We start from the raw sequence: 212,051 nt of genomic DNA on the forward strand, positions 1-212,051 counted from the left end.
TGCTCATCTGGGAGAATGGGCAGCTTTATAAGATATTTATGATATATTGCAAATGTAAAGAATCAGCATTTGGATATAGTAACTTAAGAGAGAGTCCAAGAGATTGGATACTTTGTGATGTCTGCATGTAGCAAATAGACCCACCTCCCACCATTTCTTCATCAAGATGCTTCTGGAATGGATGCAACAGAAATGTAAGTGGGAGTCTCCTGTGAAGTTCAGCAATGCTGCTTCTGCTGCTGTTTTCAGACTTTCCACTGATATTCGTAAAGCTTGAAAATACAATTTCCACTCGGATACATTTGATTTCTCACCTTCCTTGCTCTACCTCCCTCTTCCCTGGGCATCCTTCTACCTTCTGTTACTGTGAAATGCTACTACCCTGTTACCTCACTGATAAGAGTCTTAACTGTTCATTCAGATGGCTTTAAACTTAGTCGTGAATTCTTTGTTTATAGACTGTCATTTTCATTGTTGTCAGAATATTTGAGATGTACTGTATGAAGTAACAGTGTCAGTGTCTTTCAAAGCCCATTTCTGGTTGCTGGACACTACTAGATGGTGACACTGTGGGCTTTTACAATGATTTTTTTTTCTAAATTTGTTCTAGAAACTGATGAGGAAACAGATATACAAACCAAAGTAATAAGCTGATTAAGGATTTTATTAGGGGTTCTATGTGCTATGGGCAGTAAGAGTACAAAAATTTGAGGAAATATTTTTCACATTGCCCCTTGAAGAATTTTACTATAAGCTGAAAGAAGTTGAAGAGAGCTGGTTGTGGTAACTCATATGTATAATCTCAGCCCTGGAGAGACTAAGGCAGGAGAATTGCTTCTTGTTCAAGGTCAACTTAGGCTATATGGAGAGATCTAGAACAATAAACAAACAAACAAACAAATAAATAAAGCAAGCTTAGAAGAGAATGGTGCATTGTCTGCCTCTTCACAAAGCATTGGTTTAGTGCCAGTCAGAAACAAAAGCAGTGTTAACTATTATTTTTAACTATTCAAAAAAAAAAAAAAAGAGAACCTATAATTCAATTAAGAGGCCAAGACAAGGACAAAGTGACCAGAGTTTGCTCTCTAAATTTTCCATCCACAGAACTCTAAAATAGAAGAGTGTGAAAAGAATGGCTAACGGGACCTTGAGAGCAAAACCCTAAGAAGCTGCACACTGGCGTCAGAGCCCATGGGAGCCTCTAAGTCACAAGCGAATTCTCAGTTCTCTAAACTATAAAGATGAACTTTAGTCATTAGGAGAGAAACACGGGTTTGGGGATGTGGCTCAGTGACAGAGTGCTTGCCTGACGTGCCAAAGGCCCTAGGTACAGCACCCCCAGCACCATTAGAAAATAAAAATTTTAAAAGAGGAAAATATCAGAAAGGAACACAAGTTTATCATGTAACTTCTCAGTCCCCAGCCCCAGAACCCCCACCTGCAATTGCTGCTTTTTCCTGGAAGAACACACAATGATCTTATAATAAATACACATTCTAGGATATTCTCTGCCTTTCTAACCTATACTTCCAAAGTATTAATGTCAGATTAACTGGCCTGCAATATATGTTACCCTTGAACCTTATAATATTGTCTGATATATAAGGCAATTTATTTTGTTTAATTCACTGAAGCTCCTTAACCCACCTTTCAGCTGCCTGAGAGCAAAGATCATGGTTTATTTTTAATATCTATTTTGCTTAATTCAATATCCCCTGTTATGCAGTATTTAACTGGTGGTAATAGTAGTGAAGAAAAAAGTTTAAAAGATAACAAAACAGTAATTTTCCAATTCAGTTTTTAAAATAGTATTACTGAAATATCCAGTAAGCAATGCTTACTAAGCATGCACACCCTTAAATACTCATTGTCTGAGGGATTCTATTGCTGTGATAAGCACCATGACCGAAAGCAGCTTGGGAAGAAAGGGGTTTATTTCATCTTAGAGCTTCTAGTCCATCACTGGGGGAAGTCAGGATAGGAACTCAGGTCAAGAACCTGGAGGCTGGAACTGAAGCAGAGGCTGGCCATGGAGGGGTGCTGCTTCATGGTTTGCCTGCTTTTTGTTAACACCCAGGACCACCAGCCCAGGGGTAGCACTACACACAGTGAAATGGGCCCTCCCACATCAATCATCAAGAAAATGCCCCACGAGCCAATCTGATGGGAGCATTTTCTCAGTTGAGGTTTCCTCATCTAAAAGGACTAGCTTTTGTGTCAAGTTGACATAAACTATGCAGCACACTCAGTTTCTTTGAAGAGTACAAAGCATCTTTCAACATGAAAAGTATATATAATATACATATATGTGTGTGACACACACACACACACATTATTTTGCTCCCGAAACAAGGTTTTGGCCAGGAAGGCTATGAATGTACCTTATGTGGGTTTAATGTCACTGGTCTGGATGCCATTTTGAACCCAATAGCTCCACCTTTCAAGTGAGTCACATCTGATTTGATAGTGCTTAATGCATTTTGTCCAATATTAGGATTCATCATATGTGTTATTGGAGTCACTCAGGCATGGGGAGGGAGAGAGTGTATCTGTACATGATGAGACCATGTTATAGACTAGTATAAGCTCTTGGTGTACATTATTGAATTTAACAGATAAAACACAGAATTAAGAATGTAATGCTTTTCTAATAGTAGCTCAGAATTGTGCCCTTGAGATAACAATTTCTGTCAATATCTCATCTGTCCCTGTAAAAATAACAGGGTATATTGTTAGCCTGTGAGAATTTGCACTTTATGTATTTGTGTGTGGATTTCTGTGGTTTTAACCAAATGAAATGCTCCCAGTAATAAACAGGTCTCTTCATAGGCATGAGTGTCTATGCACTTTTTATTGTCTCAGACACATTATAGTTCATGACGTTTGCTGTCCAAACTGAGCTTCTTAAATATGGCATAACTTACCTAGAGTTTGCTTGCAACTTTAACTCATATTTTTGCCTCAGCATTCTGTGGATTATTTCTTGATTGACTCATATAGAAGTCCCAGGGGTTAAGAAGTCATATTAAAATAATAGCCTGAGGGAAACTGGGGTTCAGGGAGACTGATTTCCCAGTGGGGAGGAGATGAGAGCAGATGAGGTTCAACTGGGTGGAGGACATTTTCCAGTTGTCCACTCTCCCCAAATATGAATGCCTCCTACTGGTGGACAAAAACCTTAGACTCTTTTTGGGGGTAGGATCCCAAATCCACTCTGAACATTTCTCTCCATAGTTAGGGAGGCCTTTGGGCAGTTTAGGGACGCACTGAGTACACAGTGGTAGAACCAAGGTGTCTCCTTACACTGCAGCTTCCTTCCTGTTGTGGTTTGAATATGAAGTATCCCTCACAGGCTCGTGTGTTGAAACACTTGCTCCTCAGCTAGTGGCTCTGGTTGAGGCTGTAGAACCCTATGAGGTAGGTCACTGCTGAAGTAAAAGGTCACTGAGGCAGGCCAGTTCAGTCTATCCTGACTGCCACTATGGCTTCCCCACCATAATGCAATATATGTCCTTGAACTGTAAGCCAGCATAAAACCTTCCTTAAATTGCTTTTGTGAGATACTTTATTACAACAGGAAAAGTAATACACTCCACCAAGTACCTGAGAATGGCTACTCAAAATGTATTTAGTGAATCTCAGGCCTCCAGCCAGATGGGGCATCCCTCTCTACTTGAATTCAAAAGTCCCACTATAGGAAAACGCCAAGACGAGTGAGTGCTCAGAGATCACAGAGGTGACTGGGACTGATGCTCAGATCCCTTTAAACTCTGTGTGTGTGTGTGTGTGTGTGTGTGTGTGTGTGTGTGTGTGTGTGTGTGTGTGTGTGTGTGAGTGTGTGAGAGAGAGACAGACAGACAGACAGACAGACAGAGACAGAGAGACAGAGAGACAGAGAAGAGAAGAGCAGAGCAGAGCAGAGCAGCAAATAAGTTGTAAATCTGTAACACATATTTAGGACTAAGAATAAAATGGTGCCAGACAAAGATGGAAAACTGATGAAGCTGGGAGAGTCTTCCCCCTTCCTCCTACACTGAATTTTAGCATTTCTGTTTGGGGTGTGTGTGTGTGTGTGTGTGTGTGTGTGTGTGTGTGTGTGTGTGCACATTTGTAGGAAGGTCAAAGGAAGTCATTGGATATCCTCTATTGCTTTACCTTATTCTCTTGAGATAGTGTTTCACTGAGTCTAGAGCTCGTGGTTTTGCAACCCCCTCTTCTGACTACACTAGAGCCCAATAAGCCCCAATGATCTGACTGTCTCCCCAACTTCAGGACTGTGGTACAGGCATTCATGGCAGTGTGCTGTGTGTGCTGTGGATCCATTCCAGTTCTTATGCTCACACTGCAAGCATTCAACCTCAGCCATATCTCCAGCTCAACTTTTGGTTTTGGTTTTGGTTTTTTTTTTTTTTTAACCTAGTAAATCATGACTCCGTGGCTACTCTGAATTCCTTTTGCAAACAGGCAAGTTTTCTGAAATCCTCTGGTGTTTTTTTGGTTTTTCTTTTCCTGTCTTTCTTTTCTCTTCTATTTACTTTGCTTTTTTTCCCTTTTCTTTTTCTCTTTCACTTTTTCTCCTTTTGCCTTTCTTTTCTTTTCTTTTCTTTTCTTTTTTTTTTTTTTTTTGAGACAGGGTTTCTCTGTGTAGCCACTGGAACTATCCTTGCAGACCAGGCTGGCCTTGAACTCAGAGATTCACCTGCCTCTGCCTCCCAAGTGCTAGAATTAAAGGAGTACACCACCACTGCCTGTCTGACTACTTGTATGATTAAGGAGTTGTTATACACAGCCAGGGGCATCCATCTGACAATTGATATTCTGGTCGTTTTGTTTTGGTTTGTTTGTTTTTGAGATGGGGTTTCTCTGGGTAGCCTCTGGAACTAGCCCTGTAGACTGTCATTTAGGAAGATGAAGTGGGAGGATTGCCATGAGTTCAGGGCACTCTGGGCTGTAAAGTGAGGCCCTGTGTCCAAAACAAAACAAAGACATCTTTAAGCATTCAGTATATTCACCATTTTCTTAAGTGTTTCCAATACTGTTAAAGCTGCAAATGTAGAACTAATGGACTTGGAAGTCTAACTGTGCTAAATGAGAGAGTTTTGCTAATAACAAATGCTTACCAAGGATGGTGGATGTGTATTGGCTTCTAAATCCCACTAGGGGGCAGTGTGAAAATATCTCTTTGGAAAGACCCTATCTACTTGGAAAAGTAATGCAATTTGAGGTGTTGTGTTTTAATAAACTGGCTGTTCAGGTTCTGGAGACAGGCATCTGAGCCACCTGCAAGCCCAAAAGACTGAGTTAATCCTGACAGTGGTCACTTCCTCCTGTAGCAGTTCTTCAACTTGGAATCATCCAAAGAGCTTTCTCAACTGACTTTCCTCCATATTGGCCTCTGGGAGCCAGGGTAGAGATTAGTGTTTCCTCTTTTAATATAGAGAAAAGAGAAGTGGGTAGAAGTCAGTTCCCAGAAAGGATATAAAAGAGAGGCTACCCCAGAACTGAGCATGAGCACCCTAAAGAAATGGGCTGGAGAGGTGGCTCAGCAATTGAGAGCACTGGCCGCTCTTCCAGCTGACCTACATTTCACTCCCAGCATCCACATGGCAGCTCACAATCACCTGTGAGTCCAGCTCCAGGGGATCTAAAGCCTCTTCTGACCTCTGGGCACTCAGTATGCGTGTAGTACATAGACATACATTGCAGGCAAAAACACCCATACACGTTAAAATAATAAAATTTCTGGTCCCGGAGTTACAGCACTAGCCGCTCTTTCAGAGGATCCAGGATCAGTTCCCACACACATAGCAGATTACAATCTAACTCCACTTCCAGGGGACCTATGCCCTCTTCTGGCCTCCAAGGGTACCAGGTACCTATGTGGTAGACAGACAGACACGCAGGCATGACACCCATACACACATAGTAAAATACAAATGATGCAATGGGAAGAACATGGACGTAAGCCTGGTGGACTCTGCCTATGCTCAGGCGTTGTTTCCTTGCAGCTGAGCCCTTTTGTCTCAACTGCAAAGTGCAAAGCATATTTCATAATGCTTAATTTTCAACTTTTTAGATTTATTTTTTCCATTTGTGTGTGTGTGTGTGTGTGTGTGTGTGTGTGTGTGTGTGTGTAAATGCTTTGTTTGCATGTATGTGTGTGCACTACACGAGTGCCTGGTACCCACAGAGGCCAGAAAAGGGCATCAGATCCTCTGGAACTGGGCTTACACATTGGTTGTGAGCTGCCATGTGGGTGCTGGAAATCAAACCCAGGTCCTCTGCAAGAGCTACAAGTACTCTTAATGGCTGAGCCATCTCTCCAGCCCAGTGATGGTTAGAGTTACCATGGAAACAAAACTCATAGATCTGTAAGGGATTATCTAGATTAGGATAAATGAGTCAGGAAGACCCATCTTAACTCTAAGTGGTCTTGGACTATGTTGCGGCCCTCTCCACTCCACACTTGGCAGCCACTGTTTCCTGGCCCAAGCTGCCACTCCGGTCTGTGGGTCAGGGTCGAGAGAGGGGGGGGGGGGGGATAAAGGGGAAGAGATGCGAAGAATGGAGACAAGACAGAGGTTCTGATCAAGGATCAAGTCTCAAGTCTCGTTTATTGTGTCTCTCTCTCCTTTATTGTCTCTCATTGTCTCCCGTATTCTCTCCTCTCTCTATTGAAGGGAAATCTGGGGTATTTATAGGCTTTTGCCATGTACCTTGTAGGTGCGTGAATACCATGTGCCTTGCAAGTGTTGATATGACGTAAGCCTTACAGTCGTCTATAGCGTGGATAGCACATGCACTGTGTGCCTTGCAGGCTTGGATACCACGTGCGCCTTACAGGCATGTATGGCATGGATAGCACGTGGATAGCACGTGAACCGCATGCCTTGCAGGCATGGATATCACGTGTGCCTTGCAGCTGGGGGCAGTAAACAGCAAAACAAAATATGTGAGATATCAGAGTGTGCTTCAGCTGTTGTAGGCTGTTGAAAAACAAGTCTCATGTCAGGGTATATGGCTTGAGATGGCTGCAAAGCTGATATTCGCTTTCTGCTAAAAGTCGGCTCCCAACAGGACTAAATAAAAAAGAAGAAAGTGAACTGAGGCCAAGCACTGGACGATGGCAGCCTCAGAGGAAGTATGGGAGGCTGGCCATGATACACTGTATGTATCCCCTGAAACTGTAAATCAAACCCTTCCTAAATTGCTTTGTCGGGTATTTCCATTGAACTAAATGAGAGAGTTAACTAATATATATATACTCCATGGATTTATTGTCAGAAAAAAATGGAGGTGTTGTAAAAGGTTTAACAGAAGGATGGGAGAATGACTCTTTAAAGACTAGAGAGGCGGATGGACTGTCCTAAATGCTTTTTTACTTTATTCTTTCTTTTTGAGTGCATGCTGATTATTGTTAGGCACACTCCATTAGGCAGTCCTGCCTGCCCAAAGCTTATGATCTAGTGGCAGCAGATAGCTATTTCCCACAAAAAAAAAAAAAACAAGAACTATGAGAGTGATAAATTATTCTAATGGAAAAATATAGGGTGTGTTTCTAATGGAAAATATGGGAACTTTAACTTAGCCTGCAGACAAAATGTCCCCAAGGAAATGACTCAAAGGATGAAAAGGAGGTAGACAGAAATTACTCATGAGTCAGAGAAGAGCGTGGCAGGATCCAGAAATGACAAGACCAAAAGGCAGCACACTAGAAGGGAGGAAAGGAGCGAGCAGAGGAGAGGCACAGGATGAGCTCAGGAATGGCTGTTTTTGAAGATGCTGTTCCATTTTCCTACCTTCATACTTACTTGAAAATATTAATATTTTCCTCAATCCTTTTCTTCTTACTTATTTTTTCTGAAAAAAAAAGTAACATTTCCTAAAAGATAGAAATGCTTTTCATTTTTTGACCTTCAAAAAAATAGGGATAGCCTAGGTTTATAACATAAAGTCCAAACAAGAAACCACACCAGCTTGCTAAACACCAAAAGGAACTTGAGACCTAAGAACCTTCAAAAACATCTTCCCTAATAAAGGAATTCAAAAGAATTTCTATGTTGTAGGATATTCTTTTAGGAAAGATGAAATGTGTATTTTATCCCGTCTTTTCCACAGGGTGCAGCTATAAAAACCTAGAGTAAATGCATGAGGCAGGAGTATTTGAGGACTCTGAACTCCTAATACTTGTATCCAGTTCTAGCAAACAAATGGCAGGGTGGGTTAACTGAAGCCCCCAGGTTTCTGGCCAGAGAATCAAAGTGGGGTCAGGGGATACAAGGAACTGGCAGGTGTCAGGCCACAGTGGAGAAGGCCTCAGGAGTGAAATTCCATAATTCCTGGGCCCAATGTTAATCGGTGTGGTTGTGGATTTGATGCTTAAGAACATGGCATAGGCTTGAGTACTGAGACACAGGGTACACCACTGTCCACATCCCAAACTGACCAATTGTGTGCACAACTTGGATGCATCTGAATGTCACTGCAGCTGAAGTAGCATTGGTGGTGTAGCCACAGAGGAATGTCACATGGGACCTGAGTCCACCTGGGACAATGGCTTGTCAGAGAGAAAGTAAAGAAGAGCCAGACATACAGGACATAAAATTCCAACTGTCTAGTGTTCAAGCCAAGAATTCTTAGCATGCAAAGAGTAAAGAAAATCTCAATTAGCATAAAAAGGAAATAAAAGAGAAAAACATAACAGAAAAGGCAACCGGTAAATGTTGATGAAGACAAAACACAAATGTCGAAGTTGTTGAAAACAATGTTAGAAGATGCTCTAGGAAGCCTGAGTGAGCATGCTTGAAATGAAGAGAAAGGTGAGAAAGACAGAAGAAAAGAGAAGAAACCAAATAGAAACACTAGTACTCATTGCAGAATCGAGATGACAGAGGAGCTGGCGTATTTAAACACAGATTCACAGAAAGTATGTAATGTGAATGAGAGAAAAATCACTTTAAAAAATAATCTGAACCTCAGAAACCTGAAAGGAAATACCAAATTCATGTATTCAAGAAATCCAAGACAATTCAGGAAAAAAAACAATGTAGGATCGGTTCCCAAATTTGATAAAAGGCATAACATTTAAGTGACCTCTAAACAGGACAAACTCAAAGAGTTTTATGCCTAACCATTAAACTGCTGAAAGATAAAAGCAAAGACAACATGACAACGAAAACCCTTTGAAACTAGCTAGAGCGAACGATACAAGACGGACTGAAGAGCTGGGCGTCTTCCACAGAGGACAGAATGTTCAGGTGCCGAAAGAAAAGCAATGTGAACATGAAAGTTTATAGGCAATGAGACAAACTACAGCAGTAAAGCAATCCTAAAGGGAAGAACGTTAGAGACTTACTTGCCATGTAACCAAAAGCAGTTGCCATGGGGAATGAATCAAGAACCAAAACATTTCCCCAAAGAAAGTTTAGAATTAACTGACTTCAATGGTGAATTCTTCAAGCTACTCAAAGAAGAACAAATTTCAATCCTTTCCAGATTCTTCTAAACTGTAGGAAAGGAGGGAACACTTCCCACTGTGATCTCTGAAACTAGTTTTACATTGATATGAAGACCAAACAAAAATAATTCAAGAAAACTATAAGCTAACTTCTCTTATAATAAATATATAAAAATGTTTTATAATAAATATCTAAAAACATAACAGAAAAGGCAACCAGTAAATGTTACAACAGAATATCAGCAAACAAAATCCGGCAACATGTTAACGTGAGTGTGCCTTGTGACCTCAGAGGATTTACGTTGGGCATTCGGGGTTGGTTTAGCATACAATAATCAATTGATATAACACACTATATCAAGAAAGTAAGAAACAAAACCACACAATAGTGTTAGTTGGATGCCTTGGAGCTGGTTACAGGTGATTGTGAGCCACCTGACATGGACGTGGGTGCGGGAGACTCAGCTCAGGCCTTCGTAAGAGCAGTGCATATGCACTCTTAGCTGCTGGCCATCTCACCTGCCCAGGTTCCCTATTGCTTAGACAAGTTATCACAAACACTGGGGCTTATAATAACTCAGATTTGTTATCCTACTGCCTCAGAATTCAGAAGTCTGAAACGATGTATTAGACTTTTTCACCACTGTGACCAAATATCTGATAGACACAATGTAAGGGAGAAAAGGTTCCTTTGGCTCATGGAGTCCATCACAAAGAGGAAGGTGTGGTGGCAGGCCCTGCTCCATGGCGGTGGCTAGAATATGTGGCTGGTATGCACATTACCCAGCAGACAGAAACCTGATGGCTCTGGCCAGAAGTGGAGCCTTAGTGACCCCTGTTAGGGTGTGTTAGCCCTACTTCCCCAAAGCGCCATAGCTTGCTTTTTACCAAGTATTCAAGAGGATGAACCTGTGGGTTGCATTTCAAATTCCAACCGTAACAAATAGGTGCCACTGAGTTAAAATTAAGGTGCCAGCAGGTATCTATTCTTTCTGCAGACTAAGAAAGATCTGTCCTCCAGCCTCTCAACCTTCTAGAAACTACTCACAGACCATTTATTCACTTTCAAAGTCGCAAGGCAGCATCATCAAGCCTTTGCTGTATTGTCTGCTGTTATCTTTCTTTGCTCTTTTAAAAGGACCTTGGCAATTGCACTGAGCCCACCAGGATAATCCAGGATGGCCTAAAGTCAAGATCCTGTTAGAACTACACACGTTGGCTCTGTGAAGCCCTCTCCCCATCAGAGCATGCCACAAGGGGCCTCTCTTCAGGTCCTTACCCACTGCACAGACTGTGATTGCCCATGACCAGTTTTTATGGTGGTTTGCATTTCTATTTCCCTTTATGAGCAGCGGGCTGCATCTACATCTACTGTAGCACAGATGTTACTGAACACTTACGTGAATGAATAAATGAATGAACATTGCTGGGCAATGGGGTATGGGGTGAAAGAAACAAGCAGCCTAGTAGAACATAAGGACGATACTTTTGTGTGACTATGTAGTGACTCGATCCCAGAGTTTCAGCTTCTGTAAGTCCTAGCCATCTTTCAAAATTGCCTGAGGTCCTGTCCTCTGTGAAGAGTTTTCCTCTCTCCCCTGCCACCTGCACTTTTGTCACCATTCTGTGTCTGTCCCCCGTTGGAGTTCCCCTCATAATCCAGAAGTTTTTGTGCTTTTCTCCCCTGTCCCACACGAGGAATTTGGCTGATGGCATAGCACGGGCTCTACCTAGAGAAGTCGCTGCTTATACGCTCTGCCTGTTTCCCCGAGTGTGACAGGCACGGGTGGAATCAGAGTTAGCGGCTGGCCAGGCACTGAGGTGTGTCTGGTGTTGAGGAGACGGAGGCCGAGGGCGGGCGAGGCTGCAGGCGGGAGCGGGCGGGCGGGCGGGCGGGCGGGCTGGCCCGGGCGGCGCCGAGCGGGAGCGCGGAGGGACGCGCGACCCCGCGATGGGCCCAGGGGCGCGGCTGGCGGCGCTGCTGGCGCTGCTGGCGCTCGGGGCCGGAGACCCCGCGGCGGCCACGGGGCGGGAGGACACGTTCTCCGCGCTGACCAGCGTGGCGCGCGCCCTGGCTCCCGAGCGCAGGCTGCTGGGGACACTGAGGCGCTACCTGCGCGGCGAGGAGGCGCGGCTGCGCGACCTGACCAGGTGAGGGCGTCGCCCTGAGGGGACGCTCAGCTGCACAAGGCGAGGAGTAGCTGAGGCCCAATGTGACTTCCAGATGCAACTGTCATAGGGTGGGGACCGTGAGACACTTTGAAGAGGAATGAGGAGTTCTGTGTCATGCCCTCTCTGTCTGTCTGTCTGTCTGTCTGTCTGTCTGTCTGTCTGTCTGTCTCTGTCTCTCTGTGTGTCTCTGTCTCATTCTCTCTCTCTCTCTCTCTCTCTCTCTCTCTCTCTCCTCCCTCCCTCCCTCCCTCCTCTCTCTCTCTCTCTCTCTCTCTCTCTCTCTCTCACACACACACACACACAGAGACAACAACATCCCACCATCCACCTTCACATGTCCAAGTTGGCACTCTGTGTAAAAGTGTAGGTAGCATGGAGATTCTAGAATCCAGTTGGATCTCACAAATGCTGTGGCAAGCAGTGAGTGACCTTGGGCTTCTTGTCAAGTTACTGCTGACACAGTAGAATGGTGCGGTGACCATTACAGCTCTTATTTCTCTTCCACAGGTAAAAGCTCTCTGAATGTAAGTAGTAGCTGAGAGGTTGTATGTATGTGAAAATGACTCCAAGAAAACACCGTGAAAAGCTGTGTCACTCTGGGTGATACTGAGGGTAGCATGCGCAAACGCACAGCCAACATTATTTTCTATGCAGTCATCGAAGTGGTGTTAGATCCTGGAAGGTAAACTGTTGTAGAGTGTGGGACTTAGGGCACCAATCGGTGGATAAGATGAAAAAAGGATGTTTGCATATGATACCAACAAGCTTTGTGCCTTGGACGCTCAGAAGCCCACGGACCATAAGACACAGTTGTTCCACATAAATCCAGTCGGTCTTACAGACTTGTCTAGACAGAGCACAGGCAGGTCATTTCATTTCTAGCTTGAACTTTAAATTCATCCCCATGCCAACTCTCTCTTCTCCACTCACACAAATGTTTATGAGATGGTCATGAAGCACAGCCAGTTTCGTAAGAGTTGGCTTAATCCTGCAGTTTGCTCTTCAAATAGCCATCAGGGGCAACTGATGACTTGTATTTGGGCAAGCATTTGTCTGAGTTGCAGTATCAACTTGGTTAAAAAAAAAAAAAAAAAAAAAAAAAAGAACTGCAGGTCACATTCTTACACGAAGAAAAACAGTCTGTAAGCAGAAGACAAGGTTAGGAAAAGCTAATAAAATAGGCCTGTCTATACTAAAAGGAGGAGAAGGAAGAGGAGGAAGAAGAGGAAGAGGAGGAGGAAGAAGAGGAAGAAGAGGAGAAGGAAAAGGAAGAGGAGGAGGAGAAGGAGGAGGAGGAGGAGAAAAGGAGGAGGAAGAGAAGGAAGAGAAAGAGGAGGAAGAAGAGGAGGAAGAGGAGGAGGAAGAGGAGGAGGAAGACAAGGAAGAGGAAGAGAAGGAGGAGAAAGAGGAAGAGGAGGATGAGGAAGAAGAGGAGGAGGAAGAGAAGGAAGAGAAAGAGGAAGAGGAGGAGGAGAAAGGAAGAGGAGGAGGAAGACAAGGAAGAGGAAGAGAAGGAGGAGAAAGAGGAAGAGGAGGATGAGGAAGAGGAGGAGGAGGAAGAGAAGGAAGAGAAAGAGGAAGAGGAGGAGGAAAAAGAGGAAGAGGAGGAAGAGGAAGAGGAAGAGGAAAAAGCTAATGCAAGAAAAAAGTGTGTGGGACACTGAGTGCAGAGTGGCTCAGAATCTAGAGTCAGGAGCTCAACAGACCTCTTTGAATTCTTGGCTCTGACAGCTTTATATCTTTAAGCTTTAGTTTCCTAATCTTTACAATGATTCTTTAATGGTTATTCCCCTGGGGTTCTTAGAATGATTGTGTCCCAGGTAAAGTTACTTATCATTGAGCTTAGCATGTAGTAAGTTGCTGAGAAAATGTTAACTCCTTCTGGCTCTTCAAGGCTGGCTGATCAAGTAGACTCCCGCAGCTGGGAGGCTAAGGCCGGAAGGCTGCAGTGAATCAAACAACACAAGCGAGGACCACCACTGCTCAGTGACTACGTGTTAACCCTGCCAGCTGTAAGCACTAGCTAGGATTCTAAAAGATTAAAAAAGGAATTTTTAAATTCCTTTAAAATTCGCACCCTCTAATAAAAACTGTGCTAGTTAGAGCCCCCATCACTGCGTACCAGTAGAGCATACACTCTGCATGGTTGTAGTCCATCTCTCGTTTATTTTGTTGGTGCTGTTTAAGAAATACAAAGAGTGAAAAATTATTTCTGGGCTCAGAATGAAGCATTCAGAACGTCTCAGCTGAATGATGGCAAAGCCATTTCTCAATTTCAAAAGAGAAACATCAAATTGACATGGCCGATGTCTTGCGGTTGAGTAACCTACCCAGGAAGCTTATTGCAGGGATTGGGTTGCAAATTTTATGGGCAGATTCTTGAAGGAAAGGATCTGATTTTCCACTCTCAGCAGCATTTGTTAAAGCAAAAAGCCATTTAGGAACGCCTGAGGTTTGCCTTCAGCGTCCCGTAACTCAGTCTCTGGAAAGGAGCTGTTTGCTCAGACACTGGGCATACAGCCAACTTTGCATTCCTAGGCAGCCTCGGATATCAGTCTATAGATTCCTCCCCTTTCTTTCCTGTGTGAAAGGAAAAAAATAGTCATATTTGCACACTGCATTGCTTGATGTGCTGCCGTAAAGAGCAAACCCCTGGTCTGATGCAAAGCGGTTTAATGCAGGGAAGACAGGGGTGTAGACAGGGCTTTTGGTTTGCTGATTGGCTTGCAGAGACACCCCCGTACCTCAGTGCTTTCCCTGCGTGCCTCTACTTGTTCAGATGCCTTTAAACATTTGTCCTTAACCTAGGAAGGGTCTCTTAATTTCACTGTGGGAAAGGTGATGGGAAGAACCAGAGTGGAAAATGAAAGGACCCAAAGAGGTGTAGAGTGGACCAGCCTTTCACCTCACAGAGCAGAGCTGGTTGGTGGCTGGGTCAGAATTAGCCTCAGGGCTCCTCCCAGCTTCCCCCTGTCCAACTGCCTTGTAAAAATCACTGTGCTCAGCCTCAATTGTTCCTGGACACTTCACTTTTTAAGCTGGGCTTGGCTTGGGCCCATGCTTGGACTTTTTTTCTGTCTAGCAGTTCACTAAGTGGTTCCATATGGAACCCAAGCAGGACATAACAGGCAGTAAACCCCTCTCCGCTCTGCACAGGCTGGTTTGGATTTAAAACTCCAGAGGAACGGCTCACCAGCAGCTCTGTCTTTGTGATCAGAGACGCCATGGGACTTTCCAGGCTTCTGTGTCCTGCTTGAGTCACCCAGGACCAGATTCTTGTTCCTTAGTTTTTGTTGAACATTTGACTACCTGGAAGCTTCGGCACAAGTCTTTCTGTATCGCCGGCTTCCTTACTCAGTCGAGAGCCTCGCTCTTTAGAAACCCTCAGATTGCATCTCTCCCTCCATTCTTCTGTCTCACACCATTCCATCCGCAAGGTCGCCTGCTTCCTCAAAAGACTCGTGAGCTCTTGTGCTCATTCATACAATCCACTTCCAATATCACTGTTGGTATATTGATTTTGACATTAATTTTTGGACAAGGAGATAAAGGTCTTAGAGCAGCGGCGCTCAGCCTTCCTAAGGCTGCGACCCTTAACATAGTTCCTCATGGTATGCTGACCCCCAACCGTAGAATTATTTTTGTTGCTACTTCATAACTGTAAGTTTGCTACTGTTATGAATCATAATATAAATATCCAATGGTCTTATGCAACCTTGTAGAAGGGTCATTTGACCCTCAAAAAGATCACAACCCACAGGTTGAGAACTACTGTCTTAGAGGATAAGAGGCCGTGTTCAACATGATCAGTAGATTTCAGTTATATAAATTCCATCACTGTGTTAGCCATGGAGTGAGCACAGTGTAGCAGGAGAGGAAGCAGCATCCTTTGCCTATATGAACACTTGCAGAACACCCAGGAAGAAATTCGTTAGATGCCACCGTGTCCAGCCTTTCCTGCTCGTGTCATGGCATTGGAAGACTGTGAGTGAGCTGGACAGCCTCCCTCCCCGTTCCTGCTATGATCACTTCCAGCTTCTGAACTGATTCCTAGACTGCTCCCCTGAACCCACCCCCTTCTCTTCTCTAGTCACTATGATGGCTTACACTCTTCTTGTCTCGTGTTAACCTGCTGAAGCGACCTCCTCCTTGGTCTCTCTGTCTCAGTTACTTCCATTTCTGAATCTTCCTTCCCCATCCTCTCACAAATTCATTCATGTAAACAAGTCCTAACGATTCCATTCTCACTTGCCCTGGCCAAATTAGCCACCCCTTGCTGTCTTCTAGGTCTTATTATTTAGTCTAGTGCTGCATCTTGTGTCTTGCTCACCCACTGGTCCCTGAGTCCCTGGGACCAAGTTCACTGTCTTATGCAAGGTTTGGCTCCTAGCGTTTAGAAGAATTTATTCCAATCATTATTTCATAGAGACATGTGTTGGAGCTGGGTCTGATTATCACAGGCCTTTAACTTGGAAGGCGAAGTCAGGAGGTTCAAGGCCTGCATGAGCTACCAAATGAGTTCATGGTCATCCTGGGCAAATGAGTGATACCCTATCTCAAAATTAAAAGAGACTTAATGGTGTAATATAGGGGTAAACTACTTGCCTCATGCACAGAGTCCTAGGTTAAATCCACAGGAGCATACACATCCACACAAAAGAGTATTGAACTTAGATACTAAGTTCATGATCTGAATGAAAATAGCCCTCAGAGGTTCATAGATGTGAAGATGTCCCTAGTTGGTGGAACTATTTGGGAAGGATTGGGGGTGTGGCCTTGTTTGAGGAGATGTGCCGCTGACTTTAAGGTTTCAAAACTCTCTCCCTGTTCCCAGTGTGCTCTTTCTGCCTCGTGCTTGTGGATCAAGATGCAAGCTCTCAGCTGCTGTTCCGCCGTGCCACACCATTGCTCTGCCGTTATGAGCTCTGACACTCTGAAACTATAATGCCAACTTAATACTTTCTTTAATAAGTTGCCTTGAAGGTACAAAGTGATAAGAACAAGTTCTTTTAGACCATGGAATTTTTTGGTGGGGGAGGGGCTTGAAGGGTTCAAGACAGAGGTTCTTTGTGTAGCCCTGGCGGTCCTGGAACTTACTCTGTAGACCAAGCTGGCCTCGAACCCAAGAATCCAGCTGCCTCTGCTTCCAGAGTCCTGGGATTAAAAGCATATGCCACCACTGCCCAGCTTGGTCCATGAACTCAGTGTACTTCATCTTTCCTTTGTATTCCAGGACTCAGCATAGAGTCAGGCATCTCAGAAGTGATGATTATACATTAATTCACTGAATAAGTAGTTATATGTCAAATGTTTCCATCTTTGTGCACATTGGTTCCCATTAGCTCAAAGCCCACTCTTCTTCCCTTCCCTTCATTGTTCATTTTCATGGAAACCATGGCAAAATCAACCCAGAACTCAGGCTTCTGAATGGAGTGGCTTTGGTGTCCATGCTAACTTTGCTATTTTCTAACAGTACAGCCTTGTTTTGGTTTCCTCCACTGCAAATAGGACAAAATAAATCTTCATTAAATGGGCTGGAGAGATGGCTCTGTAATTAATAGCACTTGCTGCTTTCCGGAGGACCCAGGTTTGGTTCCCAGCACCCACATGGCTCAAAGTCATGCACAACTCCAGTTCTGGAGGATCCAGTGGCCTCTTCTGGCCTCTACCAGCACTGAATACATGTGGTACATAGATACACAGGAAGGCAAAACACCCATGTACATAAAATGAAGATAAAAATAAAATAAAATAGAATGCCCAGTAAATGGTAAGGATCCAGTAGGTAGCAGTCATTAAAACATTTAAAAAGATCCTTCAAGAAGCAGGTCGGCTGCCACCTCTTCTAACCGCCATAGTTTTCTATGCTCCATGCTCTCTTAGCACGCCTCACATTGATTGGTATTGTTCCAAAATGCTTCTGAGTTCTTTCCAGACATTAAGTATTGGGTCTAGAGTGATAACAGAAGAACAGAGCTTTGTGTCTGTGAAGTCTTTGAGCTGGGGCATGCCTTACCTCTGTATCTCTAACATTTAGTATATACCAGACATACTGTGATTGACATACAGTGGTACCTGGAGCACGCCTTACCTCTGTATCTCTAACATTTAGTATATACCAGACATACTGTGATTAAACCATTTACACAGACTCTTCCAGTGAATAAATGAACGGACCCACTTGTGTGATATTTATAGTTTCCAAGTTTTTTATTCCTGCCTGGCTTTTTGAACTATTTACATGAATTACAAGAGGCTCCACACTTCAGTTTTTACACCACCACCTCTTTCCTAAAGAAGTGAGGGCTACAGGCAAGTACTGCTGTAAGCAGCTCTTAGTTCTAGCTGTTCTCAGCAAGGCAGCCTTCCTGACAGCATGACAGCCTTTCTGAGGTCTAACAGTTGTGTCTAGGTGAGACAATCCTTTCTCACTTCCTTCAGATTCTACGACAAGGTACTTTCTTTGCACGAGGACTTGAAGAGCCCTGTAGTGAATCCTCTACTTGCCTTCACTCTCATCAAACGTCTGCAGTCTGACTGGAGGAACGTGGTACACAGTCTGGAGGCCACTGAGAACATCCGAGGTAATGAGGAGGGCTGTGAAATATGGGGGTGGGGATGGGGTGGGGGAAGCTTCTAGCTCCCGACTCAGTGGTAAGGAGAGAGACTGATGAGTTATAGTGAGGATTAGAAGAGCAGACAGAAACCACCTGAACTCCTACGCCCTTTTAAGTCAATAGTTAGTCCTTTGCTAATAGGTTTAAATGACAAGACACCTTCACATCTGTTACCTCACTTGATCTTCACTACAGTCCACTGAAGAAGTGTGCATCTGCCCAGTTAAATATGTGTACTTATGTATTTATGCATGTGCAGAACGTCATGGCCTTCTGATTCAAGTTTTTAAACTTGAAAGTTAGATTAATGTAATGTGACCTGTAAAAAAAATCACTTTCCTGATGCATTCTACCTTGCACTGTAAGAAGTTGGTTAGTTTGGGGCAGTTAAGAAGAAAATGAGTTGTCTCTCACTAAAGGGAAAGATTATAGAGACATAGGGTCAAGCAACACGACCAAGCTCTACACCTTATTTCTTTTTACCTCCTCCACACCATTGTTCTGAATGTCCTTCACTCTAATAGTCATCTTAAGAACCTACTCTGTACCTGGGAGCACATAGGGAGGGACCCATGGCTCCTGCTGTATATATAGTGGAGGATGGCCTTGTCGGGCATTGGTGGGAGAGGAGATCCTTGGTCCCATGAAGGCTAGATGCTGAGTGTGGGGGAATTTGAGGGTGGGGAGGTGGGAGTGGGGGATGGGTGGGGGCACATCTCATAGGGGCAGGGGGAGGGGGGATAGGATAGGGGGTTCCTGGGTGGGGAGGGGGATATGGGGTAAGGGATAACATCTGAAATGTAAATAAAATATCCAATAAAAGAAAATAAAAAGAATCTACTCTGGAGGGCTGGAGAGATGCCTCAGTGGTTAAGAGAACTTGCTGCTCTCCCAAGAGGACCCAATTCAGATACCAATGCCTGCATCTCAACAGCTCACAACTGCCTGGAACTCCAGCTCCAGGATAACCCATGTGCTGTTCTTTGTGGCCTCTGAGGTTACCTACACACACACACATACACACACACACACACACACACACATGCATATGCACATGCACGCATATGCACACACACACAGGCATGCAAATGTACACACACATTCACACACACGCATGTATACACACACATGCACATGCATAAACACATAGAATTTTTTTCTTTTTGGGGGGGGGGGGGTTCAAGACAGGTTTTCTGTATAGCCCTGGCTGTCCTGGAACTCACTCTGTAGACCAGGCTGGCCTCAAACTCAGAAATCCACCTGCCTCTGCCTCCCAAGTGCTGGGATTAAAGGCGTGCGCCACCACCGCCCAGCAACACATAGAATCTTTAACAAAAAGAATCCACTGTGCTCCAGGAACTAACTGGGTACTGAGGGCACTTTGAGTAGATAGTCAGGTCTCACATGGAATAAATGCCCATCTCCTGTGTTTGGAGGCAGGGTCATAGTCTTTCTACTTTTACAGCTCTGAAGGACGGTTATGAGAAGGTAGAGCAAGACCTTCCTGCCTTTGAGGACCTCGAGGGAGCAGCAAGGGCCCTGATGCGGCTGCAGGATGTGTATATGCTCAACGTGAAGGGCTTGGCCCGAGGCGTCTTCCAGAGGGTCACAGGCTCCTCCATCACTGACCTGTACAGCCCCAGGCAGCTCTTCTCTCTCACAGCAGATGACTGCTTCCAAGTTGGCAAGGTGACATGCAAAGAGGGCCAACTGCTCAATTCTACTTTCTTGTGGATGGACTGTATCTCAGCTGTCTTTATGTATTCCCTGTTCCTGAAGTAATGCCAGGGTAGACCGCTAAGACTGCATAATCAAAGTAAGAAAAGCAAAGTTGAACCCCATCTTTTAGCTTCCCATGCTCTTGCCACAGGGACATGATGTCATCATACACTTAGGGCACGAGAGAATGAATAGTTTTTCTTTTCTTTTCAACAGGGTATTGTGTATCCCATGCTGGTGTTAAACTTGCCAGGGTTTTCCTGCCTCTACCTCTCCAGTGCTGGGATTACACCATGCCCAGTTTCTACAGTGCTGGAAACCAAACCCAGGGTCTCATGAATGCTAGCCAAGCACTTGACCAACTGAGATACATCTTTTCACACAAAATAGTTCAATTATACATGCCAGGCTGATAGCCATGGACTAGGCAAAAATTATCTTTTTTTTTTCAAAACTCTAACTATAAACCCTGCCAGTATATGAACCATGGATGGAAATCGGAGGGAAGGGAGAAGAGAAGGTTTCAGATGGTGATGTGAGGGTAAGAGCACAGAAAGGGCCTACTGAGATGCTCTGGAATCCTTTGTCATGTTCCCTAAGTACTTAGAACTATTCCGTTAAGTTAGTGTAAAACAACTGAGGATGTACACCTTGATGTTACTTGAAGAAATAGACCTCAGGAATCTCCCATAGGTGTATTTAGCTGATCTTTGCTCATACTGAGTTGTTTTATGATACACTCTTTGCCAGCCTTACCTTCAAAGGCATGTGGTATTTTTTTTTCTTTAGAAGATGCTTACTGCAGGAACGTGTTACTGTTTGTTTTTTCCTGTCTACCCCTACCCAATGTTCATTAACCAATCTAACAATGTGCTTCATGGGTCCTAGCTCCAGGCTTGGGGAATCAGTCTCCTAGAGCTACACAGAGGAAGGCTGTCTGTTTACTGCTTTTCTCTCTGCAGTCTTGAGAACAGGATTCCTGTCATGCGCTTGGCTAGTTCAAGTAGTTGGTGCACAGTACCAGTAAATGCTCATTAGTGGAGCCTCTTGGCCATGTATTGAAAATCATAAGTCATATACTGAAAATTTAGTAAGCTAACTTCCTGAAAGTCTTGCTGCAAAGCTTTATTTATTTGAAAGACAATGCATTTCAAAATTATCTGTATTTATTTGAAAGATAATGCATTTCAAATGTAAAGGCGGTACCTCAGACAACATCAAAAGCAGATCTGTCTGTCTGTCTGTCTGTCTGTCTGTCTGTCTGTCTGTCATATATGTGCGTTTGCAGTTTAATCTATAAATGAAGTGAAGTTCATTTTCAAATGTGGCTATATTTAATTACACATTTTTCTTCTTTCTCCTACCACCTCACTGCCACCCAGATCACCAGTGTCCTCTCCGTGCAGGACATTATCTTCTGGGGTTGGCTTCCTCACTCTGCAGTTTATCCTATAATGCATTTCTGTTGTCATATGTATTAATAGTTCATTTTTAAAGACTTACTTTATTTTATGTATGAGTGTCTTGCTCACATGTATGTCTGTGAACCGCCTGCATGCCTAGTGCCTTCAGATGTCAGAAGATGGTGTCAGATCCCCTGGAAGTGGAGTTATGGACACTTGAGAGTCTCCATATAAGTAATAGGAATTCAACCCAGGTCCTCTGCAAGCCCAGCTAGTGCTCTTAACTGCTGAGCCATCTCTCCATCCCAGTAATTCATTTTTATAGATCTATTATCTGAATCTGCCACAAATGGTTTAGTCTCTTGTTGATATTTGCTCAGACTACCTGTCGTCTGGGCTACTATGAGGAAGGGATGCTATTAGCGTTCTTACTGCATCCTGTGGCTGCTTGTGATCATTTTTCTTTCGGTCTCACTCTGTAGCCCAGGCTAGCCTCAGCCTCCCACATCTTACACAGCTTAAGCATCTGCTAATGCGCTCGCTGCTTAAGTTTTCAGCTAAATTTCTGTTTCTACCACCTGGCATTTAAGATTTTTTTCCCTTTGGAAACATGTAAGTGCTTTATGTATTTTTTTTAAAATGTCTAAATATTTGTGTTTGAAAGAATTTCAGTTATGTCGATCCACCATATTGTGAGGGCTTGAAATTCCCCATGAAAATATCCGATAAAGGGTTAGGACTGGGATATAGCTCCCTGGCATACATAGAACTCTGGGTTCAATCTCCAGCATCACTTACATACACATAGATCACATATATACATACCACATACATACACACACATACCACATACACATATACATACCACATACATACACACACATATACCACATACATATATACATACTACATACATACACACACATATACCACATATACATACCACATATATACACACACATATACCACATACACATATACATACTATATACATACACACATATATACCATATACACATATACATACTACATACATACACACATATATACCACATATACATACTACATACATACACACATATACCACATACACCACATATACATACTACATGCATACTCCATATACACACACATGACACATACATTGCACCCCACAAACACACACACCACATATACACATATACATGCTATATACATACCATACACATTCACATACCACATACATAAACTACTCCCTACCATACATACACACCATGCACATACCACACACTACACACACACATATATATATACTAGATACATATCACACACATATGCATATATACTATATACACACACCACACACATACACTTCCCCCTAACATACATATACACCACACACATGCCACACATATACATATATATACTACCCACACACACCATGCATATACACACACCATATATAATGCATATGTATACCACACAGACCACAGTACACATATATATACTATACACATATATCACATAATACACACACACCACACACATACACTACCTCCCCCTGTACATACACACCACATACCATATACACATTCCATATACACACACACCACATACACACATATATACTACACATACCATATATACACACATACATACCACACACATGTACATATACACACAATATACACGGTTAATTTAACTGGAAAAGTTTAGGTTATCACCAACACCATTATTATCATTATTATTATTCAGTTCAACCATTTTTACAAATTAGAAATGGGTAGAGAACAAGCAAAACAATACCAGAAGCTCCTGGCAGGCCTGAGTTGGAGCTGCTCTGTTATTCTGGCTGCAGGGGAGCATCTCCGTGTCCTGCCCTGGCTGGCAGTTACACCCCAGTGAAGTCATTTGGTAAGAGTTTTCCTACTTGGTGACTTTATAATTCCATGTTGCTTCAACGCTGACTTCCAGGAAATTCTCCCCAAAGGTCTGGTATTCTACTTAACTCTAAGCTGGTAGGAGACAGGAGCTATGTCTGGTACATGCTGCCATGTTTCCTGCCATTCCAGCATTTAATCAGAACTGACCTGCTCAGCTCCCACAGCATCCCCATGGTCTGCTGTCACTTCAGTGTTGACTATGCTGTGCTGGGGGGTTGGTTTGTTCACAGCCTGTGTTGCCCCTCAAGGATAATGAGCACCACACGCATGATAATCAGAAAGTACTGGATAAATTAAATATGTTTCATCCTCACAGAGCTACCACCATGTCCTTCTAAGAACAGTCACACCTGCAGAAGGCCAGGTGCATACCCTTCATGCTCACCTTCCTGGTTCCTCATGCTAGACCCCAGGGAATTCTGTGAGCAGAATGATAACTTTGCCATTCTCTCACCTTGAAGGCCCTTCCCTGCAACCCCTGCTCACTGAAATCCTTTTCCTTCTTTGAGAAAGGTCGGGTCAGATGCTGCTCTGTAAATCTGCTGAGACCTGAAGTCTCTCCCATTCTCCATGCCCCCATGCATTATGCATTTGTGTTAATGCCTCAGAACCATTCTGCCCTCTCCTTCACATACCTGAGTTCATATCTCTCATCTCCTAAAACATAGACTCCTCCAATGCAGAACCCGGCCTTCTTTTGGTAAGTGCAATGCCTCATACTATTGTTAGATAACAGATACCAAACTGAATAAAAATGAATTTGAGAGTGGCTAGTCTTCTAGGATTCAAGGGCCTCCCACTCTTCGTATTCAGATGATTTCCTTGTCTTGTCTGAGAACTGAAGCTTGGCTGTGGCTTGTGTTCCTTGCAGGTGGCCTATGACATGGGGGATTACTACCATGCCATTCCATGGCTGGAGGAAGCTGTCAGTCTCTTCCGAAGATCTTATGGAGAGTGGAAGACAGAGGATGAGGCCAGCCTGGAGGATGCCCTGGATTATTTGGCCTTTGCCTGTTTCCAGGTAGGAGAGTGATGAAGTTCATTTTTGCACAGTAGGTACAGTGTTCTATATCACTTTCTGATTTCTTTAAACTTCCTGGGGGGTGGGTTGTGGACCAAGTGTAAGGCTCTTATTTTATTATCACCACATATTGAATATGAGTAAATCAAGCTTCAAAAAAAAAAAAAAAAAAGTCTTAACCTTCCAGGCTACTCACAGAGGTGGGCTTAGAACCCACATCTGAATCTAAGTCTACAGTGGTAACTGACGCATGGACCACGTCACAATCTTCACCTGTCTTGTAACACAGTCCCTCTTTTACCTGCTACACCAGCCACACTGGTGTTTGATGGGACCACAGTCAATGCAGGGCACTCATTGTATTCTCAGTAGGCCATGATTCTTCACTGCTAACGTAATATACTATTGCTATGAAGGGAGAAGTTTGGTTATCTTCTCCCACCTGACGCTGACTCCAGCTGAAACGTGGCCATTGGTGGCTTCAGAGGTGACATCTGTAACCCATTATACCAACCTGAGGGCCTCCTGCAGCTCTCTTCTCTTCTAGGTACTGCTGATCTCCTGCCTGCTGCATCACACATAGATATCTCTTGCCCAACATATAGCAGCTTCCACCTCTCTGTATGACTGTCCTCATTTCTCACCAATTGTAGGGTCCTCAAGAACAGGTTGGGAAAAAAAAACCACCATCTGGCAGTTTTCATGGAGTTTCCATCCAAAGTTAATAATGCAGGCTGTTCCCTGTTGTTGTTGTTGTTGTTGTTGTGAATTGAGCCTAGGGAGTGGTAGGCAAGTGCTGTACTACAGAACTACACCTCAGCCCCATACATGGATTTTCTCTCTATCTTCCTGAGAGAAAAGAGAGCATGTGTGTGATCAAAAATTTTGATGAGAAGACAGAGTAATCCTCAGAGCAGCTAACAGTCTGCTCCCTCCATGGTCCTGCTTGGTACATGGATCTTAGCTATGTGCATGGTACATGGTACATGCTACATGTTACATGCTACATGGATCTTAGCTGTGTGCTCTGCCTACCACTCCTGGGCAGTTGCTACGTATTAAAATAATTGACTGTGAGGTAGCAAAGGCCAAGGAGTGGTTGGCTTTAGTAAAGGAAGGAAACAGAGAACCAGCATAAAGAGAATCAGAGAAAGCAGAATAAAGCAGTTTGTCCCCGAGATGGGATGACAAATGCAGTGCCCAGTGATTGGTTTTGTTTTATTTGCTGGCAAATCTGGCGACAGACTTCTCCTCCCTTCTCCTCACCTCTCCACGTCACATCCAATTTGTCTGGTGAAATTCTGTCCGACAGGCTCAGCTCAAGTGTCACTAACTTTATGAGGTCATTTGTACCTCCCCTCTCCCCAGCTTGCCCTGTGGACACTCACAGCATGCCCCATCCTACTTGAAATTAACAAAACAAAGAATACTTACCTTTAAATGACTTATGCTCCCCACTTCTTCCGTACATCTGGTAGACATCCCTTCACTTTGAACCCTTGACTACCATATAAAATATATTTTTAATGAAAAAAATGTAGTAACAATTAAATCAGTTGTTAAGCCATAGACCTCGGAGTCACACAAAGTTGAAATTCTGTGGAAATTTGAGCCACTGACTTATTCTGCCACAGCCTCAGTTTCCTTACCTGTAGAGGTCAGAGAAGACTAAGAGATTGGTGCTTATTTTAAAAGCTACGACTTTACATTAGCATCTGGCAAGTACAGAATACTCTTAGGTTATTGAACCGCTCTCCTATTAAGTATAGAACATAATCATTCACAGTAATAAAGAATGAGAACAGTTTGTAATTCCAACAGCAGTGGAACGTTCACCATCTGTAATGTGTTTGAAATGCAGCCATTGTAGTGGTTTCTATGAAGACCATGCTGTGATAAAAAAAAAAAAAAAAGTATTCCTAGTGCAAAATTACAAGGAAACAATAACGACAGGGAAAAAAATACAATTGAAGCTTCATAAAAAGCACATATAGTCGAAGCTCCTGAGTAGGTGGGCTTCAGTAGAGTGATTCTTTATCTCATTCTTCATATATTTTATAGTGTGATTATTATTGCTTTTATCACTAAAATAAAACGTTAGTATGCTAAAACTACAAGGAATTCCATTTCTGTACATTCTGGCGAGCTAGTTATTGTGCATCACCCAGAGACAGACAGAAACCTGCCTGTGTGGGATTCTCCGTCAGACTTACATCCTTTTGACCATGAGGAGGCCAAGGTTGCATGGCTGCAGATGACTGATTCCTACACATCAGGCAACGCTCCTTTTAGTTTTTCTTTTGCTTCCTTCCCACTAACTGGCTAGACTCTAGGAAGTACTAAGCCTGGAGAATAAGAATAAACTGTATGTTCGCTAGAATTTTTCTCTATATATCTCCTCCTCTTCCTCTTCCGTCTCCTCTTCCTCCTCCTCTTCCTTGTTTTCTTCCTCCTCCTGTTCCCCCACCCCCTTTTTTCTTTTGCTAGTTCTGTGGCTTAAACTCAGGGCACATCCGAGGAGAGCAGTTCACCACTGAACTCTGCACCAAGCCTAGTCAAGCTTATCCCAGTTTCTCTCTACCTTTGATAGGAAGGGTGGTAGTAATGTATTTGTTAACAAGGAGACTTGATTTGTCACAGGGCTGCTAAAATAAAAATACAAAAACAACCAAACAATAACAAAAACAAAAACTAAAAACAAAAAAGAATCTTCTGCATTCCTTCCTTTTTTTTTTCCAGTGAACTTTATTATCTACGGTGGTAGGAATATTTTATAGTTTTTAAAACTATTAAGTGATTTAATTAGAAGAAATATCATTTCAGTTGACATTTTCTTTCTTTTCTTTTTCAATAAGGTAGGAAATGTTTCCTGTGCCCTCAACCTCTCCCGAGAGTTCCTCATCTACAGTAAGTGATACTAAGACAGAAGGCGACCCATCTCGCCTCGGCTCCTAACCTTTAATTCTTGTGAAGTAATGTTTGAATGTGTGTGCATGTGCATGTGTGCATGCATATGCATGTGTTTATATGTATATGTGCATTCATGTGTGTGTGCATGTGTATATATGTGTGTGCATGTGTGTGTGCACAAACCAGTGCACATGCCTGTGCATGTATGTGTGTGCATGCATGTGTGTATGAGCGAATCAGTGCACATGCCTGTGCATGTGTGTATGTGCGAACCAGTGCACATGCCTGTGCATGTATGTGTGTACATGCGTGTATGAGTGAACCAGTGCACATGCCTGTGCATGTATGTGTGTGCATGCATGTGTGTATGAGTGAACCAGTGCACATGCCTGTGCATGTATGTGTGTGCATGCATGTGTGTATGAGTGAACCAGTGCACATGCCTGTGCATGTTTGTGTGTGCATGCATGTGTGTATGTGCGAACCAGTGCACATGCCTGTGCTTATGCATGCAGAGAACAGAGAAGGGTATGGGGCATCTTTCTTTATTGAGATCTTTTTATTTCATTTTTTATTTTTCCCTTATGAGTATTTTTACATGCATGAGTACTTTCTCTGTCTGTCTGTGCACCACTCGTGTGCCTGGTGCCTGGGGAAGTCAGACGATATCAGACTCTCTGGAACTGGAGTTGCAGATAGTTGGGAGCTGCTGTGGAGGTGCTGGGAATTGAACTTAGATCCACTAAAAGAGCAGTCAGAGCTCTTAACCACTGAGCCATGTCTCCAGTCCCTCCACTTTATTTTTAGAGACAGTCTTCACTGAACTTGAAGCTCACTGCTTTGTCTAAGCTGTTTGGCTAGCAAGCTCCTGAGCTCCAACAGTCTGCCTGTCTTCACCCCTCCCACCCCCTGCAAAAGCTGGGATTTCAAGCCTGGGTAGCCATGTCCAGCCATGTGTGTGGGCGCTGGGGATTTGAACTCAGGCTCCTTCATGTTGACAGTAAGTGCTCTGTGAGCTACCTCTCCAGGACAGATCATTGAAAGGGGGAAATTCATGAGTTAGTTGGGAAAATGGTTAAAAGATGTCAGCCTGCCCCTTCCCAACTTGTTCTTTCAAGGAGAACAAGTGCAGGCTAAGAGCCAGTTTCTGCAGAGGCAGTTTGAAGACTCAGGTTTTGGAAGGAAACCCAGGAATGAATCAAATCAATGTGCACTTGTATGTGAGAGGGGAGTGACTCAGAGGGCCATTCACTTCTTTGACAGTTTACTGAGAGCTATCAGTTCTTCCTTAAAACCGGAGCTCACTTGGCTATGCAGGCCTCCTGCCCAGGTCCAGCTTCAGCCCCTTCAGGGAATGCCTTATGTCAACAGCAAAAGGAGGAGAGACACTGCATAGCTCAGCTTCAAGATTTTTGCTTAAAATTTTGGTGGTAGATGGCTTCCTATATTTTCCTTTAAGTATTTACCTCCTAAAGTAAGATGCAAAATCACTAATGGTCACCAAGAATTTGAGGACTTCTTGACATTTTATTTTTATGTATATGGGTGTTTTGCCTGCCTTTTGTTTTGTCTGTTCACTATGTACATGCCTGGTGCCCATGGAGACCATGGAGAAGGTGTCAGATTATCTGGAACTTGAGTTGCAGATGGTTGGGAGCCAGCATGTAGGTGTTGGTAACTGAAGCCGCATGCAAGAGCAGCCAGTGCTTGCAACCACTGAGTCATCTCCCCAGCTCCTGGAGTACTTTTAAACGGCAATTATTCACAAGTTTTACATGAATTTAACTAGTGTGTTCTGCCCTTCACATCTATCTCTGTGTTCTGTATCCATGGAGTCAACCAACTTTGTATTTAAAAAAAAAAAAAAACCATAAAAAACAGTGTTGTTGGTAAAGAACAGATGTCCCTTTCCTCTTGTCATTATTCTCTAAGCACTGTATTTACACTGAGTGGAACTACTGTTTGCTTACTTGTGTATATAGCATTTATGTCGTGTCTGGTGTTATAAACAAACCAGAGGTGACTGGAAGCAGGTTGGTGGATGTGCATAAGCTATCTGCAAATGCTGCACTACTTTATAGGCAGACTTGAGCTTCTGTGGATTTTGGTATCTAAAAAGAACCTGGAACCAATCCACCTGGGACACAGGGAGGGCTCCAGCAGTGGTCCTCTTTGATATCTTGACAAAGAATGGGATGCAGTGGCCAGCAAGCACACAAGTAATTGGTAGGATAAGGAAAATTAAGGCTCGGGGGTGATAGCTAAGAGTTCAGATCAACAGAAACCCACATAAAATGTGGGGTGGGTGGGGTGGCCTACCTGTAGATCCAGTCTTCAAAGGCAAAGGGTGAAACAAGAGATCTCCAGAAGATGGTCACTAGCAAAACTAGCCACACTCAACAGCTCTGGCTTCAACTGAGAGAGTGCACAGTGAGTGAGGCAGAAGAGCAACGGAGAATGACAACAACCTCAGCCTGTGCACCCTTCCACGTGCCTCCACAAATGTACAAGAACATGCACACACACACAGAGAGAGAGAGAGAGAGAGAGAGAGAGAGAGAGAGAGAGAACCTCAGCCTGTGCACGCCTGTGCACCCTTCCACGTGCCTCCACAAATGTACAAGAACACGCACACATGCACACACACACACAGAGAGAGAGAGAGAGAGAGAGAGAGAGAGAGAGAGAGAGAAAGAGAGAGAGAGACATAGAATCTAAAGTTAACATTCTTTTATTTCTTTGTGCTTGATCCGTTAAAATCTCCATCTCTTAATGCCCCAAGCTGTGTGCTGGCATTGGTGATAAATAGGGTACAGCCACTGAAGGCCTTGCTTCCATTTCTGGCTTTGTGGAATGTCCACTGGTGTTTGGATCCACCATTTCCATTCTCCAAAGCTTCACTTCTCCTTTTATTAGAAAGGAGTGATCACATATGCTCTTCTACAATAGGAGCGGTACCTTAAAAGCACAGTGTGTGCTTCACATTCTCTGACTGTGGTAAGATAAAGTCCAGCCTCCTTTTGACCCATACGGTTCTGCTCTGTGTAGGCAAGTAGGAATTTTTTAATGTTTATTTTTTGTTTTTAATTATGTGTGCATGTCAGAATCTGTGTGTGGGAATGTGCATGAGTGAGTGCAGGGACCAGAGGACTCCAGAAGGGGGTATCAGATGCCCTGCTTGACATGGGCACTGGGCACTGAACTGTGGTCCTCTGAGAGAGTAGGAAGCACTCTTAACCATGGAGCCATCCCTCCGGCCCTCTAGTAGGAATTCTGAAGGAACATCCCAGAGCAGCAGTTCTTGACCTGTGGGTCCAATATGAGGAACTGTATTAAAGGGCCCCAGCACTAGGAAGGCTGAGAACTGCTGTTCCTGAGGACCTAAGGAGAGCTTAGGATGAATATGCTTCCAGTTCTATGGAGAACAGGGAGCTGGGGAGAGTGCCCTGTGGGTAAGAGCACTTGTTACACAAGCATTAGCTCCTGAGTTCAGATCCTCCTTGGCAGCCATGTAAAAGCTGGGCATGACCCCTGCCAACCCCTCGCCCCCATCCCCCGCCTGTAACATCAGAGCTGGGCTTGGAAAGGGAAGATGCAGGGACAGGTGGCTTTCTGGGGTCTGCAGGACAGACAGCCTATCTGAAAAACAAGGAACACCAGGTGAGAGATCATGTGTCAAAGGAATAAAGTGGACAGCAACTGAGGAAGACACTTAACTGGCCTCCAAAAACACACACATGGGCGCACCCCCTGCCATACACACATGCTCACAGGAATATAATACATAAGGAGAACGGGTTGGGCCTGTACGTTAGGTGATGACTGAGCTGCCTTCTACTTCTCTTACTTGCCATGTTCTCTTCCAAGTAGCTACTAGACTCTCTGCTCGGGCAGTTCAGCCCAGTACCTGGCATAGAACATGTTTTGAACGTCTTTGAAGTGAACTGCAACTGAGTGGATGGATGAATGGTGAAACTTCTTTTCTACATGAAAGTGACCATCATGGTCCCTGTCTAATATGTTAGCAGCCATCCCTCAGGTCCAGCAGGTCCAGGCCAGTCACTTTTTAAAGTCAGATGCTCTTTCAGGAGAAAGGGCACTGCCGTGAGATGTAGTTTAAAGTGTGAAAGTATCAGCCCAGCGTGCTAGTAAAGCTTCAGTGGTTTTGTTTTTTGTTTGTTTGTTTTGGAGGTGTTGTTGTTGTTTTTATGAGACCAGGTCTCACAATGTAGCTCTGGCTGGCCTGGAACTCACAAAGGTCCTCCTGCCTCTGTCTCCTGGAAGCTGGGGTCAAAGGCATGTACCCAACACAGCCAGCTGCAGGAGGTCTTGAGAGTTCTTCCTGAGGCCAGTATTTATTCACCTGTGTTATTTCCTGTTTGGGTTTTCCCCAGGCCCAGACAATAAGAGGATGGCCAGGAATGTGTTGAAATATGAAAGGCTCTTGGCCAAGAAAGGTCACCAGACAGTGGCTGAGACTGTAATTCAGAGGCCCAATGTACCCCACCTGCAGACCAGGGACACCTACGAGGGGCTGTGCCAGACCCTGGGCTCCCAGGTGAGATTCCTCAGGGAGAGAGAAAGGGGAAGATTGACTAGAGTCGGGATAACTTGAGGGAAAATCTGATGCCTTAATGGCGATACAACTTACCAAACAGCTCCAAATGGCTCTGTGGCCTTAAATTCCAGTCTTTAATGGGATGGTTCCCTTGACTAATCTCTCTCTAATCTCTCCTTTCAGCCAACACACTACCAAATCCCCAGCCTCTACTGCTCCTACGAGACCAATTCCAGCCCCTACTTACTGCTCCAGCCCGCCCGCAAGGAGGTCATCCACCTGCGACCCCTCGTAGCTCTCTACCATGACTTTGTCAGTGACGAGGAAGCTCAGAAAATCCGAGAGCTTGCAGAACCGTGGGTGAGCATCCCCAAATACCCTCTGTGCCCCCTCATGTCTGGAGAACAGACAGCTGGCATAGCAAGACCCTTAGTCTAGGAGTTCAAAGTGCCAACCACTCTGTAAGACCAGTCAGCAGGGTAAGGGGAGAAGCATGGCTGTACTCGCCTCTGGTGGGTCAGGACTGAGATGAGGTGCCAGGGGATTTAGGAGGTGTTCACATTGTGCTGCCAATGTCTTCTTAGGGATATGGAAATCATAGCTTAGACAGTTGCTAGAATCCAGCCAATAGTGTGCTTGAGATGCAGAGATACCATTCTATACATCAAAGTGATATTAGGAAATACAAAGGAAATTTCCCCAAACATCAGCTCTTTCTTATAATTAATAGAAGAAAAGAACTTGACAGCAACAAGGAGTGAAACACTAGTACATATTTACAGATTATCTGATTCAACTTCATGACTCTGTTAAGGAAACTGAGGCCCAGAAAGAGGGACTAACTTAAGAGAGACGTGCACTAGAGTCAGGACTGGAGTTTAGAGTGTGCTGGTTGTCACTCTGTTGTTTTTCCTGTTAGGAAGCTTAGGCCAAGTTATGCTTGGTAATAAGTGGGCCCTGAACCTTGGAGACAGCAACAGTTTACCACATTCCGTGTTTGTGTTGGGTTGGCTGAAGCTATGGGACCCAGGCTGGCAGAGTAGCCTCTGCTGGTGTCTCATGGAAGAGGGAACAAGACAGAAACGGCAAAGGTGAACTGGCTTTCAAAGCCAGCCTGGTTTGCATAGTGAGTTCCAGGATGGACAGACAGAGCTACATAGTGAGACCCTGTCACACTGCCACAAAAAAAGAGGCCTATCTAATCCTGCCTGTGGAAGGAACAGCAAGTGACCAAGCTGAACTGATGTCAGTGGGAAGGAATGTGTCTTTGCCCCCTATAGGAAATGTGGCAAATATCCAGAAAAGATACCCCATCTCACCTCTACAATCCTGTTGTACTTTCTTTAAAGGTACAATTATTTGGTACAGGATTATTTATTTCCAGCCAGACATCATGTCCTTAAATACGCTGTCCAGCCAATGAGACATTTAGTCATCCATCAACAGAACATAACCTACTTACACTCTTTACTTTTTCAAATGGGTGAGGAATTTTTCCTCCATGTAAGGCAGTGATTTTCAACTTGTGAGTCTTGACCCTTTTGGGGGTCAAATGATCCTTTCACAGGGGTCACATAGCAAATATTCTGCATCTCAGATATTTTCATTGTGTTCATAACATTAGCAGAATTATAGTTATGTAATTAAGGGTAAGGGGAGAAGCATGGCTGTAATTATGTAATTATGTATTAAGTAGCAATGAACATAATTTTGTGGTGGCTGTCACCACAACATGAAGAACTATATTAGAGGGTCACAGCATTAGGAAGGTTGGGAACCACTGGTGTAAGGGAAAGACAGTGCTGGGATTGAATGTGCTGTGTAACCTGAGAGGAAGGTGGATGGGAGGGGGCGCTGTGGAGGAAAGGAAAGAGCAGGTTTCTTTCACTGAGCGTAAAGGCCAGGGTATTCTGGGAAGACAAAGCCACACATTGCAAGGGCCTGATGGGTGACATGTTCAGAGAACAGAGAGAAGCCTGGTGGCTGTAGTGCACAAAGGATGGGGCAGGAGATGACCACTGATAGAGATGGACAGTGAGATACCACTAACAAAGGCCACAGTCGAGAGCTTGGCCACGGAGGAGCTGGGAGCAAGCTGCTAAACAGAAGGGGGCCATGACTGGGCCTGTGATTTTAAGGAAAACTCTGAGAGCAGATTGAGCGACTCTGGGTTGGAGTGAGAAAAGCAACCACACAGAAAGTCCTCCAGGCTGGTCTAGGTCTGTTCTGTTGTTTGTTTGTTTGTTTGGTCTTTTGAGATGAATAACTAGGATGGAGATGGTAACCACTGAGTGGCATCAGCTTCTCAGGGAGCCAGAAGTGGCATCAGGCCAGCAGCAGCCTTTTCCTTAGAACAGCTCTGTTGCCATGGCGATGACCATCCAGAGATGCTCACTGAATCCTTCACAGCAAGGTCATCTATTCGGCATGCACAGACCTTGCCATTCTCCCTTTCCTGGCAACCTCTCACTGGGGTTGTTGATGCCTGCCTGGTCTGTGATTATTCCAGGAATAAGCTGAGGACTTGGGGCGGGGGGATGGTGCCCATGGTACCTGAGCCTCCATGGCTCTCTGCCTCCTTCTCACTGTTTCCTCCTGAAGTCTCCTCCCATCAACTTCCCTCCTCATCTACCCTGTCAGTCATCCTCAAGGACTCAATGGAAACCATGGACCTCCATCCAGAGGGCCCCCAGCACTGGCTGCAGTTTTCCCCTGCTTTCATTGGTTCTCTGAGTGACTGTGCCTTTCAGGACGTTTTTATGGGGCCACATGGACTAAACCACCCTTTCTCTGAACTCAAAGATGTTACCACCTGAATAGCATCTAATTTTTCTGCTGTTTATGTGTTGGCTGGTATCACTAGACATTTTGTGGGTTAATGTCCTATCTCCCCAACCTGTTTTATGCTCATTGCTGCCAGAATCTTATGATTTTTGTCATGTGTGTGGTGTTTATACTTGTTTGTGTGTGTATACTCACTTGTACGGTGCCAGACTGAATTTGAAGGTTTTCTTCATTAACCTCCCCACCTTACCTTTTTAAAAAAAATTTATTTATTTTATGTGTATGAGCACACTGTAGCTGTCTTCAGACACACCAGAAGAGGCATTAGATCCCATTTCAGATGGTTGTGAGCCACCTTGTGGTTGCTAGGAATTGAATTCAGGACGCTGAAAGAGCAGTCAGTGCTCTTAACCGCTGAGCCATTGCTCCAGTCCCACACCTTACTTTTTGAGATGGTGTCTCTCATTGAACCTGGAGCTTATCAATCCAGCTAAGCCAGCCAGCCTATGAACTCCAAGGATCTCCCTCCCTAACCACTTGGGCTACAGACTACCTCCACATCTGGCTTTTCATGTGAATGCTGGAGATCAAACTCAGGTCCCCTGCGTGCACAGCAGGCCCTTTATCAACTGAGCTATCTCTCCAACCCCTGAATTTTATACTTTGAGAAAGGTTTTGTCCTGTCGCCCAAACTGGCCTCAAATACCTGGGTTCCTCCCATCCCAGTTTCCTGAGTGGTGAGCCTACAGGCACGTGCCCCTGTGCCTGCCCAAACTAATCTTTGAAGATCAGAACTGGCTTTCTAAATCTCCTACTTAAAGTCCTGCTTGCATGTTGGCACACCTCTGTAGCCTGGCTGCCCTCGACCTTTTCTGCCCTTGGCAGTCCGGCTGCACGTCTTTTCTGTAAACAGGCCTCTCTGTCCATTCTTCTCTCTCTCACTTTCACTCTCTCTCCCTCACCCTCTCTCCCCCTTCCTCCCTCCTTCCTTCCTTCTTTCTGTCTGGAATGTCTGGAACACTCTACTCTTGACTTCTTTCAGTATGTATGATTGCAGCATTAATGTAGGCATTCTGGGAAGGATTCCGATCCCTCAGAAGGAGGGGCTAGAGGCCTGTCTCTCTATATCCATAGCAGCCTGTGTCTGCCCATTGCAACACCATCAGTCCACGCACAGGGACTTTCTCTGGTTTAATACACATATGCAGATATATCACATATGTTCATCACAGTGCATTAACATTAACAGTGCAATCAATACCTGCTCTCAAAATGGATGGCTTGTCTGTAGAGAATAATGACAGAACTGTGAAAGGAATTAGGAACAAAGTCATTCCTTAGTGGGGACGGGATTTGTTTTCAAACATTGCTTTTGCCCTGGACTAACAGAAGAGGGCATTTCTCCTTGCGTCTCTTCTCTCTCTGAATGGTTTTAGAAAGGACAGAGGACATCCCACCAGGGCAAGAAGAGCTCTCAAGAGCGCACTGGTATGCTGTGCCTACTGATGAGGAAATGAGTCCGGGGAACCGGAACAGGCTTGTTCAAGATTGTCTGCCAGATTTAGCAGCAGAGAAGGCTGCTGTGTTGGAGAAGGGCTCGGCTATATGCCATTCATGAAGGGAAGGGTTTCAGTTGCCTGTGGTTCATGAGGGAAAGGATTTTGGATGCACACAGTTTATTGTTCCACTTCTGAATCTAACTTCTTGGAGATAGGAGAGAATGGGGAGCTGGCTTCATTCACTCAGCTGTCCCTTTAACCATTTCTGAGCATCTACTCCCTGCCAGGCCGAGCCTTAGCCCTACAGAGGCTGACTCAGAAACCAGAGACAGACGCAGATACAGCCTCAAGTGCTCATTTCTCTGTCCCGAGGACAGTGAGTTTGCAATAAAATATACATACTTCATACAGATGCATTCAGAACAAAATAGAAATTGTTAAATTATTGACCTCAAACCTGTGGGGTTTTTTTCATAAGCTGGGCTTATTAATGAACCTCTATAAGGAAGGGCTTTGGCTAGGATTCTTCAGAAGGGACAGGCTGGCCCCGAGGGCACACCAGTGTTGCTGGAGGTGTTCATTTAATTTGACAAACATGAAACGCTTACCCCAGCTCAAGCTCCAGGCCTGACGCTGTGATACAAACTGAGACGAGAAATTGCTGTGCTCTTCTGCAGCTCAGTCTTGCATGCACAAGGGATTCCATAGAGACACAGTTGTACTGGCTCTTTAAATGCAAGAGACATGTTCCTGCCATGTACAAAATACACTTCAATGAGTAAGGACAGGTGGTCGTCATGCTTTAGAGAGAGGTGTGTCTGTGGTCATGATAGACTGTCCCTTTGCATCAGAACCTGATCTTTCTCTTGTGCTTCCAACCAGCTCCAGAGATCAGTGGTGGCTTCAGGGGAAAAGCAGTTACAAGTGGAGTACCGCATCAGCAAAAGGTAGGAGGGGCCTTGTGGGCAGAAACTCCGGCCTGGGACTGAGGGCGCAGCCGAGTGAGCACTATGTAGGCAGCAACCTTTCTGGGACTGCCAGAGAGCCTGTAGTACCAAAATCTACCTCGAGAGAAGTTTCCATGATGTCACACTAGTGACAGGAGATTGCAGTATTATCTGGATATTAACTGAGAGGTCACTGGGAAAAGGCTCAGAGAAAACTTCTCCTCCTTAAAGCAGAAAATGTGCATTGCTGCTTCTTCCCCGGAATGAGTTCCCACATGTCTGTAATTTGACTTTACAGTCTCCGTTCTCACCTCCTGACGGCTATACAAAGCTTTCCTAGCAGCAGGCAGGCAAAAGGCAGAAATGGACAACCTGGGCCTTCTGGCTTCACCAAGAGCAGGCTCCAGAGTGAGCATCCAGTCCTGTCATTCACCCCTCCCCTGTCCTCCCCTCCCCTCCCCTCCCCTCCTTTCCCCTCCCCTTCCCTCCCCTCCCCTTCCCTCCCCTCAGCCATTTCTTTGCACAGTGAGTACAGGGCTGTCAAGAGAGCTTGAGGAGGAGCGTCCTTCACAGCCACATGAGAAAATGGTGTTAGCACCCTAGAGAAAGCTAGACATCTAGGTGTGTGTCCTTGTCCTCTGGGAGGGGATGTGAGGGATGAGCTTTGGTTCAGATGATTTGAACTTAATGTATTTAGTCTGGTGCATTTGGGGACTGTGCGTGCTACTTCTCTCTGTGACCCAAACCTAGCAGGAAACAACAGAGAAGGGTTGATTTTGGTGGCTGTTTTGAGGGGAGACAGTTCATCATGGTGGAAAAAGCATGGTGACTGGTGGCTCCATGGTGGCAGGAATGGGCGGTGGAAACTCTTCACCTTCTTCTGTCTCTGTTGAGTAGAGACAGGGGCTGCGGCTGGAGGCAGGGCTAGGCCATGATCCCCAAGACCCATCCCCAGGTTCTACAACCTCACAAAACAGTATCATTGCCTAGAGGCCAAGTGTTCAAACACATGCACCTTGGGAAATATTCTCCATCCAGAGGCATTTTACATTAAAAGCTATTCTCTAAACCATGGAGTATCTGCTTGTCTGTATGTACAGCATGTGCATGCATCGCCCACAGAAGGTACATACAGGAAGGCACTGTACTCCCCAAACTGGAGTTACAGGCAGCTGTCAGCTCTCCAATGCAGATGCTGGGAACGGAACCCAGGTCCTCCTCAAGAGCAGCAAGTGCTCTCAATCACCGAGCCATCTTTCTTGCCTCTGTGCTCTTCTTCTTTGAAAGCAGTGGCTAAATTTGTCATGGGTATCTTTGCAAATCAAGAGCATGTAGTTTAATAGCCTGGGTGTGATGTACATGGAACAAATGAACCCATCACGGTGTTGCACACTTTGCCTAGAGAACAAGGCCTCATTTTTCCAGGGGTCTTGATTTTGATTCCAAATTTTCTACATCTTAATAACTTCAATGCCATTCCAGACCAGAGTCTGAATCGGGTTTTGATGGGTCCTGGTTTGTGAGGAGTTGAACCAAAGAGTTGAGACTGTCCTGGGTATCATAACAGTCAGTAACATACCGTATGAGGCACCTCCGTGAGTCTCTCTTACAACCTTCTAAAGTCCTGGAAGTAGATACAGTCATCAACCACATTTATAAAGGAGCACTGGCCCTTAGAGAGGTCAAAGGTTAAGGATCTGACATCATCATGCAGAGAAGTGAAGCTGTTGCTACGTTAGCTCCTCCCCCAATTCCTCTGTCTTTTCCTCATTTCCCCTTCCTTTGGTCAGGGATCAGGCCTTGCTGTGTTTCCCAGGCTGCTTTCGAACTCCCCTGACCCAGCAGTCTTCACTTTAAGTCCTGGCTGCTCCTCCTGCCACTCTGCTTCCTCTGTTGGAGACGTCTTCATAGCACAGTGGTTTTAAGGATGGGTTTTTCCCATTTTCCTCTCTGAGTCACAGTCCTGGGTTCTGTGGGTTTTCACCGGCTCAGCTCAGCATGGCCTCAGAGAATGTTGGCTTTGAGAGTGAGATCGTAGGCCAAGACGACCAGGCTGACCTGACATGAAGGATGAGTGGGAGATTAGGCATTTATGGCTCTTCCCTCCCTCCCTCTGGTAACTACCATGATTCATTTCTTCATTCATTCATTCATTCATTCATCCATCCAAATGTCTATCCATCCATTCATTCATAGACATCATGTTGTATTTCCAACATCAGATCACTTATGTTTCAACCCTTGCTGTGTTTTAGCGCCTGGCTAAAGGACACGGTTGACCCCATTCTGGTGACCCTTGACCACCGCATTGCTGCCCTCACAGGCCTTGACATCCAGCCTCCCTATGCAGAGTACCTCCAGGTGGTGAACTACGGAATCGGAGGGCACTATGAGCCTCACTTCGACCATGCTACGGTAATGATGGCATCAACGGCCAGTCTCTGGGGCAGGGGACCAGTGCGGTCTCCTTGGAAGCAGAGGTCTGGTAATGCTCTCGGAGAAACTGAGTAAGGTCCTAGAACAGAGGTGTTTGTCTTCAGACTGTCTGAAAGCCGTGGTCCCACTGATTACTGGATCCATTGTCTTAACTGGCAGCACCTTCCTCTTCCCCAGAATTTGTGAGTGGGAGAATAATATGGTCTGTAATAAAATCCTGTCTTTTACCTCCCCTGGGGACTGATCACTGAAGAATGTCCTCAGATTTCTCCCCTTTCTTTATGACCTCAGCTGCTCTTCCGCAATGCCAGTAGCATTTATTTATGTATTATTATTCATTCATTCATTCATTCATTTTTATTCTTCTCTCATACATCAGGACTGCCGTCTCTCCTCCCCACACCTCCTCCCCCCACACACCTCCTCCCTCCCCACACCTCCTCCCCCCACACACCTCCTCCCTCCCCACACCTCCTCCCTCCCCACACCTCCTCCCTCCCCACACCTCCTCCCTCCCCCAGATGCACTCCTCCTGTTTCCCTTCAAAACATTTTTGAGGATTAAAAGGACCTTCCCAAGATCAAATCATGCAACTATCACAATGCAACCTGTGAATACAATTAATATGTGTACACATCACATACACACATGGGGGGGATACATAAGTTAAAGAAGGAAGCCAGGCACAAAAACCTGCATATTTTATGATTACCTTATGATTATATAAATTACTAAAAAAGACAAAACATAGTTTGGGCAACTGTCAAATTTTAAGTAGATAGCCAGGTGGAACTTTGTAAAACTAGATTATGGGCAAGTTTGGGCAACTGTTAAAATTTGGTAAAATTCAGTGAATAGTATTTACAGTGAGTGAATTTTATGGTATGTAATTTATATTTCTGGTTGTCTCTTGATTAAAGATTGGGTATGTGCATTGGGCAAATAATTTGGACCACTGATTTATGATTTGATATTTCTATAAAGCAATCATCTTTTTCCTTCTTTTACTGAGACCCTAACGTGCAGAACTCCTTGTCTGATGTTTTTACTTGACAAGCCAGTTGTATGATTTGTATAGAAATTACTCATGTACACGTCCAAAACCCGAATGTCCAACTAAGCAGTGTACTGAGTACTTGCCAGCAAGGACGAACACACTCTACCTGGTGTAGTGCAGGGTCATATGCTGTCCTCAACGCACCATTTTGTCCCTTTCTATTCTAATGGTGAATTAGGGCATGGCTGTCACTCTGATGTCACCTGTTCAATTTCTGTTGCAGTCACCCAGCAGCCCGCTGTACAGGATGAAGTCTGGGAACCGAGTGGCGACATTTATGATCTATGTGAGTCTCGCTCTGGGAGAACCAGGGCTTCTTACTTAGTGGACAATTAAACTATTTTATTGTATGGGTTTTCATAGTGATCTCATATATTGATTTTATCTGGTACTGAACACAAAAATCTCTAGAAGTTCTGTGAACTTCAAGACAGCTTGGGGGGGGGCGTGGTTAGGCATAGAATAATCTGTCCTCAGAAAGCTTTTAGTATGATGTTATCGGGATGGAGAAAGCCAGGGGATCATGGGACTTGAACAACACAGGAAGAGGAATACAGTTGCCTCCCATCATAAGGTCCCAAAGCATGGTTGGTACACAAAACCATAGCCCCTGGGGAGCCCATGGACTTGTAGTCAAAGAGAAGAGAAAGGAGCAGTTTAGATTCTGAGAGGGGAGAGAGTCGAGATGTTAAGTCAGTAAGCACCTGTGGTATGCTGCAGAATCACCCTTAAACAGCAAAGTCCTCAGTTGGCCTCCTCTCTAAATCCCTAGCCTGGGCCAACAGGATCAGTCCTAGCTCTTGTCAGCCTCATGGTTCTCTTCAGCCTACGAGGGCTTGCTGTTTCCCCCACAAACCTGCCATGATTCCAGTCATCTATCTCTTAGAAGAGACATTTAGAAGCAGTCATTTATCAGGAGAGATTTATTAACGTTCCTTGGTCTTTTGGCTAAGATCAAGTAGAGATGAGGCTGTAGGTGGAAGGGTAAACATGCCAACTACAAAGGCTTTGAACAGCACCCCAAAATGAAGGGCTTTAGGAAGAACAGATGCCCCCTCAGCATGCTCTCTTTCCTGAGGGCTGGATCAGGTCTCCACAGCACAGACAGGAAGGGCACTCAGAGACTGGCATTCAAAATCATCTCGGCATCAATGATGCCAGTGTGTCTCCCAGCATCCTCTGCATAGCTCCTGTAGTAAGAGGATGTCATCCAGAAAGTGTCATAGTCAGTAGGTAAAAGTGTTTACCTTGCGAGGTATGAGGGTCTTGTTCAATCCCCAGAACCTATGTAAAAATCTAGGCTTGGCGACCAGTGCTGAGGGACAGACAGGTGGATCCACAGGGCGCAGGGGCCAATTAGCCTGTTCCCCTGGGCAAGTTGCAGGCCAAAGAAAGACCTTGTCTCACAAAACAAGGTGGACAGTGTCTGAGACAGCAAACAAGGTTGGCTTTTGGTGTTTGCCTGCACACGAACGCACACACACACACACACACACACACACACACACACACACACACACACACACAGGGGTGTTGGGGTATAACACCAAATTATTCCCCAGTGTTTTAGGGTTAGTATTGCTGTGATGAAGCGCCATAACCAAAAGCAACTCGGGGAGGAAAGGGTTTACTTGGTTTACACTTCCATATTGTTGTTCATCATCAACCGAAGTCAGGACAGGAACTCACACAGGGCAGGAACCTGGAGGTAGGAGCTGAGGCAGAGGCATGGAGAGGTGCTGCTTACTGGTTTGCTCCTCAGTACTTGCTCAGCCTGCTTTCTAATAGTATCCAGGACCACCATCCCAGGGGTGGCCCCACCCACCATGGGCTGAACCCTTCCCTGTCAATCATTAATTAAGAAAATGCCCTGCAGACTTGCCTATAGCCCCATCTTATGGAGGCATTTTCTTAATCAAGGCTCCCTCCTCTCTAATGAGTTTAGCTTGTGTCGGATTGACATAAACTGGTCAGCACACTCAGCTTAGTAACCTGAAAGGAACCTGAGTGATCTGAGGACCATAGTGGGGCCAATAAACAGTTCCTGTGATCCCCACCCTTTCCTGATTGAGATTCTTACAGAGAAATAGATTCAATCAAGAACATTTGAGGGGCAGGTGAGATGGCTCAGCAGTTAAGAGTGGCTACTGCTCTTGAGAGAACCAGAGTTCTGTTCCCAGCACCTACATTAGACAACACACAACTGCCTGTGGCTCCAGCCTGTTTTGAACTCCAAGGGCGCGCGCGCGCACGCACACACACACACACACAGAGGCAAACACAAACTTTTATTATGTATATGAATGTTTTGCCTGCATGTACATTTGTAAGTCACATTCATACCTGATACCCAAGGAGGCCAGAGGAGGAATTTGGGTCCCATGGAACTGGAGTAAAGCGATTGTGACCTGTCATGTGGGTGCTGGGAAACAAACCTTGTCCCAAGCAAGAACAAGTGCTTCTAATCACTGAGCTATCTCTCCAACCCCTCCACGTAATTTTTTAAAAGTAAATTAAAATTTTTTAAAAAAAGATTGAATCTACTTATTATAGCCCTCCATCAAGATGGTAGCCAGAAGCAAACATAAGGGAGGAATCCAAACCTCATCTTGTGGTGAGAAGCCCCACAATTTGTTCACACACAGGGGACCCCGGCTCACAGCCTGTGCAGGAGTGACCTCTAAGTTCACGCACACTTGACAGAGAAGGACAATCGCAGCTATCTTAACTGTGTCTTCCTCCTCTTGCATGATAGCTGAGTTCCGTAGAAGCTGGAGGAGCCACAGCTTTCATCTACGGCAACTTCAGTGTGCCTGTGGTTAAGGTAAGCAGGGCCTGGCCCTAGAAGATGGGGTTGTGCTGATGTGTAATGGGGCAGAATGCACACCCTCTCCTTCAAGCAGATGCCTGGGGACACGAATAAAAACAGATCTTTCTTGAATTCCAAAGACAATCTCCCATTCCTGTCACAACATGTTCTTGTGGTCTTACTGGTTGTTTTATTTCAATGTCCATCTTACTTGTCACCATGGGTTCCTCAGAGGCAATGACTCCGAGTCCCCTTCAGATTCTCCGAGGTCACTACTTCCCCACAGAGCTAAGGCACTGAGTCTCAAAGCAAGGCCTCAGGCTCTATCTAGTCTACTGGCCGTGGTTAAAGGAGTCTCAGGGAACAGATAAGGAAACAGTGCGTGGACAGGGAACATGGGCTTTGGGATCAGGACACGGAGGCTTGAGTCCTGACTTTGCTTCTTAGTTGCATGACTTCAAGGTCCCAATGGATGGAGGACCATTGTGCACTTGCGTCCAGGGGTGTATGTGGATATCTTTTCTACCCTGTGGGTCTTGTTGGGCATCTGTCCGCAGTGGTCCCATGAGCCTGTGCTCACCTGGCTTCCAGCACTTAGAACATTGTCCTGTTCTGCTGCCTTTCATATCTCTCTTGAGCTCCCAAGAGCAGAGCTGGGTGTGGTTTGTCTCCACAAGCCAGGCCTGGAGCAGAGTAAGCTATGAGGCAGTGACCCTCATCTGAGTGTTAACTTGTGTCTTTCAATGCCTGCTTACTCCAAACTGCATAGAGGGAAAAAGAGTTTCCTCATTTAATGACATAAATTTCGTGTCCTAACTCACATGCATGCCTGGAGTCCAGGATTCTGGGCTGACTTCCCTGTGCCCCTGGCCTGGGTCCTCTTGTTTTCAGAATGCTGCACTGTTTTGGTGGAACCTGCACAGGAGCGGAGAGGGAGATGGTGACACACTTCATGCAGGCTGTCCCGTGCTGGTGGGAGACAAGTGGGGTAAGGCCTGCCTTTGTGGGTGCGAGAATGGGGTGAGGGGTCATAAAAAAGTGAAATGGGAGTAGGTAAAGACTGGCAGAGCCTCACTTCTGAATGCTTCATGGTATTGCCCAGGACCAGTCACGTGGACAGAGTAGACTCAGAGGCCCAGCCCTCTGGAGCCTGTGAGGAGCAGGCAGCCTGCACCAGAGCAAGCGTCCACTAAGGTTTGTGGGTCTGAGCAGGAGGCTTCATTTCTGAAAACAGGAGAGGAACAGCCACCAGAGTTTCTTTTCTCCCTCTGCATCAAGGCAAACACTGCTGCTTCCATTTAGCTCTGACCCAAGAGAGTGGTTAGACTAGAAGCCAGACTGGCAGAGGATGGGTGGACTTGTTCCTGGTGGGTGGACATGATTCTGGGCATTTGTGTCCGAGAGCTCCTCACTCTGAAGCTAGAAAGGTGAGCAGGAAGCAGCTGTCATAGTGACAGGGACACGAGGGGAAACAAACCCTTTCTTCCCTGTTACCCAGCAGTGGCTTCAATTTCAGTAATGACTGAATGCCACGAGTGTGACACCCAGTTCTTCATCCCAGTTAGCAAGATCTGCTGGGACTTTCTGGAGCCCTATATACTCGCTATTGCAGAAGCAGCAGATTGTGCACGGTTAGTCAGGAATAGACTAGACAAAAGAACCACACTTCAGCTCCCACTATAGAAAATGTAATCTTAAAAAAAAAATCTGGTATTAGGACTATCTTGTACCTCACTGGTACAAATTGGCATAATTATGCTCTAATTGTATTTTGAGAGAAAAGTTTCATTTTAACAGGAAGGGTGATGTGTAGGAGGAGCTAAGTTAGGAGGAGTACTGAGAGGAAGAAAAGGAGTAAGAAGAGGAGGAGAAGAAGGATAGGAGAAGCTAGGTGATGAAAGAGAGAAAGAGGGGGGAGACAGGGAGGCAGATATTCATGTATCTCCACCAGTCAAAGATAGTTGTTAAATCTAGGTCGGTCAGTGGGTTACACCTCTGATTGAACAATCCCAAACTTATAACGCTTATGATTAACATTATTTAAAAAAATGTATAAATGCAAAAAGGAAAAGGGGGCATGGGATAGGGGTTTTCTAAGGGGGGGGAATGGGGAAAGGGGATGGCATCTGAAGTGTAAATAAAATATCTAATAAAAAAAAAGAAAAAGAAAAGAAAAAAAAAATCTGATGCCCTATTTACTAGCCGTAGGCTTTTAGGCTGTGCCTCCATGCCCACAGCCCTGTGGCCATTTCCCTGCTGAGCCCCCCTCCCTTCCTGGTCTCCTCCAGTGGCCAACAAGTGGATACACGAGTACGGACAGGAGTTCCGAAGACCCTGCAGCACCAACCCTGAAGACTGAAACACTGGCAGATGGCAGCTTGTCAGAGAAGCCAGGAGCCAAAGCCATGGGCAGAGGGGAGCAGACCCTCCTGAAGGAAGGCCTCCAGCAAGGCTGCTGCCTCCCGAAGTCAAGGATAGGTCTTTACCGGGAACCCTCCCCCAAATTTGCATCTGTTTCTACTTCAGCTGTGAGATTTAGAGTAGATCGGACAATACAAAGAGGCCTAAGAGGTTTCTAGGGCTCAGACATCCTTGGGAATAAAAGAAATGAGCCCAGTATAGAACCTCATTGTTTAGAATGTACAAATGCCTGGGTTCAGTTCACTAACACTGAACACACACCACACATACATACACACACCCCCACACACACCCCCATTCACCCACATATATCCATACACAATGACATGCATACACACATATATACATACACATATACACAAGCACGCACACACATGCATGCTTAAGTACACACACACACACACACACACACACACACACACTCTGCAAACAATCTATGGGTTGCTTTCTGCTGCTGCTCCAGGAGGAGAGTCTGACCCAGAGATGTCCATCCCCATCACCAGTGGGGATATCATGTGATGACTTTTTTTTTTAAGTGGAAAACAATTTTCTTTTATTTTTTTGTGATGGTTTTTATTGTCATTAAAATGTTTTCAAATCACCTCTTCTAACAGCGACTATTCTTCCATGGTGTTAAGGGAGAGAAACCAGAGCAGCGTTATTGATTGTGTTCCTGCGCCCCAGCCCCCACTCCCCGTTTGGTCACCTTGTTGTAGACTTGCTGACATTGTTCCTCAGAGAACAATGTCTCCGTCCCATTTGCTGTGCTCTAGGTCCTCAGAGGAGGTTCCCCATTCCACCCAAGGGCCCTTTAGAGAGGCTTTCCCTGGCCACCTCCTTCTGACTCTGTTGGATTCACCAGGCTTCCTTGCCTTTTTAAATCTGGGCCACTTGCTCTCCTCCTTGCCCCCCTGGGGTTTTTTTTTTGTTTTGTTTTTTGTTTTTTGTTTTTTTTTTTTGCTGTGTGTGTGTGTGTGTGTGTGTGTGTGTGTGTGTATGTGTGAATAACATTATCACTGTCTTCAGTCACAGCAGAAGTGGGCATTGGACCCAATTAAAGATGGTTGTGAGTCACCATGTGGTTGCTGGGACTTGAACTCAGGACCTCTGGAAGAGCAGTCAGTGCTCTAACCACTGAGCCATCTCTCCAGCCCTCTGTTCTATTGATGACTCTGTTAGAGCCACATCTTCATGCAGCTCCACACTTACCAGGGTGCTTGACTGGACTCAGTCCCCACAGGAGCTGGTCTGAAATAGGCAGACAAAAGCAGGCGAAGCCTGAGGAGTCCTTCCTGCAGAAGGCCAAGCAGCAGCAGTGGTGTAGACGGTGATGTCTGAGTGTTTGTGCCAAGCAGATACTGAGTCTGCTTGGCTTGGGTTCCTCCCCAGTGACATGGGTGTGTGTTGCTCCGAAGCCACCAATGAAAGGAATGAGGAATCCGACGCTGTTCCTCACATCCGTCCCCTTCCTTCTTCAATGCTCTGCTGACCTAGCTCCCTATGCTCAGCTTTCTGAGTTCTCTCACTTCCGGTGGAGACTTTGATGTTCTGACGCTCTGCTTCCTTGAATGTGTCCGGTATTGATTTTGAGTGTGCCAAGATTCAGGAAGTCTTACCAAATGGCTGTCACCTACGCACCCTGCCTCCTCTGAAAGCTGCCGTCTACAGTGAGACCACCTTTTCTTCTCTGAGCTCAGGATTCTCAGAGTTAGTTACTGGTTGGACTGAGCGAGTCATAGCAACGGCGCACTCTGCAAAGCACACGCAGATGGTTCTAAACCGCGGGCCAGTGAGATGACTCAGCAGGTGGAGTGCTTTCTGTGCAAGTCTGACAACCTTGGCCACCTGCCTAGTAAGAAAGAAGCTGCATTGAGCAATGAGAGCGACTTCTGTCACTAGGCCTGTCTTATACTGTTCTAGTGCTGTGTTAAGACACCATGTCTAAGGCGACTTACAGAAGAAAGTTTATCTGGGGTTAACTCGTCATGACCATCACGACGAGGAGCATGTCAGAAGGCAGGCCTGACATCCCAGCAGTAACTGAGGGCTCACATCTTAAAACTTCCCAAACAGTTCCACCAACTGGGACCAAGTATTCAAACATATAAGCCTGTGGGGGCCATTCTCATCCAAACGCCACACGGCTTATCTTCTGTACAGTCATTTGGGCCCATCTCTCAGCTGTGGCTCTGAGCAGTCAGGTGTCTGCTGGGCTGGGAGCTGCAGCCTGATCCAGGACATGCAGCTGTGCAGACTTAGGCAAATCACTTCTGGGTCAGAGCTGCTTTCTCACCTGCCTGAGAAACTGCCAAACTGCCCACTTTCCTGTTTTCAGAGGTGTGTGGGGTCTTTCAGATTTTAAGTGTCTTTTAGTCTACACTTAGGCTCCTCAGTCCTCAGAAGGTGGCATCTCCACTGACCACCAGGAAGACCCTTTCTTACTAGTTAATGGCTTAGGTCACCTACCTTGGGAGATGCCAGTTACTTGGCTAATATCAGGCTCCAATGTTATGCCTGGCTACAGGCTGGGGTTTTCTAGCAAACTGTGGGGAGAGGAAGCCAGCTCAAGGAACAAGGGTTCCTCAGGACTTGGCATAACTTGCTGAGCCCTGGACCCAGGCTTAGCATATTAGACTCTGTTTGCTGATGCAGTACCTGGCTGGACAAAACTACAGTTGCTTCAAGTCTACAAATACATGTACCTACAAGGGAGGCAGGGAAGCCCTGGGTTTCCTCTGCCGCCGTCTCAAGTGTGTGTGTGTGTGTGTGTTTTTGAGGTTATCATATACTTACATTTTGAGACAAGATTTCTCTGTGTGGCCCTAGCTGTCCTAGATTCACTCTGCAGACCTCAAACTCACGGAGATCCACCTGCCTTTGCTTCAAGAATGCTGTGATTAAAAGCCTGTGCCACCACCACCACCTAGCTATTTTAAGCTCTTAATACTTAACTTTTTAAATTTTATTTTTATCTTTAATTATGTCTTTATTATATGTTATTTATGTATTTATTTATGTAGGTTAGTGTGTGCACATGCATGTGGATGATTGCAGAAGCCACCAAAGGGCATTGAATCCCCTGGAATTGGAGTTACAGGTAATTATGAGCACCCTAATGTGATTGCGAGAAACTGAGCCCAGGTTCTGTGCAAGAGCAGCCAGTGCTCTTTACCACGGAGCCATTTCTTCAGCTGTGTCTTCTTTCTTACTGCCTTGAGCTCCGGACCTCCATTTGCCAGCAGGCCTCTCAACCCAACATAATGGTCTCCCGACTTCTCTTCCAGAACACAGCTTGTCTCGTTTACTCCAGCTCCAAAAGCCCAACACAATTGCTTTCTCACTTCATTTTGATCCTGTCTAATTTGGCACATCCCTTTTTACCTGGATCACAGATGCCTTTTTTTCTTTTGAGGTTATCATATACTTACATCATTTCTCCTGTCCCTTTCCTCCTTCCAAAACCCTCTTGCCCTCTTTCAAAATCATTGCCTATTTTTTCATTAATTGTTGTACATGTGTATATGTATATACATGTATTATCTCTAAATGTAACCCACTCAGTTTATATAATATTACTCATATGTATGTTTTCGGGACTATTTGTTAATGGATAACCAATGGGTGTTCTCCTCCCTGGGGGAGGTTCTATTTCTCCCATTCTCAGCATCCCTTAGTTGCCTGTGGTCGGATAGGGTCGAGTCCTCATGGTCTTTCCCCGCATTTACTTTAGCTTGTCTAATTTATGTCATCCTTGTTCCGCTCGTTTAGGCAGTCAGGATGGTGACAGTTTACAGGTGTAGCTTCTGACATGACTAAGAGACACAATCTCACAGCAAACTCCCTGATTCTCTGGCTCTTACAATCTTTCTGTCCCCTCTTCTGCAACGTTCCTTGAGCCCTTTTGTGCAAAAGTTATCTTGTAGATTGAGCCCTTGGGACTGGCTCCACAACTCTGTGTTTTGATTGGTTGTGGTTTTCTGTAATGGTCTCTGTTGCAAGAAGTTTTCTTGGTGAGGAGTGAGAAATGCCCTTTGTGTGGATATAAGGATATATATTAGAATATAGTTGGGGATAATGCTGTTCTAGTAAGATGGTGTGGCCAGGGAAGACCACCTGAGGAGGACCCCCTCTCCGGCAATGGTGGTTGGAGATTCTCCTCCAAGATCCATGACTTTCCTAGCCCTGGGTCATTGGCTACATTCCAGTTCTGGGCATGATTTTCCTCTTGTTGATCATGACTTAAGTCCACATAGAGAGCTTTTGGATATCAAGAATGTGTGTCACTACTGCACCCTTAAGGTTACAGTGCCAAGCTGGTGTGGCTCACAGGCACAGGGTAGGGCCACTGGTTGCTTTGGAAGCTTGTATGACAATCTGGTGCTGTGAAAGCCAGTCATCAGGGAGGGGGCATTCAGGTCAGTCCCAGCTCAGGACCTTGGCTCTAAAATGCATGGTATCTACAACAATAGACACACTGGTGGGCAACCAAGGCAACAGTAATTGCCCGTGTGTTCTGGAAGTCTCTTGGCCAACTCTGACCAACAACTCAAAAGAGGGTTTCTCATGCCTCGTGTTGGGTTTTTTGTTAGGTGGCCTTTGGCTCTTGGAGGGAATGTTGTCAGTCCAACTATATATGTATATTTATATAGACTTATGGTTAGGTGTATTTGTATTAGTTATGGTTACTATTACTGTGATAAATCACAACCAAAGCAACCTGGGGAGGAAAGGGTTTATTCAGTTACACTTCCACATCACAGTTTATCATCGAAGGAAGTCCAGACAAGAACTCAAACACGGCAGGAACCTAGAGGCAGAAGCTAATACAGAGGCCATTGAAGGTGCTGCTTACTGGTTCGCTCAGCCATCTTAGGGGTGACCCCACCCACAATGGGCTGAACCCTCCCCTATGCATCACTAATCAAAAAAAAAAAAAATGTCCTACAGCCAGATGTCAGACATTTTCTCGAGCTTTCTCCTTTCAGATAACTCAAGCTGACATAAAACCAGCCAGCTCAAATTATATGTTTTTTTTTGGTGCTTGCTTTGTACATGGTTAATTCCTTATGATTCTCTTGGGTAACCTGTTATTTTGCCCTACATCTCTTACTGACAGACACACCTCAGTCTGGGGTCCACTGACCCTTCTACACAGGTTACTAAAGTGACTTTACTTTGCGGGGAAAAAGACATTTGTCTTGTGCCTGATTTCTTATATGGATGCTGGACTTGGAACTAGAAGCCATGGATGCTCACCCTAGTTGTGGGTGTGGGCAAGCCATTTCCCATCTCTGAACTTTAGTCACCTCACCTTTAAATTGGATAGAATGCCTACACTTGATGGCCACATACAACACATTCACTCCCAATGCAGTCCCCAATGAAGCTCAACCAACACTTGGCTCATTCTCAGCCTCCATCCACCAGGCTCAGGCCTCATCTCTTTGGTGACCTGCTCTTCTGGGCTGATGTTCCTCTGAGCAAAACAACTGCCATCTTCATTTCAGCTCTGCTTGCTTGCAAATGATTCTCACAGCTGGGTTTGTTGACTGATGTCCCCCCATGGGAAGAGGTAGGAAGATTCACTGGACCCTCACCTGGGACCCTCACCTCATTGTCCATGCCTGGTGAAGACTATCCAGGCCAGGTGCTGTGGGGTCCCCCACACTATGTACAATGGCACAATAAACTCTATATTCCCCTGGGAAAACTTTGGTAGAATTAAATTTTGGTTTGACACTGGAACCTCGTGGGGTGTGAAAGCTGCATTGTTCCACTCCCAAATAATTTCTGCCAGGGGTCCTTTGTATTCCTTAGAACGCAGAATGCTGTAGAAACCAGTTGAGTTTGAGCCCGACAGTGTCACTTCTGAACTGTATAAATAAATGTCTCCATACCTGTAAAATGAATAGGACAGCGACTATCCTACAGGTTCTTCTGGGGATTCAATGTCAAGTAAGTTTGATGGTGCTCAAAATTGGTAATCATGGCTTTACCTGGTGAACAGAACCACAGTGATCATGCTGCCCCCTGCAGGCAACAGGGCATGCAGCGGAAACGCAATCCCAAAAGATGGGTTGCAGCAATCATAGTACACAGAAGGTGGGCCCTTCTCTTCTCTGCTAGAGTGCCTGTGCCCTATCTGGTCATAGTGAACATCTAATCTTCAGCTTCTCCAGCATGGGTGGACCTGAAAATGCGATACTTCTGACTCAACAGGAATGGAGTAAGGACAAAACCTGCATCAAAACTCCAGGTGAGGCCAGCACCAGTGGCTCAGGGACCAGGAGTCTGCCTTTTGCCAGTCACAGAGCTTTGTCAGCTGACCTACTGTCATATATGCCGGTGGGGCAGGTGTTTACTACAGTGTGCTGATGAGGAAACTAAAGTCCTTAAAGTATGCATGTAGACTGTAACCCTGGGGCAGGGGGTGGTAGCAGAAAATCAGCGAGGCTAAGGTAGTAGTTTAGATAAGAGGTGAGATCTGGGTCTGGGAGTAGCTGGGGTGGGAAAGAAGGGTATAAAGAAGATGCAAGGCATGGCAGCAAACTGGGTATAGAAAGGGAAATTCCAGCTGTAGTCTGCACAACGGACACCTGCTTATTCTTACCTCACACTGAACTGGAACCAGCACTCAAGAGCACCTTTCAAGGAGGTCGAAATGCAGTGGCTTCTGGTTCCCTGGGAGAGACCCTTGGGACACATTGGGCACATATATCTAGAGCTCAGGAGATGACTTGGGCTGTTGGTTGAGTGTTGGCATAGAAGCTGTAAGCCACCGACCTGTCGGCTGAATGGCGCCGCAGGTCTGTTGGCTGAGTAAAGCAGCACCGGCTGACTGAATGGCGTTGCAGGTCTGTCAGTCTCAAAGCAGCTGACAGCTGAGTGAAGCAGCGCCGCCGTTTTGACTGGGCGTGCGCCAGCTGCTCTGAGGCGGCAATCCAAGATGGTGGCTGCTTAGGCTCTGGTAGTGACTTTGGAATTTGGCTCCAGCCCCTCCCAAACGGGGCATGCAAATGAGGTACCACTAGGGTACCACGAACCTGGCCAATCACCCCCTCCTGGGAGGGGTATGCTGAGGTGTATGCATATGAGGCACTGCAAATTGACCAATCGAGCACCTCCATGCGCTTTGCCCCGCCCAGGGCTGAGGGTATATAAACAGCCCATTCTGGGCATTTGAGGTCTCTCCCAGAAATCTAAAAGAGCGCTTCCAATAAAGGCTGTTGAGAAGGATCCGGTTTGTCGTCTTCCTTGCTGAAGAAGCCATGAGTAAAGTAAAACACAGGGGCAGACTGTCCTCTTGGGCAGCTGAAGAAATGGGACAGGAAGACATCTGCCCATCTCGGGATCAGATCTGAGGAAGATACTGATAGGCTGTGGAGAAAGACCTCTCTCTCTCCCCTCCCTGACAATCCACTTAGTAACATAGCACAGTCTACCCATCTATCCCAGAGCTTCACTGGGGTTGCTGATAGGAACACGGTGATGATATACTTACAGGAGCATGGGTTACTAGCCAGTGGCTACAGACACTGACAGACTATGGAGAAAGGGGCTTCTAGGTTCTGGCACCAACTAAATCTAATAAACTGTTCCTAGCCAGATCAGCAAAGTAAGGACAGCTCCTCAGACAAATAAAGGTTGGGAGATATTTATTTTCTTTAAACAAGATCATAAATAACAAAGAAACAAAGTCGGTCCCAGACTCTGGACCGTGCAGCAGGACAGGGGTAGGAAGTTGTTGGGTGAAAAAAACGGAAGAGGGCTACACATCACCTAAGACAGTCACAGAAAGATGGGCTTCAGGAGGCTGCCTCTCTCCCCGACCGTGGGCAGCAGTGTGCTGCGGCAGCTGGATGAGGGCAAAGACTGGGGATGCTAGTCCACGATGTCTCTATGTAATGACATGGAAACCACAAGTGGATCAAGAAGCTGTGGGTCTAGAAGAGGCAAGTGGGCACTTGGCACACCTCCAGGAACCAACTATGAAAATGGTTAGATTCAATCATTAAAAACAATTCCACAGAATTTAGCCTGTGGCTTTGTGCATGGGCTGTGTTTAACCTGGGTTGCTCTGTGGCAGATGAGGGCCCATGAGGCCCTTAGAGCAGCCTGGCCTCAGCCCAGGGCAGGTGCCCAGACATGTGGGAGCGGGACAGTGGGCTCACCCAGACGGGAAGCCATGTGCTTGGACTGGCTGGACCTGGCTTACAGGCTAGTTTCTTGGGATACTTGCTATCCACTACCTCTCCCTGAATCCTGGTTACTCTGGATCTTCCAGAATTGGAACAGTTAAGACTGGGATAAAGGTACCTGACTGGTGTTTTATTTGAAAGGGAAAAATAAGGGCCAGTGTGTGCATTGCCCATCCCATGAGGTAGGGCAGGACCATGCCAAGAACATCCTCAAGGAATGGAGATCCCTGAGCCTGGGGGTACACTGCTGGATGCCAGGAACAGGGCCAGGGAGCAGCTCTGGAGGCTTCATCCTAGGCAAGGCAGGGAGCACAGGAGGGGAGAGGAAGAGCTGTGGACCCCAGACTGCACAGGCCACCGTTGGAAAAGGGCCCTGGAGAACAATGCTTTCAACGGTCTACAGGAAAGGGTTTGTACATCTGGGATGCCCTCTACAGGAGCTGGTGTCACATGGCTGGGCGGGATGGTGAGGAGGAGACAGCGGCATCACAGTGGCCTCTGGTGCGATGTATTTACAACAGAGCTCAATGTAGAGGGGGAGCAGACAGCAGGTCACTAACAGCCAGGAAACACACTGCCAAGGGGAGAAAGGGAGCGGTTACAAATTTACCATCACAAGCTTTTCTCCAGCTTGCTCCTTTCTCTAGGAGCCCTCCCAATCGACCACCAATGTCCCATCTCCTCATAGCCCTACATGGGGCTAGACAGGGGTGCTGTCCTCAGTGGATGGTTCACAACTAAGACACCAAATGATTAGAAGCCCCCAAACACTTTATTGAGAAATTAAGTCTTCGTTATTGATTCCTCGAGTCCATGGATGGTCAGTTAACAGACAGCAACGGGTACCAGGAACTACCTCTTTCCTGGTTCACTGTGCCAGGTCCCTGTCAGGTCTGATGCCCACCACTCCTGTCACTGCCAGCTCCCAACGACCTGGCAATCAGCTGTCTAAGGCAAAAGGCATTTCTCCTTCAACTTTCTGTGGAAGGGCACAGGTTCCCCCGAAGCCTCATCAAACTCTGAGAAGAGGCCAACAGGAGTGACACCTCATGTGACACCATGTGACACATGGGCTGAGAAGCAAGGGCCTCCTCCAGGGCAGAACAGATGCTTGTGAGGTGGCCTAGAACCACCTAATGTGGTCAGCATGTCTCCTTCAACATAAAGCCCAACTTGTCTCCCTAATATGAGAAGCTTTCTGGGATGAGGGCTATCTCCCTCTCCCTCTAGGTAAGCCATTGTTTCACTTTTGCCTCCTTTGATAAATGGTACCATCTGGAAACGATTCTGGTTGGCAGAATTATATTTAGGAGATGGTTCTGGAAGATAGTGGACAGAGGCCAGAGTGCTGCTATGGCGCATAGGACACCCTGTGACCACGACAAAGAATCATCTCCCCTACATGTCAGCAGTGCAGGGATTGGAATCTCTGATCTAGACCACTATACGACCTCCACGGCTCTGCTCAGCAGAGGCAGAACATAACTTTCTGGCAAAGGCTGATTCCCATTACAGCCTCCTCAGAGAGCAGGAGATAAGGTATGACTCAATCACACAGCTCAACGAGATCTCACTGGACCAGAGTCCACATACAACCAAGAAAACACACACCAGTTTGGTGACCTACATCAGGCAGAACTAAGGCAGAGATAGTCACCCCTTCCCTAAGAGTCTCAAGTTTTGAGGTGGGCCAGCTGGCTAGACTCATATGCTTGTGTACTTACCACTGGAATCCTCCGATGGGCTCTGCAAACCTATGCCGGATCAGGAAAGTGGCAACAGCTTCAGCTACCTGGAAAAGAGGAGACATTTCAGGTCCTGTGAAAGTGGGTCCTGGGGCTCAGCACTGGGAGCCCTGTGGGCTTTTGCTGGAAGGTTCTGTGGAGGCTCACTGGTGTCCTCATGAGTCCTACTATGTGGGTAGTACTGTGGGTGGCTTAAGAGCAAAAGGACCTGGACCAGGGACTCCTTGTAAGGGGCTCCAGAGAGCTGAAGAGGAACAAGGTAAGCAGGAGGAATTGCAGAGGGAAGCTTTCTGGAGACGGCCGACCACTCAGCATGGCTGTGACTGGTGTATCCCGGAGAGGCACAGCCCCAGAGACTCTGTCCCAAGAGTGCTTCTTGCTGCTACTATGCCTCCTCATGTTTGTCATGGCTGTACTTCTCATTTTTCTGACATGCTGTGATTGGGCAAAGAAAGACGCTTTCTGCCTATAGTCTGTTAAAGTTGGTTACTGGGTATTAGCCCACCCTATTGGGCAAATTACCTACAGATCAACATGAAGATGAACATTCATGAAATTATGCTTTTTACATGAATTGATGAGTTATGGTAATGATTTTACAGAATTCCTGATTTGATTCAAATAATTTTAAGAAGTTAAGATACTTGATAAAGTTTAAAGTTAAAATAAAAAATAGAATCTGCCTCCTCCTGCAAAATAGCAAAGGTTGCACAGGTTGGAAAAGGACTCCAGTGACCTTTCATGCATTACTGCACATAAACTGCACCAGGATGAAAAATAGGCTTGGAATAAATTAATGATCAAGGAAAACATCTATTCTAGGTTAGGTCTAGGAATGAGGCCATAGGTCTCAGTGTGCACCATGGGAAGTAAGGTCATGAATAAGGAGTGTTAACCTATGGCATAAGAAACTATTGCTTGTTATAGTTATAATGAACTCGTAGACTAAAAGACAGTGTTTTGTTAGTTACCAGCAGGAAAGCATGCAATCAACAATCCTGCTCTACCTCCCTCTTCTGTGGGGCAAGTGAACTGGTAAGGCCAACTGAGCCCAAACCCTGTGAAACTCAGAACTGAGTACAGTAGGTGTGGGGCCAGCTCCTTGCCAAACTCCACCTGCTCTGGAACAAGTAACCATGGCACCCCACTGAGAGGACCATGGCAATCAGTCTTCTGGCACAAACATCTGGAGTTCTCCATGCTAATGAGGTCTCTAGATAAGCCCTGAGCGTTCAGCCAATGAGCTTCCCTTCCTGGGCATCCCTTCCTTCCTTCCCACATTGGTATTTAATCCCTGGTTCACCCTGAGTAAGGTGTATGCATTTATATTTGCCATCAAATAAAGCAGCTTGGACAAGCAAGGAGTGCCTCCTCATCAAGGCTCACTGTGGGGGGAGGCCTTCCTCGTAAAGAGCAGAGCTTAAATCTGGAGAGGGCCTTCTCTCTCCCAGCCCCTCTGTATTCTCAGCACTCACTTGGAACCAAATTGGGTTCTGCTCTGGTCATAGGCTCTGCATTCCCCTTCCTGCCTGGTGAGTGTATGCCTTGAGGGGAAGTGTAGACTGGGAACCCCAGTTCCTAACTCTCAGGTTCACAGGTGACTTGGAACCCTAGAAATGGCCCAGACTCCACTGTTACCCACAGAGGGAAACAGGGACTGAGGACTCCCATTATGGACTGCATTCTGCCACCCCTGAGCAGAGCAGTGTGCTGGCACTCCTGGCACCCCAGTGGCAAGACAGACACACAGCCTGACAGTTGTGTAACAATTTTATCTGCTTTTGAATGAGGCTAATTTTTCTTTTTATATAGAGAACTTTGACTCTAAGAGAAAAAATAAAGTTCTTAGAGCTTGCAAGCTGGAGATTTGCTCTATCTACCAACTCTCTCTCTGTCTCTCTCTCTCTCTCTGTCTCTCTCTGTCTCTGTCTCTCTCTCTCTCTGTCTCTCTCTCTGTGTGTGTGTGTATGTATGTATGTATGTATATATGATTAGAGCGTGCTCACTGGAGCTTTCCTCTATCCACCAAATGTGTACGTGTATACATGTAGGGTGGTGTGTATGTATGTGTGAAGTTGTTGAAGCTTACTTATTGGAGCCTGCTTTGCTTCATCCACTAAGTTTGTATGTGTTGAGTGTGTGCATTTTCTGTTTCTTTCTCACAGCACCCAAGGAGTTTAAAGAATTTAGAGTTCCTCACTGGTCACAGAGAGTACTGGTCCCAGATAATTAAGTTTTGCTCCTACCAGCACTACTAGTGCTGGTCCCTTGTATTTCCTGCTGCAATCAGCAGAGGCCTCAGTCAGCTGCTATCAGCACTGGCTGTAATTGCCAACTCCACACGGCTCCTCAGTTTACCTTGTGGTGTGGAAGCTGGCCTTCAGCAATGTTTACTTCCAGAAAGCTTACAAGCTCTATTAATTTGAGTGTAAATGGAACTTAGGGTGCAGTTTGGCTTTAGGGGTAGCAAAGATCTTAGCCACAGGGCTATGGGGCGCAATAAAGGGTACCAGCAGCTCTTCAGAATAGACAGAACGTCAAGGTCACAGGCACTCACCAGGAAGGAGCTTGGGAAGCTGGCAGATTGCAGATAAACCCCATGACACAGGCTTTTCCTGTTTTCTGTGGAACCCACATTCCTCCCAGTTGTCCTCTCATGTTACCAGACTTACCTTGTCAGGAGCGTCCTCATGGACTGCGTGGCCACACTGGGGTAAGACCTGCATCTGGAACTTCCCTGGAAAGGAAACAAGCAGGCAAACTCAGGGACAAAAAGCCTCCCCCCCCCCCATCTCTGTACCTCACAGGTCACTGGGCAGCCCAGGAGGACCATCCCTAGGACAGTCTGACTAGTGTAACTGGACCCCTGCTCTGCTCCCTTCACGGTTCACTTTGCCTCTGTACTTTCCTTCCTACTTGGTGTAAATTTACTTTGGGCAGAAAACTCAGCCCCTGTGCTCATAGGATTCAGTCCAGTGGGAGAGTAAAAGACAACACTTATGTCGATGTGGTCCCAAGGGGGAAAACGACCACATAGACTGTAAAAATGTGGCAGAAGATCTTGATGGGCCAGCAAGCATCCAGGCAGGCTTCTGCACAGACAGAATAGCCCACTCAAAGGAGAGATGGCTTGAAATGGCAATTACCCATAGAAATAAAAGAATCCTGGCATGGTGCTGATTTGAGTGGCTAGCAATGGGGCTGCACTGGAAACACAGGGGCCCCATGTGGAGCTCTGTCATCTCTGTTAAGAATAGTGCAATAGCTGATTACAAAGGCAGCAGCTGAGGATTTAACAATGTACCAGGCACTGTAAGATGTGCTTTCTCACCCTGTCTCACAGAACACTGCAAGCTTACAGTAATTTTGGGGGTGGGGCTATTTGGGATTGAAACGAGGGCCCCAAGCCTGGTACTCAAACACTACCAGTGAGTTATACTCCAAACCCTAATATGACAATTATTAAAGTGAGTAACAACTGGGCACATAGCCTCCCCAGTGTGTGTTGGTCCAAAGTTTGGTATAAGAGTGCGCAGAGCTGAGCTGGGCTATAGCATGAGCAGCAGGGAGTGCCTGGCACCAAGGACTGTGGCTAATGCTAACTCCTGGGTTAAATGCAGGAGAGTTGGAGCAGTGCTTGTGGCGCTAATGGAAGTGCAGCAGCAGCTCTCCTGCAGCAGATTTCATGACTTCAGTGTACTATTCCACTCACTGTTAAAGCTGACTCTACCATCACATGGGGTATGGAAACTAGCTCTGATTAGGGCAACGCCCTGTCCAAGGCTGTGTAATTAGTGAAGGAACTGAGGCCATACCATTCATTAAGCCTATGAATGTCCCTCCTCCTGCACAAGGCTGCCTCGCCTTCAGATCTCTTGTATTATTAACTCATATGATTCTAACAGAGCAAAAAACGGGTGGTCCTGCTACCTCCACGGCTGCATGGCCCTCATGTCTGCATTGTGTGTGGTGATCACGTCCCCACACCTCGTGACCCTTGAGGCTGGCACCAATGCTCATTTCACCCATGAAGAGCATTCCAGCTGATACAGATCACTGGGAAAGCAGCATCTAAAACTCACCACACCCTGAAGCTCTCTTCTCCCTCCTCACCATGCTGTCTTCTAACAGACTTTATACCCTTTGGTACCTATATTTTTTTCTTTCTTAAACTCTGAACGTAAAAGAACACTCAGAAAATTATGCCTGTTTCCAGTGTTAGACACCTATGTAAAACTTAACAATTTCCAGACGAATCACTTCATCTTAATCCATCAGGGATCACAACTAATATAATATCTACCATTTTTAGTTGGGGGAAAAAAGACAATCACTCTTCAAAAAAGGGAAAATACCTTGGAAGGCAGAGGCAGGAGGATCTCTGAGTTTGAGAACAACCTGGTCTACATAGTGAGTTCTGGGATAGCCACAGATACCCTGCCCGGGATGGGGTGGGGACAAAACACCAACAACAACAACAACCCCCCCCCAAAAAAAAAAAAAAAAAAAAAAAAACAAAAGAGAAGGGAAGATGCCCAGCCATGGTCACCTGGGGCTGGAGGGAGGCCTCCAATAGAGCTGGGCTCTAATGCTCATGCTCCCTCACTGTAAGTCGCCATGTCAGAATATCAATTTTCCTATGATTGCCCATTTCCTTACCCTCAGAAAAGGATCCATGTGCACAATTTCTGGATGACTTACCCTGCATCTGGCCTATGGTCAGATCTTTATCCAATCTGTCAACACCTAGAACAAAACAGTAGAGTCTGTGAGTAGCTCCCTGGAAAAGGCCTTGTGGAATAGGCTCCTCTGAGTACTGAGTAAATACTGCTACAGAACTGTAAAGACCATTGCACTCTCAATCAGATAGATACAATTCTGACTCCCATATTGTCAACAGATGAAAATCTTTGGGTTGAGGTTTCAGGGTAATCATGTTCTTTTTTTTTTTTAGATTTATTTATTTAATTGATGTGTAAGTATTTTGCCTACACGTATACATGGGTACCACATATTTACCTGACATGTGAAGGTCAGAAAAGGGTGTTAGAACTGGAGTTACAGATGTTTGTGAGCCACCATATAGATAGTGGGAACTGAATTCAGGTTCTCTGAAGAATAACAAATATTCTTAACTGCTAAGCTATCTGTGGGCCCCAATCATGTGTATTCACAGATGTTTATATGAAAACATCACTTTATTGTCTCAATTCTCACAGTATTCACAATGCTCTAGGAGTCAGGTTCAGCCAGGTACTCAGGGCAGGTCAACACCATGCAGCAAGGGAGGTCTTTATACCCATTAGGTTTAAGCTGCACAGGGGGAGGTCAGAAGGGGGTTTCTCCACTTTAGAAGTCACGCCCATTTTAGTTAGTATTAATAGTTGTGATGAGGTTACGTCTAGATGACAGTATACTCACACTTCTATGGACTCACTGTCCCACAATTCATGGGAAAGCCATAACCCCCAGTGTATATGAAGATGGGGTCTACAAAAAGTAAAATGAGGTTGTAGGGGTGGGGGGTCTCTGACACAATAATGAGATTATTGTCCTTGTAAAAGACCCCAGAAAACTGTCTTGCTTTCTCTTAGCCATGTGAAAGCACAGAAGGTCTGTGAACCAGGAAGGAACTCTAAGAACTTAATCCAAGCCATACTTTCAGCTGCAAACTGTGAGAAAAATAGATTTCAGTTCTTTAAGCCACCCAATCTATTTGAGTATTTCAAATATTTGATTATTTCAGCCAAGGAAACACAGACACACATACACACACACACACACACACACACACACACACACACACACACACACCCCACTTACCAGCCAAGAGCAGCAGTTTAGGAATCGGACAGCTAAGAAAGAGATTGGACAAGCCCCGGAACCAGCCATCCCAGTACTTTTCCGTTTTTGCCAGCTCAATTCTCCAGGTGTATGGATGATCCTTCTTGGTCTGTAGGAATGAAAGCAAGGTGAGTCTGAGGGCAAGCCCTGGGGAGCAGGCCAGAGACCAGGTCTGTGGTGAGGAAGGGGAACCAGCACTGTTCTGAACCAACTACAGCCCAGTAACTTTGGGCAAATTTAGGAAGCAAATCATTATTGAGCCAAGATGGAACTTTTCGTTCACTGAGTAAAAAGGACAAATCAGCAAAAGAGTCATAAAGTCCACAATGTAGTAAAACAACTCCCCCCCGCCCCCCCCCCACACAAACCAACCTAAGTGAAGGAAAAAACAGAGACTGTCCTTCAAGTTAGGATTACTATCAAAGAAATGTAGACATCTTCAAGAGAACAAGCTCATTTGTGAGTACAGAACTGTTTTCTCATTTTTGGGTTGATGATGATGACCAGGAACAGTCATTCTAAAAAGATGATGTGACAAATACATCTATATCTGTCTTCTCCTGACAACTGGGTAGTGAATGGCACACAATGTGCTACCAAATATTGGGTGAACTAGTTGGTCGGTGGTGGCGCATGCCTTTAATCCCAGCACTTGGGAGGCAGATTTCTGAGTTCGAGGCCAGCCTGGTCTACAGAGTGAGTTCCAGGACAGCCAGGGCTACACAGAGAAACCCTGTCTCGAGAAACAAAAACAAAAAACAAACCAAACAAACAAAAATGTAGGTGGACTGCTAAGTGAGTCCCATACTTCCCTGCATCATGGAATTAGGTCACATACAATTGAAACAATGACAGGATGGTGCACCAACTGCAACAAGAAATCTAGATGTGGACGAGACAATGCTGTCTGCTCAAGATCAGTGGGTGACTAAGATGTCCACATCACCCAAAGTGACCCACAGTCAGTGGAATCCAAGTCTAAATGGTATTCTTTGATGATATTTTAATGATCCTAAAACTGTCTAAGATTATTACAATTCTGAATATCCAACCTATGTTGCAAAAGAGAAAGAAAACTAGAGAACTCATTCTTGACTTCAAAACAGTATAATCTGTACTAATTAGACGTTTGGGACTTAGAGATATACACTTCAGTGGCACAGGTTTAGCATGTTGAGGCCTTATGAACCACAAAACCAAGAAAGTTTATAGTATCATTAAAGACAGACAAAGGAAACAGAGGTCCCAGAAGTGGACACGGAGATACACGGTCAAACCTCTGCTAAGAGTATCAAGAGTATCAAGAGCATTGGTGGGGACACAAGGCCTCTTTTACAGTGCTGAGATAAACAAGTATAGTCGTGTGCATAGAACACAGACAAAGCTAGGCAATAAGAATGAAAAGATGCCCAACAGCAGTAGGCAATATGGAAACATGAGCTTGGTGTGGCAGGCAGAATCTGCTTGAAGTCCAAGCACTCTGGAGCTGAGACAGGAGAGCTGCCAGTGTGAGGCAAACTTGGACTAAATAGCAACACTCTTAAAAACCAAACTAGAGCCTTCCTCGATGAGATGCTATTTCACAGCCATCAAGACGGCTACAATTAGAGACAGATAGCAATATGGGAACTATATGGAGAAACCAGAAGCCTCATTCCCTCAGCTCTCCATAGTGGAAAAAAGTTCTATAGAAAAATCTATATATTCATCATTTGATGAACATATTAAAAATGTGACATATTAATATAACAGGATATCTTTCAGACATATAAATAAGGAAAACACTGATGTATGATGTATGCAGCAACATGGATGAACCTTGAAAAGTCTGACCTACAGTAAAGAAGCCAGTCACAAAAGAAAAGACCACACACTCCATAATTTCACTTATATGTACTGTTCAGATGAGCATATCTACAGACCCAAAGTAAATTAGTGATTGCCTCGGCTAGGAGAGCTGAGGAGAAATGGGAAGTGGCTACTTATGGGATACAACAAAGAGGGAGAACCTCTTCATTGGTGTGGAGGTAGAGGGAGAGCAGGAGGGAATGAGCTAGGCCTCTGCGTGCTTATGAGTGTCTCCCTCTGACCTACATGCCTGGCCCTTTTTGCTTTCCTTGCTCTTGTAATTTTTAAGACAGGTGTCACTAAGTTACCCAACCTCCAAACTTATTTTGAACTCCAAGCAGGACTTGGATTTGTGGTCCTTCTGCCTCAGACTCCCAAGTCCAATTTCTGAATTAAGATGCTACTATGCTGCAGTATGAGAGAAGAATGTCCCTTCACCTTACAGGGTGTTTCAAGGCCTAGAAGTATAAAATATTCTAATCAATGATCTTAAGGATGGCAGAAAGATCCTCATTAAATAAAAAATACTTTAAAAAAAATGTACTCTTCTTGCTAACAGCAGCATCCCCAAAGGCAAAGGCGTGTGTGGTAACACCAATATTACCTGGCATTAAGAAGTTGCTTAGTTGCTTACAGTATGCCCTAGAAAGTTACTAATACACCTCACAAAGCAGCACTACCCATCACCAGCCTCAAACAGATTGCTCCACCAGAACCCCTACTTACACAGACATGAACTAAACATAGTTTGTTTGCTTGGGTAATGATTTCTATTAAATTAGAAAGCAACAGGAGGCATCACTGACAGTCAGGCATTCACAGCATCTTTAAATGTGGTTTAATCATTAGGACTGATATGAAAAACTTCTAGAAATGTTACACTGCACCATATCATTTAAGTCCACAATGTAGATGGACTGACACTGAAATCAGAAAGCTTGTTCCAAGAGACAAGCCTTGAAAGACAGTAAGTCTTTCAAGTCATAGGACACAGATACAAAATGAGATTTTTTTTTCCCCCTAAAAGAAAGCAGAGGAATAAAGGTCAGGTGTGAGAAGAGCCTGGAGAGGAAGTCTGAGGGGAACACAGAGTAAGTTTCTCACTCTAACTGCTGAATCCTGCATTAGTGACCTCCATCCTCTCTTACTCTGTGGTTTCTGCCCACTAACATACCTAATTTGACAAAAATAACAATGCTATCTCGGCTTCCCCTTCTCTTCACATCCTTCCCAGGATGTGACCTTCACTCACTTCCATGTCGTCTTCCTTTTTCCTCTTGTTAACTGACTCACTTCCTTCCTCATCTTCTTCTTCTTCCTCTATGATTCCTTCTACTATGGATTTGGAACTTTCTGGACTTGTAATTCCTTCACACCTGGATTGAAAAAAAAAAAAAAACTTTCAGTCAGGGCTCAAGCTGTTCCTGGGTGGAAGATGTGTGGTTTAGGGCTGGGAGTTGGGGGTCAGACCAACCATGGCTATATGTGAGGGGCTAGTTTTCAGTTCTTATACCAGTAAGGACCCATAGAAAGGGAGTGGCCATCTTCTGGATAATGATAGTGGTTTTATTGTTATTTTAAAATGACTCTCCTAGCAATTCTTTGAAGCACTCTTGAAGAGTTAAGAAGAGGACAGTAAAATATTCTGAGTTACAATTCGCTGATGGAAGCTGGCAGTTACAACGACCATGGCCAGCAGAACTCTGCAGGATTGAACATTCAATCCAAAAAACTACCATCTTCTTCTTCTTAGAAATGGTGCCCCCTTACATAAACAAGGAATGTCAGAAGAAGGGGGACTCACTGGCAAGAAAAAGAGTTTCAGCAGGAAGGGATGAGAGGGTAATCAAGGGTATACGTGACTACAATTTTTCTGTATGTGTATAAAACTGTCAAATCTAAACAAGTAAGTAGGCAAACAATTGTACCTCTTTACTATGTAATTAATAGAAAAATCATGAACACTTGCTCCCATGGTTCCTCTTGGAGAAGAGTTGATGGAAAAGGTATACTGACAGGGATTAATGCGAGTTTAAGGTCTGAGGGCAGTCAGAGGCAGGGTTTGTGCTACAAGATAGAGACTATTTATTTTTGAGAACAGAGCTTGACAAGGGGGAACAGTGGATAAGAAAGGGCAGGGAGGGGACAGAGAAATTGAAGGGACAGCTCTCACTCTCTCCTTAACAGATAAAAGGAGTAGGTTTTCCCAAAGGCCTATCGTAAATGGACTCCATGTTTTTCTGTGCACTTGTTGTTTTGTTCTAGTATTTTTTTGTCTTCAATTTTAGTCTGTTTTAGTTTTCCATTGTTTTTCCTTTTTGAGAGAGACAAAGAACATAAGGTTGTATGGGTAGAGGTAGGGAAAATCTGGGAGGAGTCCAGAGGAGAAAAAACATGATCAAGATACACTGTTTAAAAAGTCTTTTTAAAATAATTTTTGTAAATTGAAGGGAGAGTGTCAGACTTTTCTAGCACTAAAACAGGTGTATCCACAATGTTAGTCATTGGCTAACAGTCCTATTAAACTTGAGATGTCGAGTTTCACATTAAGTACACAGAACAAATGTATTTTAAAAATCATTACAACAAAACACTGTGTCCTTTGAAATCCAAAGCCCAGGGATAAGAAAGATCAAGGCAATATTACTGCCATTAAAAACTGTGACCCACCAGGCTGCAGGGGCACACAGTAGCCATGTACACACTCACATGAGACAGACAGATGGTGCAACAGGGAAGTGCACTTGCCCTCAGGCCTCACAACCTGCAGCCCACCCAAGGAACCCACGTAAAGGTAGAAGGAGAGAACCACCAACCTAAGTTGTCCTGTGGCCTCCATATCTACACGGTAGGATGGATATGTCCTTCCCACCACAACTAAGTATTTTGTGAAGAGAACTATGACTTGAAATTAAATTTAAAATCACTGAAAATAACCATAAAAACCATAAACATAAAATCACTGCATATAACCTATGCGGCTTCCTCAGGAAATGCTTTACTACCGTTCACATGCATCAGACTTCAGGATATGAGGCATTGATAGTGGGGAATCTCATACCTGTACCAAGCTTTTACATTCTCTCTCTCTCTGATATCATTACTGAAATTACCTTCTGTGAGCATAAAATGTATACCACAGGCTTCGATGTCAAACACATCACAGTCTAGATCCAGGTCTATCTCTACTAGCTGTGTGGTCTCCTAAAAGTCATTTACTTTTCTGAATTTCCATTTCCTCAGCCATAAGTCAATATTGATTACAGTGGAAGGATTTTCTTGACAAATATAATGGGAAATTCTACATGGCAATGGGACAGAGGAGGTGGGAGGAGAGAACGCAGAGCCTGCAGGTGCAGACACATAAGAGGCACATCTGCACACTGCTCCTCTATCTCTGCAGGTGCAGACACGTAAGAGGCACATCTGCACACTGCCCCTCTATCTCTGCAGGTGCAGACACGTAAGAGGCACATCTGCACACTGCTCCTCTATCTCTGCAGGTGCGGACATGTAAGAGGCACATCTGCACACTGCTCCTCTATCTATCTAGACCCTATTTTGATTTTCACTTTTAACTTATAAACTAAATGGCAAGGCAACTAAAGCTAACAATAATGTAGAACATATTTCAAAAAGGTCAGAAAAAAGATTTTTGAATAATTTTACTATAAAAAAACATTAAGGTGATAGATATGCTAATTATTCTGAATTAAGCATGATAAAATATACATGATATTAAAATATTTATTATACTATACACATGCATGCACACAAGTATTACTGTAAATCAAAAATTTACTAAAATTTGAGGCAGACAGAAATATTACTGCTTATATTAATTAATGCTATTAAAGCATTAGAAATGGGCACTGACCACACCAGGGTTCCTTGAATTACACTAAGATGTAGTTTTTTAGAAATTCAGGATCTTACAAACAAGACTACAGACTGAATCTGCAGCACAGTCCCTGGTCATAACAAGCACTCCACAATGCCACCAGGATTTTCATCTAACCCCTGCACTCCTGCCTACTCTAGGGGGCAATGGTTTCTCAATTAACATTTATCTGTGGTTATACAAAGGACTCATGTAACTCCATCAAGAAAGATCAATTAGGTTAAGTAACTTTAGCTCAGTCTTTAAATTTAGTTTTTCCTCTAGTGCTGCCAGAATTTTCTATTTGAATTTCCTAGCTACTGAGTTTGGCTTGGTAACAGCAGAGCTGCTAACACAGGAGCACTGGAGCAGACACTTAGTTTAAATGTTTACTCACCGGACACTGTCAGACTTTAGGGTTTATAAAAACAAAACAAAAATGGTGAGCCTAACAGAACTCTCCTGGTCTGTTCTCTAAAAGAATGAAGGCATTTATCAGTGTGGCAGAGTAAGTGCAGAAACAAAGGAGCAATCTAACTCTCTCCTATCTTTCACTCTCTAACCAGGCAGAGATTAAAGACCTACTGTTTGACTTGGCCGACCATGGATACACGGGCTGACTCTAGGTTTCGAATCTGGCCACTCTTCACACTAGTAAAGAAAAATGAGAAAGGAGAGGTTACTCCGCATTCATCTCAACATAACACCAGAAGGAAAGAGTAATTTTGTAGATCCCAAAGGATCTAACAAAAAGCTCAGTCACCATGTGCTTCAGCATGAAGTAAGCTTCATACAGGCTTATAAAATTATCAACTGGACTAATGAATATATTCATGATCGACAGCCCTTAACAGAAGGCATGGGCAATATTATCAGCAATTTTTATAAAAACTGCTTAAGGTTTTTATTTATCACAAACACAAATAATTCTAGAGAAAGGAATCTCCACCTGCCCTGTTCATTCCAGAACAGAAACTCCATCTGCCCTTTCTTTATCATTTTATGTGAAACACAGGAAGTGAATGTAGACCTATGGAGCTTCAGAGCGGCAACCTTGCAGACCACCTGGTCTAAGTCCCCACCTTCAGGGCAAAACCAGCTGGACAGCAGGTGGCCTATAATTACTAATATCCTAGGAGATGGTGTATTAGAAGGAACACTTTACAGATATCTGCAGCAACTATGAAACAGTTCTAAAAAATACTCTGCTTTAAAATATTTCCTTACATACTATCACAGAAAGGGAAACTCACCTATTTATCTTAGTACCTGAGCTGACTTAAAAATGGAAGGAAGGAAGGAAGGAAGGACGGAAGGAAGGAAGGAAGGAAGGGAGGGAGGGAAGGAGGGAGGGAAGGAGGGAGAGAGGAAGGGAAGGAGGGAGGGAGAAAGAGAGGGAGGGAAGGAGGGAGGGAGGGAGGGAGGGAGGGAGGGAGGGAGGGAGGGAAGGGAGGGAGAAAGGGAGAAAAAGAGAAAAAGGATGGAACAGGTTATAACATAATATTTAAAATTAAGACTTCGATTTGTAGGTTACCTCCATTCAATAGCATTCTCCAAAGACTTGAAGGTTTTAGGCCGACCACGCAGGAAATTCTGCATGCTATTAAGTGCATCCATGGCTGTACCTGAGACAAAAATTTTCATGACATCAATAAACTTTTTTGTTTTCTTGCTTTACAAATTGTACTAAATACTTATTTTCCCTTTTTAGGTTAGTACACAAAATCCTGCTCCATCCCGTCTGTCATACTTTGTTACTGTGTGCTCACGCCCCCTCCCTGATTACTCCCTTCACGCCCCACTCCAGCTGGCTCTGTGTCCCCCAGTTAAGTCCCCTCTTTTGCTCTCCTATCATATATAATCCATTACCCTTTCTTATTCCCTTAAGACATTGTCCTCCTATGATGATCTCTTCCCCCCGCCACACACAATTTTAAATTTGCTTTCCACATATGAAAGAAAACATGTAATATTTCTCTGAGGTTCCTCCTTGTTAGAGGAAGTGTGTCACTGTGCAGGAGGGCTTTGAGAGCTCCTAGTGCTCAAACTCTGCCCAGTGCAGAAGAGAGGGCTTCCTCCTGGCTGTCTTCAGATGGAGATGTAGAACTCTCTCTCAGCTCCTGCAGCACCATGTCTGCCTGGACGCTGCCATGCTTCCCACCATGATGATAATGGACTGAACCTCTGAAACTGTAAGCCAGCCCCAATTAAATGCTTTCCTTTATAAGAGCTGCATGGTCATGGTATCTGTTCACAGCAATAAATCTCTAAGACGCATAACGATTTATACTTTCATCTATTTTCCTGCAAATGTCATGATTTCCTTTTTTCTTTATGGCTGTATAAACTTTGTTTGCACATATGTATAACATTTCCTTTATCTATTGCATCTATACTGGATATCCGGCAAGTTCCTTTCCTGGCTTTTGAGAACACAGCAGCTATACAATGGGTATGTCTCTGATATTCTGACTTCTACCAAAACAGGTAGAGCTGGTCATATGGTAGTTCTAATTTTTGAGGAATCTCCATATTAATTTCCAGTGTGGCTACATTCCAGTCAGCAACGAGTAAGGGTCCCTCTTTCCTCATATCCTTACCACCAAGTAATCATTTGTTTTATTGATGACAGTAATCCTGACTGGGGTGCATGGAATCTCAAAACAATTTTAATTTGCATCTCCATGACAGTTAAGGATATGAAATACATTTTCAATTCTTTATTGAAATTTTGTTTCTTTATTGCAATTTGTTTTTCTTCTTTTGAGAAGAAATTATTTTTTTAGCCCATTCACTGGCTAGATGATATCACCTTCTGGTGTTGAATTTTACATATACATGAAAGATGTGCGTGTGCGTGTGTGTGTGTGTGTACGTGTGTGTACATGTGTGTATACACATACATTCATATCTCCATTATTATATTCCCCACTATGATCTAGCTTTCAGAGATCCTTTCCTGTTCTGAAGGCCATAGTGGAATTCTAGTAGTTAATTTTCAGATGATTTCCTGTGCTATTGGAGTCCTATGCCTGTATCATCATGTGAACAATATTCATATCACTCTTCACATTCACAATGGCGCAATGCCATCATTTACACAGGAAAACTCCTCCCCAAAAGGTTCATGTATAGATGGTTGGTCACCAGCTGTTCACACTATTGAGAGGTGGCTGAATAATGAAGATACTAACTTCACCCATAGATTAATCCATTGTTGAGTACATACTGAGCAGGCTGTTTGGAGGAAGCAGTAACTGGGGCAAGCCTGGGAGTAGTCTCCCTCCCGCTGTATGATACGCTGACTCTCCACAGACTAAAAGTAATGGACCTACTAACCACGGACCAAAACCTGACACTGGGCCAAAAACCTTTCCTCCTTTAAATTGATTATCTCAGATATTTTGTCATAGAGGCAAAGACTATCACAATGAGTCAACTCTATATATTTTCTCCTGGTAACAGCAAAATTCAGTGATATTTGGGTAAAAGTAAAGATGTAATTTAATAACATTGCAAAAATTAACACAAGCCAGTTTTCAATATGGTACTCAGTAGTTCTTGACTAATGGTATTCATTTCTTATGTGGCACACACTAATAAATATAGCTAACCTGTACAGGAGCAGTGAGATTCTCAGGGTAAGTCAGAAAATAAAAAGCAGTTTATTTTTAAATGGTTAAATAAAACTAAGAGACATACATACACATGATCAGAAATATTATTCAGCCATAAAAAGATGTAGTTGAACAGTTTCTGGTAACATGAAAAATGATTGTATAATTTTATAAAGATACAAAGACATAGGGGTATACTTCAAGATGAGTGAAATTGAGAATAAATTAAGGACAAGGTAATAATGCACCAGGGAGGTCTCCTACAAATGACTGATCTGGTTTCCATTGGCCAATACTACAAAAACTTACCTTCCACAACATCAATCATGCAAAGACCCAAGAGGCTTGGTACCAGGTTAGCTGCTGCTGTGTGCACAGCAATGGCCCCGCCCATGCTGTGCCCGATCAGCATGACTGGAGGGGGGAGGTCTCCATACATGGCTTCCACTACATTGCCAACATCTCTGCAAAGAGGGAGAAATCTGAGAGTGCTGAGGAAGACATCAAAAATAGCTTCTTTCTCAGTTCCTTCTGTTGGACTGTAACTAATAGTTGTGGGAAATGGTAAAGACTTACAGGGCCACTCTACAAACACATGTATGTGAGCCTATGTGCATGGTCCCAAATATCTATGCAGAGAGCCACACACATAGTTCTCCAGATAAATGACCAGTTAAGGACTAAGAACCCCAAATTTCTGACCTCTCTTTATATCATCCTTTTATCACCCTACAAATTTAGTACAATCATATAAATATATAACTGTATGTTTAACCTAAGCTTGGCATTCTGGAGAAATAATTTACTCTAAGCCTCTGTTTTTCCATGAATAATGCAATAAGGTTTGGAGTAGCAGGATGACTATCAGCTTCTATATGAGTTATATCAGCCTCACTATGACCTCTGTCATCTAACATATTTGTTTTAGACTTATATGTGTGTGTGCGTGCCTATGGCATGGCACATGTGGAAGGCAGAGGACAATTTGCAGGAGTTACTTTGAGAAATAAGTGAGAAGTGAATATAAAACTGTTATCCAGAAGGTAAAGTACTATCAAATGAAAAGACTCAGCTGAAAAGAGAATTTAAAAGTAAAAAAAAAGAAAGAAAGAAAGAAAATCCAAATTTCCTTCATAGCAGTGTTGCTTCTGAAGACAAGACACCCTGTGAAAGGCAAAGTGTTATTTAGTGCTTGAAAAACTAAAACTTATTCAGTGTAGTTGTGATCACCAAATGCCTTTCTCAAATTCGCATATTGTGAAGTATAATTATTTGCAAGTTTGCAGTGTCTCTGTTGGAAGAGCAAACATTGATAAAAGTTAGGCATTGCACTTAACTTCAGTCTACATTCTTGTTGGCTTTTGTTCTAGATAACAGTAGAAAAAGGCAGGACTTAAAAAGTGACTGGGACATAAGTGGCTGACCTCATGAGTGCATTAGAGTAATGAAAGAGTCACCAATATAAAGAGAGTTCTCTCTGGTTCACAGCTGTCTTACTATGTGAAACCCTCTACCATACTATAATCCAAGACTAGTATCAGGCTCCAAACCTGTGAGCGTAATAATTCACCATGGTGATGCAGCAATGCCAGGCAAGTACTGGTCATGCACGACAAGCTTTCTGTGCCTTCTAATGTCATTCTTCAACAACCTTGTCTTTAGGGTCCTTTCTACTGTTCTCTAAGAAACTCAGAGATATTTATCAACTGTAAAATTAGCCAGCAATTAACTCATTGGTCTACGAAAACATCATTGCATTTCTACCAAAGTTAAAGGAAAACAGCTGTAGATCTCTGCTGCCACATTAAGTACATTTAAAGCCCCTTTCCTTGGAATCCAGCACTATGGATCCATAGTGATTCCATAAAGTCAACATATTTCAAGAACAAAGATAACTTAGATAAGGAGTAGTCTCTACAACAACATAGGAGACTTAAACAGTTTTGGAAAAGGAAAACCAAGTAGTATTACTATGTATCAATACGATAGAGCAGAAAAAAACACACACTAACTGAGTTAGACATTTACTGTGAAAGTTATAAATGTATGAAGGTAGACAGAGTCTAAAATATGTAACAGGGCTTGGAGAGATAGCTTAGTGGTTAAGAGCACTGGCTGCAGCCAGGCAGTTATGGCCTATGCCATTAATCCCAACACTGGGGAGGCAGAGGCAGGTGGATCTCTGAATTCAATGCCAACAGCCTGGTCTATAGAGCAAGTTCCAGGACAGCCAGGGATACACAGAGAAACTCTGTCTTTAAGAAAAAAAAAAAAAAAAACCCAACACACAAAACAACAACAACAAAAAAACACTGGCAGCTTTTCCAGAGGTTCTGAGTTCGATTCCCAACACATGGTGGCTCACAACCATCTACAATGGATCTGATGCTGTCTTCTGGTATGAAGGATACATGCAAACAAAAAATTTATATATAAATATATAAAATGCATCAACATCATATCTAAGCTTAGAAAAGCTGTGTTAATCCAATCTAAAGTGATTGATCAATCACTTAGAATTTATTCTTATTAAAAGCAATGGCTCTTAAATACCATTTATGGGACTGACTACACCAGACCGCTTTACACTGATTATGAATGTAAATACTAGGGCTGGAGAGATAGTTCAGCAGCTAAGAGGACTGGCTTCTCTTTCAGAAGTGGCAGGTTCTGTTCCCACTACCTACATGGTAGTTCATAAATGTCTGCAACACCAGTTCTAGGGCATCTGGCACCCTCTTCTAGCCTCTGCAGGGGTCTGGCAAACATATGGCAAACTATATATACCCATAAATAATAAAAATATTTTAAGGTATATTATATGTCTAGGTTTTACTACTAAAAATACTGATTCAACAGGTCTGGAGTATGTCCAATGCACTTGCATTTTTTGTAGTTTTCATATGACCCTGGTGAGTGAACACACTGAAAAGTATACTACTTGACTTAGAGGCCCAGTTTCTAAGTAGCTATTCTTCTATACCCTGCCCTCATTTTCGTATGACTTCCTAATGAATACATGCAGGCCACTTTAACATGCATTCAAGGCTACTTATACTCAACTACTTTTCCAAACAGGAGTCCATAAAAGATACATACCCACATTCTATTTAGTTCCACCAAGAGAAGGAAAATTTCCAAAAGCCTGCACAAACTAAACAATGTGTGTGATAACCACCAGACTGGATAAACCAAGAAGAATATTAATAAGGACAAACAGAGAAGAGAGAACAGAAATGAAATTTGTGTGTTAAGGACTGTCCAACAATTTTAACAGCAGCATAATAAAATTGTACTATTGTTTATGATGGTGTCAAGACTCAGGCAATCTATCAGTGTTTGCTTCCTTACTTTGCCATTGTTTCTGCTGACAGGTCTTCAGAATTCTTGACTTTAGTTTCTCCTATAAATAAATAAATAAATAAATAAATAAATAAATAAATAAATAATTCAGTGATAGGAATCATAAAACCAGGAGCAATGAAATAGGGACTTAGAGGATGGATTTAGTAAGGATGTTGTATATTCCAGCCATATCTTTATGGCTAGCTATTCTGATGATGATAATTATAGTAGTCTACCTACAAGCTATGATTCCTTCCAAAATACCCAAACGGAGTACGAGGTTCATTTTTGCCAACCTTGCTAATGTTTGGGCTTATTAAAGGGGCTGGAGGGGCTTACTCACCATGACTTCGCAGATCCAGAGCCACAATTCTACACTGTACTCTACTGATGATTGCTGCCTGAAAGGAAAAGGCCAAAACAGGAGCTACAGATTTTGCCCAGTTACCAGTAACTTTGTTAAATGAACTGTGATCATAATTCAAGGTACCCAAGGGGGGGGGGGGGGGGGGACACACATGTCTTCTCCCAAAGGTTTTCTTTTAAGTATAATAAAAGAATGAGTCTCTACTATACACATACACATTGTGGTCAGTCTCCAACTTAAAAATAAACTTTATATAAACCCCTCGTTAAAGTCATTTTTCCTAGCCTTTCCTTACAGTGTAAGTACTTCCAGATGCTGGCCTATGGTTTTTATCCTTGTTCCTCGGATGGCTTTTCTTTATTTAGAGCTAGAATGCCCTAGAAAAAGTTTGTGAATCAGTTGAAAATACTATTTTGGCTCAGGAATTACATGAACATGACACTTGAGTCATGAAATTACCCTAAAATCAGAGCAAGTCATGAAATCTACTGATAGGCACAGCAGTGTATACAAGCTGTGTATACTATGTATACACAAGTATACATATATATACAAGTGTATACTATGTGTTACATAGTATGACGGGAAGTATAAATATCACAGGATACAATTTTAGAGGTTTAAGGAAACCTAAAATAACTCTTCTTCCTCAAAGAGCCAGATTTTCTGACAGTCATACATCACAGTTAGCAAATGTCATCTCTATCTTTTAACTTTAAGAATGAAGTAACGGTTTAGATTAACCCTCACATTTTAACAATGAAAAAACTGAGACCAAGAAAAAGGGAATCATTTGTGTATGTTCATGTAACACGTTAGTAGTAAAACCAGAATTAGCACCATGGTAAGTTACCAAAATAACATAAGCACATATCAGAAGACAAGCCAGATTCTTGAGTTATACTTAAAAAAATAAAAATAAAAGATAACATTTTTCCTTCTATTACTCTTAGTGAGCATCTCTTTAAAGGTAACAAAAGTCTGAAGTTCTACATTTATCCCTGGAAAGGGATACATTTGTTCATTTACAGAAGTTATTGATTGCACTATGGTGATAGTACAACCTTCTAGGCCAAAAACAAATTTACACTTTGAATATAAAGTTATAAAACAAAATTTTGTGAAATCTGCTTAATTGTTCCATACTTTTAAAAGTTATTACAAACAAACAAAAGGTAGCTCTGATGTCAGTAACTGTCAATGATTTATAACCATTATATGCCCATCAGAAAACAATAACAAGAATATTAAAAGCAGCTTTTTGTTTCTTTATTAAACTACAACTTTCTCAATGATATCTAAAACTGTCACAAATGCTTAACGTTGTTACAGAGTACACAATGTCCCTGCACTCATGCTATTATATTTCTATATGGTTAAAACCAAAGAGAAAAATAAATGAGTGCAAAGTAAATTCACAGAATACCTCGGGCCTTACAGATGAAGGGTGAGAGAGTGTCTGTCAGCAACTTCTTTTCTGGTCTTGTTTCAAATAGCACAATTTTGATATTTTTGAAGTAAGTGAAAAACAGCAAGTTCAGTACCAGAATCACACAACTGTTTCCTCCTTGGAATTTGTGCTATCAACACTAATATCAATGGCAGCTAATAGTTACCAAATCTTCCAATGTACCATCACCAATCTAAGTACTTCCAATGCATTATCTAATTTACTCCTTAGAACTCTTCAGAAACAATTCTCACCATTTTATAGGTGAGGTAATTTTACAAGGAGTTAAGTATCTCACCAAGCCGGGCAGTGGTGGCGCATGCCTTTAATCCCAGCACTTGGGAGGCAGAGGCAGGCAGATTTCTGAGTTCGAGGCCAGCCTGGTCTACAGAGTGAGTTCCAGGACAGCCAGGGCTACACAGAGAAACCCTGTCTCGAAAAACCGAAAAAAAGAAAAAAGTATCTCACCAAGACCAAAGAGCAATAAATGATAGAAACAGGGCAGTCAGTCCTCAACCGTGCCTGCCTAACACAAGTACATAAGGAGCTTTGAGGAGTGCAGTAGAAGCCCACCAGAATTCTGATTTAAGTGAACTGGAAGAGGGGTGAAGCTTATCTCTATTAAGTTTTGGAACTCTGTGGGTAGTCTATGGTAAAGAGAACTAGAGAAAAGATTGGAATAAAGAGCTAGCCAGAGCCAGGCATGGTATCACATGCCTGGAATTATACCAGTGAGAAGGGTGAAGCAGGAAGACTTAGAGTTCAAGGCAGCCTGATCTACAAAGCAAGACCTAGTCTCCAAGGTATGTGTGTGCAAGAATCAGGATCACTTTGATATCCTATAAATTATCTCAGATAATTTCAGCCTTGAGAAACAGGCTGAAAAAAATATGGCACAGTATTTGTACTGACAAGTATTAAACATGTACTATCCTCTAATGCAGTAAGCTTTTTGTCTAGACTCAGAGTTCTGTTTGTATTTTGTTGCTGTTACAGCTACGATATTGCTCTAAATTTCGATATCTTTGCCTGTCTAAACTGAAAAGATCATAGAAAAATTAAATGGGACTATGTACCTAGACACTGAGCAGGGTATCTAACACAAGACAAATGTCTAGGGAGATGCAGTTGCTTATTTTCCTTGTTGTAGTTGATCCCTGGGGCTCACTGGTCCCAAACTCTAGGAGGCATGGAAAGATGACATAAAAGGCTATGATGGAAAACAAACCTGTGGGGAAATATCTTCAGTAGTAGTCGCCATAAGTCATTTCTATTACCACTTAACAAAGAAGTGGTACATTTACAGAATCTAATTTGAGGAAAAGCTATTGTCTAAAACTAACACTTTCTGCATCTAAACAAAAACGGCCATGTGAAAGCCAGGGCTCTAGGAATTGCCTTGATGCCAAAGGTCAGAATCCCTCAAGCTTTAGAGCATGTCTGTGAGAACAGGGACAGTTAAATGTGAACAGGAACTGCAAAGGAAAACTGTGAGCAGGAACAGACCCAAGTATCTTACAACAGGAGAGACATGAGGAATGACATGATTGATGGTAAGTGATTAAATAAGCAGGATATATCCATGAGGGAGATTATGGTACAACTCTGTGAAATAATTTTCCTCAACAGTGGAAGCAAAAGGCACACATTACTGAACAAGGCAGTCTGTGCTTAGGGGTCTCATCACATCCCAATCACGGGACTCACCTTTTCCTCTATCCCTTTAAGTCCATTGGCTGTGTGTCCTAGAATTGGGAGCTTTCTAACCATATGATGCAACTTCTTTACTAGTCATATATAAATGACTTATTTAATAAAGACATAGGCTAGTCATGGTGGTGCACTTTAATCCCAGCACTTGGGAGGTAGAGGTAGGCGGCAGAGTTCTTTGTGTTTGGGGCTAGCCTGATCAACATAGTGAGTTCTAGGCCTGTCAGAGCTGCATAGTGAGACCTTGCTTCAAAAAAAATTAAATAAAAAATAAAAGACATTGTTTCCTGTTTTCTTAAATAGAATATAGCAATCAACATTTAATTCCAGCTCAACTGTTTGGGAATCATACGAATATAGTCAAGGAAGGAGCACCAAGCACTGACTCGATGACAGACAATATATGAAAACATTCCAGAATAATACAGCTGTGTCTGCTCCAAGAAGCTATCTGCAACTGATTCCTTCTGACAAAGGGAAAAAAAAAAATCACTTTTCTACAATGGAATCTCACTGGGTATATCAACCACACTTCAGGGCAGGCCCCATGCCCAGGAAGAGTCAGTCAATAAACACAAAACACACTCTATGATATTTTTGTAGACTTTCTGTTTCATTTGGGGCTTTTTTTTCTCTTGTCTTTTGCATGTTTGTTTTGATTTTTTTTTCATTTTTTGCAAGGTTTTTTGTTGGTTTTTCTTTCATGTTTTTGTTTTTGAAAGACAGGGAAAAAAAGAACATAAAATTTAATTATTAGGGAGGATATGAGAGGAACTGGGAGAAGTGAAAAAAATTTAAAAACATGATCTAAGTATGTTGTATGAAATTTTTTTCAGTAAAAAAATCCTGAAAAAATTAATTATGAACCAAAATAAACCTCTTTTATAAATCTTCCTATATGTGGTACTGTGTTAATTGCAACAACAATAACAAAACTGACTCATGTCAATAATTTTTATATTGATTACTTGTGAGATATTTTGGATACAATGAATCGGACAAAATACTCTTGAAAACAATTTCACTTATTTTTTTAGCCTATTCCATATATTTACTCGAAAACAAGTGTTTTACATTAGATTTCTACTTGGCAGCACTGGTAGAGACATGAGAGAGTGTGGTGCTCACAGGCAAATCATAAAGCATCTCCTATGGTAAGAGAAAGAAACAGTAACCAAAAGCCAAATCCTTTAGTGCTGAAGATTTCATGTTGAACCCCAGTTACCCCTGCCTCCAGAAAGAAAACAAAACACTCTGGGCAGTGACGCGTGACCATTTGGTTCAGGTACCTAGTGCTATACTCCTACCTGCTCCCACTTTTTGTCTTGCAGTGATCAACAAAATTAGTGTGTATATTTGCTTGTTATTTGCTTATTTTTATGAAGGTATTGCTACTATTTTTCTTAGCAGTATCTCCTTGCATGTTGGCTGCCTTATTCCCAAGTCAAAGACGTGAGCAACACTTACAAATAGCAGTATTCATATTAACCCACACCCTGCACTTTAGACCAGAGCACCACTAGCCAAGTGTTTTTTATTTCCTAAGAGTTCAGAGATGCAAGTATGCATGCATGCATGCATACACACACACATACATACATACATACATACATACATACATACATACAAATTAAAAGGTAATATAAAATAAAGCATTGCTTTAAAAGGAAGACACTTAATATTCCAGCATGGATGAGACAGGGGTTCATGAAGATCCACCCCTAGCTGAGGAGCTAATGGCAACTAATGGCTGTTAGAGGAGGGGAGTGGTTTTCCTTTTGGGATGTGGCCACTATATGGTTGCCTATGCTCCTGTAGATGGCCCCACATCCATGCACATACAAGCTGCACTAATTAGACTTCATCAGTCACTTAAAAAAATACAAAAACATGAAGGTAGAAGTTTCAAAAGTCTTGGAAGAAGTAGGAAGAAGGATTTGGGTTAAATATGATCAAGGTAACATTGTATTCATGTATGAAATTGCTAAATAATAAAAATATCCAAAAATAGAAATATTTTCCAAATATTTCTGGAATATCACCATGTGCAAGGTAGTATGTCTGACAAAGACAGAGATATAATCTAAAGCATCTGAAATAAAATATCTACTCATTTAGTATTTAAATTACTGAGATTAAAGACCCCCACTTTTGACAAGACACCAATTCCACACCTTCACCCTAGTGGATATATATACAAAATGTTACAAGAACCACTGGCTTAAAGAACAGGTGACCTTGAGTACATAATGCTAAAATTTTGCAATTTGCTTTGTCCTAACCTTCTTCCCAACAATGAATGCACATGGAAGAACGAGTTAACGAGTCAAGTCTACCCAGAAAAAAATGATACAATACAATACACTGCAATACACCAGCTTCTGATACCATCAACTTACTGTGAACACTGCCCAGGAAAGGGCAGAATGGCCTCCTCCATGAAGCAGCAGCAGGACTGGACCCTCGGAACCACTCTTGTAAACTCGAAAAGTGTATGAACAGTTAAAGACAATAGATTTAAGGTTTTGATTAGTCATAACAATACTTATTTTTAAAAAGACAAACAAGATATAACAACTATATGAAAACTACAGACTTCCAAAGAAACTTTAGATGTTTCTGAGATATCAAGACTGTTCTGAAGCCTGCCGCCAGTATACCTTCTTTTCAATGAAAAATAAGTATTTCCTTTTCCCTGAAGAGGACTCAGTACTTGGTTTCTAGAAACTAAGTCATTTCTTAGTTGTTTGTTGTTGCTTGTTGGACTCAGAGTATTACTTTGAGGAATTTAATCCCAATCCCTTCCCATGTGTCAGATAACTGCAGCCAAGAAAGATGCTGCCAAAGGCTTAAAGATAATATTCCAGACTGTGTAAGGCACTGGTGGGGATAAATAGAATGTTCAGGAGCTACCCAAGTCTGACAGCCCCCATCCTTACACTGAGCAGCCTCTAAGAGGATATATCCTTGCCAGTTTCGTTCTCCACCTCCACATCTTCCATTGACTCAAAGTACTGACTCCACGGGACAGGGGTAAAGTCCCGCTTCCGTCCAGGGCTAAGGAGAGGAAGAAAAATGAGAACTGTTTCAAATAAAATGGTTATATATAAGAAGGTAAAAATCGTGGTCAATAGATCCTAACTGTAAATCTGAAATGAAAATAGCAAAAGTGTTTTCTCACAAAGAGTTCACAAAGCACCGTGTACAGTATTTAAATAGGTCCAAACAGATTTAAGAGTAAACATTAAGATTTTATATAATTGACAGGCATGGTAGTGAGTGCCTTTAATCCCAGTACTTTAGAGGAAGAGGCAGGTGGATCTCTGAGTTCAAGGCCAGCCTGCTGTACAGAGGTGCACAGTTCCAGGACAGCCAGGGATACATACTGAGACCTTAACTCAAAAAACAAAACAAAAAAGATTTTATACAATGAAGTAATTAATGTATTTTAATTATGGATAAACTTTGATTATTTATACACTTTATAAAATCTACTTTTTTTCACTTACCCTAAACATATGTTCATTCCTCCTAGTTTACTCTTGTAATGATCCTCAGTCAATATTTTTTCACATCAATCTCAAACCTTTTTGTGTTCCTTTTCATTTCCCAATCAGTCAGACTGCCTTCACAGAAGACAATCATGATAGCAGTGTCTAGAACTTTTAGGAATGTATCTGGAAAACTGTTTGCACAGTAGTGAAAATACTTTTATAACAACCTTGATTGGCAATAAAATCAAGAAGAAAGAATTGACCTTTGAAAAGGTAACCAACAAAACTCAGGGGTATTTACAATATGAGGAATGTCAGACAGAATCAGAATCAATTCTAAAGGTGAATTAAGTCTTATTTTAAAATAACTACTTTGATAGGTCAGTGCATACAAAATCATTTTATGTCAAAGTAAACTTCATTTTAAACCGAACAAGATGAATATATAATTGCTATTTCCTACTATGCCTTTGGCAGAGAGGAACAAAGCAAATATGGCTTCTGCCTAATTCACAGAGCCTTCACTGTGATCGCAGACCAGGTTTGGAATCTAATGAGAGCTGTGGACACTCCGTTTTTCAAGCACATGCACATACACTCTTGACCACACATACAGCTCCAATAGAATTCTACTTAGAAACCCATTTGCAACTGAATTAAGAGCCATAGACCTGAACTTTGACACCAAACAACCTATTTCTAGAGAAAAGAAGAGAAAAAGAAAATGACAAGACAATATATTTTTAAAAAATAGTTGCTTAACCTAAAATAATTTTCTACCTAATGAGTTTATTTTTATAACCCAATTCTGTGTTTCTTATGTGATTTTAAACACAATACTTAATTTCTCTATGTCTGACGGGACTGTACTGTCAATTTTATACAGGCTGATATGAAGATTAAAGTAGCCTTCTCACTACTTATTACTCTCAGACTAGTTTGCTCTGTTTATACATTTTCTAAAAATATTTTAGTTCATCTAACTTGGCACTACTGTGAGAACACTGAGAGCAAGAACATGCCCCATGTATTCACAGAACCTGACACATCAATAGTTAACATCTGTTGACACAATGAAATGAGCCAATGTGAATACAGCACTTAGCTTGCTGTTTCAGTTTACATCCATTTTTACTACTATTAAATGGCTTGGAGGCTAATAAACACAATCCCCCTTACTTAAACCTAGGAAGGTTTCCAGTAAAAAAAAGAAAGAAGGAAAGAAAGGAAGAAAGAAAGACAGACAGACAGACAGACAGACTATACAACTATAGTAATTAAGCCTGTAGTACATGAGTAAGGATTAGGATCAACTCAGTCCAGAAACAAACTCTAACATAATCTGATTCAAACAGAGATAACGGCAATTCAGTGGGGGGTGGGGGGCACAGAACAGTCTTCCCACAGATGCTGGGATTACTGAACATCTATAAACTATTCTAGAGATCAGTATGGAGAATATTCAAAAAGATAAAAATAAATCTACCATAGAACCCAGCTATGATTCATTGGCATATGCCAAGGACTAACATCATCATTGCTGCTCTATTCATAACAGCTAGGAAATAGAAGCGTTGCCCTTTAATTGACAAATGAATACTGAAAATGTGGGGTATGTATGTGTGTGTATGTGTGCGTGTGTGTGTATGGGACATATATACATACATATATATGAATGTGTGTATACATACACACATATACATACATATACATAGTGGAATACTATTCAGTCATAAAGAAAAATGAAATAATGGAAATAATGAAATTTGCAGGTAAGTGGATGGAACTGAAAAATATATAGAATGAGGTAACCAACACCCAGAAAGACAATGTAGCATGTTCTTTCCAATCTGAGGCTCTTAGCTCCAATTCTTCAGATGTGGGTATACAACAAAAAACAGCAACAGAAACCAGGGAAGTAAAAAGAAGCCATGGGAGGACACACTAGAGATAGCAAGATACAAATGATTTGAAGGAAGAAAAAGAAAGAACGAGGAGAGGGTAATAAAATAACAGTAAGGATGTCTAAAAAGGCCATAATGAATCGAAGTCTATGTGTATACATATATAGTTTGAATGACGTTTTCCCATTTGGGCTGACAATGTTCCCCACAAGAACCACAGATTATCTGAGAAAAACTAATCCCAGATCTGAAGTCTCTTTTTGAGTTGTTGGTCAGGGAAGTTCCAGAGACTGCCAAAGCAATATAAGCTATTGCTGCTGTCCTTGGTTGTCTCTCAGAAGATGGAGCTAAGTCCCTATTGCTGAAAGACACCATACACTTTGGACATTGGACCCCAAGAATCTGAGATGGATCTGATCTGAAAGTCTCCTCCCCTGAGGACTAGCTCACACAGAACTATATGGTGCCATGAAATCTTCCAAGAGAGGGAAGCAACCATTAGTTGTACCCATTTGTGACACGTGAGCCACAACAATGACCAGAATGGCAAGATACCCCTAAGGATACAATAGTGGTACTCTATCTTGGTGGTAACCAGCAGCTCTCTAACTGAACTGAAGGCCTGTTCAGCTGGAGGGAAATCATACTTGATACTGGAACCTAGCCAACAACCTGGGGCTAGTGAGGACCTTAGAGGACCTACTGCTACCACTGGTTTCTGTGCTCCGCTACTTTGCTGAAAGTGATTTTAAGAGCTATGAGCTTTGTGGTAAAGTCTTCAAATACATAGACTCATACTGTCTGCAAAAAGAGATAACCTGACTTCTTTTCTATTTGTATCTCTTTGATTTTTCCCCTTACTTGATTGCTCCACAAGGAACTGAAGTATTAAAAGAATAAGAATGAAGAAAGCTGACAACCTTGTCCTGTTCCTGACTTAAGAAATACATTGTTGTAAAACAGACTACTGGTCTATATAAATAGTCTCAACTAGGTTAAAGTATGTTCCTTCTATACCTAGTTTCTTCAAAATGTCTTTCATCATGAAGGGATTTTTGATTTTACTGAAAGCACATTTTGCATCAGTTGAGATATTCATGTGATTTTTGTCCTTGATTCTATTTATGTGAAGAATTCTATTAATTGATTTGCATACTTGGAATGAAACCAATTTGGTCATGTTGTATGACCTTGTGTCATGAAATAAGGTTTGCAGTATTCTGTTTAGAACTTTCACATATATATTTTATCAATGAAAGTAGCTTACTGTTTTCAATTTTTGTTATACTTAATTTTAATTTTTTACAGTGTCTCACTCTGTAAATCCTCCTACCGCAGTCTCCCAAGTGCTAGGATGACAGGCATGTAGCATCAAACCCTGCACTCAATTTTTGTTTTGCAAATATTAGTTTATAAAAATCAAATGCCTCTTCCAAAAATAAGAAGCAAATTAATGGTAGATTAGAAAATTTTCCAAATAACTTCAAAACATAATTCTTTTACTGTAAATTTCTGGTATGGCATACATTAAGAAAAAAAAGAGACCTAGAAAGATACTCTAGACAATATGTGTCACAATTACTGGTTATTTTAATGATTTTAAGTTTGTTACACTGAATATTACATACACATATATTTAGATAAAGTAATTACATAATTAGATTAATGTCCAAGATTATCGCTGCAAAAGAAGAGAGATAATTATATACTTTCAAAGTAACAATCTTAATTTCAAAATAGAGATATGAGTAGCTCATGATTCCTTTTGTCTCAATTACTGCTAGTTATGTCTAGTGAAAAGGTCTACAAGCAATAATTAAATTAGTAGTAGTGAGCTTTTCTGGTGCCAGAATGTGAAATATCACTTCCAGTGTCTGGCAGCTGCCTAGAATACTGAACTTGTAGGTTGTAGATCTTTCCTCTATTTTCAAAGGTAGCAAGCAATGCAAAAAGTTTAAATCTCTTCCAGGCTTTAATCCAGTCTGTCTTCCTCCTCTTTAAAAGATGTCTGTAATTATTTGGGCCTATCTAGACAATTCAGGATTGGGTTTTTTTTTTTTTTTGGTTTTTTTTAGGTCAACTAATTAACAATATTAATTTTCCTCTGCCATGTAAAAGGTACATTCACAGGTTTCAGGGTCTAAGATTGTTTATTACAATGGATACTATCACTCTACCTGGCACAGTTTCCTAAACTCTTCGTAGGATTTTAGAACAAATAGAGTAATTTAACTAGGACTTTTCTACTCAACACTATGGCAAAACACTAAACAATTCACTAAAAACCTTTAAGATCAACTTTAGTACATTGCAGGAGACCAACATGAGTTATATTTCTATAAAGTTAAAAAAAAACCCTAAAAGTAAAATTATCAGAACAATCCTATCAAAGTACCACTATTAAGAATACTAGGAGTTGCAAGTGTGTGTGGGGGTGTGTGTGTGTAGGTGAGATCTCTTAGTGGGCAAAAGAACTTATTTCAAAATTCTGACTAGAGTTCAACTTCCAGAACCCCATGGAAAGGTAGAAGGAAAAATCTGACTCCAAAGTTGTCCTCTGGCCTCCAGATGTACAGGATGGCATGCATGCCCCACCTTTAATAACAATAGTAAATATACATTTTTTTCAATTTTTTTAAAAATTAAACAATACTTAGGCTGGCTGGGAAGATGGTTCAGGTGGTAAAATGCTTGCCATGCAAGCATGAAGACCTGAGTATAGATTCCAGCACCCAAGCAAAAGCCAGGCATGATGGTGTATACTTGTATCCCTAGTGCTGAGGTGGAGACAGGTGGATGTCTAGAGCTTACTGACAAGCTAGCCTTGACAAAGCAGCGAGTTCCAGATTCAGTGAGAGACCATATCTTAAAAATAAGATAAAACACTGCAGAATTGATTCAACTTTTAAGAGCAATTGTTTCTCTGGGGAAGGACCCAGATTAGGTTCCTAGCACTTATATAGTGACTCATAACTGTCTCTAACTTTACTCCTGGGGGTTCAACACTTTCTTCTGACCACTATGACAAGCATATGGTATACATACATACATACACACACACACACACACACACACACACACACCTACACTAACATTTCCACATCCATACACAAATACTTAGAATAAGTAACTAAAGAAATGTAATGATGCTTGTACATAAAAATCTATATAATCTATCTTTGTTATCTCTAACAGATAAAAGGAGAAACACCTGTATCCATAGATATAAAGATCTAGTATTAAGAGGGAAAACTCTGCAAATTAATCTACAGAGTCAAGGGAATGTCTAAGATCACAGCCCACTCCTCAGTAGAAACAGACTAGCTAGTCCCAAAAATGGAAGGGATCCAGAAAACCCCAGATAATTTTTATAAAGTACAAAGCCGGAAGCTTCCTGATTTAAACTTACTACAAAGTTACAACACTCAAACTATGGTGAGCTAGCTCACAGACAGATATACATCACTGAATACATCAATGACATAAAATTTGAAAACTCAAAAATAATCTATTTGTTATGGTCAAAGCAAGTTTTTTTTTTTTTTAAAGATGTCAAGATAATGCTTTAGGAAAAAGAACCCCCACATTCCAAAATGTTGGGGTAATCTATTATCCATTTGCAAAAGAACCAAGCTGGACCCATTCCTTATGTCACACATAAAAAAGAGCAGTCTTACATATAAAAGCTAAGAGCATAAAACTCCTGGGGTTGGGGCAAAAGAAAAAAAGTTCACATTCCATAGGGGCCTCTTGAGTCCTCTCTTTATGGGCTACAATACAGATGAGCTTGTACTTTCATTTGCCCACAAATAGTCTTCCGTTTTTCTCTGCTAAACAGCTTAATATTCTTCAATTTGTTTTCTATCTTCCTGAATCTTTTTTTAAAGATTTATTTATTATGTATAGTGTTCTGTTTGCATGCATCCTACAGGCCAGAAGAGGGCACCATATCTCATTATAGATGGTTGAGAGTCACCATGTGGTTGCTGGGAATTGAACTCAGGACCTCCAGAAGAGCAGACAGTGCTCTTAACCTCTGAGCCATCTCTCCAGCCCCCTATCTTCCTGAATCTTGTTGGCATCCTATCTTCCTTGACTTCTGATTTTGTTCCTTTTTCTAAATTACTTTACTACAATTGAGTGAGGTTTTGACAGGTTGAAGGGACCACAAAGGTAAACACACATTCATTTCTACAACTCTCTGGGTTTTAAAACTGACAAAACTACAAGGAAGAGAAGTTAAACACCTTGTCTAAAACTGCAGAGAGCATGTGAGCTGGAGGTCACTTTCTCATCAGTTCTCCACTTTGACCTCAAAACAATATGAGGTTCTTTATTTTTGAAACCATCAAAGCTGGCAATTCTAAGCCCCAGAAATCCTTAGGAAGATGTGAGCTCGTTCTGCTGTAGAGAAGAAAAGGTAACAACAGGCAGGAGTAGAGGTTTATAACTAAAATGATAATGATGGGACCGAGGTGGGGCATGAAGCAAGAAGGGGAAATTCGAGATCTGCCTCCCCAGTTTATCTAATGCTACTCCCAGACAGAGAACACAGGAGGCACTTTAAAAGAATTCTGTGATAAACACTGAGGGACTAAACATGTGAAAATCCTAAGTCCTAGTCTTAATTTTTTGTTGATAGTGAGAATATTAAATTATCTAGATATCAGGCACTGTGGAGCCCAAAGTGTAAATAACAGTGGTTTATATAAGGTCGTGCATTTAGATAGGACAGGGGACATGCAGCAGGAATGCTCAAATAATGTGGCTCCAAGCAAGTAAGTCAAACTGTACTCTACTGAAAACCATTTCATATAGCCTGCTGAGTCAGACAACATAAAAATATGCTTTGCTTAAAATGCAAACAAGAGACTGCTGCTGCACAGCAAGAAAAGCTGTGATTTTATACCTTTGATAATCAAGAATTCCACTTTAATTTAGGAGGAAAGGCCTATACTTTGTTCCACTACTCACTCAGCATGAGGACAACATAGCCACTAACTTCTTTTACCAAAATTGGACAGGATAAACCATAGTTTCAATGAACTAGAATTACCTATGTGGGCTCACTACCTAACACATTGCTGGCATAACCTTGACTGTTTTCTTACACAGTACAAGGCTAGCCTTGTACCATTTTGAGGAGGATCTGAGGTGGCATACAGGTGGAATCACTATAAATGGTGTAATCTAACAGAAACTTCTTTACTGTACTCCATCAATTCTCATACATTCCTTTTCATATTTAAGGTACCAATGTTTTCATAATGCAGGTGGCCAAAAAACAGTTCTAAATTGACTGTGACTACTTGTATGTGAACAGCAAAACCAGAATCAGAAATTTCAGGATAGATGTTGACAGCTCGGGAGAAAATCTTGGAGACTGATATACAGTGCTCTTCTATCCACTAAGAACTGAACTGAGGGCTAGGTGTACAGTCAGATGAGGTCAGCAGAGATGTCCAAGGTAAGATGGTTTTACATAAGCATGATGTGGTGTGTGGGCTGCTGTTTGGTTTTAAGAAACACTCCGTGGCCAACGTTCCTGTGAGGCACAGAGAACTATATTGGTGAGAATGATTCACAAGAGTGAAGACTAACTATGAAAACGTGTCAGGAGCACTGCATTTTACTTTGCTCCCCTTTCCCTTTCTGCATGCACTCATAAGTGAAATAAGATCATGCCAAAAGAGCTCATACAAAATAATGAGAAATTTTTATAACCAAATTGAAAATGAACTCTTAAGTGATAAACTATTATGTCACAATTTAACTGATAGGTCTTTTTCTTAACAGTTCATCTGATGACTAATGGTGCTTTATATATATACAATATTTTCTTTATTCTCCTAACAACAAAATAGTGATTAATTTACTTACTTAAGTATAAACTCCCTTTGTATTGTATTTACTTTCATCAAAGTTGTTAGGTAATTGGAACTCACATTTGATGGAGGAACAAGTAACATTCAGAAAACATGAAAACATGGCATTTTTCCCAACAATTTAACACTGTCCACTCTAAATTTAAATGGGAGGGAGGGGCCACAGACTTACTTTATAGAAATGAAATTTAAAACGATGATTCTTGAACCAGTTGTGATGGTACGCACCTATAATTCCAGCACTGGGGACCATGAGGCAGGAGGATCATTAGTATACAATAAACAAATTTGTATTAAATTGTGTTATACAATGTGTTATACAACATTGTGTTATACAATGAGTCTGCATACATAGAATCCCATTTTCTCCTTTAAAATTGAATAAGATGAGTTTTATATACTTTTATTCTAATTAGTGAGGCCAAGAAGGGAATTCTATTTTGCTTTTTAAAATCTATCTTCATTCTTGTACAAGACAGGTAGTACTGAACCAATAGTACTGAAATAGAGCTGAAAACCATGTCTGTGGGCAAGTCCATGTCAATTCTTCTATTTCTGTATGGTCCATGAGTTGAGGGTAATGTCTGAAAGCATAGGAAGAGACTATTTAATGACATGAAAATTACATGGTCAAGGTAAGAAAATGCTTTGGATTCCAATTCCAACAGTTGTTTAAAAGAAACAAAAGCAAAAAAAAGAGGAGGCGACATCCAAACCCCAGTGGCCAAATAAAGCATTATGGGATCACAAGTACGCTAACTGACTGGCTTCCTTTACCCATTGACAGTAGAACTAAAGGGCTGCAGCAGACATTCTATGAGGCACTTCATAGAAAAGCTGCTGATCCTGTGCATAAACAACAGGTGCCACAAAGACAGCAGAAAACAGGAACAGAACAGAAAGGCTGCACTGGTCTGTTGGGCTGTGGTGTGAGCGTGGGTGTGGGTCCTGTTGGGCTGAATTGTGAGTCCCATGTCTACAGCCTCAAGGGGCTGGTGCTCAGAGAGGCAGAAGAGCGGGAATTTGACTGAGTTCACTCCACACTGCACCAGGCAGACATTGGGCTGTGAGAAGCTGCGGGGCTCTGCACCTGGGTGGAGAGAACACAGTCTGGGGCCCTGCAGGGGCTGGAGCTCTTGGGTTGGGGATCCCCAGGCTAAGGAGCAGCCGGGAACCGACTAGCTCAGCCCTTGGGCTCTCAGGTGCTGCTGAGAGGCCGAGGAAGGACCGAGATGGGGGCTTACGGGCTGGATCCACCCACAGCCAAAGGGGCGAGGGAGAGAAGATGAGCTCCAGTGGTGCTGTAGGAATGAGACTCTCGGTCGTAGCAACTTGCTTAGCTGGGTCACCGTATAGAGGTCAGTGATGGGAGGTTAGGAGGTGGCTCGATAGTTGAAGACCTTCTCCACGGTTACCCATGGCAGGCCCCAAAGAGAGGTAGTCCATGGTCTTAAAATGTTTATTATCGTGATGGAAAATGGATGAAGCTGTATCCCACATTCTCAGGGTGGGCCTGAGGATAAATACCTTTTGCAAGGAGGAGGGTCTAGGAAGAAATGCTTAATTGGCTATGCCCTCTGGCCTTTATGTATCTCATGAATATGGAGATATCTTAAGGTTCTGCGGTCTGTAGTCATGCCCTCTACCTGTGTTATGTGACTGGGTGGCCACAAGGCACTTTTTGGGAGGGGCTGTAGCAGGCTGTGGCTATGTGAAAGGAACTAGGAAGCCCAGGAGCAAGGCCAAACTCCTACCTTCCCTTTAGGGTCTCTGGGGTTCAAGGCCTGTGCTTGACCAGGTACCCAGTTGCCTCTCACAGCCCACTGCCCAACACTTGTCAGGTAAAGCCTTAGGATTTATTTGAAATGAATGTTATATATTTACCAATCACATTTATAAAAGTATTTCTTTAACTTGCTACTACAGAAAGAAAAAAGAAACAAAACCCTTTGCACTCTAGGAGTTTGTATTAATTTATCCCACCCAAGTTTGACATAGTAACAATGAAAAAAAACCAACTAGTGACATACAAAAATTAACAGTGGACATAGCATGTTATGGGTGCTCAGGTGATGGGGAGGGAAAAGGCACAGGCTGGAGTAGCCTCAAAGAGCTTCCTGAGAGTAGGTCTGTATAAAGTGAGGGAAGGGGAGTGCAAGCAAAATAAACACAGCAGTTGGCACGGGCAAAAAGCCTTCAGTGGGCTGACAGTGTGGCTCAGTGGAAAGGAACATGAGTGGCATGTTTGCTGCCTGAGTTCAATACTCATCAAAAACCAATAAAAAAAATTTAATGTCATTGTCTGAGACATAACTATGGAGAGCTTTTGAGGCTTCCATTTATAAGTGTAATGTTTGATCTAGTTCCTAAACTTGGCAGAGTCACCAGTGTGTAGGTGGCAACTCCTTACAAAACAGTTTTCAGTCAGAGAATAAGAGATGAACAGGGCAAGAACAGAAAAAAATAAGATTCTATAAAATGAAGCTACTGCGGAAATAATTGCTATTAGATAGTACTTTCCTTTATGAATGGACTTGCTTTCAGGTTAGAATTAAAGAGGAAAAGATAATCAGGAATGGATCCTTTCAATAAAGAGACCAGTTACAAGCATGATCTAGTTTTAAGTCTTATAAACTTATAAGGACTACTATACGTACAATCTGGAGAAAGAAAGCACAAATTCTATTACTATATAAAGTTTAACAAACTTTCATAAGAAAGAAATACAGCTCTGGTTATGTCATCTTCAAGGCACCAGTGGAGAAATAAGATTATTCTTAGACTAGGGGTAAAAATAGGTGTCTGCCAATAGTCAGCACTTAATGAAGTATCAGAGAGGGCTGATAAAGTGCATTCCACTCAGCCTGGTGACCAGCATTCAACCCAGGACCCACAGAGTAGAAAGGGAGAGCCAGGATTCCTGTAAGTTGTGTTCTGCCCTCCCACGCGTGTACACACACACAAACTTAATAAATAAACGCAAAATTAATTTTTAAAGGCACCACAAAAATATGGCAAAAATCCTATTCTAAGGAAGCTCTTGAGGATGAGACAGATAGCAAAGAGAAGGATAGCAATGGTTATGTCAGATGAATGTTATATCTACAAAGAGACAAAACAGCTACAATGGTGTGGTTCCTACTAGGAAATAACCAAATGAAGAAAAATATACAATCAACCATGGCAGAAGGGGAAGGAGAAAACGTTCAGCCATAAGCTGTATATTTTAAGCGAATGTTTCAAATATAATTAGATATAATAGAGTTGAAGATCTGCTTAGAGTGTTACTGCTAATGCTTATGAACCTCATGAGCCTGTCCTGGTCACTTGTCACAAACTCTCTAGACAAGGAATTTTGTAACAGAGGCTAATATTGAAGTTTAATTGCAGCCAGTCAAATAAATCAAGGCACTGCTGCTTCTAAGATGCCCTCATTAGCCGGGCGGTGGTGGCGCACGCCTTTAATCCCAGCACTCGGGAGGCAGAGGCAGGCGGATTTCTGAGTTCAAGGCCAGCCTGGTCTACCGAGTTTCAGGACAGCCAGGCCTACACAGAGAAACCCTGTCTCGAAAAACCAAAAAAGATGCCCTCATTAGCAGTATTTTAAAGAGGGAAAAAAAAAAAAAAAACAAACAAACAAAAAAAAAACAACCAACCAACCAGATGGCTGGCTGGGAGTTGTAGTAGAATTGGAGTGGTCATTACTAGAGATAAGAACACACACTTAAAGCAGATACTACAATTCGAAAAACTATATATAATTTGAATCAAAGCATTAGAAATTATTTAACTTAAATTTTGCATTAGGAAGGAAACAAGTAGGTTCTGTTACATAGCCAGCAAGGTTTAAATTCTGCAATAATAGTATTTCTATTATAAAGATGGCTCAAAAAAGCTCCTTTTGTAACACTGAAAATTGGATTTATACTATTTGGTGTCATTCCTTCTATGATACCATGATGGTTGAGACCCAGGCAGAGAAAAAACTAACAAACAAACCAACCAAGCTTGCTAATGGCAGAAGATAAAAAGACTTGGCAGTAAGCAAAATCAGTGTTTCTGGTGGAATTTGAAATGGCTGGAATTCTCTATACATTCTCTTAGTCAATCTTCAAAACACATTGCTAGTATATGCTGGAGATAGTAGTCATTTGGAACATCTAAGTGTAGCATCGAACCTTTTAATGACTCTATTAATTAACAGCTTCTTGGGACAGAAAGTAGATCAGCAGATAAAGGGGCTGCCATCAAGCCTAACACACTGAGTTTGATCCCCAGATTCACATGGTTGATGGAAAGAACCCCGTATTGCAAGCTGTCTTCTGACCTCCATATGTACACTGTGGAATGCCCACAAACTAAGTAACTTTTTAATAGTTTCTTTTCTAGAAGAAACTATTTCATAACCTGAAATGCTTTCCCTAACCCGACCCCCACTCCTCCCAAATCTGCCTTCAAGTGATATACCATGGAAAGGTTTAAAAATCAAAAATGAAAGCTAATTACTCTCTTGGAGATTCTAAAAGAGTAGGTTTGCTGACAGTAGGCAACAATAGACCTTTGGTCAGAAGATTCCAGGTAAATGTTAAGTTGCTTAAAAAGTTGCAATAAGAGGGTAGCAGAGGGAATTACCTTCTTTACCCATGGTGCAAAGAAAGAAGGGATTTGTAGTTAAAAAAAAAATCAGGCTCTCACACTTGTTAACACTGGGACGTGGTAGAAGTCAATGACTATACTCCATATAGACATGTCTAAGTGTACAGTTTTTTCATTCTTTTCCTGATATGGATGAATCAGAATTGGTCTAAAGTCATACTAATTCCATTCCTATGCCAATGGTTTAGAAAAATAAAGATGGAGTGGGCAAAGTATAGCAACTATAACTACCAACCACACTGTTAAGAAGCAAGAAAAAAAAAAACCCCACTATTTTAATCATGGCAAAAGAAAAGATGAACAAAGCTGTGGGACTGAGTTGGGTTATAATAAAGGCATAAACTTTGGAAAATCCTACAAATAATAAATATCCACACCAGATGTGGTAGCATACACATATAATCCTAACATTCAGGAGGCTGAAGCAGGACAGCAAGTTCAAGGATAGCCTAAACTGCATAGTTAAAATCCTGTCTCAGAAACAACAAAAGTTTATTTTGTAAAAATTAAATAAGAGGAGCCAGGGATATATGAATGAGGGGAAAGCTACCTTTTCCATTTATTCAATTAGATTACTAAATCTCCTCATATTAAAAATATAGCAATAGCACAAATAAATAAACCAACAGAAAAGGAGAAACACCTCATTAAAAAAAATGCCCCAAATCTATGCAGAAATGTGTCACAGATAAAGATGTAATTTAATCGATGAGGAAAAAACTTCTTTACTAATGTGATATTTACATAATGAGAAAAGGTCTTCAAAGAAATAATATTACAAAAACCAGGCAGCCTGTAGACAGAGCTAAACTAGGGCTGTTACTGAATTAGCATAGTTCAGTAAATTCGAAAGAGATGTAAAACCAGAAGCTGCAAAGATAGTGGGAAAAAGTCATATAGGAATTCCCTTACAATATGAATGAGAAAAGGCCTTTTACGGAACTTAAAATTCAAAGCAAGAAATTCCAGAATAGATAAAGTAATTTTAAGACATTTTTACATGAGAAAAAGAGATGCAAAATAAAAGGGCAACTGGGAAACTATTTCTAACACCAATAAAGAGAAAATATCCCTAACACATGAAAAGTTTTAAAGAACTATTAGCAAACTGTTTGGCAATTTCTTCAAAAGTTCGATTTAATTTACAAATGACCTTACAATTCTAGTCTTACATATGTACACAGGATAAATATATTTCTACACAAATAGGTATTTATGACATAATTCCTATGAGATAAAAAGTAAAACATCCCAAGTGTCCATCGACTCTTTGGCAAGGTAGGGGTTATATATTGACACAATAGAATAAATTCAGTCATAGAAGGACATGAGGTATGGATATACCACAGCACTAGAGAGTTTCTTTGTGCACAATGAAAATGGTTTGGAATTAGTGATGATCACTGTGCAGTCTGGTAGACAGAATAAAAATCAATTAGTTTTATTCATTCATTGAAGTACTAGTGATCAAACCCAAGGAATCCATCATGCTAAATACATGGTCTACCAGTGATCTTTATCACTAGCCCAAACTGTACACTATACTGTAAAAGCATGAGTTCTATAGTATTAAAATATAATTTATGCTGGGAGATGGTGGTGCACACTGGGGAGTATAATTTCAACACTTGGGAGGCAGAGGAAAGCATTCAAGGCCAGCCTGGTCTACAGCATTAATTTCAGAACAGTCAGAGCTATACAGGGAAACCCTGTCTTGAAAAACATATACATATATATATGCATGCATATATATATATGTGTGTGTATAATTTATTTTAATAATATTTTTAAAGTAAACAAACCAGAAACAGAGGAATTTGGTTTTTTACCAGCACAATCTGTAACCTTCAGCAAACACTTCACAGTGCTCTTTCTTTATCTATGTTATTCTAGACACCACACTCTCTAACCCAAGATCAATGAACTAAAAAAATCTAGAGTACTGGGTTTGAATGCTGTTTCTGCCAATGATTCTGAGGTATCAGGTAAGTAAATGGATATTTGTTAAAAGAAAATGTTGCCTGAGCATGTGGGGCATGACTGTAATCACAGTGCCTTGTCAGAAACAGAAGAATTAAGGGTTTACAAGATACTTTCTCAAAAAGAAGCAGTGGTCATGGGGGAAAAGCCAAATTAACCCACCCTTGCCCTAGTTTAATTCATTGGACACACACACATACATACATGAATGCATATACACACATACACAGACACACACCCAAAGACCACAGATTTATATGCACCAGTTTGGTTGGTTGGTTGCCCTAGTTTAATTCATTGGAATTAACACACACACACACACACACACACACACACACACACACCACACAAGACCACTGATTTATATGCACCAGTTTATTTGTTTGTAAACATGGTTTCTCAGTTTAGCCTTGGCTATTCTGGAACTCACTTTGTAAACTAGTCTGGCCTTGAACTCAAAGATAGACTTGCCTCTATCTCCTTAGTGCTAGGATTAAAGGTGTGTGCCACCACCGCCTAACCTTGAAGAGTTTTTTAAGTGGTACTCCCCTCAAGCTAATCAGGGTTTCCAGGCAAGGACCCTAATCCAATTTAATGAGAGTAGCTTCAAAGTCTGTAGTAAATTCAAACAACTATATGTTTGTATCATCTAAGAACATCTATTAAGAAATTATGCCACCAGGATTTCAAGCCTTACTCAAGAGCAGCACTAGTATACATAAAAAAGGAATGACTCCCAAAAGCTAAAGCCAGATTGAATTCTAGTTCTACCACATACCAGTGGGGTGACTTTTGATCTGATACAAAATTTCCTTACCAATAAATGAGGGAAGAATATCTATTTTGTAGGACTGTAGGTAAATTAAACCAAACCTCATAATTAAGTTGCAGTGACAATGCAAAACATAAGTATTACTGTATTATCTATGAATATACTGGAATTTCTAAGTAATGATAAAACTCAAGAAAATTAATAAACTTGGAACTCATAAAGTTGGAATAAACAAATGTATATAAAATTTAGTGAAAAATGAAACAAAAAAGCAGGACAAACACTTCTAATTCCAGCACTAGGAAGCCCAGGAAAAAGGATTGCCTAGAATTTGAGCCAGCCTGAGCAGTAGTTGCAAAAATAATCCAAAAAAACAAAACACAAGAACAACAACAAAAAAAAAATCAGTTGGGTGTGGTGGTGAATGCCTACAATTCCAGCACTCAGGAAGCAAATTCAGGTGGACCCAGATCAGCTTGGTCTACATAGTGAGTTCCAGGCTAGCCATGGCTATATAGTAAGACTCTGTGTCCATCAAACCAAGGCAGGGAGGAAGTGGTAAGTAAAATGCAAGTAGAAGAAGAAATTTCAAATAAAAAAAAAAAAAAGTGCTTTGAAACAGACAGAAATGAGACTTGTCAAATCAGGACTGAAAAAAGAATCCTAGAGTGACAACATATACAACTCAAGTATAAATAGGGTAATACCCATGAACAAAAAGCATAGTTTCTGTCTCGATACCCAATCGTACTCCCTAGAGCCCTAGCAACTAACTTTTATGTATGCCTTACTTATTAGCAAGCATATTTGAGTCTTGGTTCTCACATTTACTAAAATAAAATATTTCCTCTGCCTTTGACTCTATCTTACAGAGCAAAAATCCAGATTTCTAGGACTCTCAGGTTCCTCAACCACAAGACAGTGGTAAAATGGGACAGTAAGATCTTTTTCAGCTTTATGTTTCTAAACGGAAGAATCTCTTTTACTATTAGCATGAGACTTATTAGAAGCTTATGCACCAATAAGAAAGCAGAAAAGAAAAATACGACACTTGAGGATCACATACAATTCATCACCATCGGTTCCTCTCTTCACAGCACTATAACACAGAAGCACTTTTCTGTAGGGTCCGGTGACTGGCATACACCTGTAATCTTAGTGCACAGGTGGTTACGGGAGGAAAGCCAACTCCAGGCCAATCTGGGCTACAAGCAAGACCCTGTATCACACAAAGAAAGAAACAGCATCTTTCTAAAGCATTATCTTCTCCAGAATAAGTAATGACCTAAATCAATAAAACCAAAACAATTATTTAAAAGGGATAAAGAACCAGCAACTATAAAAGTGTTAATGAACAGATTTTCAGATTTTCTCTTAGTATTGTCCTCCAATTCTTCATTTTTAGAAAACTTATTTTGATAAAGCAAGGAGTTGAAGTCCACTTAAACTTACCTGAAGCATGTAGAACTGGTTTTCAAAACTAGCATTTAAATACATTTGTACAGATGAGTACCAATGTACTGAAAGATCGAATTGTAATTAGAAAAAAACGGCCCCTAAGCTAGGTGTGGCAGGAGGATCATGAGTTCAGGGTTAGACTTGGCTGTAAATCGAGACATCTCAGGAAAAAAAAAAACAAAAAAACAAAAAAAACAAAAAACAAAACCACATGCCACATGAAAAATAATCATTACATTTATTTTATACGTCAGGCTAATTTTCCAAAATAATGGTATAGGTCAGCTTCCAAATTCTCTTTATTTATGTTAAAAGCTCAATCTTTATGTCTTTTCATGACCAATCCTTATTTTATCTTATAACAAGCCTTCCATTTCACTTTCTATTATGCCTCCATAAATATATCTTCAGTCAATTTTTTTTGTTGTTTTTCTACTATAGATCATACATAATCTCTTGGATTCTGACTTTTCCAGCCATTTTAATAAGCAGGACTCTCATCTCCTATACTCAGCCTTCACAGAACTACATCCACCTTTTCTTGCTTTTCGGTCAGTCTGTGGACATGCTACTTCTTTGGAATTAAATGTATCTTTTTGGTAGTCTTCTGCCTAGGAATATCTACCAGCTTATCTCTCGAATCCCAAATACAACACAGACCTCTTTTCTCTTTACCATCAGTAGTCTTCCAAATAGCCCAATGACTATCCAATTCTCTCTGCTTCCCAGGAACTCTTAGTAGTATGATCATGCTTTCTTCAGCAGGCAAGTATCCTATAACTTGACACAAGTCTGTCAGGGATCTAATTTTCCAAAGTTTCTTTTGTTTGCTCAGCTATTAAATTGGGAGTGTAGCTCAGTTATGTAGCATTTGTCTAGTTCTGGGTTCCAGTCTCAATACCACAAAAATGAATAAATGTTTCTAACCCACACACACAAGCACACACACACTCAAGTCCTAGTCCCTTTCCAGCAAACCGTTTACCCCCATTTTATTGTTAAGTGGCTACTCCCAGTGACTCTAATTCTGAGACCAATGGATAGTTTCCCTCAGGTCCCATTTGCTTGGCAAAACAAAACAAATGACCAAATCTTCTTCTTCTGTCTTCCCAGATTTTACCTACCCAGTGCTTCCATTTAATAAACCTATTCCTAATTATTTCTCAGTCTCTGGATACTAATGGTCACTGTTCCAAACTCAGCTGTCTTCCTCATCACACCCCACCTATTTCCCTAGCCTTTTGGCTCACTCCCTTTAACAGTCTCCTAGCCATGTTCTCTATCTTCCTTAGGCCTACTCCCTAAGCTTCCCCGTTCACTCCCTCATTCTTCTGGAAACTTTCTCTAGAACCTTCTACTCTCTAGTCTTTGCCTCATGTTTTCTATAACCCTCAGGTGAACGGCTTCTTACTCCTGGCTAACTTACTTGATCCACCAATTCCCTTCAACTTTTCTCTCAGTCATTCCCTATTCCCCTCAACTATGGCAGATTTCTCCACATCTCACTGATTCGCTTTCTCCCAATTTCATCACTTCTAGAGTTGATTCCTATCATCCCTTAGATTAACCTTTCATCTTTCTTAACCTTGTCCTTATTCCCCTTCTCTCTCCAACAATGTTATCAGTTCTCCAGTGGACTACTCCCTTGGCGACTCACCTAGTCTCCCAATCTACCTTCTACTCTTATCTAAACATCTCCAGGCCATGGACAGCATTTCCTCCAAATCACAGCGTCCCTTCCCGTGGCACTCCGAATGCCCAAACACCAATCTCCAATGGCCTGGGCCTGGCCTCCTGGGAGAGAGGTACAAGTCACGTACCCCATCCGCATCTTGGCTCCGCTCTGACTGCCCCCGCTGCCGGGTAGAGGAGGGCGAGAAGGTAGGCGGCCGAGGTGCATGCTTTTTTCAAGGGCCGACATCAAAGGGAGGCCGCACGTCGACAACAGTGCCCCAAGGTCCGTCCCACGATACGTGCAGCACAACCGGTCACAGCTCACTCCTCTAATGACGCCCAGTCGCCTTTGGACAGCAACCAGCCACCGGCAGCGCCGCCTACCTCCCACTGGCTCAGTAAACCCCACCCCCTCGCCTCAGCGCTTCCACCGGAAGTGCGCAACAGCCTTCGCACAAAGGAAACTGGGTAACGGAGTCTGCGGATCCTGAGACTCCTATCAGAGAACTCGATAACCCTAGCGAGAAGAGGCCTCTTGAAGGCAATGCATGCTGGACAATGAAGTCCTCAAACACTGTATCAATTTGCGCTTGCGCAGCTGCAGGTGCCCTGGTCCAACTTCGCAAAGGTAGGGAAGCAAAGCATCATGGGTGTTGTAGTCCATTTGCAGGGACTCTTATTGGCGCCTTCTTTTGGCACCGCTTTCCGGGAACTGTTGGAGGAAGAGTGTTTTTTCCTGCGTCCCAGGCTTCCCAGCGGCGCCCGTTGCCGGGGAACGCAGGCGCCGTGGGAAGGGATGGCGGGAGCGTACTGTCTAGGAGCTGGCACCTGCGTTGAATTGGTGACGAAGGGCCCAGGCTCGGCATGAAACAACGGAAAGGCCAAGTGCCTGGGGGCGGCCGTGGGCGCAAGAAGAGAGGTAACTTTATCTGTCTAAGGTTGAGGAAAGCATAAAAAAGCTAAGGAATTCTAAGGAGACTTCCACCCGCTCCGGTTAAACAAAACAAAAGAGGACGGAAGAGAGACTAACCAGGGAACCAGAAAGTTAAGAGAAAAAAAAATTTTTTTTAAAGAATGGAAAGTAAGTAGCGCCTGTGGGTCGATATATGAGACCAAGTCAGGATTAATAGATACGGAGAGGAGAACAACAAAATTAAACGTGTTCTTTTTACAACAAGGATAAGTGTATGTGTGTTAGAGGGATTCGGAGTAGGGGGAAAGGACTTAACTATGTCCTGAAGAACTCTAGATGATGAAAGGGTGTGTATAGAGGACATCGTGAAATCAGTAACCCATGCTGACTCAAAAAGCAAATAAAACCACTTATGTATATACCTTTTTATTTCTCTGACTTTTTTCTTGGGAAGTGATTGTGTTTCATAAGAATATACTGAAATCTAATCAGGAATCAATAAAAATAGCTCTTTCAACTAAAATAATTTGTGTACTGTGGAGTGAAGAAAAGGTAATTCGTTGAAATTCAAACTTATATGCATATACGGACTCCTCCTTACTTAGAATCACTTGAATCCAACCTAAATCCTCTTAGTTATCCAGGTCCTATAAAGTGACCAGAAAGGGGGCCCTATAGATCCCAGGCTGGCCTTGAACTTGATCTTCCTCCTGTATTCTCTCAGTTTTTTGTTTTGTTTTGTTGTGTTTTTTGTTTTTAAGTCTTCTCTAGAGCTTTCAGAAAGGGTACTGACTGGAAGGAAAGCCAGGATTGTAACTGATCGCTTCATTTACATTTGATTCATCGTCTCTCTGTAACCTAGTAGGATTCAAAGTTAATATTATGAACCCAGAACCAAAAATAGCAAATCTAAAAATGTTAAGTCTCTGTCCTTGACTATATGACCAGCTGTGACGGTGCACAGCTTTAAGCCCAGTACTTGGGAGGCAAAGGCAGGCAAATCTCTGTGAATTCAAGGCCAGCCTGGTATACAAATTAAGTCTAGAACAGCCAGAGCTGGTTAGACTGAGAAACCCTGTCTCAAAACAAACAAAGAACAACAAGAAAAAAAAAAAAAGAGTGAGGTTAAAAATAATGTATCTTCTCCATTATTTTATCTATTTATTCATTTTACAGCCCAATCGATGCCCCATCCCCCGCTCACAGAGTCCTGACCCCCCACAATAATGTATCTTAACTGTGGTTAAGTATTGATTTGCAACAGTATTTAACAAAACTTCCAACTACTGAGATTTTAAAATCTGTCCACTTGTTTTATTGTCTTATGCTTTTCAAATAGTATCTTTCAATTAAAGAAAAGTTTGGATTAACATAAGTGACCAGGTAGGTTATTCTGTGGCCTGTTTTTCTAGTTACTTCTCAATATTAGAAGTTTTGTTTATTCTTCATTCAAAGATATATAAAGTGTACACATCCCAGCTCTCAGGAGGAAGAGGCAGAGTGGCAGGTAGATCTCTGTGAGTTGAGGCCAGCCTGTTTTAAGTAAGTGAATTCCAGACAAGCCAGAATTACCTAGTAAGATGTCTCAAAAAAAAAAAAAAGCAAATTCTGTTTTCCAAGGTTAGACCAGATTTTAACTCCGTTTGTTGTATTCCTTCATAGGTTTGAGTGACATTTCACCATCTACAAGCCTGCCACCTCTTGTTGAAGGGCAGTTACGTTGCTTTCTCAAACTTACTATTAATAAAGTCATATGGAAGATTGCGAAGCCTCCTGCTTCTGTATTTGTCCGAGTAAGATGGTGGGGAGAAACATCAGACGGAACCCTCTTTTGTCCCAGGGATGCATTGCAGACTGAGCCAAAAGCTGTGAGAACAACTACCCGGTACGCTATTCGTTGTGGCCCAAAGCAGTTCACCTCGTACCTAACAGGTATGGGTTTTTGTTGTATTGTCTTTAACTGCAACCCTGATATGAAACATGCTTGTTGTCAGCAGTCCAGTATCTAAACAGACACCATTTTTAAACTGTCTTCCCTGCCAAGCACATACAGTCAAGGACAGAGCATCTTTAGATTTTCCCACCACTTTTTAATGCTGGGTTCATAATATTAACTTTGAATCTTATCAGATTTCAGAAAAATGGTAAATTGAAAGGTAAATGGTATTTATTTGTAAAACGTAAATGCTCAACTGAGGAGGGTTAGCAGGTCAGTAAGAGAAAAAGGTATCTTTTAATACAGGGATCAATAGTCATACATTTGTTGGTACATCCTATGAGATAACTATACATCATTTGAATATTCAAGTTGGTATGGAACTATAGGATTTAGGGAAAGTAAGTTTACATTTCTGACCTATTTCCTCACCTGTAAAATGAGATCAAATACCTGCCCTTTGACCTTCTGGGTATTCTCATGAAGAAGCAACGTGGTTGAGTTGAAAGAACACAGCTGAAGTCTAGACAGTTAAGTTTGATTCAGACCTGGATTGCTGTGTGATGCTAGGAGGTGGTGGTGGTGTTGTTTCAAGACAAGGTTTCTCTATATAACTCTGGCTGTCCTAGAACTCACTCTGTAGACCAGGCTGGCCTGGAACTTAGAGATCTACCTGCCTCTGTCTCTGTCTCTGCCTTTCAGTTGTTGGAATTAAGACATGCACCACCTAGTCTGATGACCTGAGTTTGATCCCCAGGCTCCACATGGTGGGAGGAGAGAACTAACTGCAAGTTGTCCTGTGGCTTCTCCATGTGTGCTGTGATTCACTCAGACACATAACACAAAAATAAATAAATGGAAGTCTAATTTAAAAAATAAATTATAAGGAGAATAATGAGGCATGAAAGAGTCTAGTTATTAGTAAGTAAGCGGTAGATGCTAGTGCATTTCTCTTAATCCACATGTGTGCATCATTCGCAGCCTTCAGAGTACTTTTGCATCAGTTTATATAATTTTTGAGATGACTATGTTAAGTAATTTGTTTAAAGTCATATAAAGTCATTCAGTAACTGCTATGTGGGAAGACACTGTCCTGTGTGATCTATATGCAGTATCCTCAGTTCCCCCACACAGATGTTAAGATGCCTATTTTATAAATGGTTGTGAGTTCCACCAAAACAGCTTATGAATATTAGAGCCAAGAAAACCTCACATGGATCTTCTCATTATAAGGCCTACTTTCCATTTTAAGTATTGGACAAATAGTAATAATGAACCGTTTCTCAGCATTGGTAAGAAAATATTTAGAATTTGTACTGTCCTGATATGATTTTAGATTCTGTCTGTGTACACTTTGTTCTCTTTCTATAGTTAAGATCATGAAGGGATGAGGGGTAAATTGTAGAATATAGTAAGGGGTCTATTTCTGTTTGTCTTGGTTTCAAGTGTTTTCAGTACCTTAATACAATGCAAGACCAACAACCCCTGAAGTCATGCCAGAGCAGCCCTTTCTCACTCAAAGAATGAGAAGGAACTAAAAGATTGGTTGTATTTGTATTTCAATATTTTAGAACCAGTGCTTGAATTCTTGTCAAATACATTTACTATTACTTTTTTTTTTTTTTTTTTTTTTTTTTTTAATGAGTCCGAGTCTCACTACATGGCTTTGGCTGGTCTAGAATTTACTGTATAGACCAGACTGGCTTCCAACTCACGGAGATCAATTACTCTGTCTCTACCTCTATAGTGCTGGGATTAAAGGCTGTACCACCACACCTGGATGAATACATTTAATAGTACATAAAAGTTGTTTATGTGTGTGTCTCAGATGTTGTTCCTCAGGTTCTGTCACGTGTGTGTGTGTGTGTGTGTGTGTGTGTGTGTGTGTACACGTATGTGTGAGAGACAGACAGACCCTAGGTTTCACTGTGGTGGCACTTGCTAGGTTGACTGGCCTGCAAACTCCAGATATCTATTTGTCTCCACTTCCTCAGTAAATGCCACCTTGTGTGACTTTGTACAAGGATTCTGGGAATGGACTTCAATCCTTGCAAGACATGCAGTTTACCCACAAAGCCATCTTCCCTAGCCTTTGAAGGTTGATTTTCTTAACACATATTTAGCATGCATGCTAAGTATTCCATATAATCCCCTTAACATGCAGTATTTGTGATCCTTTTCTAAAAGTCTTGTTCTTTCAGTGTTGGGCTCATTCCTCCTTCCTCAAATAGTATGGTAAGTAAGTGCCTGGTTTACTTCCAATTTAGTTGTTCATTTTATACCCTTTAGCTTACTTCTAAAAAACAAAATAGTGGAAGCGATCTGAATATGTTGTAATTGTTTCTGATTAGATATGGCCGTGCTGGTGTTGGAAGTAATCACCAAGTTTGATCATCTTCCGGTCGGCAGAGTTCAGATCAGTGGACTTGCCCAGCTGTCTCCAACCCATCAAATCAATGGGTTTTTTACCATTGTTTCACCAGCATCTAAGAAACTTGGAGAACTTCAGGTAAAAATGTTCTAATTCTTTACTGCTGTGTTACCACTTTTCTCATTACTCTGACCAAATACATGATAGGAAGCAGCGTAAGGGTTGATTTTGACTCCTGATTTGAGGATACCGTGACTTGTGGGGAAGGCATGTAGCAGGAGCCTGAGGCTGCTTGCTCACATTTGGGAAGATCAGAAAGCAAAGAGGACAGGAGCCTGTAAACCTCAAGCCTCTCTCCAAGTGCCTCAAGTCTTTCACTAGACCCCCACCTCCTGAAGGTTCCACAACTTTCCACAACAGCCCCACCTGCTGGAGATCAAGTATTCAAATACAGGAGTTTGTGGGGGATATTTCATGACCAACCAGTATCCAGTCTGGGGGCAGAAGATGAGTCTTCTAGAGAGGATAGCTCCATGATTTCCACGTCTCATGCAAAGTCCTACCATTTGACTGACTCACTCTTTACCCAAAGACTGTACTTAACTTTGCTCCCCCTCTCTGAATCCAGCATCCAAGTTGCTTTCACACTGTCTGCTGCTCTGTTCTCTGTATTGAATTCATAGAAGCATGATGGCATTGTTGTTCTAGTTCAGTATCCAGAATTGTTTATTGGTGGGATTCCCTTTAGAGTCTATAGACTCCATGAAAGATGAGACTATATTCTCATTTCCCTCGGTTCCTATTATAGTGCCAAGAAGCATTTGTTTGACTCATGTAAGTGCTATCTTTGATATTGTCACTCATTGATCCAACTTGTATTTTTGATGCACTTTTATATGTCACTAATACAGAGCTAACAAAGGTTCTCTCATGTAGTTTTCTAGAACACAGTATGATATATATTATGCAGTAGGCATGCAGAGAATGCTGGGTGAATGTAATTCTGGGGCCTTTTCTATGCCTGCCTTGTTCCCAGATAAATAACACAGAGACCTTATTTTTATTAATAAGCTGCAGCACAAAGCTGGGCAGATTCTGAGCTATTCTGATCTGGCTGTGCTGACCTAGACTACTTCCCAGCCATATACCCATTACTTGCATCTGAGTCTCACTCTGGCTTGCTCTGGTCCATGTGTGTCCTTGTGACTGCTCTCTCATTGTGACCTCACTGTGAATCCTGCTGGTCCATCTCTTCCTCTTCCTGTCTCTCTTTTTGCTTGGGACCTCTGACTAGGATCAGAAGTCTTGCCCTATTCTCTTCTGCCCAACTGTAGGCTGACTCAGCTCTTGATTAACCAATCAGAGGTGAGGTGATATAAAAGAATTTTTACATGTGACTGAGACAGATGATGCTCCAGTTTTGACAGTGCTAACTTCTGGATTGCAACCAGACCTTAGGGCACAGCAATTAGCATCTGAATACATAGTGCACAAAACCAACCCCCAACAACCTAGGAAGACTATAAAAGGGTTCCTTTCTGAGGGGACTCTTGAGAGCTTCAGAGTAAACACTTATTTCTCACATTTTACAAATTCAAGTGATGAATGAATTCTCCCAGGAGCCTTCACACTTCTTCCTAAAAGCAGCCTGAGGCGACCTGTGAAAATGTTTCCTACCCTCTTGACCCAGAAAACTGTACAAAATCATGCAAATCAAGATTCAAATCTTTATGTTCATCTTAAGACCACTGAAACTGCCCAGGCCATTAAGAGTATTCATGTCCAAAAAGCCACCAAGCGTCTGAAAGATGTCACTTTAAAGAATCCATCCGGTTTGGTTTTTTGTTGTTGTTTTTGGTTTGGTTTGGTTTGGTTTGGTTTGGTTTGGTTTGGTTTGGTTTGGTTTTTACGAAAACAAAAAAAAGCCAGGCAGTAGTGTGCACCTTTAATCCCAACCCCTCTGCAGAGGCAAGTAGATTTTTCTGAGTTTAAGGCCAGCCTACTCTACAGAGTGAGTTCCAGGACAACCAAGGCTACACAGAGAAAAACCTGTCTCAAACAAAACAAAACAACAGCAACAAAAACCCAGCTATATATGCTGCTCTGACAATGTAATGGTGGAGTCTATAGGTGTGCCCATGCCAGACAGTAGGGCTGGACACAGGGTCAGTGGCCCCCAGGGACAGCTGAATGTTTGCGGCACGTGGTTGAGAATGGAGACAATGATGCTGAACTTAAGGCTTTAGATGTGGAGTCTCTAGTCAGTGAACATTCAAGTGACCCAAGCTCCTAAGATTGAACTTAGAGAGCTCATGGCTGAATCAACCTGTCATGAGCTCTGCCATAGTGAGATGGCAGAAAAGGAAGGAAATGTTCCAAAATCAAAAGAGGAGGGTACACAGAGAAAAAGATATCCCAGAAGAAATGAAAGAAACTAAAACTTACGGCATGGGAATAAGTTCAGCATGAAATGAAAAATTCAATTGGTTTTACATCTTACCAAATTGTCCTAAAGTTAATACAGAAAATGAAATGAAGAGGAAAAGAAACCAAGAGAAAGTAGGGAAAGAACACTTAACATTGCCTGATACAAAAATGCACCACAGAAGTGCACATGTCTCACATCTGTGCAACAGACTAGCAACTCAAAATACCAGAGACTAAGTGGAGGAGCTTAGGGATTTCTCTCTAGATTTATGGCGTGCATCAAGGTAAACTCTGAAAAGGTGATCAGCTTCGTTTACCTCAATCTTAGCAGACATGCCACAAAAAGAGGAGCAGGCTCTGCGTGTCTTGGGGTTAATTATGGCAATGCCTTTTAGTACTAGAGAAATGAAAATATTTTGTTCAACAGAATTATATTTGTAGTCTAATGATAAAAGGAAATTAAGATGGGTAATACATGTGTGCACATGATTGATGTGTAAGGAGAAATAAGTAATGATAATAGCAGTAGGCATATAGGATTCTCTGTGGCCTTTTGTGGTGTTACTATTGATTTATGATGAAAATATAATTTGAAAATATGAAATTCACCCTTTTGAAGTGTACAATTCAGATTTTTTAAGTATATTCATGAAATTATATGGACTTTACTACTTTCTAATTCCAGGACATTTCTTTCATTCCAAAAACCAATACTGTACAAAAACCAATACTGTACAAAAACCAATACTGTACCCATTATCCTCCCTCTCTCCCATGTTCCCCATCCCATCCCCTGGCATACCAGTCTACTTCCTGTCCTTATACATTGCCTATTCTTTTTTTTTTTGGTTTTTTCGAGACAGGGTTTCTCTGTGTAGTCCTGGCTATCCTGGAACTCACTCTGTAGACCAGGCTGGCCTCGAACTCAGAAATCCGCCTGCCTCTGCCTCCCAAGTGCTGGGATTAAAGGCCTGCGTCACCACCGCCCAGCTTACATTGCCTATTCTTGATGTTTCAAATATACAGGATATTATGTGCTCTTTTGAAACTGGCTTCTCTCTCTTAGCATAACATTTTTAAGGTTTAGTCTATATTCCTTCCTGTGAATGAAACATTCAGTTGTATATGTAGACCTCATTTTGTTTGTCTGTTTTCAGTTAACCGGTATTTGGGCTTATTGGCTTTTGTGAACATCTCTGTTTAAGTTCTTTTGTGAACATGTGCTTTCAGTTCCCTTGGGCACATATGTAGGAGTAGAATTGGTGGGTGATATGGCACTCTGTTTAACTTTGTGAGGAACTACCAGAGTTTTCCAAAGTAGCTGTACTATTTCTGAACCTATTTAAATATAATTTATGTAATAAGATGTGTATTTTTAAATTTAAAAGTCATTGGACTGTTGAGTTGTTTTTAATAGGCAATTAAGACAGAAGTCAGATTCTGAAAGATAAGGAATTTGGAAATAAGGAGCAGTTACAGTAAAGGAGAAGCAGCAACTTACGCTTCCTTTTTCCAAAGGACTATAGTTCAGTTCCCAGCACCCATGTTGGGCAGCTCACAACTGCCTATAGCTCTAGTTCCAGGAGCTCCACTCCTCTGACCTCCTCAGACACCTGCATTTGCATGCACATAGCCATACACATATAATTTAAAATTTAAAAAAAAGTTAAGATTAGTAACTTCTTAAAAAAAAAAGAAAAAAAGAAGAAGCATTTTTAAAAATTTCTTTTTCCCAGATAAGTGACAGTGAAGAAGGGTACATTAGACAGAACAGAGAAGATGCAGCTACAGAGAGGAGGGTACAGTGGACAGAACAGAGAAGATGCAGCTACAGAGAGGAGGGTACAGTGGACAGAACAGAGAAGATGCAGCTGCAGAGAGGAGGGCACAGTGGACAGAACGGAGAAGATGCAGCTGCAGAGAGGAGGGCACAGTGGACAGAACGGAAAAGATGCCCCTGCAGAGATGGCTCAGTAAAGTGCTTGCTGCGTAAGCCCGAGGACTCAAGTTTGGATTCCCAGAACCCATGTGACAAGCCAGACATGGGTGCATACACCTATAACCCCAGCACTGGGATGGAAAGACAGGCAGATTTCAGCTAGTCTAGCTAAACTGGAGAGCACCAGGTTCAGTGATTGCTTTGTCTCAAAAGAATATCGTTTAGAAAAAGTGATGGAAGAAAGCATCCCTAGCTCAGTCTTGGCTTCCACATTGCTGTCACAGGCAGTTGTACCTGGACACACATATACACATATGCTCAATAACAAGCAGTTAGATGTGGACAAAGAGAACTTGGTCACCAAACTAATTTTCATGTTTACTAGATAATTATTTGTGGTGGTTTGAATATGAATGGCCCCCATAGACTCATGTATGTGAAAGCTTGGCCCATAGGAAATGGCACTATTAGAAGATGTGGCCTTGTTGGAGGAAGTATGTCACTGGGGGCAGGCTTTAAAGTATAATTCTGCCTGGTGTGACACACTGACTTCCTCTGCTGCCGTTGAATCAAGATACAGAACTCTCAGCTCTTTCTCCAGCACCATGTCTGCCTGCATTTAGCCGTGTTCCACCATGGCAATGGTGGACTAAACCTCTGAAACTGTAGAAACTATAAGCCAGACCCAATTAAATGTTTTCCTTTATAAGACTTGCCATGGTCATGGCGTCTGTTCACAGCAATAGAAACACTAAGTAAAACATCATTTATACTTGCTGACCTTCAATACTCCATTTGTAAATGGTGTAAAGCATTGTTGGCAGCATTAAATGAGATGAAAGTACAGAAACACTGTTGGAATGGTACAGCGAAGCACAGCGAGAGTGACAGGACTGAGAAATTAGCTATGGAAGAAAGGGCTAGCATGATGCCTGGTAGTTTCCCATCTAACATTTGAGCTAGAAAGACTTCTTATATTTTTAATTATAAAAGAAAATATGTAATGACACCTAAAATATTTATCCTGTCCCTCTACAAAATCAGTTGGTCAAGCCTCTAGTAACAGTATAGGAGCCAGTAAGATTCCGAAGAGAAATCGATGAGGGTACATTGTACCCTGAGCATATGCAACATTACCTACCACGAGCATCCTGCACAGTGGGCCTTCCGTTAGACCTACATATGCAAATAGCATTGACTACACACAAATTCAGCTACATTTGGTGGGAGTCCTTTAAAAAAACTTACCATCCCAGCATTCAGGAGGCAGAGGCAGGTGGATATCTATGAGTTTGTAGCCAGCCTGGTCTACAGAGTGAGTTCCAGGGCTACACAGAGAAACCCTGTCTTGAAAAACCAAACAACAACAAAAATTAAATAAATAAATAATTTATCCATAATAGGCCTTGAATCTTTCTAGCTCATCTGTTTATCTGACATCATGTTGTAGAACTGCCTTCACTTTGCTTCGGTTTTTAAAATCTTGAATTTCAGTATTCCTCTTTCATGATGGTATGGATATAATGTTTGACAGTAACACTTTGCCCATATACTCATTAGAAATATATTCTTTTCCATAATGAAACATATCTGTTCCCATTTACTTTAAATTTCCTAAGTCTCTTTTTCTCCCTTTATAGACATAGAAATACTATATTTTCTTTGCATATATACTCTTATATATGATATAAAAGTAGAATCAGGGCAACTTTAGAAGATGAAGGGGTTTAGTGGGTAGAGGAGGGGAACAGGAGACACTGTCTTAAAACACAGAATATACTGGAATTCAAATGTTATCATGAGAGGTGTGGGGATGGCACAGTGGTGAGTACATGCTGTACAAGTGTGAGGACTGAGTTCAGATCTAAAGAACCCATGTAAAGCTGGACTTGGTAGGACATGTCTGTAATCAGTGTTCCTACAAGATGGGAAGCAGAGACAGGAGAATTCTCAAAAGACGGGCCAGGTAGCCTGTCTACACACTTGTAAGCAAGAGACTCTGCCTCAGGTACCCAGCACCCAAGATTGTCTTCTGACTTTCACACAGCACCATGGCATACCCATGCCTGCACTCACGCACACAAACACACAAGACACACAGATGTTTTTTTAAACATCATTATGAAAACTATCACTGTGTACAGTGAGTATATACTCATTTAAAAGGAAACACTTCACTTTCCTCTTGCCTCTGCTGTAAGAAAGACAGCAGATTACAGAACTCAAAGACATTAAGAGAATGCCACAAGCAACCCTACATGGTGAAATTTGACAACTTAAATGAAATGGCCCAGTTCTTCCCAGGTTGTGAACTACAAGAACACCATGAAGAAATGGCATGAGTAGACCTGGGGCTATTTGTAAAAACTGAATTTGTAGTTTCAGACCTGCCAAAAAAGGTGTCTCTAGGCCTAAATGACCTTATTAGCAAATTCTTCAGATTCTTTTTGTTTTCTTTTCTTTTTTTAATTTTTTATTGAATATTTTATGTACATTTCAGATGCCATCTCCTTTCCCCATTTTCCCCTCCCTAGAAAACCCCTATCCCATCCCCCTTCTCCTTTTTGCTTTGATACAATTTTTTTAATGTTAATCAAAGGCTTTATAAGTTTGGTAATGCTCAATAACAAGATGCCCATACAATCAGAAGTGTAACCCAATACTCAACCTAGATATATCAACTATCTTTAACTGGCAGAGACACTCAAACATCCTCCTCCATGTTCCCCCCCACCCCCACTACTCCTCTCTTTACTCCTTCTCTTCCTCTCCTTACTCCTCCCACCTTAGCTTCTCCTACATATCACCCTTCCTGTTAAAATAAAACTTTTCTCTCAAAATACAGTTAGAGCATAACTATACCAATTTGTGTCAGTAAGGTACAAGATAGACCTAATACCCAGTCCATCATTTTGTTGACTAGCCAGAACCTCTGTCATCTCTACTAACTGAGAGACTTAGTTCTGAACTGGGCTTTTTTCTTGGTTTTAGAATAAATGTCAGCTGAAAACCATCCTTTTCTCTCAAAGTAAATAGCCAGGATTGGCTATGAGACTATAAGTCTTCAACCCTGTCAGAAATCCAGAATTACTGAGTTAACTGAAATTATGGGAAGCACAAAGCATAGCTTCTAAAACTTTGCCAATATATAGAGACCGCTGAACCTGGACAGTCCCTATACTACAAAACACTGGAACATCTGATCTTCAGCCTTCTGGCCCAGGATCATCTGACAGACCTAGAGATGCAGAATTATTAAGGGCTGATTACTCTGTCTTGGCAGATATAATCAGTCAACTATTCCACAAGTGTGTCCTTTTCTGGACAGTAATTTGTCTGTAGATGACAAGAGGCAATTCTTGCCTAGTGGCTGTCTTACCACAACTGGAGTAACTCCAAAGATGCTCAATTTCTTCTTAGAATCCAAGACAGGAAGCTGTCAGGAACAGACATGTCTCTAATCAAAAGGAACATTAATACAGAAATGTTTGTAACGTCAGTTCTTTAGACTTCTGACGTTTTGAAAACCAACTATCCATGTAAGGCAATCTGGACTGTTTTCTGTTAACTCCTCTCAGCTATTTCTAAATAAAATATAGAAAACACCCTAACAATAAACTCAGAGCCATGAATTTGCTATAGACCCTTAACTCACAGGCTAACCATCTCAAATCAGTTAGAAAAGTTAAAGAAGGACTGGGTCTAAGCCTTGTATTCCTAAATGTGTTATATAGGCACAATGCCTATGAGAGTAACAATATTAATTTCACTTTTATATTAATAAGAAGCTCATACCAATGAAAACCTTAAATTTGAAATCAAAGTAAATTTTGTACCATTTAAAAATTATAACTTCATCTTAATAACAATTATACATATTTCTACCAATAGGTTATGGCTATGCAATAAATCCTAGCTAATCCTCCCTGTTCCAACAAAACCATTACTTTTCCCTAGAAAGACAGCCCAATATTAACCACCTCAGTCCCCAAACCCAGGGAATAGGAGCACCGACTCTTCATTAACTTTTTCAAGCTGATTATGGGCATTGAGATATTAGAAGAGGGGCTGTGGGAAGAGTAAATTGATAAGCCTCTGATGCTGTGTCTTCACTGCATCCAGCTGGAATTCTAGGACATCAGAGGTTCGAGCAGGTCTGCTCAGCTTGCTTGATGAGTAGATACACCGAGGCTGTGTATTCTGCAATATACAATTCTCAAAACAAATTTTAGTATCAAAATAATTTCTTGTTTGAATTCTGGAATCTAGTCTTCTGGCGGCTTGCCTCTGTCATGTCTAATCCATATAATTCTCAGAGTTTCTATGAGGGTGTGCTCCCGCCATCCTCCCATTCCTGCCTCCCTGCTCTCGAAATTCCCCAACACTAGGGAATCCGAACTTTCAGGCACCAAGGCCATCCACTTCCACTGATGTCTAATCCCTTACCCCATCCCCCCTCCTCCAATTACTATGAGGGTATGCTCCCACCATCCTTCCATTCCCACCTCCCTGCTTTCGAAATCCCCCAACACTAGGGAATCCAAACTTTCAGGCACCAAGACTGTCCACTTCCACTGATGCCTGGCAAGGCCACCCTCAACTACCTATACAGGTGGAGCCATGAGTTCCTCCCTTTGTGTTCTCGGGCTGGAGATTTTAGAATGGCTACTCCAGCTTGTTTCTTAGGACCATTTGCTTGAAAAATTGTTTTCTGGCCTTTTAATCTCTAAGGTAAAGTCTGTCTTTGTCACTGAGGTAGGTTTCCTGTATACAGCAAAATGCTGGGTCCTGTTTACATATCCAGTCAATTAGCCTATGTCTTTAATTGGGGAATTGAGTCCATTGATGTTAAGAGATATTAAGGAATAGTGATTGTGGCTTCCTGTTATTTTTGTTATTAGAGGTGGAGTTATCTTTGTGTGGCTATCTTCTTTTGGATTTGTTGGAAGAGGATTACTTTCTTGCTCTTTCTAGGGTATAATTTCCCTCCTTGTATTGGAGCTTCCCCGCTATTATCCTTTGTAATGCTGGGTTTGTGGAAAGATATTGTATAAATTTGGTTTTGTCATGGAATATCTTGGTTTCTCCATCTATGGTAATTGAGAGTTTTGCTGGGTATAGTAGCCTGGGCTGGCATTTATGTTTTCTTAGGGTCTGTATGACATCTGTTCAGCATCTTTTAGCTTTTATAGTATCTGGTGAGAAGTCTGATGTAATTCTGATAGGGCTGCCTTTATATGTTACTTGGCCTTTTTCCCTTACTGCATTTAATATTCTTTCTTTGTTTTGTGCACTTGGTGTTTTGATTATTATGTGACGGGAGATATTTCTTTTCTGGTCTAGTCTACTTGGCATTCTATAGGTTCTTGTATGTTTATAGTCATCTCATTCTTTTTTTATTGGATATTATATTTACATTTCAGATTTTATTCCCTTACCCCCATTCTCCCCACCACCCAGGAACCTCCTATCCCATTCCCCTCCTCATGTTTCTATGAGGATATACCCCCACCTACCCACCCACTCAGTGTTCAGCCTTCAGGAGACCAAGAATCTCCTCTCCCACCTATGCCCAACAAGGCCATCCTCCCCTACATGTACAGATGGAGTCATGGGTCCCTCCCTATGTGCTCCCAGGCTGGTAGTTTAGACCCTGGGGAGCTCTGGTTGGTAGGTATTGTTGCTCACCTCATGGGGCCACAAACCCTTTCTGCTCCTTCAGTCTTCTCTCTAACTTCTCCATTGGGAAACCCTTGATCAAATCAGTGGTTAGCTGTGAGCATCTGCCTCTGAATGTGGCAGACTGTGGCAGACCTCTAAGGAGACAGCTGTATCAGGCTCTTGTCAGCATGTACTTCCTGCCTTCCACATCAGTGTCTCCCTTTGGTAACTGTACATGGGGATCTCGTTCTTTAGATTAGGGAAGTTTTCTTCTACAATTATGTTGAAGATATTTATTGGCCCTTTAAGTTGGGAATCTTCACTCTCATCTATACCTATTATCCTTAGGTTTGGTCTTCTCATTGTGTCCTGGATTTCCTGGATGTTTTATGAAAAGAATTTTTTGCATTTTGCGTTTTCTTTGACAGTTGTGTCAGTATTTTCTATGGTATCTTCTGCACCTGAGATTCTCTCTTCTATGTCTTGTATTCTGTTGGTGATGCTTGCATCTATGACTCCTGATTTCTTTCCTAGGTTTTATATCTTGAGGGTAGTCTCCCTTTGTGATTTCTTGATTGTTTCTACTTCCATTTTTATGTCCTGGATGGTTTTGTTCAATTCCTTCACCTGTTTGGTTGCGTTCTCTTGTAATTCTTTAAGGGATTTCTGTGTTCCCTCTTTAAGGGCTTCTACCTGTTTACCTGTGTCCTCCTCAAATTCTTTGAGAGTATTATTTATGTCCTCCTTAAAGTCCTCTATCATCATCATTAGAAGTGATTTTAAATCTGAATCTTGCTTTCCTAGTGATATGGGGAATTCAGGACTTTCTTGTGTTGGAGAACTAGGTTCTAATGATGCCAAGTACCCTGGGTTGCTGATGCTTATGTTCTTATGCTTGCCTTTCGCCATCTGGATCTCCTTAGTGCTACCTGTCCTGTCTCTGGCTGGAGCCTGTCTTTCCTATTATCTTGGTTGTGTCAGAACTGTGTGGTGTGGGTGTTACTACTGGGGTTAGAGCTGGGGCCCAAGATCTACTCAGTGCTCAGGCGCAGACAGGAAGGAACCAGTGCTCTGGGCCAAGAGTGACTTCCTGGATCCTAGTGGGTCCCAGTTACTCCCTGTTTGGGGCCGGTGTTGCTTTCTCCTTACCTAAGATACTGCCCAGGTTAGAGCTCCTTGGAGGGCCCCTTCCTCTGGGTTCTGTGAGATTGGGGGCAGAGCTGCCACCCAGGATCTGCTCAGTGCTTGAGCCCAGACCGGAAGGCCCCAGATTCTTAAGGGAAGAAAAAAAAAATACCATCAATCTTACTGTCTGTTCCAGAAAAATCAAAGAGGAAAAATCACTATTCTGAGACATGTAACACTTTGATACCAAAACCAGAGGTGGAAAATAGAAGAACAGTATTTCTTATGAACCTAGACTTCAAAATCCCCAGGAAAATACCAGTAAACTGGGACCAGCACTGTACAGGAAGTTTATACTATTCCCAAGAGTTTACTCCAGGAATGCAAAGCTGTTTCAGGGTTTACAAAGTAACCAGTGCAATAAGACATCAGTCTTGGTGTTCTAGTCAGTAAAAAGCATAAACACTTACAGCACCACAGTAAATCTCCAAAGAATCTACAAAGCTTACATACTAGACCATGGCCTTTGTTTAGAAAGAGTCTAGAAAACCATCATGAATAGATGGTAGCAGTTCACAGTGAGGAGGGCAGTAACTGCAAAAGGATTACATGAGTTCTTTGGGATGACGGAACTGTTCTCTTTCATGATTGTGGTGATTACATGTATGTTTTACTATAGGAAATTAAAATAATAATAGCACCAGATATAGCAACAGAGAGTAGTTATCACCTTGCCTTACATTGGGGTATGCTATGTAACTGGATGCATGTCCTGACCAAGTCACTGGTCTATTCCAGCTCATTTTTGCCACGTGAGAATGAGGACTCAGCATTGCTAGATCGTATAATTTTTTAAGAAAAGCCAGAGATACCAATTTTTGTAAAAAAAAGAAAAAGAAAAAAAAAAAAGAAATGTAATTTTCAAAGCATTGCTTAATCATTTCTAAATGCTATTTTGCCCAGCATAATTCTGGAAATTGGACATTAGATACCACAGATATAAGTAGAAAACTGTAGGCAACTTAGTACCAAAGAGGCCCTGAGTCATTGCTAGAAGGCAGATGAGCACCCTTAACATTGCTCTGTGGTGCATGAGAGACGCAGATGATGCATTTATGATATATGTGGATGGTGTGGGCTTCAGAAGAGGGTGATATATTTAGATGGTAGAGTGTGTTAGTTCCCTTATCCTGACAGATGAAAATTGTTTGCATTGGAGAAAACTTTGGGAACATAATGACATTTTAAGGGAGGAATCTTTGGTTTAAAAAGTAAAATTGTTTGCATAACATGGAAAATCTGGTTGGGAATATAGCATGTGCTTAGCGTGCATAAAGACACAGATTCAGCTCCCAGCATGAGAGCCAGGCAGACAAAGGCAGACACTGACTCATTAATGACACTGGCAGAGAGATGAACAGAGTGAACATAAACGGGGAGGGGCTCGGTGAGATGGGCAGAGTGGGGATAGAGATGAATGCAGGGATGTGTGAGAAACAGAGAAGCAGGGGGCTTGGGAGTCAAGCCCAGGGGTAACCAGTTGACTGCTGCTTCATCTTTCTAAGGTGTCCAGAGTTAGATGGTTTTCCTTAGTCTGTAATGTTTTATTTACCTCAGCTTCATCTGGCTTCCTTATGGCTGGTACTTTGAGCTGAGTCACGTGTTATGCTCCAGGAAGCTATTCCTCACCTCTTCCCTAAGTGCAGCTGTCTTCCTAGTTTTTCCACATCACCTAGTATACTTTCTTACCTGAGCAGTAACATTTGGGTTTTAGATTATTTAAATTTCCACTGTAAGGTCCATAATCTTCTGGACAGTATTTTAGTCATCAATCTGTCCCAATAAGTTAGCATAGAGCTGGTATCAATGAATATTGACAGATGAGTTGGGCCAGCCCTAAGTTTGATGCTGAGGAAAATTCAAGTTTTTTCTCAGATCCTTTGTCTGCTATCCAGTGTTACAGCAGGCTTATGAGTTGGTTGATAGTAAGTCTCCTTAGGGAACAGCAAACCCCACTGGCCTATCTACAAGTTCAAGTTAGGGGCAGGGATACTTTTACTCCCCGTGCCTCCCGTGCTTCTACAATGCAGTAGTGTCTTTAGCAAGTGATAAACGGAAAGGGAACCCCCTGACATTCACATTTGGACAGCCAGGATTGTGGGGGTGCAGCCCCCATGGCCACAGCCACAGTGTTCATCACACTGCATTCCTGGGTCTTGTCTTTGTAGTAAAGTTTTGATGAATGTATCTGAAGGATTTTATATGTCTTGGCTCAAGGCCAGTGTTCTCAGTACGATGTAGGTTTGATTTTCCGAGTATATGTGTTGACAGTTTCTCTACACAAAATGTTTATTAACCTTTTCAGAGATATCTACAAACTATTTTTTTCTTTTTTGTGTTGGGTCATTCATTATTTAATTATCTGTGGCTCCTTCAATCATTTTTCCTGTTTCTGTCCTGAAAATTAAACTTCAGTTCTGTTATTTTTTTACCTCTGAGGTATATTCTTTAATTTTATTTCACTTACCTGTTGTTTTTCTCAGTTGGCTTTTCAGAGGATTGAAGACCTTTTTTTAGATTTTTAAGAGAAAGAGATAGGGAGTGTGTGCGCGTGCATGCAGTACGTGCAGTACGTGCAGTGCGTGCGTGCGTGCGTGCGTGTGCGTGTTTGTTCACATATCACAGTATGTATGTGAAGATCAGAAGACAGCTACTGAGAGCCATTGAGCAGTTCTCGTCTTCTACCTTAACATAGGTGTCGGGGATTGAACTCTGGTCTCCAGGCCCGCTCAGCCAGTGCCTTTACTACTGAGCCATCTTACTGGTGCTAAAGAACGTTTTAATAGTGTACTTGAAATCACAGGAATGGAGTTCTAAGGGAGCTTTGTCTTTTCTTTTGAAACCAGGTCTTACTGCATTGCCCCCAAGTCCTAGGCTCTAAAGATCTTCCTGCGTTGCCAAGCCCCCAACCCCCAAAGCTGGACCACAAGCAAGAGCTCATCTAAGTTTCAGCAGAAACTTAGCTTCTCCTCTTAGTGTTTTCCATCTTTACTTCCAGCAGGACAGTAGGGACTTTTTTTGTGCCAAGCAACAAACAGTAAGAATACAAATAAACACCATGTCATTTCTTTATCAGAACCTCAGATATGTTGGACATCAATGCCATACCCATGGCACTGTGCTAATCAGTCTGTAGAAAACTAGAGCATATGGTTCATGCCTTCAAAGGATGCATAATCTGTCAGTGCGATAAGTAAAAGTTGCAAATAAGCCGCTACCCCTTGCATGCTGGCATTACTAGGTGTATACCACCACATACGGCCTCTGCTCTGCCCCCCCCCCCTTATTCTTATAGTTAAGATAACATAAATTCTTGGCAGAGTAGTGTCATCCCTAAAGTATGTCTGAATGAGGAACTCAGCGCTTTGCTGGCCAATAGGAAAGCATTCAGTAAATAGTGGTTGTATTAATGGGTAGATAGACAGTAAGGAGAAACAGGAGGAAGGCAGTGACCTCCACATCTTTGCCCATACATGAAGAATCAAGGCTGGAGTAAACAAAGGCACACAGCAGTGAATAGAGAGTGCTCAGACTAGAGGCAATTGGTCTGTCTCAGTCAGAGGGATAGAGGAGTCCTGGGAGCCTAGTAAGAAAGGAATTTGAGGTAGGCAGAAAGCAGGACCTAGTCTTGTGAGGAATTCTGTCAGGCAGGGAAATCCTACAATTAGTTACTAGAGGCTGAAGAGAATTTGTTCTGCTTCATTCTCTTTCAGGTCTCACTTGCCCTGGAGCCTCTGTCAGAAACTTATGACAGCTACAAACCTCTTCCTGCCACTGAAATAACAAAAAATGTGCTTTTATCTGAGCAAGAACTCAGAGAGAATACTGAATCCAGCAACAGCCAGTCTGTGATTCCGTCAAGGTCTTGTAGAGTACCTGCCACCAAAATTGATGGGGAAGCATTAGCAGGCAACAACAGCAGGTCCACCACACCAAGGTAGTGATGGCATCTCCAAGTCTCACTGTTCCCATTCTGTGTCATCTGTGATAGACTGAAAAACTGAAGACAGTCACTCTCTCCGCAGATAGCTCTTAAGTTCCCACTGCCAGCCTGGCTGGATACCAGGGATGGGCACAGAGTGAACAAGACACAGCTCCTGGGACTCAGGGAGATGCAGCTTAGCATGCCCCAATTACAGCAGTCACAAAACCACCGTTTTTAAGGACTGTTCACAGTCTAGTAGTGAAACCAATGTACACATGTTTGCCAATGCTGTCTGTAAGGGGAAAGAGGGAAAGAGAATTATTTTGAGAAGCAAAATGAAGTATGAGAAAGATATTGCCGGGCAGTGGTAGCGCACGCCTTTAATCCCAGTACTTGGGAGGCAGAGGCAGGCGGATTTCTGAGTTCAAGGCCAGCCTGGTCTACAGAGTGAGTTTCAGGACAGCCAGGGCTACACAGAGAAACCCTGTCTCGAAAAACCAAAAAAAAAAAAAAAAAAAAAAAAAGGAGAAAGATATTTATCTTAAGTAATTTCTTATGAAGCATTTGCAGTATCGGAGTCTGTGTAGACACACACATACACACTCTCTTTCTCTGTGTGCTAATCTCTATTTTGTGTCACCTAAGGGACAACCCACAACTGTGGTCAAGTTTTTTTTTTTAATTAAGATTAAAAGCAGATATAAAAAGTCACACTGCTGAAGAAGCCACCTGTTCCAAGGCCCCAGCTTCAGTGCCCTCACTGATCCCCCAAACTCTGAGGAGGTGGAGTATTCCCAAGACGGGGTATAAGCTGCTGGCATTGTTTCTTTCTAACAGGGGAAAGGACCACTTGTACTTTGCAGAGAACTCTGATGCAGTAAAGAGTTCTTTGTGTGGACTACAGCATCACCTTAATCAAGGGACGAATGTAGAGACTGTAACTCTCAGAGGCAAATCCCCACAGAAGCAGCTGTCCCTCCTGAACAGTTCTGAGTTTCAGCCACAAATTAGTACAGTTGCCAAGAGTCAAAGTGACTCATGCATCCTGTCTTCAAACAACCCCCCTACAAAGGACCTTCTTTCAGGTATGTGTTTGTTACCTAAGACTATGCTGCATTTATTGGGTTTGCTCTGCTTGTTCACTAGGCCACAAAGGGAAGCAAGACTTCCCTGTGAACTAAATAGCCAAATAAAAGTGTGAGACTGGGTGTTGTCCAGGGACCCATGTAAAGGCAGCTCTACTGAACTGCTAAGTGATTACTGCTTAGATATTTTTACTTTAAATTAGTAAGTGGCAATGGTGCGTGTTTGTGGACTACAGTATGACATTTTAGGATGTGTATACAGTAGGTAGTGATCATATCACCTGACATGAATCATCTCAGGCATTTATAATCTGTGTTAGGAATGTTTCAAATGTCCTTTATGGTGCTAGTAAGATGGCTCAGCTTCTTCCGCCAAGCCCTGTTGACCTGAGTTTAATCCCCATGACCTACATGGTGAAAGAGAGACTTGACTCTCACAAGATGTTCTCTGACCTCCACACATATTCAGGTGGCATGCTCCTCCTGCCCCACTGCAGGCACACATGCCCCTCCTGCCCCACTGCAGGCACACATGCCCCTCCTGCCCCACTGCAGGCACACATGCCCCTCCTGCCCCACTGCAGGCACACATGCAGAAACCAAGCAAACAGTGTTGTTAAGTGAACATCCTGAAGGAATTGCCAGACTAATGGGAGAACAGATGCAGAGGCCACTGCAGAGTCGCCCCTAGGAGGAAAAGTACTAGATATTGAAACCTGTCCTGCTGGACTTCAGATGTTTGCATTTTCTGTTTTTACTGCCTTCAGCTCTGTTAGAACAAGGCAATAAGCTGCGGAATGCCATGTTGATTTCTGCAATGAACTCCAGCCCAGATACTAGTATGCTGCTGGACAAAGTTTCTCCTCTTATGGCAGAAGATGTTTCCAAATCATCAGCTCTGTAAGTTAGGGACATGCACAAGCCCCTGCAGCTCACTTCCTGAGCTATTGACGTAATCTTCTTTTTTGTTGTTCTGAGTGGGATAATCTCGGGAATGTTCAGCAAATAATTCTTAATGTGCTGAGCCTACAGTAGAAGGCTAACCTAACTTTGGTGTTTGCTAAATACATAAATAGATAAATTCTTCGTTCTCTAAACCGAATACCTGTATATAAAATGAAGAATTTTTTCCCCTCCCTTCATAAATGAAATAGGATTCTGATGTTGGGAAGAACTTTGCAAAGTATAAAGTTTTATATACAATTAAGGCAGATGAGTCTAAAAATGCTAAATTTTCTAAGTCAGACGAGTGTCTTCTATTCTTTCTTAGCTTGGTTAGGATTTAAATTTTTGCTATCTGTTAGCCATTTCTGACAGTATTTTCCCACACCTTGGAACTAGGAACTCATCTGAGAATCAATTTAAAGGCCACAATGCAGACCACCTCCTCCCCTTGGCTGACACCAGAGCTATACAGCTGCTGTTGGGCAGGTGAGTATCCTCTCTAGCTTTCTGTTATTAAAACGTCTTCCAGGTCATTGAGTACACTGTTAGCAACACTTCCTTGGCCTCGCTCCTTTCCGAGTCCTTAAACTAGGACTGTTTGCCCGTTAAATTAAAAGCCAGTGGGTAGCAGCCTTTTCTTTGGGCTAAACCAGTGGATAGCCTATTTTGGGGGCTTTGCTTACAAAATAGCCCCCAATCCAGCTTTCTGTTCTTGTCTCCTGCTCTTCTCATCCATGTTAATGTGGTGTGATAAGGAGAGCATGGATTTTAATTAGAGTCAAGTTGAAATGTGATGTTTGTTACTTAGCATCGAGGCCTTAGGCAGTTATATCAGCTACAGAAGCACTGAAAGAACTTGCAGACTTTGCAAAACTGCAGTGAAGATAAATGATGTAATATAAAGGAGTTAGCACAGTGTTAGCACATGGCAGTTTGATTGTTGGCAGCTATTGTTGTAACGATTGTTAACATGTGCACTGAAACCAGAGTCATCATGTATTGTCTCTTGGATAGCTACTATAAAGATTACTGTCTTGGAGAGATAAGCAATGTGTTATACATATACAAGAAACATGTGATTAAGAATGCACACTTGAACCGGGCAGTGGTGGTGCACGCCTTTAATCCCAGCACTTGGGAAGCAGAGGCAGGCGGATTTCTGAGTTCGAGGCTAGTCTGGTCTTCAGAATGAGTTCCAGGACAGCCAGGGCTATACAGAGAAACCCTGTCTCAAAAAAAGGAAAAAAAAAAAAAAAAGAATGCACACTTGCCAAGAGGTGATAGTGCATGCCTTTAATTCCAGCACTTGGGAGGCAGAGGCAGGCAGATCTCTTGAGTTCGAGGCCAGCCCGGTCTATAAAGCGAGTTCTAGGACAGCCAGGACTACACAGAGAAACCCTGTTGGGGAGAGGGGATGTACATGTTTGTTTTTGGTTTAGTTTTAAGGTGTTTGTCTTTTGTTTTTTAGACATGGTTTCTCTGTGTATCCTTGGCTGTTTAGAAAAAGACAGAGTAAAGCACAACCCTGTGATTGTTCTCCTATGTGTCATAATGACAAATATAAGTCCCCTTGGATGTAAGACAATGGTTTGAAGATGGCTCACATTTGAGCCTAAAAGTCTGTAAACCCAACTTCCTGTGGGACATTCCAATAGAGTTGTTGAGTAAACACCAGGACAACAGAGCTGATGCTCAGGAAAGAGGATAGTAATAGAGAATCTGTCCACTCCACAGTAGCACCTGGAAGCTGGAGGGTGTGTAAGGTCCCCCAGGGAATGCACAGCAGAGTGATGGTAAGATCGACCATACTCCATGTCCACTTACTGTTAAACAGTAAGTAGTACAGTGGCTGTCAAAGACTAGAAGAGGCCAGAAATCAAAGAACTGGAAAGGAGGCGAGAGCAGTGAAAGTGTCAGTAAAAATGTCTGAGGTTAGAAGGCAGAGGACGAGGGGACCTGAGCACCCATGCTGAGGAGACTTACAGGAGACAGAGCCGTCTCCTGCACTACCATGACATGTTGTCTGAGTCCAGTGGGTTAATTCTTGTACACATCATAGAATAATCTGTTGGTACTGTTGACTATTGTTGTAGTTGTGCTGCTGAAAACTGGATAGACACTATCTGCAGACGCCTAGAGTCATAGTGTCCAGCCCAGCTGAGGTAGAGGTGAGCAGCACACTGCAGGAAAGAAAAGTGAGACCCATCCCTTAGCCTCAAGCCCCCTTTTTCTTCTTGACGCCTAAGCACACTGACAGCCACGTTACTCCCTAGGCAGGAAATTGTTCTGGTCAAGATAAAGGAGGAGATACCTCAGACTGAAATTTACCCAACAAAATGATCCAGCTCTGCCCAGTTGTTTTCTAATTAAGCCACCAGTTACCAAGGTCCTCCTGACTTCCTGCTTATGTATTGAGCTTAGTCAGCATGCAGGGCCTGGATTTGAAGACATGAGAGATGCCTCCAACATCTACACAGAAAACAAGAAAAAAATCCCAGAAAATTTAGCAAAAAGAATGAAATTAGAAAATATCAAGTTTAAAATTGGAAACATTTTCAAAAGATATAATGTCTAGATAACTGAAATTCCAGGAATATATGTTAAGAAAAATAAAGGAGTCATGCTGAGAGTGGGCTTGTCTTATGGCTAAGAAACGCAGGCAAAATTCAATATTGTAATAAATCATAAACAGGTAAGTTAAATCAAAGAAATAATTGCAAAAATGTAAAACAAAATATGAAGGACTACATACTGAACAGTAGAGATCTCTAAATTTGTGTGCAGAATAGATGGCATAGCAAACAGCTGTGTGGGCAGCATAGACCTTAGTAAAGATGGCCTGGAGAGAGATAGGCAGCATAGACCCTCAGTCCTTAGTAAAGATGGGCAGGAGACCTCTTTGGTCTAAGCTGTTAAAAGCACTTGCTACTGTTGCAACCTGGGTTGCTCCCCAGCATCCACATGGTAGGTCATAACCCACTATAAGGCAGGTTCCAGAAGATAGGATTCCCTCTTCTGACCTCCCCAGACATACACTACATGCAAACACAAACATGCAGACAAACACTTATAGACATAAAATAAAAAATTTATAATTTTTTTAAAAAGCTGTTACATAGAAAAAATACCAAGAATACTTTGAAAAAACGGGCAGTTGTAAAGTTCCAAGAGGCTAGTGGGACAGCTCAGCAGATAAAGGCTCTTGTCAAGCCTGACAGCCTGAGTGAGCTCCATCCCTGGAGTCATGTGGTAGGAGAGAACCCACTCCTACAGGTGCCTGCAAATGCATGTACATGCTGTCTCACACACACACACACACACACACACACACACACACACACACACACGGGCCTCTAAAAACAAAAGTAAAAAATGTTTGAATATACAAACATAGTCTCATTTGAAAGTGATGATTGTGCACATTTCTTTAGAAATTAAAGAAAACCAATGGTAGGTTAAAAAAGAAGCTAAGGAATAGTAAGTATAAATCAGGTCGGCACACAGTATTTAATATTACTGCTTTATTATTAATAAATGTTAATTGAAATATTAAGTTCAATACTATTAAGTATTATTACAGTAAGAAAGAAAAATTTAAAAATATTCCTTAAAATATGAGTTTATAGTTATGTATATACTTACCTCCTTAGTTTATAAACTCCTTGTAATATTCATTTTTATATTCAATATAAAACAAACCATGTCATAATAATTCCAGAGTACATGTGTTTGCTTAATTGAAGAAGGTGTTTTTGTAAATTAGCCATTTTTTGACAAAAACATTCACTTTACAAAATGATAGGTGCCATCTTTTTCTGTCTGTCAGAGCACAGACATCACAGAAGCACAGCTGGACCTAGGTTAGCCATCTCTATGGCAACCATAGCACATAATGGCCAACAGCTGCTTGCTGAATGAAAGCACAGTGCGTGTCAGTAGTGGGCTTTGAGCACTAGTTGACGTCATCCCAGGAGAGGAAATAGAATTGGAAAATGTCACCCAGTAGTCAGTTTAGAGTGTATCCTTAGCATAGGTTCTTTCACATTTAGAATGTTAGGAAGCTTTACCAGGGAGAGAGAGTAGATCTGTTGAACCTGTTAAGTCCTTTGGCTTTGTTTTTCCTGTCTCCAGTACTGAATTATCCCAAGGTCATCTCTGGAATGGATTAGGCTCTCCTCCAGATTCCCCATCTCCTGGGAGTGATGTGTATTGCAGCAGTGACCTGAACGATCCTCAGTATGACCAGAGTCTCCTGGAGAAGTTGTTTTACACAGTGCCTGTAAGTCATTGAATCTGAAGCTCTACAAATGGAGAACACAGCATTTAGTAGCCAGTCCTAATACTGTATAACTTACTTATTAGTAATTACAGCTGAGGAAGAAAGTATTATCATTTTATGGTAAAGAGATGGGCCTAGAGGGCACAAGTCTTTTGTCCCAAAGATATGTAGCAAGTGTCAGAGCCAGAATCAGATAGAGTCAGCATCCAGAGCCTGTGTTCCAGTGCGTCCCAGGCTTCCTCAGAGCACTTGTAAGAAACAGCTAGTACAGGAATGCCTTGCAACCCACTTGGTATCTATACAGAGGAGTCCAGAACATTTCTTCTCACAGGTGACAAAACCCTCTGTTGGCTTTTAAGATAGGGAATTCTTATCGGGCAGTTCTGCTTTATTCCAACCTTTTTTTTTCCTGTCAAGTCACATGATCTGTTACTGGTTTACCATCTTCTAGATGCTGTACCTAATGAGACTAATCGCTTTCACACAAGTAGTCCTTAAGATTTCTGTCATGTTCCCCGTACAAGTCCAGTTTCTGTTATTATAATAGAATACCTGAAGTAGGCTAACTTATAAAAAGAGAGGTTTGTGCAGCTCAGTGTAAACTCTGCTAAGGACCACATTGTCTGTACCATCTCATGGCATATATGAGAGAGGGATTACATCACCAAACAGAAAGCCATCATGGCAGGACCAGGTTCCACCATCATCCCTTCTAAAGACTTGTCCTAACAGAACTAAGCATCTTCCCCTGAGGCCTGACATTTTACTGGTCACTGAGGGCCAGGCTTTCACTATAAAAGCTTTTTGGGATGCACTCTAACCATATCCAGACCATCACACTTCTGAATTTCATTTTTTGTATGTTAGGGCGTGGGGTGAAATGACTGAAATATAAGGTAGTTTATTCTGGATTGGTAGTAAGTCAGGGAGGGCTGCCAGAGTTGAGGCAAAGCAGGGGGGAAATTACATGATCTTGTCAGGCAGAGCATAAGCAGACATAAAAGGTTGAGAGTTTTGAAAGGCAGAGAAATGGCTATCTTAGTTTGCTTTCTGTAGATGTGGTCACACCATAGTCAAAAGCAACTTGGGGAGGAGAAACCAAGTAAGGAGCTGGCCCCTGTTTCCGTGATTATGGGAAAGGGTGTTACCTTGTGCATCTTGTTCAGATCTACAATCACTAGCCCAATGCCTTCCACGTTTGCAACGTGGGCAGAGCCCAGACTGTTTTCTGGGCTGTCTCTGGCTTAACTCATTTTCTACTCTGCAATCTCTTGCAAAGTGTCCAGGCTTGCCACATTTAAAACATGCCTTTCTGTCTCTATTTACCAAAAAATCTCTTACAGATTTTCCTTGCATAGCAGCCACCATAGCTAAGCCCTGTTGATAAGAGGGACCTATGTCAGAACAGAGCCTGATATATCCCGTAAGGTCTGTCTTTTTCCTATAAGGTCTAATGGCCGCTTGGCAGGCAGGATTAGCATTTTCATATGCAAGTTGTTTCACATAATCTACACCTGCCTCTGCATTGCCAAAAATCCTCCCTACTGTTGTCATTAATCGATGAACAAAGTCAGAAAATTGTTCATCAGGCCTTTGCCTAACTGCTATTAAAGATGCACCAGGGTCTCCCTTTACCGGGAGTTTACGCCAAGCCTTCATGGCTGCATTTTGAATTTGAGCATATAAACCTGGGTCATATTGCATCTGGTTATCACTAGAAGCAAATTGCCCTTCTCCTGCTAAGGCATCAAAGGACCAACCATTGCCTGCCTGAATGTTTCTCCTAGCTGTCTCTTTACAATTCTCATGATACTCTGATTTCCAAATAAGAGTCTCCACCACTAAGAACTGCCCTCACTAACATGTTCCAATCACTAGGAGTCAGCCACTCCTCTGCAGCAGATTCTAAAATTGCAAGAGTAAAGGGAGCAGTGGCACCATATTGTGATACAGCATTTTTTAATTCTTTAATAATTTGAAAATTAAATCCTGTTTGATGTCTCCAAGCAGCCCCTTGAGCGTCTCTGGTCTCTGATATAGGAAAAGCCTCAGCATTTCCCTCCTCTGGCTGATATGTAGCTGAACTAAGGCTAGAGGATAGGGACTGCCTTTGGACACCGGGTTGAGGAACATGAAAATCCCGGGGATTTTCGCAGTTAGTCTCTTGAGACCTCTTCCCTGTCCTTAATTTCTGTAACTGGTTACTTAAGCCCTGATACTCTTTTTTTCTAACTCTATCAGTTGTTTAAGGGTAGTAATTTTGTCCTGTAACTCCTTTTTAGGATCTACAACCATTGTCTCCATTGGAGGAGCACTTGGAGGTGGAGGCACATAGAAAGAGGGCATTTCAGCGTCATAATATTTAACTTCCTCTTCCTCTTGGTCAGCACAATCTGACTCTGACAAATTGTCATCAACCTTTGGTTGTATTTTGGATTCTAACTTACCCTTCCTTTTATTTTGAACAAAAATGACAGCATTCAAGAACAAAAGCAGAAAATTAACACATGTGAGCAGCAAACAAAACCAAAACAGAGAGTTGAATTCAGGCTGACTAATTTCTTGTCCCATTTTCATTACCTTTCTCGAAACAAACCAAAACAGAGAGTTGGATTCAGTTTGACTAATTTCTTGTCCCATTTTCCTTACCTTTCTGGATGCGGCAGATTCCTGCGGCAACCAACAGATCCTTCTTCCGTAAAGTCCCTCACTGGGTCTCTCGCTGCCCCACGTTGGGCGCCAAACTGTTGCAGCCCGCTCTGTCCACAGGTCGGGTTCTAGCAAGAGAGAGAGTGGGGGGAAGAAGGGAGAGAAACGCGAAGAATGGAAAACAACCCAGAGGATCTGTAGTCAAGTCTCCTTTACTGTCTTCAACACACACAATTCCTACTCTACTACACCACCACTACACCACACGCTATACCACCCTACTCCACTACTACGCCACACCTTTACAAGGAAATCCTGGGTATTTATAGGCACAAACAGGAGAACACAGGTAAAAACATTTTACCACGTGCAGCATACAGCTGAGGTCACTAAACAGCAAAACAAGCTATGTGGGATAAACAATATACTTATCAGAGTGTGCTTCAGCTGTTATAGGCTTTTGAAAACCAAGTCTTTCATCAGGGTATATGGTTCCAGATGGCTGCAAAGTTGATCTAGCCGCTTTCTGCTTAAAGTCAGCTCCCAACACTTGCTTTTGGAGAAACAACTGTAACTGCCTTCCCTGAAGCAAGCGTCTTTCAGTGCCATGCTTTCTGTTTATCTTCCCCTAGAAATCTGATGTTGGCACCAGTGATTTCCTCAGTGAAGACGATGGAATGGAACCTTCTAAAACAATGAAGCAGTCAAAAGCCTCTAGCAGATCTAAGGTTGTAGGGTCAAGTGAGCACAAGCCAAAGAAAAGGGCAGCAGACAAGAAAAGCAGGTGAGCTCTGAGTGTTGATGCAGGGGCCTTTCCTCGAGTAAAATGACCATGATTTGGCCAAGACTGACCAAGTGATTTATTATGGCAACTCACTGAAGAATTTCAGTCCTCAAAAAGGCCATGCACAGCTCAGCAGGCAGAAGTAGGTAGATAGGATCTCTGTGAGTTCAAGGCCAACCAGCTGTATGCATAGTGAGTTCCAGGACACCCAGGGCTACATAGAGAAACCCTGTCTCAAAAAGTCAAAAATCCAAACCCTGCATGAGAAGATGGGTTATAGAGAAGACAGAGTAATGTTGTGGTTGACTGTGATGGCTCCTACATGGAAATGTGAGCGGGACACACAGTGGCATGATAACTAGGTGAGGACAACAGGCAAACCAGAATAAGGTAGACTTCCCTTCTAGAAAAATCTAGTCTATATCATCCATTCCTGCACTTGGATGGATTAAAAATATTTTTATACACTTTTAGATGAGGACCAGATTCACTTCACAAAAACTATTTTCTGACCCAGCATGGGAGTCAAAGGAAGATCAGGGGTTTCAGACCAGCCTGGGCTTCATAGTGAGACCTTGTCTGAGAGGAAAACACAGAGCTGTTACTACTTCACTTTGAACAGAAATCCTCGATGCCCATCCTCTTTCCTCCTGTGCAACTGGATTGTTCCAAATCGGGCCTCTAACTCTGCCTATCTGTCTGTGAACTTGCAGAAATCCAGTTGACCAACAAGAGCTCTCAAGAATTCCAGGACAGACCCCGGCAATGTCACTAAGTGTGGACAGACTGGCTCTTCTGGGTAGAGTACATTCAGTCAGAATCATCATTGAAACCATGGGAGTCCCTCCAGATAGTCCCCATGTGACACCAAGCAGGAAGAGCTTTGCCGGGAAACCACCAATGCCAGCAGCACCAAAAAAGCGGTACAGCTAAATAAGAAAGCTAAATGTGGCATTTGGGAACAGTGTGGCTGAAAACAGGAAGTCTAACTTATGATTTGTTATTATGTACATTTTTTGATCAATAAAAGTGATTTGAAGATCCCAAGAATGAGGGTATATTTGGAATAAAGGAAAGTGGGGTGGAAGCCATCCTGCAGCTCTTACAGTTATATCAAGAGCAATGAACACCTGAGATGGTTGTAGCTTAGCATCTCAGAGCCCAGAGACAGAGTTTATATTGTAGTGCTGTGGGTACTCTCAGAAACAAGCTCTGTCCCACATGGCAGATGATGAAAGCCTTGAAGGAGGAACAGACATGATGTCTAAGTGACCTCTGAGGCAATTCAGTCCCGAAAATTGGAACTTCAAAGATAGAGAGGCAGAAAATATACTTACCTTTTGTTTTCTTTGTTTTTAGATTTTTTTTCTTTTTTGTGTGTGTGGGTGTTTTCCCTGTATGTGTACCCCATATGTGTGTCTGGTGCCCCAGAAGATCAGAAGAGGACATTAGCTCCCCTCGAACTGGCTAAAGACAGTTGTGAGCTCCATGCCAGTGCTGGGAACCTAACTTGGGTCCTCTGCAAAAGCAACAGGTTCTCATAATCAAACTTTTTCTTGCAGCACTTTCTTTGTGGAGTATCACTTTCCTGTGGGCTTTTCCAAAAGTGGACTGGGAAAGACAGCTTTGATCACTGAGGTTGTCCGACTTGCCTCCAGTAAAATCACAGATGGAGGTAAGAAGCTGGTTCTCTGCTGAATGCTGCCTTTGGCCAGAGTGCTAGAATGACATGTGGATGCCATTACCCCAGCCTGGTTTTTACCTTTTGACATGGTCTCACTATGTAGACTAGGCTGACCTCAAACTTTCAGTCATCCTGCCTTGGCTTCCCGAGTGCTGGGATTTTAGGAATGCCACCATGCCTAGTTGTAGATGTGTTTATAAGTAATGTCTTAGTTAGAATTTGTATTGCTAAAACACAGTGACAAGAAGAAAGTTGAGGGGAAAAGGGTCTGTTTGGCTTACACTTCCACATCATGGTCTATCATCAAAGGAAGTGGGGACAGGAACTTGAACAGGATAGGAACCTGGAGGCGGGAGCTGTTGCAGAGGACATAGAGGGGTGTTTACTTGTCTGAGAGGAAAACACAGAGCTGTTACTACTTCACTTTGAACAGAAGTCCTCGATGCCCATCCTCTTTCCTCCTGTGCAACTGGATTGTTCCAAATCCGGCCTCTAACTCCTGCCTACCTGTCTGTGAACTTGCAGAAATCCAGTTGACAAACAAGAGCTCTCAAGAATTCCAGGACATACAGTTTGACACTCTAGCATGTGTCAAAGTGACATAAAACTAACCAACACAAGTATAAAAGTTTGTAGTGTGTTGGTGGTGGTTAGTGTTTTGAGGTTTGTTTGGTTTGGTTTTTCAAGACAGGTTTTCTCTCTCTCGGCCTGGCTGTCCTGGAACTCACTCAGTAGACCAGGCTGGCCTCCAACTCAGAGATCTGCCTGCCTCTTCCTCCTGAGTGCTGGGACAAAAGGTGTGCACCACCTCCTGGCTAAGTTTTCTGTTTGTATGTAGTTAATTTTATCTACTTTTGTTGCTTGTACTTTGGATACTTTTTACTTTCTTTTTTTTGTTGTTGTTTGTTTTTTTTTCTTTTTTGTTGTAAATATTTACAATACCAAAAATATGTTTCTGTAGCCTGATACAACTGCTTTTTTTTTTTTATTACATTTTTTTCCTTTTGTGTGTGAAGGTGGGTATGAGGTGCAGCAGCAAGTACAGAGACCCCAGCACAGCTTTGACTTCTCACGTGCTGAGGGCTCCAGGAGTCAAGCTCAGTTCATCGGCTTGACAGCACATGCCTCCGGCCTCTGAGCCGTCTCCCAGCCCTGCAGCTGCTTTCCTAACCCTGCTGCTGGGAAGGCTGGGCCCTCATTTTGACCATACCAAACACTGATTGTGTGATCTTAGGAATGTGCCGAGATAGAAAGGAACATTCTAAACACCGAATGGCAACAGAATTCAGTTTGTACATAAGAACTAATACTGTACAGAGTGTCTTTCTGTCTGTCCCCTCAGTTGACCTTCCTGCTGCCCCAAAGAAGTTGTGTTACCTTTTCCCAGTTGTCACAGCCAGAGAAATTGATCTCATATCAGTCATGGTGACTGTTAGTTTTCTGGGCGTAGGCCTTTTGATTTGTGTATGGATCCAGATAGCAAGAACCATATCCTGCCTAAGAGCAACAAAAAGATGAGAGCCAAGAATTAAGATTGCCAGAAATCAAGAGAAAATTAGGTCAAAGGCGATTTTAATGACTGAATATTCAGTGCCAGATCCTCTACATACCTGGGCTGTCGATGTTTCTGCAGACCTATTAGAGATGCTTGAAAGTGAATGAACAGGAGGATCATCTTACAGGCTCCTTGTAAAAGGAGCATATCTTTGATTTTATTCTCATATGCTTTTTATTCCTTTTATTTCCTAGATGAAGCTCCATAGCAGTGAAGACAAACAAAGCAAACACTGTCACTTGATTCGGTTTATAACAGAAATCCCTGTGTGTTCAGAGACAGACATTGCACCTGACATGGCTAACCAGCATGAGTAGTTGATAGCTGAATGACAGCATTCGGATTATCTGTCTATTAGCCAGAAAATGAGCTTAGTTTTATTGTTGGAATTTATAATTTTATTCTTCTATGAATTCATTTATTCCTTATCCTCCATCTAGTTAATCTACTTTTTCTGTTAAGCCACTTACTTACCTGCCTGTCTTCCAAAAACAGTCATGTTTGCCAAGCCATAGTAATGCACACCTTTAATCTCAGCACTTGAGAGGCAGAGGCAGGCAGATCTCTGTGAGTTTGAAGCCAGCCAGGACTACATTGTGAAACCTGATCTCAGAATAAATAAACATTTAAAAGATCACATTGCCTTAGCTACAGTAAAGTATGTGGATGAGTCTCCTTCACATCCTGTGTTCACCTGTTTGATGATCATTTCTCATAGCAAAGCTGAACAGTATTACTCTGTGTACCTTCTGCTACTGTGTGGAGTCACACTGAAAGAACTTGGAAAGGGTAGATGGAGTCAACGCGTGGATTAGTGGTGACTCTGGTTGGGTTGTGTGACATGTGTCTTATCTTTCACAGTGGTGAGATTCCAGCAGCGCTTTGTGTGTCCAGTGGAGTTTGGTGGCCCGATGATAGAGCACTGGTGGGGTTCTGACCTCACCTTCCACATTTATGCGAAGAAAACCCCACAGAAAAAGGTAATTAATTTATTTGAGGCTTACCATTCACACCAGACACTCTCCTAGATAAATCAGATTTTTGGGCTCAAGTAACACTGTCAAATTTAATAATCACAACAGCTCTGTGAATTAGATCTCTTATCACCTTCATTTCATAGAAGAAACTGAGACTCAGCAAAGTTCAGTGACTTGTCTGAGATTCCTACTCTAACAAAAACAGAACCAGAGCATCTTGCAAGTTCTTGGTCCAGTCCGGTCTGCTCTGGTTTGGGTTTTCATTTTGGTTTTGGTTTTTGAAACAGGGTCTCATTTATGTAACCCAGGCTAGACTTGAACTTGTAGTCCTCCTGCCTCAGTCTTCTAAGTGCTAGGATTGCAGGTGTGTGCCACCCACAGCTGACAGAGCGCATGTCCTGAGTGCCCGTTCACAGCAGTGCAGTGGCAGTATCAGTATAGGTTTTATATAGGCCTTAACTTCACGTTCTCATTTGCATTTGTGGGCAAAGTACTTGAATTACCCGGCCCATACCCAAAATAATAAATTTGTAGGTAGCGATTCATCAGAGAGTTCCAGTTTATAAAGTTCACTTGCAAGTAACCTCCTGGGAATGAGTAAGGTGGGCTGTGTGCAGCATCTTCACTGAAGGAGCGACCCAGATTGTCTGACTCCGTCATTGGTGTGAATAGGGTGAATGCACCTTTTCTTTTGTTGGTGGTCCCCAACCCCAAAATCTAAACAGATCCTCTTCTTAGAAAAAAAAAACAAAACAGAAAGAAGAGGGAGTAAAAAATCACAGAATTGTTTATCTGTGAGAAAACTTCTAGACAACCTCTGCAAACATTTTAATATATCTATATTGCATTTACCTAGTTGATGGCTTTCTTTTTAATTATAAAATAATTTTACATTATATTAAGAAACTTGAAAAATGTTTTTCTGGGCAGTGGTGGTGCACGCCTTTAATCCCAGCACTTGGGAGGCAGAGGCAGATGGATTTCTGAGTTTGAGGCCAGCCTGGTCTACAGAGTGAGTTCCAGGACAGCCAGGGCTACACAGAGAAACCCTGTCTCGAACCTTCCCCTGCCCCCAGAAAAAAGAATCAAGTGCAGAAAAATGTTTTTCAATTTGAATATCACCCACCAAGAAGACAGATTTTGCCCATAGCCAAGGTAGAAACAGGTGGATCTCTGGCAGTCTTTATTGTGTGTGTATGTGAGGGTGTGTTACTAGGGATTGAACCTAGGATGATCAGGTTCTCACTAGGTTACCCAGGCTGGTCTTGAACTCACTCTGTCATCCAGGGAGGCACTGAACTTTCTGTTCTTCCTGAGCCTCCTAAGTAACTGAAGTTTCAGACCTGTATGACTAGGCCCTGCTGATGTGTTTTTCAACTGGGTACAATATCATACATAATTTTCTACGTATCTTTAGTTTGTTGGGGGTTTTTTTTAATTATTTAACATGTGTCATGGGCTTTTATTTCATTTTTAGTAAAATAATTTTCCACATAATTTTATGTTTGGAGATTTATATAATATATGTAATTTGTCAAACATAACAAGTGTTGCTCATATTAAGCTTTTAGTGAGCTGGCAGTAGTGGTGCATTCCTTTGATGCCAGCAGATGGGAAGCAGAGAGATCTCCTGGTGTACATAGCAAGTCTAGGACAGACACAGTTACAAAGTGAGACCCTATGTAAAAACAAGCAAAGGCAGAAACAGCAACAAAATAGAACTGTTAGCTGATCACTTTCATGGCCGCTGTCCTACAACTATATATGGACATGCTAAAATTAGCTTAATTGTTATGTATTAGAGCAGTTTCAACCTTCCTAATACTGAGACCCTTTAATACAGTTCCTCATGTCGTGGTGACCCCAAAATTATTTCGTTGCTATTTCACAAATGTAATTTTGCTACTGTTATGAATCATACATCTCTGATATGTGACCCCCCCAAAAAAAAGGGGTTACAACCACAGACTGAGAATCGCTGCATTAGACATTTAGTTGTTTCTAATTAAGTACCCTTAACATATCCAATTTATGCATAGCTTTTATATATTATTTCTCTAGTGTAAAGTCCAGAATTGGAATTATTGCAGCAAAAAATACAAAGCTTTTCCTATTACTTCCAATGTGAAGGTATGTCAGCTTGTTCGTAGCCTTGACAGCATCAGGCATATCAAGTGTGATTATTCCTCATCTGAAAACATTAGCTAAGGAATCTTACTGAAGAAATCAGTATGTGAGAAGACTAAGTTTTAATAGAGAGAGATAGTTTTGTGGCTTATAGAACCCTCTGTAATGTTCTAGGGGAAAATAGTTAGACATGGAAGGGAGAGTGATGGCTGGCAAGATATGGAAGCATTGTTGGTCACATCATAATGGAACACTGTACTTCATAAGGCTCTGTTCTCTCACAAGCCATCATAAGGTCACTCAGTCAACCCCCACCCAACTCCTTACCCTTTTTCTTTCCTTTTTCCGTTAGCCAGAAGTCATTGGATCTGCATCTCTCCCTTTGCGAACTGTCATTCAGTCAGAGCTGCTTTCTTTCAGTAGCCAGCTTCCAGTGCAACAGGAAAATGGTCTGTCCTCACTTGGCCCCCTAAAGGTACGTGGGTATACATCCAGAAAGCCACAAGTATCACCTGAGCTCATGAACTATTGCCTGGCACTGAGAATACAGCTGAGAACAAGAACAAGAAGTTCCCTGCAGTTGGGAGACCTCTGTTGAATTGCAGCAGAGTTCGGAAGGGAATAAATACCTGGAAGGAAAGGAGATGTCTGACAAGCTTGCTAAGGAGCTGGTGTTTACAGTGATTTCTGAAAAGAGACGAGCACATGTAAAAGCTCTAAAGTGAATAAGTAAACTAATAACTGTTACCACAGGATAGCAAGCCAGAGTGAGGTGGTAGAAAACAGAGTTGTACAGGCAGGTCAGGGTGAAAGTCAGATCTTTTTAGGTCAAAGCAATGTTCAAATTTGAGCCTGTGAGCTAAGGAAAAGGCACCAAAACATTGGGAGTGACATCTTTCATTTGTAAGTCTTTCTGTATGAATAATAACCAGTGACCACCCCTGGTCTTCAGAGTCATTCACTGTTAAAAACACTGCTTACCCTGCTCCGCTTTCTCTCACTTTCTTTTCTCCCTCCATATATGCACAAATCTGTAGTGTAAATGTATACACAGGAAGAGTCTGTGAACTATCTGAGAATAAGTCACATCATGTCTGTTTCCCTCTGAGTCCTTCACGTGGATTCCATGTATTTCCTGAAAATAATGTCATATTGTCCTTGAGTTTTAAAAACTCAATTTCACACGTGGGATATATCTCATCTACAGCCTGGCCTCATTTCGCCAGGTGTGTCAATACTTTTTTCCTTTCTAGCAGGTTTCTTCTAAAGGAGAATTAGTCTTCATTTCTCTCTAATTTCCTGTAAGTTGAAAGGGTTCCATAGACCTTCTTATTTTAGAATTTTAGTAATTTTTAAGGTAAGCTAGTTATTTATTTTGTAGATTATCCCTCTACTGGTTTACCTAAACTAATTTTTTATTTTGCTTTGTTTTTTGAAACGGTTTAGTTACATAGTCTCAAACTTTTGATCTTCCTACTTCAGCCTCCCCAAGTTCAGGAATTACAGGTGTGCTCTAAGTAACTAAGCCTGAATCGTGTTATTAAGATAGATGTAAGTTTTAAGATATCCTTGTGACTTTAAACCAGTCGTTTCATACTTCAAATCTGGTTTCTCGGTTGACAAAACAGTTATTAGAGCTACAGTTATTAGATCTCCCAGCACTTGGGAGGCAGAGGCAGGTGGAATTCTGAGTTCAAGGCCAGCCTGGTCTACAGAGTGAGTTCCAGGACAGCCAGGGCTACACAGAGAAACCCTGTCTGGAAAAACCAAAAAAAAAAAAAAAAAAAAAAAAGATAGATGTAAAATGGTAATTTCTTTGTTTGTTTGTTTGTTAGTTATTTTTGTTTTGAGGCGGGGTCTCACTATGTAGTCCTGGTTATCTTGGAACTCACTATGTAGACCAAGCTGGCCTCAAGCTCACATAGAGCTACCTGCCTTTGCTCCAAGTCCTGGAATTAAAGGCGTGTCCTATGGTGCCTGGCTTAGGATGGTGGTCTCTGACTTAATGTTCCTTGTGCTTTCTATTTTTCTTCAGTAGTGGGAGAAAAAAGTGTGGAATTTGGAGCTTTGTGCCCATTAGGTGCACAGAGCTGCATCCAGCTCTGAACATTTATTGATTGACATTATTCTGCATAATAAAAGACAGGTCACTGTCTTTCCAGGTTAATTTTGCGTTAGTGTGGACTCACAGATTCTGATATCATTCAGCAGGTTATATAATCAGTCGCTCTAACTAATTCTGATTTAACCAATAAGAACCTCTTCAGCTGGAGTCTGTCATTGTACATGGCTCCGTCCTTTCCAGTTGATTGTTTTCTAGTAGAGGATGATATTCCAGGTCATCATATACTGATAAATAATCTGCCTGGCAAGTCGATGTATATGTCTGTTTGTATTTGAATATGGATGGATTCATTCTTTAATTTGCTGTCAGCTCAACTCCAAACATTCTGATTGCAGTTCTGTAAGACATTCTCTCTGATGTTTCTCCTTTTGCGTTTTCTAGGTCACCATGGAGCTTGTTTTAGGCAACAAGGATTTCACTGGTATCAGTGCTAAGTTAAGTAGCAGCACCCAACCTACTCCAGCTTCTGCTGCTACAAGTTCAGATATGAGACTACCAGAAACAGGCCAGGATACCACCTCTACCAAAAATCCACAGAGCTCAAATAAAATTCACGAGGAAACTACAAAGAAAACACAGAATTTAGTGCTCCCTGACCCAGAGTCAGCAAACTCTATAGCCTCAAACTCTTCAATCTTCATGGTTATGCCACCTCGCAATTTAGTCCATCAAATAAATGGCTCGACCAAAGAGAACGGTTTGCTGTTACATGTGCTGTTGATGGTGCCAGATGGGAAAGATTTTGTTTTTGGAGGACCGGAGAAACAGCTGCCGTGCAATGTTTATTTGAATTGCAAGCTCTTCAGCACAGAGGAAGTCACCAGATCTGCCGTCTCGTGGGGCACAACACAGCCTGTCTTTAATTTTTCTCAGGTAACATATGTTTCGTGTCCTTTAGTGGTTTATGGAGACAAGAGACAAATGTCTCCTAACTAATGCTTGTGTCTTAAGCGTCGAGTCTTCATACTGGAAGACACTTTTGTCATGAACTGGTATGCTGTAGTGAGGGGAGTAGTCAAGGGCACTGCCCTAAGTTTTGATCTCTGCCACTGTTCTGTTTTCCCAAGTTCTAGATTCTATTCCTTTCTGCTGCTTTTAAAACTTTATCAGTTAAACTCCCCACCTTCCTCTTCTCTCTAAGCACTTCAGTTTTGTTTATCAGTCTGCTTTTTATGTTACATTTTTTTTTTCTCATTTATTCTCTATTTCAATATTTATCTGTTGATTTTCTGTTGAATTTGGTGCTGATGCTTTATTTATTTATTTATTTATTTATTTATTTATTTTGACACTGATTGTTGGGCCTAGGGCCTCACATGTGTTAGCAAGCACTATACTGCTGAGCTACAGCCCCAGCAAGCCACTCTGGTTTCCTTCCTGACTCAGCAGCTGATTACTTTCAGTCTTCAGTCCAGGAGAAAACCTAGCTCATTTTCCTTAGAAAGGGTTGGGTCTGTTTGGCAGGCCCCCCTCCCTTAGGGAAGGATAAAGGCCCTCGCACATTCTCACTCCTCTCTAGCTCTAGCTGTTAGCCCCCACCTGCTGCTCCTTGCTGCGTTCTTCTAACCCCCTATTCTCCATGGCCATTGGTTCCCACTGCTTCAGCCCTACTCTGTGTTAGTAACTTCCAAGCTGTACTTCTGTGTAAATCAGACATTTCCCTCAGGGGTCAACTCTGATTGTTGGTTGAATGTCAGCCCCTGGGTATCTCTAAATCACTTTACACTAGCAATGCCCAACATGTACCAGGTATTCAATAAGGATGTGCAAATGAAAGAATTCAAAAATGTCTAACCACTTGGGATCTTTCACACTGGTAGCCTCTTGGCACAATTATTAAGTGATGGAGCAGCTCTTGGCTATAGATCCCTGGTTCATCTACCAGCTAGCTTATTCTAAAATAGCTTTACATGGAAAATCCAGATGAGCAGCTGCCTTTGCTATTTGCTATGACATATGCTAATCAGAGGGGGGTTTTTTGCATCAGTTTGTTTTATTAAATGCTGTCCAGGCACTGGATTGGCATTCTTTTGATAAAGGGTTCACTCTTTTTCCAGATAGTAGACATCTTTGTTGCAAACAACTCTTTCTCCTGGCTGGAGAGAGACAATTTCTCAGGTTAAGAAATTGCAGTACTCTTGCAGAGGATCTGAGTTTGGTTCCTAACACCCACATCAGGCAGTTCACAATGGCCTATAACTCCCAGGCCTCTGCCCTCCTTAGTACCTGTACACATGTGCACATACCCACACACCGACAGTACAGACATATACTTAATTGAAAATAATAAAAATTAAATTTTAAAGCACACACATCTTTCAGTAGGATCACTTTGCCTTAGAAGGTTGGGTATATTTGGTAGGCAGCATGCCGGGCAGTGGTGGCGCACGCCTTTAATCCCAGCACTTGGTGGGCAGAGGCAGGCAGATTTCTGAGTTCAAGGCCAGCCTGGTCTACAGAGTAAGTTCCAGGACAACCAGAGCTACACCACAGAGAAACCCTGTCTCGATTAAAAAAAAAAAAAAGTTTGGCAGGCAGCATATTTGACTTGCCTGACAACCTTCTCTATGTCCCTACATGAACCTTGTCATTAGAGAGAACCCATGCTGGTTTGTATCTGTCTTTTGTAGTCTTTTATAGCAGATGTGTTTCTATGAAGATACAGACTAGGTTTTATTTTAATATCTTCAGCATAGTACTGTGCATGCACATAGTAGGCTTTCAGTAAACACTTGTTGAATAAAGGTATAAATTGTTTCAGCTGTGGACATTTTTTCCCTGATTGTTCTCCCCAGGTGATTCCTGTCTCTCTGTCTTCCAAATGCCTGGAAAGACTTAAGAACAATGTGATGATAATTGAAACTTGGAACAAGGTGCAGAGCCCAGGACAGGACAAGCTGCTCGGGCTGGTGAAACTCCCACTCCATCAGTTTTACATGTCATTCAAGTAAATAGGACCTTTGGAATATTTTTTATTTTGCATCTTTAACTTTCTGTGGACTGAAGGTGAATTATTTAGATATGCAAGCATGAGGAGAATCCCCCAACAGGCCTTTCTCAGTTCCCTGCTCTTCTGTTGTAAAGCAGCCACACAGGTGTTTGTTAAGAGCCTTAGCACTTTAAGGTAGTTAACGTTATAGCAACCTCTGGTGCAGGCAAAGAAGAGCGAATGGAAATTTAAAGGAGTTACATTACTCGTTGCAGAAGTAATAAGAGCAGATAGATAGCCCCCACTCCACTCTACTCAGAAGCTCCTCGGTCAAACGCAGCCTTCCCTATCATGAAGTGGCAGTAAGGTTCATAGCAGCTGTTGTCAGGACTTCTATGACAGGTTGACATTTGCTAACTATATGTACTCTATTTAATAAACGGCAAAACATTGATTAACTTGAAGGTTATTTCTATTCATACAGATTTCCTTTTCTGTTTGATTCAAAGTATAGATTTCTAATTACTTTAACACTAGGCACGGCTGTGTTGTAAATGTATGTTTTACAACAGCACTTAGACGTGCATTGTCTCACTAGCGTTTCACTGTTACCTCATGAGTATTATCATGGTCCTTATCTTACAAATGAGGACAGTTGCCCTGGAACTTTGAGAATTCAGTGTCTCCGGCTTCTTTTTCCTCATCTCTAAAATGAGGGTGAAGCTGGGTCTCCTGTCTCACTTGTGCAGCAGTCATGAGGATCTAGTGAGAAAATGCATGGGTTTGCCTTCCATGAGTAGGTAAGTAGTTAAGATGGTTGTTACATTGAACATAACCAGGCTGAGAAATACTGCTGAAACCATGGATGTCAGTATTTGTTCTCGCCTCTCAGCTCACCACCACCACTAGTGTACATGGACACACACATATACAAACACACATACACACCACTGCTTTTTAGTTGTGAAACTCATCTGACCTGTTTCCTTCTCTTCTTTCTCCATTAGATCCCATCCCTTGTTGATCAAGTACAAAACAGTAGTAGCTACCAATTACTGAGCATCTGCTGTGGGCCAAGTACCTTGTTGGCATGTTACATGGGTTATCTCTAGTGCTAATAACTCTCTTGTTAGGGCAATTTAACAAGCCCCTCTGAAGTACTGTTGCATTGCACACACTGGACTTGGACTTGGTGCCGCCATGGTACGGAGATAAACTGGACTCATTGGCAGCCCTGTAGTTACTGTGGATTGAATTTACCTACCTTGTAATTTTAGTTTGGTTACTGACAGATTCATATTTTTTAAGTCCATTAATTTATTTTTCTGGTTATCAATCCATTTCTTACAAGCTGAGATGAGCCAAGTAAGCAACTCTGATGTTAGTGATGATTGTTATTTGCTCATTCACAATATCTTATTCCCTAGAGATCCCAAGATTTCTCGCCTGCTGCTTGATGCCAGGTACCCAGTTGTTGCTGTTGACAGCTATATGCCTGTGATTGATGTGTTCTCGGGCCACCAAAATGGGAGTCTTCGAGTTTTTTTAGCCATGGGTTCTTCAGATCAGATAATGATGCTGCAAAGATTAAAGAATGAAGAAGGAACACTCCCTCCCTTCAGCCCTAGGCCAGCCCATTTCCTGGACCAGCCACCTGTAGCATCTGTTGCTGTGGTAAGAATCCAACACTGTAGTTCACAGGAACTATCTCATTTCTCTTACACATTTTAGTGAAACCATTACCCAGTGAAAGGCTCCAGTAAACAATATAACTTGCACCTCAGTACTTGCTTTATTTAGTGTGGGGCAAAGTATGTGTATGCATGTGCACATTACCTGTATAAGTGCCTAAGCTCGGGTGTCATTCTTCAGGAGCCCTCCACCTTTTATGCATGTGTGTGCGTGGTGTATGTGTATCTGGGTATGCTGCATGTTCAGGTAGAGGCCAGAGGTCAGCACTGGCTGTTTTTCTATTGCTCTCTAGTTTAATTTTATAATAGTTTTTTCATCTTCTATGTATGGGTGTTTTGCTTGTATGTACATCTGGGCATTGTATGTGTATCTTACCCCAGAAGAAAACATGAGACCCCTTGAACTGGAGTTACAGACATTGTGAGCTACTGGGGTGGGTGCTAGGAGTCACCCTAGCCCTCTAGAAGAGCAACCAATGTTTGTAACTACTGAGCCATCATCTGAGCCCTCTTTACCTTGTTTTTGTTGTTGTTTTGTTTTGTTTTGTTTTGTTTTTAAAACAGACTTCCTCAATGGGACCTAGGACTCAACAGTTAGGCTAGGCTGACTAGCCAGTGAATCCAGGGATCCACCTGTCTCTGCCTCTTGAACACTTGATTGCAACCACAGGCCACCACACTAAGCTATCTCCCCAGCCCCACAAGTGCCTGTTTTATTTATTTATTTATTTATTTATTTATTTATTTATTTAGAATTTATTTTATTTTATGTAAGTACACTGTAGCTGTCTTCAGACACCCATATGAGGGCATCAGATCTCATTATGGATGGTTATGAGCCACCATGTGGTTGCTGGGATTTGAACTCATGACCTCTGGAAGAGCAGTCAGTGCTCTTAACCACTGAGCCATCTCACCAGCCCAAGTGCCTGTTTTAAATCAGAGTCATTGGTATTCTTTTATTATATGTTAAATGGTCTTTATATCTTTCTTAGATCTTTGAGTTTATAAACAAAACCTAGGATTAGAAATATAATTCTTTGGGCTGGAGAGATGGCTCAGTGGTTAAGAGCACTGACTGCTCTTCCAAAGGTCCTGAGCTCAATTCCCAGCAACCACATGGTGACACACAACCATCTGTAATAGGATCTGATGCCCTCTTCTGGTGTATACTTGCCATATATATAAAATAAATAAATAAAATCTTAGAAAGAAATATAATTCACTGATAAAGGACTAAGCAAGTACGCTGAGTTACTTGGTAACTGAGTTAGAGTGCTTACGTAGCACTCCTGAAACCCTGCGTTTTATCATCAGGACTGAACAAAATCAACTGTGGCAGCACACATCCATAGTCCCAGCACTTGGAAGGTAGAAAGGAAGATTCAGACACTTAAAACTATCCTCAGCTATGTAATAAGTTCAAGGCCAACCTGGGCTACATGAGAGTTTATCTCCAAAGCACACATACATTCAAGACTTTTAGGGCTGGAGAGATGGCTCAGTGGTTAAAAGCACTTGCTACTCTTGCAGAAGTTTCAGATTCAGTTCTCAGCACATATGACCGCTCATAACTCCCATAACTCTACTTCCAGGGCATTTAACACCCTGCACACGTGTGTGCACACACGCACACACACACATATAAAATATAAACAAATCTTTAATAACTAACTACTATATAAAAGACTGCGGTTTTGATCCCAGTACCACAAAAAAAAAAAAAAAAAAAAAAATCTGTTTGGCCAACCGAGTATTAATCCTCCAGTGTACTAAACTGTCTTATGAGAGGGAGGGAGGGAGAGAAAGAGAGAGAGAGAGAGAGAGAGAGAGAGAGAGAGAGAACCCAAATATTAGGCTGTAAGTCTTACCGTTTGTTGATAAAGTCTGTGTGGTAAAGTAACAATTGAAGGGCCTTGCTTTTCACTAGTAACCAAGAAGTAACTTGTTTTATACATTGCTGTACAGTTGAGAAGGCATATTGGCCCACATTCCCATGTTTAGTTTCATAACAGCTGCATACAGTGGATTATATATATATTTTTTATATAGGTGATAAAAAACAAACTGATTGAATTAATTGCCTGAGGTTGTAAGTTGGGGTTTCTGCTAATTGAAAATTACATAAAAAGTACAGATAAAGAAGCACCTATAATATTCTTAAGTCTTTTTAGGTGATGTGTGGCCCTAAGCTTGCATATGGACTCATAAATCTATTAATTTCATACAGAAAGTTAGAACATGATTCTTAGGACACGTCCATGGAGGAAATCCTTGGGAGATTTGCCCATGTGGTTGGACATGTACACATTTGACTGACTCCCTCCTCCCCATCCTTCAGCCAGCTCACCATCAGCAGGACCAGGTTGTTAGGTTTGCTCTAATGCCATATGGCCAAATTCAGAAGCTATTTGTCATGACTCTTAACAGGGATCAAATTGAAATTGTAATCTATTCCAAAGGGGACTTTTAAACCAGTATTATTTACATATGTTTTTGGCTTTCAAAACAAATAATTAATGTAGTTTCCTCTAGATTTATTTTATTTGTAGTTAGCATATTATTTAAAACCTATACTCTCAATCTTACTTGAACCCTGAATTCTTCCTTTGAACATTTATATTAACTGGTTGCTAGTGTCTGCCAAGGCTGTGTAAGTAGTGCTATAAAGAGCATGGGCTGCAGTGGTTCATGTTAACCAGCTAATATGAGGGAAGCACCTTTCTCATGGTAAACAACAAGCACACAAGTAGTGGTTATAAGTAGTCTCTTAACAACCACCTTAGCAACCATGTGTCAGTACCTCTCTAAGTTTCAGCATCGCTCCCAGCTTATTTAGAATAGTTAAAACCTGCTTGCTTCAAATATGTATTCTTTCCCCTATTAAGGAAGTAGTGTCCTATTCGGTGTTCTAAGAGCTCTTATGAACAACAGATGTTGAACTGTTGCAACTAAGGTGGTCTCTGTTCATGCACAAAATATGATTCATGCATGGAATCATATGGACTTCCTAAGATTGACTCAGTCATATGGTCTAGGGAAAATGCTGCTTATTCTAGATATGCTGAGCAGTTAAGAGAGTTATATGTAGATCCTGTTATGTTTCTTCATAGACAAGCAAACATGTTTATCTTCAAAGCTGACCAGGATCTGTTTCATTTCATAGCCAGAGAAACAAGGGACCCGGTTGATGGAGCACCACTTTGAGTTCCATGTGGTGATGGTTAAAGGGCTCGTGCCCCTTCAGGCAACAGTCTGGGGAGAAGCAGACTGTTATGTCCAGTACTACTTTCCATCTCAAGACTCCCGACCCAGTGTGCTCCAAGGACCTGACATCCTTGAAAATGGTAGGCTGGGGTCCTGGTATTGTAAATACTTAGGGATTTTGTTTTTCCTGAGTGGATTTTGTCTTGTTAGTTGTTCCCAATCTTACCTAGATAATGACATAAGAAATGGCCTAAATTTTCTTTTTGCTTTTTAACTAATTACATTTCTGACATTGTCATAGTATCGATGGTATGTTTTTATGTGGATGAATAACATGGAATGACACATTCATACACTATACCTTTTCTTTGTATACTTTGCCACTTGTATTGAGTTAGAGAATATGCCATGGTTTCTTTAATCTCTGGTTTTGGAAGGTTTGGACAAAATTTCTCAAGCAAAGTGTCTTCCAGGTGCCCTCTGACCATTTATTGCTTTAACACTTCCATTGGAGAAGCAAGTAGCAAAACATGAATTCATTTCTGTATACCCTTTCCCTAAATCTACCACTTATTTACTTATAAGTCGTCCTTTACATGCTAACTCGTGTGTGTGTGTGTGTGTGTGTGTGTGTGTGTGTGGTGTGTGTGTGTTTGTGTGTGTGTGTGTGTCTGTGTGTGTGTGTACGTGTGTGTACGTGTGTGTACGTGTGTGCAGAGAGTGGGGGGAGGGAAGGAGAGAGGAAGCATTAAGGGACTTGCCTGCAGCCACCTCAGGTGCCAGGTTAGGATTCCAACTCTGGTCAAGCATTGTGGTACATACCTGTAATCCCAACACTTGGAAGGCTGAGTCAGGAGGATTGAGAACTCAAGGCCAGCCTGAGATACTTGATGAGACCCTCATCTCAAGAAAATGAAAGAGGGAAAAGAAAAAAAAAAAAAAAAAAAAAAAAAGACCTAGACCCAGAGCCTGAGTCTTTCTCACTATGCTGGCCCCATTGCTTTACTGAGGATCCCGTCACTGTGTCACATTGATTCATAAGCCAGATCAGAAGGTCATGTGCCTGAAAGGCCAAGCCCATAGGGTGACATAACTTTGTATGAACTTATTCTTGAAAAACCTAATTTAGTGCAAAAGACTAGCACTAATACCTTCAGAGAGAAGCAGCATCAGTAGGCTTGCCACTTCCTTCCAGGTTCTGTTTCCTATGTTGCCACCACCTCACAACGTAGCCACAGTAGGGGTTGCCTTTGTAGTGCTTGAAGCTTTGGGGAACAAATCGTAACCAGACAGCAAGCATCACCAGTCTTTTAAAGAATGCAAATCAAAACCTTCATGAAAACTTCTACCCATAGAGACAGGTATAATTGTATAATTGTTTAAGTGTTTGAAAGGACATGGAAAATTTGAGCTCTCGTCTACTGTCCACTAAAAAAGGGTTCTGTTCAGTATTATCATGGTACTTACTGGACCATAGCCACAGAGAAATGTTAGATAGGAGACTCATCTGTAGCAGAACTGGGGCCCACTATCTAATGTCTTCATCTGTGTCCTCATAGAACTAACGTGAGGATGGAGTTGGATGATGCATGTGTAAATCAGTGTGCAGCACACAAGCGTCCATTGACGTGTTCAGTATCCTCAACTGCTTTTCTTTCCCGAAGGACTTACTCTGAAGCCCTTTAGAACTTCAACCACACTGTGTGTGCCAGATCCCATCTTTAATAGTGAGCACTATCACTCTCTCCTGTTGCCAACTGAAGTTCCAGTGCAAAGGCTCCTGCTAAGTGCCTTCTCCTCCCAGGGGCTGGTGCCTGGAGGTGGAGTCCAGTTTGAAATCTGGTGCAGGTACAGTATAGACAACCCAGTCCCCATACATAGGAAGGAAGTACCCAGTCATAAGGCCCTTTCCTTGGCCAGGTGGACCTATTGTAATAAGCTCAGCAGGACCCCCTGCTTTACCTTCTTTCTATCTGACAGTAGCTTGTAACTAGAATTTACAGTATGTTAGGCTCTTCTGAGCAGTGTGTCTATACTTGTACCCCTATAGTAGGAGCAAAAGCTTACTTGCTTTAAAACCTCCCACTTCCTTTTATAGACAGCGTTCACCATTTTTGGTATTCTTTCACCACTGTGTTTACTTCGGGTCTTTATTAAATGAGGCCTAACTACTGTGACAGCCTGTTCTCCCTGCTTCTAAACTGCTTCTTCCCACCATCAGAAAAAAACAGTCTTCACAAAACATTAATGTTGCAGTCACTGGTAGGTTTCCAGGAAGGATGCTGGCTGATTGTAAATGTCCAGCCCTGCTCCAGCGTCTGTTTATACCTCCAGGAAACCTACTGAAATGATGAGAGAATACAAATGTAAAGGGAGGAGAATAGGATCACAAACAATACTGTCACATGACAGAAATACTCTCTGCAATCAGATGGAAACCAGACACGAGATAGATTGTTTTTACATCCGCCTATCTCTGGTGTGCAGCTTTATGACTTAAGGGATTAGTGTGACATCAAAAGGAAATAGAGTGGGTACCAACAGAGTCTCATCCTACTGCAAATTAGAACATCATGGGCCTAGAAACAAAGATGAGCCTTGGGGACAAGGGAGCGACCACCCTGCCCTGAGGAAGGCCCAAGCCACAGATTTTCCTGCAGAAAGCCTGTAGGAAGCAGAGCTTTGTCACCCTGAACCGAGGTGTGGATTTACAAGGTTGCTTCCATGTGATGGGCAGTGTATCCAGCCAGCCCAACCACCATGGTATACTTCCAGTCCCAAACAGCTGGCCTCCAGAGATAACTAGCTACTGAAAACTGATCACTGGGGCAGACTGCAGTTTATCCACCTGATCATTGTGCTTTTGTGGTTTTCAGATACTATTATCCTAACGTAAGGGACCAGATGGTTGCCAAAGGAACCTTGCCATTATCAAGAATCTGTGCCATGGTAACCATGCAGCACCGTGAAGATTTGGGAATGCAGAACTTTAGTCTCCCATTAACCCCCAGACTTGAGAACAGCAAAGAATTGAAGAGCCAGTCATCAGGTAATTGAAGACTTAATATGTCTTTTCAAAGGCAGTATATATAAATTTTTTTTTATTTCTGAATTAATGAGTCTTTACTTTGGGGGTATTTACCTTTTTGAGCCTCACCTACTTAGAAAGGTGAGCGTAGAAAACAGTTTTGTTAAACTCTGTATAAATGTTGCTTGTCTGATTTTACCTTGAACTCTTAAGCATTTAGAAACCCCTCTTAGCATAAATGCTAAATACTTCCTTAGCACTAGAAAATTATTCTAAGCCAACATGAGCAGAAGTGGGACTGGTGGGATGTGATTAGCTTGAACTGGGAATTGACCGTAAAGGAGAGGGTTGAAAAATATTTTTGATGTATGTATTCACCTGTGAGGAGGGTACACTTGCCATGGAACATGTGTGGGAGTTAAGATTTTATTTTATGTGTGTGGCTATTTATACCATCCATAGGTACACCATATACATACAGAACCCTTCAAGGTCAGAGGAGGGTGTCAGATCCTTTGAAACTGGAATTATAGGCAGTTGTTAGCCTCCACATGGGTCTAAGAACTGAATGTGGGTCCTCTGCAATAACAACAATTGCTGAGCCATCCTCCAGCCTCAGGAGAAGGCTAACAAGATGGCTCCACATCTGCTGCCAAGTCTGATTAACCTCTCCCCACCCCAGATAGGTGGGTGGGTGGATGATAGACAGACAGACAGACCGACCGACTGATTGATCTTGAAAGATTAGGTAGCACTTGAAAGAGCTTAACAAGGAGAATTTGGCATTTTAAATGGTAAAAAAGGCAAAATTTTAAAAGGCAAAATTCATCCTGCAAAATTATCAAGATTAGCTTCCTAGATCAAGTCACTGGATACTTGTTGAAGAGTATCTGCCAAAACCAGAGGTTTTATCTTTCCTTAATTAAGATTGAATTGTTCCTCCTGATCCCCCAAGATTCAGCTTCTTGAGTTCTTCCTTCACACTGTCTCTGGGATGCAGCTGCAGTGCGGAACACTTAGAAAAGATGGCATGTGCTCACAGGAAGCACACTGTACAACCAGACTCCTGTTACTCACTGGGATTGCAGTCATCCTCCTGTCTCCCTAGCTAGGAGCTAATGGTTTAGAGGAGCAGAGATCCTTCCAGCTAACTTGGTAGTCTTTTTCTTCCTGTTTTCTTCATTCGTCAGGTTTCCTGGATGTGAGTCTGAGGTACCGGCGTAGCCCAAGAACAGCAGAGGGAGTTCTTGCTGCCCGAGCTGTCTCCATCTCAGTCCAGATTATCAGAGCCTGTGGTCTTCAGGCAGCAGCCAAGTAAGTCCACCTTAGAAAAGTGCTTCTTAAACCTGCCTGTGGTGCCGTCTAGACAGCATGATGCTCCCAAATGGTGACTGTCTTGTGAAAATTTTCCATTTCACTAACCATGACTTTCTGTTAAAGAAAGCATTTCAGAATTTCAGGAAATCACTTGTAGATTGTTATTGCAAATTCGTTTCTTCACTTTGCAACAACTTTGTGTTCTCCCCTTCTTAGTCCCCTACTACCATGGTTATGCTCTGTACCCTCAAACCATGCTGTGTGCTTGCTGCATGTCCTTTATAAACTCGTGATCACATATGTCTATCTCTATATCACATCCTTTTTTCCCGTCTTATACCTCTTCCATCTGTTCTCAACATAATGACCGATAACCTACTAAAACCAACTTCAACCTTGACACATGTCTACTAAAAGAAAGCCACAGTCCTTGCAGTGTTGTAAGGGTCCACACAATTTGACCTCTGTTATCTTTGTAACCTCTGCTTCCTCCTCCAGTCACTGGCCCTCTTGTTGCTTCTGAACACATTAAGCACATTTCCCCACTCAGGTCCCTTATCTCCTGTTTATTCTGCCCAATCTCTCTCTGGGAACAGTGTGACTGCCTCCATCAGCTCTTTGCTGTTATTTCTCTTGGCCTTAAATACTCTTCCTCTTACCTGTTTAAAATCTCTCTTTCCTTGATGAGGTTGTAGCATCTCTGCGGCCCTCCTTTCCTGTTAGCACCTTGATTGTAACGCATGCTGCTTTGTTTGTATTGGGCATGCATTTTCCCACACTAGGCTTCAGTTCCTCTAGTTAGACACTTTCCAAAATCCTCTTTGCACCCCACTTATTGCATGGGTGAGCTCTAGCCACAGTAGGCACTAATAAACCAGGCTCCTGCCTCAAACTAGCTCACTTTGGATATGACTTCAGAGAGAAAACAAGTTCTCCTAACTTCTCTTTCTGTGACTGAGTCAGAGTGTTCACCTTGAACTTTACTGCTCTCTAAATGTGTAATTGGGTTACTGCCCATGTGAGGGCTGATGTTGAAGCAGCTGATAAAAGTTCAACCTAGTAAACCATTCGTACTAAACTCTCCAAGTAGACTCTTGCTAAGTGCCCAGCAACATCTTAGTGCTTGTCAAAACACTTTCAGGAGGCAGCAGAATGACCCAGTGGGTTAAGGTGTTTAACAACCTGATGATCTGAGTATAATCCCTGGGATGCACCATATGAAAGGAGAAACCAACCACTAGAAGTTGTCCTCTGACCTCCATAGGTGCACACACAAAAATAGATAATGAAAAATAACTTCTTTCAGGCAATATTTATAAATTCATTTTATTTGATCTTTCTCTCCCTCTCCCTCTGTGTGTGTGTGTGTGTGTGTGTGTGTGTGTGTGTGCGTGCGTGCGCGCGCGCGCGTGCATACCATGTTCATTCAAATACCCTTGGAGTTGAAAAGGTATCTGAACTAATGTTAGTTATAGGCAATTATGGACCACTCACTGTGTGTTCCAGGAACAGAACAAGGGATCTATACAAGAGCTTGATGAGCCTTCTCCAACCCCAAATACTCAAGCTGATAAAATTGGTAATATTCATCTGCCAATAACAAATGACATTAAGGGCACTAAGATCACAGGTATCAATTTCATTGAACAAGTTGTGGTTACTGCTAGTTGCAGTGACAGAAAGTAACCACCAGGGGGAAGCAGAGAGTGTCTTAGTAAGAAGGTCACAGAAGACTTGGAGCATCCATCTGGGATTCGCTCATCTGGGAAAGGGCTCAAAGAAACAAGACTTTGCTGCATTGTCTTTCTTAATAAATTTTATCCAGAAGGAGAGAAGGCAAGACTAGAGTCAAAGTTGAACCTGTTAAGGTACAAGGGTCACCCAGTCTATGAAAGAGTGTTAGGTTTACAGAGTGATATTGTTTTGGTGCATTCTAAAGTAAGATAGTAAAGTCTAGTTTTTGTCTCACTTTATCGTGGTGACAGGGTACCCTTAGGTCCAGCGCCTCAGGGCAGTTTTTAATCAGGTTACTCCCTACATTAAAACTTTTGAGTTTTCCATTGTCAGTAGCAGGGGTCTCCTAGTTTTAACAGAGCATTTTAATTTAAAAGTTAGCATAGTTTCAAGTTGGGGTATGCTTTTTTATGTATAAATTACCTTCAGGTACTTCTATATTAATATGCTAAATACAGTATGAAAGATGTCTTATAAACAGAAAAACTTTAGTGCATCTAATAACAAGTTTTAATGTTTTCTTCCAGTGTCCCAGTTTTTGCCCCATGAACCTCCATGCAAACCTGCAGTCATCTCTAGGTTGCTTTTTTTTTGTTTTTTGTTTTTTGTTTGTTTGTTTGTTTGAGACAGGGTTTCTCTGTGTAGCCCTGGCTGCTGTCCTGGAACTCACTCTGTTGACCAGGCTGGCCTCGAACTCAGAAATCCGCCTGCCTCCGCCTCCCAATTGCTGGGATTAAAGGCGTGCGCCACCACCACCACCGCCCAGCCTCTAAAGCCTCGGCAGAGCTGTTGATAAGCATGCTCAGGATCTTGTGAAAACAGCAGAGGTGTTTCCTGGGCATGCAAGCTGATTTCTAATGTGTTGGAGCAACTTCTTCTCATTTCCACCTGTCCCCTACAGGGTGTTGGCTGAGCAGGAACCCGCTCTACGGTTTAGTGCCACTGTTGGAGTCAATGCTTCCGTCACCACCCATCTCTCATTTCTGCCCAAGGGGGAACAGCGTCAAACCCGCCCTGTGGCCTGCTCCTTCTGCCCCGAGTTCTCCCATCACATCGAGTTCCCATGTAACCTGGTGACTCAGCACTTTAGTGGAGAAGCCTGCTTCCTGGCAGAGCTGTTGGAGTTTGCCGAAATTATTTTTGCTATCTATCATGAAAATACCAAATCAGGTAAGACCAAATAACTGGTCACCTTCAGACCACATGAGACTCTCTTCACATGATGGCATATTCCTTCCTAGACAGTACTTGAAAACTTGAGTAGGACGAGTTATAATCTTTACAACTTCCAAAAGGCAGAGCAAAAATAGGACGTGGAATGTCATGGAAGAGTGTAGAGGGAAACAGCGGTTATGTTCAGATGTTAGTGGCTGAGTGTACATGAAGAGTGAATCTGTGCTTGGGAGGTTTGTGCACTTTCCCATATGCCTGCAAAAGGAAGGTTTGATTAACAGTCTGAAAGACCTTCAGACTCTGACTAGCATGTAAGCAGGATAATCCCTAATGCATCGTCTCAGCCCTGATGTATGTATAAAAGTGAAGTGTTCTAGGAGTCTACCGTAAACAGGCCTTGGCGCCCACCAGTAACTCCTCGTTTTGCTTCACTTAACAGTCAGTGATATAACCAGTATCCAGTCATGCAAAGATTATCTGCTTGGAGTAGTAAAGGTGCCAACGAAAGATCTGCTGGTCAAGAGATCTGGTAAGGATGCTGCCATAATGAGGTAATCCTATCTAGCTCCCATGCACAATACACAAGGAAGCCTGTCCCCTAAGACATGCTATGAACTCACCCAGGTACCTCACAGTTCTCTCAGGCATAGTAAACACTATCCCAGTGTCAGAGGTCATACTCGCCCTACTTTAGGACAACTGGTGACATGTTGAGAAGACAGTAGCAGTACCTCTGCATATATGGCATGACATAACATCTTTCCTCAGGCTTTGTTTGAATCACAGTAAACTTCTAGCAGGATAAAGATGCACTGTTTTCACTTGGCAGACGAAATGATTTCAAAGAAGCTGATTGGCCAAAACCACACAGCTATTGCATTTTATAATTTGCAATGTAGTCATTTAACCATTCCTTTGACTCTCCTGTCCTCCATTACAGTGGAATAAAGATAACTCCATAGAGGCCTGAACAAATAGGCCTGGCCTGGCACTGTGCCCAGGATACAGCTTCTTACTCCAGAATACCAGGGTAGCATTTCAGATTTCTATAGCACTTCCCTTCAAAGCACTTCCTCAACCATTGTTTCATTTAGCAGTATATCAACTTCAGTAAATAAGATCACTATGAGAGATTAATGACTTATGCAAAACAAACCACTAGTTTGGGGTCTAAACCAAGGAAAGAACTCAAATCTTCCAATTTCTAGGCTTATCCTTTCTGTCTAATCTCATTGGGTCTCAGTGGTCAGAGAAAGACAGGCTCCCAGCCCAGGGTGGGTATGTTTTCTATTCAGCACTGGGACAGGGTAGTGGGGATTCTAAGATATAAAGAGGCTGTGTGTTTTCTCTTTGAACACAGTGATTGAAATGCTTTTCTTTTCCCTGTAAGGGATCACAGGATGGTATCCTGTCATTTTACCAGAAGATGAAGGCCTGCCTCAGGACCTGGAGTTTATGCAGAAGATTGTAGGAGGCCTGGAGCTTTCTGTTTCCTTCACACATCCTGGAGATAGAGAGCGGGTGTTGGAAGCTGCTGAGCTGCTGGGCTGGAGCTTTGAGAATACCCCAAAGGATCTTGTCAAGATGGAAGAAGAGGTGCCAGCCACTGTCACCATTTCCACCCCAAGACTCTGGCTTCCTATCCACTGTGTGCTGCTTGCTGGTCATAAGAGCATTCATAGGAACACATATTGCTACCTTCGCTACAAGCTGTACAATCAAGAAGCCTTTTGGACTCCTCTCAGGAAACCTAAGGAGTCTACAAACAAAAACCAGGTCCTGGTTACTTTCAAGGCATCCAAAAGAGCGGAAGTCAGTCGGAGCCAGTCACTGCTCTGGTACTTTAGGGAGGAGAGGTTAGAGATCCAAGTGTGGCGAGCTCATGGCAATGATAATCTCGAGAGGCCGCACCAGACCGACAGCTGGATTGGCTCAGCCTATGTAGACCTGTCCAGACTTGGGGAAAGATCACCAAGGACACTAACTGTCAGTGGTGAGTGAAGAGTCAGGCTTACCTCTGTTTGAGCACCTTCTCTGTATGTAAGTTTATTGGATTTGTGCATGTAATGTGGTACCTAAATTATTCTAGCATTTAGTTAACGTGTATAGAATGAGGTTGAGTGAATCTCCTTGACCAACTCTAACAAGTGTGTCAGACAGAGCCTATGTGATAACTGAGGGTGATGGTTTATTTGCTACATTGAAAAGAACACCTTCCACAGATATTCTTTTCCCTGGGTGTTTCTCAGACATCCCTTTCTGGCAAGCACCTCTTAAAGCTGGTAAGATGACAGGCACCATCGTGTGGTCCCTTATGGGGAAAGAGATGAGTTTCAAAGAGAACACAGCCTCTCTAGTCTCAGATTCCCCACTACCCTGGCCCAGTGCTGAAATTAAAAAAAAAAAAATCTACATGCTACTAACTGGTTCAAAGGTAGAAAGGAAAGTTATGTTTTACAAACAGAATGCACTGTTTACTCCTGTTACACTCATTTGGTGTTTAATGCATGAACTTGGCCCTGGGAATTCAAATATGAGAAAGACTTTGTTCCTAGCCTGACTGTATATTCTAATCTAAGAGGAAAATACAACTGTAAACAATGAATGTGAAGCATAAGAACTAAAGAAGAGGGTGTGCTCAGTGCACAGTGGACTGTGCCACTCGTGGTCCTTGAGGACAGACTCTCATCTGAAATGATAGTTTCAAAGGATTTAGGGGAAAACAAGAGAGAGGGGAAAAGAAAAGTATTTTGGTTTTTGTTTTTGTTTGAGTCAGGGTCTCTCTGTGTAGCCATGGCTGTCCTGGCCTCATCCACCTGCCTCTCTGCCTCTAGAGTACTGGGATCAAAGGTGTGCACCACCACACCCAGCTAGGTGTTCTAAAAACAGGAAGAACAAGTGTGTGGGCACAGAGGCATAAAGTAGTTAGGTGTATTGCAGATGCTGTAAGCAACCTGGATCCACTCAGGGTGCACAGGTTTACAAAGCACTGGGGTGAAGCCAGGACAGTGGTCAAGAGAACTAGTCCCATCAAAGCAAAAGTATTTGTCTTTCTTCCAAGAACTGTGGAAGGTTCTTACAATAGGTTCTGGAATGAGAAGTCAGAGCGTTGCACTCTAGAAAGTGAGTCTAGTGACTGTAATGAATTGAAGGGAGCCGACCAAGTGTTTTTGTTGGGTTTTTAAGTCTCATGTATCACATAGCCCAGGGTCACCTCAAATTTACTATATAGCCAAGGATGACGAAGTCCAGATCCTCCTGCCTCTCTTTTAGAATACCAGGATTACAGGTGTGGGCCACCACATCTTGATCATGGAGTGTTGGAGATCAAATGGGTTTCTCATAAGCCTGGCAAGCACTTTGCCAACTGAGTGCACACCAGCCATGACTAGAGTCTGTACAGGCATGGCACTTGCTCAGTTTAACACTCCAGTAAGGTATTTCCCTACTCTATGCAGTTAAAGGAATGAGGTCTTGACCCTGTTTTACTTCTGTTTTGTTTAGTTTGGGGTTTTTATGTTATTATTTTTTGGCTTTTGTTGTGGATGTGTAGTTTTGGTTTTGATCTTGTTTTTGTCTGTTTGCTTGCTTGCTTGCCTGCCTGCCTGCCTGCCTGCCTGCCTGCCTGCCTGCCTGCCTGCCTTCCTTCCTTCTTGCTTAGTGTCTTTGAAACAAGGTGTCACAATATAGACTAGATTGGAATAGAAGTAGTGATGTATCTCTAACTGGTCTTGCATTACAGTGGGTGAGTTTGTGTGATTTCCCAAATTGTTGTGTTCTTGTGGGGCCCAGCAGATACAAGCTAACCCTATGAAGTCTCTCATCAATGCTACATTGCCTATTTTAGCTAGGCCAGTTCAGATCACTTTATCGAAACTAGAAAAAAAGTCTTTGAAGCAATTCAGGCTCACTTGAACTAACTTATTTTAAAGATAGGCTTTTAACTTCACTGCTGAAGAAAATAGATCTGAGACACAGAGTATAGGTCAAGGGTCAGAATTCCATCACAAATCATCCCTTTTTATTAAATGTTTCCAGAAAGGCTATTGAACTTTTCAGATTGTCTGTGTCAATCATATCCCACTAGCTTAAGGTTTGTATTTTCTTGTACGAAAGTCTTATACATGTAATGTGTCTGTTAAGTGTGTCAGTCCACATCCAGTAAGCCAGTCAACCTGTTTCCAGATACTGTCTCAACTTCCTGAGGTAAGGACCCACTGGGTTGCATATGAGTGCCCTCCCTCTATAATGACTCTCATTTTGTGCTTTTAAAAGCCATGATAATCTATGTATCAAGAAGAAAAGAGGCTATAAAAAGACAAAAAAAAAATCAGTCTTATTGCCATCTATGACAGGTAGCTTCTTTCTCTTCTTAGGAATGAATCTAGCAAAGCAGTCTTTGAAATTCAAGGAATTATTGGGGCTTTAAGTAGAATCTCATTTTAAGATCTAGCAAGCCAGTAAAGTTCAAATCCACTGATTATTGGGAGAATGATCTTGACAGGTTTATTGACCCGTCTGAAATTCTGGCACAGAAAGGACTGAGCTATTCATATCCCTTACCCTCCTTATTTCTGCTGCCCACTTGCTGCCCGGTGGATCCTTGGGGATGATTCCAGGTCATATGCAGATGGTGAAGGAGGTTAATATGAGCTCTGGATAGCTTCCCAGTGAGGAAAATTCTAAGTGGGACCATGTGCATGCAGAAGAGGGCCCCTCTTGCTTTTACCTAGTTGCCTCTATGTATGAATTCTCCCCCATAGCAGTGCTGCCTGCCTGCAAAGCATGCGGTTCTGGCTTCAAATCATAAATGTCACCACTTAGTACTATTGAATGTTACTGGACATAGTAGGGGCAAGGACAAAATATTTCTATATACCAACTTCAGATTCATTTGGCAAATTGTTGTGTTGAGACCTGCAGTCCTATCACAGGAAGAAGCCTGTAAACAGCCTCCAGGAGGTACTCTCTCACACGGACTTTTTTACCTCTGTCCTCTTGTAGGTGTGTATCCTCTGTTTGGAAGAAATGCTGCCGACCTCTCTGGAGCTGCTCTGCGCATTCATGTGGTTCTTTCCCCCCTTTCCCCACATACTGAGCCCACTCGTGAACTGGACTCCATGGACTGCAGCAGCCACAGTGAGTCTGAGCAGCTCCCCAGAAAGAGCTGTGAGCTCCAGCTCTCTCCACCCTGTGCACTCCAGACGTCTCCCACCTCCACCCAGGTCCATGGCAACAACGCTGCAGCTGAAGTGTGCCCTGCCCAGGAGGGCCCTCCCGAGTTGGATGGGACCTTTGCAGTCAGCATCCTGGTAGAGAGAGCCATGCACTTGAGCTTGAAAGGTATGTTCAAAGGCAAGTGTCCAGTTCCTCAGGGTGCTCTGTCTTCACAAAGCTTTCAGGTTACGCCAAGACCTTCAAGTATGGTTAGTTTTCTTTAGTTATATTTGCCAAGCCTAAAGGCTGAAGTAACATGTAAACCTTTCTAAAGTTAAAGCCAACTGGTCACTTGTATTGACGCTGCAGATCATAAATCCCCGTCCAGAATTAGGTGTCACTCTCAGTGCTTCCTCTCCCTTACCTACTTTCCAGTGTCCACGGCAAATAAATGGTTCTGTTCTTAAACTTCCCACAACTCTCTTCCTCCTCCATTCCACCCACTCAGGTCCTCAGGATTCACCCAAGACCCGGTGTTCTTAGCACTGGCTCTGCAAGTCCCAAGACCAAATGGTACTAATTTTCCCCATGATTTTCTTCTCTGCCAAATAAGCTCTATCAAGAGTAAAGGCCTTGTATTTTTTTACTCTGCATTCATTCATTTAGCAGCAAGATGGACAGTAGTATTTGCTGTGCAGTAAGCAGTCTTAGTGCCAGGGATAGCGTGGCAAACAGGGTAAACAATCATGTATTTATTTCAAGTCCCTGACACATGGCTTGAAGAAGAGGAAGGACTTCTGCTCACAGTTTTAAAGGTTCAACATGGCTGTGTGGCCATAGAGGGTAGAGCATGTAGCACAGGCTTTTCTTCAGTTCTTGGCAGAAGATGCAAAGAAAATGGGAAAGAGGAGGCTAGAACAACCTACAGCTCTCAAGGACACACCCCATATCATATCCTACCTCCTCCAGCTAGGCCCAAGCTCCAAACTAGTTCCTCTGAGAGCCAGGCACACAGCATATGAGCCTGTAGAAGTCCTCTGGTCAGTGAATATGCTACTTGTTTCTGTGTCCTAACATCCTGACTCTCATGATGCAGCAAAGCAAATATAATCTCCTGGTCTGTGACTGTGAGGCATAGTCTCACAGTTGTGGCTTTGTTAACAACTTGTAAATCACTTGTTACTTGGCCTCTTATAACAGCCAGCTCCTGACATATCAGGACAGACACCTGGCTTTAGGAGACTTCATTTGCATTCAGGTAGCTGCTCTTGTAATGAAGGTGGCTTATAGTCCTTTCACCCATACACTTGTGTGTGTGCATCAGCCAGGTCGGAGAGTGCAGACCTGCCACCTGTCTCTGGCCTCAGCCCTCTCCATGATGTCAAAGTAGGACTAAATACCTGCATAAAGATGCACTTTGCAGTTCTGCTCAAACATTATTGTATCTATTATGTTTCTGGCTCTGAGTTTGTCACTGCCAGCTGATTCCTTTATCACTGACTGTTGGACTAAAAGCTCCTGAGCTATTTCTCCAAAGTCAAAACAGAGTTTTATTTCAAGACCTCTACAAATAGCTTCAAAAGTAAAGCTCAGGATGGAGCTGGGGCAGTGGCATGAGACAGATCAGAGCAGTGTTTGTGTCCATCTAGAATTACAATTTTATTATGGGAAATGATTTGATAGCATGTGTCCAGAGGAGAAACATGAAGCCTGGGAGCCAGAGTGAAATGGCAGTAGTAGAAAGGTCACTAATGAGCCAGGCTTGGGTGCCATATGCCTGTGATCCCAACACTAAGGAGGCTGAGGCAGGAAGACTGTAAATTTGAGGCCAGATTGTGCTAAGCAGTAAGAAGGAAGGACAAAGGAAGTGAGGGGAAGGGGTGTCACAACATGTCAGACAGAAAGAGTAGCCCAGACAAAGCCCAGAAGTAAGAGAGCTGAACACAGTCCTGCTTACGAGTATGTGAAGCCTCTTCAGCTCTCTGATACCCAGGAGCTCGGCTTCTTAGCTTGTGGGTCACAGCTGATACAGATTGCATAACTGTGGGAGTCACGGAGCATTGACAGCAATGAAAGGTTTCTGATCATACAGAGACCAGAAGTTAATTCAAAATCAAGCACTGACAAATCTCAGGTGTTTCCAGCAACTTACAGTGCTTGACTTGATAACAGCCTTAGTGCTGAACTCATAGCCCCCACATTTTACAGTGCATATGCACTTCCTGCTCAGGGTCAGCACACACAGCCTGAGACACCTGCAGCTGACTTTACACTGTTGCATGTTACAGGTTACAAAGCCTATACAAAGTTTTCTACTTTTTAAATTTTGAGATAGGTTCTCCCTATGTAGCCTTGGCTAGCCTTGAACCCACAGAAACCTACCTGCCTCTGTCTCCCATGTGCTGAAATTTAAAGGCATGAGCTGTGACATCCAACAGTTTAATTGAGGAAAAACAAAACCTTTTCTCATCACTATTCCTCAGCAAGTATTAAATTATTTTATCTCTAGGCTTTAGTAGAATGTTTGGCTTTTTTTCTTAATTGCTGAGTTGGAAAGAAGGAAAGGAAGGAAAGAAATAAGAAAGAATCTGTCTATGAGTTTTAGCTTGGAATTAGGACAGAATTTCCAACATTTTTCTGAAATGGCCCTAAACATGTTTCTGCCATTTTTGTAGAGTGTATCTATGCAAAATCAGACTAAATTAACCACATCCTGCAGTATCAAATATTCAACCATGACTTAATTCTTTATGTAAAAATAAACAAGCATATCCATCTTACTAGTATATAGACTGCTTTTATCTTTTATGGACAGTAAATTTATGTGTATTTTAAATTTTAAATTTAAATGAATTTTTTATAATTTGCTCTGAGTAAATGTTGATTTCTATGGATGTTTTTAGTTTATATACCTGCTCATCCATAGACATATAAATTTACATATAAATTTCTTCCGATAAAAAGTGGTTCCAAGTAGGTAGTTTAAGATGCTCTGTCCTAAAATACAATCACCCCCACTGTGTTTTCTTTCAGGGAGCCCCTTGACAGATAGGAAAGTATCTGCACCCAGTTGCTGTGTATCCTTTGCCACTACCAGTGAGCCATCGCCTGTCTACACCCACGTGGTTGAAAATACCGATTCCCCCATCTGGAATTTTCACCAGCAGTCAAGGTTTGTATTTTCTGATGCTTACCACTTGTTGAGAATCAGCTTTCTGTTCTAGGAGACAAGTTCAGACCCAAAAACGTAATACAGTGTTGAGCAGAACCACAAAGAGCATCTATGAAGTCACTTAGCCCCAGTGTCTATGAACTCATGGCTACCAGTAGTTAGAGGTTTATTGCCATGTTGTTGGGGTTCTTTTTTAACCTTACTGCATTTGTGTGTGTGCATGTGTGTTTGTGTGTGTGCGCGCGCATGCTCTTGCACATACATCATGGCAAGTGTGTGTAGGTCATAGGACAAATTGTGAGAGTTGGTTCCCTTGTGGGTACCAGGGACAAGTTGAGTTGCCAGGCTTTGGTGGCACGTGCTTTTACTTGCTAAGCTGTCTTGCTTACCTTGTTTCCAAGTCTTTAGCTTTAATTATTGCTTAAAAAATTAATGAGAGACAGAGATATGCCTTGGGAAAGAAGATGAGTAAAATTCTGTCTACCATTAAGTTGTGGTCATCCTGGGAAGAAACACAAACATTAAAGGTTATGCTCAAATGTGGCAGTGATGGAAAAGAAGTAAGGTGGATGCTGGTAGTAAGACAGCTCAGGGAAAAACGATTATTTAGGCCAATGTGGAAGTCAGAGTGAGTTAAATAAATAAAAGTCCTTGGCTAAATGTAGAAAGCCGTATACATAAATAGATGGAGAAGTCAGGGAGATGGGCAGTATTCCAGTAAAGGAAAGGACCTTTCTTTAGTGCAGAGGAAAGAACCTGGTCTTTGTTTGAAACTCTGCATCCAGACACATCCCTAACATACTAGCTGTGTGAGTCACTAAGTTACCTGGTATCTTCAGACATCTGTTTCTTCATTTTAGGATGGATATGATCGTATAGGTCACTGTAAAAATCTAAATTAGGTGAAGTTTTTTTGAAGATGCTTAACTGATTTCAATAGCAGACATAAGGTTCAGAAGGTTGATGTGATTATATAAAATACTGCCTTTTAAAATATAAAGTTACGAGTCCTCATGGTATATCCCTTTAATCCTAACCATCAGGAAGCAAAGGCAGGTGTAACTCTATGGTATACACAGCAAGTTTTAGGCCAGCCAGGGGTACATAGTAAGATAGTCTAACACACACATACATACACATTCTCATTCTCATTCTCTCTCTCTCTGTCTCTCTCTCTCTCTCTCTCTCTCTCTCTCTCCCTCCTCCGCCGCCTCCACCTCCTCTGCCTCCGCCTTCCGCGCTCGCTCGCTCTCTCTCTCTCTCTCTCTCTCTCTCTCTCTCTCTCTCTCTCTCTCTCTCTCTCTCTCTCTCACATGCACACTCACACACACACCCCAGAGTGGGGGATGCTGTTTTCTATTGACTGTGAGTTTTTTTTTTTTTTTTCTTCTCGTATCATTTGATGAAAGGAAATTATTATTTACATTCAGGTTTATTGCACAGCTTTTTGAGTATTAAGAATGTTTACCTTTTATCAGCTTCAGGGTTTATATTGTGGCCAAATCTTCACACACCCACTGAATGAATACCACTCTGGATTCTAAGGCATTGATTTCTTCTTGCAAAGTTTGCTTTGCTTCTTCTAATATTCTTTGGGTTTCTCCTTGAGAATGTCTAATGAAAACATCTCATCTGCAGATGCAAGTTCTGTACTATAGAAGGTTCCTATAGCTAACTCATGGTGATTGGTGGTTTTTTCTAACAGGTTATCAAAAGAGCTGCTTCTGGACCCACATCAAACCCTGGTCTTCAAAGTGTGGCATAAAGGAGGTATAAGCCCAATTCTGTGATTTTTCTTTTCCAGCTAAGCAAAGCCATGGTGTCTGGTAGAGGAGAACCATACAGAAGACTCTACATTATTCTCTTGTAGAATTTAAATACTTAGGAGACATTTTCTTTTTAGACTACCTGCTTAATGTAGGAATCCAGTTACATTTGAACCTTTCCAGTTGTATCTGTCTGTCTTTAACTATAATGTACAGGACACGTAAGTCATTTCCCTCCACTTTATATGATATTAGGCCTTCTGTTGGTTCTGGCTTGTCAATCAAGACCAGCAGTATAGAGGCCGGAGTCTGATAGCTTATCCTTCCTTGTTTTAAAAGCTTCCCTAAGAGAGAGTGCTGATACCATGGTCCTTGAGCCTACCTTTACTTAGCTACTATGGGTTTTTTGATTATCTTGAGGCAAGGTCTCTCTGTAATTTGGTCTGTTCTTGAACTCACTACTGTCTGACGTCCAACTCCCAAGTGCTGGGATTACCCCCTCTTAGAGGCGTAACCCAGGGCTGATGAGATGGCTCAGTGGGTAAAGTTGCCATAAGACCTAACAACCCACATGGTGGAAGAAAAGACCCAGTTCCCACAAATTGTGCTCTGCCTTCTCTCCACATGCAAGCGGTGGCACATGCATTCCCACACCCAAAACATAAATAAATATAACTTGTAAAATGTCAAGAAAATACAAAACATAGTGCTAGGGGCATCGATTCTGAAGCCAGACTCTTGATACAAACATCAGATCTGCCTCTTACTGTTGCAGTGTGATCTTGGACAATGACTTGACTTGTCATGTCTGTAAAGTAGGGATAACAGTAATGCATCCTTCCTAAGGTTTACAGAGATGTAAATAAAGTCCAGAAAGTAAATGTGCTGTTGGTTCTCTTGTACCTGAGTAGTGAATGGCAGTGTGCTATATATAAGCTTAACAAACATCTCCAATCCTGCAAGATACAAATATAGCCTGCCTTTATAAATATAACTGGGACATGGCTCCATCACGGACATGCTGTGCAAGCATGAGAGCCTGAGTTTGGTTCCCCAACACCCACATAGAAGCCACTCATAGCACTGGAGAGGAGGAAATGGGGCGTCCCTGCCAGTCTAGCCAAATCACTGAGCTCCAGGTTCAGTGAGAGGTCCTGTCTCAAAAAGTAAGTCATTGAGGATAATGCTAGCCTTAGTTTGTGGCCTACACACATACACACGGGAGGGGGAGGGGAGGAAGGGAAAGGAGAGTGAGTGCTGAAGCACAAGTTGGTAGAGCCAGGATTTGAACACAGTTCTGGCTGATTATATAGCTTTTACTGCTTATTCTTCACTATGCAAGTAAGATTGGATATCGCAGATAAATAAGATGACCCTGTCTTCTCACAGCATAGTAAATTTAGGCTCATTAAATCATCCCTGTAAATCCAGCTCCTTAAAGAATCTGCTAGCTCCAGGTTTCCAAACATTCAGTTGTTTGGAGTCATCTGCAGACAGACAGTACTTTGTCTGCCAGTGTTTAATTTCAGTATTGACTACAGGCCTGAAGAAGAGTGCCTGGGGCATGAAGGACATTGGCCAGCCTTTTCCTGTGCTGTGTGAGGGCTGCTCTGATCCTGGTGTTGAGGATGAATGCTGAGCTACCCCTCTGCATTCACGTAAGGCCCACCTCCACCAGCCTCGTGGGTGCAGAGGACTAGTCAGAAGTCAGGTTCTCTCAGTCTGCATAAGTAATTCCTGGTGCATTTAACTGGGCTTCACACTCCTCCCCTCCTTTCTTTCCTCCCTAAGGTTCTATAGGAATTGTCCACCAGACCAGGGTTCATCTCAGTTCAATGGCAAGAGAAAAAAAATAAGCTTTGATTTTTTTTTTTTTTTTTTTTTTTTTTTTTTGTAGACCTGGGTTCAAATCTTCACTCTGCCATTTGCAACTGAGTGACCTGAAGTAGACCATTGTGCCTGCTTCTGATCTTATACAATTAGAATATAGTTCCTTCCTTTTCGGGTTGTATAAAGATTAGAAATAATATCTGTAAACTAGTTGGTACATAAGTGTTTCTCAGTAAATGGGGCCACTTTCATTATGTTGCTAGGGCTACTGGGTATAAAGAATAAAATTCAGTCCCTATCCTCAGGGCCCTACTGGGACCTGTAAACTCATGCTGTAAACGGAGGTAGGGAAATGCATAAACCAGGCAGCTAAGGTCCATCTCACTGTCTCTCAGCGCATGGAAGCATCTCTCCCTTCCTAAGGCTTGCCCACACAGACCCAGCAGACATTCCACAGAAAGCATCCAGAGCACACCATTCTGTGTTCAGCAAGTACTTGATTTTTCTACCCTGCTGGTCACTATGCTAAGTGACAGGGATACGAAAGTAAAAGAGGGCAGGTGGCTCCTGTCTTCACAAAGCTTATAGCCATGGGGGACACAAGAAATCCAATAGAGGATGCTTGGACAAGTATAGGGCATGCAGGAAGGAGACCTTTAATCTAAACTTAGCATATCAAAGTGGCTTCCTGGGCCACACCTCAGCTAAAGCTGAATTAGAGGGATAGCAAACAGTATTCCCTGCTGTTTTCCAGGGGGTTGTCTTTCTTTTATAACTGACTTCGTTGGTTCTTAATTAACTATGATGCATATGTATATCTTAGAAAATGTGAGAGATACAGGCAATTAAAAAATAAGAAAATAAAACTTTTTGAAATTACATAATTTCAAGAATACCCCTCATGTGTGCATGCCTGCGTGCAAACACACAAACCCCTGAGAAAAATCATGGAGGCGCACTAAACCTATGGAAAGTAGTATATGGGTTTAGATATTTTTCTAGTTGTTTATATCAAGAATACAAAGCACACCTCTGCCAGCCTTCTCTGATGCACCAAAACAGGGACCCGAGATATAGCTCAGTTTGTAGGATGCTTGCTGAACACATATGAAGTCCTGGGTTCAGTCCCCAGTGCACACAGCATGGTGACACAACTATATTCTAGCACATATTTGTATCCTAGCCTGAAGAAATCGAGGTAGCAAGATCAGAAGTTCAAGGTCACCCTTGACTACTACATAGCAAGTTCAACACCAGCCTGGGATACATGAAAACTTGTCTCGAAATAGGAAATGAGGTCCGGGTTAACCAAAGCACAGAAAATGACTTCATAACAGGCTCTGGCTCCTGGCCTCATTTCCAGTCTTGTTCAGTGGCTCTAGTCATGTAAAACTGTGTAGCCCCTAACCTCAACAGGAGGACACACCCAGCCATGCTACACAGGTCTTCTCTTCTCTTCCCACATAGATGAAGAGAGGGTGGTTGGCTTCGCCTCAGTGGACCTCTCCCCACTACTGTCCGGCTTTCAGTTTATCTGTGGCTGGTACAATATTACAGACTTCAGTGGAGAGTGCCAAGGGCAAATCAAAGTTGCTATTTCACCTATGGAGAGCCTGATGCACTTAAAAGAAGAAAAACAAGCAAGACGCGGGATGGAGACTCCAGGATCCCTGGTAGGTTTCCTTGTTCACACCTTGTTAAAGGCTCTCCTATAAGAAGAGCCTCCATACTGGTTGGTACTTTGAGCTTGTAGCCCACGTTTCACACAACAGCAAGCTTCTGGCTTGGGGTTGGGGATGGGGGGTGGGGAAGGGGTGGTAAAAGAAAGGGAAGTTTTCTGACTGTCCAAAGAGGGGAACTCTATTGCTGTACTAGGTCTCATTAGTGTTTGCCTGCCACAGCATGGAGTCAGTGGGTATTGAGTGAATAAGTGTGTGAGAAAGTGACCAAGAGGTCAGTGGTCCCTTTGTAAGAAGTCTCCTGATCAGATCTAGTTATCCTGACATGTAAATAGAAAACCCTGTCCAGCCTAGGACCTGAAAGAATAAGAACATAAATATGAGAAAAGCAACTAAAGGCAGTCTGAGGGCTTGGTGTGTGAAGTAATATCAGTACCTACTTGACGGGTGATTGGTAAGTTTAATAGGCAGCACATAATTGCTCATAACAGTCCTCACATTTATGTATAGCTCTGTTCTGAATGGCTTAGTGGTAACCAGCGCACCGTTTTTCTCATTGCTGTTCCAGATCCCGTTGTTCAGCCCCCTTTCCTTCCCTGCCTCTACTTTATGCGATGCATTCCCTGGGCCCATTACAAAGCACATCCAAGGCCAGCTTGCTCACACTTCTCCAAAGGAGGATGATTTCTCCTCGCCTGCCAGGTAATAGTTGATGGGAAGAGATGAGGTCAAGACAGGATGTATGCAGACTGCCTTGTCATTTCTCTTTCCTCCATTAGAGGAAGAAACTGGAGACAGGGAAAAACTTCATACATATGCTAATTTTCAAGATCTCTGAAAACAACTTTGTAAGATATGAACTAGAGTGTTTTGACTGCCATTGAAGGAAGAAACACTCTTCTCTTGTCCTGAGATTCCTTTAGCCTTTTATGAAAATTACATTGTCTCTACCCATCCTTTCCCCACAAAGAAAAAAAGCTATATATCAGGTTTTGTTATAAACCAGGGGTGTAGCTCAGTTAGTAGAGTGTGTATGCAGGGCCTGAGTCCAGTCCCTAGCACCACATAAGCCAGCAGTGGTATTGCATAGCTATTGATCCCAACACTTGGGATGTGGAGGCAGGAGGATCAAAGATCAGCCCATTCTCTCCTGTACTGTGAGTTCAGAGGCAACCTAGGCTACATGAGACCCTGCCCTTAAAAATTTAAAGTAAATTTTAAAACTTCAGAGCCACACACATGATTGGCTCATTCTGTCCACTGAGCTAACTATGAACAACACGTGTGGGTTTCTGGACTCAAGTATGCCCCATCCTGTTAAAGAGCCGGGTGAAAAGTAAGATTGTTCTTTCTCCCCAACTCCCTTTCAGGCCTTGGTGCCCGCATCTAGCTCACACCTCAGCAAGGAGACAAAATAATAGTTTCTCACAGGGCACACACTTTTAATCTAAGCACACAGGGTCCAGAGGCAGGTAGATCCCTGAGTTCAAGGCCAGCCTGGTCTACATAGGGAGCTCCAGGGCTACAGAACAAAACCCTGTCTGAAACAGAAGAATCTTCTCTCAAGGCACCCGCTACAGTGGCCTTTACTAAGTGAGCTCTTATTCAGAAGCAGGTACTCTACACTGCTTGCCCCTTGACTGTCTGTTTTAGTGCTTTGTACTGTTCCCTTGGTCACTATGTGAAGATAATCCTCTGTCCAGAAGCTCTGTGTCTCAGTTCCTACGTTCAGTGTTCTAGGTTCCAAGCCTTGCTTTGACCATAGCCAGTCAATGACACATGGCTGCGGGTTTTGGGTTTTGTTTCTGCGTGCCCAGTATTTAGTAATTTTAAAGCTAAGAATTTAGTGATTTGCTTTTTATCCACATAAACATGCCCTAATTACTTCAGAAAGGCTATACTGGTGTGTCCTTATTCTGATCCAACCATCCATTCCAGGTTGGGCTCTAGTCCCTCCCTAACCACCTCCAGTTATTTCTGAGTCTGCCTTCCTCCAGGGACAAGGCATGAAGTGTGTTTGAGGTTAAGTCCTAGCCTAGCTGTAGCCTGGACTAGCAGATGATTTTATTTACTTTATGTGTGTGGGTGTTTCGCCTGTGTGTGTATCTGTGTGTCACTTGGTACTTATGTCCTTAGAGTCCAGAAGAGGAATGTGGGATCCCTAGGACAAGAGTTATAGACAGCTGTGAGCCACCATATGGGTGCTGGGAATTGAACCTGTGTCCTATGAAAGAGCAGCAGTGCTCTAACTACTGAGCCATTTCTACAGCCCCGACTTTGGTTCTCTGAGCCTCAGCTTTCTTATTTACTCAAAAAAGCAATATATCACCTCAAGGATTGTTAGCAAACGTAAATGAAAGTAGAAATAACTCATTTTAATACACTCTATTTCAGCTGATTGTTTTCGCATCAGTCTTGAATAAGAGGCTTAATTCCTAACACTGCACAGCAGACGCCTGGAACAGCCTTTTCTACAGCTCTGTCTACTTGTTAGAGCTGAAGCTGAGCACCTCAGACAGCCGTCAACAATTAGGTGAACAGATGGCCAAATTATGGTCTGATCATAAAACAGAACATAGCACAAAAAAATACATTGTAAAGATAAAAACTGAATCTCAAAACAGTTATACTGAGAAATAAGTTAGAATAAAAGAGTACACTGTAAAAATTACATTTATACAAAGTTCTAGAAAATGCAGACTGGGGGGCTAGTGAGATGGCTCAGTGGTTAAGAGCACTGAATGCTCTTCCAGAGGACCTGAGTTCAATTCCCAGCAACTACATGGTGGTTCACAATCATCTGTAATGGGATCTGATGCCCTCTTCTGGTGTGTCTGAAGACAACTACAGTGTACATAAAATAAATAAATTAAAAAAAAAAAAAAAAAAGGAAAGAAAAGAAAATGCAGACTGATCATAACGGCAGAAAGCAGATTAGTGGAGGCCTAGCGATAAGGAGGCAAGAGGGAGGAGTCTCAGAAAGGAAGACGCTTGAGGGGGTATGGAGTATTCTCCTGTAAGACCCTTCTTAATGTAGGCATATGTCAGAACTCATCAGATTATGCAACTTAAATATGTTAAATGTTTTGTTTGGATGGTTACATCATAGTAAAGCAGTGGTTCCTAAACATTCCCACTTAGGAACTCCTTTGTACTATTAAAAATGACGCCAGGCAGTGGTAGCGCACGCCTTTAATCCCAGCACTTGGGAGGCAGAGGCAGGTGGATTTCTGAGTTCGAGGCCAGCCTGGTCTACAGAGTGAGTTAGGACAGCCAGGGCTACACGGAGAAACCCTGTCTCGAAAAACCAAAAAAAAAAAAAAAAAAAAAAAAAGACAGCCCAGGCCAGGCATGGTGCTCATTCCTTAATCCCAGCACTAGACCGACCAGCAGAGGCAGGCAAGTCTCTGTGAGTTTGAGCAGCTTGGCATACATAGTGAGTTCAGGCCAGCTGAGCTGACATGGTGAGGCTGTCACAATAGTGATAATCTAATCCCATGTTCATGGAGTCATGGATTTAACATTTTTAAGGTTATGGTGCTTCCAAAATTCTTATATATGTTCAATTCATTTAGATAATGCATAATCAAAATCCCTGTTGGTTTCTTTCTAGAAATGAATAAACCAATTCTAAAATTCATATGGAAATTCCAGAAATACAGAATAGACAAAGCAACCTTTTAAAAGAACAAAGGCCCAATTCCACAAAGCTGCAGTAAGCAAAACATAGCACAGGCTAGAAAGACAGATCAGTGAAATAAAATTAATATTCCAAAGATAAAGCATGTCAGCTGAATTTTAGCAGGTGTGCCAGTGAGGAAAGGACAGGCTTCTGAACAGAATTGCAGCAGCTCAACATCCCAGTGCGGGCGGATTCAAGCCCCTCCTAGTGCCATACACGAAACAGCCCCAAATTGGAGTTAACATAGTAGCAAAACAAACTCTTCAAAGAAAACATAATCGTAAATTTTTGTGAATTATTGATTCCCTAAATATGACAACAAAAGCACAAGCAGCGAAAGAAAAACTGGTTCATCAGAAATAAAGACCTGAGTGCTGTGAGTGATGTCATCAGGAAAGGGGAGGGGCTGGGAAGATGGCTTCCCACATAAGAGCGACTCCTGGGGGCCCAAGTTCACCTGCCAGCACCCACATCTTAGGGCTCACAGCAACTTGTAACTCCAAGTCCTCACAGGCACCACACACATGGCATACTTACACACACACACACAAATAAAAATAATTTTTGAAGAAAATCTAAAAATAGAAAGTAAAAAGAAAGGAAAGCCCATAGAAGAATAACTTCAAAACATAGATCTAATGGGGGATCTATAACTAAATCTAAGCAGATCTCTGGCAATAATATGAAGCAAATATCCCATCTGATGTGCTTCTATTAGAAACACTTGCCTGTCTGGGTTTGATCCCCCAATACTGGTAGAAGGCCTTAAATACTACAATTTTAAAACAAAGTAGCTGAATAGACAGTTCTCCAAAGAAGATATACAAGTGATGATGAAAAAATTCAAATCAAAACCAAATGAGACACAGCTTCATACCCACTGCAGAAACTGAAAAAAAAGACAGTATCACAAGTGTTTGGAAGGAAGATTGTGGAGAGATTGTAGTCTAAGTGCTTTGTGAAACCGTTTGGCAGTTCCTTAAAAGTTTAAACATAGGGGCTGGAGAAATGTGTCAGCCATTAAGGGTAACATGCTGCTCTACCAGAGGCCTGAGGTCAGTCCCTCCTGAGTGCCCACACCAGTGGCTTATAGCCACTTGTGACGCCAGCTCTCAGGGATCAAACACACTCATGCTCACGTGTGCATGCACACACACACACACACACACTACTTTTTAAAATTCTGAAAAAAATGAATAATTTCATTCAATGTTGAGTTGAACCTTGGAGCTTCGTAGACTTTCTCACAGATGAATCTCTCAGTTGGTGCCCTGTGTTCCTTCACAAGGCTCTGGTACTGATCAACCTGTAAATCCAGGGACTTTAGCCTGTTACTGTTTTACATGTGTGTGAGAGACTTTGAATTATATTGTTTGATTCCATTTGTATGAAATATGAATAGACAAATAAAAAGACAGAAAATAAATGATTGAGGGTTTTAAGAAGAAATGGAACTGGTTGCTAATGGGTGTAGAGTTTGGTTTTAGTGGGTAATACGATGTTCTAAAACTGATTTTGAAAAGAAGTCGATAACTCTGAATATACTAAAATCACTGGATTATATATTTTAATTAGGTTAACTGAATGCTGTATGAATTACATCTCAATAAGGCTGTGTTAATTAAAAGAGAAAAAGAAAGATTGTTGTGGTCACATTCTTGAATACCATGCTTAGGAATTTGAGGTTTGTTCTATAGATTAAAAAAAGGCAGAGCTAGAAAGGAATGGTAATGGTGAGGAGATTAATCTCTGTTGAATACTTAAGGAAGGCTTCATGTGCACTGTGTAGAAGTCAGTCCCCCTCAGATGTGGAGAATAGAAGGAAGTGGAGTGGGCAAGACCGAAAGCGAGTTTATTTAAGAAACCTGTGTGATCCCAGCAAGAGCTAAGCAAGCCAGAACTGGTTGCAGTGATGGGACAGGTCTGCAGTGTCATTTCAAGAAAATGACTCAGTTGTCACACTGAGAGTTCTCTCCCTGGTGAGGAATTGACTTCACTCCTGATTTCCCCATGACAGAAATGGTACCATAAGAAGCCAGGCAGCACGCCATGAAGAGCATGTGCAGAACATCCGCCGCTTTCACGAGTCCCTACAGCATGGGGAGGCAGGCTTGACAAGTGATGAGAAGCTGACCACAGTGCCTTCATCCTCCCACACCTCCATCCTGACTTCTCTCAGGTGAGGACCTGCAGTGAGAAAGGGCACAGGGAACCATTGTGTGTGGCACAGGTGAATGAGCAATGGCAACATGGAGTGTCATTCCCATTAATTGTCCCTTCTGTGGAAGGTTATGTAGAGTGGGGTCTCGTGTGCATTAGTATTGAGTTGGACCACAGAGCCTCATAGACTTTCTCACAGATGAATCTCTCAGTTGGTGCCCTACATTCCTTCACAAGGCTCTGGTACTGATCAACCTGTAAATCCAGGGACTTTAGCCTGTTCCCCAGAACTTACTGATAGCCACCCTCACATCAACAAAGCATCATCACAACTTAAAATGCCTCATCCTGTCCATGGCCTTATCTTCACAACCACATCCCTATTCTAGTATCTACCCTGTCATGTGTTGGTCTAGTTAGCAAAGAATCACTGTGAGAATTGAAACATACTATAGATTAGATCGAGGGTATCAAGTGAGAAATCTGTTACAGTGGAAAGGACTTGATTTTACAGTTAAATAGGCTTGACCTCTAACTCTGCCAGCCCCAGTGCAGGAGATAGCCATGGCCAGATAATGACAGTACAAGGCAGTGACTGCTGCATTTCCTTTGCAAAAGCAGAGAGAGAAATGAGTAATCCTGGAAGGTAGATATGGGAAGAGTTAAAACATCACATGTGGGCTTTGAAAGAAGCTAATAAAAGTGAAGGCTATCCTGTGCAGAAAGAATCCTGGGTTTGCAGGTTTTCTAAAGCTGTGCCAAGTGGACTTCTGCTTGCATCTTTCTGCTCAGTTTTTTACCTGTTCTGGATGTAGCCACATAAATGATTTGCTGGACAGCTCCACCATTTGATACTGAATCCTCTAGGAATAGAACAAGGATGAGCTCTGTCGTTTGCATCTGACTCAGGCTAGCTGTGGAAATTCTCCCGGGAGTATTCAAGGCAGCAGACATGCTTCCTCGAGTATCTGATCCCAGGTACTCATGGCCTAGCTAGAGAAAGTGGATGGAATGCCAAGTGATGGAAAACTGACACAATGAGTCGTGTGCTAGAGCTGAGAGTGAAGGAATTTAGGAGACAGGTGGCCCAGGGATTTCAAATAGTAGACTTTGAAAAAGAAAACCCATGAGCAGCAACCTTAAAGGTTGAATGCAAAGAAGAGACAGCAGAGAGCAGCTTGACTCCAGTTTCATGATCTGCAGGAGTGTGAGCAGGAACGGACCATGTTGGGACACAGCCCATCTAGTGTCACAGAAAAGCCCAGAGTCAGAATAGCCACAACTACTTCTTACCTAGGCAAACCACTTAAATCCTTAGAGCCTGAAATTCTTTATTTTTAAAGTAATAATTACTAAGGCTGAAGAGATGACTCAGGGGTAAAGAACACTGACTGCTCTTCCAGAGGTCCTGAGTTCAATTTCCAGCAACCACATGGTGGCTCACAACCATCTGTTATGAGATTTGATGCCCTCTTCTGGTGTGTCTGAAGACAGCTACAGTATACTCATATACAATCAATCAATCTTCACCAAAAAAAGTAATAATTACTGATTTCAAGTGGCTAGCTGAGAATTACCAAGGTAGTGTTTTGAAAACAAAACCTACACAAATGAAGATTGGTGTGATTCCTTATTGGAGAGTGGTGAGATGGAAAATGAGATATTTTTTTAAGTTACTCATGTTAACTTACTCATTCTGTAGTCATTTGTTTTGTGCTAAGCACTATGATGGGTGGGTATAGCAGGTGTGAGAAGTTATCACTGAGTTACAGTGCATGGGGAGGGAGATCTGACATCAGCAGGTGCAGTGATTGAGAAATACAAGAAAGCCTAAGATGGAGTCCTCCAGCCAACCCTGAGGGGCCAGGGCCTGGCTCGACGGGGGCCAGGTGCAACTGAGAAGTAACAGGACTCAGGCAGATCGAGGACTGCCACGGTGACGGCTAAGAAGGATGGCTTGTGTGCCACCTATGATGAGTGACACTTGCTTGTCCTCTCAGCTGAAGCAGGACTAGCAAGTTTGTCTTTGAAAAAATAAATAAATAAATAAACAAACACCGTAGCAAAAAGAACGGTCCTTCTGAGAAAGTTGCTAGATATCAGAAGAACGAGTTGGACGGAGGGAACAAAGTTGGCTTTGGCAGTGGGAGGGTGAAAGGTAAAAGACAGGTAGAAGAGAATGGTGGGTCTATACAGTACTAAGCCAAGGAAGCAATATGCAGCCCTGCTCAAGTGTCAAGTGAAGAGTCTTATAACGGCTATGAATGGCCTCTGTCACCCTCTCCTTTCCCCAGGAGGAATCTGAGTGAGCTGGATGAGATCCAAAGGTACTTCAACCAGAAGCTCAGCAAGCCTTTCCTGCCCTTCGGCTCTCAGAGCTCTCCTGCTGTCTCACAGAGCCAGGAGAGCCAGAGGGACCCTGTGGGCCCAGGAACCAGCCGCCAAGACCCAGAGAGCCAGAGCATCCTGGAGAAATCCAGTAACCTGGTGTTGCAAGTCAGCTCCTTAATCTCAGGTACGGCTAAGAGCTGCTTCTGCGAGTCAGCTTTGGTCACTAGAGGCCAGGTCAAAGGCCAGCTGAATGTCTACCCTCAGATGGGCCTCCATGACACAGACAGACAACAGTTTTCACATCTTTTTTCTTTTTTTGCCATCTCCCTTTAAAGGAAAGGACAGTGGTGTGGACATGAGTGTAGGGCAATGGAAAGAGTCCTGGGCTGAGAGGCAGGAAACCCAGATGCTGTTGACACTGGGCATGCGCTTTTCTTTCTTGGCTTTCATTCCCCTACCAAAAACAGCAGACTGGGATTGGATGATGCCTCCCTCAAATTCCAATCCCAGAGTTCAGAGTGTGTGAGGGATTTTTGATTTTGGTTGGTTGGTTGGTTGGTTGGTTAGCTGACCTTGAGGCAGGGTCTTACTGTGCAATGCAGGCTGGCCTCAGAGTCACAGTAATCTTCCTGCATTGTCCTTCCAACTGCTGGGTGCCACATATCCAGAACAAAGTCTGTACACTTTAAAAGCACTGTAGAAGATTCTGGATGGCTCTATAGTTTACCTTTCCAAAACATCCCTTAGAGCAGTTCTCACTTTGCTTCCATATTGGTGTTGGGAGGTACAGGAGGGTAAAACCCTGCATGTCCGAAAAGACATGTGTGTTTGCTCTGTATTGGACTCCACTCACTCACTGCATACCCATCACCGTCTCAGCCAGACCAGACAGTTAGTTGTCTGCCATCATAAACTTTTACTCTGTAGTCAGCCAAAGAAACGTCTCCCAAGAAAGAAACCATTAAGATGAAACAAAAGCAAGGCTTCCATCCCAGAGAACTCTTAAAAACTATGATAAGGACGCTAGAGTGTAGCTATCCACAATTAATGGCTTCTGGTGGGGGTGAGGATGAGGAAGGACTCAGTTTTCTTTAAGGGATTTGCCACCAGGAATTTGACCATGCTCCAAGGAGTATACAAGCAACAGAAATTGAACTTGGTTTTGGTTTTGCTTTTGGTTTTTTTCCTTCTTCTTTTGGGTGCTGGGGTGTCACGAGGGTAAGGGGCCTGGGAGAACTGGGAAGTGAGCGTGATTAGGGTGCATGATGTGAAATTCCCAAATAATCAATAAAAATATTATGTTGGAAAAAAGAGAGGGCCGTTATCAGGACATATATGGCTACAAATAGGAGAATCCCCTTATAGGGATGTAGTAAGAGGATAGAAGGATTAAAGTTGGCCTTGAAGTCAAATTGGATTTAATGCTTACCCAGAAAGAAAATATAGTGCAGCTCAGTGGCCAAATATGTACATGCCCCTAGGTTCCACCCCAGTACCTCAGAAAGAAAGAGGGAGAAAGAAAAGGGAGTTCTTAGCAAGGAAATAACAAAATAAGAACTGATTTTCACACAGACAGTATGGATTTGAAGGGAACTGATTACATAAGGAAACAGTTCAAATGTAACAAAAGCCTGCCCTGTATCCATCATGCTTGAGGACACTTTTCTGAAGAGGCCCCTCAACCAATGGGTATGAGGGAGTCACAGGTGAGGTTCCTGCATCCTGCATCTGTGTGGTAAGCTTACCCAGAGACGCTCACAGGCTGATAGGGGGAACAGAGCTTTACACCATAGTGTGTTCTCGTGTGCTTCCTCATGGAACATGGCCACACAGTGGAGCTTTCTAGCTGTGGGCAGGCTTCCTGGAGATGTGATGAGTAAGAAGCATTAAAAATAAACTGGTTTATAAACAGAGAATTGTTCCAAGATAGTAGTTAAGACCAAAAGACCAGGGCCAAGTGAGTCTGTCTTGCCTGTTCTGTTTACAGGTACACTCACACATAGGTACACTCTCCTCTGATGTCTGAACATGACATGATGTCTGTATTAAACAAGGCCCTCCTGTTAGTTAACCCTCTATCAGTGAGAAGCTTTAGCCCTGAACCCTGGAAGTCAAATCCATCACTAGTTTCTGACACTTTCTCTAAACAAATCATGCAAACGTATTATTTATTATGTCTTTGTTGTTGCTGCTATTCCTTTTTTGAGAAGAGATCTTGCTATGTTGCCCAGGCTAGTTCCAAACTCCTAGAGTGCTTCTCTTGCCTCAGCTTACAGAATAGCTAAAACTGAAGGCATGAACTATTACACCAACTTGTTTATTAATTTATCACCCTCATTTCACCCAAAAATAGAGTTCACTAGTGCCTTCTCCTTAAGTGCCTGCACATGCATCATGCAGGGTATACCCATCTCTCTCAGTCTCAAGCCTGTGGAGTGGCTGATATTGGTCACATATGAAAGAAAAACAGACTCAGAGGAGACAGTCTGCAGGTGACCACAAACTTAACTATAAAAACTGGACCTAAAGCCCATGTTCTTTCAAAGCCCTGCTGCCCCATTCTTTTCTTTTGTTGTGTGTTAATAATATTTTCCAAGTAAAATAGATAGTTTTAATAACTGTCATCGAATAGGTGAATGAGTGGACTCTCGTTTCGGTTTTAATATAGGTGATTACTGAAGTAAACGGAAGCGTGAGCATGCCCGTCAGGACCAGCTCCCCGAGATGTGAGCGTGAGCGCTTCCACAGGTGTCTGCACAGCTACAACTAGATTAGACTTCAGCCTCTAATGTTAGAATAAAGTAGTAGAAATTTTGCTGCTGTGAACATGGTTTCACTGACTCCTGGGTGAATTACCTATCGTGAGGTTCGTTTAGAGTCTGATCACAGGGATACTTGTGAAGCTAGAGTCCAATGCGGGAACCTGAGTGGGCTGCAGCCCTGCCTTATAGTAAGAGTGATATCTGTTGCTATTCAGATCTGCAGACTATCACCAGAGATTCACAAGCAGCTTTGACTTCTCACCAAGCCAGGAGTAGAAGCAGAACAGTCACCACCCTCCCAGATGCTCAGGACACCGAGGCTGTTCCAGAGGGAAGCACCACTCCAGAGGAGCCATTGGCAGGAGCTATAGAGGCGAACACAGATTCCCTGCCTCCTCCTGTTGAAGAGCCTTCAAAGGGAGGAGGGATGCTCCAGGAGTCGCTGGAGCAGACAGTGCCCATCACAAGGGAACAGAGCAGCGATGACACGGAGGTGGGCCCAGACTACAGTGATGAAGACTATGAGGAAGACATTATTGAGCCCAGGACCCTAAATGAAATAACCATAGTGACAGACAAAACTAGCCCCTGGTCCAGTTTTATGTCAGACATGAGTGAGGTCCTTAGCCCTCAGCCCAATGAAGTACAAAGGGAAGGCCTCTCCTGTCTTCCAGAACCATTCCCCAGAGAGGAGCTGAAGGTCAGAAGTTGCCCTCAAAAGGCAGTCAGCCCCCAATCTCCACAGGGCTCCCCTAGCCAAAGTGTTGTTTGTGAGGGTGGAGCCTGTAAGATCAAGGTTGAAGACCTTGCCTCAACCAAGCCTCAGCTTGTCCCAGGCCTGACATTCTCAGAAGCCCAAGAGAGCAGTGATTCTGTTGGATGGCTCTCGTCACAGATAAACCGGGACCAGAAGCCCATTCCAGAGATCCTGGCTGAGAGTGAAGTTCTCTCCAGTGAGTTCAGTGACTCCTCTGAGAGCTTTGAGAAGTTTCCTCTACTCCTACCCTCCCAAAGCAAAAGGGATGATCACAAAAAGCCACCAATGAACTCCCCTGCTGTGAGGCAGAAGCAGGTACCAACTGGGTCAGAGGTGTCCAAAAGGCAGAATCTCCTTCTGTATCCTTTGCTTTTCCCACAAGTGGGTACCTAGGCCGTCCATCCTGGGCATTTGGATGCTGGTATTAGGCTAACGAAATTGGGTGTGACCTTGGCCCTTGTGGAATGCACTGGACAGTGTTTGGTATGGGAAGGCTCTTCCTTCAGAAGGCTCACTTGTATGACTAGTACTATATGGGTCTGCCACTTATATGGGTCAGGCTTGGTGACCCATGCCTATAATCCCAGCACCTGGGGGACTGAGGTGGGTGAACTGTGAGTTGTAGATCAGTCTAGGGTACATAGCAAGACCTTGTCAAAAAAAAAAAAAATTTAATAGAATCTACCATTGACACCTGCCTCTTCAGGTATAAAACATTGAATGGGGCTTGGGGGCTTAGATGTTAGTACATTCACAATAAACTTTACTGTCTGAGTTCCCCACTTTAAACATGTGTAATTCCCTTCCTGAAGACAGGGCTCAGACCTCAGTTGAAATAAAAGGGGAGGCTGGATCTATGGCAATAGTCCCTTGGGAGAACACTTGTCTAGCCTGGGTTCTATCCCCAGTACCACAAAAAGGAGAGTGGGCATGTAGAGAGAGAACATTACCATTGATTTGCATTTATTATGTGCTAAGAATTTATTTTTTAGTTTGTCACAAGTCTCTTAGGTGTCATCTACTCTGCATGTGAGGAAACAGGCTTAGTGATGTTTTTTAAGATTCATCCATTATTAATTTATGTCTATGTGTGTTTTGCCTGCATGAATGTCTGTATACTATGAACAGGCAGTGCCTGCCTATGGAGGCCAGAGAGGGTGCTGGATCATCTGAACTGGAATTTACAGACAATTGTGTGGGTGCTGGACATTGACTCTAAGGTCCTCTGAAGAGCAGTGAGTGCTCTTAACCACTGAAGCGTCTCTCCAGCCCTCATGAATGCTTTTACCTAACTGAGCTCCACTGGCCAAAGAAGTAGGCTGCTTTCTGATGAGAGAGCTTCGAATCCTGCAGGCCCCACATCTTATTACTTCTGTGAAGTCAGGTTGAACCTTTCTGAGCCTGTCCTCAGATCAGATGGAGGAAGTGATCCCCAGACTCACAAGCTCCTCTGGTCAGTGTCTTGTTTTTCCCTGTTCACCCTCATCTACCATTGCAGAATAGGAATCATCAGTACAGATTAAACTGATAAGATAGAATTGGATGAGTGGAAATATTTGTATAAATAATTAGTTTGTGTTTGTATGCATGTGGTATATTCATTGTGCATGTCCATGTGTATGCACACCATGCATGTTCACTGCATGGCTGTGCTGGTGGCACATGTGGAGGTTAGAACCTCCGTGTTCTTCACCTTATTCTTTGAGACAGGGTCGTGCACTCAACCTGAAACTTACCAGCTCACCAAAACTGCTCCAGGGAACCTCCTGTCTTTGTCTCTTCAGCGCTATAATTACAAGCAGGTGTCACCATACCTGACTTTTTTATTTAGATACTGGGGTTCTAAACTCAGGTCCTGCACAGTGAGCACTTTACCAACTGAGCCATACCCCTAACCCCACACACAGGTGATTCATGATACAGGTCAGAAAGAAACGTAAAGACTGTAGTAGAGATAGGAAAGACCTGTGGCTGGGGACTAGGCCCTCCCAGCAGGCTGCCTCTGGGTAAAGTTGCTCCCCAACTTACATTGGGTGGAGATCCTAACATTGCTGCTGTCGGTGTAGTTATGGTCAGATTGTTGTCAGGAAAAGAGCTGCCACATGTGCCCAGGCCCTCGGGCTGCTTAAGCTCAGGCCTTCCGTTCTTACCAGACAGTACAGTGAGTACCAAGGACAGGTTAGAATTAACCCTTCCCTCCAGCTCCATTATCTGGTGAAAGTCAGGTAAACAGGCCATTGTGCCAAGTGCTTTGGTGAGAGATGGGAGCAGGAAGTGGAGACTACTTTAGGCTGCTCAGAGTATCAGGAAGAGATGTGAGGAACAGGTTGCTGGTGTAGTGGGGCACACCTGTTATGCCAGCAGTCAGAGTCTGTGCAGAACAGTCAGGAGTTTAAGGTTAGCCTGGGAAAAATACTGTCAAAAAAGGAGAAAGAAGCCAGGCAGTGGTGGTGCACGCCTTTAATCCCAGCACTTGGGAGGCAGAGGCAGGCGGATTTCTGAGTTCAAGGCCAGCCTGGTCTACAGAGTGAATTCCAAGACAGCCAGGGCTACACAGAGAAACCCTGTCTCAAAAAACCCAAAAAAAAAAAAAAAAAAAAAAAAAAAAAAAAGAAGAGGAGGAGGAGGAGGAGGAGAAGGAGAGAGAGAGAGAGAGAGAGAGAGAGAGAGAGAGAGAGAGAGAGAGAGAGAGAGAAAACATCAGGAGACCACCCAGGAAATTTGTACTAACAGGAGATGGAGCACATCTGGCCGAAAGCATAGAGTGTTGGAAGAAGAGAGAAGATACAGGGTCAGAAGACCCTGTGGGGATGAAGAGGGAAATTTAAAGTGTGACTGACATTTCTGTCCCAGGTTATAAGCATTGTCTTTACTAGATGGGGAAGCACATAGACCGTCTTAGAAAAAGAAATTTCCATGTTAAACAAGTGCCAAGAGGCATCCAAGAGGAAATGATGCAGTCCTTGGTGACAGGCAAAGGTTCAGTGAGCGTCTTAAACATGAAGCCAGCCAAAGACCCGAGCTGTGAGGTGCTGGGGGTGAGGCATAGGGAGACAGCAGGGCAGCAGAGAGGGTGGGTCCTGTGGGCTGGGGGAGAGGCACAGGGAGACAGCGGGAAGGCAGAGAGGGTGGGTCCTGTGGGAGACCTGTGAACTCAGGAAGACTTGCAGGGGTAGAAGACCAGATTTCAGTGGCTAAGGGAATTAGCGGAGAACTACAGGGGACCGGTGCCCTACACACTGGGACCACAGAGCAGCAGGTTTATGTTGTCAACTGCCACTCTAAGCAGGTTTTCTATATAATCCCTTAGTCTTGATTGTCAGCCAAGTTGTAACTAGAAGCGAATTTACAGTGGGATGGGAAGAGGACAGTGTTAGTCTTTTTCTAACTGTAAGAACCTTGTACACTTTCATACACTGAGGAAAAAGAGCCTTCAAGTAGACGTCATCTTGCAGAGCAAGCAGGAGGGGCAAGCTAAGGAGAGCTGCTGTGTTCAGGGCCGGCTGGCACCTCCCAGCAGTGCTAATGCTTCTCCAGTGTCAGCTGACTGCCGGCTAAGAGTGGTAAGAGTAGCACCAGCAAACAGACCCAGCCCCAACCCAGTTCCAGAGACAGCCTGAGTCAGGGTTCTGTTCCTCTGGAACCACTGTTCAACCCCACCTCTCTAGGAAAGGCAGAAGCTAGTATACACAGGCACAGTCATCTGTTCAGGAGATATATGTTGAACATTTATTCTGCCCCAGGTATTATGCTAGGTCACAGGAATGAGGTTATGAAAATGACATCATCTGAGGCCAGTCCATCATAAAGAGAAAAACAATAAAATGGAAAGCTGAGTCAATGAATTTAAATCATAGCCATACTTAGCTGCTTAAACAGAAACCCTAAAAAAACAGCACCATAGCAGCCCCCTTCGTCTCCCTTAGAATAAGGCAATCTGAATCAGCGCTGTGATTCAACAGATATTTGTAGAGCAGCATGCCTCCTGCAGCCACTTACCAGGGTACTGAGAAGTCAGAGCTATAGCTCAGACCTTGTAGATCTCTCATGCAGATCAGACAGACAAGCTATACCCCGTCCCCCTCCAGTTCTTGTTTTTAATATGTTCAGAGAATAGTCAGTAGACATGTCTTCCCAGTACCAGTGACCTCCATGGTCAAGGCATTGCCCTTGAGCTACCTTTCCATCTCCCTATACATCACCGTGAACCAGCAGGCCTCAGCCAGTGTTCAACCCTTGCTACCTTCTGCCTCCTGCAAGCTCTAGGCAAGTACTTGGGTAACTGAAGCAAAATTCTATTGAGAAATTTGAAGAATATTGAAGGAGACGTGAAAGTCTTATGAAACTAAATAATTGAGGGACTGGAGAGGTGGCTCAGTGGTTAAGAGCAGACTGCTCTTCCAGAAGAACAGGATCAATTCATACACTCACATATTGGCTCACAACTGTTTGTAACTCCAGGTCTAGGAAATCTGATGACCTCTTCCAGCCTCCTTGAGCACCAGGTATGCATGTGCTGTGCTACCCAGACATACATGCAAAGAAAACCCCTATACACAGAAAATGAAAATTTGAAAAAAAAAAAAAGTTATAATAATTGAACATTCTCCTGTGTTACAGACTACTTTCAGAATTAATGGGGGACCATGTGACTAGGGAAAAGTCTTCCTGGAGGAAGTTGGAATGTGAACTCATTACAGTAGAGACTAAAGAAAGAGAGGGAAGGAGGAAAGACACATATTAGGAGGTGCAGGGTCTTCAAGTGAGGGAGGAACCATCCAAGGATTCATGGATGGGGGAGGAAGACACAAACGGTGTGATTGAAGTCTGTGGGTGTTGGTCTGGTAGGAGGGTAGACTCCTAGGTATTTTATTCCTTAACTACCGTTGCAGCCCAGAACCTGTTGTAGTGCCCAACTTCTTTTTGCCTCCCCAACAACTGGAGGCCTCTCTACGCATGATCTCACACTCTCCAGGTTTGCCACCACCAGCCACCGCTGACCAGGTAAGAACAGCCACTGGTCTCCCTCTTTGTACATCAGCATCTCTTCCCTAAAGGCACGCAGCACACAGGCTGCTCTGGGCCATCGCCCTGGAGAAGCTGCTCCAGTGGCCACTCGTTATGCTTGCCTGGAAAATAGCCTGTGGGTCCCACTGGGCAAGGAGCTCAGACAACATAAGGACAACCAGAGCCTTGTCAGCCAAGACTGGCATGGAAGGGAAAGCAACACAGAAGCATAGGAGCAAGGATCCACAGCCAAGCAAGCGGAGTACCCCACAGCAGAAGGCGCCACAGATAAGAGGTGCATCCATAGGGGACCGTGACAACCCAGTCAGATCTGGATGAAGAGCAGGGTCACAGAAACATTGTGACTAGTTGCTATTTACAAAGCACCATCATAACTTTATCATTCATGAATGGCAGGCAGTTGGGACATGTGTACAGATCTTAGTTCTCCACTGTCTGCTCTGCCGTAGCGCCTGGTCTTCATTGCAGGTAGCAAAAATAATGGTCATAATATTCTGACATTATTGTTATATATAGATATATAATCTATACATATCAATTATATAGACAAATTATCTGTTTTGTGTAATACAAATCCTAAACAAACAAGAAGCCAGCTAGCCAGGTATGGTGTCAGAGGCTATGATTCCAGCATCTGATGAAAACAAGAGTGTCAGGAGTTCTAGCCTGCGCCATGTGAGCTCATCCTTCTTAAAAAGAGAGAAAGAGAGCTGTCCAAGGACCAGCCATAGTCATGACCCTGCCCCAGGCTACCTTGCCATGTCCTCAGGGCCACTGGACTGCTTTACCTCATTGGATGCCCTCTGGGAAGGGCATGACCTAATTTATAACAAATATGTAGAGTGCCACATTTGAATGAAAGAGAGGACACACCACATAGCGTAGTAGAGAAAGGATCCAGGGACTGGTATGTAGGCGACACAGAGCAGCCATCCCAGAGCTCTCAAAACATTTTTTCAGAGACAAATGTACGTTATAAATAAAATGCGTTTGCTTGTTCACTGTGGCTAATAGCTCCTGTTCAGTGCTTCCTTCACTTAGACATTATTCTAAGTGCCGTACACAGTTAGACTGTTTTAACTGCCAGCAACTGGATGGGATAGCCAGATGATTATCTCCATTCAGTAAATGAGCATGTCAGAGTTGGCACTGTGGCAGGCTACCAGACAGAAGCAACTTAAAGGCTTACTTCAGAGATCACAGTCCGTAGTCCTTGGCTGCCCCGATGTGTCAGAAGCTACCCACCTTACAGCAGACAAGAAGCAGGCAAACAGGGAAGGACCAGTGAGCTGAATGTAACCGCCAAAGGCTCATGGACTCCCTCAAGCCAGACTCCACCTCCTGAAACTTCTAGAATCTACCAAAATAGTGCCACCAGCAAGGGAATCCAGCTTCTAGTACATGAGGCTTTTGGAGAAACATTTAATATCTAAACCACAATAGTTCGGGAATTGGGGCTCAGAGCTTCCTGTCCACATCTTCAAGGCATTAGTATATCTACACATGAAACTGATGAGTAAAGGTTGAGCCTTTTCCCAAAGAACTCGAGACCCTCAGGAGTAAGAGAATCCCAGGTTCTGTCTTCAAGCCCTGCCCTCTGTTTTCCGTGTGCGTGCGTGTGTGTGTGTGTGTGTGTGTGTGTGTGTGTGTGCATGCATGCGTGCATGTTGCTTTGCTTTAGTTTTGGGACCAGGCCTTCAGCTATCATAAAGCTCCTGCCCTGGGCCTTCTAAATACTGAAGTTACAGTGTACCACCACGCCCAAGACATGGAGATGTTTTCCCAGCCTATCTGCCTTGGTTTAAATTGACTTTTTTTACGTAAACATTTCCCATGTTTTTCCAGAGTCTGTATTGATAGGAGAAAGTCAATCTGACCATTGCTGAGAGCCCTGGTTAGAGTTCTGCAGTCACAGCTAACAGACCAGGAGACAGTTGTGTGATGGTTCTTGAGAAGCCTTGAGATGTCTGAACCATTCACTGGCTTTCTAATCCTCTCTCCAGCCTCCCCAGTGTGCTTCCAAAACATGTTTGGAGGATAGCTTGATCTGAGGTCCTATCTGCCTCCCTATATTGCTTTCAGGGGCAGAAATGCTGCTTCCTCAAGCTGCTGTGGTCTTATTCCTCCTCTGCACCTCTCTGACAGTGTGCACATGGCTGAGACATTTGCACTAGGCTTTGGGGGCTGTGCCCAGCACTGAGCATAAGCTTGGAATACAACATTCATGGAACAAAACACGACCTGCTAGGGAGTAAGCAAAGGACCTTAGGCTTGTGGCTTGACCTTACTGAGTCTCAGTTTTGTTCTAAGTAATGACAAGCTAATAATGAGTGTTTAACAGGATGAGGGTGAGAATTAAGTAGACACAGCTGAATCTCCCTGCCACCTTCTGGGCCAAGTGGGTGAAGGGTCAGTGAGTCATGCACCTCAGGAAGAGTTCCACAAGCCACTGTGACAAAACTGCCAGCCAAAATGTTGTTCCTGTTTCTGTATTTGTGCCTTTGCAATGTGGTTCCTCCCCGGGGACAGACTGTCTGTGGTCTTTTCAACACAGAGTGTGGGAGACGAAAGAGATGAGAACCCCCTTCCCTTAAAGGGCACTCTTTATGGCTTGCTCAGCACAGCTCCACTGCTGCTGCCCTTGGGGCCACTTCTGTCCTTAGGACTTCAGTCTGGGTCCCAGTTAGGAGAGCCAGTGTCATCACAGTTTGCCCAGTTTCAGCACTGGGAGGTTCCAGACCAAGAAACCCCAGGAGGCAGATTTTGGCTAGAAGCCTGCAGGTGCTGAACCTGAGATTGCCTGTGTGTTTAAGGTACTGTTGTGAAACTTACCAAGTGGAGTTGCCATGTCTTACTCCGGCAATGTTAATGATAAAGTAGAAAATTTTAAAGAAGGGGACCTTGCTCGTAAGTGCCTGATATCAAGAACTACCACAAATGGATACCCTGAAGTGCAGCCTCACACAGAGAGACTCCTGTCAGGATATCTGCCCAGCACTGTTGAGTCAGCCCTGGACTGGGGCCGCCCTTATCATCAGTTCTTGGACAGACACCCTTTTGTTATTAGTCCTTGTAGCCACGATTGTTTTGAATCAACATGTCTTCTTTGTTGCTATTAGAAGCTCCCTGTACGCAAGGGCACAGTGAAACCACAAAGAAGGTGGTTCTTTGTGGGTGGAAATATTTATCCAAGCTGCCAAGGCTATCTCTTGGGGGACAGGGAGAACAGAGTAGCAAAGACAGGGACAGCCTTGCCAGTTTTAAAGAGGTTTGCAAAGGGAGGAAGCATGGAAGCTGGAATGGGGGAAAGGGCTCTCTAGAAGAGCCCGGGAGCTGTGTGGGGACTCTGATACAAGTGTGTGTTAATAGGAACTGACATGCCCCAATGCCTGGGAGTTGTGGGCTGTAGGGGAACATAAGGAAAAGTAATGGCTTTTCCTCACAGAAACCTATTTCACACGTTTCTGAGGAATGCTGATTTTACACTTTTGTTTATCCACTAGCAAACCTTCTGTTTCCCAGGTCAGAGTCCAGCCTGAGCTGAGCCTGTGATGTCACGTATGACATTGTCAGTTGCACTGCATCATGGGAAGGCTACTCTGGATGCCATGGTTGCTGTGGCACATGTGTTCCACGTGTTCCACACTGCAGTGCTTCCTGCTTTTCCTCACAAATAAACACCAGATGTTAGAGATTCTCTAACATCTCTGAATGCAGTTTGACACTAGTGATGCAGGTACCCAAAGGTCAAAGAAACATTTGTTTTTCAAATTAAAATTTTAAAACACTGAAGTAGTTTTCCATGGGTTACCAGAGTTGAGTGTCTTACATTTGCTTTAGATTTCATATTTGGGCAGGGACACCATAATCATTTCACACTTTGAACTTTCTGAAAGTTTTAGAAATAGCCTCCATGGGAAAAGTACCTGCTGCACAAGCATGGTGACCTGGGTTCAGATCCCCAGCTCCACATACGAGCTGTGTGCAGGGCACAGTGGACGGCTCTGTCTGAAAAGATAAGGCAGAGGCCAATAAAGGAAAACACCCTCCATGAGCCTCGGGCACACGGACACCTGCTCCTGCAGACCATGCACACACACAATGGCCTCGCTTTGAAGACTTTTAGCAAAGAATAGTCTTAGATATTTTCTCACATACTTGCTCTTCTCGTGCATTCATTCTCTCTCATCCTGGTCTTGCTGGGGCAGTTCCCCGGAGCCTGGGGGCTTCCTTTAAGGTTTCATATCTCGTGGGCCTGCTGGTAACCAGGCCTCTCCACTTTAGTTCTCCCAGGTTCCTTTATTTTGCCTTCATTTTGAAAATGATTTTCACTGGCTATAGAATAAAAGCCAAATTGGATTTTAGCATTTTAGAGATGTCTCACTAGGGTCCCTCAGCCTCAGCACCACAGAAACTGAACATGGTAGTGCCTGCCTGTAATCTCAGTACTTCGAACCTAAGACATGAGGATCAGAAGTTCAGGATAACTTCATAGACTCTGGGGGAAAAAAAATTAAGTAGATGTCTCCATCATTGTTGTCCTGCGTGTTACGTAGCCTTTATTCTTTAGCTACCCTTATGATCTGTCTCGACTTCTGATGGGTGTAGCTACGCTGTTCTGGGTTGTGGAGATGAGAAGGGCAGGTACGAGCATGCAGATCATTAACAGGACTGACAGAACTGCAATGCGTAGGTTGGGGTGGGTTTTTAGAGTCTGTCTTTACTGTGCTGCTTTATTTACTTACATGGGTTCATTGGTGTGTGATGAACACACAATCTTGTGTCATTAAGGATTTCATGATAATGGCTTTGAGTTTGGAACAGAGAAATAGGACTGCCTGGGACAACTCTTGAAGTCAAGGGAAGGATTTCTTATTTTGTTAAGAAGTATGAGTGTTTTGCCTCCGTGTATGTGTGTACACCACATGTGTGCCTGGTGCCCATGGAGATCAGAAGAGGGGAATTGGAATCGCAAGTGCTGTGAGCTACCACGTGGGTGCTGGGAACTGAACCTGAGATCTTTAAGAGCAGCCAGTGCTCTCAGCCCCAGGGAAGGAAAGGCTTCCAGAGAACTGAAGGTGGGTATGCTGATTCAGAGGAGCAGGCAGGAAGTCCCCGGGTCAGAGGGGCGTGGGATCAGAGCACGTGTGGAGCCGTGGAAGTGTGCTGAAGCAGGTGGGAGCAGGGATTTGGGACAGGATTGCCTATCTGATGGAAACACATGACTTTTTTCAGTATTGCATGTTCCAGGCAATGCTCAGCTTAGAATGAGAGGGGAAGGGAGGAGAAGTCCAGTCTTGAGTCTCCATTAGTGGATCCCATGTGTTCTGTCTCCTCCTGTTGTATGTAGCAAAACATTTCCTAGAGAGACAGAACACACATCTGCTCACCCCAGATAGGTGTACCACAGCAGAGCAAAGCACAAATATTGCCAAAGTCCAGTTTGGTGAACCATGAGTTTTACTGGAGGCACTCTCCAGAACGTGGGTGAAGGGGCTCCAGCATGGGTGACAGCTTAACAGGCACACTCCTGTCTGTCTGTCTGTCTGTCTGTCTGTCTGTCTGTCTGTCTGTCTGTCTTAAAGAGCTAGCTCTGCTGTGGATCTGCAAGCTCCCCGGGGAAGGGGCCAGTCATCCTTCTGTGTCTTTCCCTGTACCTAACTGGAACTATGGCCTTTTGCATACCTGCCAGAAGAGGTTCACCAGATCAAACCAGAAAGGAGACAGGTCCAAGGGAACTTCCTAAAGTCCAGGGCCCTCCTGACTGTGGCCCAGGCCTTATGGCCGAGCTGCACCTCTTGTTAACAAGAGATTGTGACCTGTTTCATTGTCTTTGAATCATCAAGTCCCTAGCTGTCTGCAGAATCCTAGAAAAGACCTAAAGGTCACAGGAAAGTTCTGCTAAGGCTACCTGAAACTTTGGAAAGAAGATGAGCAACCTGGGCAGGGATGTACAGGAGTCAGGAAGAAGCCAGGACTGGCTGGTACCTAGCCTGACCCAAACCGCAAATTGACAGGTGCCTCCCAGGGAAGGCCTGTAGACCTGTTGGCATGTGCTGTGCTTGTCTAGACCTGAGCCGGCTGGTGAGCAGCAGGATCCGGGAACTCTCCCCGGACACTTACTCTGACCCATCTCTCTGGAGTCTGGACTTTGGAAACTTCGCACTCGTCAGCACTGGTTAGTGGGCTAATCAGGCTATCTGGCTCTCCCGGGCCCTTCACTGTGGAAACTGAGGGCCAGTGGTGGTGTAAGAAGGAGCCCTATGGCATGGGCCTGTTAGTAATGGCTTCTCAGAAGGAGGAGGGAACACTTGGGTATAAGAGCCCCGGCCCGTGGGTAGAGTGCTAACAGGAATGGGGAGGGAGCTGGAGTAGGCCAGCCGGGCTGAAGCTGGGCTGGGACTCTGGTCTGAGTATCCTGTTCCCCACCTCTCCCTAGTCAGCTGCGGTGGCTTCAGTGTCTGGGGAGTCCTTGTTGCTACCTTAGGAGAGGACAGTGGGAGCCGCCCAGAGAAAGGCAGCCAGCCAAGAGGGTGAAAGTTGAGCACAGTGGCAGCTGTGAGAAGCCCTCAGACAACCTCTGAGGCTTCAGTCCAGGCGGCCTACCTGAGCAGGGCAGCTGCAAGCTTCAGTCTTATCTCTCCAGTGTTGTTTCTCACTTAAGGGTACTGCTCTAGAAAAGAACAGAGCTTCAGCCATGAGCCCAGCCTATTGGATCACCTGGGCTCCTGTGGGCAGTTGTGGAGCCCTTACCTAGCCAAGCCCTAAGCCTGCCTTGGGGAGCTGCCAAACCCTAGTTCTGCTCAGGACCTGTGAGGCCTAGCTTCTTGCCTGAGATAAGAGTAGAAGCTTTGTTTTGCTCTGGTGTCTGGCCAGGGTCACCCCTAGCTCCAGCATGGCTCCTGTGCTTTACCTGGTGTACCTGTCATTTGCCTCCATGAGATCTGAATTTTGAGTTTCATAGTGGACCAGAGAAAGAAAACCAGAGTTTTCTACCAGCTCTGCTAGGTAGTGAACACTGAGACTCACAAACAGAAACCATCTTAGTTGTAAGCAAGTGAGTTGGGCCATCTATACCACAAACCAGCATTCCCTCCATTCCTCTCACCACATGCCCTCTGAGAAGACTGGAGGCAGTCACCTGCACCCTCCACTCCCCGGGAGCACCTAGCCTATGATGAAGTAAATTCGGAGGTGTAGTGAATGACCACACTGCACACCAAATAGCACATCACAGGGACCTATACAAAGTCAGACAGCCTCTCTCTCTCTCTCTCTCTCTCTCTCTCTCTCTCTCTCTCTCTCTCCCTACACACACACACACAGATGATATAGTGGGGGTGGGGGGTACACTCCTAGAATACATAAAACCCTTGTATTTGTAAATTTTAAAAATAAAGTTTCACTGGGAGAGTTCAGAACTTATAGAGTCTTTTTGTGTGTGTGTCTTAGAATATCAGCATTTCTGCAAATCACAAAGGCACTCACTCTCTTTGCATATTCCTTTGGCCCAGAAATTTCACTTTTAAATTTTTATGAGGACCAGGAAAAGGTTCAGAGCTCACACAAAGGTGGAAGAAAAAAATCAACTATACAAAGTTTTTCTTTGACCTCCATACCTACACACACACACACACACACACACCACACTTTTACAGATCAGATTGTTGAGGTTAAAGAAGAACAGATCAGACTTCCCCCAGACTATTTTGTGGATTGTTGTTTATGTGTTTGCTTGTTTGGGTGGGTGTGTGGATGGTTTAATTTAGTTGGTTGTTGTTTACTGATTGTTTTGTTGCTTTTGAGACAGGGTCTCACTGTGTAACTTGGTCGGCCTCAGATTCCAGAGGTCTCCTTGCCTCTGGCTGCCAGGGGCTGGAACAGCTCCCTGTTCTAGTCTGCCCGCTCCTGTGCTCCTGTTCTGCAGTCAGCCCAGCCTGGCATCTGCTGTCAGCAGAGAAATCCCTCTCCGCACCTTAGCTCAGGCCAAGTCTCCATTTGGCATCCTCTCCCTTTATACTGTTTTCAGACTCCATCTTCATGTTTCTCTCTAGTCCTTCCTTGAAGTTCCCTTCCGGGGATTTCATCCACATATAGTTCGTTTGTCCAGACCCTAAAGAATCCCTGAATCTTGATGATCCACTTGCCATATGGGCCTCTCCTGCATCCTCAGGAGAGGGTGGATAGAAGCTGCAAAGCACGTGCTAGGCTGCTGAGTGCTTGTTTTGTTTGTTTGCTGTGCAGCTCCCGTAAGCAGGAGCATGGTAGTGTATAGAGGAATGGCTGGTGCATGTGGGGATATATATCCCTCCTTGGACAGTTTCCTTCTGCCCAGACCTTCAGGGTTATGTGCTGTAACAACTCTGATAAAGAGATTCTTTAGTACTTGCTAATCAAGATGTTTGTTCAACCCTTTTAAAGCCAACAGGTACTACTGAGCATATGTATCTCCACCCCCTCTGCCCTGGGCCTAGGCCTGGGCTATACAGATAAGGTCCACAGGGTCTGGGTGTGGATGCTGGAAGGTTGGCTGAATCAGTCATGTTAGCTTCAGCTCCAAGGATGATAGGACCCCATGGCAGCTATAGGCTGTGCGTATGTCCCTCCTCCTGTGGCTGGCCTCACTCCTACCCCAGCTCCAATGAAACTCAGCTAGCTTAGCTCCCAACTCACTGAAGCCTCCCGGACCAATTGATTCAGCTTACTAATGGCTCCTTTCCCCATGTTCCCAAGCTCCAAACCTCATCTCTGACAGCTGGGCAGGTCAGTGTTTACCTCTCTTCTATCTTGAGTCCTCCGTGAGGGCAGGAGCCATGTCTGTTTATTGTCCACGTGAGCTGATCAGAGAAAGTAGGTCCTAAACTTATAGGAGGCCTGATGAGCCACCAGCAGAAGTCTGATGATCGTTTCATGAACTAAGAAGAACTATGCAAGTCTCCAAAGTAGAGACTTAACTTCTAACAGGTTAACAAAGGTCTGGTTTTAGGATTTGGCAAATGATCAAAGACCAGTGCCTCTGATGAGAGGTACACAGTGAGACCCAGCTCATAAGTAAAGGTCAGGACCTGTTTCCATGTGGCTTAGCCTCTTAGTTCCCTTCCACCGGAGCAGAGGATAAAAGAATAGGTAGCATAAACCACAACCAGTGACCCAAAAGATCTGTCGGCTGCTACAGCCAGAGCACCAAATGGGACGAGTGTCCCCTGTAAACACCAGACCCTCAGGATCTTGGGATAAGGCACACAGAAGCTTAGAAGTCCTGCAGAGAACCCAGAGGATGTACACACAGCAGCCCATGGCCATTGGTCCTCGTGGAAGGAACGAGGCATTTGCTGCAGAGGCAGTCTCCTCCCAAATGCTGTAACCCAGGTCTTCATGACCCAGTCCTCCCACGCATTGGTCTCCTAGCTTCCAAGCCCTCATCTTGACCTGGCCTGCCTGGGGTTATGTATTGAAGCTCTAGTCCGTGCCCTCACAAGTGCCCAGTTTGGAGCAGAGGGCAACACTGGCCTCTTGGCTCTTTCCTGGCCTGAGATGTTATTTTAGAAGGAAGAACTGCAAACCAAAAATAACACCCTTCCTGTTAGCCTAGACCTCCCCAGAACACAGTTGTGCCTCCAGACTCTGCCAAGCATCCCAGCCTGACACAGCTTGTTCTTGGTCACCAGGAAGGCCTGCCTAAGGACCTGCTCGGCTTGTCCACCTTCCCTCAGTGCTTAGAGATCTGGACTGACAGGGACAGTACTGACTATCTGCCCAGCCCCCTTGGTCATGGTTAGGAAACTAGAGAGAGATACCCAGCTCTCTTCCCCTTACTCCACTGTGCCTCACCTGTTTCACTCTGAGCTGTGGAACCAGGAGCTGTTCTGTTCACTTCTGCCTCCATTTGACATGTATTGCTCTACAGAAAGGAACAGTGGGATTTCTGAGTGTGCTCATCCTGGAGCTTCTTGAGCCAGACCTGTCTCCTGTTAGCAGGCTTACAGGGTACTGGCTGGGGAGGTGGGGCAGGTGGTAGAGTCTCCACCAGCATGGGAAAGGCTCATGGATTTGGGGACAAGAAGATCTCCCCATAGGGCCGGCTGTGCACTGTGAAGTACACGCCTGTGGTAACAGCCTCCACTTCTTTCTGTGCTGTCTCTTCCCCACCCTAGGGGCCTTAATCTGCCAGGTGGCTTCGCTGCTATATAGATCTGAGCCCCTGAGCACAGGAACCCAGCAGAATACAGAAAAGGGGAAAGTGAATGAGCACATGGCCTTGTCTATGATGGCTGCTCAAGCGAGATTCCCACCTACCTCAGCTCTGCCACTCAGAACTGCACAGCCTTGAAGTAATTGCACCCGACCTGTGTGGAGAAAGGTACCCCTACCTTGTGATATCATAGCAAGGGGTCCATAAGACAGGGTGTGTGAGGTATTTGCAAACCAGGTACCTGGAGAAATGTTAGTCAAAGGACCAAAATCACTCACTGCAATGCTGTATCCTCAGTACTAATCTAGCTGACTTCCTTCTCTCAGGATAAGAGTGAAGCCACCAGGGGAGCCCTTGCCCAAAGACCTTGTCGCCCCAGACCTTACACCCTCCCTCCCAACCTTCCTGAGGAAGAGACTCGCAGGATTGCACGGATATTTTCTTCCCAGTATTCCCAGAAGACTGATGAAGCCTGAGGGAGACAGCGCCTCAGCTCGGTTCAGCTTGCAAGACACCAGGTCTGTTTCCCTCAGCATCCTCAGGCCACTACCGTCACTCTGTTCCACGGGTGTCTTGAGACCTAATCAGCTAAGACCAGAGGAGTGTCCCAAGCCACTAGCAGCTGTCTACCAGGCCCTTGGCTTCCTTCTGTACAGAAGCGACAGCTGGAAATGATACTCTAGCACCAAAGTGGCGTGCTCATCTCTGACTGTGGGGCCTAAGGAGGCTTCTCTGAGTAGAGAAGCCAGTGTCCTTGACACAGCCTACTGCTGACCAAAGCCCACTCTCTGCTTGAATAGGACAGGTGATTTTTGCCGTAAATATTGGAAGAAGCACGAAGTATGTGCACAGATGAGAAAATTCCAGGGCCCTGTCCAGCTTGTATGTTTGGGAATGAGGTATTTTATAGATATAAATTATTTTTATGATGTATTGAATTAATCAATAGAACAGGGGAATCACCTCCTTTAAAACTGTAGTCAATTATCTGAAACCTAACCATGTTTTTAATGTAATGTTTGTTTTTACTCAGCTCTGAAATTCATTGTTCTTGCCTTTGTTTTAATAAAGTCTGGCATTTGTATTTGTGTACACAAAGTGTTTTGGGGAGGGGATGGTCACTGGGAAAAGGTGTTGGAGTTCATTTGTACTCTCAGCTGCAGAAAGAAGGGTACAACCATCACTCAGCCATCTGCAACACGGGACTAGGGTCGCCATGAGACTTCCAAGTTCTTCCATGTGTCAGATTGGCCCATGTTAGAGTGACACTAGTGTCCTGGTGGTTTGGGCTTTTGCTTGCTTGCTTGCTTGCTTGCTTGCTTGCTTGCTTGCTTGCTTGCTTGCTTGGTTGGTTTGTCTTTTCCTCTGATGGCCCTTTAAATCTCTCAGTACAGTGAAAGTCCGACCAGGACCTGGTTCCCTGTGTTACTCAGGAGGGTACTTCTGTCAGAACACAGCCAATTGGACAGCTACCATAGACAAAGCACTCTGAGGATGACTGTGAAGGGGCACAGATGTCCAGTACCAGCTGGGTAGTGAGGCTGAAAGGAGCTACCTAAGGGCCCTGCTTGTCACCCCTGTGTGTCATTTCTCTGAATCCTCACGACATTTCTATGATGCCCCTCCCACAGTTAAACTCCAGGCCAAGGAAGTCAGATACATAGCTTCTGTATAGGTAGAAAGTGCATCAGGACCCAGCCATACCCAGAGATAAGGGGCTCTGACCAAAGCAGGGTACAGCCAGTAAGTGCCCTGAATTCGGGCAGTCTCAGGCTGCTGCATCCAGGGAAGGATCCCTGAAAGAAACCAGTACTAGGGTAAAGCCCAGAGAATGGGCCAGGTCATGGACAGCTACAAAGAGAACCAGAGAATGTTCTGGGCCATGTCAGTGTCCAGCCTGGCTGAGTCTGTGGCTCTGGCCTCATCAGGAAGGCACAGGCGCTTAGACGCTGGCTTCATCCAGTCTGTGGAAATCAAATGGGGCATTTCTGAAGATGCTTCGCTGGCACCTAGCACACAATGGAAGCCTGAGAAATGTCAGCCCTTCCCACTCTTCCCAAGCACCGGGTGAGTTAGTAGAGGCAAGCCCGCTGGGTACCCAGAAGGCAGAGCACTCCAGCTTAAGGGCCAGCTGTGAACCCTCAGCCCAACCTGCCCTCATATCTCTGCTCCTGGAGTTTCACCCTGCAAACCTACCCAGTCCCTAGCCAGAGACTGGCCTTGCCCCAGGCCTCCCACTCAGCCAGAACAGAGCTTCCAGTACCTGGAGTTCCACATCCCTTGGGGTAAGAAACCTCTAGGTTCCAGGCCTAAGGGGTAAAGCCTCAGGTGAAGAAGATCACTGCCAAATCCCATTCCTGTAAATAACCTGAAGGAGTCAAGTGAGAAGAGGGCCACAGGAGGGAGGGCGGGCTGCAGACAAGGTGACCGTGTGAAACAGACGACATGAGCAGTGTGTTATTTACCAATCTCTCATCCCAGTGATAGCTCTGAGGTGACTTGACTTGACAAGTTGTATAACACGTTTATCACCACAACCAGAATGAACCCCGACTTCCTTATACATGCCCTCAACAGATGCCTGGAAACAGTGTTTCTGGTGACCCAGAGACTGTAGCAGCCAACCTTAAAACTTCCAGCAGAGGTTTGACTCTAGCTAGGCCTAGTCAGCCAAGCTCTCCTCCCTCTGGGTTTCTCCAGAACCTACTGTCTCTAGTTTGACTTCAACTTGTAGACCCTCCACCCCCACGGCTCCCACTGTCCTGGCCACCTCCAGATTAATAGCCTGGTCCAAGAAAGAGGAAACACAACCTAGATGTAACAGCACCCACCCTGCCATGGCTCTGCGCTCAAGTTCAAAACGTCCTCTACCTTCTCCACCCTATCTCCTCCCCCCTCTCCTTTTAGTCTCCCTTCGATGTCACCTGGCTCCCAGGTTCAGCTGTGTGCAGTCAAACCACCCAACAGTCTTGCTGCAAGGGACTCTGCTCACGCTGCCCCATCTCACTCTGGCCCCAGCACGCCCATGCCAAGGGCCATATGCCATGAGGAATAATGATTGCAGCAGATAGAGCCAAAGTGTGTTATAGGTTACCGGCAAGTCAGGCTTGCCCTGTTCTAGCTGTGTGACCTTGGCAAGTTACTGTCCTTGACATTCAGTTTTCTGTGTAAAGCAATGATACGGGAGGGCTCTACACAGTATGTATCTACTGGGTATGTAACACCTCCGTGAAAGAAGCCAGCCACAGGAAGCCATACATTCCGTAAGATCCTACTCAAACGAAACATCTAGAACAAGCCAATTAAGGAGCAGAATAAAGAGGAGAGGCTGCCTGAAGCTGGGAGGGGGTGACTTGGGTGGGGTTTTGCTTGTTTGTTTGTCTGTTTGTCTGTCTGTTGTCTTTGAGCCATGATGAAAATGTTCCAAACTAGAATGTAACGGTTGGTCACCCTGACTGTACTAAACCTCACTGGGTGCTCTCTGTGGGCAAATCGCATGCTATGCAAAATACATTTGTTTTCCTTTGTTTTTAAGTTTAGGATCCCGCTTTAGTAATACCTGCTTCCTAGGGATATGGGAAATAGAAGTGATGGGCCTAAAATACCAAGCATATGTTGGCACCAAACTGCCCTATCTTCTCCTCTCTCTGGAGGAGAATGTCAGGTCTCGAAGAAGTGATGCCTATAATCATTGCGCAGGATCGTGGACAGCCCCTGTCCTGAGACCTTGACCTTTGGGCTCTTAAAGGTGGCAAGTGCTGTCACACACCACATCTCCTGGTCACCAAGGTAGCCCTTCTTGAAAGCTCAAAGGAGCCACATTAAAGAGCCCCAGGTCACAGAAACTAAACCAGATCTGGAACTCACTGGTCCCCTCCCTGCAGCCCGCCTCTTGTCAAGTGATCAGACTGTCAACTAGCGTCTCAGAATTAGGTTTCAGGTCAGCTGGTGCATAAGGCCGGTGCTGAGCCAGAGGCAGCAGAGAGAGCAGTGAATGGTGAGGAGGGGCCATCAGATCCTGCTGCTACCTAATGGAATGGAGCCTTAGGGTGCCCTACACTACCTGACCTTGGCTAGACTCACAGGTAAGACCCCATACCTCTCCTCAGCTCTCCCTTATCCCCTGCTCCTCTGCCTGTTCTCCCTTCCATGGATACTCACAGCCAGGAGCTGCCAGGAATCACCACAGTGTGAGAGAGAGTAAAGTAGTCTAGCTCCCGCCTGGTAAAAGATAAAGGAGCTGCAGCCCTGGGGAAGACCTTGACTCCCATATCTGTGTGACTCCTCAGGACTCTCTTGTCCTGCTGACTCCTCTGCTGGAATCTTACAAACGTCAGATGAAAAGTGTCCCTCTCCTCAGGTTCAGGAGCCCCACAGAACACAAAGGCCTCTCCAGCAAGGGTCCTGAGGCCCTTCCTGGGTAGAGATGAGGAGGGCACCTCTGGCCTGAAACCTGGCCTAGAGCCTGTGGTCACTCTGTCCAGTGGCTTCCTTGATGCAGATGTTTTGTTGGGGAGAGTTGAGTTGGACAGTGCAGGACACACTCAGCAGACACGAATGGGCCCTGTCGGCTAGAGTATCTCATGTTGTGGGTACCCCAGTAGTAGGATTGTTCTCCTCAACTTCCACCTCTAGCTGGTGGCAAAGGTCTGATGCCTGACAGGCTTCCTCAAATAACAACTGAGGTGCAGGAAGGAGGAGGTTGGGAAGCCCTGACCTCAGGGAGTTTCCTACTGTGCTGGTCATTGCAGCCTCACCACATACTCAAGTATGTCTGCCCATCCTTTTCTATTTCTGATGGGTGGCTCGGGGGTACGCCTTCAAAACTTGGGTACACCCATTGCAAGCTCTTAACCAAGTTCAGGCTTCAGTGTCTCTTGCGAGCACCTTTCCAGCAGTACCCTCACTGGTGTTAGAACCCCATCACTCCCTCCTCTCCTTGCTGCCTGCCAGCATGCTCTGACAGCCCAGCTCCCCCGCCCCAGCTCCATATTTTTCACTGGACTAAGTGTAACCTTGGCATTCACAGCCCTCTACCAAAGGGTTCTGAGGTCATCTTTGACCTCATTTCCTGCCTCCTCATTTTGGTAAGATTGCTCTGACTTAGGGCCTTCCCTATAACAGACTTCACAGAGAAGGTGGGTAAGTTGATCTCGTCCCTGTCTGGAGGCTCCGACAGAGCTAGAAAACAGTCGCAGACAGTGAGGCAATGCTACGAGGATTGCCTCGTAGGATCAGAAGTGGACAAAGTGGGTACAAGAAGGAAGCCCTGATTGACAGGGAAGCAAAAACTCCAGAGACGCACCTGGCCTCAGCGGGGAGAAACCTGCATTCAGTGCCCTCTGCAGGACCTGGCTCAACACAACACCGCCTGAGGTTCCCTCTAGCAGAAAGGACTCTGATGTCACAGTCCCGAACAGTGGCCATACATGGGTCCTTTGCCTGTCTAATCTCAGTGTTTCTCTCCAAAGAAGAGCAGAACACAGGGTTCTTCTACCAGCACCTGAGTGTCCCCAGACAGGCTTTGAAGAAGAGATTCTGAAGAACTTACCCCAAGGGCCTCTCCAGATTCAAGAGCCTTAGATTCAGGCTGTCAAGTTACCCAGAAGCCTAGCTCTCCGGAGCCAATTCAAGGCTTGGGAGAAGAGAGGTTACTAGGATGCCATGAGGAGAGCCAGCTGCTCCCACAGTACATTCCAGGCCTGGGAAGGGAATCCAGTGCCTCCCTGCTGGGAAGGAGCCAGGCCTTGCTGCTCTTCTGTAGGGCAAAGGGGAATGAGGCCTGAGCACCTGGAGGGTATTTCTCTAAACACGCCTGGACTGCTGTTCCTCGGCCAAGTTGGCTTTAAAGGCTCTGGGCCTCAGGCCTCAATCTCCAAAGGATCTGTCCCCTCCTCAGGCTTGTCTCAGTTTACAACTCAGACAGACAAGAAGACAGGCTGAAGGAAGAGCCTGGGAGAGCCAAGGCCTGACTACACCTACCCGCACAGAGTTAATTAAGCCTCTCTGGGCCCTTGAATTCCATATGATTAGTGGACCTTGGTAGTCACCCAGCCTTCTCCAGACTCATGTTTGGCATTATGAAGCATTTAGTAACTGCTGTGAATGCTCAACAAAGGCAGGACCCTGAGGAGCCAGATTACCACACTGACTAGACCTTAGGTGGTGGAACAAAGACAGCTTTATTGCTTGGCCATCAGAACAATCAGACTGGAGTCCTGTGACCAGTGGTCAGTCAACCTCTTTCCATCCTTTATTAAAATAATTTACTTATTCATATTTTATATGAATTGATGTTTTGCCTGCATGTGTGTCTGTGTAAGGATGTCAGATCTTGGAGTTACAGATAGCTGTGAGTTGCCGTGTAAGTGCTGGGAATTGAACCCAGGGACTCTGGAAGAGCAGTCAGTGCTCTTAACCGCTAAACCATCTCTTCAGTCCAACATCTTTCCATCTTAAGCCTCTATTTTCTCATCTGTAAACTGGATTTAAATACTGCCCTGCTTTTGTCAAAGTGGTTTTGAACCTAAAATTGACTAAACACAGGCTTGGACACCAGGGGCTGGTGACACCAAGCAAGCTAATGTCTCTAAGGCTCAGCTACCCTTCCTGACAGGTGTTGAGGATCACGAGAGATGACATGTGGAAAGTCCCCAACTGCAGGGGCTCCACAGCCCAGTGGCCAGGCCCTCCTGCTCTGAGCTTTCACAGAACCAACACCAGTGGTTCTCAGTTTGTGGATCGTGACCCCTTTGGAGGATGAGTATCAGATATCCTACATAACAGATATTTACATTAAAATTCATAACAGTAACCAAAATTACAGTTAGGAGGTAGCAACAAAAATGGTTTTGTGGTTGGGGTCACCACACTATGAGAAACTGTATTAAAGGGCACAGCATTAGGAAGGTTGAGAACCACTACTCTACACGTTCAGGCCCTGCCTCCCTGGGGCCATGCTCCTTTTTCTACCTCCCAAAAACCCTTTCAGACTTAGCCTGCATTGATCCTCTTGTTCCCTTACAAGCAAAAGGTCAGCTCTTCCCTTCTTTATCCCCTCTTGATATCTCCTCCCCATCCTTGACTGCAGTACAGCTTGAATTAAGTTATTTCTGGGCACTGTCTAAGCCAGCCCTCAAAGCCTTCTGGAGACCCTCCAGATAAACACACACGGGTTTTTATTCTGGGATGCCAAGCACAGAGCTCTGTGTGGATGGGGTCTCCTCAGCCTGTGCTGGCGTTTACCAGGCTGAATCCCTGGCTTAGCTCAGTGACAGGACATGAAGACGGAGTTAAACAGATATAAGAGGAGACCTTCCAATAATATCACCATCTGTTTTTCCGACAAATACAGCACTCTGGATGGGCGAGGCCCTTGTTCTCGGAGACAGGGCATCCAAGTGGGAAAGGGCATCAGAGACAAAGCTGAGGGGTGATTGATCAGTACCATGGCATGAGAGTGATACTGAGTTCAGGGAAGGACCTCTGAAGAGGCAGCCTTTGAGGAGGAATGTGAAGGTGGTGAGGAGGCAATCTGCAGGTGCCTGAGAGAGCTGTATTCCAGATGATGGAACCCAAGAGCTCCCATGAGACTACAGCTCAGTGAGTGAGTGGGGGAAAGTGGGGGAAGGGGAGCCCTCACGAAGAGCCCTGACCAAGGTGCTAAAATGCTTTTGATAACATGCGAAGTCAGTGGACTGTCTAAAAACTAGGAGAGTGACAGATAAAGGCTTGGATGTAGGTCTCCAATGGAGACCACTTCCTACCTCTGCTATTTAGACCCAACTTTCCTGAGTTGGTGTATAGCTCCGTCGAGTTTAGTGGTCCTTAAGATCCAGTCAGGGCTGGGGATGCAGCTCACCTTAGCATACACAAAGCCCGAGGTTTGATCCTCAGCACCTTGGAAACTGGATGTAGTGATGGACTTGGGAAGTGACTAGCATAAAGATCAGAAGTTCAAAGTTGTCGTTGGCTTCATAGAGAATTTGAAGCCATCCTGGCCTACAAGAGACCCTATCAAAAGAGAAAGATGGGGGGAAAGAAACATGAAATGATTTTCAGTTTTACCTCAACCCCTCCTCGGGGCAGAAACCATTCTTCTACACTAGGACTCAGGCGTCCAAATGAACCCAGCAGCTGTGGGTCCCAGCCTCAGTCCACATCCCACATACTTGTCCCCGCTCCCTTCACTAGCTATTCATTTTTCTCACTACAAACCAAGCTCCTTGAAGACAAATCCAACCAAGCCTGTTCCGTCTGTATCTTGCCTTACCCATGCCTAGTACAGTGGGCAAGGAATAGCTGATGAGTCAATAGTCACTCACTCAACATGAATTAGCACAACACCACCTTCCCATTGACAGTAGTTTTCAGGAGGAGATGACAGCAAGCCTGAGTCCTTGGTTTCTGGAAGTATAAGTTGAAGAAGCATCACAAAGGAAAAAAATATATATATATGGCATACCTAAAATAAGACACCTGGCCTGGTTCCTACCCTTTGATACCTGAATGTTTCCAATTAATGAATTGAAATTTTACATATTTTTATTTTATATATATAGTTATTTATATATTATATGTATATTTATCAAATGAATGATATATATCAATGAGATAGGCATATCTATATTCATACACACACACACATATATCCTCATTGACCCAAGAAAGGGTAAATGCACCTAAGCTAAGCCTTAGAAGACAGGACCACAGCCCAGATTTTTCTAACCACTGGCCCAGAATCTTGTTTCCCCATAGGGAACAGAGTGCACACTGTTTACAATTCTATGAGACTGACCCTGGCCCTAGCCCTAGCCCTAGCCCTGGCCCTGGCCCTGGCCCTGGCCCTGGCCCTGGCCCTGGCCCTGGCCCTGGCCCTGGCCCTGGCCGTGAGAATGGACCATTAAAGGGTGTAGGACTTCAGCACACCAAGAGAGTATCTGAGTTGGTGAATCAGTAGATGTGCACTGCCAAGAGATGGCCTCAATACAGAAGGCCTGATGCACAGAAGCCTAGTTAAAAGAACATAGGGCCACCCATGATGGTGTGCCAGTTTCCCAGCATACCTGAGGCTAAACCAAGCCCTTCACTTCAAAAGATCTCCTGGGTAACCAGCAGAAAGTGCACACATCAACACACACACACACACATGCACACATGCAGACAGACAGACACATGTCTGCCCTGGCATTGTTTGTGTATTGCCTTGACCTAAGACTAACTGATTCTGTCTTCAGCTGAGAAGAGTCTCCTCAGTGACTTGAGAGGGTGCGTGATTCAAGCCATGCAGAGCAGCTGTAAACCACCCTAGACAGCAGAAGCGTTCGTGTGTCAGACCTCAGACCCCAGACCCATTGGGAAATGAAGGGCAGCGGAGTACTAAGGCCAGGTTCCACCAACAGACCAGCAATCAGGAAACCTTACAGAGATGGGGGCAACTGGCACTGAGGAGAATCTGCCTTTTTTATACAGAGGAAGGTACAGCCAGGCCAGGCATGGCAGCGCAGGAATACAATCCCAGCAGTAAAGAGCTCAACGCTAGATGATTTCAAGTTCAAGGCTGCCCTGGGAAATTTAATGAAACTTTTGTCTCAAAAATAATAATAGAGAGTACTGGGTATGTATCTCTGTGGTAGAGGTTTGCCTTACACTAGGCCCTAAGTCCAGTCCCCTACGGGAGTGGTATATATTCAGGCATCCTTTTAAGGAATATTGTTTAGTCCAGGATGAATAAGTATCTCCTTGAGTCACAAGGAATGTTCCCCTGTTTGGGAAAGAGGCATGAAGCACCTCAGAGGGGCTTGATCAGTGGGGAAGCATCAAAACCCTGGGAGAACAGAGTCAAGGCCAGGCCTGCTGCCTACCAAGACGTCGGCTTTTTAGCTATTCAGTGATAATACCACAGGCCCTATCTGCTCCCCCCAACATACCTCCTTAAGCCTCTGTGCAAAGGTGACAGGGATTGTTAGGTGTGGTATATGAACCAAACTCAGGCAGGTTAAGTGAGACAGTACCCAGGCTTCTCACTTTGTAAAGCCCCTTCAGAGTGCTGTGGGTCTCTGGAAACGAGACAGAGCCAAGCAGCCCAGACCCCATCTGTTCCCCTGGTCTATCTCCTGCAGCTTCCTCCTGGAACTGAAGCAAAGGATTGCCAGGCATCCTCTTTCTTTGAACTTCAATAGGCAACAAAGGAACCAGGTCCATCCTCCGGGACCATGGTTGGGCTTCAGCCGTCAGAAGTACCTCCCACAACAGCTGTGAAGTTCCTGGGGGCTGGCACTGCCGCCTGCTTTGCTGACCTCCTCACCTTCCCCCTGGACACTGCCAAGGTCCGCCTGCAGGTGGGTGCCTTTGGCCAATGGCTGTGATTCACGAGGAAGGGGCTGCTTCTACATACACAGCATCAGCCCATGTACCAACATGCTCTTCCTCACACACAGCTAAGGGAAGGCCGCCCCCTAGCCTGCCTTGGTCCCCACCACCATCCCTCGGGACCAAACAATCCAAATACCTTGACATGAGGTGGCAGGGCTCTTTACTGCTTAGCCCTGCTATGTAAACCATAAAGTGGAAACTAAAGGTAAGGAAGTAACGGTGTGAGCGTGAGTAAGCCTCTAACCATCTATTAGACAGGGAAAGCAAACCCGCCCCTCTGGTGTGTGGGTGGACCAAGATGCTACACCGAATAAGAACTGCTTTGTGAACCGCAGCGTGCTGCAGACTTGGCCGTTTTCACCCTGATTTGATAATCGTGCTAGTCCCAAGACCCTACAGGCATCCTGCACGCACAGCCCCGCCCTCCCAGGCCGCCCATCAACTCTTCAGGCCCTGTTCTTGTTCCCCAGATCCAAGGGGAGAACCCAGGGGTGCAGAGCGTGCAGTACCGCGGCGTGCTGGGTACCATCCTGACTATGGTGCGCACGGAGGGTCTCCGCAGCCCCTACAGCGGGCTGGTCGCCGGCCTGCACCGCCAGATGAGCTTTGCCTCCATTCGAATTGGCCTCTACGACTCTGTCAAGCAGTTCTACACCCCCAAGGGAGCGGACCGTGAGTGCCAGCACCCGAGGACACCGAGGAACACCCATGGACACCCAGGGGTGGGAAACCTGGTTAGCAGCTGGAGTGTGGGTCAAGGACATGGAGTTGTCCACCGAGCAGAGTAGGGGAGGGGCAAGCTGATGACAGACACTGGTGAGATTCTGACAGTGTCAGAGACTCCTAGTTCTCTCTGCCTGCCCCAGACTCTAGCGTCGCCATCAGGATTCTGGCAGGCTGCACCACGGGAGCCATGGCAGTGACCTGCGCCCAGCCCACCGATGTGGTGAAGGTCCGATTTCAAGCCATGATACGCCTGGGGACTGGAGGCGAGAGGAAATACAGAGGGACTATGGATGCCTACAGAACCATCGCCAGGGAGGAAGGGGTCAGGGGCCTGTGGAAAGGTAAACTTGGCTTTTCCTCCCTGAGGGCTGAGACAGGGAATCCAGAAAGGAGGAATTCCCAAAGCATGGTTCAACATCATGAGAACACTACAAATACAGTACACCACACACTGGCCACAGGATGTCAAATACTGTCCAGCTTACCAGTCATCACCTGCATAGGCCACCCTGGGAGAGAGTCAGAAAGGAACACAGGACATCCACTTCTCAGGGACTTATTTCAGAAGATCTAAGGAGGCCAACACAGCTTATGCCACAGGCAGGGGGCCAGAATGCAGGCAGGAAGTGGAAAGGCCGTGCTGGCTCTAAAAAGTACCTGGTCTCAAAGGCCAAGAAATAGAAAGAAGGAAGGCCTTCAGAGGACAGAGAGCAGAGAGCGAGGCAGGGAGGAAGCAGCACAGCTGTGGAGCCGGTTGTGGTAAGATGAGTGAGGAGACTTCCTTGGGGGTGAAGACTGTAGACTTCCCTATGTGTTTAGCCCTTGGCAAATGCCAGGATCTCTCCTTCACTTAGACCACCATTCCCATGATCCCTTGCAGGAGAAAAATGGTCTTGTGGTTGTTTAAGGGCAGGACACCTCAGTCACAGTGCTGCCAGGCAGTCCCTCACTGGTGTCCCAACCATGGCCAGCCTGTCCTCTTCTCAGTGAAACCTGTCTCCTAGGGCCCTGCCATGATCTGTCACTGTCCTGGGCCCAGCCTCCTTCCTCCTTCCCCTTTCCTGGGTCTGAGGAAGGCATGTTGAAACTTTGACAGAGTGCAAATTATGTTCCACATGTAGCCAAACCTTGTGTTTCTGTTTGTGAAGATGCAGGGGGTTTAAAAGCTGATAACTCCAGAAGGAAAGGTGGGATCTGTGGCTGAGGTATGGTCCCCTGGCTGAGACATTGCTATAGGACATGGTACCCAGGGAGCGTTGCATTCCTCAGTCCCTGCTGCCTTCCTAACAGGGACTTGGCCCAACATCACAAGAAATGCCATTGTCAACTGTGCCGAGATGGTGACCTATGACATCATCAAGGAGAAGCTGCTGGACTCTCACCTGTTCACTGGTGAGAGTGGGTAGGGAAACAGGAGTGGGTACCACCCAGAGGCAACAGAGACTCCAAAAAGGCAGAGAGAGGAGCAGTGGCCCAGTTCAGGGTTGTAATGAGGAAAGAGGCCTAGGCCAGAAGCAGAGCCCTGGGTTCTAGGGCCAGCACCAGACTCAGTGTATCTGTGACAGTTACTTGCCTACTGACTTCAGTTTCCCAAAAAAAAGTCTGTGGCTTTCTTACTCAGAGCTGCTGACTAGTAAGTCCTGCTAACTTCCACCATTAACCAAGAGCTCATCCTTGAGCACTGCTCCAGAAAGTCAAGGTTACACTGGAGACTCAATGACCACATCTGTGCCATATGTACACCTGCTTCAGCCCTGGAATCTGCTCTTCCCTCCCCTTCTACAGACAACTTCCCCTGTCACTTTGTCTCTGCCTTTGGAGCTGGCTTCTGTGCCACAGTGGTGGCCTCCCCAGTGGATGTGGTAAAGACCCGATACATGAATGCTCCCCCAGGCAGGTACCGCAGCCCTCTACACTGTATGCTGAAGATGGTGGCCCAGGAGGGCCCCACAGCCTTCTACAAAGGGTAAGCTGTCACCTTCTGCCACCAGCATGCTTTCCAGAAAACTTGGGTTCTTGCTCTCCTGTCTTCTCTTCTTCTCTTCTTCTCTGCCTTTTTCTTTCTCTCTGACTGAGTCTCATGAATTTCAGGCTGGTCTAGAACTCACTATGTAGCCAAGAGTGACCACGACATTCCATCCTCCTGGCTCTCCTCTGAGCACTGCACTGTAGGCACACCCCATCCCAAGTACTTACAACAGAAGCCTTACTAAGAAAGAAGTAGGCCCAGGCTATGTAAAATTATTATTTGTCTTCAAATATTTTGGGCAGAAGAGGTTTTTTCCCCCACCTGCTGCCCTGACCATTCACCACCACAGTCACGGCAGCAGAAACACCATATTTACTACACCAACACTCAGGGTTCCTGTGCCTTTGCATAGAAGGCCTATCCTTTAAAAACTTACCATTATCACCATAATGCATGCGCGTGCGTGTGTGCGCGTGTGTGATATGTGCCTGGGTACCTTGCTGCAGCACATGTGGGGTCAGAGGACAACTCTGTGGAGTTGGTTCCCTCCCCCAACCTCTACATGGCTCCAGGGGTCAAGTTCAGTCCAAGGGCGTCCTCCTTTGCAGTATCACCTTAGCCCACTAGGATGCCTTTCCCTCAACATCTGCACAATCTAAATCTTAGCCAATTTGCAGACTAGTTCCAATGCCAGCTCCTCCCTCACACTGTCACACGTAAGTTTTCCCTCCTCCCATGAGCCTCAGCAATACCATTTGATCCACTTACAGAGTAATTCCACCTTTTACAAAATTAAGTTCATCTTCATGCTAGTTCACAAGCCCCTTGGAGCTAAGGCTGGTGGCTCATCCATCTTTTATCATCTGAGGATCCAACCACAGAGCAAGCATTCACTCGTGCAGGTTCCTCACTAGCATCCCGAGAGCCAAGGTACTTTATATACGTTGTATATCACAACAACACTCTGAACTGGGTAGTAGCTCCTACATTGCACTTCAAAATAGTAACTTGTCCAAGATCACAAAATGGCAGGGCCCTGGCTCTGAGGCCACACCCACTGCGGTGCTGCTCATCCCAGTGGGAAGGGCTTTGCTTGGCTCCTACCTCAAGGCCTTTAGCAGGTCTTTTCTGGTGTGTGATGTTAAGTTGAACCCGACAGACAGACAGAAGGCACTGGAGATTCTCTGTCTGGGACTAACATACTTAACGTGTCACCTGATACTGCTTGTCTCAGTGTCTTCAGCTAGTGCCTCAGTTTACTGTGTGCCAGGCTCTGGCCTTTGGCTCTCTCGAAGAGTCACAGATAAGTAGGTGACATTGATGGAACAGTGCTGTCCCCCACTGACTCACGTGACCATGTGACTAACCTGTAAGGAGATTACTGCTACACACTCTTATTTTAGGTTCTGTGAAACAAGGTTTCAGGTTGTTCAAACTGGCCTCGAACTCCTGATCTTCATGCCTCTGTCTCTCAAGTACCAGGATCACAGGCATATGTCAGACCCCAGCTTTTATTGTCCTCACTTTCAAGATGAGGCACCTGAAGCTGGAGGAGCTAGGAGTTTAGCCCAGGTTTGATTAGACTCCAGAATTTGGATACATTGCCACAGTCCTTGTGAAGGTTTAAGAACAGCCATGACCAGCTATGTATGGTGGCTGAAGCAGGGGTGTTGCCTTGAGTTCAAAGCCAGCCAGAGCTACACAGTAAGGCCTCTCATACCCTTCCCACAAAGAAAATGTCATGGCATGTGGCTGCCATGCCCAACTGAGTCCTGCAGCATGAAGAACCACCCTCCAGGCCAGAAACAGATAAGGAACAGTCCAAGCTGAGGAAAAAGCAATGTGCGTAAAGGGACAGGAGAGGGCCTGGCATCGTCAGAGCATGCAAGGTAACTTGCTGAGTCTGGCAGGAATCGAGGGGCCTGAACAATCAGAGTGGCTGAGATGAGGGACCAGAGAATGGGCTCCTCCCTTCCTCTGAGCAGCACAGACAGGTAGACACTTTCTCCCAAGGTACTCCAGAGGCCCAAAGAGCTTTCTGGAGGTGAGCTGAATCTGGTGCCATGCTCCCTCCACCCCACCCCCAATCCACTTCTTGAACCCTAGTTGGGCCTTCTCTGGGTGGAAATCTGGATGCAAATGAGCCCAAAGCCCTTAGCTAGCATTGGGATGAGTTGGCCAGGCAGTGTGTCTCAACCCTACAGTGGTATTTACCAACTTTGTGGTCTGAGTTACTCAGCTTCTCTGACCTCAGTAACTAACAAAGGAACTGGCAGCCAGGAGTGTGGGCACACAGACCTCGAGAATTAACTTCCTACACAGTAACCTGCCTTAACAAGTTAGCTTTCTTTCCTTTTCTGATCCCAACTTCTGCCTAGATCACTTCAGTACAGAGACCAAAGATGAAACAGATCTCAGAAAAGACTTGTGACATTTCATTCGGCCAGCATGGGGACAACATAGTAGGTGTGCTTGTGCCTCCCAATCTGCTTCACTCACTTGGGAGCTGTTTCTCTCCTCAGATTCATGCCCTCCTTTCTGCGGCTGGGAGCCTGGAACGTGATGATGTTTGTAACCTACGAGCAGCTGAAGCGGGCCTTAATGAAAGTCCAGGTACTGCGGGAATCTCCATTTTGAACAAGGCAAAATCTCCATTTTGAAAAGTACCACATGGTACTTTTCTCATAAAAAAGGCTGCCTGGAACAGAACAAAACCTCTCTGCCCAGGGGCTGCAGGCCCACCCACATTAAGGAATCCTGCACTGTTGCTGTTGCTGTCTTGAGAAACTGAACTAAAAGAGGAGGAGACTTTTGGTCTTCCATGTTTCATCCTAAAACACCTTTGTTTTGCACTGACCTGATGGGAAATAAATTATATTAATTTTTAAAACCCTTCCGGTTGGATGCCTAACATTTAGGCAAGAGACAACAAAGAAAACCAGAGCCAACCCCTTTGAAATGCAGGATTAAATGGCACATAATAAACAGAAAAGGCCACAGGCATTGGGAAGATCTGCCCACTGTGTTGTCCTTGAATCAAACAAAATGGCTGGAGGGACCCCTCAGCTTCAGCACAAAGCTGTGACTTTAGCCTTCCCAGTCACCAGATGACTCCGCCCCTCCATTATGAGTCTGCCAAGCAGACTCCATCAGGATTCTGCAGAAAATGAGAAAGGAAAAAGATCACATTGACCCTGTACAAATGCATCCTGCTGGGCCCACGGAGGACACTGGAGGATGGAGCGTGTTCAGTGGATAACAGTCCTTCCCAGTCTGCCTCATCAGGGTGTTGGGAAGATAGAAAGTGAAGCAGGCATGGCCGCACTTTCTAGCAAGACCTGTCTACAAATGTAAACATGAGGACAATGTTTTAGGAGAGATTCTGTCCAGAGAAGAAGTTTGAGGAAAATGCAGTTTGTGGTGGTGAAGCCATGTACACCTGGGCATCATGGTAAAGGCCATGGGTTACTGAAGCCAGGGGACCTGCTGCCAGGTGACATCAAAGGGCTGGGGGAAGGGCACTGCCTGTCCATCAGTCCAAAGTAGCAGGACTCAGAATCCTTAGGGAATTGTTAGGACTCAGTAAAAGAATTTCCACCTCAAGGGTGAGACTGAGAACAGTTGCTCTTCTGCCATCTCTGGGGCAGTTTCTCATCGCAGGCCCTACTTGTCAGGCTCCTGGCCAACCTGCCCACACTTCCTCCCACTCTCGCTGCCTTTGGCTGCACAGCCTTTGTGCTACCTGTTAAGACTTCAGCCTTCCATCTGCAAAAGGGAGAGCGAAGAACAGGACCAACTTCCAAGCTTAAGACTGCGCATCTGGCAACGAAATGGCTCAGCGGGGTCAATTCCTGGGACCCACATGGTGGAAGGACAAAACAGACTCTTGCAAACTGTCCTCTGAGCTCCATATGAGTGTCCTATGCAGGTGACTGTACATATGTACAAACACAATAAAGACAAAAACAAATGTAAAAAAATAAAAAGTTTTGCTGAATATGGTGGTTTGAATGAGATGTCCCCCATATGTCTCAGGCATTTGAATACTTGGTCCCCAGTTGTTGGTGGCTGCTTGGGGAAGTTTAGAAGATGTGGCCTTTTTGGAAGAAATGTGTCACTGGGGACTGGCTTGGAGAGTCCAAAACTCCCAGTTTTTCTGATTTTTTGTTTTGAGATGTGAGTTCTTATTAGCTACTCCAGTTGCCATGCTGTCTGCTGCCCGGCCTCCTGACCATGAGGGACTTTTACCCCTCTGTAACTGTAAGCCCCAAATAAACCTTCCTTCTGTAAGATGTCTTGGTAAAGGTGTTTCACCACAGCAACAGAAAAATAACTAAGACAGTGCACATCTTTCAAACTGTCTTACACTGCCATACATGTGACAGTGTCTTTTCCTGCTTCTTAGGAGGTTGGTTGGTTCTGATATGGGTTCTGGGAATCAAACTCTGGTCCTCTGCAAGAGCAATGAGTGCTCTTACCTGTGGAGCCATCTCTCTGGCAAACCCCAGGGTGTGGCCTCACACTCAGAAATCCGCCTGCCTCTCCCTTCTATGTGAACATGGTGGGCAGCTCACAAAAACCTGTAACTCCAGGTCAAAGGGATCAGACCCTTTCTTCTGTCTTCCTTGAGCACTGCTTGCATGGTGCACATACACACATGCAGGCACACACTCCTACACATAAAATTCAAATAAATAATTTTTTTTTTTTTAAAGTACAGGAGGAGCTTAGTAATGTCATTTCTTCCTCCTTCGGCCAGGCTCAGCATCCTCCTAAATTCCAACTGTAGCTTGAGATCATCTTCATATACAAAGGAGATAGTTGAACTAAAAGCAAAATAAGTTATCATGGTTTAATGTCCCTCACAGCCTTCAATCCAAAAATCTGTACTTAGAAGATCCTCTTTCTGTTGACTTAACCGACATATGCAAATCACTCAAGAGAGACTTCCTGGTCTCTCTCCCGGAAGTTCCTGGGGCTGGAAACTGTCTTCTATATTAATTTCTATGTTATTAGAAGAGGAGATTATATAGATGGAGGAGAGGAGGAGGTGGGAACGGGGAGCAGGGGAAGGAGGAAGAAGATCTGGGAGGTTGGGGGTATTCTTTGTTTAGTTTTTGACACAGTCTGATGTAGTTCAGACTGGCCTGAATTTACTATGTAACAGAGGATGTCCTTGAACTACTGATCTTCCTGCCTCTGCCCCTCCAAGTACTGAGGTGCCAAGAGCATATCACGAAGCCTGGCTCGAAAGGATTTTG

General features: G+C 43.5%; 4 protein-coding genes across 7 annotated transcripts; 3 read left to right on the forward strand and 1 right to left on the reverse strand.

The window, feature by feature from the left end:
• The first annotated feature begins 11,408 nt into the window (after positions 1–11,408).
• P4ha3 (prolyl 4-hydroxylase subunit alpha 3) lies at positions 11,409–46,333 on the forward strand. 2 transcript variants are annotated; one of them, XM_034510192.2, is made up of 13 exons: positions 11,409–11,608; positions 18,071–18,213; positions 19,712–19,935; positions 24,162–24,311; positions 27,167–27,218; positions 31,616–31,779; positions 31,963–32,139; positions 36,945–37,009; positions 39,265–39,424; positions 40,726–40,788; positions 43,258–43,325; positions 44,209–44,299; positions 45,600–46,333. In XM_034510192.2, exons 1-13 carry the CDS (start codon positions 11,409–11,411, stop codon positions 45,888–45,890), a joined length of 1,848 nt encoding a protein of 615 aa, XP_034366083.1. In that variant the 3' UTR covers positions 45,891–46,333. The 2 variants fall into 2 exon arrangements, with proteins under 2 accessions (XP_034366083.1, XP_034366076.1); XM_034510185.2 differs by having other exon boundaries at positions 43,258–43,326; positions 44,203–44,299; positions 45,600–45,816.
• A 7,037-nt stretch (positions 46,334–53,370) lies between these two features.
• Ppme1 (protein phosphatase methylesterase 1) lies at positions 53,371–99,999 on the reverse strand. The gene is made up of 14 exons (XM_076938797.1): positions 99,706–99,999; positions 80,699–80,793; positions 80,136–80,227; positions 74,553–74,610; positions 74,216–74,267; positions 71,174–71,328; positions 68,782–68,872; positions 67,833–67,898; positions 64,620–64,743; positions 61,499–61,628; positions 60,377–60,421; positions 58,348–58,412; positions 55,655–55,722; positions 53,371–54,504 (listed from the first exon to the last, which is right to left on the reverse strand). Exons 1-14 carry the CDS (start codon positions 99,804–99,806, stop codon positions 54,486–54,488), a joined length of 1,161 nt encoding a protein of 386 aa, XP_076794912.1. The 5' UTR covers positions 99,807–99,999; the 3' UTR covers positions 53,371–54,485.
• A 273-nt stretch (positions 100,000–100,272) lies between these two features.
• On the forward strand, positions 100,273–194,805 carry C2cd3 (C2 domain containing 3 centriole elongation regulator). 2 transcript variants are annotated; one of them, XM_034498349.2, is made up of 33 exons: positions 100,273–100,478; positions 102,135–102,404; positions 104,760–104,917; positions 119,705–119,928; positions 120,754–121,001; positions 121,769–121,901; positions 122,343–122,432; positions 126,078–126,225; positions 129,507–129,658; positions 130,372–130,581; positions 131,221–131,333; positions 133,759–133,877; positions 136,354–136,476; positions 138,508–138,999; positions 140,922–141,073; positions 142,483–142,729; positions 145,913–146,093; positions 147,618–147,801; positions 148,830–149,002; positions 150,172–150,295; positions 152,934–153,202; positions 153,645–153,734; positions 154,596–155,198; positions 158,210–158,548; positions 161,396–161,534; positions 163,240–163,304; positions 166,598–166,803; positions 167,378–167,511; positions 172,509–172,670; positions 174,946–175,166; positions 177,960–178,860; positions 183,394–183,505; positions 194,048–194,805. In XM_034498349.2, the coding sequence occupies exons 1-33, from the start codon at positions 100,424–100,426 to the stop codon at positions 194,195–194,197; spliced, it is 6,987 nt and encodes a 2,328-aa protein (XP_034354240.1). In that variant the 5' UTR covers positions 100,273–100,423; the 3' UTR covers positions 194,198–194,805. The 2 variants fall into 2 exon arrangements, with proteins under 2 accessions (XP_034354240.1, XP_076794910.1); XM_076938795.1 differs by lacking the exons at positions 177,960–178,860; positions 183,394–183,505; positions 194,048–194,805 and adding an exon at positions 177,651–177,806.
• Positions 194,806–197,555: 2,750 nt separating this feature from the next.
• Positions 197,556–210,860, forward strand: Ucp3 (uncoupling protein 3). Of its 2 annotated transcripts, none has more exons than XM_076938799.1 (7): positions 197,556–197,806; positions 203,903–204,061; positions 204,566–204,767; positions 204,962–205,162; positions 206,112–206,213; positions 206,607–206,787; positions 209,313–210,860. In XM_076938799.1, exons 2-7 carry the CDS (start codon positions 203,936–203,938, stop codon positions 209,425–209,427), a joined length of 927 nt encoding a protein of 308 aa, XP_076794914.1. In that variant the 5' UTR covers positions 197,556–197,806; positions 203,903–203,935; the 3' UTR covers positions 209,428–210,860. The 2 variants fall into 2 exon arrangements, with proteins under 2 accessions (XP_076794914.1, XP_034373986.1); XM_034518095.2 differs by having other exon boundaries at positions 197,558–197,806; positions 203,843–204,061; positions 209,313–210,859.
• Positions 210,861–212,051: the final 1,191 nt, after the last annotated feature.

Source organism: Arvicanthis niloticus, chromosome 1, assembly GCF_011762505.2.
Source record: "Arvicanthis niloticus isolate mArvNil1 chromosome 1, mArvNil1.pat.X, whole genome shotgun sequence".
In the NCBI taxonomy this organism is placed as follows: Eukaryota; Metazoa; Chordata; class Mammalia; order Rodentia; family Muridae; genus Arvicanthis; species Arvicanthis niloticus.

What these genes read in the sequence shown, in the direction of transcription:
- P4ha3 (XM_034510192.2), top strand. Translation starts at nt 11,409, where the DNA reads ATGGGCCCAGGGGCGCGGCTGGCGGCGCTGCTGGCGCTGCTGGCGCTC. An exon ending in CCGAGAGTTCCTCATCTACA is followed by an intron (nt 27,219 to 31,615) that starts GTAAGTGATACT and finishes GGTTTTCCCCAG; the next exon opens with GCCCAGACAATAAGAGGATG. An exon ending in GCCAGACCCTGGGCTCCCAG is followed by an intron (nt 31,780 to 31,962) that starts GTGAGATTCCTC and finishes CTCTCCTTTCAG; the next exon opens with CCAACACACTACCAAATCCC.
- Ppme1 (XM_076938797.1), bottom strand. Translation starts at nt 99,806, where the DNA reads ATGTCGGCCCTTGAAAAAAGCATGCACCTCGGCCGCCTACCTTCTCGC. An exon ending in TCAGCAGAAACAATGGCAAA is followed by an intron (nt 71,329 to 74,215) that starts GTAAGGAAGCAA and finishes CCCTCTTTGCAG; the next exon opens with AGATGTTGGCAATGTAGTGG. An exon ending in GAGAATGCTATTGAATGGAG is followed by an intron (nt 67,899 to 68,781) that starts GTAACCTACAAA and finishes TTTCTTTACTAG; the next exon opens with TGTGAAGAGTGGCCAGATTC.
- C2cd3 (XM_034498349.2), top strand. Translation starts at nt 100,424, where the DNA reads ATGAAACAACGGAAAGGCCAAGTGCCTGGGGGCGGCCGTGGGCGCAAG. An exon ending in GCAGCAGACAAGAAAAGCAG is followed by an intron (nt 129,659 to 130,371) that starts GTGAGCTCTGAG and finishes GTGAACTTGCAG; the next exon opens with AAATCCAGTTGACCAACAAG. An exon ending in CCTCACTTGGCCCCCTAAAG is followed by an intron (nt 136,477 to 138,507) that starts GTACGTGGGTAT and finishes TGCGTTTTCTAG; the next exon opens with GTCACCATGGAGCTTGTTTT.
- Ucp3 (XM_076938799.1), top strand. Translation starts at nt 203,936, where the DNA reads ATGGTTGGGCTTCAGCCGTCAGAAGTACCTCCCACAACAGCTGTGAAG. An exon ending in GGACTCTCACCTGTTCACTG is followed by an intron (nt 206,214 to 206,606) that starts GTGAGAGTGGGT and finishes CCCCTTCTACAG; the next exon opens with ACAACTTCCCCTGTCACTTT. An exon ending in CCCACAGCCTTCTACAAAGG is followed by an intron (nt 206,788 to 209,312) that starts GTAAGCTGTCAC and finishes TTCTCTCCTCAG; the next exon opens with ATTCATGCCCTCCTTTCTGC.